The sequence below is a fragment of the Salmo salar genome, chromosome 10, assembly GCF_965601325.2.
Source record: "Salmo salar chromosome 10, fSalSal1, whole genome shotgun sequence".
Classification (NCBI taxonomy): Eukaryota; Metazoa; Chordata; class Actinopteri; order Salmoniformes; family Salmonidae; genus Salmo; species Salmo salar.
In genome coordinates, this window is record NC_138300.1 from 34,172,730 (window position 1) to 34,433,645 (window position 260,916).

Genomic DNA, 260,916 nt, shown 5'->3' on the forward strand with positions numbered 1-260,916 from the left:
GCCATTTTGCCACAACTTTGGAAGTATGCTTGGGGTCATTGTCCATTTGGAAGACCCATTTTTGACCAAGCTTTAACTTCCTGACTGATGTCTTGAGATGTTGCTTCAATATATCCACATAATTTTCCTTCCTCACGATGCCATCTATTTTGTGAAGTGCACCAGTCCCTCCTGCAGCAAAGTACCCCCACAACATGATGCTGCCACCCCTGTGCTTCACGGTTGGGATGGTGTTCTTCGGCTTGCAAGCCTCCCCCTTTTTCCTCCAAACATAACGGTTCTATTTTTGTTTCATCAGACCAGAAGACATTTCGTCAAAAAGTACGATCTTTGTCACCATGTGCAGTTGCAAACCGTAGTCTGGCTTTTGTAAGTGTAACGCCCTGGCCATAGAGAGGGGTTTTTGTTCTTTATTTTGGTTAGGCCAGGGTGTTACATTGGGTGGGCGTTCTATGTTCATTTTTCAATGTTTTTGTATTTCTTTTGGGCCGTGTGTGGCTTCCAATCAGGCACAGCTGTAGTTCGTTGTTGCTGATTGGGAGTCACACATAAGGAGCCTGTTTTTCCTTTGGGTTTTGTGGGGGATTGTATCTGTTTAGTGTTTTGCACCTGACAGGACTGTTTGGCTGTCGGTTTTCTTGTTTTGTGTGTATAGTGTTCTTACGTTTATTAAAATTCAAAGATGAACACTAACTCCGCTGCACCTTGGTCTACTTCCACAGACAGCCGTTACAGAATTCCCCACCAAAAACGGACCAAACAGCGGAGGAACTAGAAGCACCAGGAGAGGGGAAATATGGACTCATGGACTTTTGAGGAGATGGAAAGGTGCGTTCAGGATTCCTGGAGATGGGAGGAATTGCTCGACGGAGGTGGACCGTGGGCTCAGGCTGGGGAGTATCGCCGCCCGCAGTGGGAGATCGAGGCGGCGATAGCTGAGAGGCGCTGGTACGAAGCGAGGGAGCGCAACAGACACGAGAGGCAGCCCCAAACATTTTTTTGGGGGGGGCACACGGGGAGTGTGGCGGAACCAGGAAGGAATTCTGGGCCAACTTCCCGTGCTTACGGCAGGCAGCGTGGTACTGGTAAGGCACCGTGTTATGCTGTGAAGCTCACGGTGTCTCCAGTGCGAGTGCATAGCCCGGTGCGCTATAGGCCAGCCCCCCGCAAGTGCCATGCAAGTGCAGGCATCGAGCCAGGACGGATTGTGCCGGCTCAGTGCGTCTGGTCTCCAGTGCGCCTTTTCGGTCCAGGTTATCCTGCACCGGCTCTGCGCACTGTGTCTCCGGGGCGCTGGGAGGGTCCAGTTCGCCCAATGCCTGCGCTCCGCCCGTGCCGGGCCAAAGTGGGCATTCAGCCTGGAGTGTAGGTAAATAGCCTAAGTACCAGAACTCCAGTGCTCCCCCACAGCCCGGTTTATCCTGTGCCTCCTTCTCGGTCCAGGCCTCCAGTGGGTCTCCCCATCCTGGTCCGTCCTGTGCCTCCTCCTAGGACCAGGCCTCCAGTGGGTCTCGCCAGTCCGGAGCCGCCAGAGCCGCCTGCCAGTCCGGAGCCGCCAGAGTCGCCCGCCAGTCCGGAGCCGCCAGAGCCGCCCGCCAGTCCGGAGCCGCCAGAACCGCCCGCCAGTCCGGAGTCGCCAGAGCCGCCCGCCTGTCCTGAGCCGCCAGAGCCGCCCGCCTGTCCGGAGCCGCCAGAGCCGCCCGCCTGTCCGGAGCCGCCAGAGCCGCCCGCCTGTCCAGAACCACCAGAGCCACCCGCCAGCCTGGTGAGTCCTGTGCCTGCGCCCAGGGCCTCCTTCATGTCTCCCCAGCCTGGTGAGTCCTGTGCCTGCACCCAGGGCCAGGCCTCCTTCATGTCTCCCCAGCCTGGCGAATCCTGGGCCAGAGCCGCCCACCAGCCCGGAGCCGCCGGAGCTGCCAGAGCAGCCCGCCAGCCTGGTGAGTCCTGTGCCTGCGCCCAGGGCCAGGCGTCCTTCATGTCTCCCCAGCCTGGTGAATCCTGGGCCAGAACCGCCGGAGCCGCCCGCCAGCCCGGAGCCGCCGGAGCCGCCAGGGTCGCCCGCCAGCCGGGCGCAGCCAGGGACGCCCGCCAGCCGGGCGCAGCCAGGGACGCCCGCCAGCCGGGCGCAGCCAGGGTCGCCCGCCAGCCGCACGCAACCAGAATCGCCCGCCAGGCGGGCGCAGTCAGGGTCGCCCACCAGTCCTTCGGCGCGGCCAGGGGCGCCACCTAAGTGGGCGACGCCGAGGGTGGAGCGGAGGCCACGTCCCGCACCTGAGCCGCCGCCGTAAGAAGGCCCACCCGGACCCTCCCCTTCAGAGTCAGGTTTTGCGGCCGGAGTCCGCACCTTTGGGGGGGGGGGTACTGTAACGCCCTGGCCATAGAGAGGGGTTTTTGTTCTTTATTTTGGTTAGGCCAGGGTGTTACATTGGGTGGGCATTCTATGTTAATTTTTCGATGTTTTTGTATTTCTTTGTTTTGGGCCGTGTGTGGCTCCCAATCAGGCACAGCTGTAGTTCGTTGTTGCTGATTGGGAGTCACACATAAGGAGCCTGTTTTTCCTTTGGGTTTTGTGGGGGATTGTTTCTGTTTAGTGTTTTGCACCTGACAGGACTGTTTGGCTGTCGGTTTTCTTGTTTTGTGTGTATAGTGTTCTTACGTTTATTAAAATTCAAAGATGAACACTAACTCCGCTGCACCTTGGTCTACTTCCACAGACAGCCGTTACAGTATGGCGGTTTTGGAGCAGTGGCTTCTTCCTTGCTGAGCGGCATTTCAGGTTATGTCGATATAGGACTCGTTTTACTGTGGATATAGATACTTTTGTACCTGTTTCCTCCAGCATCTTCACAAGGTCTTCTGCTGTTGTTCTGGGATTGATTTGCACTTTTCGCACCAAAATACGTTCCTGAGCGGTATGACGGCTGCGTGGTCCCATGGTGTTTATACTTGCGTACTATTGTTTGTACAGATGAACGTGGTACCTTCAGGCATTTGGAAGTTGCTCCCAAGGATGAACCAGACTTGTGGAGGTCTACAATTTTCTTTCTGAGGTCTTGGCTGATTTCTTTTGATTTTCCCATGATGTCAAGCAAAGAGGCACTGAGTTTGAAGGTAGGCCTTGAAATACATCCAAAGGTACACTTCCAATTGACTCAAATTATGTAAATTTGCCTATCACAAGCTTCTAAAGTCATGACATAATTTTCTGGAATTTTACAAGCTGTTTAAAGGCACAGTCAACTTAGTGTATGTAAACTTCTGACCCACTGGAATTGTGAATTATATGTGAAATAAACTGTCTTTAAACAATTGTTGGAAAAATTACTTGTGTCATACACAAAGTAGATGTCCTAACCGACATGCCAAAACTAGTTTGTTAACAAGAAATTTGTGGAGTGGTTGAAAAATGAGTTTTCATGACTCCAACCTAAGTGTGTGTAAACTTCCGACTTCAACTGTACATAAGACAAATCATCAGAAATAAAGTTATTGTAAAGCAGTTGGTTATGTGGCACGGTGTCGTATGCCATTTCTGCACCATGCAACATTATACAAGATCACCTTTTCTACGTGACTTGTAATCTGATACAGTATCGCCTGTCTCTCTGCTTGAAATTCATCAGCTTAGAGTGTATCAATGAAATTCAGATGAGTGGAATATATTGTTACTATATGTACAACCTAGGTGTTTCAGCAGTGCATTGAACAGAACAATATAATTACAAATGGTAGCACATTGTGACTATTTTCACTTTGTCCTATTGAAGCCGCCTGGCTGATGGAGAATGATGATTTAATATTTACCGCCACATCCATATGTGATTTGTTTTTTAAAATGTTTGTCAAATTGATACATTTATGAGGTAAACATATACATTTACAGTATTCAGCAATCAGCTGTTATCAAACTATATTCGTTACAGTTTTTATTAAATCACATTGGTGCAATTTTCACAAGTATGTGGTACATTTTTACAACTCTTAGTACAAATTTCTGATAAACAGATAATCAAAAAGGCAGTTGTTTCAAAACTGTAAGCACATTTTCAATTGACTAAAAGTATAACACAAACAATCATACAGTCACTTTTTCACCAAACTTAATCAGTATTTCATCTAGAAATACATGTTTCTGTCATAAGCGTCGTAAGGGACAGACCAAGGCGCAGCGGGTATAGTGCTCATCTTCTTACTTTATTTAGAGAGAACACTAACAAAATAAACAAACAACAAAACAGTTTTGTAAGGCACACAGGCTATACAGAAAACAACCACCCACAAACCCAAAGGAAAAAAGGGCTGCCTAAGTATGGCTTCCAATCAGAGACAACGAAAGACACCTGCCTCTGATTGGAAACCATACTCGGCCACACATAGAAAACGAACATAGAAAATGAACACTAGAACAAATCCCCTCTAAATAAACCAACCCCAAAACACACAAAAACATTTACATTTACATTTAAGTCATTTAGCAGACGCTCTTATCCAGAGCGACTTACAAAATGGTGCATTCACCTTATGATATCCAGTGGAACAACCACTTTACAATAGTGCATCTAAATATTTTAAGGGGGGGGGGGGGGGGGGTTAGAAGGATTACTTTATCCTATCCTAGGTATTCCTTAAAGAGGTGGGGTTTCAGGTGTCTCCGGAAGGTGGTGATTGACTCCGCTGTCCTGGCGTCGTGAGGGAGCTTGTTCCACCATTGGGGTGCCAGAGCAGCGAACAGTTTTGACTGGGCTGAGCGGGAACTGTGCTTCCTCAGAGGTAGAAAAACAACACCCCCTGCCACGCCCTGACCATACTACAATGACAAATGACCCCTTTACTGGTCAGGATGTGACAGTTTCACGTTACTTTTGATATGATTATCTTCTCAATAAAAAAAAAATACATTTTACTAATATAAAATCCTTAATTGATGATCACTAAAAGGAGGAAGTACCAGTGACTCGCTCAATACGGAAATAGTCAGATGATGTTACAGGACTGTGTTACTAGCACAGACTGGAATTTGTTTCGGGATTCATCCAATAGCATTGAGGAGTATACCACCTCAATCTCAGGCTTCATCAATAAGTGCATCGACGACGTCATCCCCACAGTGACCGTACGTACATATCCCAACCAGAAGCCATGGATTCCAGGCAACATCCACACCGAGTTAAAAGCCTAGAGCTGCCGCTTTCAAGAAGTGACACTAATCCAGACGTTTATAAGAAATCCCGCTATGCCCTCAGACGAACCATCAAACAGGCAAAGCGTCAATACAGAATTAAGACTGAATCCTACTACACCGGCTCTGACACTCATCGGATGTGTCAGGGCTTGCAAACTATTACGGACTACAAAAGGAAAAGCAGCTGCGAGCTGCCCAGTGATGCAAGCCTACCAGATGGCCGAAATGCCTTTTGTGCTCGCTTCGAGGCAAGCAAAACTGAAGCATGCATGAGAGCACCAGCTATTCCAGACGACTGTGTGATCACACTCTCCGTAGCCGATGTGAGCAAGACCTTTAAACAGGTCAACATTCACAAAGCCGCGGGGCCAGACGGATTACCAGGACGTGTACTCCGAGCATGTGCAGACCAGATGGAAAGTGTCTTCACTGACATTTTCAACCTCTCCCTGACATAGTCTGTAATACCTACATGTTTCAAGCAGACCACCATAGTCCCTGTGCCTAAGAAAGTGAAGGTAACCTGCCTAAATGACTACCGCCCCGTAGCACGTCGGTAGCACGTCGGTAGCCATGAAGTGGCCAAGCATGACTCCAACACCATCATTACGTTTGCTGACGACACCTCAGTGGTACGCCTGATCACCGACAACGATGACACAGCCTATAGGGAGGAGGTCAGAGACCTGGCAGTGTGGTGCCAGGACAACAACCTCTCCCTCAACGTGAGCAAGACTAAGGAGATGATCGTGGACTACAGGGAAAGGGATGGCCAAACATGCCCCCATTCACATCGATCACCAACAAATTATCATGGTCCAAGTCAGGAGACTTGGCATGGGTGCCCCAGATCCTCAATAAGTTCTACAGCTGCACCATTGAGAGCATCCTGACTGGTTGCATCCCCGCCTGGTTTGGAAACTGCTCGGCATCCGACCGTAAGATGTTACAGAGGGTAGTGCGTACAGCCCAGTACATCACTGGGGCCAAGCTTCCTGCCATCCAGGACCTCTATACTTGGTGGTGTCAGAGGAAGGCCCAAAAAATTGTCAAAGACTCCAGTCACTCAAGTCATAGACTGTTCTCTCTGCTACCACACGGCAAAGCAGGTCTTGGTCCAAAAGGCTCCTTAACAGCTTCTACCCCCAAGCCATAAAACTGCTGAACAATTAATCAAATGGCCACAAGGACTATTTGCATTGACACCCCCCCCCCCTTCATTTTTACACTGCTGCTACTCGCTGTTTACTATCTATGCATAGTCACTTTACCCCTACCTACATGTACAAATTACCTCGACTAACCTTTACCCCTGCACATTGACTCGGTACCTGAACCCCCTGTATATAGCCTAATTATTGTTATTTTATTGTGTAACTTTTTTTTTACTTTAGTTTATTTAGTAAATATTTTCTTAACTCTATTTTCTTAAAACTGTATTGTTGGTTTCGGGCTTGTAAGTAAGCATTTCACTGTAATTTCTTCACCTGTTGTATTCGGCACATGTGACAAATACAATTTGATTTGATTTAACTTAAACAATAGTTAAACCTGTAGATTTTACATGCAAACTTGTTTGTCTACCACAGATTTTGAGAAGTTCAAAATGAAAATGGTATGACTGCAAAGTGATTTGGTGCAGTGAACGAGTGACTGTGTGAATTTGTTTGTTATACTCAATCAATTGAAAATGTGCTTCGAGTTTTGAAACATGAGTGATCTGTTTTGATTTTTGTGCTTAGAGTTGTGAAAATGTACCACATAGTTGTGAAAATTGCACCAAACGTATTGAAAAATACTGTAACTGATCCTGCATCACGGTACAGATGTGTGTAAATCTTCTGTTTTATCTGGGGAAATATTATGTCTACCTGGCAGGTATTGTATTTTACCAGCCCTTCTCTCACCCTTTGACAGAGCATTCTGGCTGGTGACAGAACATAGGCTTTCCGCTTGGCTGAGTTCTCACACTCAGAGAGTTGTCTTGGGGGATGCTTGTCGTTTCACACCCCCAACCACCTCAACCCCCCACCCAGCTCTGGCTTGCCAGGGCACCGCAGCCTGCTCATGGACTAATGTGTCACTGTCAGTCCACTGTCTTCCAGATACTTCTTTCAAATAAATACACCCACAGTGAGAAACCAGAAAGGAAAAAGAGACAGACACTGATATGAATAGTTTTTAGGTAACAGAAAACAAAGTATACATTTTTATTCTATATTTTAGACCAGACAAAACCATTAATTATGCTACAATGCTGTAAGGTAAATACAATTAGTAAGTCATCAGAATGAGTTTAGTTCTTCACCTGAATGTAACAGTTGGTAGCTGAAACAATTTGAACTGTTGGCAAAATATAACAATTACATGCCATTTAGCAGAAGCTTTTATCCAGTGCAATTTACAGTCATGCGTGCATACATTTTACATATGGGTGGCCAGGGAAATCAAACCCATAATCCTGGCATTGCAAATTCCAATGCTCTACCAACTGAGCCATACAGAACCATACAGGACTATGGGTGGGAGGCTGAAGGAGTTGGGGGTGTCAAACGATAAGCCACCCCCAAGACAACTCTCTGTGTGAGAACTCAGCCAAGTGCATAGCATGTGTTCTGTCACCAGCCAGAATGCTCTGTCAAAGGATGAGAAGGGCTGGTAAAATACAATTTATTTAACCTTTATTTAAATAGGCAAGTCCGTTAAGAACAAATTCTTATTTACGATGACGGCCTACACAATACCTGCCAGCTGGACATAATAGTGCACCAGATAAAACAGAAGACGTACACACATCTATATCATGATACAGGATCAATTACAGTTTTTTTCAATCACTTCAGTGCAATTTTCAGAAGTAATGTATGTGGCACAAAAAACAAAACAGATAATCAAAATGGCTCATGTTTCAAAACTCTACAACCAAATTCTCAAAGTCACTTGTTCACTGCACCAAATCACTCTTTCAATTTGTATAGATATTCAATCTGCTTTTTAAAATGAAATATTCACTTTACTTTTGAAATTATTTTCTTGTAATTTGTTAACAATACAATTAAAGATTCACTATGCAGATATCACTCCGCCATTTCATAGTTGCTAAAATTCGAATAGTTCGCCTAATTTCAGTTTGTGACAAAACAAGCAAATATAGTGTAGAGAATCATTGTACCGTCTAAACCACCATAAAATATATTTTACATAACCAAAAATATTGTAATTTCAGCTGTTTGAAGCTGCTTTACAAAACCGAAAGTAAAAGATGCAAAAATAAATGTAAGAACGGGAAGCATAGAAATAGCGCACATAGAACAGATCTAACACTTCTTAGACTATGTGAATTTGGTTGGGTCGCCCAAACTTAACTATCACTTAATTAAACTGCTCAAAACCGAAAACTACTGAACCAAAATTATGTAGTGCCTAGTCAACAGTTTTTTTCAATTGCTTTGGTGCTAGTTTCACAAGTATGTGGGGAATTTTCAAAATTCTTAGTACGAGCAAACGGGAACACTTGTTATGCAGCCAGTCTTAAAGTCATTGGTATGTTCCCACTGGGCACAGACGTCAGTTCAAAGTCTAGTTGATTTACATTTGGTTGAGTTGTCAACTAACGCGAATTCAATGTGAAATCAACAAAAAAATGTCAGCTTGTCATTGGATTTAGGTTCAAACTTGGGTGAAAAAAATACGAAATCCAATCAGTTTTCCATGTTGATTCAATGTCATAAAATGTATTTTTGGGAGTTTAAATGACGTGGAAACAACGTTGATTTAACCAGTTTTTGTCCAGTGCATTGAGACAATAAGCAGCCTTTCTGGTCTAGTCTGTTTAGAAAGGTGGATATGAATCGTAACAGAATGTGGTGCAGCACAATAGTGTTGGGTGAGATCTCAATCTTGTGTTATTATAGGAGATGTTTCAGAGAAAGACAACATTTGTGTGTGTAGTTTTTTTGAGCACACTAAGTAGGCTATGGTCACGAATATTTCAGCTAACACACACACACACACACACACACACACACACACACACACACACACACACACACACACACACACACACACACACACACACACACACACACACACACACACACACTCTGCTTTCGTGTTCACGGACAATTTTCCAGTTGCGTCAGGACCTCTTTGTGCAAGTCTCTTATGCAGTATCTGTCTTTCTGCAAAATCATGCCACCACAAAAATAACAATATAACAATGCTTTTAATTCAAGACACCTCGTAACACAAATAAGACTTTTGGATCAACAAAGACTATTTTATTTGGATTCTTTAATTTCATTGTGTACATTCAACACCACTGTACAATGGTCATTAAGGGGTTGTGGCAGAGGTCTGGACCACTCTATGAAGGTTGTGGCTGTTCAGTTCAATACCCCATACCTTACGTTTAATCAAATTCTAGGGATCTTCTTCCATTTCTTGGCTGCAAGTAAGATAAGGAAATGTTACAGATGAATGAAATCAAACAAACATTTTAACAGAGTTTATTCCTGTCCTCTGAATGTGTGTATTCATACCCGATATAAGAAGTATCCTCTGCTCTGAATTCCCTCAGGTCCCTGGAGATCATCCTAAACAGATTGCACAGTAGGACAGAATATATCAATGAACAGGTGCTCTACATTCAGGTATGGTCTCATTTGAGTATGGCAGTATTTATTCAGCCGACAACTGCTTCCCGATGAAAAGAAAGTCTTACAATTTCAGTTGGAACAGAAAGCAGTGTGCTAGATATCCTTGTTGAAGCTTATTTCCACTTATTTCATTCTTTCGTAGGCAAAACCATTAGAGTAGAGATCACTCCCATTGAGTTTCCACTGTAAACAGACACACACTAAGCTGAGCACTTTTCCTCTCACAGTTCTGCTGTAGTTACTATGTCAACACCAATCCCATGTAGGATGAAGGATTAATTATGTTGAGTTAAAGCACAGCAATGTGGAAGTTCACCTGTCAGATGCACTAATTTTAGACCGTAATTACCTGAATCATGGAAAAGAACAGCTAATGTAGACAGAGCGAGTACTGAGTGACAGTATGTGTGTAAAACAGGTAGCCTCGATACGCACAATGAATCACATGCATATACTGTACACAAACAGACATCACATACACAACAGTCTCATAATAGGGTAACGCACTGAAAAAATGACAAATCCTGTACACATTGACAAAGTGAAAAGAGCATATCCTCCAGATGCCCAATATTGACTCCTGAGTGTCGCAGCGGTCCAAGACACTGCATCTGTGCTACAGACCCTGGTTCGATCCCGGGCTGTATCACAGCCGGCCGTGATCGGGAGTCCCATAGGGCGGCGCACAATTGTCCCAGCGTCGTCCGGGTTAGGGGAGGATTTAGCCAGGGTCGGCCGTCATTGTAAAATAAGAATTTGTTCTTAACTGACTTGCCTAGTTAAATAAAAGAAAAATTGACTGCTAAGGGCACATCAAGAGTTTTAGCTCTCCCGTGTAAATAAAAGAGATTTAAAAGATCTTTCATCTGATCATTACTATCACACTATAACAAAGTATTGTCAATTGTGGTGGCTTTGTTGTAAACTCAGCAAAAAAAGAAACGTCCCCTTTTCAGGACCATGTCTTTCAAAGATAATTCGTAAAAATCCAAATAACTTCACAGATCTTCATTGGAAAGTGTTTAAACACTGTTTCCCATGCTTGTTCAATGAACCATAAACAATTAATGAACATGTACCTGTGGAACGGTGGTTAAGACACTAACAGCTTACAGACGGTAGGTTAATTAAGGTCACAGTTATGAAAACGTAGGACACTAAAGAGGTCTTTCTACTGACTCAGAAAAACACCAAAAGAAAGATGCCCAGGGTCCCTGCTCATCTGTGTGAACGTGCCTTAGGCATGCTGCAAGGAGGCATGAGGACTGCAGATGTGGCCAGGGCAATAAATTGCAACAGCTGATCGTCCTCGCAGTGGCAGACCACATGTAACTACACCTGCACAGGATCGGTACATCCGAACATCACACCTGCGGGACAGGTACAGTATGGCATCAACAACTGCCCGAGTTACACCAGGAACACACAATCCCTCCATCAGTGCTGAGACTGTCCTCAATAGGCTGAGAGAGGCTGGACTGAGGGCTTGTAGGCCTGTTGTAAGGCAGGTCCTCACCAGACATCACCGGCAACAACGTCGCCTATGGGCACAAACCCACCGTCGCTGGACCAGACAGGACTGGCAAAAAGTACTCTTCACTGATGAGTCGCGGTTTTGTCTCACCAGGGGTGATGGTCGGATTCATGTTTATCGTTGAAGGAATGCGCGTTACACCGAGGCCTGTACTCTGGAGCGCGATCGATTTGGAGGTGGAGGGTCCGTCATGGTCTGGGGCGGTGTGCCACAGCATCATCGGACTGAGCTTGTGCGTTACAGGGAAGACATCCTCCTCCCTCATGTGGTACCCTTCCTGCAGGCTCATCCTGACATGACCCTCCAGCATGACAATGCCACCAACCACACTGCTCATTCTGTGCGTGATTTGCTGCAAGACAGGAATGTCAGTGTTCTGCCATGGCCAGCGAAGAGCCCGGATCTCAATCCCATTGAGCACGTCTGGGACCTGTTGGATCGGAGGGTGAGGGCTAGGGCCATTCCCCCTAGAAATGTCCAGGAACTTGCAGTTGCCTTGGTGGAAGAGTGGGGTAACATCTCACAGCAAGACCTGGCAAATCTGGTGCAGTCCATGAGGAGGAGATGCACTGCAGTACTTAATGCAGCTGGTTGCCACACCAGATACTGACTGTTACTTTTGATTTTGACCCCACCTTTGTTCAGGGACACATGATTAAATCTGTTAGTCACATGTCTGTGGAACTTGTTAAGTTTATGTCTCAGTTGTTGAATCTTGATATGTTCATACAAATATTTACACATGTTAAGTTTGCTGAAAATAAGCGCAGTTGACAGTGAGAGGAGGTTTCTTTTTTTGCTGACTTTATGTCTAAATAATAATAATTTGGTGGGTGCCTATATTCTATTTCACACATGTACAAGTGTGCATTAATATGCATGTGTGAATTAGAATAGTTTTTTTTGCATATCCGAAATCTCCCTGAGAAACTCTTGGAGAATGGGGCCATGGTCTGCTATTATCAACGGCAACCCTGGAGCAATAAGGATTAAGTTCCTTGCTCAAGGGCACATTGACAGATTTTTAATGTTGTCGGCTCGGGGAGTCAAACTAGCGACCTTTCGGTTACTGGCCCAATGCTTTAAACGCTAGGCTACCTGCCACCAGCTAATAAAAGATTACCGCAGGGGTCTCCAACAGGTCAATCGTGAGCTACCAGTAGCTCGCAGACCACCTATGAGTAGCTAGCCAAACAATTATGAAAGTACATGCAATTGTCACGTGTTCCAGAGCAAACTGTCATAAATAAATCTCACATATATCAGACAGCCAAGCTCCCAGCTACTGTCTAACCAACACAACATTAACATTATCCCACACCTGGTTAGCCACTATTGGCTTAAAAAGCCAAAACTAACACAATATCTGCCAATTAATTTCCAGCAATATTGCCCCTTTCTATCTGTGCGGTGCGGGCCTTTGTCTATCACTCCGTGTGTAGCCAATAGTGATGGGTCGTTTGCAAACGATTGGCTCTTTTTGAACGCCTCTTTTTGGTGAACGTCGGCTCCCATATTTGCATACTTTTACTACTGCTTTTTGACCTCCAGGCGTCGATTATCTGCAGATAAATTATAAAAACATTATCTGAAGATGGTAATTCCTCAGTGCGGGAACAATATAGTGAGGAGAGAGCCTTATCCTAGTCCACGCAAATCTTTTCAGTGTGTAACTGTCTTCATTTATTTTGTAGGCAATCTAATAATTTGGTCAGGAAATGTTTTATTTGAACTCACATTTCACGATCTGACATTATGTTAGGCAACGTTTTAGGCTTTAAAATTAGAGATATACAATTTTTCCATGGTTTTAGGTCAGTTTCTAAGCATTACTTAACAAAGAGCCAGTTGGGAGCCAAAGGTCTCTTTTAGGTGAACTGAACCAAATGATCCGGCTCAAAGAAAAGACTCGGAATGCCCATCACTAGTAGCCAGTTGATGTGATAACCATCTTGTGGGACGACAGAGATAGTTTTCCCAAAACCTTCTCAATTAAATGTTAACTGCAAAGTAGTCTTACCTGGCAGAAATATATCATGAGTAGGTACAGTATATAATTTGTATCTATTGTTATTTTCAAACTTTACAATGAAATGAGCAGCAGCAGTACAGAACCATTAGTAGCTTGTGACATGTTTCATTTTTTTAAAGTAGCTCTCATGCTAGAAAGGTTGGAGACCCCTGGATTAGTGTGATATTTCCTCTCCAAAGAATCAAATCAAATTGTATTTGTCACATGCGCCGAATACAACAGGTGTAGAGCTTATAGTGAAATGTTTACTTACATGCCCTTAACCAACAATGCAGTTAAGAAAAATACAAAAAAAAGAAAATAAATAAAAGTAACAAATAATTAAAGAGCAGCAGTAAAATAACAATAGCGGGGCTATATACGGGGGGTACCGGTACAGAGTCAATGTGCAGGGGCACCGGTTAGTCGAGGTAATATGTACATATAGGTAGAGTTATTCAAGTTATAATGATGCAGATATGTAAAAAGGAACATGCAGATGGTACATACGCGGACCACAAACTCCTCTCCTCTCTCTCGTCTGGTATTGAGTTGAGGAACTAGCTGCAGGAGAGGATGCATCACAGGGGACTGACACATCCACAAAACATACGGACAGACATGAAGAAACATGAGAACCATGAACAACTGCCCTGAGACAGAGACAAAGGGCTGGGGGCTGCAGAGAGGACTCCATATACACACTAGACACCCCATCCATACAGCCCCCACACACACACACACACGCACACACGCACACACACACACACACACACACACACACACACAGTCCTCAGTACAACCCTGTGTTCATTTGCAGACTCTGCATTCATGTTTAGATCAACAAAGCACATAGTGACAGCACGCTCTCCACATGCAGGCCATGCACAATGTCTAGGAAATACGTCATATTTTCATTGTTATCTGGTTGACATATTTTACATTTTGTCAACTCAACGTGATTTTACTGTGCTAACATCCTCTGAGGATAAACTATAACAAACCTTTGCAAAGCCAATCTCTGCCCAGTGACTGTAAACAAAGCTATATCCTAAATGAATGAATGAAGCCTTCACTAGAAATAGAGGATGGCATTTTGGTTCCATTACAATAACTTGGAGACTTGAGAAGAAAATGGTTGGCACTTAAAAATACAGTCTGCCATGAATTATTCAGATGGGGCAGAAAATGTGTCCGTTCCTTGTCACTTCTGTTTATCTAATTTACACTGATGGTGTTCCCCACGTCAGTCAAACTGATGACACAGCGGAAGGGAGGGGGAATGAGGAATTCAAAGTAACTTGTGCAAACAAGACAAGATATATGGATGTGGACCTAAATGCAGCACCTAAAATTGTTTCCAAGAAAGTTGCATGCAGAGCAAGAGACAAGGAGAAGGGAAGCACTGTGACAGGTGGAGCAGTGTTTTTCCAACTTTCTTTATACCACAGAAAACTATGGTATTTCCTATACCAAGAACCAGAAATGTAGGGGACTATCTCCTTGGAGGACAGCTATTGAGAACTGACTATGTTAACAAGCTGATGGACTGAGCAGCAATAGGGTCTGTGTTTGTCTGCGTGTATGCATTTTGAGAAGGTAAGAGCTGGGGTAATGTAATATGCAGAAGAGTTTGCAATTCATGCCTCATAATATTTTTGTTAAACTGGAAATAAAAACTAAGCTAAAACGTAACACTTTTTCAGGATAAAAATTCATGTTCTAGAGTAAATAAGTAATACAATACTAAAAGCACAGTACAAGTAACAAAGAATAACAAAATGCAGTGTGCCTTGTCAAGCAGTGCAAAGTGACCTTTAACCCAACTTACCGCTCCCTCTGTTGGGCCAGCACCTTGTTGCTTAGCATAATGAAATAAAAACTATACACAAGCAAACACACACACACAAATAAAACATTTCAAACGTTTTTATGTTGATTGCATTGATAGGCGTTCACTAAAGGGAACATATTTCAATAGACAGATGAAAGACATGATGAAGCAGACATGATAAAACAGACAATGTCACACTTACCCTTTTACTAGGATTGTCTCGCACTTTCATGTCCTGCAATGTCAAGAAAACAAAACTAAATGTACTATTGAAAATGATTAAAGGAGTAGTTTACTATTTTACAACTTGATGTTAGATGGTTCCTCACCCTGAAAGTAGTCTATGAGCCAGGAGAAACTGTAATCCATGGTCCAGTTTTCTTTAAACAGCAATTACAAACTTCAGCTAACTTTAACCACTGCTATTTAAAAATCTATGGAAATGATGATGGCATGTGTGCATGTTTAAAAAAAATATGTCCAAATCACCTGAAATCAACTATATTTGGTTTGATGTTACTTAAAGGTGATTAGGCCATTTGAAAAGAAAACATGCTCATGAGCCGCCATCACTTCCATAGATTTTTCACTAGAGGTGGATAAAGGTAGCTGAAGTTTGTAATGGCTGTTTGAAGAAAACTAAACCATGGATTCGTGAACTACTCCTTTAAACACTGCATATACACTGAGTGTACAAAACTCTTTCCATGACAGATTGACCAGGTAAAAGCTATGATCCCTTACTGATGTCCCTTGTTAAATCCACTTCAATCAGTGTAGATGAAGGGGAGGAGACAGGTTAAAGAAGGATTTTTTAGCCTTTAGAGAATTGAGACATGGATTGTGTATGTGCCATTCAGAGGGTGGACATACAGCCAACTTGACATAACTGTGGGAAGCATTGTAGTCAACATGGGCCTGCATCCCTGTGGAACGCTTTCGACACCTTGTAGAGTCCATGCTCCAACAAATTGAGGCTGTTTTGAGGGAATCTCAATAGGAGGAAGGTGTTCTTAATGTGTTGTACACTCAGTGTATGTGCAACTGTGCTGTGCTCACAGAACAGAATAAACCACGATGTGTGTACATGTGATATGATTATTGTTTGAGCTACTATGCTGGAACATGAAGGGTGGAATACCTTAGACTTCTGTACAAGGATTAACACACAGAGTTCTCCCAAAACATCAGGTGTCTAGAGTAGCAACCAGAGAGCAAGGGGGAGGAGGTGAGAGAAAGAATCTGATACAGTTGTACACACTTTCATTTCAAGCCTGTAAGTGATTAGTTCAATTTGATCATAATTGGAATTGATCCTGAACTTGAAAATATACGAGAGTGAGAAAACATTTAACATGCATCTATTCCCTTCAGTGCTTTTTTTGTACCTTTATTTAACTTTCCTTTGATCATTTCATTATTCTAGTCTTACCCGAAATGGCAGGTCTGCAGAAAAGTAGGATGAGCACACATCTTCAAGCTATGGGAGACAAGACAGGTGAGTGCTGTTATGAGAGGGGGAGTGAAAAATACACTTCTCTTCGTTTCAAAGGAAAGCAACAACTCACAGTCTTAGTATGGGAAAATGTAGAGACAGAGAGACAGAGAGAGAGAGAGAGAGAGAGAGAGAGAGAGAGAGCGAGAGAGAGAGAGAGAGAGAGAGAGAGAGAGAGAGAGAAAGAGATGTGCTGTAGTTCTGTGGCCAACCTGGTTGAGAAGCTGGTCCTGGTATATATTTGCTCTCTGCTGTTGTATTGGAACACCTTCCATTGAAACACAGACAGACACAAGAATCATTACATCTCTATCATCGTATTGATACTGTAGCAGTAAGGTGGTAGGAGTGTGCAGATTGTGATTACACAGCCATAACAATCCACTTCAAGTGCATCACAGACATCAATCAATGCATTTTAACAACATAACAGGAGGATGGGGACTTGGAGAGTGCATTGAAGCTTTCCTACACTCTTAGAAAAAAAGGGTTCCAAAAGGATTCTTCGGTCATCCCTATACAACCCTTTTTGGTTCCAGATAGAATCCTTTTTGGTTTCAGGTAGAACCCTCTATAAAAAGGTTTCTTCAAAAGGTTCTCCTACTATGGGGACAGCCGAATAACCCTTTTAGGTTCTAGATAACAACTTTTTTTCTAAGAGCGTATGTTATGCTGTAATCAAATCTGTTCATTTTCAAAAACTCATAGTGACCAACAAATTGAGGTTGTGCTTCTACATTTGCATTGCTTGCTGTTTGGGGTTTTAGACTGGGTTTCTGTATAGCACTTTGTAACATCGGCAGATGTAAAAAGGGCTTTATAAATAAATACATTTGATTGATCAATCAAAGCAGCATTAAATCGCTCAATGTCACAGAAAATAACCCTTAACAAATATAATTTCTCACGTCACTGAAGAGGGATTGACACAATTGCCATTGTAAATCTATTTATGTTTCAATTATTTGTGATATTATTGCTGTTTGGAGCCAAATCCTAGTCACCGTTAGGAGTCATTAAGATTTTGCCTGTTTGTCAAGGCCACGGTTTGCCTGCATCAGATTAGGCTGACATGCCTCTGCCCCATGGGGGGTAATTGTAGTAGATTCAAGCTGTCAGTCGTAGAACAAAGAAAGGAGTTAGAGGGGGAGAAGAGAGCCATGCATGAGAGAGAATAGAGAGAGAGTGAAATGACCAATGCAGTAAGTACTGTTACAGGTTTAGGTTTTTCCATTTATGTTTTGAGGTTGGACATTAGCACGTAGGGCTCACCGATTGGTGTCACCTCATTAGTCAGTATGTGTTACACCTGTACTGGTTGCCATCTTGTTAGTGGGAAGGTGTTTCACCTGTGCTAGCCCAGGTACTATTTAAGAGTGGCTGGCCCAGTGCTCCAGTTGTCTTGATGGATGCGGAGGGTTAACACCTTTACTTACCGCTCCCTATTTTGTGTTCTATACAAACAATCCTTTATCTGGCTTTGTTTGCTTCCTGTCTTTATTAAGTTTAATGTGGGTTTTTCTTTTGTTTGCAAATTTAGCGGGTGCTCATGGTGGGTGTCTAAGGTTCCAGTTGTTGTTGCTAATCAACTTTCAGTGGACACCCCCATGAGTGTCTTTCAGAATCCCTCCTAAAACCCCACGGTTCATTTTGGTTGTTGGTCAGTGACTCTTTGTTAGTTCCCCTTCTGTTTGAGTGAAATGTTTTGCTTTAGAACTTATCAGTACACTAAAATCCAAATTTGACAGAATATTACCAAAACATTAGGAGTTCCTCTCCAACTGATGTATGTTATGTATATGGCTATGTGGAGGCATTCGAGTAAAAGTGTAATTATGTACTAGAACAACAGGCTGAAGTTGCATTAGGCCTACTGGTGGTTGCAGCTTCTATATGTTTAGGCTACACCAGTTCTCTATGCTGCACAGTTTAGAATAAATACAATTCCAGTCAGAGAAAATCCCATAACAGAACGAAAATACAGTCTTGGATAATAGGTTATAAACCAACAAGACACCACGGCCTCTTCATAACAAAATAAACTTACCAATTGAAAGTGCTGTAGTATGTCAAATATTTCTCAAACCTTCTCTCCGTTGCGCAAGTTCACAAGAATGCGTAATTATGCTCAATAATATGTTTGACGTGTAAGAATCTTGAGTTTAAACATTTATGGGTCTATTCATATTGTAAAGAATTTAAATATACTGTACCTTTGGTCTACAGTTTTATTTAAGGAGAAGTAAACTCTCATTGCACTTTAAATCTATAACGTTTATTTTGTAAGGTAAACAAGTTCCTTTCAATCTTTTCAACATATTGTTTTTTTTGCAAAAAATGTCTTAAGTAGTAAATGCAAATAGACTTGAACTGAATGATTTAAATGAGCTTGCTGATTACCAATTTATGTTGAATGTTTTTGAACAAATTCATTTTTCCTAAACTATTCATTTAGGCTACATCAGACCCGCAAACATTTTTCATGGCCTAAAGTTTTACGTTTTTACATCTTGACTTGGACCTATAGCAATGCATAAGACTGTCCATATTCTATACCCAAAGCGTGGTCAAAATATATATATATTTACTTACTTTTGCAGACTGGGATCGCTGAGATGAGGAGAACAAGAAGCGTGAGGCTCGTGCTGCTGAGCGTGTTCATTGCGCTGGTGCTGAGAACGCTCACGTAGCTCACGCTGCCGCTCTGAGAGACTCTGGTTTGGCACTGAGAGGTCTTCATCATTACCTTTCTCTGGTTGCTCTTGGTTTATGTTCTTGCCGATCTGTGATTTCTAATCTTTCACAGGAACAATTTTAAAGCACAAGGTCACCCCCTCTCTACATCAATGACACTACACTGCGTCATTAATTCCACGCGTGCATACACTAGGGCCTATCTAATTGATGAGTAAGGCTAGGAGGAAACGTGGTGCTATAACAGAAATAACATTCTGCCTGAACAAATAAACGAATAAGATATAAAACACCATATGTTTGACATAATATCTGAAAATATTATTAGTTTTACAATTATTTTATCGTATTGTCTAAATCCAGGTCTTTATAACACCAAACCGTCATATAATGAAATAGATATTGTAGCTTAATGAATTTATATCCTATTCGTCAATCAAATGGGTTCAGACATGACAAGAAAGTGACAAGAAGTAATGAAAACACGATATTAAAGAACAAAACTGTACTATTTAAGACCGTGGGAATTGAACAGTAGGCTATTCAGACCTACTGTTAAAATAAATATTCAGCTTATATGTTTTAAAAAACGACTTAAAGTTTGCAAATTTGCTAGTAGTTCATTGGAATTCATCAACTCTGTTGGAGAAGAGAAAAAGTGTCTTTCTGGTATGTGGAAGATCCTAGAGTGAGGCAGCACTCATCCGGAAAGGGTATTATGGAGGCAGGAAATTGTATAATCAGGCGAGTGCCTTTATGTCAAGAGGTCCTATGAAACACCATGACTGCCTGGTATGTGACTGCTGTTTTTCCACCCCACTCATAGAAGAAATGGAAGGGCCATTTTACAGTCTTTCAAACAATGTAGTCTGGAATAGAAGGTTTGAGGCCCCCAGCCTGTACAGCGGGTCAGCGAATCGAACTTTACCCCAAAATAGAACAATAAGAAGGCAGGCAGAAGAATATCAAACTTGATGTGGATAAACTAATACACATTAGCTCTCACGCACCACCACCCAAGGGTCACCAGGACAGAGCCATGTATTGTAGACTACTGTGAGAAGTTATGGTTGACAACTTTATACAACTTTATACAAACAAAAGCCTTATGAGAGAGCCTTATGACATAATCAGACAATGGATTGTATAGAAACAAAGCACACATTACTTCATACTCAGGTTGACATTGTCATCTGAGACTTTTTCATTTATGTCCAGAGCAAGTGTAAATGTTATGTGTAGCCTGTTTCAGAATAAAAATACTGTTGTACAGTAAACCCATTAGAAAGATTAAACATCTGTTAAACTTCACTATTTATCAAAGTTGTACATAACAAATGAACACCATCACAGACTGGTTCAGCAACCACACAGATGCTGAGCCAGTCAACCATTTATTCAACCCGTCAGTTCTCTGTTTCCATCTTCTCAAATATACTATTTAAGTAGCAGTCGTGTGACCTCAGTTCTCTCAAAGCCAGCCTCTTCTCAGTAAGTTCACACAATTAGACTACGGCAATGTGCATCTGTATTCTTCAATTGATATCAATAAAACTGTAATCAAGCTTGTCATTACTATCTGTACTAAATGGCCAAAGGTCCATCATGTCAACATCAGTTAACCCATATTCTACGCCTGCTGTGTTGAATATGGCTTCAAGTGAATAGTATACTACACTGTTAAAATGAAGTGCTTTGTAACACTAAATCTAGTAGCAACTGAGCTGCCATCACCTTAAAAGAGACAAAACCTTAACTTGGCTGGAGTATTGAAACATGGTTGTGAGGGTATTGGGACAGATTTAAGGTGTACTGAAACATTCATCCGGAGGTGTTCTGAAACATGATATGGTGTGTTGTAACATCACATAATCAAGAGTTGTGCAACTCTTGGAAACACTATTATGGTGTTAGAGTCCTGTGTAGAGCAGAATTAGATCCCTTCTCTTTTGGTGTCGTTTCCTCTCTAAAGCTCCTAAACACTATGATGGCGTTTCAAATCCTGTCTAGTGCAGAATTACATCCCTTCTTCAGGAGTTTTCAAATACTGTAAATGGGAGTCCCTCCTCTTGTTGTATAATATTCCCTGCTCTTATATGGTGTGTTTATAAACTCATCAATTTGATCACATTACTCCAGTGCTAGCCTCTCTACACTGGCTTCCTGTTAAGGCAAGGGCTGATTTTAAGGTTTTACTGCTAACCTACAAAGCATTACATGGGCCTGCTCCAACCTATTTTTCCGATTTGGTCCTGCCATACATACCTACACGTACGATACGGTCACAAGACGCAGGCCTCCTTATTGTCCCTAGAATTTCTAAGCAAACAGCTGGAGGCAGGGCTTTCTCCTATAGAGCTCCATTTTTATGGAATGGTCTGCCTATCCATGTGAGAGACGCAGACTTGGTCTCAACCTTTAAGTCTTTATTGAAGACTCATCTCTTCAGTAGGTCCTATGATTGAGTGTAGTCTGGCCCAGGAGTGTGAAGGTGAACGGAAATGCACTGGAACAACGAACCGCCCTTGCTGTCTCGGCCTGGCCGGTTCCCCTCTCTCCACTGGGATTCTCTGCCTCAAACCCTATTACAGGGGCTGAGTCACTGGCTTACTGGTGCTCTTCCATGCCATCCCAAGGAGGGGTGCGTCACTTGAGTGGGTTGAGTCACTGACGTGATCTTCCTGTCCGGGTTGCCCCCCCCCCCCCTCCTTGGGGGAGATCTTCGTGGGCCATACTCGGCCTTGTCTCAGGATGGTAAGTTGGTGGCTGGAGATATCCCTCTAGTGGTGTGGGGGCTGTGCCTTGGCAAAGTGGGTGGTGTTATATCCTGCATGTTTGGCCCTGTCCGTGGGTGTCGTATGTCACCAGAATAAGACCCTCAATATTTATTGGAAAGGAGCAACAAGCGCATCACCTTGCACTTTCACCACCCTGTGAAGTTCATTATAACTTATTTCATCTGTAGCCTAACGTTGTCTGGGAGAACCACACAATGTGTCATCGCGGGACTCCAAGTTTACTTTGATAGGATGGTTATTATATCAGTGGCACAGTGGTCTAAGGCACTGCATCGCACTACAGGCTGGGGTTCGATCCCAGGCTGTGTCACAACCAGCCGTGACCCAATTGGGTTAGGGGAGGCTTCCCTTGGCTCATCATGCTCTAGCGACTCCTTGTGGCGGGCCGGCACCTGCAAACTGACTTCGATTGTCAGTCAAATGTGTTTACTCTGGCACATTGGTGCTTCCGGGTTAAGTGAGCAGTGTGTTAAGAAGCAGCGCAGCTTGGCGGGTCATGTTTCTGAGGACACATGTCTTGACCTTCGCCTCACCTGAGCCCATTGAGGAGTTGCAGCGATGAGAATATATCATAACTAGCAATTGTATATGATGAAATTGAGGAGAAAAATGGGGCAAAAAAATCATATTTGGTTATAAAAGTGTTTCCACTGACATTTCTCACATAATTAATTTTACCGACACAAAAAGATCCCACCTTGTCTTGCGTATTTTGTTTTGTGTTGACATTTGGAAAGTTTACCAATAAATGTTCTGTTTCCATCAGGCCTGTCATGACATTTTTTATCTGATATGTACTTTACTGGAAACCTGGTTATTGAGTGAATCCCTTTTCTGTTTCCTTCTTCAACCTGGTCTCAGAGCATTCCGTATTCTGTATGCAAATCCAAGACACTCCATTCGGTATATGTTACGTTTCTTATGGTATGTATTAATTTGTGGATGTCCATCACCCATTTCATATGATATGTTACGAATTGCAATTTGTATTTTATGTTATACATTTTCTAAACGTACAATATGTTACAAATTTGCAATAAAACATTTGCAATAAAAAGAAAATTGGGGGGGGGGCACACGGGTAGTTTGGCTGGGCGAGGATTAAGCCCTAAGGCAAATCCCCGTGCTTTTTTTATAGGCAACATATGACTGGACAGGTCCCGTGCTTAGGGGTAATGCGTACTGTGGCGAGGCCAAGTATTTTCAGGCCGGTGTGCGCAGTGCCAGCGCCCCGCATTTGCCAGGGGGAAGTGGGCACTCAGCCAGTACGGGCGGTGCCAGTCCTGCACTCGAGACCGCCAGTGCGCCTCTACGGTCCAGTGTTTCCCGCTCCTCGCACTAGCCTTGAAGTGCGTGTCTCCAGTCTGATACCTCCAGTACCAGCACCACGCACTAGGCTTCCAGTGCGTCAGCCCAGTCCCAGTCCAGAGTGTCCGGCAACAGTACCTCGTCCAGAGTGCCCGGCAACAGTACCTCGTCCAGAGTGTCCGGCAACAGTGTCTAGTCCGGCACCGAGTGAGACGGCCTACAGTCCGGCACCGAGTGAGACGGCCTACAGTCCGGCACCGAGTGAGACGGCCTACAGTCCGGCACCGAGTGAGACGGCCTACAGTCCGGCACCGAGTGAGACGGCCTACAGTCCAGAGCTCCCAGAGCCCAGTCCAGGGCCTTCAGTGACTGGCCTCAGGCAGAGGTATGCAGTGGGGGTGGTTTGGTCCTGTAGGGGATTAAGGCCTGAGCCTAAGCCACCTCCACTGTAGGAGGTTTGGGGAGGGGGGGTGTAGCACAGGAGCCACCCTCCCTTCCCTCCCTTTAGATTTGGGATTTATTTTTTAGGGGTCATTTTTGGATATTTGGGAGGTGCATCCGGGGTCTGCACCTTTGGGGGGGGGGGGGGGGGGGGGGTACTGTCACGTCCTGACCAGTAATAGGGGTTATTTGTTATTATAGTTTGGTCAGTACGTGGCAGGGGGTGTTTGTTTCATGTGGTTTGGGCTATGTATTTAGGTAGAGGGGTATTTGTTTTATATGGTTCAGGGTGTGTGTGTATGTAGAGGGGTGTTGGATTTAATGTGTTCCGGGGTTTTTGGTTTATGTTCTTGTTTTGTATTCTAGGGTTTCTATGTTGTGTGTTTCTTTGTTGGCCTGGTGTGGCTCTCAATCAGGAACAGCTATACATCGTTGTTTCTGATTGAGAGTCATACTTAGGGAGCCTGTTTTCCACCTGTCCCTTTGTGGGAGATTGTTTTTGCACTGCTGTGTTATAGCCTGCAAAACTGTCTTTCTTGGTTTATTGTTTTTTCGTGTTCACCTATAAATAAAATAATGATGAGCACGCAACCCGCTTCGCCTTGGTCTCTACCCTACGACAACCGTGACAGCAAGAGAAACCTAATGCATATGCGTGTCATATGTAAAGCTAAACCACAACTCATCAATGCTATCCACATTAGCTCTATTTCATAAACATCTCAGGTGACTAATACAAAATGTGTTGGATGATTCTCTAACCTTTATGTGTGTGTTTCACTCCAGTTATACAGTAACTGATGCACATGTGGGAACAATATCTGATACACACAATATGTTCAGCGCCATGGGGAAATATACTGCAAATATCAAATTAATGAATAAATATGAGAAGATCCCTTACAAGAGGGTTATTGCTTGAGCTGTAATTGGTCACATTGATGATATAGTTGTTTAAAGGGAATACAGATTTGCATTTATAACTGAAGAGGATGGAGATATTGAGGAAGTTGAATAAGAGGCAGTTAAAAAAAATCAAGGACAAATATGATTAGGATTTATTTATTTTCAACCAATGACTCTTAAATATGTACCTTCCCCACTGGCATGTAGAAGCACTCAAAACTAAATATAATTCTGCAATCATTCAGCGCTCAAGCCCAGAAGTCATATCTATAGAACGTGGATCAAAATTATAGCAATGGCCCACCTGAGTGTATTACACTGTAATACTTGGATGTGCCATTAGATTATTAGAGCATCCATCCAAAAATGTCTCCTCTTTTTGGGTCCAGCTGTTCCATTATCTTTTACCATATTAACCTGAAACCGACCCTTAGCTCAAAGGCGTGGGAGAGGAGTGCAGTAATGAACCAGTACTATTTCCTGTCAGTGTTTACACTTGACTCATCCACACCCTTCTGCACTTCCTACGCTAATCTGTAACGGTCTCTCTCTAACTCAAATTCCCTCCTCCTTGCTTGATTACTGTAAGATGGGTTCATCTGTGGAGGTCATTGTGATTGTCATTTTCCTGATTAGTATTACTACCAAATAGTAGCTCATGAAATGCGAAACACGATGGCTGTATCTGAAGACAGTACTAGTTCCAGGGGAGGAGCCTTTGATCCTCTTGTCCAATGCGCTTTGAAAGGGGGTGAGAAATTGGAGGAATCAAGTATGGAGGAAGCAAGGATTTGATGACTAGATGCAGCTTTTGTGACTCATTAGTACTCAGGGAGATCTCACTTCTCAAGAGTCTTAACTACGTTCCCCAATAAACATACAGTACCACTCAGCGGCACAAATTGGGTACGATGAGCATAGCCTTCTTTACACTGTATGTGGTCGTGATATGTACAGTTTTTGTTTCCTTCCAAACTTGACTGCTAAAACCTCTTGTTTTTCAATGAAACAGATGCCTTTGGCTGAAATGTGGTGAAATGTCACAACCGTTTACGAGTTCTAGATCACACTGCAGTCTGAGTTTGGAGATGGGTAGGAGGTCTAGATTGGCATTTGTATGCCCAGCTCTAATTGGCTTGTTTGAGACGGGACCAGAGTTATTGTGGGAAGGTTACTTTTTCTGTGACGTATCACTGGAGTAATTACATTTAGCCATGCTCACCTCAACTTCTCTGATCATAGCATTGTTACCTCAGTACTGTTGAGCCTGTAGAGAAAGTGTCATGAAGTGAATAAATATATTTCCTATCCAGACATCAGCCAGAGCAGCCCAGTCAAAACTGTTCGCTGCTCTGGCACCCCAATGGTGGAACAAGCTCCCTCACGACGCCAGGACAGCGGAGTCAATCACCACCTTCCGGAGACACCTGAAACCCCACCTCTTCAAGGAATACCTGGGATAGGATAAAGTAATCCTTCTAACCCCCCCTTAAAAGATTTAGATGCACTATTGTAAAGTGGTTGTTCCACTGGATATTATAGGTGAATGCACCAATTTGTAAGTCGCTCTGGATAAGAGCGTCTGCTAAATGACTAAAATGTAAAAATGTAAATGTTATATAAGCCTAGCATACATTGTCCATAAAGATGATTTTCAATTCAAAGAAAAAACATCCTCTTATTCAGTCTATCATTTTATTTATTTACGATGATTTTGGATGGAGATTGTTCCATTCAGGGGCGAAAATCTGATATCAACTTTGGAGGGGACAATTACATGAAATTTTCTCAAGAGCAATTCCTGAGGGGGACACCAAAAGTAGTGCTGTAACACATAGCCTACATTGTAATATGGTAAATGTATATTGAGGAACCAAAGAAATAAGGTGTTTGCCGTACTCCTAACTACCGGTACCCAAAACTACACAACTAATCACAACAGCAATACCATTGCCTTTAACAAATCTTAGTTCAGTCACCAGTTTAAGTTGAGAGTGGGGGTATCCATGGCATTTTCCAATTATGTTCCTATTTTACAAGTCAAAAAAAATTGAGAACCTTTCATAATGTTGCCAAACAAAGACTCAACAAACTTACCTGAGACTCCCTGTCTCTGCCAGTCTGTCCCTGCATATCTGTCCCCAACTCTGCTGTCTGTGTGCCATCTGTTGCCTGCTCTGCCTAATGACATCATTGTGAAACATTTCCATTAGAATTTCATTTCTTTCTTATAAACATTTTATCAACTAGTCTTTGAGATATTAGGCTACTAGGGTTCTTACTATGCGTTTTGGTGTATTGAAAAATACTCTGATGTCCGTCTTTTATTTTTCTGCCATTTTTCTACCTGGCTGGCTGGCTGGCTGGCTACACACACAGTGTGTAGGTTATTTACAGTAGGAGATGGGCTTCTATCATCTTCAATCATTCTATTTGGGCTTCGATCTAAAAGGTAGCTAGCAAATGTGAAACGGATTAAAATGACACGAGTTGACAGCTGTATGAGTTCACCATTTACACAACATATGCTGCAACCTTTTGTAATTTTAATAGTTTGTTTCATATTGGCTGGCTTCCAACAATAGCTGAATTTGCAAAGCTAGCGAGCACCAATTCAGTTTCAGTGGTGTTTGCTATAATCTTTGCTACCCGGGTTAAATAAAGGTGAAATAAAATAAATAAATAAATAAAAGTTCCCTTGCGACAATTTAGCTTTTGCAACGAGACCATTAAATATATTTAAGACAATGGTAGAAGAGAGTGTAGTTCTGTTCAGTTTGGATTTCAGTTTATCGCTAACCTTATCACAGGGACTTTGAAGCACTAACTTACAGTAGATACGACCTCTCTGTTCCCTAGCAAGCTAAGGAACTGGCAGTGGATCAAACCATTGTGAGGCAAAGGGTGGGGGGGTCGCAATCTTTTGAAACTTAAAAACGCGCTATTAAGTGTCTATAATCAGCACAATTGCTTTCATTGCGTATTATTAATATTTTTTTAATTACATAGTTATGGTTCAGTGATATATTGGGGGGGACAAATCATATTTTTCCCAGGATGGGGGGGTCGTGTCCCCCCCGTCCCCCCCGGGATTTCCGCCCCTGGTTCCATTCTCAAATAATTTTCCCTGCCCTACTGTTTACAAACTGCCCAGAAAAATCACCCACAGACAGGTGTTGTCTTCCTATAAATAAATATGATTAACCTTATCAATATGGCAAGTCACTGACAATATTGCATTTCTTGGGGAAATTAATGATTAGAAAACAGCTGTACACAGCTCATATACCAGTGTCCTGTGAGTGTCTACAATTATCCTCTGTTTTTCCATCTTTAGTGAGCTGTGGAAAAGCCCCTCTGGAAGCAGTAAATACTGATGTGCAATGATAATATACATTTTACATTTTTAGTCATTTAGCAGACGCTCTTATCCAGAGCGACTTACAGTAGTGAATGCATACATTTCATTTCATGCATTTTTTGTACTGGCCCCCCGTGGGAATCGAACCCACAACCCTGGCGTTGCACACACCATGCTGGCGTTGCAAACACCATGCTCTACCAACTGAGCCACAGGGAAGGCGTGTAGAATATAGCGCTCATTGTGTCTCTGAGAGGAGAAGGCTGTTATCAAGATCCATTTGTCAGGTGAGGAATCTCAATAGAGCGAAGCGAAGTCCGGTTGACACTATCATAGAATATGACTGAATATTGTCACTCTAATAAGATATCCACACTAGTTCATGTCATATAAATGAAATCACACATTCTAGTTCTGTGGTTCATCCTTTACCCAATGATCTCAATTTGCTAGTCCATCCTACAAACAAGAGTGTGTACTATACCCTAAATATTATTTTAGCTCTAAGGTTTTCCATCTAGGTCATTCGTGACTCCATGATAGAGAAATCCATGCGCTTGAAATCATGGTCAGACTAATATCCTTTACCTTGGTCTCACTTTACATAATGAGTAATTATATTATTATAACAATAATGGTCAGCAGAGCAGCAAAAGTAGCATGCATGTTTTTCAACCCTCAGTCAGTTCAAAAACTGACCACACGAATGTAATTCTGAACATTGAACAGAGGGTTTTGGACCACAAACAAACCCTTTCAGAACATTTTGTTTGAGAAGCAACAGTTTCTATATAAACGAGGAGAGGAGTTAAAAGTTCTCTATTATATCTGCCAGAGCACACTACAGAATGTGAAGTGGAGATTAATATAATCAACAAAATCTTAAATCACCTGCTAAGGCCACAGGCACCAATGGTAATTACACTTGCTTTCATATTGTGTAATTATTTTTTAAATCATTTTCTATGCTCAACTAATTGCTTATCATCATCTTTTTGTATTCATTTAAAAAATGTCACACACATACACACCCTACCCCCTCCCTACCACCACCACCACCACCTCAAACTGTCTCTGCTTTGTACCATTTCTCAAAATATTTAAATAATGATTTATTATTATTTCTATTTTTATGGGCAACATCCGGTGAAATTGCAGAGCGCGAAATTCAAAAATACCAAATTCAAATATTTAACATTTTTTTAAATATATGTGTTATACATCAAAATAAAGCTTAACTTCTTGTTAATCCAGCCGCTGTGTCAGATTTCAAAAAGGCTTTACGGTGAAAGCAAACCATGCGATAATCTGAGGACAGCGCCCCACATACAAACACATGAAAATCATATTTCAACCAGGCAGGTGCGCCACAAAAGTCAGAAATAGCGATATAATTCATCCCTTACCTTTGAAGATCTTCTTCTGTCGGCACTCCAAAATGTCCCAGAAACATCACAAATGGTCCTTTTGTTCAATAATGTCCTTCTTTATATCCCAAAAATTTCAATTTATTTGGCGCGTTTAATTCAGAAATACACCGGTTTGAACTCGCCAACATGCCTACAAAGTATCTAATAAGTTACCTGTAAACTTGGTCCAAACATTTCAAACAACGTTCCTAATCCAACCTCAGGTACCCTAAAACGTAAATAATCTATCAAATTTAAGACAGAATAAACTGTTTCCAATACCGGATAAAAACAACGTGAAGCGCGCTCCAGTTCACACGCATCAAAACAGTAGAGTCCACCTGGAGTGACACTTACAATGAAATAGCACTACTTCTTCATTTCTCAAAAGAAAAACATCGAACAATTTCTAAAGACTTTTGACATCTAGTGGAAGCCATAGGAACTGCAGCCAGGTTCCTAATAATAACGGTATCCCATAGAAAACAAATGGAAAATCCTATGACCTCAATTTTTTCTCCCCTGGATGGTTTGTCCTCGGGGTTTCACCTGCCATATCAGTTCTGTTATACTCACATACATTATTTTAACAGTTTTAGAAACTTTTGAGTGTTTTCTATCCAAATCTACCAATTGTATGCATATCCCAGCTTCTGGGCCTGAGTAACAGGCAGTTTACTTTGGGCACGCTTTCATCCGGAGGTCAAAATACGGCTCCCTACCCAAGACAGTTTAATTTACAGACTAGCATACACAAATCATAACATCCTTGTTTAAGATGCCAAGTTACATGGTTAAATATAACACAATCTCACACACCACCTATCATCACAACCGTTGAGCTCTACTCATCCAGGACCTCTATATCAGGTGGGGTGAAAGGAAGGCCCGGAAAATCGTTAAAGACTCCAGCCACTCGCCTCCCGAGTGGCTCAGCGGTCTAAGGCACTGCGTCACAGTGCTTGAGGCGTCACTACTGACCCGGGTTTGATCCCAGGCTGTGTCACAGCCGGCTGTGACTGGGAGACCCGTGAGGTGGCGCACAATTGGCCCAGTGTCGTCCGGGTTAGGGGAAGATTTGGCCGGTCGGGATGTTCTTGTCCCATCACGCTCTAGCGACTCCTTGTGGCGGGCCAGGCGCCTGAAAGCTGACTACGGTTGCCAGTTGTACGGTATTTCCTCCAAAACAATGGTGTGGCTGGCTTCCGGGTTAAGTGAGCAGTGTGTCAAGAAGCAGTGCGGCTTGACAGGGTCGTGTTTCGGAGGACGCATGGCTCTCGACCTTCGCTTCTCCTGAGTCCATACAGGAGTTGCAGCCATAGACTGTTCTCTCTGTTTCCACACTGCAAGCGGTACCGGTGCATCAAGTATGGCACCAACAGGCTCCTGAACAGCTTCTATCCGCAAGCCATAAGACTGCTAAATAGCTAACAAAATGGCTACAAGGACTATCTGAGTTGATCCATGTATTTTATTTTATAAAAATGTTGCACTGTCTCTCTGCACACTCACAGGGCCCTACACACTCACGCACACTGGCACTCCATAACACACACACAAACACTCACTCCATCGTTTGCTCACACTCACATAATATGCACATACATTTATACTGACTCTACACACACGCACACCCACTCACATACGAATCATCATATACACTGCTGCGACTCTGTTTATAACCTAATGCCTAGTAACCTTACCCCTATCACTCCAGTATCCATGCACATTGTAAATATGGTACTAGAAATGACTGACTGTATATATACTGAACAAAAATATAAATACGACATACAACAATTTCAATGATTTTACTGAGTTACAGTTCATATAAAGAAATCAGTCAATTGAAATACATGTATTAGGCCCTAATCTTTGGATTTCACATGAATGGGCAGGGGCGCAGCCATGGGTGGGTCTAGGAGGGCATAGGCCCACCCATTTGGAAGCCAGGCCCGCCCACTGGGAAGCCAGGCGCAGCCAATTCAAATGAGTTTTTCCCCACAAAAGGGCTTTATTAATACAGACAGAAATACTCCTCAGTTTCATCAGCTGTCTGGGTGGCTGGTCTCAGACAATCCCGCAGGTGAAGAAGCCGGATGTGGAGGACCTGGGATGGTGTGGTTACATGTGGTTGTGAGGCCGGTTGGATGTACTGCCAAATTCTCTAAAATTCTCTAAAATGACATTGCCTTTTATTGTCCCCAGCACAAGGTGCACCTGTGTAATGTCATGCTGTTTAATCAGCTTCTTGATATGTCACACCTGTCAGGTGAATGGATTATCTTGGCAAAGTAGCAATGCTCACTAACAGGGATGTAAACAAATTTGTACACAAAATTTGAGAGAAATAAGCTTTTGTGTGTATGGAACATTTCTGGGATCATTTATTTCTGCTCATGAAACATGTTGCGTTTATATTTTGGTTTCAAAATAGCATGCTTAGTTACTTTCTCGTGTTCTTATTTCTTATTTTTATTTCTCTTGTGTTTTTGTTCTACCTTATGTTATTTTTAGTCTTACATTGTTATTGATTACTTCATTGTTGGGTTTAGAGCTTGCAAGAAAGACATAGTTGTGCATGTGACATTCAAACTTAACTTGAAACTGGAAAGAGACTACTGCTTAGTAAAATTGCCACAGCTTTTGAGCATACTGTAATTCAGTTGGGAAGACCACCAGTATCTTTATGTTTAAGTGCAATTTGCTAATGACGACGAGGACTATCCACATAAAATGAGGTTACGAAGTTGGATATGCAGTCAACAAACCAGGTTCCCGTTGAGATTATGTGAGTGCTTGGACATAGGGCTCAGTATTACAGGGGAGGCAGATGACACTACTCTGCCACACTGGTTTAGATGACATGTGGAGAGGAAGGTCACAACAACAACACAGCAGTAATACACACTTCAACTGTGCAGCGGATATCAACACAAGGTCAATAATATTGGAGGACCCTTGAAAGAAAATAGGGTGCAGGATACTCATACATTTCCTACACAAAAAGTACATGTTTTCAACAACTTTCACATACCAAATTAATATTTTGCTGGTCGCCTTGAACAATTGTATATGATCTTCTTTTAGGTTTGCAGTATAGTAGCCAAGAGTACTCATATTATTCATTATTATTAATTGTAATCATTAATATCATTATTCCTGGCAATAGAACAAGACATGGATGAAACACAGATATGACCATTTGAACATGCTAAAACAGGGCCACACAAAATGTTCACCTGATATCAACTCATCATAAAATGCTTATTTAGAGACCTTTTTGATTATTAATCAAAGATAGAAAGGCTGTCAATGTTTTCATCACCAGTGTGAATGTACACACAGATTCCATCATTCTCCCTCGACGCTGCAGTTCCGGTGTGAAAAGCCCTTTTGTTTGCAGGTCACATCTGCATGTTATTTGCTGTGCATGTTGTAAGGGGTTCCCACAGCACCGTAGTAGGCTACACTCCTGCCAGGTTCATTTACAAGAGACACCTCTTGCCTCCGGAGGTGTGGTGGTCGAGCTTACAAAATGGGAAAAGTGGAGTGACCGGGCAGGTTTTAACACTTGTCCTAAATTGCATTCACACCTTGCCAAAGGGCTTGCTGGTCATATGCAGTGATTGCAATCAAAGCCGCCTGAGGTTATTGTTTTGTGTCAACACTTCTATCGACAGAATGTCTACGTGGGCACTGACATCTTACTTTGACATTTTCAAAATATATAAATATGTAGACAGTGAGATCAAGCACCAAAATAGCAGGACCAGCGTGTGAATCACGACCACGGCAAGCAGAGCTTGTGGCATAAAATAAATGTGTGTTGGTAAAAGCTAATGGCTGTGTATGTGTGTGGGCTGTCAGAACCACAGGATACACATTAAACATGTTGGGCTAAAACAGGCTCCTTTTCCTCGAACGCACTGAACCAAACACACGCGTCAGCCTGTCACATTGAACTACTCAGGACTATTGTGAGAAGTTTTCTGGGAGAAGTCAATGTAAAGTGTCACCACCAAATTAAGAGTTTATTCCAAAACGCTATATATCCTTTAACTGAAATGTTGGTAAATTTGAATTTCATTGTTTAAAGAACTTCTGAAAGATATTGGTGTGCTTTGTCACCATCTAATCATGGAATGAGGTTCAGTGACAGACACGTATTTGTTTGAAATCTATCACTTAATGGTTTCATTTCAGAGAGACAAATAATCATGTTTTGTTATAAAACGCTATATATCCTCCTCACTCTCAGAGAAATAAGTAGTACTGCTAGGTTTTACACAGTCAAATGTAACAAATAACCATTTTTTGAATGAAGAACTGTACGAATGATGCATTTGTGACATCAATATAAAACAGTTGTATTTTTAAATGAATTACTACAGTTATACGAGATCTGTAAATAAAATATTTACATTTTACATTTTAGTCATCTAGCAGATTCTCTTGATTAAACAGCATGATCATTACACCTTGTGCTGGGGACAATAAAAGGCCACTCTAAAATGTGCAGTTTTGTCACACAACAAACACAATGTCACAGATGTCTCAAGTTTTGAGGGAGTATGCAATTAGCATGCTGACTGCAAGAATGTCCACCAGAGCTGTTGCCAGATAATTTAATGTTATTTCTCTACCATAAGCCAACTCCAACATTGTTTTTGAGAATTTGGCAGTACGTCCAACCGACCTCACAATCACAGACCACGTGTATGGCGTCGTGTGGGCGAGCGGTTTGCTGATGTCAACGTTGTGTACAGAGTGCCCCATGGTGGCGGTGGGGTTATGGTATGGGCAGGTATAAGCTGAGGACAACAAACATAATTGCATTGTATCAATGGCAATTTTAATGCACAGAGATAACGTGACAAGATCCTGAAACCCATTGTGAGGCCCATTTTTTTAAGGTATCTGTGACCAATAGATGCATATCTGTATTCCAAGCACAGGAGGTTGGTGACACATTAATTGGGGAGAACGGGCTAGTGGTAATGGCTAGAGTGGAATGGTATCAAATACATGTGTTTGATGCCATTTCAATTGCTCTGTTTCAGCCATTATTATGAGCCGTCCTACCCTCAGCAGCCTCCACTGATTCCCAGTCATGGGAAATTCATAGATTAGGGCCTAATACATTTATTTAACTTCACTGATTTCCTTATATGAACTGTAATCTTTGAAATTGCTGCATGTTGCATTTCTATTTTTGTTCAGTATAGCTTCAATGACTGTAATTTTCATCCATATTAAAGGGATCGTTCAAAATTTTGAAAAGGAAGCCTTTTATCTACTTCCCCAGAGTCGGATGAACCGGAACAGCTAGCTTGCTAATTGTTCCTGTAAACTTCCAGTCATTGCGCTAGTTAGCATTGGCTCGTGAAACTACCTCTAACTTTCTTCATACTGGACGCAGAGACATAAAAATAGTATCCACAATGGTATTATGTTGTAGCCAGCGATATTCATTCAATAATTTGAAAAAATCCCAATTTTTATTTTTTCAGATCATTATTTTTTTTAATCACGGACCCTTGCAGTACCTCTGAGAACCCCAAGGGAGCCACGGACCCCAGTTTGAAAACCCCTGATTTAAGACGCTCCTATTCAGCTGCTCATTTGACGCATTCACAATTCCTTTATGGAATTATTGTCATCTCTTTGACCTAATGAGATTAATTTGGACAATAAATTATTGTGTACCAGTATTTTATTTAATGTGTCAAATGATAATGCATATAGGCTACTGTATAAACACTGCTCTACTTCACTTCTCTAAAAACAAAATGTAATATCACACTAATCATTTATTTTCATATTAAAGCAATAACTGTGTTCAAAGTCTTGTTGAGGGATGTGAGAAGCTCAGTACGTCTTAGTGCACTCCTATAATCAGATATCCAACACCGCCAACTCCAACATCCAGTTATCTCAAAGAGCCATCATTCTAAAGACTCCAGGAGAGCCATGGGTACTCTTGGGCCCAAACCATGCCAGAGAGCTGAAAATGACTTGACGAGAAACACACAGGCACTAACAACTGCTGCTTAAAGTGTGGTTGTACCCTTTAAAACCCCTTACCCCAGTGTCTTGACCTCTTTCACACACTTCTGAATTACTCACCTCATTGAATCTGCTTCAGACCTCTGGGACTAGAATCTTGTTATCTCCTATTTCATATTAGTCTCCAATTATCTCCTATTTCATATTAGTCATGGTCGCAATTGTAAATGAGAACTTGTTCTCAACTTGCCTACCTGGTTAAATAAAGGTGAAATAAATCAAATAAAATAAATAAAAATATGAAACATATCCTTCTGGGTCAACATGTTAGAACTGAAAATAATTAGATACAGTCGGGGGCTATAAGGACACACATCTATGTTTTGGTTAGGACATGTTCAATTAACCTTTAAACCAATTACTGTGGAAGAGCAAAAAGACACACTAATATCAGCATTACAGCAAATTTCAAAATGACCCCCCCCCAAAAAAAAAATACTAATAAATGAACACATTAAACCACCTTGGTTATTGTGAATATTGATAATGGGAACCGATGATACAATTGTAACGATGTGCACTGAGAGTTGGGAAGCAAGTTCAGGGAGTGAGTGTTTTAATAAATAAACACAACATAATACAAACTAAGAAACACAGACAACGCACAGACAACGCACAGACAACGCACAGACAACGCACAGACAACGCACAGACAACGCACAGACAACGCACAGACAACGCACAGCCATGACACAGAAACAGAAACAATAACACCTGGGGAAGAAACCAAAGGGAGTGACATATATAGGGAAGGTAATCGGAAGTGATGGAGTCCAGGTGAGTGATGACACGCAGGTGAGCGTAACGACGTAACATGTGACAACAATGACAGAGACAAGACACAAATGTGTATTTGTAGAAAACAAAACATAATTGTGGAACCCAACCTCTTTGGACTGCCTCACTATATTACACTATCTCTATTATCTGACCAACCCACACAATTGATTGAATCATGAGATGTCTCTGAGGGACCTGTACAGTTTGTGGATGGGGTTTACAGATCCTCCCAAAAGTAAAGATAATGTAAAGCACCCACTTAATTTGGTATAATGATGCTCGTCTAGTGTGTCCAGGGCATTGAGACAAAATAATGTGTTTTTGAGAAATTTCAGTATTCTTATCCAGCTATTTGAAATTATAGATAATTAATAAGACAATTGTTATCATAAATAGTTATCTATATGTTACATAAAGCTGTGAGTAAGGAAACAGATGAATGTTGCCACCTGATGTTCTTTGATTGAAATTGGGTCCTGGTGTGAGTCTCACCAGAGGTGTAGGCAGAGAGGAGAGAGCGATGTGTTGTGTCATGTCCACAGGGACTAGCTAGGCTGTAAAAGTGAGAAGTGGTGTCCATTTGGTCCTGAAAAGGTCATTCTAACACTTTCAGCAGAAATCAAACAAGCCAGCACATTGTCCATGCCAGTCACCAAAATAGAGTCAGGAACAGTCACACACAACCATACTCAGTAAAGACACACACATTTTGTGCTTTCACTGAGTGACATCAGGGCTACATGTTTGAGTTTGTGCCAATTTAATGTGATTCTTCACTAATAACTTGGAAAAATAGACAATTCCCACTTATTTACATAAATGAATTACAGTAGGCCTCAATTTGCAATTGGATTAGATATTCTGGGGATTGAGTCTCACCTTGGTGTCTGTAAACTACATAGGCCTGTGTGTTCAACCTACAGAAAACGTACCGCCTATACACAACAAAAACATGTTGACATTTATTCAAAAACAAGCTATGTTTCTTCATGAATGATGGAAAAGTCTTCACAAAGGACCAGACTGAAAGAGGCAGGTTGTGATGTGACTCGTCATCGGTATTGCGTCACGTGACTGGTCCAGCCCATCCCGGAAACAAAAAACAGCAGGGCAGTGGCCGAAGACTGTTTACCATTTTCGTTTAATAGCGATTGGAAAAATAACACATTTAAATGAAAATAAACAGTGATTAAATGCAGTCTTGTACATGACTTTCTCTATTCGTATCCCATTTGAGGTAAGTGTATAAGACTTGGGGCGGTAGGTTTTTATTTTATTTAACTAGGCAAGCCAGTTAAGAGCAAATTCTTATTTTCTATGACGGCCTACCGGGGAACAGTGGGTTAACTGCCTTGTTCAGGGGCAGAACGACAGATTTTCACCTTGTCAGCTCGGGGATTCGAGCTTGCAACCTTTCGGTTACTAGTTCAACGCTCTAACCACTAGGGTACCTGCCGCCCCGAGGTAGCCTAGTGGTTAGAGCGTTAGGTCAGTAACCGACAGGTTTCTGAATCGAAACCTCGAGTTGACAAGGTGAAAATCTTTCGTTCTGCCCCTGAACAAGGCAGTTAACCCACTGTTCCCCGGTAGGCCGTCATTGTAAATAAGAATTTGTTCCTAACTGACTGGCCTAGTTAAATAATAAGATAAGACACCAAGCTAGCGTGGTGTTCATACGTTTCTAGACAGCTAACGTTATCTGCCTGAAGAAGGGCACTGTTTTCACCTTACAGAACGACATATGTAGCTAACTTAATTGCACTTGTGTACAAACGCTGTCTGGCCTCACATCGTGATGTGACTCATGTTTAGTAGCTGGACACGCCCAGAACCATTCTTAGCTCTCTTAATAGCTAAATGTTAGCCAACCTTTGTTGCTTTAGTTGACTGCACCATTGATCAGCAATACTGTGATGTCAATGGTGCAGACGTTCTTGATAATATATATTTTAGGAAGGTCGGAAAATGTTATGGTACAAATCTTGAATATGGTACTTAGCTAGTTGTACTTGTAAATTATAGTGTCATAGGCTGTGCCCCACTGGGAGGAGTACAATGGTGTTTTCCAGCAGCAAACATTAATTATGTTTAACGTTAGTTGGTTTCACATAAAGGTTATGTTTGCAGTAATGGTGCGACAATTGGGAACTCAGCGGTAAAAAACGAGGTCAAATCATGACGTCAGTGATCTTCAGGTCAGAAAGTCGGAACTCTAAAAAGAGGCCCGAGTTCCCGACTTGATATTCCATTTTTTACCGAGTTCCCAGTTGCCTTGAACACACTGAAGTCGGAAGTCTGAGATTTCCCAGTTCCCAGCTGTTGTGAAAGCAGCATAAGTCTGTCTGATTTATATTTTACAGTCACCACAATGACAGCCATCAAGCACGCCCTCCAGAGGGACATCTTTACGCCCAACGATGAGCGTCTCCTCAGCATTGTCAATGTCTGCAAGGCGGGGAAGAAGAAGAAGAACTGCTTCCTGTGTGCCACAGGTAGAGCATAAATGCCTTTAAAGTCTAACATAAATCAGCTAATTTCACCATATCAGTGTGAAATAATGTACACATTCAAAACATGAAAACCACTGTCAGAGATTTAACATCAGAATCAAATGTCTCTGAACAGTGATTTCACTGAAATTACTAGTTATAAATGGATCCACAGATCAGTATTATAACTGTTTGATGTTTCTACCCCAGTCACCACAGAGAGGCCCGTGCAGGTGAGGGTGGTGAAGGTGAAGAAGTCAGACAAAGGGGATTTCTACAAGCGACAGATGGCCTGGGAACTGAGGGATCTGGCTGAAGTGGATGCAAAAGATGCCAGCAAGGTCAGGGAAAGACCACTTTTTCTCATCTTCCTCTCACTGCCTGAATGTCATTTCTCATAACTTTGTCTTTCTCTCCTCCTCTTCCACTCCCTATGGCCATTCTTATTTGTCTTCCTTTCCTCTTATGCTTTGTCCCCCTGCTAATTTGTTTGATATTGACATTTGGCATCTCTGCTGTTCTTGTCATTCAGGAGAACCCAGAGTTTGACCTCCATTTTGAGAAGGTGTATCGATGGGTGGCCAGCAGCACAGCTGAGAAGAATTCCTTCATCTCCTGCATCTGGAAGCTGAATCAGCGTTACCTGCGGAAGAAGGTGGAGTTTGTAAATGTCAGTTCCCAGCTGCTGGAAGGTATGACAAAAGCTTGTGTTTTTTCTAGTGACCCTCGCTGTCCCCTGTGCCTTGCATCTATGAGACTCTTCTTTCTTGCCTGTTTCCAATCTCCTGAACTCAACCTGAAGTGTCTGTGTAAGATGTGAGTTGACCTTGGTGTGGCTTAACACGTCTTTATTCTTACTCTTCTCTCTTAAACTCTCACTGGCCAGAGCTTCCTAAAGCGGAAGGTTGGTAGCACTTAACTTCTGTTCCCATTTCCTCTCCATTGTGATTTCACTGATGAATAACCATTCTCATAGTGGACTCACACATCTTTGAAAGCTGTTGCAATTGTTTGTCGCCTTTGGCTATTAAGTGAGTGGCTGTTGAATGGGTGCTACTGTATGAATAATAATTGTCTGTTCTGCTTTTGTTTAGTTTGTTATATTATATAGTGTATATGTGTTTTTTGATGATATAATTGAACGAATAGCAGGTTGATGTTTGTTTGTTTTCATGTGTGTGTACTGTGCTGTATGCGCTCAGCACAATGTTAAACCATCCTCTCCATCCCTGGTTTAGAGTCAGCCCCCAGTGGTGAGAGTCAAAGTGTTGCCGGGGGTGACGAGGATGCTCTGGATGACTACCAGGAGCTGAATGCCCGTGAGGAGCAAGACATCGAGGGCATGATGGAGGTGTGCGAGTACGCCATCTCTAACGCTGAGGCCTTCGCTGAGAAACTCTCCAAAGAGCTACAGGTTCTGGATGGGGTGAGTAGACAGCCATGGAGCCTTGGGTCTTCTTGATACAAGGCTACAACATAGACTTGAGTTGGCTGACATATACTGACTACACTGACCATTGTACTATGGTTGAGCACATTAGTGTGGTTTGCCCATAGAGAATGATAGAGGCCTCTAGTGGCCAAAAGGCTGTCTTAGCATGGTCAGCGCCATTGAGGGCTTCCACTAAGCGTCCGCCATTTTAACCTCTATGGGCTAGGTGGGACGCTAGCGTGCCACCCGTGGTGCACTCCATCAACAGCAGGTGCATTTCAAGAGCGGCAAATTTGAATCCAAATAAATGTCAAAATTCAAATTTTTCAAACATACAACTATTTTACACCCTTTGAAAGATAAACATCTCCTTAATCTAACCACGTTTTACGATTTCAAAAAGGTTTTACGGCGAAAGCATAAATTTAGAGTATGTTAGGACAGTACATTTACAAGAGTTGTGTGTAATGTTTTGTCAAGTCAAAGACAGGGTCACCAAAACCATAAAACCAGCTAAAATGATGCACTAACCTTTTACAATCTCCATCAGATGACACTCCTAGGACATTATGTTAGACAATGCATGCATTTTTAGTTCTATCAAGTTCATATTTATATCCAAAAACAGCGTTTTACTATGGCATTGATGTTGAGGAAATCGTTTCCCTCCAATAACCGGCAGTCAAGTCAGCGTCACAAATTAAATAATTAAAATTAGAAAACATTGGTAAAATATTATATTGTCATTTAAAGAATTATAGATTTACATCTCTTGAACGCAATCAACTTGCCAGATTTAAAAATAACCTTACTGGGAAATCACACTTTGCAATAATCTGAGCACTGCGCCCAGAAAAATACGCGTTGCGATACAGACTAGACGTCATGTTGGGGAGATCTAAAATCGAAAATACTATGTAAATAATCCATTACCTTTGATTCTCTTCATCAGATGTCACTTCCAGGTATCACAGGTCCATAACGAATGTAGTTTTGTTCAAAAAAGCTCATCATTTATGTCCAAAAATCTCCGTCTTGTTAGCACATGATCTAAGCCAGCCGGACTTCTCGTCATGAACGAGGGGAAAAAATATATTTACGTTCGTTCAAACATGTCAAACGTTGTATAGCATAAATCATTAGGGCCTTTTTTAACCAGAACATGAATAATATTCAAGGTGGACGAATGCATACTCTTTTATAACGTATTGGAACGAGGGTACCCAACATGAACTCGCGCGCCAGGTGTCTAATGGACCATCATCGTTCCATGGCTCTTGTTCGGTCAGATCTCCCTCCAGAAGACTCAAAACACTTTGTAAAGGCTGGTGACATCTAGTGGAAGCAATAGGAAGTGCCAAAATATTCCTCAGCCCCTGTGTTTTTAAATGGGATAGGTTTAAACGTAATACAACACATCAGGTATCCACTTCCTGTCAGAAAATGTCTCAGGGTTTTGCCTGCCAAATGAGTTCTGTTATACTCACAGACACCATTCAAACAGTTTTAGAAACTTTAGAGTGTTTTCTATCCATATATAATAAGTATATGCATATTCTAGTTACTGGGTAGGATTAGTAACCAGATTAAATCGGGTACATTTTTTTTATCCAGACGTGCAAATGCTGCCCCCTAGCCCTAACAGGTTAAAGTAGTCAACTGGGTGAGGATTCCTATTGGTTGTAGCCACAATGGCGCCGCCCATGCTGTCACAGATGCTAAAATGGCACAGATGTAAAGATGAGTCCTATTTATCTCCCATAATCCCCTTAATCCCAGGCCAACATCCACTCCATCATGGCATCTGAGAAGCAGGTGAACATCCTGATGCAGCTGCTGGACGAGGCTCTGTCAGAGGTGGACACCATCGAGGGCAAGATGAGCAGCTATGAGGAGATGCTGCAGAGCGTCAAGGAGCAAATGGACCAGATCTCCCAGAGCAACCGCCTCATCCAGATCAGCAACACCAACAACGGCAAGCTCCTGGACGAGATCCAGTTCCTGGTGGTGAGGATGGGGTTGAGGAGGGGTTTCATGTTTCAGTTGGTTTGGTTTATTGAGATGACGTTGAATGATGAATGCCTGTCTCTCAGAACTACATGGACCTGTCGAAGGGACACATCAGGGCCCTGCAGGAAGGAGACCTCTCCTCCTCCAAAGGCATTGAGGCCTGTATCAATGCCTCTGAGGCTCTACTGCAGTGCATGAACGTGGCACTCAGACCAGGTCATGAGAAACTGATGGCTGTGAAGCAGCAGCAGCACCTGTTCACTGAGCTCAGAGATACCTTTGCCCGGCGCCTCACCAACCACCTCAACAACGTGTTCGTCCACCAGGTAATCTACACACCACGGTAACACTTTGCTAGTCCACAATGGTCTCAAGATTTTTATTCTGATTTTAAATTAAAAACACAGACACCTGAACAGCATTCATGACTAGATACCAGGCATAACAGTGCACTATATATGTGTTTCTTGTTACAGTATTTTAGTCTTTCCTCGTTTTGGCAGGCAGCTCTTTCTGTCCTCCTCATCCACTTCCTGGTTAAGTTCTAACTCCTCTGATCCTGTCTCTATCCTGTTTTCTTCCAGTACTGCTCTGGTCCTCCTGTTCTTCACTCTCTGCCTCACTCTAAACCACCCACTTTGATCTCTCTGCTCTCTGGCCCTGTACTTGTCAGTTCAACCACTTCAGTCACTTCAAAATGACCATCCCTCAGTTCTATAGGTCCTCCTGTATGTCGCTTCCAGTGAGTAGTACCCTCACAGCACCCCCCCTTGACCCTCCACTCTAAACTATGGCCTTTCTTATCTACACACCCGTGTTTTTTGTTGCAAAAACGCATTAATAACCGTATGGGTTGTGCTGCTCGTGACTAGATTGCTAACCTTCCTCTTTCATCTCAATGGGTCTAAAAGCCTCGGAAGTGCCTCAGACTTTCCTCCTTCATTGAAGGCCTTGGTTCTTCTTGAACTGACTGTCAGTGTGCTGTGCTGGAGTGCCAAGTCATTATACCTCTGCCTGTCTGCTCTGCCTGCATGCTTGGTTGCAGCACCAATAGCAAGTAAATAGACTGAGAATGGTAGAATATGAGGGAACCCACTGATATGGGAATTTTAGCAGCAAATGAAACACATGTTATTGGCAATGAAGTTATTTGATTTTGAATGCTAAGGTCTGGGATATGGACTTAAGAGTAAACTCAGCAAAAAAAGAAACATCCCTTTTACAGGACCCTGTTTTTCAAAGATAATTTGTAAAAATCCAAATAACTTCACAGATCTTCATTGTAAAGGGTTTAAACACTGTTTCCAATGCTTGTTCAATGAACCATAAATAATTAATGAACATGCACCTGTGGGACGGTCGTTAAGACACTAACAGCTTACAGCAATTAAGGTCACAGTTATGAAAACTTAGGACACTAAAGAGGCCTTTCTACTGACTCGGGAAAACACCAAAAGAAAGTTGCCCAGGGTCCCTGCTCATCTGCGTGAACATGCCTTAGGCATGCTGCAAGGAGGCATGAGGACTGCAGATGTGGCCAAGGCAATAAATTGCCATGTCTGTACTGTGAGACGCCTAAGACAGCACTACAGGGAGACAGGACGGACTGCTGATCGTCCTCGCAGTGGCAGACCACATGTAACAACACCTGCACAGGATTGGTACATCCGAACATCACACCTGCGGGACAGGTACAGTATGGCAACAACAACTGCCTGAGTTACACCAGGAATGCACAATCCCTCCATCAGTGCTCAGTCTGTCCACAATAGGCTGAGAGAGGCTGGACTGAGGGCTTGTAGGCCTGTTGTAAGGCATGTCTTCACCAGACATCACCGGCATCAAGGTCGCCTATGGGCACAAACCCACCGTCGCTGGACCAGACAGGACTGGCAAAAAGAGCTCTTCACAGACGAGAAGCGGTTTTGTCTCACCAGGGGTGATGGATGGATTCGTGTTTATCGTCGAAGGAATGCGCGTTACACCGAGGCCTGTACTCTGGAGCAGGATCGATTTGGAGGTGGGGGGTCCGTCATGGTCTGGGGCGGTGTGTCAGCATTATCGGGCTGAGCTTGTTGTCATTGCAGGCAATCTGAACGCTGTGCGTTACAGGGAAGACATCCTCCTCCCTCATGTGGTACCCTTCCTGCAGGCTCATCCTGACATGACCCTCCAGCATGACAATGCCACCAGCCATACTGCTCGTTCTGTGCGTGATTTCCTGCAAGACAGGAATGTCACTGTTCTGCCATGGCCAGCGACGAGCCCGGATCTCAATCCCATTGAGCACGTCTGGGACCTGTTGGATCGGAGGGTGAGGGCTAGGGCCATTCCCCCCCAGAAATGTCCAGGAACTTGCAGTTGCCTTGGTGGAAGAGTGGGGTAACATCTCACAGCAAGACCTGGCAAATCTGGTGCAGTCCATGAGGAGGAGATGCACTGCAGTACTTAATGCAGCTGGTTGCCACACCAGATACTGACTGTTACTTTTGATTTTGATCTCCCCCTTTGTTTAAGGACACATTATTCCATTTCTGTTAGTCACATGTCTGTGGAACTTGTTCAGTTTATGTCTCAGTTGTTGAATCTTGATATGTTCATACAAATATTTACACATGTTAAGTTTGCTGAATATAAACGCAGTTGACAGTGAGAGGATGTTTATTTTTTTGCTGACTTTATATTAAATGGTTAATCTTCTACTAACACCAGTTTTAATGGTGTATTAGGCCATACATGTCCCCAATCCCCATGATTGCAGGGGATGTCCCTAAATGGTTCAAGAGGGTCAAAGTCAGTCTCTCTCTGCCTGTGTGTGAAACTGAGAGTTTATGTTTCTCCATTTGTCAAGCGCTTGTTAATTCCCTGTGCTGCCTACATCCAGGGCCATGACCAAAGCTCCATGCTGTCCCAGCACATGGCAGAGCTGACCCTGCCTAAACACAACCCCCTACACAGGGACCTGCTACGTTACGCCAAGCTCATGGAGTGGCTCAAGAACACCCAGAGAGAGAAGTACGAAGGCCTGTCCAGGGTGAGTGGCTTTGTCGTGAAACATCATCATCATTACCACTATCTGGTATCATCAGTGCCACTATCAGGTGTCTTCAGTGCCACTATCAGGTATCATCAGTGCCTCTATCAGGTATCATCAGTGCCTCTATCAGGTGTCATCAGTGCCTCTATCAGGTGTCATCAGTGCCTCTCAGCTGTCATCAGTGCCTCTATCAGGTATCATCAGTGCCTCTATCAGGTGTCATCAGTGCCTCTATCAGGTGTCATCAGTGCCTCTATCAGGTGTCATCAGTGCCTCCATCAGGTATCATCAGTGCCTCCATCAGGTATCATCAGTGCCTCTATCAGGTATCATCAGTGCCTCTATCAGGTATCATCAGTGCCTCCATCAGGTATCATCAGTGCCTCTATCAGGTATCATCAGTGCCTCTATCAGGTATCATCAGTGCCTCTATCAGGTATCATCAGTGCCTCCATCAGGTATCATCAGTGCCTCCATCAGGTATCATCATTATTATGATCAGCGCCACTATTACATCTCTATTTATATCATCATCACCAGCAGCACAACGATAACGTCTTATTGCATTTCATGACAATTAAACAATATATTTGAATTTTCTCCCCATTTTCAGACTTATGTTGATTACATGACCAGATTATATGAACGAGAAATCAAAGATTTCTTTGAGGTGGCGAAGATCAAAATGGCGGGCACAGCCAAAGAGGGGAAGGGAAATAAGTTTGGTAAGACCTTGAGTGTTTTTGTTAAATGTGGGATGTGTGTGTGTGATTGTTTGTCTTTTCTTTTCTCTGTGTAGCCTTGTGGTTTGTTTGAGGTGTTTAGCCAATTAGTTGTTGTTTTTCCCTTGGGTTGTTGCGTATAGTTTGTATTTGTGGTGTGTGTGTGTGTGTGTGTGTGTGTGTACGTACGTACGTGTGTGTACCGTATGTGGTTTGATTTTCAGGTAAGTGTGTGTGTAATTTTGTTCAATATTTGACCAGCTTTTTCTGCATGGTTCATTTCAGCAAACATGTACTTACCTGGTAATACTGCCTCCTGTTTCGTAGCCTTTCACTTCCTAGGAAATGCCCCTGTGTCATGTCATTGTCCTGCTCAGTGTTGCTAGCTGGTGTTTTGCTCAATGTTATTTCCCTATTTGGCTGCTTACTGTATGAAGCCATGACATAAACCAAAGCCTGATATTATCCCTACTACTCATTCTGACTTCAGAGTATGACTTCACTATTTGAGTGTTTTAAGACCAACTGGAGATCCTAAACATTACAAGAAGAATAAAAACACTAATTTAAGTTTTCCTGTAAAGTAAACTGATATATATTAAAGTAAGGGCTCGAGTCAATCCCTAGCGCGGAAGATCTGCGTTGTAACATGGTTGAAATTTCAATGTTATTTCTGTTTGAGCTGACATATGCAGCGTTTACCGTGAATGCAGTCTCCACGAACGCAGAAACATTGCCTTCAAAAGTCAATCACACTATAACGCTAATGTTTTGCAATACGAATTGAATCGGCACTCAATCAATATACAGTGCCTTGCAAAAGTATTCATCCCCCTTGGCGTTTGTCCTATTTTGTTGCATTACAACCTGTAATTTAAATGGATATTTATTTGGAATTCATGTAATGTACATTAACAAAATAGTCCAAATTGGTGAAGTGAAATGAAAAAAATTACTTGTTTCAAAAAATTCAAAAAAATAAAAAACGGAAATATGATGCGTGCATATGTATTCACCCCCTTTGCTATGAAGCCCCTAAATAAGATCTGGTACAACCAATTACCTTCAGAAGTTACATAATTAGTTAAATAAAGTCCACCTGTGTTCAATCTGTGTCACATGATCTGTCACGTATACATATATATACACATATATATATATATATATATATATACACACACACACACAGTCGTGGCCAAAAGTTTTGAGAATGACACAAATATTAATTTCCACAAAGTTTGCTGCTTCAGTGTCTTTAGATATTTTTGTCAGATGTTACTATGGAATACTGAAGTATAATTATGAGCATTTCATAAGTGTCAAAGGCTTTGATAGACTCTTTGCATCAACTTCATGTAATTGTCAATTTGCAGTGTTTTTCAAGACCTCTGCAATCTGCCCTGGCATGCTGTCAATTGACTTCTGGGCCACATCCTGACTGATGGCAGCCCATTCTTGCATAATCAATGCTTGGAGTTTGTCAGAATTTGTGGGTTTTTTTTTGTCCACCCGCCTCTTGAGGATTGACCACAAGTTCTCAATGGGATTAAGGTCTGGGGAGTTTCCTGGCCATGGACCCAAAATATCGATGTTTTGTCCCCCGAGCCACTTAGTTATCACTTTTGCCTTATAGCAAAGTGCTCCATCATGCTGGAAAAGGCATTGTTCATCACCAAACTGTTCCTGGATGGTTGGGAGAAGTTGCTCTCGGAGGATGTGTTGGTACCATTCTTTATTCATGGCTGTGTTCTTAGGCAAAATTGTGAGTGAACCCACTCCCTTGGCTGAGAAGCAACCCCACACATGAATGGTCTCAGGATGCTTTACTGTTGGCATGACACAGGACTGATGGTAGCGCTCACCTTGTCTTCTCCGGACAAGCTTTTTTCCGGATGCCCCAAACAATCGGAAAGGGGATTCATCAGAGAAAATGACTTTACCCCAGTCCTCAGCAGTCCAATCCCTGTTCCTTTTGCAGAATATCAGTCTGTCCCTGATGTTTTTCCTGGAGAGAAGTGGCTTCTTTGCTGCCCTTCTTGACACCAGGCCATCCTCCGAAAGTCTTCGCCTCACTGTGCGTGCAGATGCACTCACACCTACCTGCTGCCATTCCTGAGCAAGCTCTGTACTGGTGGTGCCCCGATCCTGCAGCTGAATCAACTTTAGGGGACGGTCCTGGCGCTTGCTGGACTTTCTTGGGCGCCCTGAAGCCTTCTTCACAACAATTGAACCGCTCTCCTTGAAGTTCTTGATGATCCGATAAATGGTTTAGGTGCAATCTTACTGGCAGCAATATCCTTGCCTGTGAAGCCCTTTTTGTGCAAAGCAATGATGACGGCATGTGTTTCCTTGCAGGTAACCATGGTTGACAGAGGAAGAACAATGATTCCAAGCACCACCCTCCTTTTTGAAGCTTCAAGTCTGTTATTCGAACTCAATCAGCATGACAGAGTGATCTCCAGCCTTGTCCTCGTCAACAGTCACACCTGTGTTAACGAGAGAATCACTGACATGTCGTCAGCTGGTCCTTTTGTGGCAGGGCTGAAATGCAGTGGAAATGTTTTTTTTTTTTTATTCAGTTCATTTGCATGGCAAAGAGGGACTTTGCAATTTATCTGATCACTCTTCGTAACATTCTGGAGTATATGCAAATTGCCATTATACAAACTGAGGCAGCAGACTTTGTGAAAATTAATTTGTGTCATTCTCAAAACTTTTGGCCACGACTGTACACCTGTTCTGAAAGGCCCCAGATTCTGCAACACCACTAAGCAAGGGGCACCACCAAGCAAGCAGCACCATGAAGATAAAGGAGCTCTCCAAACAGGTCAGGGACAAAGTTGTGGAGAAGTACAGATCAGCGTTGGGTTATAAAAAATCTGAAACTTTGAACATCCCACAGAGCACCATTATATTCATTATTAAAAAATGGAAAGAATATGGCACCACAACAAACCTGCCAAGAGAGGGTTGCCCACCAAAACTCACAGACCAGGCAAGTAAGGCATTAATCAGAGGCAACAAAGAGACCAAAGATAACCCTGAAGGAGCTGCAAAGCTCCACAGCGGAGATTGGAGTATCTGTCCATAGGACCACTTTAAGCCGCACACTCAACAGAGCTAGGCTTTACGGAAGATTGTCCAGAAAAAAGCTATTGCTTAAAGAAAAAAATAAGCAAGCACGTCTGAGGTTCGCCAAAGGCATGTGGGCGACTCCCCCAAACATATGGAAGGAGGTACTTGGGTCAGATGAGACTAAAATTGAGCTATTTGGCCATCAAGGAAAACGCTATGTCTGGCATAAATGCTACACCTCTCATCACCCCGAGAACACCATTCCCACAGTGAAGCATGGTGGTGGCAGCATCATGCAGTGGGGATGGTTTTCATCGGCAAGGACTGGGAAACTGGTCAGAATTGAAGGAAGGATGGGTGGCGCTAAATACAGGGACATTCTTGAGGGAAACCTGTTTGTCTTCCAGAGATTTGAGACTGGGACGGAGGTTCACCTTCCAGCAGGACAATGACCCTAGCATACTGCTAAAGCTACACTGATTTAAGGGGAAACATTTAAATGTCTTGGAATGGCCTAGTCAAAGCACAGACCTCAATCCAATTGAAACTCTGTGGTATGACTTAAAGATTGCTGTACAACAGCGGAACCCATCCAACTTGAAGAAGCTGGAGCAGTTTTGCCTTGAAGAATGGGCAAAAGTCCCAGTGGCTAGATTTGCCAAGCTTATAGAGACATACAGTGGGGGGAAAAAGTATTTGATCCCCTGTGATTTTGTATGTTTGCCCACTGACAAAGAAAGGATCAGTCAAAAATTTTAATGGTAGGTTTCCTTGAACAGTGAGAGACAGAATAACAACAAAAATATCCAGAAAAACGCATGTCAAAAATGTTATAAATTGATTTGCATTTTAATGAGGGGAAATAAGTATTTGACCCCCTCTCATTCAGAAAGATTTCTGGCTCCCAGGTGTCTTTTTATACAGGTAACGAGCTGAGATTAGGAGCACACTCTTAAAGAGAGTGCTCCTAACCGCAGCTTGTTACCTGTAAAAAAGACACATGTCCACAGAAGCAATCAATCAGATTCCAAACTCTCCACCATGGCCAAGACCAAAGAGCTCTCCAAGGATGTCAGGGACAAGATTGTAGACCTACACAAGGCTGGAATGGGCTACAAGACCATCGCCAAGCAGCTTGGTGACAACATTTGGTGCGATTATTCGCAAATAGAAGAAACACAAAAGAACTGTCAATATCCCTCGGCCTGGGGCTCCATGCAAGATCTCACCTCGTGGGGTTGCAATGATCATGAGAACGGTGAGGAATCAGCCCAGAACTACACGGGAGGATCTTGTCAATGATCTCAAGGCAGCTGGGACCGTTGTCACCAAGAAAACAATTGGTAACACACTATGCCGTGAAGGACTGAAATCCTGCAGCGCCCGCAAGGTCCCCCTGCTCAACAATACATATACATGCTCGTCTGAAGTTTGCCAATGAAGATCTGAATGATTCAGAGGACAACTGGGTGAAAGTGTTGTGGTCAGATGAGACCAAAATGGAGCTCTTTGGCATCAACTCAACTCGCCGTGTTTGGAGGAGGAATGCTGCCTATGACCCCAAGAACACCATCCCCACCGTCAAACATGGAGGTGGAAACATTATGCTTTGGGTGTGTTTTTCTGCTAAGGGGACAGGACAACTTCACCGCTTCATTTGACGGGGCCATGTACTGTCAAGTATTGGGTGAGAACCTCCTTCCCTCAGCCAGGGCATTGAAAATGGGTCGTGGATGGGTATTCCAGCATGACAATGACCCAAAACACACGGCCAAGGCAACAAAGGAGTAGCTCAAGAAGAAGCACATTAAGGTCCTGGAGTGGCCTAGCCTGTCTCCAGACCTTAATCCCATAAAAAATCTGTGGAGGGAGCTGAAGGTTCGAGTTGCCAAACGTCAGCCTCAACCTTAATGACTTGGAGAAGATCTGCAAAGAGGAGTGGGACAAAATCCCTCCTGAGATGTGTGCAAACCTGGTGGCCAACTACAAGAAATGTCTGACCTCTGTGATTGCCAACAAGGGTTTTGCCACCAAGTACTAAGTCATGTTTTGCAGAGGGGTCAAATACTTATTTCCCTCATTAAAATGCAAATCATTTTATAACATTTTTGACATGCGTTTTTCTGGATTTTTTTGTTGTTATTCTGTCTCTCACTGTTCATATAAACCTACCATTAAAATTATAGACTGATCATTTCTTTGTAAGTGGGCAAACGTACAAAATCAGCAGGGGATCAAATACTTTTTTCCCCCACTGTACCCCAAGAGACTTGCAGCTATAATTGCTGAAAAAGGTGGCTCTACAAAGTATTGACTTTGTGGGGGTGAATATATATGCACGCTCAAGTTTTCTGTTTTTTTTGTCTTATTTCTTGTTTGTTTCTCGCATACAAATATTTTGCATCTTCAAAGTGGTAGAGATGTTGTGTAAATCAAATGATACAAACCCCCAACAAAATCCATTTTAATCCAGGTTGTAAGGCAACAAAATAGGAAATATGCCAAGGGGGTGAATACTTTCGCAAGCCATTGTGTTTATATTTCAATGCTCTGAAACACAACCTTTTCATTGAGGGAGCTTTGGTTTGGCAGGAGTACAAGGCTCTGCTTTCCGTTTTCAGAATTTCCGTTTTTTTCTTCTACAGAACAAAATAAACAAAACATTTGTTTTCCAAAAGGCTGTCTTCAGGGCAATTACAGACTTTGTAGCGCATGTCAGTCTGTTACCTTTGACCTCTTAACGTGCCCCCATGCTGCATGTCATGAGCCTAACATGTCTCTGTCTCTGATGCCTGCCTTTCTAACCGTTCGCCAGCCACGCTTCCGCGGAAAGAGAGTGCTCTCAAACAGGAAACGGAAAGTAAGTATCCCATGTGGGTCATGCAGTCCCACATCTGTAACCTGCCCACACCCCTACCCACCTGCTCCCCACTACTATGTCCCTGATACTGCAGCACAGCCAGGACCCCCTTCCCCCTGCTCAGAACCCTCCTCCCCTACAGACTTCTTCTGCATAGAGTACACCCAACCTTCCATTTATAGAGCACATAAATTAACATCTATCAGACAAAAACAATAAGCATGTATATTCTGTATTTGTGGCATAGGATACTACTCATTCACAATACAAAATAATACATTGAGGTCAACATATCCAGCAAGTTTCTCTGATAATGAATGTCCAACATCCATAATAAGATTAATTTGAACTCTTACAAATGGTCTTTATTACCAAGCACACATTTAAATGTTTCATATTTTCTTCTCTCTCAGCTGTTCATGTTATGTGTAATTACTGCTAAACAAACATGTTTTGAAGATGCATATTCACATGTGCTTTGTGGCACACTTTTTCAGATGCCACAAAGTTATTTATTTTCAACAGCACAGTTGCTCTGCTTTGAAAATAAGTCAATGTGAATGCAGCTTTGGTCTCAGGGGCTATAGATAGGGCAGTGTTCCAGAGACTAGTATTTAGCCTGTGGTTTGAACATGTTTTCAACTGTTACCTCTCTCGTGCCCCAGGCCTGCATGGCAGCTCCGGGAAGCTGACAGGCTCCACCTCCAGTCTGAATAAGCTGGCAGTGCAGGGCTCCAGCAGCAGGCGCTCCCAGTCCTCCTCTCTGCTGGACATGGGCAACATGTCTGCCTCAGACCTGGATGTGGCCGACAGGACCAAGTTTGACAAGGTGATAGTCACTGAGAGAACCATAGCCACCATACTACAGTCTTTATCGTGCAGATACTACCTGTGGGTTTTTGTTAATCTCTTTCTCATTTTAGATGCGTAATTTGTTTTGTGTTTTTTTTAATTTATATTGATCAATTGATTTAGGTGTCTCTCTCTTTGTAGATCTTTGAGCAGGTTCTTAGTGAGCTAGAGCCTCTCTGTCTAGCAGAACAAGACTTCATCAGCAAGTTCTTCAAGCTACAGCAGCACCCCACCCTGGCTCAGGTAAATTACATGCTAATCTGACTGGCTGAGTGTTTGCAAGTGAGATTATGAACAACTTTCGATTAACCACAGTTTTTTTCTATCAGGTAGAAGTGGAGGAATCAGATGGGGTGGTGCCCTCCAGACAGCCACCTCCAGGGGAATACAGACACTTCATATCATCGACTGAGTGAGTAGCTAGCTTCTCATTTCTTACTGACATTTACTATATGCTCTTAATGTCCATCAATAGTACTAGGGGCACTAAACATGCAACAAATATGACAAGTCCACATGTCATTCATGGTCCACCTCTCTGCTATCCTCTTCACTTTTCCCATATTCTCTTTCTTTCTGTCTTATCACCTGTCTGGGCCTCCTCAGGAAGGACATGGTGCGGTTGATGATGAACAAGGTCTTCCAGAGCATTGAGACAGAACTTAACAGCCTCATCGCTCTGGGAGACAAGATTGACAGTTTCCACTCCCTGTACATGTTGGTGAAGATGAGTCATCACGTGTGGACGGCAGAAAATGTGGACCCAGCCTCCTACCTCAGCACCACCCTCGGCAACGTGCTGGTCACCGTCAAAAGGAACTTTGACAAGTGCATTGTGAGTAGCGCTCACGTCAACATTTTTTAAAGGAATCTGTTGATCTGTGTATCTAGTACTGTTAGACTATTAGCTGTGTGTGAACCAGTTATTTTTCCGTCTCAGTCGGGTCAGATCAGACAGATGGAGGAGGTTAAGATCTCTAAAAAGAGCAAGGTGGGCATCCTGCCCTTTGTCGCTGGGTTTGAGGAGTTTGCTGAGCTGGCTGAAACCATCTTCCGTAATGCAGAGCGCAGAGGAGATCTGGACAAGGCATATGTCAAACTTATCAGAGCTGTCTTCATGAATGGTGGGTCTAATATTTGCTCATGATTTGGTGGACAAGTTAAATAGAGTCATGTGGTTGGCTTCTAATCTGTGTGATGGTTGGGAAGCAGTGCTCTGATTGGTGTTGGTCTTGCTGTGGGGTGTTTCCAGTGGAGAAAGTGGCCAATGAGAGTCAGAAGACGCCCCGTGACGTGGTGATGATGGAGAACTTCCACCACATCTTCTCCACACTGTCCCACCTTAAGATCTCCTGCCTGGAGACAGAGAGGCGAGAGGCCAAACACAAGTACACAGACCACCTGCAGTCCTATGTCATCAACTCCCTGGGACAGCCCCTAGAGAAACTCAATGTGAGAAAGGGTTTATACTTGGCAATGTTAAAGTGTTGTGAGGGAGTGCGCCAAGGGTGTAGAAACTGAATTGAATTTGTTTCATGTTTGTATTTAATCTATACATTTGTATGATAAATATAACTAATTAGAGCTATCAGATATTTCAGACATATTCGAAACGTATGTGAAACATATAGAATCAAACAATACACACAGCTAATCAGTTATGCCCCTCTATGCTTTGCAGCACTTCTTTGAGGGAGTGGAGGCACGTGTGGCCCAGGGCGTACGTGAGGATGAGGTGAGCTACCAGCTGGCGTTCAACAAACAGGAGCTGCGTAAAGTGATCAAGGAGTACCCCGGCAAGGAGGTAAAGAAGGGACTGGACAACCTGTACAAGAAGGTGGACAAGCATCTGTGTGAGGAGGAGAGCCTGTTACAGGTGACAGACAATCTAGCAGTTTATAATACAAACATTCTGTTCAGTTGAACAGCTGGTAATGTAAAGGTGTTGTCATGGTTGATCCAAGTTCTTTGTACAACAGTTGAATGAATTCCCCACTTTCTCCACTAGGTGGTGTGGCATTCCATGCAGGATGAGTTCATCCGTCAGTACAAGCATTTTGAAGGCTTGATTGGCCGTTGCTACCCTGGGTCTGGAATTACCATGGAGTTTACCATTGGAGACATGTTGGAGTACTTCTCAAGCATTGCTCAATCACATTAATTGCAAGTGTGTGTGTGTGTGTGTTTGTGTGTGTGTGTGTGTGTACACGTACGTACGTACGTACGTACGTACGCACTGAACAAAAATATAAATGCAACCATTTCAAAGACTTTACTGAGTTACAGTTCATATTAGGAAATCAGTCAATTTTAAATAAATATATTAGGCCCTAATCTATGGATTCCATATGACTGGGAATACAAATATGCATCTGTTGGTTAGATACCTTTAAAAAAAAAAAGTTGGGGCGTGGATCAGAAAACCAGTCAGTATCTGGTGTGACAACCATGTCTCATGCAGCGCAACACACCTCCTGTGTATAGTTGATCAGGCTGTTGATTGTGGCCTGTGGAATATTGTCCAACTCCTCTTCAATTGCTGTGCGAAGTTGCTGTAACACGCTGTCGTACACGTTGATCCAGAGCATCCCAAACGTGCTCAATGGGTGACATGTCTGGTGAGTATGCAGGCCATGGAAGAACTGGGTCATTTTCAGCTTCCAGGAATTCTGTACAGAGGGGTGACATGGGGCTGTGCATTATCATGCTGAAACATGAGGTGATGGCGGCAGATGAATGGCACGACCATGCGCCTCAGGGTCTTGACACGATATCTCTGTGCATTGATATTGCCATCGATAAAATGCAATTGTGTTTGTTGTACGTAGCTTATGCCTACCCATACCATAACCCCACCGCCACCATGGGGCACTCTGTTCACAACGTTGACATCAGCAAACCACTCGTCCACACCACTGCCATCTGCGCGCTACAGTTGAAACTGGGATTAATCTGGAGAGAACACTTCTCCAGCGTGCCAATGGCCATCAAAGGTGAGCATTTGCCCACTGAAGTTGGTTACGATGCCTAACTATAGTCAGGTTAAGACCCTGGTGAGAACAACGAGCATGCAGATGGTCCCACAGGTGAAGAAGCTGGATGTGGAGGTCCTGGGCTGGTGTGGTTACACGTGGTCTGCGTTTGGGAAGCCAGTTGGACATACTGCAAAATTCTATAAAATGATGTTGGAGGTGGCTATGGTAGAGAAATGAACATTCAATTTCTTGCAACAGCTCTAGTGGACAGTCCTGCAGTCAGCATGCCAATTGCACACGCCCTCAACTTGAGACATCTGTGGCATTGTGTTGTGTGACAAAATTGCACATTTTAAAGTGGCCTTATTGTCCTCAAGCACAAGGTGCACCTATGTAATGATCATGCTGTTTAAACAGCTTCTTGATATGCCAGACCTGTCAGCTGGATGGATTATCTTGACAAAGGAGAAATGCTCACTAATGGGGATGTAAACAAATTTGTGCACTTTTTTGTGCATATGGAACATTTCTGGGCTCTTTTATTTCAGCTCATGAAACATAGGAACAGCACTTTACATGTTGTATTTATGTTTGTTCAGTATAACATTAAACATGCTCTCTATTGCTTCATAGCGCCTCACACAAAATAAACATTATTTACTGGAATCAATCCGGTGTTGCTGTGTGTGTGGCCAATATAAAGTAGATTGAATGAAACTGATTGAACTGCACTTGAAATTGTCAGGAAGGGAATGAATGAATGAACAATTGTCAAAAGGTAGTGTTTGTGTGTGTGCGCGTCTGTCAGGTAGCCTAGTGGATAAGAGCATTGGGCCAGTAACCGAAAGGTCGCTCGTTCAAATCCCAGAGCCAACTAGGAGAAAAATCTGCCGACGTCCCTTGAGCAAGGCACTTTAATTGCTCCTGTAAGTCACTCTGGATAAGTGTTTGCTAAATGACTAAAGTGTCTGTGTGTGTGTGTGTTCATATTTGCACATACAATAATGTTACTGATTTCTCATGAAATTGTAATTGTGTGATTTTTCTTCCTTTTGTTAAAACACTAATCACCTATACACAATTAACTCTTCAAAATTAAGAGGTTAAAATGTTGGCTTGTATGTCACTGCTCAAAAAATCTTAAACCCTCTGTGATCACTGATGTCTTTAACTTTGTAGAGTCACAGAATATCAGTCATCTGTCCATTTTTTTTACTTTTATATTTGATGATACTACTACAGCCTATGAATAATATAGACAGTCACAGTTGTCCTCTTTTGTAAAAGGGGATAAGGACAGATTCGATTTGGCATTAGCCCTGAGCTCATTCACGTTCTACAATAAGAACTAGAACTGCAAGACAGTGCATTTTCTCACGAGTTTACAATTTGTTGGAGCTTTTCACTGGCGCAGGTTCGGGGGGCCGTGCTATCCGGGATCCTTACCTTGGTCCTTGGGACAAAGATTTGTATAACTATACCATCATTGTTCGATCTGTACTTGGGACGTCCCTAACCAATTGAAGTTCACATAATGGTAAAGGTTCGTGTTTGTTTTAAGATAGTATCCTTGGGACGTCCCTAGATAGTACTGACCAAGGTTCACTTGTCTCGTTTCAATGGATAAAGTAAAGGGAAGTGGGCTGTGTGTTCTTCGGCGCAATTTTCAAACTACTTTACCGCGGACAAAGTCAAACAAAAAGCTAGTTCAGGTCAGGACGAGTCGAATGAGATCTTTGCATTCATAAAAAAATCCATGCACTGACCACAAAAGAGACCACCAGCGCAAACCCCTTAAAGGCATTCCACATACGCGAAAGAGTCTGTCTTCAGCCTTGTTGGTTCGACAACTTTCTATAGCTACAGAAGTCATGTCAACAATCACAGGCTGACGAGCTAACGCTAGCTATCTAACAGTAGCTAACCTTACCGTGGATTTCTGAGCACAGTAAAACCTACTAATTAAAGTTTACTGGCAAGAATATATAGCTATTATGATGTTATATAGCTAGACTGTGTCAGTGAAATCCTGTTTTCCCTGTTGCCTAAACATTACCTGGCCTGAACAAGCTAACTTATCTAGCCATGCTACAGTAGCTAGCACCAGATTGACAGGTTGTAACTACTTGCTCTGGTCCAATAGAAGGCCATTTCATTGACTGTCAGTGCATTAACAGCCCATATTGGGCTAAACCAATAGTATTGGGTGTTTTATTGCAGGCTAGCTATCTAGTCAATAAACAGTCAGCTAACAAACTAGTTATAACCACAGATATATACAGTACCAGTCAAAAGTTTGGACACGCCTACTCATTCATTGTAGAATAATAGTGAAGACATCACAACTATGAAATAACACATATGGAATCATGTAGTAACAAAAAAGTGTTAAACAAATCAAAATAGATTTTATATTGAGATTCTTCAAAGTAGCCACCCTTTGCCTTGATGACAGCTTTGCACACTCTTGGCATTCTTTCAACCAGCTTCATGAGGTAGTCACCTGGAATGCATTTCAATTAACAGGTGTGCTTTGTTAAAAGTTCATTTGTGGAATTTCTTTCCTTTTTAATGCGTTTGAGCCAATCAGTTGTGTTGTGACAAGGTAGGGAGGGTATACAGAAGGTAGTCTTATTTGGTAAAAGACCAAGTCCATATTATGGCAAGAACAGCTCAAATAAACAAATGACAGTCCATCATTACTTTAAGACATGAAGGGCAGCCAATCCATACAATTTCAAGAACTTAGAAAGTTTCTTCAAGTGCAGTCGCAAAAACCATGAAGCGCTATGATGAAACTGGCTCTCCTGAGGACCGCCACAGGAAAGGAAGACCCAGAGTTACCTCTGCTGCAGAGGATAACTTCATTAGAGTTACCATCCTCAGAAATTGCAGCCCAAATAAATGTGTGAATCAGGCCTTCATGGTCGAATTGCTGCAAAGAAACCATTACAGTACTAAAGGACAAAAATAAAAAGAAGAGACTTGTGCTTGGGCCGTCATTAGACCGGTGGAAATCTGTCATTTGTTCTGGAGTCCAAATCTGAGATTTTTGGTTCCAAACTCTGTGTCTTTGTGAGACGCAGAGTAGGTGAACGGATGTTCTCCGCATGTGTGGTTCCCACCGGGAAGCATGGAGGAAGAGGCGTGATGGTGTGGGGATGCTTTGCTGGTGACACTGTGGGTGATTTATTTAGAATTCAAGGCACATTTAACCAGCATGGCTACCACAACATTCTGCAGTGATACGCCGTCCCATCTGGTTTTCGCTTAGTGGGACTATCATTTGTTTTTCAACAGGACAATGACCCAACATACCTCCAGGCTGTGTAAGAGCTATTTGACCAAGAAGGAGAGTGATGGAACGCTGCATCAGATGACCTGGCCTCCATAATCACCGACCTCAACCCAACTGAGATGGTTTGGGATGAGTTGGACTGCAGAGTGAAGGAAAAGCAGCCAACAAGTGCTCGGCATATGTTGGAACTCTTTCAAGACTGTTAGTGTAGCTGGTTGAGATAATGCCAAGAGTGTGCAAAGCTGTCATCAAGGCAAACGGTGGCTACTTTGCAGAATCTCAAATATAAAATATATTTTGATTTGTTGAACACTTTTTTGGTTACGACGTGATTCCATATGTGTTATTTCATAGTTTTGATGTTTTCACTATTATTCTACAATGTAGAAAAGAGTAAAAAAAAAAAAAAAACTTAAATGACTAGGTGTGTCCAAACTTTTGACTGGTACTGTATATTTACATTTTAGTAGTTTAGCAGACGCTCTTATCCAGAGCGACTTACAGTAGTGAATGCATACATTTCATACCATTTCATTTCATGCATTTTTTTTTGTACTGGCCCCCCATGGGAATAAAACCCACAACCCTGGCGTTGCACACACCATGCTGGCATTGCAAACACCATGCTCTACCAACTGAGCCACAGGGAAGACTGTAGAAATGTCCTTGTTTTTGAAAGAAAAGCACATTTTTTGTCCATTAAAATAACATCAAATTGATCAGAAATACAGTGTAGACATTGTTAATGTCGTAAATAACTATTGTAGCTGCAAACGGCTGATTTTTTTATGGAATATTTACATAGGCGTACAGAGGCCCATTATCAGAAACCATCACTCCGGTGTTGCAATGGCACGTTGTGTTAGCTAATCCAAGTTGATCACTTTAAAAGGCTAATTGATCATTAGAAAACCATTTTGAAATTATGTTAGCACAGCTGAAAACCATTGTTCTGATTAAAGAAGTAATAAAACTGGCCTTCTTTAGGTATCTGGAGCATGTCCTGTTTTTCTTACATGTATACATCGAGCCTGTATACTGTATAACCACATACCAACATGTCTTAGTGCTGTTTGTTGCAGTTGACTGGGATAACATTTCCATGAATGTTCCATTATGATTTGACAGGAGGGAAAAAGCACAGCATTCCTTTCAGACGTCAGCTAATGCAGATTGATGAGCTCATCCCTCCCTCCTCTGGCCCCACTCAAACTGTGGTGCAGCCTGATGACCCGTACATCACAGATCTTCTGATACATTTTACCCTAGGATCCAGGAGCTGCAGCAGGACATAACCAAACTGAAATTAGACCATGAAAGAGCTCAAGGCGGTATCAAACACCTGAACATACATGTTGAAGAGCGAGACAGAGAGATTGAGCATCTTATTCAAGCACTTGACGGAGGACGTCCTCATGAAGTCATCTTCCTAGAGGCTCAGACCATCAGCAATGAAAAACTGATTGCCTACCTTAACCTGCAGGTAAGAACCAAACCATGACCCATTCAAGCAATGGGCATTACCCCACCCATTGAAATGATCTCTATAACCTACCCCTTTTAAACTGAAACTGACCACACATGACTTACTGACGACACCAGCAACTATCAACCTAAAGTTAGGCTCACCAGAGTCCTTTGGGCACTGACACATTGACCTCTGAGTATTGTGTTCCCAGGTAGAGTACCTGCAGGAGACTAACCGGACTTGTTGTGTTCCCAGGTAGAGTACCTGCAGGAGACTAACCGGACTTGTTGTGTTCCCAGGTAGAGTACCTGCAGGAGACTAACAGGACTTGTTGTGTTCCCAGGTAGAATACCTGCAGGAGACTAACAGTACTCTGGAGCAGAATGTTCAGGGGTTGCAGCAGAGGAAGCAGGATGCCCCCACCAAGGTGGCGGACCTCCGTGCCAAGAACCAGGAGCTGTGTCAGGAGCTCACCCAATTACACCACCTGGCCAAGCAGCTGGAGAAGGACCTGGTGCTGGAGACTGATGACCTGGAACTACAGGAGGCCAAGGTGAGGAAAGGCAGGGAGAGGGAGGAGATGATAAATGAGAATAGGTGGAATACTGTATACAGACAGGCAGAAAGAGGGTTCAATATGAGGTCAATGTTTCTGATAAGACATCTGTGGCCTGTTTTTCTCCTCAGAAAATAATCCAAAGGCAACACAGAGCCTTGGAGGACTTGGAAGATGTAATCACAAAGTTAAGAAGGGTATGATTTATTGTGCGTATCATGGCTTACAGCCTACACTTTCCTGTTGTAAAAACGTAAAGTCTAAACAACTAGAGAATGTCTCCATCTGTCACCACATCCTTGTCTTACCAGTTAGTTGTTAAAGAGCAACTGAATCTGTGCAGCATTTGACTGACTATTTCATAGCTGTATCTGACTCCTCTGAATGGGTGTTTTAGGACCAGGCTGAGGGAGACCATGAGAAGAACCATCTGAGGACCAGCTGGGGAAGCTCAGGGAGCAGAATGAGAAGATGGAGAGACTGATTAATGTCCTGGAGGAAGAGAAGAGAAGAGAAGAGAAGAGAAGAGAAGAGAAGAGAAGAGAAGAGGAGACTGGGGACAAACTAGAGAAAATGACTGAAGCTGGTGAGTAGCAGTTTCTCTCCTGACCCACTAATTTTTGGACTCAATAGCCAGTTTCTCATTGATTATAGTTTGCGCAAGCACCACTGACTGCTGTCCTTAGATAATGAGCTGGTTCTGGACCTGGAGAGCATGAGGTCTAAACATGGTGTGTGTGGGAAGGACCACTCCCCATCTCGCCTGAATGTGTTTTTCAGGTGAGCGCTACCACAGGGCCAGGAGACCAGGGGGCATGGACCTCAGCCCCACCTGCAGCAGCCAAGGCAGGGGCAGGAGCCCCAGGGGGAGAGCAGGCTGGCATGGCACAGTGGGAAATGCAAAGAATACATAGTTATGTTCTCATTTACTGTGTATACATACATAAACGTACTGTATAAGTCTTATGTTCATTATATTCGTTAGCATGTATGGTAAAGGATTTATTTTTGTGTGCTGTTTAGGGGGGCCGTGTAGATTTAGAGCTCTCCTGGACAGTGAAGGAGAGGGATGAGATCCAGGCTGTAATGCTGGGCTTTGAAAGACACATAGAAGACATCCAGACCAGTGTGAAGGCCCTGACTGCTGAGAGACCAGCTCAGAGTGAACAATGCCAATAGCTGGGGGGGGGGCTCTCATTTTTGATGACTTATCTAAAGCCTTCGATAGAGTTATAGCCCGAGACCCATTGATCGCTCTGTTTGGTACAGTTGATGGGAATAACCAGGAGGGGAAGGCTCTCTCTTTGTACTCTATTAGCCAAAAGGCTCATATTGCAATTTTGGAAATTGGAGACTGTACCTACCTTTGAAATGTGGTTACGGGATTTAGGGAATGTAATACATATGGAAAAGATTCAATACAATACCTCCAATAGAAGTCCAATGTTTTACAAAAAATGGCAGACGATACTGGATAAATGGTCTTAGTCCTGCTTCATAACTGGGTTGATGATCTGCTGCTACTCTATGCTGTGCTCTACTCAATATTTACTTTTGGCTTAACTACACTGCTTGTAATGACTATATGCTGTCTTCTTATACATGTACCACCTAATAGGATTTTGTTTTATTTTGTGTATGTGTGAGCTTAGTTTTGTTTTGTCCTCTAAATTGGCCATCCCATTCAACAGTACAATGAATGTCAATGTCTGTATTGCTGTCTTTTTTTACATGTATTTTTTATTGGAAAATAATTAACATATTATAAAAAAAGAAAACAATGCCAATAGCTTTGAGATAATGATTTTATTATTACTAGGTATGTATGTGGGATGTTCCACCACTATAAATGCTGTGAATAACATGTGTAAACTAATGCCCATGTGCTCTCCATTAGAAATACCTGTAGCAGCATCCCCACCAAATCCTGCTGCTGAGGATTAACCACAGTCTACAGACCCTGCTGACTGGCCTTCAGTTCTGACTGACAGAATTCGGACACAACTAGTTTGCAGAGGACCAAGTGAGGTACCACCTAACTTTGTTTTCCCAAGGAATGAGAGTGATGGAAGAAGTTGCCACCACCAGTATTTCAGGAAGACCTTGGTGAGTGGTGAAATAATCCCTAGAAGTTGGTTGGTTTATTCTGAAAGAAACAGCAGCCTCTTCTGCTTCTGCTGCAAACTATTTTCTAAGAAGAAAATGAATTTAGCAATCTCAAAACTGACAGACTGGAAACATGCATGTTCTTTGCTGACTTCACACGACAGCAGTCCAGAACACCAAAACTACATGAAAACATGGAATGAACTGGCAATGAGGATCAAAAAAGGGGAAACAATTGATAAACATAAGATGGCACTTATGGAGGATAAGATGGAGAGAGGTGTTGACATGTCTGACTGCTATTGTGCAGTCTCTGGCAATTAGAAATCTGGCACTAAGGAGACACACAGAAACACTGTACTCTCCATCAAATGGACATTTCCTCAAAGAGGTTGAACTGATGGCACAATTTGATCCAGTCATGAAAGAGCACCTTAACCGTGTCAAAAAAGGGAACTTGAGTCACACCACCAGCTACCTTGGTCACCAAATACAGAATTAACTCATTGATTTGTTGAGCAGCAAGGTCATTTCAATAATGCTGAGTGACATCAAGCTGGCAAAATTCTTCTCTATCATTCTAGATTGCACCTCAGATGTCAGCCACACTGAACAGTTGTCAGTTGTGATTAGAATTGTGTGACTCAAGGAGGAGCCCCACATAAAGGAACATTTTATGGGGTTTTTGGATGCAGAGGAGTCCACGGGCCAACATTTGGCATCCCTGATTCTCAAAAGGTTAGAGGAGCTAAAAATTCATTTAGAGGACTGTAGAGGACAGTCTTATGATAATGGGGCCAACACAGGGGCGAAAATCTGATATCAACTTTGGAGGGGACAATTACATGAAATTTTCTCAAGAGCAATTCCTGAGGGGGACACCAAAAGTAGTGCTGTAACACATAGCCTACATTGTAATATGGTAAATGTATATTGAGGAACCAAAGAAATAAGGTGTTTGCCGTACTCCTAACTACCGGTACCCAAAACTACACAACTAATCACAACAGCAATACCATTGCCTTAAACTGGTGACTGAACCAAGATTTGTTAAAGTTGAGAGTGGGGGTATCCATGGCATTTTCCAATTATGTTCCTATTTTACAAGTCAAAAAAATGGAGAACCTTTCATAATGTTGCCAAACAAAGACTCAACAAACTTACCTGAGACTCTCTGTCTCTGCCAGTCTGTCCCTGCATATCTGTCCCCAACTCTGCTGTCTGTGTGCCATCTGTTGCCTGCTCTGCCTAATGACATCATTGTGAAACATTTCCATTAGAATTTAATTTCTTTCTTATGAACATTTTATCAACTAGTCTTTGAGATATTAGGCTACTAGGGTTCTTACTTTGCGTTTTGGTGTACTGAAAAATACTCTGAAGTCCGTCATTTATTTTTCTGCAATTTTTCTACACAGTGTGTAGGTTATTTACAGTAGGAGATGGGCTTCTATCATCTTATCTTTTATCATTCTATTTGGGCTACGAACTAAAAGGTAGCTAGCAAATGTGAAACGGATTAAAATGACAAGAGTTGACAGCTGTATGAGTTCACCATTTACACAATATATGCTGCAACCTTTTGTAATTTTAATAATTTGTTTCATATTGGCTGGCTTCCAACAATAGCTGAATTTGCAAAGCTAGCGAGCACCAATTCCGTTTCAGTGGTGTTTGCTGTAATCTTTGCTACCCAGGTTAAATAAAGGTGAAATAAAATAAATAAATAAAAGTTCCCTTGTGACAATTTAGCTTTTGCAACGAGACCATTAAATATATTTAAGACAATGGTAGAAGAGAGTGTAGTTCTGTTCAGTTTGCACTTCAGTTTATCGCTAACCTTATCACAGGGACTTTGAAGCACTAACTTACATAATCTGCATGCTGATCTTGGAATAAATTGACGATAGCAAAGATTCCATCTTTGACGAGGCCACATAAATGGAATAATTACTAGCTAGCTTAATAGTTAATATTTGCCCGCTAGCTCTGCATATTCAGCTAGTGTGTGTGCGCGATTGACTGGATTAACCTCACATCAGTTACGTTAATTGAGTGCCTTTCAGACAGTGGATACCACCCCTCTGTTATCTTGCCAACTAAGGAACTGGCAGTGGATCAAACCATTGTGAGGCAAAGGGTGGGGGGGTCGCAATCTTTTGAAACTTAAAAACGCGCTATTAAGTGTCTATAATCAGCACAATTGCTTTCATTGCATAATATTAATATTAATTAAATTACATAGTTATGTTTCAGTGATATATTGGGGGGGACAAATCATATTTTCCCAGGATGGGGGGGTCGTGTCCCCCCCGTCCCCCCCGGGATTTCCGCCCCTGGGCCAACATGAGAGGCAAAAACAAAGGTGTCCAAGCCAGACTCCTGGAAATGAATCCAAGAGCTCTTTGTGCTATGTGGTGCTCACACATGGAACCTGGTTGTGGCTGATGCTGCTAAAAGTTCTGTTGATGCCACAGATTACTTTGGCATCTTACACAAACTGTACACCTTGTTCTCAGCCTCCACACAGCGATGGGCCATCCTGAAAAAACATGTGGACATCACTTTGAAGATGTGGACTGAGACAAGGTGGGAGAGTAAAGTTAAGAGTGTCGAGCCACTGAGGTATCAGGCAGCAGCGGTGAGAGAGGCACTGATTGAGGTGAGGGATCAAACCCAAGACCCTGTGATAAAGATTGAGGCCTAGTCCTTGTCAGAGGAGGTGGGATCATACCACTTCAGCATCTGTACAGTGGTGTGGTATGACATTTTGAGCCAGATCCAACATGTGAGCAAGCTGATGCAGTCTCCCAGTATGTATGTGGATGTTGCAGTCAGTCTTCTCAGAAAGAAAGAGAGATGTCTCAGCGACTACAGGGCAACAGGCTTTATGACTGCACAAATGTCAGCCAAGGATATTTGCGAGGGTATGAATGTAGAGGCCATTCTACAACAAAAAAGGCTGAGATCCACAAAGCGGCACTTTTCATTCGAATCATTTGATGAGCCTTTGAGTGATGCCCTGAAGAAGCTGGAGGCGTCATTTTTCAATGTCGTTGTTGATGCTGCAACCTCAGCCCTTCAGGAAAGATTTTACACATTGGAAAATGTGGGAGAGAAGTTTGGAGTGCTGTCAACCTTCCAAACCTTCCAAATGTGAGGCCCTTAGTATGACACTGCACTATAAAGAACACTCAGACTTGGATGGCAGAGAGCTTGCACAGGAACTGAAGAACTTGCCTGACTTGCCATTGAAGACCATGACCCTGCTTGAGCTGCTGATATTTATACACGAAAGGGAGCTCTCAGAAATGTGTCCAAATTTGTGTACTGCTCTCAGAATTTGTCTTACTCTTCCAGTGACCGTAGCTGAAGCAGAGAGGAGCTTTTCAAAGCTGAAGCTCATCAAATCCTACCTGAGGTCCACCATGTCACAGGAATGCCTTAGTGGCCTTGCTGTCATCAGTATTAACCATGCAATTGCTGGGCAGATTTCTTATGATGATGTAATTGACTTTGCATCAAGGAAGACAAGAAAGGTCAGGGTTTAGTTGGCAGTTATGCAATTTAGTTTGTGTGTTTCTTGTTTGAAGTGCAATAATTAGGTTATCTTCTTTATAAAAGTGTGTTATTCTATGTGTGTATTTGTATGATATAGGATTTGTGCAATTTAGTTTTATTTGTGTGTTTTTTGTTAGAAATAGTGTAATAATTTGATTATTTTTTATTTGTATTTATATACTACAATTTGTTTCTATTTGTCTTTCTTACTTTTTTGATATTTACGAGTCTTATTTTGTATATATTTTTATATTTATATCGTTTTAAATGTTATGATTATTTATTTGTGTTGTTCCAAATGTCTGAATAAATGTTTTTTGGGGGGGGGGCTGAAGGGGGTTTCGCCCAGGAAGCCATACAAGCTAGAACCGCCACTGCAAAGGATCACCTCAGTGAGAGACACACTCAGAGAGAGACTAAAGGTTGCTCAAACCTGCGCTCTGACAGACAGAGGAAGAGGAGGATCCTGAACCTGGAAAACACCATCAAGACTGTGAGAATGATCAACTTTTCACCAAATCAAAGCAAAAGGATCCTGTTACAGTTGACTATATTACTTTTTGTAGATATAACACCTTACAAAGATGTTACCACCACTGTACTGTGCTATCAATCATGTCTGCCATTACTGCCACCTTAGCTGATCTTGCATGCATACTGTACCAAGAGTAGTGTGAGTTATGGTGTGTTTTGGTCCCCAGTCGGAGAGGGAGCGGTTGAACCTGCACCCTCAGGTGTCAGTGCTGAAGGAGGGCAGGGTGGCTATAGATGAAGCGCTGAAGGTTCGGTCCACTGCCCTGGTCCAGACTGTAGAGACAGCACAGCAGAGAGCTGATTCCAGTACACTACGGTACTGTCTGTCTGTCTTTGTCTGGTAATGGTGTGATGATGTCATTATGTGCTGTTCATATTTATTTGTTGTGTTGAAATTGTCAAATTTTCTGTCTGTTCAGGCTGTTGCAAGAGCAGATGAAACAGTCCCTGTTTGACATTCAACACAGGCTCTCTGTGAAGACAAACAAGGTCCATGTTGCCCACCAGCAGATGGAGAAAATAGGTGAGTTTTGGTGGATGAAAGGGTTTGTTTGACATTATCAAACTCTGCTCTTGGTTTATTCAGTGATAAAATGTAATTATTTTCTTCACCAGGAGAGCTAAGTCGGGAATGGCGCTACCCAGAGGGACGAGGTGACTGTGCTTCAGAATACTATCTCTGCTCTGGACAGGGAGAAGGATGACGTGGACCAGAAAAGTGAGAGCCTGGCCCTGCTGCAGGATGAGCTGTCCAGGAGGGTAGGGCACTAGTTACCACTGACAGACCTGTATATGTGAGGGTGAGTACAGTTATAAGATCAGGCAAACAGGGACTAAACACTGTTCTGTCTTTCATTCTGCAGGAAAATACTCTGTTACAGACATGGTGAGCTCTCTAAATTAAGTGTAACCTTTTTCAGTATGTGAGGGAGAATGATCTGTTTGTGCATTTGTGTTTGAGGCATGTCGCCCGAATGTGTGTGCGTGGAGAGTGAATCAGTTATATTGTGTTGTACCTGCAGCCAACTGAAGGGGACACTGAGCAGCCGTGAGAGGGAGATAGCCAGTCTACACAGACAACTCGACTTTGCCCAGGAGGAGCTGTCTGGAGTGGGGAGAGACAGGGAGATTACCCTGAGAGAGAACAGGAGACTACAGGATGACCTAGCCACTATGACCAGAGAGAACCAGGTACAGACCAAAGTTTGATATCCAAGAGCTTTTATGAAGACAAATACTGTAGGAAAGAGTCCAGGGGGAAGAGTTTGAGTTCTGTTTAATATGTTAAATCTTGTCTGTCCTTGCTCACCTCTAACCAACATCCTACTAAACTGAATTCACTTGCATTGTTACAATTAGTGATGAGGACCCCTATTCTGTCCCCACCCTACAGCATGAGTGCCCTGCAGGCGTACGAGGCCCAGGTGTCATCCCTGGCCAGGCCAGGGGCATCTCCCTGCTGGAGAAGGCACTGCAGGAGGCCCAGGGGAGAAAACCCTCTGACTGCATCCCAATCCACCACCCTTTTCACTTCCCGTCATGATTTAGCAACGGTGGAAACTTACACCACACACACACTGCATGTACCAGTAAGTTGTGATACAAGCCTTGCTAATTGCAGGAATTCTAGCTATAACAAAATGTGCCCCGTCGGTGCTGTAGTGTTGACTATGCCCTTCATCATGTCTATGTGTTGGTGCTGCTCTCTCACGTGACTGGAGAGCTGGAGGACGTGCGCTCTGAGGCAGAGCTACTGAAGAAGCAGCTGGCCAGTGAGACTGACTGTCCGTAACCTAGAGACACTTCTCTCCTCCAATCGGCAGAAGGAGTTCCACACCCATCTGAGCGCCAGCGAGAGGAAGTAAGAGCTGAAGGTTGTAAAGGACAGACTGGCCCTTACTGACAGCAAAACGTGAGAGATCGGGTCCTAAAGGCTCCACAGACCCACTGATTACATCAGACCCAGAACATCTCAATTTCACACAATCTTGAGTCTTACTGATTTAATAAAGGTGTGGTGTGTGTGTGTGTGTGTGGACATGCCAGGGAGGTTTCTCAGCTGCAGACAGAGATGGACGTGCTGAAGAGACAGCTGAGCAGTGAGCTGAATGACTCTAAATTTGCCGTGCTAATCAGGCACCTTGCCTCTAAACATTCAATAGATCTAAATGAATACATTTCAGTGTAATTGAAAAGGCTGTGGGCTGCTATCTCTCCCTTATGCCCTTGAGCCGCCTCGGGGGGGCCGCGCCGTCTCTGTCCTCGGGGAGAGGGCCGCGCCGTCTCTGTCCTCGGGGAGAGGGCCGCGCCGTCTCTGTCCTCCGGGAGAGGGCCGTGCAGGAGATTTGCAGACGAGATGTCTTTCTCTTCCCTCCGGAGCTCCTCCCCCCTGAGCAGATCTGAGTCCCCGCCCTCCCTCCCCAGAACATTCCATCCTCCAAACTCCAGAGCGCTCCACCGACAGGTCACCAGAGAAGTGTCACACTCACATTACTACGTACATACATGAACACACACACACTGCACTCGCAGCAATACTCTACCATCTATAAAACAATAATACTTTACAGATCCCACTGATTGTATTCAAGCCTGTAACTAATGTGACTTCTCTTTTCCTGTTTTCACAAAATTGTGAGCTTTAAGGAGTAGAGTGACACAGGACAGACAGGGAACTGAAGGAGCTGAAGTGAGTGAATGAGAAGCCTGTAAGAGTATCAGTTTTGATGCACCACACAAACTATTCACATAACTCGTGTCAAACAAAAATCCTTGTAATGGTCTGAAATGTCAGCTTCCTCCTCCTTCCCTATGGAAGATGCACTAAACTCAGATCAAAGGTGAAATCATGCTGTCTTCTCACCAAAGATAATTCTAATGCCAATAGTTAGAAAAACATAATACAGACAATCAAATTTATTATGAGAAATCTACTTATTGTGCTACTAATAGTATTATCTCATTAAAGTACACCTTGATGGAAGTACTGTACATTTTCAGCTTTTTCTTCAAATAAAAGTTTAGACAAAATGAATTAACTGCACTTATCCGTACCTATCAGAGACAAAACACAAAAGCCTTTAAATTACCCATAAGAAATACCTATAAGAATGTGGAGGAAAATTGATTAACAAAAGATTGAGAAAAAAAAAGGTGTCATTGAGGCTTTAATACTTTTGATAGTTGGGTCAATGTTTGGTTGAAGCCAAGATGGAGTGCACAATTATCAGAGAAATTGGACGGTAACAATTAAGTAATTTCTTAATGTTTAAGTGGAATGCATACAAATTGATTGTAACATTACCACTTATTTGCTTCTAAAATTCAATTCCTTTCCAGTTTTAGTGGTTTTATACATATTACTCCAACACATTCATATTTCCCTATGCTGTCACAAATCTAATGTAAGAAGTAACATATCAAAATACTGCTGGTTCCTTAGGAATAAAAAGACATGGCAAATGTGTAACAAGATACTGTATACAAATATTTTCCAGTTTTAAGATTCAATCTTGCAGTTAATGTCTGCAGTATTCAGTGGTTGTGTTGGGGAGGGGGTAAGTAAACAGGGAAAAGTCTAGAATGTACTTGGGTAGGAGTTCCCTGAGTAGCTTGTGGCAGACTGCACAGGTAATAGTGCAGCATCTCCATGGTGACAGGCTTGTACCACATCTGTCTCTCAGGGAAGTGGATGTGTGGAGGTGCACCAATACGCTGTAGCATATAGCCAGCATCACTCTCCAGATGCTCATAGGAGCCAATGAAGTTAGGAGGAAGGATACAGCACATGGCTGGCACAGGTTGTAGATGGGCATCCAGTGCTCGTTCATGCGCTCCCCATCCTCGTCCAGCAGATAGCGCACAAACTCTGAAAACGTCACGTCATCCCCAGCCACTGCTGTATCCTTGGAATGGCCCTTTCTGTAGCGCCTGATGATCTCAGCACCGTACTTCTCCTGGTAGGCCTTGATCTCCCCAAACTTGTTCCTGTAGGTGGAGAGCAGGCGCTCCATGGGCTCCCGCACAAACATGAACTTGAAGTAGTGTTTTAGCCTGTAGCGGATCTCCTCAGGCTTCAGGGAGGACAGGAAGAGCAGGTCACTCTTGTGGTCCATCTTGATGCTGACGTCCACGTTCTCCAGAGTCCCACTCAGGACCTTCAGGACCCTCTTCCAGTTGGAGCAGGCCACCTTGGGGACGTAGCAGTAGAGGAAGCAGTGCTCGTCGTTCACCAGGATGTGCTGCAGCAGGGTTTTCCTCTGCAGGGGGCTCAGGGACCACACACTGTGGGGCATGTTCTTCTGTCCACATATGGTGCGGTTATTGATCTCCTGGAGAATCTGATTTGGGAGATGAAAATGTTTTGACATATAACTATTATGTAAGATTTACACAAAATAATAATGCATGTATAATACAATGTCACTCACGTCAATATGATATGCATTCCATTAAAGAGTGGACAACTAACAAAATGTAAACAATGTAGCAAATGCATCATGATATTTTCATGATATAGCCCAGGGATGGGCAACTTTGATGGGGTGGGAACCACAACAAATCTGAACTCATGAGGGGCCACAGTGGCTCACGGGGCTGCGTACTCACACATACAGTCAACCGGTGTCCTGTCTGCTCCTGCTCCTCCCCTCCGGTGTATGACCGCGCCAGAGTACTAACCACCAGTCCTGGGATTCATCATTACGCACACCTGGCACTCATCATTACGCTCACCTGTGAATCATTATGATTCACACCTGGACTCCATTACCTTCATAATTTCCTCCCCTTTATATGTCACTCTCCCATGTTCACTCACTAGTTGGTATTGTTCTTGTGTATCGGCGTACTGCCTTATGTTAGTGTCATGTTCTTGGTTTTATTAAAATGTTGCACCTGCTTCCAACTCACCGCCCCATCATCACACCTGGCAATATCCCAATTCTTGCCATGGGGCGCAGAGAAAATGTTGCAGGTTTAAAGAAAATTTGCTGCAATTCTAAACATTCTTCCATGGAGTGGAGAGAAATGTTTGCAGTTTTGAATATTATATCTGAGACTGACTAACAAAATCAATGGGGTGAGGTCATTTGACCACGATTACTACAAGTTTAGAAAGCTGGTAAGACCGATCTAAAAATGTGTTTGCTGACTTATTTAACTAGGCAAGTCAGACATGGGCTAATTGAGTGACTGACATAACAGAAACTGCGGATGCACAACCAAATTTCGAAATTGCACCTGTATTCTACTATAGATACACGGCGAGGCGTGGCTTAACGTGACCATGCCCCCGCGTAGGGTACTCCTATTTCTCCATTGTAATTAGCCTAACTTTTGCTGGCATCCTAAAGAAACGGACATTTTTTAGTCGTTTCAATAAATGTTTTCAGCAGCCTCACGTGTCGTTAACATACGTGGCTGTCACAACAAATGATTTGCATGATACTTGTTCTGCCACTAATTTGTTACCTGACCTACTGACAGTAAAACTGTCGCATCATGCTTACGTCACTGTTTGTTTACCCCTAGCTTTCCCCCCCCCCCCCATTTAGCTAACTTCTCTCCTAGCCAGTCAATCTAGATCTAATTCGCTAGTCTTTGATAAGTCACCTAGCTACTTGCAGTCTTTGCAAATTGAACGGTCAAGGGCTATTTAGAAAAATGGATTATTGTTGGCTTGCCTATGTCCTTTCAACTTGCCGGAGACAGCTGGGGAGAAAATCCTACCACATAGTTAATTATCTACACCTACTTGGTGGAATCTCCAGGTTTGCATAAATCTCCACATGCAGAAGAATAGTATAGCGTTATTTAGGTGTTTATAGCTCACTAGTCCTTACTACAAGCTAACTAGCAAGCTTTATGCAATACACATTGCTAGTTAGATACAAACAAGTATTGGCGATTTACCGGTAATGAAGTGCATCGCGGAGTAATAGACGGACCTCATGATTTCAGGCTAACTTGGTACTTGAGCAGTTGATGAAACTTCATTTGGTGGTCTTTTTCGCCTACAATTTTTTCAAACAAAACTGTACGCCACAGCGTTTTGTTCTTTTAAAAGCAAGGTTAGCTAGTTAAAGTCAGTTGGAATCGTCTCTTTGGCAGTGGTGCGACGCAAACAGGGTGGCGTAAGTGGTGAAACAGAAAAGTTGTCTGCTCTTGAGTTTTGAGGTTGATTCTTTGCCCAACAAAGTGATAGTGTAACCGGTGCTGTTACTGCACCGCTGTAACTCTGCGTTGTGTGTGGTTGATTGAGACTATAGACGTGGACTTTGGAGATCAGGTAGTTTTAATCAAGCAGAATTCACTCTCTGCATCCAAAAGAAAAAACATTTGTAGAGCACATATGTTCTGCGAATCGTCGCCTCTTTCTCTCATAGTGCATCAACATGATTTTTGAATACAAAATTAGTACAGCCTCTCCTTATGCATCAACACATTTTACATAGATAAAACCACATACCTGCATCCAAAAGAAAATAAAACATTTGTAGAGCACATATGTTCTGCGAATCGTCGCCTCTTTCTACAACAGATGCACAATACAAGGGACTGGGATCATTCGAGGAGCTAGCCATCGTTCACACATACAATAACCTGCTAATACCTTAGTTAGCTATTAACCACATGTTGAATTCAGAATGTTGATATCATCCTAAAAAGTACAATTACAAGTGCATCTTAACAATAGCATCCACTTATGAGTAACCTCTAAATATACAACATTATTCATGAACAAAACACTGTGTATGACTTTGTGCTTAAAAAAATCAAACTTTTCTGAAGAAGACAGAAAAAGCGTGCCTACCTCATACTGCATTAACATGATTTGAGCACGCAGGGCAAAACGTAAGTACACACTCCCCTGCTCCCAGGATGCAGGCATGCATAACAACAAATCAACATGCCATATTAATATATGAACCTGGTGAAATTCACATAGTACTTTAACAACTGTTACATTAGGATATATAAGTTATCCTGTACAAGCTTTTGTGCCGAATACAATACGCTGTTACAGATGTCAAGTTTATGGGCATGTGGCAGCAGTGTGTAGGAGGGATGTTCCTAGGTGTGCAGAAGGGGATGAGACAAAGGAATGTGTAACATTGGGGAAAGTAGTGGTATGTGTTAATTAAAGGGGTGCCCATGGGGCTGGGGATCAGAAATGTCCCGTGCAAGAGAGGCAGGTTGAGGTTTCCAGGGTTAGAGAAGTGCAGAAGTTGTCATACTGAGGCAGTGAAGAAAGTAGAGAAAGATGGGTCAAGGGGGGAGGGATCCTGAGAGAAGTGTGTGAGTAGTAGATATGTACCAGTACAGAGGGATAGGCCAACAAGTGATATGTTTCAGAAGGATTTTTAGCATTTATAGCTATGGTTATCAACTGTACTGTAGGGATGGAATGCAATTCGCAGAAAATTGAAGTTGTGGTGACAGCTGCAGAGAGGTTTTTGGGTGTGCGAGTTACACAAGTGGTGGTGTCCCATCCTTTCAGGTTGTTGAACTGAGGTAGGCCTAAATATATTTAAATAGTGGTGTTATTATTCTTTTTTTTACATTTTGTGAGTGTAGTGTTAGATGGTAGATTTATTTTTTCAAGCAATGTATAAGGGAGTTGTACTCCAGTCTAGTAGGTAGCGGTAATGCAACATTTATTGCATGCCAACCGCCATTAAACCTCATCGAAGAAGAAGTCTCTTCGGCTGATAATCATGATGTACATTCCATGCGACAGTATCTGTTCCTGCTAACATTTTTACGTTTAAAATCCAAGTGTTTTTAGGTATGATGTAGTTTGTTGATTAAGACGACATGGAAGTATGTTAAAAAATAGCAACCAAGAATATCCAACATATTTATAGAATGATAAAAAAAAAATACAGCTGATTATAATAAATTTGTAAAGTAGACCATTTAAAATAGGAGTAACGGGAGTACCTCAAGTGGGCTACTGCTGGAAATCGTAATGGTTTTAAAAGTCTTCCGTTTACCTGAGATTCTGCATCCACAGATGGATCAGGATGTCGAGCTTGTCTGAGGTAGTATGACCTTGCTGCTTCCCCGATGTGGAGGTGTCTCCATACTATTCAGCGTTCCTTTCTCTATCGTGAACAGAAGGCCCCCAGACGCCACGATGACAGCGAACGTCAGCGCCGATGGCAAGACAGCGGATCTGTGAAAAGAGCCAGAGTTCACTGTTCGTCTGAAGTTTATCACGTACCCGCTCCTGGCCCCTCCAGAGCTTTTCAATGCGAAATCCTGCTTTCGCTGGAGGCGTCATTGGTCGCTGAATGATATCTGTCGGGTAGCTGACAGGGTAGCCTATGTTATTGTTTTGTTTCTATGAGTAGAAAAAAGTTTGAACTACCACGTACCATAACTTCTGACTGCAACCAAAAAGACGAAAGCGTCAATCAGAGGGGATTGTGGGAGTTGGAGTTGTGGACTAAATATCGTCCCAATGGGGGAGACTCGATGGTGTTTCTTTGATTCCTCGCTTCCTCTCTCACGTTAACATTTTCGTAATTTAGCATGCGCTCTGATCCAGAGTGACTTACTGGCTCAATTACGGGTAAGTTCCCTGCTCGAGGGCACATCGACTGTTTATTTTCTCTCAACTAATAGGATATTCGAATCAGCGACAGTGTTTCCCCTATATTCATCTGAATTCTCTGTTTCACGGAAACATGGCTCACTCGGGATACGTTATCAGAGTCGGTACAGCCACCTGGTTTAGTCACGCATTGCGCCGACAGAAACAAACATCTCTCTGGTAAGAAGAAGAAGGGGGAGTATGCCTTATGATTAACAAGTCGTAGTGTGATCATAACAACATACAGGAACTCAAGTCCTTTTGTTCACCTGACCTAGAATTCCTTACAATCAAATGCCGACCGCATTATCTACCAAGAGAATTCTCTTCGATTATAATCACAGCCATGTATATCCCCCCCAAGCAGACACCTCGACGGCCCTGAAAGAACTTCATTGGACTCTATGTAAACTGGAAAGCACATATCCTGAGGCTGCATTTATTGTAGCTGGGGATTTTAACAAGGCAAATCTGAAAACAAGGCTCCCTAAATTTTATCAGCATATCAAATGCGTGACCCGGGCTGGCAAAACCCTGGATCATTGTTACTCTAACTTCCGCAACGCATACAAAGCCCTCCCTCGCCCTCCTTTCGGCAAATCTGACCACGACTCTATTTTGTTGCTCCCAGCCTATAGACAGAAACTAAAATAGGAAACGCCCGTGCTCAGGTCTGTTCAACACTGGTCCGACCAATCTGATTCCACGCTTCAAGATTGCTTTGATCACGTGGACTGGGATATGTTCCGGATAGCCTCAGACAACAACATTGATGTATACGCTGATTCAGTGAGCGAGTTTGTTAGCAAGTGCATCGGTGATGTTGTACCCACAGCGACTATTAAAACCTTCCACAACCAGAAACCGTGGATTGATGGCAGCATTCACGCAAAACTGAAAGTGCGAAACACTGCTTTTAATCAGGGCAAGGTGACCGGAAACATGACCAAATACAAACAGTGTAGCTATTCCCTCCGCAAGGCAATCAAACAAGCTAAGCGTCATTATAGAGACAAAGTAGAGTCGCAATTCAACGGCTCAGACACGAGAGGTATGTGGCAGGGTCTACAGTCAATCACGGACTACAAAAAGAAAACCAGCCCCGTCGCAGACACCAATGTCTTGCTCTCAGACAAACTAAACAACTTCATTGCTCGCTTTGAGGACAATACAGTGCCACTGACATGGCCGCCACCAAAACCTGCGGGCCGCCTCCAGTGGTGAGGGTAGGAAACAACATCTCCTCCCCGCTGATCCTCAACACTGGGGCCCCACAAGGATGCGTTCTCAGCCCTCTCCTGTACTCCCGGTTCTCCCATGACTGCGTGGCCATGCACGCCTCCAACTCAATCATCAAGTTTGCAGACGACACTACAGTAGTAGGCTTGATTACCAACAACGACGAGACCGCCTACAGGGAGGAGGTGAGGGCTCTTGGAGTGTGGTGTCAGGAAAATAACCTCACACTCAACGTCAACAAAACAAAGGAGATGATCGTGGACTTCAGGAAACAGCAGAGGGAGCAGCCCCCTATCCACATCGACGGTACAGTAGTGGAGAAGGTGGAAAGTTTTAAGTTCCTCGGCGTACACATCACAGACAAACTGAAATTGTCCACCCACACAGACAGCGTGGTGAAGAAGGCGCAGCAGCGCCTCTTCAACCTCAGGAAGCTGAAGAAATTTGGCTTGTCAAAAAAAACACTCACAAACTTTTACAGATGCACAATCGAGAGCATCCTGTCGGGCTGTATCACCGCCTGGTACGGCAACTGCTCCGCCCACAACCGTAAGGCTCTCCAGAGGGTAGTGAGGTCTGCACAACGCATCACCGGGGGCAAACTACCTGCCCTCCAGGACACCTACATCACCCGATGTCACAGGAAGGCCAAAAAGATCATCAAGGACAACAACCACCCGAGCCACTGCCTGTTCACCCCGCTATCATCCAGAAGGCGAGGTCAGTACAGGTGCATCAAAGCTGGAACCAAGAGACTGAAAAACAGCTTCTTTCTCAAGGCCATCAGATTGTTAAACAGCCATCACTAACACTAAGTGGCTGCTGCCAACATACTGACTCAAATCTCTAGCCACTTTAATAATAAAAAAGGTGATGTAATACATGTATCACTAGTCACTTTAAGCAATGCCACTTTATAATGTTTACATACCCTACATTACTCATCTCATATGTATATACTGTACTCTATACCATCTACTGCATCTTGCCTATAACGTTCGGCCATCGCTCATCCATATATTTATATGTACATATTCTTATTCATTCCTTTACACTTGTGTGTATAAGGTAGCTGTTGTGAAATTGTTAGATTACTTGTTAGATATTACTGCACGGTCGGAACTAGAAGCACAGGCATTTCGCTACACTCACATTAACATCTGCTAACCATGTTTATGTGACAAATAACATTTCATTTGATTTGAATTGTTGCCACCTCTTAATCTTTTTCTCCATTTTTTTATATATATTTCGGCAGTGATGCTCTTTCAAATAGTTGTTGGCTTAATGGCTGGAAGTATATGGGAACAGCTAGCATGTCATTGCACGGACACTGGAAGCAATGCCCCCCCTTACCCTTGCCACCGCTGCTGAAAAAGATACTAGGGGAACCACTGAGTGACCTTTCGTGTACTGGCTCAACTCTCTCAACCACTAGAATGGTCCACACACACCAACACAGTCATGAAGAGGGCTTGACAATGCATCTTTCCCCTCAGGAGGCTGAAAAGATTTAGCATGGGCCCTCAGATCCTAAAAAGGTATACAGCTGCACCATTGAGAGAATCTTGGCTGGTTGCATCACCGCTTGGTATGGCAACTGCTTGGCATCTGACCGCAAAGCACTACAGAGGGTAGTGCGTATGGCCTAGTACATCACTGGAGCCAAGCTCCCTGCCATCCAGGACCTCTATACCAGGCGGTGTCAGAGGAGGGACCTAAAAATTGTCAAAGACACCAGCCACCCAAGTCATAGACTGTTCTCTCTGCTACCCCCAAGCCATAAGACTGCTAAATAGTTAGTCCGGGTAGCTATTGGTTAACTATTTAACTATCTGCATTGACCCCTTTCTTCACGAACTCTTTTGACTCATCACATACGCTGCTGTTACTGCTTATCTATCCTGTTGCCTAGTCACTTTATCCCTACCTATACAGTATGTACATATCTACCTCGATCAAATCAAATTGTATTTATATAGCCCTTCTTACATCAGCTGATATCTCAAAGTGCTGTACAGAAACCCAGCCTAAAACCCCAAACAGCAAGCAATGCAGGTGTAGAAGCACGGTGGCTAGGAAAAACTCCCTAGAAAGGCCAAAACCTTGGAAGAAACCTAGAGAGGAACCAGGCTATGAGGGGTGGCCAGTCCTCTTCTGGCTGTTCCAGGTGGAGATTATAACAGAACATGGCCAAGATGTTCAAATGTTCATAAATGACCAGCATGGTCAAATAATAATAATCACAGTAGTTGTCGAGGGTGCAACAAATCAGCACCTTGAGTAAATGTCAGTTGGCTTTTCATAGCCGATCGTTGAGAGTATCTCTACCGCTCCTGCTGTCTCTAGAGAGTTGAAAACAGCAGGTCTGGGACAGGTAGCACGTCCGGTGAACAGGTCAGGGTTCCATAGCCGCAGGCAGAACAGTTGAAACTGGAGCAGCAGCATGGCCAGGTGGACTGGGGACAGCAAGGAGTCATCATGCCAGGTAGTCCTGAGGCATGGTCCTAGGGCTCAGGTCCTCCGAGAGAGAGAGAGAGAGAGAAAGAAAGAAAGAAAGAAAGAAAGAAAGAAAGAAAGAGAGAATTAGAGAGAGCATACTTAAATTCACACAGGACACCGGATAAGACAAGAGAAATACTCCAGATATAACAGACTGACCCTAGCCCCCCGACACAAACTACTGCAGCATAAATACTGGAGGCTGAGACGGGGGGGGGTCAGGAGACACTGTGACCCCATCCGATGATACCCCCGGACAGGGCCAAACAGGCAGGATATAACCCCACCCACTTTGCCAAAGCACAGCCCCCACACCACTAGAGGGATATCTTCAACCACCAACTTACCATCCTGAGACAAGGCCGACTATAGCCCACAAAGATCTCCGCCACGGCACAACCCAAGGGGGGGGCGCCAACCCAGACAGGAAGACCACATCAGTGACTCAACCCACTCAAGTGATGCACCCCTCCTAGGGACGCCATGGAAGAACACCAGTAAGCCAGTGACTCAGCCCCTGTAATAGGGTTAGAGGCAGAGAATCCCAGTGGAGAGAGGGGAACCGGCCAGGCAGAGACAGCAAGGGCGGTTCGTTGCTCCAGAGCATTTCCGTTCACCTTCACACCCCTGGGCCAGACTACACTCAATCATAGGACCTACTGAAGAGATGAGTCTTCAATTACCTCGTACCCCTGCAAATCGACTCCGTACTGGTACTCCATGTACATAGCCAAGTTATTGTTACTCATTTTGTATTTATTCCTCATGTTATTTTTTTTTATTATTTATCTTTTTTTCCTCTCCATTGTTGGGAAGGGCCAAAAGTAAACATTTCACTGTTAGTCTACTCCTGTTTACAAAGCATGTGACGAAAACAATTTGATTTTATTTAGATTTGTTTATTAGTCACATGCACAGCGTACGCAGATGTAATCGCAGGGTACAAAAAAAGAAGTGAATGAGAAAATAATAATAATATACACATTTACAACTGTAGCAATGATAAATGTCCATTGGGGGGTGGGGGCAGGGTAAGTGTCTGTTGGGAAGGGGTGTAGAATGCCCATAGGGGGAGCAGCCCGGGGGAGAAGTGTGAAGTCAATGAGGCAATAATGCAAATTATAATAATATACACATTTACAACTGTAACAATGTCCATTGAGGGGGGGTGGGCAGGGTAAATGTTTGTTGGGGGGGTGGGAAGCCCCGGGGGCAGGAGGGAGACAGGGGGAGCAGATAGCTGCCTAGTGGCTATTCAGCAGCTTGATGGCCTGGGGATAGAAGCTATTGGCCAGTCTGAAAGTTTTTGCCATGATACTTCTGTACTGTCCAGGTCTGAGTGATGGAAGCAGGGAGACAGGCCGTGGCTACCTGCCACAGAGGGAGGGCCCTCTGACCTTCTCATCCAATGGGTTTTGAGAAGAAGGCGAGGAGAGAGGACATGAGGAATCAAGGAAAATTATTGATATTCTCCCTGAGTCTGGGAGCTGACAGGGGAAGTGAAGGACTTGTGTATATATAAATTATTGATCCTATACCGACTCCTACTGGAAGACCAGGCTACCTACAGTTGCAAGCAGCTGTTTTCAGTTTCTGACTGCATTAGTTTATGAATGCCTTTCCAGCAGCATTTTTGCACATTGATCTAATAAAAGGTTGCCTACATTTTTTCATGACTTTAAGCCTAGGACTATTAGGGTGGTGTTAAATCACTGAAATGGTCCCAAACTATGGAGGCCTATATGCTTTAGGAATTATTAAAGCACCCACTCCCATTGCAAGTAAAAATGGTAATTCATCTGGTTCCTTTTGCCAGGGTTGGCTCAAGATGCACAGTACAAAGAAGTCAGTCATGCCAGTCTTGATCAGAGAACAATAACGATGTGAATACGTTATGCCTCATAAGTTAATTGAGAAAGCGCACATTCTTCACGTATAATTTTTTTCCTAATATGTTGAGATCCATTGCACAGCGGCTGACGGAATTGAAATTTTGATTAGTGCAAAACTAATTATACAAGACAGAAATATGATAGCCACTTCACCGTGACAGACTGAGAAGATTGTCAATGACAAACAAGCGCCTCCACTCCGAATAAAATACTAGGCTTATCCATACATTAGGCCTATACAAGATCAATAGCCAATAGCCTATACAAGATCAATATTTGTGTGAATATATGCTATTTTCGACCAACAGATAAGCGGCATCGCAGCCGAGATCGGTTGTGAACGTTGGGTGATTTTTGTGCCAAGCACAGCCTCCGCCAGCCACACCCTCCCGCCTCATGTGCTTGCAGGACTCGGTTTCTGTACGGTTGTCTGTGCGCTTTTCCGTGCGTGCGTGTCGGTGCGAGCACCCGCAGCATCAGTAACACAAAGAGGGTCGAAGAGCTGTGGATGGGAGATACAAGGCGCCGTGGGCAACTTCAAGACCGATTTGCGGGCAAACAAGATCACTTATAAGGTGGTGGGAGCTTGTCCTTTACTCTTGCATATTTTCTTAGTCATAAATGGTGTTTTATTTTCAATAAGCTGCTGACCTTGTCACAGCCTTTCATTTTCATTGACCTGCTGACGATTGCTCCATCGTTCAGATATGTGTGTGCATTGGAAAAGGACAGTGTCGTTTCATTTGAGTATACATGCGTGAATATATTTGGCATAGCTCGAATTGTGGAGATAATTGGCTATTTGGCATTTTCATTATATTATTTTATATTATTGCAATTGGAACACGTTCACCCTACAGCTTTCGTTTATGTTGGCTACTGTCTCAATTTACAGAAGGCATATTTGTGATAAAATATGAAATAAACGATAGATGCTTTGTTCTCCATATGCTTAAGTCAGCCTTTTTATATCAATGTACAACCAGGATTGCAGCTCCTACGTTATATTATAAACCCTTATTATATTTTATCCCTGCATCTCTTTGTAGGCTACCTGTGCTGTGCCATATCCTATTGTGTCATGGACCAGAGAGATGGCATTATGCTTTTCACGCAATATTGTTTCGACCCGTATCCCCAGATATCAGATGGAATGTCTAAAAACAGAAATCATTGTCTCAAACGTTGGAACACGGAAGGCGCGTAAAAGCGGATTTGTTGAGTTTCAGCCAATGGTTTTGGCCTAGTTTTCTTCAATGCAGCACGTACCGTTATACATAGCAATTTTACTTTGATCTTAATATAGAGAACATGAATCATTGAATTTAGCCAGAAATTGACATTCAGAGCTGTTATCTGCAGTAAACACACTGTATCTCGGTTGGGTGATGCCGAGTTGTGTCCATATCAGTTATGGTTGGCTTCTTTTGAGTATCTCATTAGTTTACACATTGCAGAGTAAGCAATATGATGATCCAGTAAGGCCCCATACCTTTATGTGTGATGTAGCCTGTGGAAAGACATAATTTTAAATGGCCAGCCATGTTTATGTCTCCAAGCCAGGGAGGGGAGCATTGTTGACATTTGGCCTCTGAAAGAGTTTCATATCTCATAGTACATGTAGTGGGGGAAAAAAGTATTTGATCCCCTGCTGATTTTGTATGTTTGCCCACTGACAAAGAAAGGATCAGTCTATAATTTTAATGGTAGGTTTATTTGAACAGTGAGAGACAGAATAACAACAAAAATATCCAGAAAAACACATGTCAAAAATGTTATAAATTGATTTGCATTTTAATGAGGGAGATAAGTATTTGACCCCCTCTCAGTCAGAAAGATTTCTGGCTCCCAGGTGTCTTTTATACAGGTAACGAGCTGAGATTAGGAGCACACTCTTAAAGGGAGTGCTCCTAACCGCTGCTTGTTACCTGTAAAAAAAGACACCTGTCCACAGAAGCAATCAATCAGATTCCAAACTCTCCACATGGCCAAGACAAAGAGCTCTCCAAGGATGTCAGGGACAAGATTGTAGACCTACACAAGGCTGGATTGGGCTACAAGACCATCGCCAAGCAGCTTGGTGAGAAGGTGACAACATTTGGTGAGATTATTCGCAAATGGAAGAAACACAAAAGAACTGTCAATATCCCTCAGCCTGGGGCTCCATGCAAGATCTCACATTGTGGGGTTGCAATGATCATGAGAATGGTGAGGAATCAGCCCAGAACTACACGGGAGGATCTTGTCAATGATCTCAAGGCAGCTGGGACCATTGTCACCAAGAAAACTATTGGTAACACAATACGCCGTGAAGGACTGAAATCCTGCAGCGCCCGCAAGGTCCCCCTGCTCAAGAATACATATACATGCCCGTCTGAAGTTTGCCAATGAACATCTGAATGATTCAGAGGACAACTGGTGAAAGTGTTGTGGTCAGATGAGACCAAAATGGAGCTCTTTGGCATCAACTCAACTCGCCGTGTTTGGAGGAGGAGGAATGCTGCCTATGACCCCAAGAACACCATCTCCACCGTCAAACATGGAGGTGGAAACATTATGCTTTAGGGGTGTTTTTCTGCTAAGGGGACAGGACAACTTCACCGCTTCATTTGACGGGGCCATGTACTGTCAAATTTTTGGTGAGAACCTCCTTCCCTCAGCCAGGGCATTGAAAATGGGTCGTGGATGGGTATTCCAGCATGACAATAACCCAAAACACACGGCCAAGGCAACAAATTAGTAGCTCAAGAAGAAGCACATTAAGGTCCTGGAGTGGCCTAGCCATTCTCCATAGAAAATCTGTGGAGGGAGCTGAAGGTTCGAGTTGCCAAACGTCAGCCTCGAAACCTTAATGACTTGGAGAAGATCTGCAAAGAGGAGTGGGACAAAATCCCTCCTGAGATGTGTGCAAATGTAACAGTGTAGGTTCCGTCCCTCTCTTCGCCCCAACCTGGGCTCGAACCAGGGACCCTTGCACACATCAACAACTGACACCCCACAAAGCATCGTTACCCATCGCGCCACAAAAGCCACGACCCTTGCAACGCAAGGGGAAACCCTACTTCACCTCTGTGATTGCCAACAAGGGTTTTGTCGCCAAGTACTAAGTCATGTTTTGCAGAGAGGTCAAATACTTATTTCCCTCATTAAAATGGAAATCATTTTATAACATTTTTGACATGCGTTTTTCTAGATTTTTTTGTTGTTATTCTGTCTCTCACTGTTCATATAAACCTATCATTAAAATTATAGACTGATCATTTCTTTGTAAGTGGGCAAACGTACAAAATCAGCAGGGGATCAAATACTTTTTTCCCCCACTGTATACTACCGTTCTAAAGTTTGGGGTCACTTAGAAATGACCTTGTTTTTGAAAGAAAAGCACATTTCTTGTCCATTAAAATAACATAACATTTATCAGAAATGCAGTGTAGACATTGTTAATGTTAATGTTGTAAATTACTATTGTAGCTGGAAACGGCTGTTTTTTATGGAATGTCTACATACAGTTGAAGTCGGAATTTTACATACACTTAGGTTGGAGTCTTAAAACTAGTTTTTAAACCACTCCACAAAGTTCTTGTTAACAAACTATAGTTTTGGCAAGTCGGTTAGGACATCTATTTTGTGCATGACACAAGTAATTTTTCCAACAATTGTTTACAGACAGATTATTTCACTTATAACTCACTGTATCACAATTCCAGTGGGTCAGAAGTTTACATACACTAAGTTGACTGTGCCTTTAAACAGCTTGGAAAATTCCAGAAAATGATGTCATGGCTTTAGGAGCTTCTGATAGGCCAACTGACATAATTTGAGTCAATTGGAGGTGTACCTGTGGATGTATTTCAAGGCCTACCTCCAAACTCAGTGCCTCTTTGCTTGATATCATGGGAAAATCAAAAGAAATCAGCCAAGACCGCAGAAAAAAATTGTAGACCTCCACAAGTCTGGTTCATCCTTGGGAGCAATTTCCAAACGCCTGAAGGAACCACGTTCATCTGTACAAACAATAGTACGCAAGTATAAACACCATGGGACCACGCAGCCGTCATACCGCTCAGGAAGGAGACGCGTTCTGTCTCCTATAGATGAACGTACTTTGGTGCGAAAAGTGAAAATCAATCCCAGAACAACAGAAAAGGACCTTGTGAAGATGCTGGAGGAAACAGGTACAAAAGTATCTATATCCACAGTAAAACGAGTCCTATATCAACATAACCTGAAATGCCACTCAGCAAGGAAGAAGCCACGGCTCCAAAACCGCTATAAAAAAGCCAGACTATGGTTTGAAACTGCACATGGGGACAAAGATCGTACTTTTTGGAGAAATGTCCTCTGGTCTGATAAAACAAAAATATAACTTTTTGGCCATAATGACCATTGTTATGTTTGGAGGAAAAATATGGATGCTTGCAAGCCGAAGAACACCATCCCAACCGTGAAGCACGGGGGTGGCAGCATCATGTTGTGGGGGTGCTTTGGTGCAGGAGGGACTGGTGTACTTCACAAAATAGATGGCATCATGAGGCAGGAAAATTATGTGGATATATTGAAGCAACATCTCAAGACATTTGTCAGGAAGTTAAAGCTTGGTCGCAAATGGGTCTTCCAAATGGATAATGATCCCAAGCATACTTCGAAAGTTGTGCCAAAATGGCTTAAGGACAACAAAGTCAAGGTATTGGAGTGGCCATCACAAAGCCCTGACCTCAATCCTATAGAAAGTTTGTGGGCAGAACTGAAAAAGTGTTTGCGAGCAAGGAAGCCTACAAACCTGACCCAGTTACACCAGCTCTGTCAGGAGGAATGGGCCAAAATTCACCAAACTTATTGTGGGAACGTTGTGGAAGGCTACCCAAAACGTTTGACCCAAGTTAAAGAATTTAATGGCAATGCTACCAAATACTAATTGAGTGTATGTAAACTTCTGACCCACTGGGAATGTGATGAAAGAAATAAAAGCTGAAATAAATCATTCTCTCTACTATTATTCTGACATTTCACATTCTTAAAATAAAGTGGTGATCCTAACTGACCTAAGACAGGGACTTTTTACTACGATTAAATGCCAGGAATTGTGAAAAACTGAGTTTAAATGTATTTGGCTAAGGTGTATGTAAACTTCTGACTTCAACTTTAGGTGTACAGAGGTCCATTATCAGCAACCATCACTCCTATGTTCCAATGGCACGTTGTGTTAGCTAATCCAAGTTTTACATTTTAAAAGGCTAATTGATCATTAGAAAACCCTTTTGCAATCATGTTAGCACAGCTGAAAACCGTTGTGCTGATTGAAGAAGCAATAAACCTGGCCATCTTTATACTAGTTGAGTATGTGGAGCATCAGCACTTATGGGTTCGATTACAGGCTCAAAATGGCCAGAAACAAATACTTTTCTTCTGAAAGTTGTCAGTCTATTCTTGCTCTGAGAAATGAAGGCTATTACATGCAAGAACCTGCCAAGAAACTGAAGATCTCGTTCATCCATGTGTACTACTCCCTTCACAAAACAGCGCAAACTGGCTCTAATCAGAATAGAAAGAGGAGTGGGAGGCCTTGGTGCACAACTGAGCAAGAGGACAAGTACATTAGAGTGTCTAGTTTGAGAAACAGACACCTCACAAGTCCTCAACTGGCAGCTTCATTAAATAGTACCCGCAAAACACCGGTCTCAACGTCAACAGTGAAGAGGCGACTCCGGGATGCTGGCCTTCTATGCAGAGTTCCTCTGTCCAGTGGCTGTGTTCTTTTGCCCATCTTAATCTTTTCTTTTTATTTGCCAGTCTGAGATATGTATTTTTCTTTGCAACTCTGCCTAGAAGGCCAACATCCCGGAGTCGCCTCTTCACTGTTGACGTTGAGACTGGTGTTTTGCGGGTACATTTTAAATCAAATTTTACTGCTTGCGTCAGTTACTTGATGTGGAATAGAGTTCCATGTAGTCATGGCTCTATGTAGTACTGTGTGCCTCCCATAGTCTGTTCTGGACTTGGGGACTGTGAAGAGACCTCTTGTGGCATGTCTTGTGGGGTATGCATGGGTGTCTGAGCTGTGTGCCAGTAGTTTAGACAGACAGCTCGGTGCATTCAACATGTCAATACCTCTCATAAATACAAGTAGTGATGAAGTCAATCTCTCCTCCACTTTGAGCCAGGAGAGATTGACATGCATATTATTAATATTAGCTCTTTGTGTACATCCAAGGGCCAGCCGTGCTGCCCTGTTCTGAGCCAGTTGCAATTTTCCTAAGTCCTTTTTTGTGGCACCTGACCACACGACTGAACAGTAGTTAAGGTGCGACAAAACTAGGGCCTGTAGGACCTGCCTTGTTGATAGTGTTGTTAAGAAGGCAGAGCATTGCTTTATTATAGACAGACTTCTCCCCTTCTTAGCTACTACTGCATCAATATGTTTTGACCATGACAGTTTACAATCTAGGGTTACTCCAAGCAGTTTAGTCATCTCAACTTGCTCAGTTTCCACATTATTTATTACAAGATTTAGTTGAAGTTTAGGGTTTAGTGAGTGTTTTGTTCCAAATACAATGCTTTTAGTTTTAGAAATATTTAGGGATAACTTATTCCATGCCACCCACTCTGAAACTAACTGCAGCTCTTTGTTGTGTGTTGCAGTCATTTCAGTCGCTGTCGTAGCTGACGTGTATAATGTTGAGTCATCCCCATTAGAGGTCGACCGACTATGATTTTTCGACACCAATACCGATTATTGGAGGACCCAAAAACCCGATACCGATTAATCGGCCGATTATTATGATGATTTTTTTTTATATATATGTATATATACATATAAATGTATATATCCCCACTGTATATATATATATACAGTGGGGAGAACAAGTATTTGATACACTGCCGATTTTGCAGGTTTTCCTACTTACAAAGCATGAAGAGGTCTGTAATTTTTATCATAGGTACACTTCAACTGTGAGAGACAGAATCTAAAACAAAAATCAAGAAAATCACATTGTATGATTTTTAAATAATTAATTTGCATTTTATTGCATGACATAAGTATTTGATCACCTACCAACCAGTAAGAATTCCGGCTCTCACAGACCTGTTAGTTTTTCTTTAAGAAGCCCTCCTGTTCTCCACTCATTACCTGTATTAACTGCACCTGTTTGAACTCGTTACCTGCATAAAAGACACCTGTCCACACACTCAATCAAACAGACTCCAACCTCTCCACAATGGCCAAGACCAGAGAGCTGTGTAAGGACATCAGGGATAAAATTGTAGACCTGCACAAGGCTGGGATGGGCTACAGGACAATAGGCAAGCAGCTTGGTGAGAAGGCAACAACTGTTGGTGCAATTATTAGAAAATGAAAGAAGTTCAAGATGACGGTCAATCACCCTCGGTCTGGGGCTCCATGCAAGATCTCACCTCGTGGGGCATCAATGATCATGAGGAAGGTGAGGGATCAGCCCAGAACTACACGGCAGGACCTGGTCAATGACCTGAAGAGAGCTGGGACCACAGTCTCAAAGAAAACCATTAGTAACACACTACGCCGTCATGGATTAAAATCCTGCAGCGCACGCAAGGTCCCCCTGCTCAAGCCAGCGGATGTCCAGGCCCATCTGAAGTTTGCCAATGACCATCTGGATGATCCAGAGGAGGAATGGGAGAAGGTCATGTGGTCTGATGAGACAAAAATAGAGCTTTTTGGTCTAAATTCCACTCGCCGTGTTTGGAGGAAGAAGAAGGATGAGTACAACCCCAAGAACACCATCCCAACCGTGAAGCATGGAGGTGAAAACATCATTCTTTGGGGATGCTTTTCTGCAAAGGGGACAGGACGACTGCACCGTATTGAGAGGAGGATGGATGGGGCCATGTATCGCGAGATCTTGGCCAACAACCTCCTTCCCTCAGTAAGAGCGTTGAAGATGGGTTGTGGCTGGGTCTTCCAGCATGACAACGACCCGAAACACACAGCCAGGGCAACTAAGGAGTGGCTCCGTAAGAAGCATCAAGGTCCTGGAGTGGCCTAGCCAGTCTCCAGACCTGAACCCAATAGAAAATCTTTGGAGGGAGCTGAAAGTCCGTATTGCCCAGCGACAGCCCCGAAACCTGAAGAAGGTCTGTATGGAGAAGTGGGCCAAAATCCCTGCTGCAGTGTGTGCAAACCTGGTCATGAACTACAGGAAACGTATGATCTCTGTAATTGCAAACAAAGGTTTCTGTACCAAATATTAAGTTCTGCTTTTCTGATGTATCAAATAATTATGTCATGCTAATTAATAGAGTTTAACTTACCTGTGATGAATGCTGAAAACAAAAACTGTAATTTCTATATGCAGGAAATCCTATTTTAATAATGGGCATGGTAAGAATTGACTACCAAAGTGCGAGTCATAATTCCCATGACACCTTCTAGCAAAATCTGAAAAGCGGTTCCTTCATTTATTCCATAGGATATTTTTAGATTAACTTAAAATAAGGTCTGTGTTTGGTTTAGGCTTACACCACCATGCCAATTTTATAACTGTGTAGATATCCATAGGATATAACTCTGATCAATATAAGCGAAGATACATTTTTTTGTAGAGTGGATTTATGAAAATATGTTGACAAACGTTACCTAGTGAGATTTACACGGGTATCAAAACGTTGAGGCGGTTTAAGCACAAAACACAGACCTTATTTGAAGTAGATCAAGACATTCTCTATGGAAGACATGAACGGTAAAATAACGAAGGAACCCCTTTCAAGTTCAGCCGCAAGTTATTACAGGAATTATGACGCGTCGACTATTTCTCTCTAAACCATATACCTTTGACTATTACGAGCCTGCTGCTGCCTACCACCGCTCAGTCAGACTGCTCTATCAAATATCAAATCATAGACTTAACTATAATATAATAAACCTTAGGTCATTAATATGGTCAAATCCGGAAACTATCATCTCGAAAACATTATTATTTCAGTGACATACGGAACCGTTCCGTATTTTATCTAACGGGTGGCATCCATAAATCTAAATATTCCTGTTACATCGCACAACCTACAATGTTATTTCATAGTTCCGTAAAATTCTGGCAAATTAGTTCGCAACGAGCCAGATTCTGTATACCCTGATTCTGCGTGCAACGAACGCAAGAGAACTGACAGAATTTCACCTGGTTAATATTGCCTGCTAACCTGGATTTCTTTTAGCTAAATATGCAGGTTTAAAAATATATACTTCTGTGTATTGATTTTAAGAAAGGCATTGATGTTTGTGGTTAGGTACAGTCGTGCAACGATTGTGCTTTTTTTCGCAAATGCGCTTTTGTTAAATCATCCCCGTTTGACGAAGTCTGCTGTCTTTGTTAGGAAGAAATAGTCTTCACAGTTTGCAACAAGTCAGGCGGCCCAAACTGCTGCATATACCCTGACTCTGTTTGCTAGAGAAGTGACACATGTTCCCTAGTTAAAATAAATTCATGTTAGCAGGCAATATTAACTAAATATGCAGGTTTAAAAATACACTGCTCAAAAAAATAAAGGGAACACTTAAACAACACAATGTAACTCCAAGTCAATCACACTTCTGTGAAATCAAACTGTCCACTTAGGAAGCAACACTGATTGACAATAAATTTCACATGCTGTTGTGCAAATGGAAAAGACAACAGGTGGAAATTATAGACAATAAGCAAGACACCCCCAATAAAGGAGTGGTTCTGCAGGTGGTGACCACAGACCACTTCTCAGTTCCTATGCTTCCTGGCTGAAGTTTTGGTCACTTTTGAATGCTGGTGGTGCTTTCACTCTAGTGGTAGCATGAGACGTAGTCTACAACCCACACAAGTGGCTCAGGTAGTGCAGCTCATCCAGGATGGCACATCAATGCAAGCTGTGGCAAGAAGGTTTGCTGTGTCTGTCAGCGTAGTGTCCAGAGCATGGAGGCGCTACCAGGAGACAGGCCAGTACATCAGGAGACGTGGAGGAGGCCGTAGGAGGGCAACAACCCAGCAGCAGGACCGCTACCTCCGCCTTTGTGCAAGGAGGAGCAGGAGGAGCACTGCCAGAGCCCTGCAAAATGACCTCCAGCAGGCCACAAATGTGCATGTGTCTGCTCAAACGGTCAGAAACAGACTCCATGAGGGTGGTATGAGGGCCCGACGTCCACAGGTGGGGGTTGTGCTTACAGCCCAACACCATGCAGGACGTTTGGCATTTGCCAGAGAACACCAAGATTGGCAAATTCACCACTGGCGCCCTGTGCTCTTCACAGATGAAAGCAGGTTCACACTGAGCACGTGACAGACGTGACAGAGTCTGGAGACGCCGTGGAGAACGTTCTGCTGCCTGCAACATCCTCCAGCATGACCGGTTTGGCGGTGGGTCAGTCATGGTGTGGGGTGGCATTTCTTTGGGGGGCCGCACAGCCCTCCATGTGCTCGCCAGAGGTAGCCTGACTGCCATTAGGTACCGAGATGAGATCCTCAGACCCCTTGTGAGACCATATGCTGGTGCGGTTGGCCCTGGGTTCCTCCTAATGCAAGACAATGCTAGACCTCATGTGGCTGGAGTGTGTCAGCAGTTCCTGCAAGAGGAAGGCATTGATGCTATGGACTGGCCCGCCCGTTCCCCAGACCTGAATCCAATTGAGCACATCTGGGACATCATGTCTCGCTCCATCCACCAACGCCACGTTGCACCACAGACTGTCCAGGAGTTGGCGGATGCTTTAGTCCAGGTCTGGGAGGAGATCCCTCAGGAGACCATCCGCCACCTCATCAGGAGCATGCCCAGGCGTTGTAGGGAGGTCATACAGGCACGTGGAGGCCACACACACTACTGAGCCTCATTTTGACTTGTTTTAAGGACATTACATCAAAGTTGGATCAGCCTGTAGTGTGGTTTTCCACTTTAATTTTGAGTGTAACTCCAAATCCAGACCTCCATGTGTTGATAAATTGGATTTCCATTTATTATTTTTGTGTGATTTTGTTGTCAGCACATTCAACTATGTAAAGAAAAAAGTATTTAATAAGATGATTTCTTTCATTCAGATCTAGGATGTGTTATTTTAGTGTTCCATTTATTTTTTTAAGCAGTATATATATACTTGTGTATTGATTTTAAGAAAGACAGTCCTTTTTCGCGAATGCGCACCACATCGATTATATGCAAAGCAGGACAGGCTAGATAAACTAGTAATATCATCAACCATGTGTAGTTAACTAGTGTTTATGATTGATTGATTGTTTTTTATAAGATAAGTTTAATGCTAGCTAGCAACTTACCTTGGCAACATAAAGCAGGTGGTTAGAGCGTTGGGCTAGTAACGTAAGGTTGCATCCCCAAGCTGACAAGGTAAAAATCTGTCGTTCTGCCCCTGAACAAGGCAGTTAACCCACCGTTCCTAGGCCGTCATTGAAAATAAGAATGTGTTCTTTAACTGACTTGCCTAGTTAAATAAAGGTTTTAAAAAAAAAATATATATATATATATATATATATATATATATATATATATATAATTCGGCAAATCGGTGGCCAAAAATACCGATTACCGATTGTTATGAAAACTTGAAATCGGCCCCTAATCCCCATAGATAGACACTCTGGCTTTACTCAAAGTCAGTGGCATGTCGTTAGTAAAAATTGAAAAAAGCAAGGTGCCTAAACAGCTACCCATGGGAATTCCTGATTCTAACTGGATTATATTTGATAAGCTTCCATTAAAGAACACCCTCTGTGTTCTGTTGGACAAGTAACTCTTTATCCACATTGTAGCAGAGGGTGTAAAGCAATAACACATATGTTTTTCCAGCAGCAGACTATGATCAATAATGTGAAAAACTGCACTGAAGTCTAACAAGACAGCCCCCACAATAATTTTATCATCAATTTCTCTCAGCCAATCATCAGTCATTTGTGTAAGTGCTGTGCTTGTTGAGTGTTCTTTCCTATAAGCATGCTGAAAATCTGTTGTCAATTTGTTTACTGTAAAATAGCATTGTATCTGGTCAAACACAATTTTTTTCCAGAAGTTTACTAAGGGTTGGTAACAGGCTGATTGGTCGGCTATTTGAGCCAGTAAAGGGGGCTTTACTATTCTTGGGTAGCGGAATGACTTTAGCTTCCCTCCAGGCCTGAGGGCACACGCTCTCTAGTAGACTTAAATTGAAGATGTGGCAAATAGGAGTGGCAATATCATCTGCTATTATCCTCAGTCATTTTCCATCTAGATTGTCATTGTTGATATACAACAATAATTTTTCCACCTCTTCCACACTGACTTTACGGAATTCAAAAGTACAATTCTTGTCTTTCATAATTTGGTCCGATATACTTGGATGTGTAGTGTCAGCGTTTGTTGCTGGCATGTCATCCCTAAGTTTGCTTATCTTGCCAATGAAAAAGTCATTAAAGTAGTTTGCAATATCAGTGGGCTTTGTGATGAATGAGCCATCTGATTCAATAAATGAAGGAGCCGAGTTGGCCCCAAAGCTTTTTACTATCATTCTTTGTATAATTTATCTTTGTTTCATAGTGTAGTTTGTTTTTATTTTTATTTAGTTTAGTCACATGATTTCTTAATTTTCAGTACGTTTGCCAATCAGTTGAGCTGCCAGACTTATTTGCCATTCCTTTTTCCTCATCTCTCTCAACCATACAATTTTTCAATTCCTCATCAATCCATGGGGATTTAATAGTTTTTACAGTCATTTTCTTAAATGAGTGCGTGCTTATTAGTAACTGGAATAAATTGTTTCATAAATGCGTCAAGTGCAGTGTCTGGTTGCTCCTCATTACACACCAAAGACCAGCAAATATTCTTTACATCATCAACATATGAATCACTACAAAACTTCTTGTATGAACTCTTATACACTATATTAGGCCCAGTCTTTGGAACTTTGGTTTTCCTAGATTTGGCTATTATATTGTGATCACTACATCCTATGGATTTGGATATTGCTTTAAAGCAAATATCTAGGAAAACCAAAGTTCCAGTAACTACCTTGCGAAGGTGTAAGGTCCTCAACCTTTGACCAAAGTGCTTGTTGTTTCTCAGATTGTATTGTCAAGTCGTCTCTTGCTAGACAGAAACATACTTTGTCAAAGACATACAGTATTGCTATGTTATTTGTTTATATGTTTGGGTCTGTAACCCTTGTCATCTATGGTGAGGCAGGCTACATGTAGCAAATAGTGTTATTGATATACTGTAAAAAAAAAAATACAAATGGAAATGAGCTCGGTATATTTTAAATAGCATATTGAGGGTATGTCAGAAAACGATATCTCTGTGGCACACGGTGTAATTACATCACTTGATTCCTTCCCAGGTCTGTCCTAATTGTTATCTGGCCCTCTGTGCTGTATGTTTTGGGCTCCCGAGTGGTGCAGCGGTCTAAGGCACTGCATCTCAATGCAAGAGGCGTCACTACAGTCTCTGGTTCAAATCCAGGCTGTATCACATCTGGCCGTGATTGGGAGTCCCATAGGGCGGTGAACAATTGGCCCAGCGTCACTGGGGTAGGCTGTCATTGTAAATAAGAATTTGTTCATAACTGACTTGCCTAGTTAAATAAAAGTATAATATTACGTTTTGATCGATTTGGTTCAACCTAAAATAGCAGTCATAGAAAGCATCCTTTAGGGAATTCTCTGAATAAATGGAATCCTGTTTTCCCAGCATTGCCTACAAACTACTCTATAGCGTTTATTTTTTATGTATTCAGTTCTGGCTCCCTCTTCCATAAGTGGATCTGAGCCCTTCCTATGATAGATTGTTTTATAATTTTTTTCACTCAAGTTTGATCCATGAGCCTCTTGCAATGGCATCTGATCCAATCACACTATTCAAACACGACAAAATTCCTGTAGTACCACAGACTTAAATCCATCAGGACATTCCTGAATTGGACCAGCTTATCATAATGCATCATCTGACAGGCCAATCATACTGGAGGAATTCCAATAATTACACATTTGCGTTCAAATTAAAACCCACACTTATGATCCCTGAATGAATTAATGCCTTACGATATAAGAAAAAAAGGCTGCTACTGTATGACTGAGAATCATCGCTGCAGGCTGTTGATCTTGGCCTGTAAACCTCCCAGCTCATGTAATGTTGAATGATTTAGACTTATTCTCCTCTCATTACCCTTCTGTGTTTTGTGGGAGTTTCTATGAATTAAGCCAATCAGAGAGCAGTGAGTCTATGATGTGTTATGCTGCTGTAATGTCAGCCAGCCTCCAGGCTGGTAAAGCCCCATCATTACTACTGTACTGTATATCCCTATGAGGCAGTAGTGTGATACTACTGACAATTCCCTCTGAGGGGCTTTATAGGAGACTCATACAGGCCTATTAGGCTGTAACACGACACCGTTCCAACCCCATTATGATGCTGGAGGAGACCGTTACAACTGTGAAATGATTATGGATTACTTGTAGTCTGCTAGCTAAATAAGATTATTTGTTATCTGTTGAGGTTACTGTAAATTCTCTCAGATTACAATAAAACATATTACTCGATGGAACTCATATAGCTTTACCCTATAATGACATTTGGCGTTAAGTCCAATAAAGCCTCGACAGTCTATGATCATCCTGTGACATCTCTTTAGATCTAATGAGTTCTAACCCGCTCAGAATGTTATAATCCTATGAAATATCATGTTACTGTTAGAACCCTTTGACAACATCATGATTCCACCAGCATATTCTCAGTGAAGGAGTCCACAAAGGCTCTGAATTCCTCAAGACTGCAAGGCAGGTCTCTTGACATTAGAGAAGTTCTATGAGAGACTGCAATAACATTATGAGACCCACTGTAGCATACCAACTATAATGGGCACAGATACAGTTACACACGCATTTACAGTTAACTCACAATGATTGGCTGTGTGTGCGCATCAGCCAGTTGAAATTCTGAATGCCACTTTGTTCTCCCCCTGCACTGGCTGATCTGGCTAAGAAGCAAAGTATCACATTGTGCCTCCTCAGCAACAGACACAGCAGAACACCCGGCGTCTAGCCTATCACAGGCCAAAAGACCACCCCTCCCTCTCTTCAGAGACACTTTCTCCTGCCCACTCACACATTTACAGTGCCTTCAGAAAGTATTCATACCCCTTGACTTATTCCACATTTTGTTGTGTTACAACCTGAATTCAAAATTTTCTCTCTCACATGTCTACACACAATACCCCATAATGACAAAGTGAAAACATGTTTTTAGAAATGTTAGCCAACTTATTGAAAATGAAACATCTAATTTACATAAGTATTCAAACCCCTGAGTCAATACTTTGTAGATGCAGCTTTGGACGCGATTACAGCTTTGAGTCATCTAGGGTATGACTGTATCAGATTTGCACATCTGGATTTGGGGATATTCTCCCATTCTTCTTTGCAGATAGTCTCAAGCAGCTGTTAAGTTAGATGGGGAGCTGCAGTGAGCAGCAATCTTCAAGTCTTTCCACAGATTTTCAATGAGATTCAAGTCTGGGCTTTGACTGTGCCACTCAAGGACTTTCACATTCTTGTTCTAAAGTCATTCCAGCATTGCTTTGGCTGTATGCTCTGGGGTCATTTTACTGTGGAAACGTAAATCTTCACCCCAGTCTAAGGTTTTTTGCACTCCGAAGCAGGTTTTCATCAAGGATTTGCCTTTATTTGGCTCCATTGATTGTTCCCTTGACTCTGTCTCCCAGTCCCGGCTGCTGAAAAGCATAGCCATAGCATGATGCTGCCACCACCATGCTTCACGGTAGGGATGGTGTTACTGTGACACAGCAGGAGGGTGGAACAGCCACACATACACACCACTCACATAGAGATATCTTTGCACACAGATGCGACAGCAGCAAGGAAAGACTGCATTCTTATACACATAAACTGACATTATTGCTCTTTAAACATCAAGATCAAATCTAACATTGATGTATGCACAGTACACAATGATAAAAGCACTGTTAGTTTGCTCTTGACTCTAATCAACAAATAGCAGGATCGTATAATGCTCTCAACACAAAAACATTAAATCATATTTGAACAAAACTGCATTTTACATTTCTTCCTGGTAAATGGATAATGTAATACTGTATTCTCAAAGTTCATAGGATGAAAATAATTTACCAGGTAAATTGACAGAGAACACATTCTCATTTACAGCAATGACCTGGGGAATAGTTACAGGGGATGAATGAGCCAATTAGAAGCTGGGGATGATTAGGTGGCCATGATGGTATGACAGCCAGATGGGGAATATAGCCAGGACACCAGGGTTAACACTCCTACTCTTACGATAAGTGCCATGGGATCTTTAGTGACCACAGAGAATCAGAACTCCCGTTTAATGTCCCACTCGAAAGACAGCACCCGACACAGGGCAACATCCCCAATCACTGCCCTGGGGCATTGGGATATTTTTTAGACCAGAGCAAAGAGTGCCTACTACTGGTCCTCCAACACCACATTCCGCATCATCTGGTGTCCCATTCAGGGACCAACCGGCCTTAACTTCAGAAGCAAGCCAGCAGTAGAATGCAGGGTGGTATGCTGCAGTAGGTAACATGAAAAACGGTTTGCACATGAAGTGTCAGCCTCACATCACTGTGTCATTGTGAGATGTCAGTGAGAGAAAAAAAGCCTATTTGTTTGTTTTCGTTGTCATTGTATGGCACACGATGGATGCCTATTACCTCACTAGTGGTCAGTAGGGTAACTATAACCCTGCTGGTCATGTGACTGCTGCGTTGTGTGTCTCACGCTCTGTCCCACCATCCAACCATCTCTCTTCTGCTCCTCTTCACATCTAGACTTCAACTTCATGTTATTTTTTCATCCCTTCTATCTTTCTTTCTCTAGCCTATCCTTTTATTTTTTTCACTCCAACTGTTATATTAAAGCTGATGTTGTCGCTCTCAGTTTTATAGATCATACATACTTGCATATGGTAAGACTTGCAGTATGGTGACAGACAGCATCATTTGGCCATCATATTTCTGTGTATGTACACTACCGTTCAAAAGTTTGGGGTCACTTAGAAATGTCCTTGTTTTTGAAAGAAAAGCACGTTTTTTGTCCATTAAAATAACATCAAATTGATCAGAAATACAGTGTAGACATTGTTAATGTTGTAAATGACTATTGTAGCTGGAAACGGCTGGTTTTTAATGGAATATCTACACAGGCGTACAGACGCCCATTATCAGCAACCATCACTCCTGTGTTCCAATGGCACGTTGTGTTAGCTAATCCAAGTTTATCATTTTAAAAGGCTAATTGATCATTAGAAAACCCTTTTACAATTATGTTAGCACATCTGAAAACTGTAGTTCTGATTAAAGAAGCAATAAAACTCGTCTTCTTTAGACTAGTTGAGTATCTGGAGCATCAGCATTTGTGGGTTCGATTAGAAGCTCAAAATGGCGAGAAACAAATAACTTTTTTCTGAAACTCGTCTGGACAAGCCTCTTGATCTCTTTGGTGTCTCCTTGGTTACTGATTTGCCAAGAAGCTTTTGCCATGGGAACCGGAGGTTGCTAAACTTCACATATTTTTCATCAATGTATGGAGAGAAGAGAGGGCAACAAAGAGAGGGGTAAATGTTACACTAACAACCCTGTTGTAATGTTTTGTGAAGCATTGCAGACATTATTGGCACTTTAGTCAATAACAACTGATATTCTGTAACCAAGAAGAGGCCCTTACCTGAATCTATGGATTCTATGTCCCTCTTGTCCCCCTCTCCCACCATGCTACAGTACATGTAGTACTACTGACTAGAACTTCTTCCTCATCCATACCTTCAATTACTTTAGTTGCCTTGATCTCATACCTTATCTCCATCCTATATCCCTAACTCTCAATAGAGCGCCTTAAGCAACCCTAATAACTTTAATAACAACCCCAAAGCTGCTGTTTACCTTTCTGTTTGTATTTCCCTTTGTTTCTCCCAAAGCCCCAGAGAGAGGAGGCAACAGAAGCAGCGCCGCTGGTCTGGTCTGGGTAAAAGAGACAGACATTGTGCAGAAGGGCAGATCGATGTTCCCTAAGATTTTACTGCAGTGGTGCGCAGCCCTGTCGAGTTGTGCCGTTGAAATAGGTAAAGGGTTACACTGCTGCATCGCATCCATGCGCTTCGACAACAAGCTGTTTACGCTGACAAGCTATACGGCACTTTAGCTGACCCATTGCTCTATCATGGCACTGAGTTATGCCATTGAGCTATGGCAGTTAGCTGTTAGCTGTCCCACTATGCTTATGGTTATAACCAGTGCTATGAAGCCATGGTGCAGGGCTGTGTCACAGAGGAGGGATGTGGAGCTGTTGGGTGGCTACACAGTAGCAGCACTGCAATACAGCAGTGTGATGCTATGCCACTGACACTCTGTGTTGCAGCTGTACCCTTGTCAAAGGCATCTCTCTCTCTCTGCTTCTGCAGAGCACATAGCCGCTCCTCGTGCTTCTCTCATCCTATCTGCAGCTCTGCTCTCAAGTCAGTCTACTGCATGCGCACGCACACACACGCATACACAGACACACAGACACACATGCATGCACACACTCACATACACACACATAGACAAACACACGCAGACAAACGCACGCACAGACACAGACACACACAGTCTCATTGCCACGCAGACACCTGCTTAACATACACTCTCATGTGGTCAGTTCAGCTAAAGCTATTGTACTCACACACCGCATATACGTCCATCTCCACACACATACTGTACACAAACATACTGTACACACATACTGTACACACACATACAGTGAGGGGAAAAAAGTATTTGATCCCCTGCTGATTTTGTACGTCTGCCCACTGACAAAGAAATGATCAGTCTATAATTTTAATGGTAGGTTTATTTGAACAGTGAGAGACAGAATAACAACAAAAGAATCCTGACAAACGCATGTCAAAAATGTTATAAATTGATTTGCATTTTAATGAGGGAAATAAGTATTTGACCCCCTCTCAATCAGAAAGATTTCTGGCTCCCAGGTGTCTTTTATACAGGTAACGAGCTGAGATTAGGAGCACACTCTTAAAGGGAGTGCTCCTAACCGCTGCTTGTTACCTGTAAAAAAAGACACCTGTCCACAGAAGCAATCAATCAATCAGATTCCAAACTCTCCAACATGGCCAAGACAAAGAGCTCTCCAAGGATGTCAGGGACAAGATTGTAGACCTACACAAGGCTGGATTGGGCTACAAGACCATCGCCAAGCAGCTTGGTGAGAAGGTGACAACATTTGGTGAGATTATTCGCAAATGGAAGAAACACAAAAGAACTGTCAATATCCCTCGGCCTGGGGCTCCATGCAAGATCTCACCTTGTGGAGTTGCAATGATCATGAGAACGGTGAGGAATCAGCCCAGAACTACACGGAAGGATCTTGTCAATGATCTCAAGGCAGCTGGGACCAGAGTCACCAAGAAAACAATTGGTAACACACTACGCCGTGAAGGACTGAAATCCTGCAGCACCCGCAAGGTCCCACTGCTCAAGAAAGCACATATACATGCCCGTCTGAAGTTTGCCAATGAACATCTGAATGATTCAGAGGACAACTGGGTGAAAGTGTTGTGGTCAGATGAGACCAAAATGGAGCTCTTTGGCATCAACTCAACTCGCCGTGTTTGGAGGAGGAATGCTGCCTATGACCCCAAGAACACCATCCCCATCGTCAAACATGGAGGTGGAAACATGCTTTGGGGGTGTTTCTCTGCTAAGGGGACAGGACAACTTCACTGCATCAAAGGGACGATGGACGGGGCCATGTACCGTCAAATCTTGGATGAGAACCTCCTTCCCTCAGCCAGGGCATTGAAAATGGGCCGTGGATGGGTATTCCAGCGTGACAATGACCCAAAACACACGGCCAAGGCAACAAAGGAGTGGCTCAAGAAGAAGCACATTAAGGTCCTGGAGTGGCCTAGCCAGTCTCCAGACCTTAATCCCGTAGAAAATCTGTGGAGGGAGCTGAAGGTTCGAGTTGCCAAACGTCAGCCTCGAAACCTTAATGACTTGGAGAAGATCTGCAAAGAGGAGTGGGACAAAATCCCTCCTGAGATGTGTGCAAACTTGGTGGCCAACGACAAGAAACATCTGACCTCTGTGATTGCCAACAAGGGTTTTGCCACCAAGTACTAAGTCATGTTTTGCAGAGGGGTCAAATACTTATTTCCCTCATTAAAAGGCAAATGAATTTCTAACATTTTTGACATGCGTTTTCTGGATTTCTTTGTTGTTATTCTGTCTCTCACTGTTCAAATAAACCTACCATTAAAATTATAGACTGATCATTTCTTTATCAGTGGGCAAACGTACAAAATCAGCAGGGGATCAAATACTTTTTTCCCCTCACTGTACACACACATACTGAACACACATACACGCTTTCACACCATTCACATACATATACAGTACATTAACACACTTCCTTACAATCAATAACACAATCTCTCTCACACACATCAATACACACAGTATACTCCAACACATTCCCTCTCTTACATCTCCACATACATCTCCTTGTTCTGTGCTAACTAGTCAGTCAGGACAAAGAGCCATTCTGGGTGAGGCATTTCTGAGAGGCTCTGTCACCCTCAGGAAGTAGAAACATTGAGCAGAGGGAGTACAGCACGCTGCTGATCCCTCTGGGGATGGGATCATTTTCTCTGTCTATCGCTCTCTCTCCTTCTCTATGTCTCTTTACCTCTCTATATCCCTCTCTGTCTCTCCCTCTACCCCCTCTCTTTCTGTCTTCCCCTCTATCCCTCTCTCTCTCTTCCCCCTACCCCCTCTCTTTCTGTCTTCCCCTCTACCCCTCTCTCTCTCTTCCCCCCTACCCCCCTCTCTGCCTTTCCCTCTACCCCCTCTCTCTCTGTCTTTCCCTCTACCCCCTCTCTCTCTGTCTTTCCCTCTACCCCCCTCTCTCTGTCTTTCCCTCTACCCCCCTCTCTCTGTCTTTCCCTCTACCCCCCTCTCTCTCTCTGTCTTTCTCTCTACCCCCCCTCTCTCTCTCTGTCTTTCCCTCTACCCCCCCTCTCTCTGTCTTTCCCTCTACCCCCCCTCTCTCTCTCTGTCTTTCCCTCTACCCCCCCCTCTCTCTCTGTCTTTCCCTCTACCCCCCTCTCTCTGTCTTTCCCTCTACCCCCCCCCTCTCTCTCTCTGTCTTTCCCTCTACCCCCCCCCCCCCTCTCTCTCTCTGTCTTTCCCTCTACCCCCCCCCTCTCTCTGTGTCTTTCCCTCTACCCCCCTCTCTCTCTCTGTCTTTCCCTCTACCCCCCCCCCTCTCTCTGTCTTTCCCTCTACCCCCCCCCACCCTGTCTTTCCCTCTACCCCCCCACCCTCTGTCTTTCCCTCTACCCCCCCCCCCCCCCCCCCCCCCCCACCCTCTGTCTTTCCCTCTACCCCCCCACCCTCTATCTCTGTCTTCCCCCCTCTCTTTCTCAATACTGTCTCACACATGCCAGGCTTCCGGCCTGAGTGATTGGGATTTACACACCATGTGTTTCCACTGTACATGTGAAAGCCGGTGGCTCAACAAAGTGCAGAGACTGATGAGAGGTGTTGCAGCCAACAAAGTGCAGAGACTGATGAGAGGTGTTGCAGCCAGAGAGCTGTATGTGTGATTGAGGTGTTGAGACAATTGTTTGGTGAGATAAAAACAGCATCTTTCAATTGAATCTAATTTTTGCAACATTATGTTTCTTAAATTGTCTCTGTTAGAAGTGGTGAACCATGTGGTTTTGTTTAGAAGTTGCACTGCAGTCATGTGTGACGGGTGTTATTCACGTTGTGATTAGGTGGAGGATCTCTAATCGAATGCAGGTCTGGAGGAACAAAGCACTTCCCTGCTGGGCTAACACGTTATCCACAGCTTCAGTGAGAGAAGGAGATAGTTGAGAGAGGGAAGTAGAGGGAAGGAGAGAGAGTACTGTGTGTATCCTGTGATTTGCTCAGTTAGGATTATCTTGATTTGAAAGATGTGTAAGTCTCATTAACACTTTAATTTAATTGCAACCCTTTTTTGAGCTATGTAAGGTGTTTGTTTGGCTATCTAAGCAATAATTTAGTACACAAACTGTGTGTAGCACAGTGGCCTGAGAGGAGTTCCCTAATATATATATATATATATATATATATATATATAATATATTCTTTTTTGTTAACTGACTTGTCTAGTTAAAGGTAAGAACAAATTCTTATTTACAATGACAGCCAAACCCGGACAATGCTGGGCCAATTGTGCGCCACCCTATGGGACTCCCAATCACAACCGGATGTGATACAGCCTGAAATCGAACCAGGGCCTATAGTGATGCCTCGTGCACTGAGATGCAGTGCCTTAGACCGCTGCGCCATTCGGGAGCCCTATACCATTAACAAGCAATTCACCAAGGAACTTCGAGAGAGGGGAGAGAAGGTCATTGCCAGGTAGAGGATAAGAGGGCTAGGGAGAGAGAGGAGGGCAAGCGACAGGTGTGCTATTCAAACTGCACACTTTGCATGAACTCTCATGTTTCTCCCTTCACTCAGTGAGTGCTGCTCTGTCATCTCCTTTTTTCCTTCCTTACACGGGACAGGACCACACTCTCACACTAAAGACAACAACCCCCATGTTCCCGTTCTTTTTTCTTACCACAGACAATGTGTGTCTTTACCATTGCTAAGGACGCCAGGGAAACTAAGCGTGACACTCATTTATCCAAAAGCCAAGGTAAATATAAAAACAAAAAAGTGATTTTAGACAAGGCCTTAAAGAGATAGGACTCAGACTAGAATTAGTGATAACCTTGGGAGAATACAAGGGGGCCTTTGTTGGCTTATATTTATGGCTCTTTTTAATTGTTTCTTTAAGAAATGCATGGTGTGGTGATGCAGTGATGGGTTGTACAGTAACTGATATCAAAAGCTTACAGGGCTTATCTTAGACTTGTGTGATGGTTTAAGGCCTCTGTGTGACCCTGTGTGTGATTTCTGCACTCTGTACCTACTTTTATCACCTATTGATATCTACTTTCCTATGGTGAATTAATACATTCTGAAAGGATGTAATTGAAAAGAAAAAAACGAAAGGAAATAAAACAACGTATCAGGACAGCGAGCAGTAAACCACTGTAGATTATTGATTATCCAAGCTACAGTAAATAACTGAAATTGATCAGCGGAATAGTTTTAGTTGACAACTCTGATGGGCCTACATAAATCAAGGCTTAGGTTTAGGCTTGAAGCATTTCCTTTCTGCATTTACAGCCAGCCAGATGTGATGTTAGGCTATAGTTCAAAATATAGGTCTGTGTTGATAGTAGAGAGTAATAATAGCTTTACTATGAAGTCGATTATGTTTCATGCTGACCATTCAGACTTAACCCTAAAGTAGACGTGTGGAATGCTACTGGGTGTTCTACTCTGCTGAAAACATGTCCTTTCTGGTTTCATTTTTGTACCTTTATTTAACGAGGCAAGTCAGTTAAGAACAAATTCTTAATTACAATGACAGCCTGGGTTAACTGCCTTGTTCAGGGGCAGAACAACAGATTTTTACCTTGTCAGCTTGGGGATTTGATCTAGCAACCTTTCAGTTACAGGCCCAACACTCTAACCACTAGGCTACCTGCTGCCTCATGCATGAGTGTGTGAGCATGCCAGGGGCAGTGAGTGCAGTATGGACCAGCCAGCGAAACAGAGCAGAAGCAGTGCAGTATGGGCCAGCCAGCAAAACAGAGCAGAAGCAGTGCAGTATGGACCAGCCAGCAAAACAGAGCAGAAGCAGTGCAGTATGGACCAGCCATCGAAACAGAGCAGAAGCAGTGCAGTATGGGCCAGCCAGCAAAACAGAGCAGAAGCAGTGCAGTATGGACCAGCCAGCGAAACAGAGCAGAAGCAGTGCAGTACGGGCCGGCCAGCGAAACAGAGCAGAAGCAGTGCAGAACAGGCCCTAATGCTGGGAAAAATAGGACATCATCCACAGTAGAACACTCAGTACTTCCCCAGAGGGACAAACAGTCAAATCAAAAGTGTATTTGTCAGGTGCGACGAATACAACAGGTGTAGACCTTACAGTGAAATGCTTACTAACTGGCTCTAAGCAATAGTGCCTAAAAAAAGGTGTGTGTGTGTAGGTAAGTAAGGAAATAAAACACAGTAAAAAGACATTTGAAAATAAGAGTAGCAAGGCTATATACAGACACCGGTTAGTCAGGCTTATTGAGGTAGTATGTACATGTGGGTATGGTTAAAGTGACTATGCATATATGATGAACAGAGAGTAGCAGTAGCGTAAAAAGAGGGGTTGGCGGGTGGTGGGACACAATGCAGATAGCCCGGTAAGCCAATGTGCGGGAGCACTGGTTGGTCGGGCCAATTTATTTATTTATTTTTTCACCTTTTTTAACCAGGTAAGCTAGTTGAGAACAAGTTCTCATTTACAACTGTGACCTGGCCAAGATAAAGCAAAGCAGTGTGACAGAAACAACAGAGTTACATGGAATAAACAAGCGTACAGTCAATAACACAATAGAAAAAAGAAAGTCTATATACAGTGTGTGCAAATGGAATGAGGTATGGCAATAAATAGGCCATAGTAGCAAAGTATTTACAATTTAGCAGATTAACACTGGAGTGATAGATGAGCAGATGATGATGAGCAGATGATGGTGTGTGAGTAGTGATACTGGTGTGCAAAAGAGCAGCAAAGTAAATAAAACCAATATGGGGATGAGGTAGGTAGATTGGGTGGGCTATTTACTGATGGGCTATGTACAGCTGCAGCGATCGGTTAGCTGCTCAGATAGCTGATGTTTAAAGTTAGTGAGGGAAATGTAAGGCTCCAGCTTCAGCGATTTTTGCAATTTGTTCCAGTCACTGGCAGCAGAGAACTGGAAGGAAAGGCAGGCCAAAGGCGGTGTTGGCTTTGGGGATGACCAGTGAGATATACCTGCTGGAGCACGTGCTACGGGTGGGTGTTGTTATCGTGACCAGTGAGCTGAGATAAGACGGAGCTTTACCTAGCATAGACTTGTAGATGACCTGGAGCCAGTGGGTCTGGCGACGAATATGTAGCGAGGGCCAGCCGACTAGAGCATACAGGTCGCAGTGGTGGTTGGTATAAGGCGCTTTGGTAACAAAACAGATGGCACTGTGATAGACTGCATCTAATTTGCTGAGTAGAGTATTGGAAGCTATTTTGTAGATGACGTCGTCGAAGTCAACGATCGGTAGGATAGTCAGTTTTACTAGGGTAAGTTTGGCGACGTGAGTGAAGGAGGCTTTGTTGAGAAATAGAAAGCCGATTCTAGATTTGATTTTGGATTGGAGTCTGGAAGGAGAGTTTACAGTCTAGCCAGACACCTAGGTATTTGTAGTTGTCCACGTATTCTAGGTCAGAACCGTCCAGAGTAATAATGCTAGTCGGGCGGGCGGGTGTGGGTAGAGAACGTTTGAAAAGCATGCATTTGGTTTTGCTAGCGTTTAAGAGCAGTTGGAGGCCAAGGAAGGAGTGTTGTATGGCATTGAAGCTCGTTTGGAGGTTTGTTAACACTGTGTCCAAAGAAGGGCCAGATGTATACAGAATGGTGATGTCTGCGTAGAGGTGGATCAAAGAATCACCCGCAGCAAGAGCGACATCGTTGATATATACAGAGAAAAGAGTCGGCCAGAGAATTGAACCCTGTGGTACCCCCATAGAGACTGCCAGAGGTCCAGACAACAGGCCCTCTGATTCGACACACTGAACTCTATCTGCGAAGTAGTTGGTGAACCAGGCGCGGCAGTCATTTGAGAAACCAAGGCTATTGAGTCTGCCAATAAGAATACAGTGATTGACAGAGTCGAAAGCCTTGGCCAGGTCGATGAAGACCGCTGCACAGTACTGTCTTTTATCGATGGCAGTTATGATATCGTTTAGTATCTTGAGCGTGGCTGAGGTGCACCTGTGACCAGCTCGGAACCCGGATTGCACAGCGGAGAAGGTACGGTGGGATTCGAAATGGTCAGTGATCTGTTTATTAACTTGGCTTTCAAAGAATTTAGGAAGGCAGGGCAGGATGGATATAGGTCTGTAACAGTTTGGGTCTAGAGTGTCACCCCCTTTGAAGAGGGGGATGACCGCGGCAGCTTTCCAATCTTTAGGGATCTCGGACGAAATGAAAGAGAGGTTGAACAGACTGGTAATAGGGGTTGCAACAATGGCGGTGGATAATTTTAGAAAGAGAGGGTCCAGATTGTCTAGCCCAGCTGATTTGTACGGGTCCAGGTTTTGCAGCTCTTTCAGAACATCTGCGATCTGGATTTGGCTGAAGGAGAAGCTGGGGAGGCTCGGTAAAGTAGCTGCGAGGGGTGCAGAGCTGTTGGCCGGGGTTGGGGTAGCCAGGAGGAAAGCATGGCCAGCTGTAGAGAAATGCTTATTGAAATTTCTGATTATCATGGATTTATCGGTGGTGACCGTGTCGCCTAGCCTCAGTGCAGTGGGCAGCTGGGAAGAGGTGCTCTTGTTCTCCATGGACTTTACAGTGTCCCAAAACTTTTTGGAGTTAGAGCTACAGGATGAAAATTTCTGTTTGAAAAAGCTAGCCTTTGCTTTCCTGACTGTGTGTATTGGTTCCTGACTTCCCTGAACAGTTGCATATCGCTGGGATTAATCGATGCTATTGCAGTCCGCCACAGGATGTTTTTGTGCTGCTCAAGGGCAGTCAGGTCTCAAGTGAACCAAGGGCTATATCTGTTCTTAGTTCTACATTTTTTGAAAGGGGCATGCTTATTTAAGATGGTGAGGAAATTACTTTTAAAGAACGACCAGGCATCCTCGACTGACGGGATGAGGTCAATATCCTTCTAGGAAACCTGGGCCAGGTCGATTAGAAAGTCCTGCTCGCAGAAGTGTTTTAGGGAGCGTTTGACAGTGATGAGGGGTGGTCGTTTGACCGCGGACCCATAGCGGATGCAGGCAATGAGGCAGTGATTGCTGCGATCCTGATTGAAAACAGCAGAGGTGTATTTGGAGGGTAAGTTGGTCAGGATAATATCTATGAGGGTGCCCATGTTTACGGATTTAGGGTTGTACCTGGTGGTTTCCTTGATAATTTGTGTGAGATTGAGGGCATCTCTCTTAGATTGTAGGATTGCTGGGGTGTTAAGCATATCCCAGTTTAGGTCACCTAACAGAACGAACTCTGAAGATAGATGGGGGGCAATCAGTTCACATATGGTGTCCAGAGCACAGCTGGGAGTTGAGCGGGGTCTATAACAGGCGGCAACAGTGAGAGACTTATTTCTGGAGAGATTAATTTTTAAAATTAGAAGCTCGAACTGTTTGGGCATAGACCTGGAATGTATGACAGAACTTTGCAAGCCATCTCTGCAGTAGATTGCAACTCCTCCCCCTTTGGAAGTTCTATCTTGACAGAAAATGTTGTAGTTGGGTATGGAAATCTCCGAATTCTTGGTGGCCTTCCGAAGCCGGGATTCAGACACGGCAAGGACATCAGGGTTGGCGGAGTGTGCTAAAGCAGTGAGTAAAAAATAAAAAACTTAGGGAGGAGGCTTCTGATGTTAACATGTATGAAACCAAGGCTTTTTACAGAAGTCAACAAATGAGAGTGCCTGGGGACACGCAGGGCCTGGGTTAGCCTCCACATCACCCATGGAACAGAGGAGGAGTAGGATGAGGGTACGGCTAAAGGCTAGCAAAACTGGTCGTCTAGTGCGTTGGGTACAGAGAATAAAAGGAGCAGATTTCTTGGCGTGGTAGAATAGACTCAAGGCATAATGTGCAGACAGGGGTATGGTGGAGTGCGGGTACATTGGAGGTAATCCCAGGCACTGAGTGATAAGAGAGGTTGCATCTCTGGACATGCTGGTTATACTGGGTGAGGTCACCGCATGTGTGGGAGGTGGGACAAAGGAGGTATCTAAGGCATGTACAGTGGAACTAGGGGCTCCGCAGTAAACTAAAACAATGATAATTATCCTAAACAACAGTATACAAGGCATATTGACATTTGAGAGAGACAAAGCGAGGCATAAAGCAATCACAGGTGTTGATTGGGAGAGCTAGCTAAATCAACAACGGTTAAGACAACAACAGCTAATCAGCTAAGTCAACAACAACAGGTAAAATGGCGATGAATGGGCAGAGAGGGTCGGTTAACTACACACAGGGCCTGAGTTCGGGGCTAGGGCTGATAGATAAACAAAGGTAAGTACCTTGATAAATGAACAGTCCAGCAGGCATCAGCTATGTAGGCAAGTGATCATAGGGTCCAGTGTACAGCTATAGATGAAACAGGGAAGCAGTGAGGTAGCCATTACTACGCTAGCACGAGGAAGACATGGCGTTTCAAGTTAGCAGTCCGGGGTAAGTAGAAGCGTCTGCTCCGTCGTCTGGCAAAGGCCGGTTGAAGGCACAGCTGATGGAATTACGTCTGCGGACCAGTCGTGGTGGTACGGCGGGGAGCCGTGTCGAAGGGACCGGGCCAGGGAATTTTGTTTGCTAGCCGGGAGATGTGCGTGGCTCAGAGCTAGCTTCAGGGCTGGGTCACTCAGTTGAAGATAGTTAGCTGTGATGATCAATGGTCGGCAGGAATCTGCCGTTGTAGTGGAGAAAAACAGTCCGAGGCTGGCAGGTATTATCCAGGCAAAAAAAACGGCTGGTGCCTGAGCAGAGGGTAAAAGCCGCTAGCAGTGGCTAACAATGACTAAATGGCTAGTAACTTAGCTAATTAGCTGCCTACCTTATGATGAAAGTTTTGGCTATAGGGTCTAAAAAAAAATAGCGGATCTGTGTTACATTGAGTGAGGCGGGTTACCGGAAGGTATATTTAATTTAAAAATGGAAAAAGTAAAATAAATTGGAATATATACAAAAAAAAGACGAATACAAAAAGTAAACGAGAGGACAACAAACCATGTCTGCACTGCTACGCCGTCTTGGATTGAGGTAGTATGTACATGAATGTACAGTTAAAGTGACTATGCATATATTATAAACAGAGTAGCAGCAGCGTAAAAGAGGGGTTGGGAGGGGGACACACAATGCAAATAGTCCGGGGTAACCATTTGGTTACCTGTTCAGGAGTCTTATAGCTTGGTGGTAAAAACTGTTGAGAAGCCTTTTTGTCCTAGACTTGGCACTCTGGTACCGCTTGCCATGCGGTAGTAGAGAGAACAGTCTATGACTGGGGTGGCTGGGGTCTTTGACAATTTTTAGGGCCTTCCTCTGACACCGCCTGGTGTAGAGATCCTGAATGGCAGGCAGCATTGCCCCAGTGATGTACTGGGCCATACGCACTACCCTCTGAAGTGCCTTGTGGTCGGAGGCCGAGCAATTGCCGTACCAGGCAGTGATGCAACCTGTCAGGATGCTCTTGATGTTGCAGCTGTAGAACCTTTTGAGGATCTCAGGACCCATGCCAAATCTTTTTAGTTTCCTGAGGGGGAATAGGCTTTGTCGTGCCCTCTTCATGACTATCTTGGTGTGTTTGGACCATTCTAGTTTGTTGTTGATGTGGACACCAAGGAACTTGAAGCTCTCAACCTGCTCCACTACAGCCCCGTCGATGAGAATGGGGGCGTGCTCGGTGCTCCTTTTCCTGTAATCCACAATCATCTCCTTAGTCTTGGTTACGTTGAGGGATAGGTTGTTATTCTGGCACCACTCGGCCAGGTTTCTGACCTCCTCCCTATAGGCTGTCTCATCGTTGTCGGTGATCAGGCCTACCACTGTTGTGTCGTCTGCAAACTTAATGATGGTGTTGGAGTCGTGCCTGGCCATGCAGTTGTGGGTGAACAGGGAGTACAAGAGGGGACTGAGCACGCACCCCTGGGGAGCTCCAGTGTTGAGGATCAGTGTGGCAGATGTGTTACTACCTACCCTCACCACTTGGGGGTGGCCCGTCAGGAAGTCCAGGATCCAGTTGCAGAGGGAGGTGTTTAGTCCCAGGTTCTTTAGCTTAGTGATGAGCTTTGAGGGTACTATGCTGTTGAACGCTGAGCTATAGTCAATGAATAGCATTCTCACATACAGTAGGTGTTCCTTTTGTCCAGGTGGGAAAGGGCAGTGTGGAGTGCAATAGAGATTGCATCCTCTGTGGATCTGTTTGGGCAGTATGCAAATTGGAGTGGGTCTAGGATTTCTGGGATAATGTTGTTGATGTGAACCATTACCAGCCTTTCAAAGCACTTCATGGCTACGGACGTGAGTGCTACGGGTCTGTAGTCCTTTAGGCAGGTTGCCTTTGTGTTCTTGGGCACAGGGACTATGGTGGTCTGCTTGAAACATGTTGGTATTACAGACTCAATCAGGGACATGTTGAAAATGTCAGTGAAGACACCTGTCAGTTGGTCAGCACATGCCCGGAGCACACGTCCTGGTAATCCATCTGGCCCCACAGCCTTGTGTAGGTTGACCTGTTTAAATGTCTTACTTATGTCGGCCACAGAGAGCGTGATCACACAGTCGTCCAGAACAGCTGATGCTCTCATGCATGCCTCAGTGTTGCTTGCCTCGAAGCAAGCATAGAAGTGATTTAGCTTGTCTGGTAGGCTCGTGTCACTGGGCAGCTCGCGGCTGTGCTTCCTTTTGAAGTCTGTAATAGTTTGCGAGCCCTGCCACATCCGACGAGCGTCGGAGCAGTATGATTCAATCTTAGCCCTGTATTGACGCTTTGCCTGTTTGATGGTTTGTCTGACAGAGAGAAATAGGCTAGAGCAGCTCATCAGTTTGCTGAACAACACACTCTAAGACACAGAGGCTGAACCCAGTAGTCACGTCTTAGGGATAGCCCCCTTTTTAAAATGTTCACCTAAAATGACATAGCAAATCTGACTGCCTGTAGCTCAGGCCCTGAAGCAAGGATATGCATATTCTTGGTACCATTTGAAAGGAAACATTTTGAAGTTTGTGGAAATGTAAATTGAATGTAGGAGAATAACAATAGATCTGGTAGAAGAAAATACAAAGAAAAAGCCAACCGTTTTTTTTCTACCACCATCTTTGAAATGCAAGAGAAACGTCCCAGTTCTAGCCATCACTCTGGTTGTAATTCCGATGGTGTCCACAAGATGGCAGCAGTGTATGTGCAAGGTTTCAGATGATAACTTGAAGTATGAGCGTTCTCCATGACATTTAGTGTGAAGTCACCCAGGTACATTTGGGCAAATCGTGAAGGAGACCTTTGCATTCATATTACATTTTTCTGCAAGAATATTGTCAAATCTGTATACTTGGACTTTGATTTAGCTTTTCCAGTATTAGTAGCCATATTATAAGTTCAACATTTGCAAAACAACCAGTTTTCGTAACTTCACAACTCTGAATATTCATATAATTTTTGGCCAAAAGGAAAAGACATGCTGTCGCAAAAGGTTAGCACCTACATTTTGCAACAGACGAGGTTTCCGGATACTCCCGTAAAGCCCAGCTCATTGGCTATCTAGCTAGCTTTGTTTGACCCCGATTGGTGCTTATTTATGAAAGATACAGTCGATCAAATGAAGACCGGCCGCGTCATCGGCGTGACATCAAGGCGTCGCTCTGACCAAATATGGTGTCCTATAAGATATGCTACACCCCTAATGATATAGTGAAGTCTGGTTACGTGCTGGATCTCTGATGAATACATACAAATGTGATTTCACCGGTTGAAACAACGTTAAGGGTGAGATTTTCAGATTCCTTTCTTTGCAAATTGAACAAGTGGAAATACAAAATTGATTGTGCATGCAATATGGACTTTTTTAGGATATGAAAAAGGATTTTATCTAACAAAACGCCATGTTATCTCTGGGACCCTTTGGATGATACATTCTGAAATCTTGCTCTGATTTAGGAGCTCTCCTCAAACGGCATGGCATTTTTTCGCAGTAATAGCTACTGTAAATTGGACAGTGCAGTTATATTAACAAGAATTTAAGTTTTCAGCCAATATAAGACAGTTATATGTACCGACATTTGTTGTTTCTCTAAAATCTGCGATCTTGACACAAGGCGCTGCATGATTTACAACTGTCCCGTTGACATGACGCCAAATCCTAAGGAACAAATTCTTATTTACAATGACGTCCTAGGAACAGTGGGTTAACTGCCTTGTTCAGGGGCAGAATGACAGATTTTTACCTTGTCAGCTTGGGGATTCGATCTAGCAACCTTTTGGTTACAGGCCCAATGCTCTAACCACTAGGCTATCTGCCGCCCTATGCATGAGTGTGTGAACAGTATTGGCCGGCCAGCGAACAGAGCAGAAGCAGTGCAGAACAGGCCCTAATGCTGGGAAAAATAGGACATCATCCACAGTACAACACTCAGTACTTCCCCAGAGGGAGAAATAGTCTGACAGACAGAGAGAAATAGGCTGGAGCAGCTCATCAGTTTGCTCAATAACACACTAAGACACAGAGGCTGAACCCAGTAGTCTCTCAGGGTTGGCTCAGTCAGCAGTTTGGGTCAACAGACTGGCACACTGTTGATACCCTGTTGGTAAACTGCCGGTACAGTGTTCTGTTGAAGCCTTTGTTTCTCTAAATTGCGCCATTGTTAATAAATGATTAGGTAACACTGATTACATGATTGAATTATACCACAGATGATATGGTAGTTTGGATGAGTACAGATAATGATTTGGGTGAGGTCTTGCTAGAGGTGATTGATGGCTATTGAACATTTAATATGATTTACATGGTCAGGAGTTAGTCGACCTACAGTATAGTATTTTAATCACGAAGGATAGATGGATTCAGATGCAACTTTTTAACACTACTGACTCAAACTCACACAGCTCAGAGAGATGGTGTTTGTGACCAGAGAGTAGAAATTAGTTTACTGTATAATTTCCCACAATGCCCCTGTGCAGCAACACACAGTGAAATCACACACTAGTCACTACTTATAGCCCTGAAAGGGATACCCAGAGAGACCAGAAAGCATTTGTCTTCACAGTGGTGTAGAGTAGCCTGGTAACCTCTCCCACTTCAGTTCATCCATGGGATCTCCCACTAACATTCAGACACACAAACACTGACAGATACATTACACACATCTGATCATACAGATACTCATATGAACATATAAAGTAATCCTGGAAAACACTGACCTAGAGCACATACAGTGCATTCAGAAAGTATTCAGACCCCTTGACATTTTCCACATTTTGTTACGTAACAGCCTTATTCTAACATTTATGTAAAAAATTCTCAATCTACACACAATACCCCATAATGACAAAGCAAAAACAGTTTAGAAGTTTTTGCAAATGTATTAAAAATAAAAAACAGAAATACCTGATTTACATAACTATTCAGACCCTTTGTGAGGCTCGAAATTGAGCTCAAGTGCATTCTGTTTCCATTGATCATCCTTGATGTTTCTACAACTTAATTGGAGTCCACCTGTGGTAAATTCAATTGATTAGACATGATTTGGAAAGGCACACACCTGTCTATATAAGGTTCCACAGTTGACAGTGCATGTCAGAGCAAAAACCAAGCCATGAGGTTGAAGGAAGTGTCTGTAGAGCTCTGAGACAGGATTGTGTTGAGGCACAGATCTGGGGAAGGGTGACAAAACATTTCTACAGCATTGAGGTCCCCAAGAACACAGTAGCCTCCATCACTCTTAAATGGAAGAAGTTTGGAATCACCAAGACTCTTCCAAGAGCTGGCCGCCTTGCCAAACTGAACAATTGGGGGTGAAGGGCCTTGGTCAGGGAGGTGACCACGACCCGATGGTCACTCTGATAGAGCTCCAGAGTTCCTCTGTGGAGATGGGAGAACCATCTCTGCAGCACTCCACCAATCAGGCCTTTATGGTAGAGTGGCCAGACAGAAGCGACTCCTCAGTAAAAGGCACCTGACAGCCCGCTAGGAGTTTGCCAAAAGGAACCTAAAGACTCTCAGACCATGAGAAACAAGATGTTCTTGTCTGATGAAACCAAGATTGAACTCTTTGGCCTGAATGCCAAGATTCACATCTGGAGGAAACCTGGCACCATCCCTACGGAGAAACATGGTGATGGCAGCATCATGCTGTGGGAATGTTTTCAGCCGCAGGGACTGGGAGACTAGTCAGGATCAAAGGAAAGATGAACAGAGCAAAGTACAGAGAGATCCTTGATGAAAACCTGCTCCAGAGCACTCAGGACTTCAGACTGGGGTGAAGGTTCACCTTCCAACAGGACAACGACCCTAAGCACACAGCCAAGACAACGCAGGAGTGGCTTCGGGACAAGTCTCTAAATGTTCTTGAGTGGCTCAGCCAGAGCCCTGACTTGGACCCAATTGGACATCTCTGGAGAGACCTGAAAATAGCTGTGAAGTGACACTCCTTGTCCAACCTGACAGAGCTTGAGAGTATCCACAGAGAAGAATTGGAGAAACTCCCAAAATACAGGTGTGCCAAGCTTGTAGCGTCATATTTTGTATTTATATTTATTATGGATCCCCATTACTCTTCATGGGGTCCAGCAAAATTAAGGAAGTTTATACAATTTTAAAAACATTGCAATACATTCACAGATTCCACAGCACATTGTGTGCCCTCAGGCCCCAACTCCACCACATATCTACAGTATTAAATCTGTGTGTGTGTGTGTGTGTGTGTGTGTGTGTGTGTGTGTGTGTGTGTGTGTGTGTGTGTGTGTGTGTGTGTGTGTGTGTGTGTGTGTGTGTGTGTGTGTGTGTGTGTGTGTGTGTGTGTGTGTGTGTGTGAGAGAGAATGATTTGTCTGTGTATATGCATGTGTTGCTTCACAGTCCCCGCTGTTTGATAAGGTATTTTTTTTATGTTTGTTTTTTTATCTAACTTTACGGCTTGAATCAGTTACTTGATATGGAATAGAGTTCCATGTTGTCATGCCTCTATGTAGTACTGTGTGCCTCCTATAATCTGTTCTGGACTTGGGGACTGTGAAGAGACCTCTGGTGGCATGTCTTGTGGTGTATGCAGGGTTGTCCAAGCTGTGTGCCAGTAGTTTAGACAGACAGCTCGGTGCAGTCAACATGTCAATACCTCTCATAAATACAAGTAGTGATGAAGTCAATCTCTCCTCCACTTTGAGCCAGGAGAGATTGACATGCATATAATTAACATTAGCTCTCTGTGTACATCTAAGGGCCAGCCGTGCTGCCCTGTTCTGAGCCAATTGCAATTTTCCTAAGTCCTTTTTTGTGGCACCTGACCACACGACTGAACAGTCGTCAAGGTGTGACAAAACTAGGGCCTGTAGGACCTGCCTTGTTGATAGTGTTGTTAAGAATTATGGACAGACTTCTCCCCATCTTAGCTACTACTGTATCAATATGTTTTGACCATGACAGTTTACAAACTAGAGTTACTCCAAGCAGTTTAGTCATCTCAACTTGCTTAATTTCCATATTATTTATTACAAGATTTTGTTGAGGTTTAGTGAATGTTTTTAAGTTTTAGAAATATTTAGGGCTAACTTGTTCCTTGCCACCCACTCTGAAACTAACTGCAGATCTTTGTTGAGTGTTACAGTCATTTCAGTCGCTGTAGTAGCTGACGTGTATAGTGTTGAGTCATCCGCATGGATAGACACTCTGGCTTTACGAAGAAGTCAGTGGTATGTCGTTAGTAAAAATTGAAAAAAGCAAGGGGCCTAAACAGCTACCCTGGGGAATTCCTGATTCTACCTGGATTATGTTTGAAAGGCTTCTATTAAAGAACACCCTCTGTGTTCTGTTAGACAAGTAACTCTTTATCCATGTTGTTGCAGAGGGTGTAAAGCTATAACACATTTGTTTTTCCAGCAGCAGACTATGATCGATAATGTGAAAAGCTGCACTGAAGTCTAACAAGACAGCCCCCACAATCATTTGATCATCAATTTCTTTCAGCCAATCATCAGTCATTTGTGTAAGTGCTGTGCTTGTTGAGTGTCCTTTCCTATAAGCATGCTGAAAATCTGTTGTCAATTTGTTTATTGTAAAATAGCATTGTATCTGGTCAAACAATTTTTTCCCAGAAGTTTAGTAAGGGTTGGTAACAGGCTGATTGGTCGGCTATTTGAGCCAGTAAATGGGGCTTTACTAATCTTGGGAAGCGGAATGACTTTAGATTCCCTCCAGGCCTGAGGGCACACACTTTCTAGTAGGCATAAATTGAAGATGTGGCAAATAGGAGTGGCAATATCGTCTGCTATTATCCTCAGTAATGTTCCATCCAGATTGCCAGACCCTGGTGGCTTGTCATTGCTGATAGACAACAATTCTTTTTTCACCTCTTCCACACCGACTTTACGGAATTCAGAAGTACAATTCTTGTCTTTCATAATTGGTCCGATATACTTGGATTTGTAAGACTCAAGGCTGTAATCGCTGCCAAAGGTGCTACAACAAAGTACTGAGTAAGGTGTCTGAATACTTACTGAGTAAAGTGTCTGAATACTTATGTAAATGTCATTTTATTTTTTTGTTATAAATTTGCTAAAAAATATAAACCTGTTTTTGCTTTGTCATTATGGGGTATTGTGTGTAGATTGATGAGGGGGGGGGGGACAATTTAATCAATTTTAGAGTAAGGCTGTAACGTAACAAAATGTGGGAAAAGTCAAGGGGTCTGAATACTTTCCGAATGCACTGTACGTGTATTGAACATGTGTTGAAACACACCTCTCATACTGGCAGGCAAAGGTATGCAATTACCGGTATGCACTAGTCTAGTGTAAAATAACATTCGATCGAATTTTCTTAATTTACCTTGGCATGTGAAATAGTTTTCAACCAGGCCACTCAGTGAGGATAGAAAAACATTTTAGTGGGAGAAGTGGTAACTTCCTTCCCAGTTCTTGACTTGGATTGAAATAAGGGGCCGGTACTCAATTTGGGTACCGGTACTGCTTATATTTAGGTGCAGGAGCTCCACAATACTTTTGAGCTAATATTCTATAAGAGGAACAGGATGACAAGCAGTAAAACATTTGAGGTGTACTCAGCGCCAGTGAGCTCCTGCCCAAGTCAAGCACTGCTCCTTCCATTCTTGAGATACAGTAACAATATAATATCTATGGCTAGCATATCTACACTGATTTCCCCATCATGTCAACAGCAGTCAGGAGATCCCTGAGAGACAACTGTCAGACGTTTTATTTTAGACACGGAAATGTGTATTTTATATTCCTGGGAGTGTATAACTGACTGGCAAGGAAAGCTAATGAGGAAATAAAGATAGGAAGCAAAGGTCCTCTTATCTTCAGTTCAGCTCTGTGGCATGGAAACTGCTTGGTTGTCAAGACTCAATCACTACCATCTGAAATCATACCCTGTCAGTGTCTGCTAGTGAAGGGGGTTACATCGGCCAGGGTTGTGTAGCAGGTACCTATGATTTATGTTTTTGACAGTAATTTACTGATATAATATTTCACACCTGGTTATTGGTCAATAAATCACATAGCCAATACTAACAAAATTATATTTTGCTCTTGTAATGTAATCATTATGTTATAGTAGCAGTAAGCAACCGCCTTGTAGATAAACTAACAGCAAGCTTCCTTCATAAGAGCTGTAACTAAAATAGCAGTAAGATTTGTGCAATATAAGGTTAATATCTCTGAGAGTGTGGTTTTCAAATTAATTTGTAGAGAATAGTAACTATATGGACACTGATGTGTCCTTGTGCACATTGTCATTTCCAGAGATTAACTTCTTTACTCAGGGAACCGCATTTTGTACTCTGATAAACAGGAAATTCATCTTAATATAATTTCCTGTGTGGTAGAGCTTCACTCTAAATTATTACAGGGGATTCTGTAGATGTATTGGTTTGTTTTGTTTGTGGCCTACCTGGTGTGCTAGCATTCTACAACATGGCAGCTCTGAAATGCTCTGTGAACCAAGGTTATTATAGTAAATGAAAACAAATCATGAAAAGTAAACTAAAACTACACTGAAAATATTATCTTTGACTCCAAAACAAACTAAAATAATAACCATAATGAATTATGTTCAGTTTGAGTTTTTTTTTCTAAACTTTGGGCAAAAATCTAATGGGGTTTCAAGCTACTGAATCTGGAGGGTAAATGCTGCTAGTATATAGCCATGTTTTAAATAGTCCTAGCGTGTGCATCACTATCACTAGCTATCACAGAAAAATGTCTAGTTAGTGAACTTGATTCTTCTTACTTGTACTACTTAAGTAAAAAATGTTCCTTCCACCATATTGGCGCGCTATTCCTTTTAAATCCAAGTCACTGATAATGACTTAAAGATTTGAACCTAACCTTAGCCCTCGAGAACCCAACTTACGCAAGGCCACACAGCCATATGGTTCTCATTTGAACTGACCACAGCAGGGCCAATGTGTACAACAGTCCTGACACTCTGTCTAACCGTTAATCACTGCGTGCAATGCAGATTTAGAAAACTCAGAAATTCTTTCATATCACCAAAATTATTTTACAAATACAAAGATACACTTACTGTGCACCGTTTTAACACAGATTCCCACAGGGGTGTTTTGTGTTGCACTTCCTGATGGAAACTCAGAGGGAACAAAAAAAAACCTGTCGAGTCAAAACTGTGTTACACAAAAAAAAAAGTTACATCTGTGGTAAAACAGCTAACTGTAAGTGTATCTTTTGTATTTGTGAAGTTATTTTGGATTATAATTAAGTTGAGTGTTCAAGATTTCCAAAACCGTATAGTAATCAAGGATCAATTGTTTCTAGATAGAGCGTTTCACACTTGACAAAAATCACCTCAGCTAATCAAATGGGACGTGGAATTACTCCAATATATAGCATTGGAGTCATGAGAAGGGGTAACCTAACCTATGACTTGACCCATCACCTTATCAAAGATGGTGGATAAATAAGATAGTTTACTCAGGCCATTTAAATGTTTTTTCAAGGTTCCATCTGTGTAAGTGGGTGTTCCCTCTCTCGCGTGAGCATGCTTTCCCGCATGAGCTCACGGTATCATGATACAAGGCGAGACCCAGATGCAGGCACAGGAGGCAGATGGTTGGGGTCTTACCCTATTGGATTAATTAATATTGTAAGGCAAGAGAATGGTCGTGGACAGGCAAAAGGGTCAAAACCAGTTCAGAGTCCAGAGTCAGGCAGGGGTCAAAACCAGGAAGACTATCAAAAAGAGAACGGGAAAAACACGCTGGTTGACTTGACTAACATACAAGACCAACTGGCACAGAGAGACAGGAAACACAGGGATAAATACACTGGGGAGTATAAGCGACACCTGGAGGGGGTGGAGACAATCACAAAGACAGGAGAAACAGATCAGGGTGTGACAGTACCCCCCCCCCCCCCTGGGCGCATACCTGTCTGACGTCGGTGGAAATCGGCGATGAGGGCTGGGTCCAACATGTCTTTAGCAGGGACCCAGCACCTCTCCGGGCCATAACCCTCCCAGTCAACCAGGTACTGGAAACCCCTGCCCCATGGTCAAACCTTCAGGTGGTGTCTCATCGTATACGCTGGCTGGCCACCGATAACCCGGGGGGAGGGATGGGCCTGGAGACAGAAGACAAAGGACAGTGAGACACAAGCTTAATCCTAGACAAGACGGACAGCAGTGGAACTCAGGACTCTGGAGATAGAAAAAGGACCAATGAACCGGGGAGACCGCTTGCAGGACTCTACCCGAAGGGGCAGATCCCGAGTGGAAAGCCATACCCTCTGCCCAATGCGGTAGCGGGGAGCTGGGGTCCGGCGACGGTCCTCTTGTCGACGATACCTGGAGTTGGTCTTGAATAGCCACCCTGGCTCTTCTCCAGGTACGTCAACAGCGGTGGACAAACATCTGGGCCGAGGGTACGCTGACCTCCTGCTCTTGTTCAGGGAGGGGTGGAGGCTGACACCCCATGGAGCACTCGAAAGGGGAGAGTCCCGTGGCAGAACTGGGAAGAGTGTTCCGGGCATACTCCACTCAGACCAGTTGACGGCTCCAGGTAGTGGGGTTGGTTGAGACCAGGCACCTTAAGGTGGTCTCCAGGTCTTGGCTGGCTCGCTCCGACTGACCGTTAGTTTGGGGATGGAATCCGGATGACAGGCTGGCCGACGACCCAATAAGGGTGCAGAATGCCTTCCAGAACTGAGACGAGAACCCCAATCGGAGACCATGTCTACCGGGAGTCCATGGATCCGGAAGACATGCTGCACCATAATCTCGGCAGAAACATTGTTGAAGGAAGGCTAGTGTATGACGGGACCCTGGATAACAGGTCAGCCTGGAGGAATGAGCCCATTCCAGGACCCGGGACTGGACTGGGTTAGGGACAAACAGCTGGTTAGCCGGGCCCCCTTCAGGTCCAGATTGGGAGCGTTGCGCCTCGCGAACCAGGTTCTTAATACCCCAATCCACAGTGGCAGCAAGGCATGAGGTAGGGAGAATGGTTTTGGAAGTCGAGGGTGTGGCATAGGAACTGTATTGGCGGGAGAGAGCATCAGCCTTCACATTTTTAGACCCAGGACGGTAGGAAATGGTAAAGTTGAATCTGGTTAACAGGAGGGCCCACCAGACCTGCCTTGAGTTGAGGCGCTTGGCTGAACGGAGATATTCCAAGTTTTTATGGTTGGTCCAGACCAGGAATGGCTGTTCTGCTCCTACCAGCCAGTGCCTCCACTCCTCCAACGCCATCTTCACCACCAGGAGTTCTCGGTTGCCAACATCGTAGTTCCTCTCAGCAGGATTGAGACGATGGGACAAGAAGGCACATGGATGAAGTTTCTGGTCCTGGGCAGATTGCTGGGACAGGATGGCCCCCACTCCAACATCCGAAGCATCCACTTCCACCACAAATTGATGCGAGGGGTCCGGATGGATGAGGATGGGTGCTGTTGTGAACTGATCCTTCAGGTCCACAAAGGCTTTGTCGACAGCTGGAGACCATTTGAACGGTACCTTGGGGGAGGTGAGTGCCGAGAGGGGGGCCGCCAGGGTGCTGTAATCCCGAATGAAATGGCGGTAGAAGTTTGCAAAACCAAGAAACCGTTGCAGCTACACCCTGGATGTTGGTTGAGGCCAATCCACCACTGCTTTCACCTTTCCAGGATCCATCTGAACATTGCCCTCAGCAATGACATATCCCAGAAAGGGGATAGAAGAGTGGTGGAACTCACACTTCTCGGCTTTCACGAACAATTGGTTCTCCCGGAGGTGCTGAAGGACCTGTCTGACATGGAGTACATGTTATTGGGCAGATCGGGGAAAAAAACAGGATGTCATCCAGGTAGACGAACACAAACCAGTGTAGCATGTCCAGAAGCACATCATTGACCAAAGCCTGGAAGACAGCGGGGGCGTTGGTGAGTCCAAATGGCATGATCTGGTTCTCATAGTGTCCACTGGCTGTGTTGAAGGCCATCTTCCACTCATCCCCCTCGCGTATCCGAACCAGGTGGTAGGCATTCCGAAGGTCCAACTTGGAAAACATGGTAGCCCCCTGGAGAGGTTCAAACGCTGAGGAGAGGTAGGGGGTAACAATTTTTTACAGTGATATCATTAAGCCCCCGGTAGTCAATGCACGGGCGCAGGGTCTTGTCCTTCTCCACAAAGAAAAACCCTGCGCCAGCAGGAGATGTAGAAGGACGGACGGCCCCAGTGGCCAGAGACTATGTACTCCTCCATAGCAATGGTCTCTGGTCCGGACAGAGTACAACCGACCCCGAGATGGTATAGTGCCTGGGAGAAGATCAATGGCACAATCATAAGGACGGTGCGGGGGAAGGGAAGTAGCACTTGCCTTGCTAACCACTTCCAGGAGGTCATGGTATTCCATGGGGATAACAGAGACATCCACCGTCTTGCTAACCTCCTGAGGAAGACGACTAGGGGAAGGCTGTGCTGCTTGAAGGCAGTGACAATGGCAAAATGGGCTCCAACCCAGGATGGAGCTTGTGGTCCAGTCAATCACAGGATTGTGCTTTTGGAGCCAGGATAATCCTAAAACAACCGGAACATGGGGAGATGCAATGAGGAGGAACTGTATTGTCTCACTGTGGTTACCAGAAACCCGTAATTGAACGGGCACAGTACTATGGGTGACTTACCCTATAGAGTGTCCGTCCAGTGCCCTAGCATCCATGGGCACAGAGAGAGGCTGAGTGGGAATACCAAGCTCCGAAGCTATCGTGGGATCCATAAGACATTCATCAGCCCCAGAGTCAATGAGCACTCAGAGAGACTTAGATTGGTCTCCCCATAGCACAAGAGCAAAAAGGGGTGTGCAGGTGATGGGAATTAGGGAACTCCCAGTCTGACTCACCATGTACTGGTACCCACTAGAGACAAGGGTTTCCTAATAGGGCAGGTAGCTATAAAATGTCCTGCCCCTCCACAGTACAGACAGTTATTATTCATCCTCCCTGAGCCCTCCCAAACTGATAGCCTAGTTCTTCCCAACTGCATAGGCTCAGGAGTATCCAACTCACCCGTCGTAGATTCACGAGAGAGCTCGGGTGACTTCGACTCCTCTCGGAAAAGCTGCCATCGGAAACTTCCAGATTCCATAGGTGAACACGCCATATCAGGTGCACGAGTGTGCCTGAGACCAGACATCCTCTCACTCTTGAGTTCCCTTAGGCGTCCATCAATTTTAATGGTTAAGGCAATAAGAGAGTCGAGGTCCACCGGCAGTTCCCGAGCAGCTAACTCATCCTTTACCTCCTCAGATAATCCGTGCAGAAAAGTATCGAAAAGATACATCGGATTCTAGGCACTCTAGAGGGCCAACGTGCGAAAATCCACTGCGTAGTCTGCCACACTACGGGAGTTTTGACGTAAGTCAAGCAGTTTGCTGGCCGCCTTTCTCCCGGATACCGGAGACTCAAAAGCTTCTCACCTCTGCCATGAATTCCATGACAGATTGTTGTTCCCAAACTGCCGTAGCCCAGGAGAGCGCCCTTCCCGACATTAGCGTAATTATATACTCTATCTTCGATCGGTCTGAAGAAAACGAAGATGGCTGTAGCTCAAAAATAAGCGAGCACTGAGAACGAAAACCCCGGCAGGTACCAGGATTTCCCGAATATCGCTCTGGAGGTGGTAAACGGGGTTGACGGGGAGTCGGGATAGGCTGAACAAACTCACCACAGATAGGGAAAAAATTACTGGGTGATTGGGGTTTTTCAGAGGTGGTTTTGCTCATTTGCTCCATAATAGCCTTTAACCCATGGTCGTGGCGTTCTGTCAAGGAACTGAGCCCTTCCAAAAGGTCCTGTAGTAACTCCTGATCAGGGGCGGAAATCCCGGGGGGGACGGGGGGGACACGATCCCACCATCCTGGGAAAAATATGATTTGTCCCCCCCGCGCCCGTCTGGTGTTCAACCTTCCCAAGTTCTCTCACGTCACCCCGCTCCTCCGCTCTCTCCACTGGCTTCCTGTTGAAGCTCGCATCTGCTACAAGACCATGGTGCTTGCCTACGGAGCTGTGAGGGGAACGGCACCTCCGTACCTTCAGGCTCTGATCAGGCCCTACACCCAAACAAGGGCACTGCGTTCATCCACCTCTGGCCTGCTCGCCTCCCTACCTCTGAGGAAGCACAGTTCCCGCTCAGCCCAGTCAAAACTGTTCGCTGCTCTGGCACCCCAATGGTGGAACAAGCTCCCTCACGACGCCAGAACAGCGGAGTCAATCACCACCTTCCGGAGACACCTGAAACCCCACCTCTTTAAGGAATACCTAAAGTAATCCTTCTAACCCCCCCCCCCTTAAAAGATTTAGATGCACTATTGTAAAGTGGTTGTTCCACTGGATATCATAAGGTGAATCCACCAATTTGTAAGTCGCTCTGGATAAGAGCGTCTGCTAAATGACTTAAATGTAAATGTAAATATATCACTGAAACATAACTATGTAATTTAAATAATATTAATAATACGCAATGAAAGCAATTGTGCTGATTATAGACACTTAATAGCGCGTTTTTAAGTTTCAAAAGATTGCGACCCCCCCACCCTTTGCCTCACAATGGTTTGATCCACTGCCAGTTCCTTAGTTGGCAAGGTAACAGAGGGGTCGTGTCTACTGTCTGAAAGGCACTCAATGAACGTAACTGACTTAAGGTTAATCCAGTCAATCGCGCACACACACTAGCTGAATATGCAGAGCTAGCGCGCAAATATTAACTATTAAGCTAGCTAGTACCTATTCCATTTATGTGGCGTCGTCAAAGATGGAATCTTTGCTATCGTCAATTTATTCCAAGATCAGCATGCAGATGATGTAAGTTAGTGCTTCAAAGTCCCTGTGATAAGGTTAGCGATAAACTGAAGTCCAAACTGAACAGAACTACACTCTCTTCTACCATTGTCTTAAATATATTTAATGGTCTCGTTGCAAAAGCTAAATTGTCGCAAGGGAACTTTTATTTATTTATTTTATTTCACCTTTATTTAACCCGGGTAGCAAAGATTATAGCAAACACCACTGAAACTGAATTGGTGCTCGCTAGCTTTGCAAATTCAGCTATTGTTGGAAGCCAGCCAATATGAAACAAACTATTACAATTACAAAAGGTTGCAGCATATGTTGTGTAAATGGTGAACTCATACAGCTGTCAACTCTTGTCATTTTAATCCGTTTCACATTTGCTAGCTACCTTTTAGATCGAAGCCCAAATAGAATGATAGAAGCCCATCTCCTACTGTAAATAACCTACACACTGTATGTGTGTGTAGCCAGCCAGCCAGCCAGGTAGAAAAATGGCAGAAAAATAAAAGACGGACATCAGAGTATTTTTCAATACACCAAAACGCATAGTAAGAACCCTAGTAGCCTAATATCTCAAAGACTAGTTGATAAAATGTTTATAAGAAAGAAATGAAATTCTAATGGAAATGTTTCACAATGATGTCATTAGGCAGAGCAGGCAACAGATGGCACACAGACAGCAGAGTTGGGGACAGATATGCAGGGACAGACTGGCAGAGACAGGGAGTCTCAGGTAAGTTTGTTGAGTCTTTGTTTGGCAACATTATGAAAGGTTCTCAATTTTTTTGACTTGTAAAATAGGAACATAATTGGAAAATGCCATGGATACCCCCACTCTCAACTTAAACTGGTGACTGAACTAAGATTTGTTAAAGGCAATGGTATTGCTGTTGTGATTAGTTGTGTAGTTTTGGGTACCGGTAGTTAGGAGTACGGCAAACACCTTATTTCTTTGGTTCCTCAATATACATTTACCATATTACAATGTAGGCTATGTGTTACAGCACTACTTTTGGTGTCCCCCTCAGGAATTGCTCTTGAGAAAATTTCATGTAATTGTCCCCTCCAAAGTTGATATCAGATTTTCGCCCCTGCTCCTGATGTCTCCCAATGGTGGCTCCCAGCATGGAGACTGTTTGGCAGAGCTGGTCCAAGTCTGCTGGGTCTGTCATGGCCAGTTCATACTATCATGACACAAGGCGAGACCCAGATGCAGATGGTTGGAGTCTTAGAATATTTATTAATCCAATAGGGTAAGGCAAGAGAATGGTCATGGACAGGAAAAAGGGTCAAAACCAGTTCAAAGTCCAGAGTCAGGCAGGGGTCAAAACCAGGAAGACAATTAAAAAGAGAATAGCAAAAGGAGTACAGGGAAAAACATGCTGGTTGACTTGACTAACATACAAGACGAACTGGCACAGAGAGACAGGAAACACAGGGATAAATACACTGGGAGAATAAGTGACACCTGGAGGGGGTGGAGACAATCACAAGGACAGGTGAAACAGATCAGGGCATGACACACAGTTCCTCCATAATATCTGGCATGCTCACAGGAGAGAGGGAACAGCTGGCTCTGGTCCTTTTTTTGTCCTCTCCCTGGTCGCCATACCTGCCCGACCAGAAGAAAATGTGCCAGTGAGATGACTCGCTTTCTCTTCTGTCTTTGACCTTATGTGCAGTTGCATGAAGTGACAAACAAAAAACAATATAACCCAAATGCCTCCTAGGCTCCCACGCATGCTTTCTGTCCCTAAGACTAAACCTAAAACTGAAACTAAATAATATAAAAACGAACTTAAACTAAATAAAAACTAGCAAATCAGGTCTGAAAACTCACTGAAACTGAACTGATTTGAAAAAATAAATAAAAATGAATGGAAATAAAAACACAAAAATATAATAACCTTACCGTTGACATTAGGAGCTCCCTACACTTTAATAAGAGATCTGTTGGTCAGCTAAGTTGCTGCTCAGATGAAACACCATCTGACAAGGTCACAGAGACAGGACGAGGAGGCAGTGATGATAAGCAGGCAGTCATGATGAGCTTCACCGCCATTGTTTCTGCATTTGTAGTAAACTTCTGGTTTTGTGATTACATAGCTGGGATTTTCAAGGTTGATTTGTAATGAGTAATTGTGGTGGTGAATACTCTGCTCCATACCACCCAGCAGTTGGTATAGTGAAGTTGGTATAATAACTCTCCTTGGGGACAATTTATGAATCAATTTGGCACATGCCACGATAGAAGAGTATTTATGTGATGAAGGAGCATGTGCAAACGTCAGTGATAAATCACATCTATGTGGAATTAGACTGCCTGGAACCTCAAAAGTCCATAGCACACCAAGCTGTGTAGATAACATGAACAGTATTGAACTATCTAAAGTTGCTTTGGATAAGAGTATCTGCGTAGCCTTGAGTATCTGTTCAAGTGAAAGAAATGTATGTTTGCATATGAGAAAAAGAGACAGTCGTTCAATGAGTGAGTGATTTCCTGAATGACTCCCAATGGTCCAGCCAGGTCAGAATGATTCAGCCTTTTTATGATTCGAATGTTGGTTTTCCTCCATGTCCTTCTGACTATTCCTACTTTATTTAGCACATTCTGTTATTCAAGGTAAGTATTATCAACCGATCCAAGGTTTTCTCTTCACCTCATCTGCTGTGGAGTTATTTTGTATACATTCACACACACTCACACTACGGGCCACTCATTTAGATGTAATTATACAGTCCACAGATGTAATAATAAAGAGCGATAAGGTGATAGTGTGTGGCTTTGGTTATCATTTCTCTTTCTGCCTGCAGAGAGGCGACGACAGGGCAAATTCCAGCCGTTCAGACACCTGTTTGTGAAGAGGAAGAAGAAGGCAGCAGAGCGGGAGTTCGATACAGCAGAGCTGAAGGCTAGCTTCTCCACACGGGAAGTGTCTAACGGAGTCCCCTCAGATGATGAGGAGACCAATCAACATCTGAGGTAAACAGGACATCTATGCATTTGGTTTGATATTATGAGAAATACTCCAGTAGTCCAGGTTGCATTTATACACTGTTCATAATGTTGTCATGCAATGCAGTTGAGTTGGCTCAACATTGCTGTTTTCCCTCTATTGCTTGTACAGGTCCTCACCTCAAAATGAAACAAGCTCTGAACACAGGTCTTATCAATAACTTAGACTGCATGGACTTGAGCACATTGTCTTTAATCCCTTCCAGTAAGCCACACCCAGACCACAGATAAAGCCTATAATACTATTTCCACTAAGACCCAACGTGGATCCCACATATATTATCATGTGGCTTCTCGTTTGGCATGCAATGTTATCTATTTTCGAGTCAGCAGATTCGACTAAATCTCAGTCTGGTGAGAAAGGGGTGCAGTTCAGTTTAAATGTGGTCTATAAACTGCTTGACTGACTTTTAGATTTTAATTGGTGGAGTTTAGAGTGTGTGAAATGATTTTTTTGTTTGTGCAAATTAATTTGCTCAGGGATACTACATCTTGTCAGGAATGAATGAGTGACTGACTGTAATAGTATGCTATAACTATAGCTCCCGTTATGTCTTTGCAGGGAGCTGAACCCCATTGGGTCTCAAGCCCTCTCCCACGACAGTGTGTTTATTCCAGGGGAAGCAGTACAGGAGCTCAGCCCAGAACAAACCATGTCCCAGGAAAACGTCTCCGATAAAGTCAGGAACTTGCAGGTGGGCCTTAAACACACGGGCACACACACATTCAGATGTATGTTCACAGTCTTGGTTGATGACTCTAATTACCATGTACTCGTAAGTCAACTGTTGCTCCCAGATAACAGACACTTTAACGTTACTGCTGTCTTCAATGTCTAACACCAAACCCAAAGTGTGTGTGTGTGTGTGTGTGTGTGTGTGTGTGTGTGTGTGTGTGTGTGTGTGTGTGTGTGTGTGTGTGTGTGTGTGGAATATGCAGCGGCAGATAGCACAGAATATCAAGTTTGGCCAGAAGCCCCCCTCTCTGAGGAAGAGCGAGGGAGACGAGGGCAGCTCGGATGAAGAGGAGGTGCCCAGTAGCCCTCTGAGGGTCTTAGCCCAGGTGGAGGCTGAGCCAGTGGACACAGAGCCAAAGGTAATAGCGAATCATTAATTGCATAATCTTTGGTTCACTGTTAGCTTATAATGATACAGTATTAACTCAAAGAATTTGTGTTGGAAATATAGGAAGAGAATGAAAATATTATGTTTCCATGACAACCAGGGGGCCAGTCAGGACCAAGAGGCCGGTGAGAGCCATGGAGCTCCCCAGGCTGAAGTCCCCAGCACTCCAGTGAAATCTCCCAGGTCCAAACAAGTTCTTCCAGCCATCGGCACCATTGAGTCCATCGACCTGGATGGAGTCTCACAGTCTGTCCCTCGGCTGGACAACACCGCTGCCAAGCATAAGCTGTCTGTCAAACCCAAAAACCAGAGGATCTCCCGCAAGCACCACCGGTATACACAGGTGAGAGGGGGCCATGGTCCTTACAGTTGGTGGTCTTTCTTTGGTTTGAATGTGCATACATAGAATTGTCATGTAGACTGGATATAGTGAGATAAAGCTCAACAATAGAAATCAAAATACATAATTTTTTCCAGGATCTGCAAGAGGTGGATATCCCTGGCATACAGCAGGAGGAGAAAGATGCAGCAGAAAGCCAACACAGGAACGCTGAGGAGGAGACACCCCCAGAGAAAACCAGGAAGCAGAAACTGCAGGAGGAGAGATGGGAGTCCAGGAGAAAGAGAGAACTGGCGGAACAGAGGCACAGAGAGGAAGAGGAAGATAGGAAGAAGAAAGCAGAGGAGTGGCGGCTGTGTGAGTTAGAGGAGGAGCGATGTTGCAAACAAGAGGAGGGACGTATACTTAAAAAGGAGGAGGAAAGGAGGCAGAGAGAGGAGATGGAGAGGAGGATGAAAGAAGAAGAGGAGAGGAGGCAGAGAGAGGAGATGGAGAGGAGGATGAAAGAAGAAGAGGAAAGGATAGAGAAAGAAGAAGAAAGAAGGATGAGGGAGGAATTGGAGCTTATGCAACGAGAGGAGAAGGAGAGGACACTGGAGGAAGAGGAAAAGAAGAAAGAGGAAGAGGAAAGAAGTAGGAAAGAAGAAGAGGAGAGGAAGCAGTGTGAACCGGAGGCAGAGCGTCTTCGTGTAGATGAGGAAAAGAGTGTAACAGAGGCAGAAGAGGAAGAGGAGAGAATGAAAAAACAGGTGAAGAAAAAGAGAAAACTGCATGCAGAGGAGGAGAGGAAGAAAAAGGAGGAGGAGAAGAGGCTGTGTGCAGAAGCGGCTGCGAGTAGCTCTGACCCTGAGAGGAAGAGGAGGGCAGAGGAGGTGCGCTGGAGAGAGATGGAGAAGAGACAGAGGCCGTTCACCTTCAAAGGGTCCTCTGGGGAGAAGCAGATCCTGCTCCAGAAGGTCAACCTAACGCCTGTTATACCAGCCTCCAGTCAGCAGGGGAGCGCTGTGACTGAACACAGAGACAGAGCCAAGGCCTCATCGCTTGGAGGAGCAGACTCCCCCACCCTCCTGTCCTCTCAGTATGTCCGCCACACAGCCATCCTGGTGACAGGTGCCCAGCTATGTGGGACTGCTGTCAACCTGGACCATATCAAAGAAATCACTTGTAAGTCTCTCCTGGGTCTGGCAGATGAAAAGAAAGCTGCCATGGGAACCCCACCACCAACCGAGAGCAAGACCCCACCAGTACGCAAGTCTGGAAAAACCAAATCCCTCAGTGAGTCCACAGACCAGTCCAGTGCAGCCGTTCTTGCAGAGTGGGCCAGTATCCGCTGCAAGATATTTAAGGGGGCGGAGGAGGGGAAGTTTGAGGAATACCCAGACCCCCATAACCAAAGCCGACACAGCAGTGAGGACCAGAGTCCGTTCCCCCATACCAACCTCAGGAAGACCATGTCCGCCAGCGCCAAGTTCTCCATCACTCCGGCCAGGAATAAGTTTGCCGACTCCAGCAGGGACTCTGAGGTGTTGAATCTGGAAGAGAAGGAAGGAGGAAGCCCAGCCTCTGCTCTCTCCAACATCTCCTCCAGCACCTCTGTTCCCCCTGCAGCCTCACCAGCCCCAGGCAGCAAAGCCCAGAGCAGGGGTGGTAAGACCGTCTGGATCGCAGCCGGAAAAGGGGAGTGCATGTTTGCCAAAGACCTCCCATCGTTCATAGTCCCCAGGTCTTCCCAGTGGTCCCCCAGACCTGAGGGGTCAGTGACAGACGCTGTGAGCCTGGGAGGAGAATCAGAGGACTCTGACGGCCGGGAGGAAGGGGGGGAGCAGGGCCCGCCCTCTCCGTTTGGGATCAAGCTGAGGAGGACCAACTACTCCCTCCGCTTTCGCAGTGATCAGTCGACAGACAAGAGGAAGAAGAGGTACAGCGCCGGTGACAGCTTCAACGGTGTCCCCTCACCTCTGACCCCCATTGACCCTGACTCTGACACCTCAGTTTTCTCTGATAGATCCAGCCCTGCGTCTCCACTCAGAGAGAGCATTCCTGGGGTAAAGCCTGGACATATGGTTGTATCTCTTCCAAAGCCCCGTGCCAAAGCAGGCAAGTCTCCCACCCCTTCCATGCACAGCGAGGAGGAGAAGCCGTCCAAACCCTCACTCTACCAAAGACCGAGCACATCCCCTAAACCTGCCACCCCTCCCCCCTCTCCACTCCCCAAGGTGGGCAGAGGGGGTTCAAGCGATGCAGTGGTCCAGAGGACGAGGGTGGGGGCTGATTCAGCTGGTCATGAGGAGCGAGATGAGAGGAGGGAAGAAACCTCAGCTGTGGCCCAGCTCCACAGGAACGGCCAGGGACAGGGCCAGGGGGGTCAGGGGGAGGAGGAGCCCAAGGAGAAGAGGTCCTTCTTCCCCTCCATCAGTATTCCCTGGAGGGAGAAGGCTGACAGGAAAACAGAGCTCATCAGGAAAGGTTAGTGTCACCTTGGGAAGTGCATGTGCTGCTAGTGCTCCAATCTCCATGACAGAGATTTTATGGATTTTTTTTGTTTTAAGCGAGTAGGGATGTCACACCTGCATTTTAATTACTTGAGTGATTTTGTGTGTATGATGTCAAGTCTGATGGTTGTCTCATCTCACCACTTACAGAGGGGAAGCCATCGCTGCAGAGCAGGCACTCGTTAGACAGCGTAGGGGTCCAGGACAAGGAGGCGGGGCCTCCGTGGATCACGCTGGCGCTGCAGAAACAGAAGGGCTTCAAGGAGCAGCAGCAGAGCCGAGACGAGCGCCGCAGCAATAGAGATGCCAAACTGCCTGAGAAACAGGCCAAGGACAAAGACAGCGTATGTTACTGCACTTTAACACACATTACTGTCCTTACCTTCATACCATTATGATTATGCTTATGAAGAGAGAGAAATGCATTCAGGGCAGTAGGAGAGACTGGGACAGTCCGCTAAAAGGTACATGTGTTTCACAGTGTGTGTTGGTTAGTCCTTCAGAGGGTAAGGGGAGTGGAAACACCAGCCCTCCCAAATCACAGACACCGGAGGAGGCCAAGAGACCAGACACCCTCCTGGGCTGCTTTGAGCGCCGGGACCACTTGAAGAAAGCCAACACTCTGCCCAGCACAGTCACAGGTAAGAGCTTTCATATTCACAACTGTTTGTTATCACACTTTCCCAAGATCACATCAAACATTTAGGATATCTCACATATGAAACATGATTCTATTACATCTGTATCATCATAATCAAACAAATCTATTATCAAACTTGTGTGGATTATACACTTTTATGGTGTCCTCAGCATGCATTATAACCGTTTCTCTCTGGGTCTTGTGTTACAGTTGAGATTGCAGACTCCACACCATCGCCCCCTGCAGTGAAGGAGGTGACCAAGCGCTTCCCGTCCACTGACTCTCCCCAGGTGTCCACTGAACCGGCCTGGTTAGCTCTGGCCAAGCGCAAGGCCAAGGCCTGGAGTGACTGCCCTCAGATCATCAAATAACCTCCTCTTTAACCTCTACACTGCATCAGTACTGTACACACACTGCCCATGAACTATGACCCCTGTCCCAAACCATCCTAACCTCTCCTCTCTGCCCCTGCACTCTAACCTCAACCCAAGCCTCCTCCCATTTCACCATAACCATGTACTTGTATGATTAAAAGTGTGTTTCACATTCATAATATAAACACAGTCACACATTTACAAACACCAACACTCAGTACAAGCATGCACTTATACGAACACCTGAAAACACAAACTTTAAGATTACCTGACTGTATGTTATCAACTGTATATCTTCCAACAAGTCAAAAGATCCTACAGTAGCCAATCATGGCCACTGCTTGCCATTGCAATAGCCAATCCCAACCCTTACTTCCCAACAGTAGCCAATCAAAGCACCACGGCTGTAAATAGATCATGCACTTAACATAATACAAGAAAAAAAAGCTTATGTATTGCAAAGATAAATCCCACAGGTCTGAAAAAGGATATAGATTCTTCATTCAGGGGTACTTTGGGAACAGTGTTTTAAGGGCTACCAGTAACCAATAAACCAACATGACAGATGATCACCCAGTTGTATCACCCTTAGAACAACAATATTTCTGTTACCTTATCTCGTGGGTATTATTTCAAGCACTGATTTTAACAGTGATGAAACAATATATTTGTAATCTCTGAGCCTTGTCTGCGATGTACAAAAGCTTATTTTTTTTACTTGTATTCAAAAGCAGTACTTAGTATAACTATTCTCACTGTGCCCGTGATGACTGTGACAGCTGTCTAAGATACTATATTGTAAAAAAAATAAAAAATCCCTTAACAAAGTTGTTTGAAAATCACCGCAGTTTGTAAAATAACACTAAAATCTGTCATAATCAAATGTCGACTGCACTGAAACACAGCACTAAAGACCAAGGTTCAGGTGGTTGTGAATTGCACAGTATTCTCACCATTCTAATGTTCATGGATTTTGCTTTGCTATGGAAAGAGACTACCTGCCTGCTGTAACATCCATGTGCTCAAGTCACCGCTAATGTGATGATCCATAAGGCCTTTACATGGTCCTCCATCATTTGGAAAGTCACATTCTCTGAATCCCATCATTGGACAAGTTAAACTGTATCACATCCTCTTAATTTACCTCAATGTGATTTGAACCAATCAGCCCTGCTGTGAGAACCTCTGCTGGGCTGTTTGTTGGTGACCGACAGCATATGGATATTTCTTCCATTATCTTCCTCTCACTACTCAATGTAATGATCTGTATGTATGGATGTAAGTATGGATGTATGTTAGAGGCGGTTTCACCAGGACATTGGTCAGAAAGAAGCCCGTAAGGCTCAATCAGTCACTTTGTCATTTTATTTTATTTTTTACCTTTGGTCGTGTGCAATAGTGTAGTGTACATAGTGTTGTATGTAAAAAAAAATTGGGGTAATAATTGCACTTTTTTGTCCCACTTAAAAAAGGTATTCATGAGAACATCTTTAAAGTGATGCAAATGTTATGAATTATAAATTAAATGTCTGAACTCAAAGCCTCAAGTCATATTCCTTCTCCAAATTAGTATCAATACTTTGCATTTGTTTCCTATATTATTCTTTAATATTATAACATAGTACAAAAATACATGATGTCATACATGTCATCTCAGGAAACTATTTGAGCTCATCTGTCGGCTCCACACAGTACACAATGTCATTGCGTCATCCGACCACCAGGGGCGCTGCCACACCACAGGAGAGGAGCTCCCTGGGCAGAGAGAGGCTCTCAGAGTTCCATTCTCTCCATCCAGAACACACAGGGTCCCATCTGTGGAGGCCAGGCCCACCAATGTACCTTCCATACCTCAGGGTGACCCCTCAAACAAACAGGGGCTGGAGTACACCCTCTGGTAGCGCCACACCAATGAGCCGTCAGCACAGTTCAGACAGTACACACACCTGTCATGTGACCCACACACAATGCTCTACTTGTCTAGTGTGATGCAGGGGGATGAGAAGACTGCCCTTGGTCACATACTGCCACAGCTGCAGAAAACACAGTATTAAAGACGAAACACATAAGTGAGCAATATCAATAGTTACTTGGTGAAAATGAAGATGTTAAAGTGAAAGACTAAAAATTGACATTATCTTAGTGCCAGTTCTTCCTCTCACCATTTTCCCTGTGTGGCTGAGGCAGCAGATGTTTCCATCCACAGAGCCGATGATTAGGTTTCCAATGAAGCAGCTTGGGATGGAGAAAAATGTAGTCTTCCTGGAATACATCTACAGGACAATACCAGTGTCCTGAAACAGAAAAAGAGTTTGACTCTTTTCTCATTCACATACAAGCATCTGTGATTTTTGCAGGCAAGAAGGCATGGACACTCACAGGATGGAGACAGAGGAAGCTTCCACCAAGGGTGGCGACACACTTCTGTCAGAGAGGGATGGAGACAGGGTGAGGAGAACACATCTCCACTCCCACAGTGATGCGTCCACACACTGCCGAACCTAGAATACACACAAAAACACAATTATACAGTACTGAGCATGTGATGCAAGATTTACACTTGAAAGAAAGGTATGCACACGCACACACCTGTGGGTCAAGGGCATAGACGTGGCCATCCTGCGACCCCACCATCACCAAGCCTGCGAGGGGGTCCACAGTAGGACAGCATCTCCAGTCTCAAACACCCACTGTCTCCCCAGACTCCACACACAACCATCATAGCACCCTGAGATTAAACACAGTTAACGTTCATCCACCTCTGGCCTGCTCGCCTCCCTACCTCTGAGGAAGCACAGTTCCCGCTCAGCCCAGTCAAAACTGTTCGCTGCTCTGGCACCCCAATGGTGGAACAAGCTCCCTCACGACGCCAGGACAGCGGAGTCAATCACCACCTTCCGGAGACACCTGAAACCCCACCTCTTCAAGGAATACCTGGGATAGGATAAAGTAATCCTTCTAACCCCCCCCTTAAAAGATTTAGATGCACTATTGTAAAGTGGTTGTTCCACTGGATATTATAGGTGAATGCACCAATTTGTAAGTCGCTCTGGATAAGAGCGTCTGCTAAATGACTAAAATGTAAAATGTAAATGTTAACACACACAACCATCATAGCGCCCTGAGATTAAACACAGTTAACACACACAACCATCATAGCACCCTGAGATTAAACACAGTTAACACACACAACCATCATAGCGCCCTGAGATTAAACACAGTTAACACACAGCATAGACCCTCAATATACACTGTAGAATAGACATAGAACAGAAGACTAAATTAAACATAACCAAAAAACAGATGCTTTATGTGGATGCTGACCAACCACGATGAGTCTTCCACATCGGGACACAGCAGCAGAGGACTCGATCCTGTCCTGAGACCCTCTACAACACAACACCCCCCAGTGACCAGGTCCAGGGCCTGCATCCTGTGGGAATGGGAACCAATGCACACTGTGGCCCTGGGGCCTCCTCTCTGGACCAGCAGGACTGGAGGCATCCACACACCTCTCTTGTCTGACTGCCAGGTCACCCTCATCTCCAGACCCACAGCCTCTCTAAGGGGAGGGATAACACTGCTAGCACTAGGCTCATTGGTTTCCACTGCCTAGGAATGGCTGTGTTCTGTCCTCTTATTGGACCCAAATGTCTGGGAGTGGCTGGATTCTGTGCTCTTTTTTCCTGTGTGAGTGTACTTCTTGTTCTTATGATTGGTCCCTCTGAGTCTGAGTTTTCATTGGTCCTCAAAGGGTCTGAATGACCCATCTCTACAACCTCCCCTGGTCTCCTTACCACAGTACATCTTAAAGCCCTCTTCACAGAATAAATGACAACTCCCAGTGGCGTCTCTGGAGGGTCTGTATGAGGTCTCTTGGGCTGTGCTGAGGAGACAGGGTCTGTATGCGGTCTCTTGGGCTGTGCTGAGGAGACAGGGTCTGTATGCGGTCTCTTGGGCTGTGCTGAGGAGACAGGGTCTGTATGCGGTCTCTTGGGCTGTGCTGAGGAGACAGGGTCTGTATGTGGTCTCTTGGGCTGTGCTGAGGAGACAGGGTCAGTATGCGGTCTCTTGGGCTGTGCTGAGGAGACAGGGTCTGTATGCGGTCTCTTGGGCTGTGCTGAGGAGACAGGGTCTGCTGGATGTTTCTTGGCCACAGGATGGGACGTCCAGCTGTGCTCTAACTGGAGAGACAGTGTTTCTGTGGCAACATGGTAAAGGACGTCTGAGAAGGATCCGTTCAGTATAACCTCCAGAAGCCCAGATGAAGTCACTCCTACGGTGGTGGTGATGTCATCACAGAGATGCAGGGCTTGCAGTGAGTCACCTCCACTAAACAGGACGTTGAGTCCTCCTGGATGGTTTCATCCTCTGCCTGACCTAAAGTCTCCTGACATACACAAATATACAGTGGGGCAAAAAAGTATTTAGTCAGCCACCAATTGTGCAAGTTCTCCCACTTAAAAAGATGAGAGAGGCCTGTAATTTTCATCATAGGTACACGTCAGCTATGACAGACAAAATGAGAAAATAAATCCTGAAAATGACATTGTAGGATTTTTAATGAATTTATTTGCAAATTATGGTGGAAAATAAGTATTTGGTCACCTACAAACAAGCAAGATTTCTGGCTCTCACAGACCTGTAACTTCTTCTTTAAGAGGCTCCTCTGTCCTCCACTCGTTACCTGTATTAATGGCACCTGTTTGAACTTATCAGTATAAAAGACACCTGTCCACAACCTCAAACAGTCACACTCCAAACGCCACTATGGCCAAGACCAAAGAGCTGTCAAAGGATACAATTATTAGGAAATGGAAGACATACAAGACCACTGATAATCTCCCTCGATCTGGGGCTCCACGCAAGATCTCACCCCGTGGGGTCAAAATGATCACAAGAACGGTGAGCAAAAATCCCAGAACCACGCGGGGGGACCTAGTGAATGACCTGTAGAGATGCTGGGACCAAAGTAACAAAGCCTACCATCAGTAACACACTACGCCGCCAGGGACTCAAATCCTGCAGTGCCAGACGTGTCCCCCTGCTTAAGCCAGTACATGTCCAGGCCCGTCTGAAGTTTGCTAGAGAGCATTTGGATGATCCAGAAGAGGATTGGGAGAATGTCATATGGTCAGATGAAACCAAATTAGAACTTTTTGGTAAAAACTCAACTCGTCGTGTTTGGAGAACAAAGAATGCTGAGTTGCATCCAAAGAACACCATACCTACTGTGAAGCATGGGGGTGGAAACATCATGATTTGGGGCTGTTTTTCTGCAAAGGGACCAGGACGACTCATCCGTGTAAAGGAAAGAATGAATGGGGCCATGTATCGTGAGATTTTGAGTGAAAACCTCCTTCCATCAGCAAGGGCATTGAAGATGAAACGTGGCTGGGTCTTTCAGCATGACAATGATCCCAAACACACCGCCCGGGCAACGAAGGAGTGGCTTCGTAAGAAACATTTCAAGGTCCTGGAGTGGCCTAGCCAGTCTCCAGATCTCAACCCCATAGAAAATCTTTGGAGGGAGTTGAAAGTCCGTGTTGCCCAGCGACAGCCCCAAAACATCACTGCTCTAGAGGAGATCTGCATGGAGGAATGGGCCAAAATACCAGCAACAGTGTGTGAAAACCTTGTGAAGACTTACAGAAAACGTTTGACCTGTGTCATTGCCAACAAAGGGTATATAACAAAGTATTGAGATAAACTTTTGTTATTGGCCAAATACTTATTTTCCACCATAATTTGCAAATAAATTCATTAAAAATCCTACATGATTTTCTGGATTTTTTTCCCTCATTTTGTCTGTCATAGTTGAAGTGTACCTATGATGAAAATTACAGGCCTCTCATCTTTTTAAGTGGGAGAACTTGCACAATTGGTGGCTGACTAAATACTTTTTTGCCCCACTGTACATGTACAAATATGTAAACTCTTGATGTAAAAGGGATACTGACTTGTATGTGACAATAATACAACCTAATGACTTGTACCCTCCACAGAGACTGGAGTCTTTCTCTCAGTGCATTTCTCTTAGGGCTCCCGAGTGGCGCAGTGGTCTAAGGCACTGCATCTCAGTGCTTGAGGCGTCACTACAGACACCCTGGTTTGAATCCAGGCTATAACACATCCGGACGTGATTGGGAGTCCCATAGGGCAGCACACAATTGGCCGGTGTAGGCCGTCATTGTAAATAAGATAAGTAAATAAGTTTGTTCTTAACCTGTTAGGGCTAGGGGGCAGTATTGACACGGCTGGATTACTTTGGACCAAACCAACATTTGTTATTGAAGTAGCAGTCCTGGGTGTGCATTCTGACGAAGACAACAAAAGGTAATCAAACTTTTATAATAGTAAATATGATTATGGTGAGTGCTAAACTTGCCGGGTGTCTAAATAGCGAGCCCGTGATGCCTGGGCTATGTACTTAGAATATTGCAAAATGTGCTTTCACCAAAAAGCTATTTTAAAATCGGACATATCGAGCGCATAGAGGAGGTCTGTATCTATAATTCTTAAAATAATTGTTATGCTTTTTGTGAACGTTTATCGTGAGTAATTTAGTAAAATGTTAGCGAATTCCCCGGAAGTTTGCGGGGGGTATGCTAGTTCTGAACGTCACATGCTAATGTAAAAAGCTGGTTTTTGATATAAATATGAACTTGATTGAACAAAACATGCATGTATTGTATAACATAATGTCCTAGGGTTGTCATCTGATGAAGATCATCAAAGGTGAGTGCTGCATTTAGCTGTCTTCTGGGTTTTGGTGACATTATATGCTGGCTTGAAAAATGGGTGTCTGATTATTTCTGGCTTGGTACTCTGCTGACATAATCTAATGTTTTGCTTTCGTTGTAAAGCCTTTTTGAAATCGGACAGTGTGGTTAGATTAACGAGAGTCTTGTCTTTAAATGGCTGTAAAATAGTCATATGTTTGAGAAATTGAAGTAATAGGATTTTTAAGGTTTTGAAAATCGCAACACAGGCTGGCAGTGGCTGTTACGTAGCGTCCCACCTAGCCCATAGAGGTTAACTGACTTGCCTAGGTAAATAAAGGTTACCTTTATTTTTTATTAAAACGTGCACTATGGGACTCTGAACTTGCTCTTCGCCTCTGGTAGATCTTCATAAATTCACCCATAGACACTTTCCCTGAAGAAACACAACACTTAATTTACACCAGAAAAATACCCATCCACTGGAAAAATAAATAAATATTTTTAAAAAATGCAACTTTTTTTCAAGGAACTCAGACAGGCCTTCAACTTACTCTTGAATGTTGTAATAGTGGAATGCACAAGATGAAACGTCGAAATTGGGTAGTGCAGCACCAATTTTCCTCGTCATGTCAGTTATTGCATACCCTGCCAGAAATGCCAAGATCAACTAGTCCATGTCAGCTATTTTTTTTGTGCCTATTTATAAGTAATGTTTGAGTCACTTAAATATCACCTGAATACACATTATAAACTCAGCAAAAAAATAAACGTCCTCTCACTGTCAACTGCGTTTATTTCAGCAAACCTAACATGTGTAAATATTTGTATGAGCATATCAAGATTCAACAACTGAGACATAAACTGAACAACTTTCACAGACATGTGACTAACAGAAATGGAATAATGTGTCCCTAAACAAAGGGGGGTTCAAAATCAAAAGTAACAGTCAGTATCTGGTGTGGCTACCAGCTGCTTTAAGTACTGCAGTGCATCTCCTCCTCATGGAGTGCACCAGATTTGCCAGTTCTTGCTGTGAGATGTTACCCCACTCTTCCACCAAGGCACCTGCAAGTTCCCGGACATTTCTAGCCCTCACCCTCCGATCCGACAAGTCCCAGACGTGCTCAATGGGATTGAGATCCGGGCTCTTCGTTGGCCATGGCAGAACACTGACATTCCTGTCGTGCAGGAACTCACACACAGTATGGCTGGTGGCATTGTCATGCTGGAGGGTCATGTCAGGATGAGCCTGCAGGAAGGGTAGCACATGAGGGAAGAGGATGTCTTCCCTGTAACGCACAGCGTTGAGATTGCCTGCAATGACAACAAGCTCAGCCCGATAATGCTGACACACCACCCCAGACCATGACGGACCCTCCACCTCCAAATCGATCCCGCTCCAGAGTACAGGCCTCGGTGTAACGCGCATTCCTTCGACGGTAAACGCAAATCCGACCATCACCCCTGGTGAGACAAAACCGCGACTCATCAGTGAAGAGTACTTTTTGCCAGTCCTGTCTGGTCCAGCGACGGTGGGTTTGTGCCCATAGGCGACCTTGTTACCAGTGATGTGTGGTGAGGACCTGCCTTACAACAGGCCTAAAAGCCCTCAGTCCCACCTCCCTCGGCCTATAGTGGACAGTTTGAACACTGATGGAGGGATTGTGCGTTTCTGGTGTAACTCAGGCAGTCGTTGTTGCCATCCTGTACCTGTCCCGCAGGTGTGATGTTCGGATGTACCGATCCTGTGCAGGTGTTGTTACACGTGGTCTGCCAATGCGAGGACGATCAGCTGTCCGTCCTCTCTTCCTGTAGCGCTGTCTTAGGCGTCTCACAGTACGGACATTGCATCTTTCTTTTGGTGTTTATCAGAGTCAGTAGAAAAGCCTCTTTAGTGTCCTTACTTTTCATAACTGTGACCTTAATTACCTACCGTCTGTAAGCTGTTGGTGTCTTAACGACTGTTCCACAGGTGCATGTTCATTAATTGCTTATGGTTCATTGAACAAGCGTGGGAAACAGTGTTTAAATACTTTACAATGAAGATCTGTGAAGTTATTGGGATTTTTACGAATTATCTTTGAAAGACAGGGTCCTGAAAAAGGGACGTTTATTTTTTTGCTGAGTTTACATAGCAAATTGTATAGAATTGCAAAATCAAAATGCTATAAAACTGCTACATGTTCTCTGCACCCCATGACAAAATGTGTAGAATTAAAAATGTATCTCCACCAACAAGACGGGAGTGAACAGTGCTTGTGCCCATAGAAATAGACGTGGGGTGGGAGATGTTCCCCAGCGCTGGAAGGGAGCCCGGTGTCAAAAAGTTTGGGAACCCCTGGTCTAGAAGACACACCCTATCCATCCCACCTATAAACACCTGTTCTTCCTCCTGAGTAACAACACAGCCATCCTCATCTCTTACTTCAACTGTGGTCTCCATCAGAGGAGGACCAGCTGCACAGAGGATTCAGTCCTGTGAGGCGAGCACAAAAACTACATTATGCAAGAACAATTGGATAAATTGAGTAAAAGGTACCTCCGTACTCATATCACTGAAACAGAAGAGCTAGTGCTATGACTACATGATCAGGGTTCAGGGCTGACTCACATCAGTAGACTGCAGGAGGCTCTCTGGGAAGTGCTAGTAGCAGGCCCAGCGGAACACCTCAGTGATGCCATAGATGTTGTGAGTACATTTCCTATGCTGCCTCCAGCTACAGAGCAGGGCTGGGGAGGGACAGGCCTCGCCCCACAGGGCTAACACACACAGAGAAAAGCCAGCAGAGAGGACCTCTTCCTGCAGGACAAGCCTGCCAAAACATCCAAGCAGCGTGGGAGTCACCAGAGGGAGACAAGACACAAAATTACCACATGCAACAACAAAAAGCAACAAAAGGCTTGATAAGTTACTCTCATCCCACTGTCATATTTACCTTGTCTTGTGTTTCTTAAATAGCACATGAGTCACTCTGTTGGGCATTTTCTTAATCACCGTGGGCCAGTGGTGGAAAAAGTACTACATTTTCATACCTGAGTTAAAGTAAAGATATCTTAATAGAAAATGACTAAAGTAAAAGTGAAAGTCATCCAGTAAAATACTACTTGAGTAAAAGTCTAAAAGTACTTGGTTTAAAATATATTTAAGTATCAAAAGTAAAAGTACAAATATTTAAACATTTCTCATATTAAACAAACAAGACGGCACAATTAAAACCTTATTTAATTTTTTTTTTTTTTTTTACAGATAACCAGGGTCACACTCCAACACTCAGACATCATTTACAAATAACGCATTTGTGTTTAGTAAATCTGCCAGATCAGAGGCAGTAGGGGTGACCATGGATGTTCTCTTGATAAGTATATACATTTGACCATTTTCTGTCCTGCTAAGTATTCAAAATTTAACAAGTACTTTTGGGAGTCAGGTTAAATGTATGGAGTAAAGAGTATGTAATTTTCTTTAGGAATGTAGTGAAGTAAAAGTAAAAGTTGTCAAAAATATAAATAGTAAAGTACAGATACCCCCAAAAACAACTTAAGTAGTACTTTAAAGTATTTTTACTTAGGTACTTTACACCACTGCCTTGGGGACAATGAGGAGGCACGCCCCTGACTACAACGCCAGAAATATTTCCACCATTGAAGGGTCAAAGGTCAGGGGAGAGGCCCGGAACACTCCATCATCTGGTGTCATCTGAAACAGAGATCTGAAGAGATAAGGACAGAATGCTGTTTAAGAAACAACATTCACTGAAATTCAATACATACAACCAGCGACATGGACATTGAGATACAGAAATAAATGCATAACACATGTATAGTGCCCTCGCTGTCTTGGGAAGCCCTGTTGTTCCAGATGTGTGTAATATATACACCAGCGACCCCTGGCAGGCACTCTCTATCACTGCAGCAGGAGTAAAGAGGTCAGCATTTGGCTGCCCTTTGTGGGCCATTACCCCATCCTGGACATGGGCTGCAATTGGACTGTGCTGTACTAGTATGAGGTTTAGGTTGTGAGCAGACCATACTGCACACACCTCTATAGACATGAGGTTGGAAAATGCAGTCTTGAATTGTTTACAGGGAAAAAGAGAGAGATAAAAGTAAAATAGTCAGAGGGTGAAACCTGTCATTAAGTAATTATAATTTTAAACCACAATTATAATATAAACCACTATCATAATGCTCTGTGAAGTCTACCCTTTACCTGCAACAGGTCACTCTGTAGAACACAGTACTATGTGCAACAGTACATATGCAGCAGGTACCTGGAGGATGCTGACAGACAGAGGACCACCTTGAGAGCTGTTTATAGTAGTCCAAGCATATAACTTACAGTAGACTTGGGTAATACTAATCTTTGGTATGAAACTGCTGATAAAATTGATCAACCCCCAGTTGAGAAACATTAACTATCAGTAATAACAAACTTACCCCAGAATCCACACTGGCAGGTTGACATCTGTCTGAAAATATAATGCGACTATTCTTGTATTTTGCACACGCTGCGTCTGTAGAAGTGTTAACTCATTTCCATGAGCAACAAGTTCGCTGTAATAAGGTTAAAGCAACACAGGACATTTTTCTGTTGTCCCCTTGTCAAATGTGACAGTTATTTTGCCGCTATGCAGAGACAGCTGCGAACACCATGTCTTGTAGCGTTTTCGTTGCCATCTCCGGGTGAACACGGAAAATCTAAAGTATAGTCATTCACTATCAAATTCATGTTACAAGTAGCTAACTAACTAACTTATATTTTAATTGTTGCAAAAGTACTGTAACGACCCTGGATTTATAAGCGCGTATACTGACTCTGCCGCTTGAGCATGCTTTTGGGGCACAGTCGATAGCAAGCTGGACTTCTGGCTAGAAGGTCGAGGATTCGAGACCTGCTCCCTGCCTGTTTCATTACACTGGTGTCAGAAGTGGGATCGGACCTTGCATCCACGACAGTGCGCGTGCTTGGCCAGTGAGCGCGTTCCTATAAGACGTAGAGTCGCAAGCTAGCGCGAGGTCGCACTCTTTGAAAGGAGGGTGTAGTGTAACGACCCTGGGTTTATAAGCGCGTATATCAACTACTCCGCTTGAGCATGCTCTTGGGGCAAAGTCGATAGCGCGCTGGACTTCGGGCTAGAAGGTCGAGGGTTGAGACCTGCTCCCTGCCTGCTTCGTTACAGTACGTTTTGTCGCATGAAGATGACAGCGTGTAGAAAATATTGCGTCATATCGTGAAATATCCAATCATAATTTAGTATTTTATTGTGGCAAATTTGAACTTTTTTCACGTCGCGGTCGACGTCCGTTAATCTCGAAAACCCGACCCTTGTTGCCTACGTCGGGTTTTCGAGACTAACGTAAAACGTCCGTCGGCTTTGGACCCGAAGAGAACAAAACGAATGAGGGGAATAAAGTGCTTGAATTGTAATGTTTAATTGATAAAACGTTGTCCGACGACATGGATGACGTTGTCAAAAATAAGCTTAAGAGCAATGCCAGGATTTACAGTAACACTTTGGAACGAATAGTTCAAAAGGTATGTGGAAAATGTGCTGATAGTTACCTAAATAATTAACGTTAGCCAGATGCCTGCTAACTAGTGTTCTTCTGACGATGTTGTTAGATAATCAAACATATTAGCAAAGACACCCTATTGATGTTCTCTAACCCAGCTAGCGTTAGCCAACAAGTAGTAGTAGCACAGAGCAGAGGCACATTTTTGAAATCGTATTATTGTAACTAGCTAGTAGTCTCTCGCCAACTAGCCTTCTTTTACTGTCCCCCTTGTGGCCACGGGACGAAATGCACAAGCAATGCACCCCCTCATCAAATCAAATGTTATTTGTCACATACACGTGTTTAGTAGATGTTATTGCGGGTGTAGCGAAATGCTTGTAAGCAATGTCACTCTGTACTACTAGGCCTGTAACAGATGAAGCCTCAGAATGTGCCAGTATTTACACTTTTCCTTGACAACAGTATTCAAAGCTGCATGACAATGGGACTGAGGTGAACCTGGAGGACATAACACCCCAAGGTAAACAACAGTCCGTTTATGGTTACACTAGTTAGCTAAGAATACTTAAACTCCAGTGTCCATGTTATGTCCGTGGACACGAGTTAATTATCCTTATCTATGGTTACACACATGATCTGCTTCTCAGTACTTGAATAATTGTTTAGCCTTGTCAACAACGATATACAGTAGCTAGTTTTATATTAATGGTTACAAATTCTGCACTCCATCGAGTTGGCTCAATGTTCTGATGTTTATTGTAATTTCATGTGTCTTGTCATTGGCTGGAGAAGAGGTGAGAGTATGCATGGTCAAGTCAGAGTTGGAGCTATCAAAGCTGGGATTGTCAAAGGTTTGTAAGATAAGACGTTATGTACTGTAGCTAATTATTTTAGACCCACTTGGTACTTTTTCTGAGGAATCTCTTACGTTTTTGGATCACACTCACACCTCTTACTCCATCTCTTTAGAATGACGTTGACCTAGCAGAGCTGTCACTAGGAGGTAGGAACTGCAACACCTTGTTTCTCTGTGAGATTTGCACTGAAGCGTTACAGATTCTGCAATATAAATGTATATTTTGTTTCTGCTAAAGTGGGAACATTGCCTTTACATTTCAGTCACGCTCTAAAGCTGAACTTCCGCGATGTGGATTGAATATAGCCCTTTAATTATTACATTGATTTGAAGGTATATTTATGTCATATATTTTGTTATTTCAGATGTTTCTGAAATACACAGGCCACAGAACACCAATGGAGACTTCCAGGTACATATGGCGACAACTGATTGTGGACAGAACAGATCTGTCTTTTTGGAGACTTGTCTAACCAGATGTTAACAGCCCACATTACTATAGCCATGGTTGGGGAGTAACGGATTATATGTATTACATTTATTTATTTTTTATGGTAACTGTAATTCATTACGTTACCAGCACAACTATTGTAATCAGATTACAGATACTTTTGAAAAACTAGATGAATCGAGGATTACTTTTAAATTCAGAAAGGATGTTCGCGGGAAAAAATATTCTTTGACACTTCTCTGTTTTATCAATGACATTCAAATCAGCATTAAAAAAAAGGTGCAAGTTTTAAGTTTGTTCCACCTGAGCAAGTCTGACCACAAGTCAGAGACCACTATGATGACACACCAAATGTGTTTGATCAATCGCAGGAAAAGAGCAGGAATAGGCTTTTGTGGGCTACAGTCCAAGCTATGTCTTCCAATGGTGCGACTGCTTTTGGCAGCCAAAGATTATCCAACTTGAATACACACTTGGAGGTAAGGATGACAGCAGTGGTGTTGTCTACAGTGATACAGATATCACTTATTATTGATATCTACATAGCGCATTGATGTAAATCGCACTGCTTCTCTCTGATTTAGCTATTTGTGCCGTACGGATTGTGGTTGTTGAGGATGGCTGTTCACATATCTAAATGTGTATTTGAACCCAATAATGGTTGAATTCAAGAAGTTTAAGCTGCCTATCAATCATTGTTTTTGAAACCAGTGGAGAGCCAATGAAAAATGCGCTCTTGCAACAGCTGCACAGTGCGGCTCCAAGCCTATGGAATAAAAATTGGGCTTTTATCGCTCAATCTAATTCATTCTGATAAATGTAAATCCATAGGCATAATTGACACACGCTCAAACTCGCACACTTTTTATAGACTTAAAGGGGCGATCTGTAGTTGCCACATCCATTTTTGGACTTAATATAAACATATAATTTAATGTAGTAGAAAGCGATGGGTTAGATTGAAGAAGCCTCCATAACCAACCCATAAAGTAAAATTGAGCATCCATATATGGCCAGCTATGTGAACTTTAACATTGATTTATCCTGCAATAGATGTCGTTCAATTAGAAACATATTTTTGTCTTCTTCTAAATCCTCTTAAGGGGAAAGTAACTGAATGTAATCAGCTTATGTTACTGAGTTTGTAATCCAAAATTACATTACTGATTACAATTTTGGACAGGTAACTGTAATGGATTACATTTAGAAAGTAACCTGCCCAACCCTGACTATAGCTTATGTACTTCTCATGTTTTTCAACAGATGGACATCTCATACCACCAGGATGATCCCAACGATGATTGTGTAGATGAGGGTGCTGTCACTGTCAACAATAATGATTCTGTTATGCAGCAGGCTGCAGAGAACAGCCACTGTAAGTCAATTATTTGAACATTAACCCTAGTGACTTATGTACACTACCATTCAAAAGTTTGGGGTCGCTTAGAAATGTCCTTGTTTTTGAAAGAAAAGCAACATTTTTGTCCATTTAAAATAACATCAAAGTGATCAGAAATACAGTGTAGACATTGTTAATGTTGTAAATGACTATTGTAGCTGGAAACAGCTCATTTTGTAATGGATATCTACATAGGTGTACAAAGGCCCATTATCAGCAACCATCACTCCTGTGTCCCAATGGCATGTTGTGTTAGCTAATCCAAGTTTATCATTTTAAAAGGCTAATTGGTCATAAGAAAACCCTTTTGCAATTATGTTAGCACATCTGAAAACTGTTGTTCTGATTTAAAGAAGCAATAAAACTGGCCTTCTTTTAGACTAGTTGAGTATCTGAAGCATCAGCATTTGTGGGTTCGATTACAGGCTCAAAATGGCCAGAAACAAAGCACTTTCTTCTGAACCTCGTCAGTCTATTCTTGTTCTGAGAAATGAAGGCTATTCCATGTGAGAAATTGCCAAGAAACTGAAGATCTCGTACAAAGCTGTGTACTACTCCCTTCACAGGACAGTGCAAACTGGCTCTAACCAGAATAGAAAGAGTGGGAGGCCCCTGTGCACAATTGAGCAGTATGGTGTTCTGTTCCAAAAATGTGCTTTTCTTTCAAAAACAAGGACATTTCTAAGTGACCCCAAACTTTTGAACGGTAGTGTATGTATTGAGCATGTCAAAGTAAACATATAAAATACAATTACAACAGCATTTTTCATGTTCATTTACATATTTCTGATTAATAAATTGTGTTTATATTGCCTCCATCAGTGGTGGATAATTCCAAACTGAATGGGACTAGGAGTAGCCTGTGGGGTGCGCCAGAGGAGCTGGAGCGCTCTCTGAGCAGTCAAAGTCGCACTCTACTGGATCTGTATCCCAGCATGGTCAGCCAGGTAGGAGAGGCCTGGCAGCGCCAACATATGTCCAACGTGGCTGTAGGGGTTTTGAGGAGGTACCACAGGCTCAGGTGGTTCTCTAACAGAAACCTCAATAACCGCACCTTCAACATCAGACCTGCTCACAGAAAGGCTAGCCTCAACAATGGCCAATCCTTCCTCCAAAAATCTCAGAACACCATACTGAATGTGAGTAACCCCAAGAGTCCAAAGTTTAACCTCAAAATGACAACAACCCACACCCATCCTCCACAGACCAAGGTCAACCTCCAGGAGTGGCCAGCAGAGAGGCTGTCCCACAGGAAGGGTACAGATTCAGGGAACGGACAATTGCCCCACCCTGTTCTAGTGATGGACTTCTCCTCTCGCCCCCCCTCTGCAGGCTCCAGTCCTGCCTCCTCCCCTCTCTCTGCTCCCTCCTCTGCAGACTCCTCTCCTCCCTCCTCTGCAGCCTCCCTTCCCTCTTCTCTATCCTCTGTAGACTCCTCCCTACAGGAGAGCTCTGAGCCAGAGGAGCCCCCCTTAAACCAAACCTTCATGGTGTCCATGCCCTCTTCCCCATCCCCCAGGGTTAGACATACTACCCTGGTCTTCAGTCCTGCCAGATCTGAAGACACCTTCACAGCAGGAGGGTTGAGCAGTCCATCTCTAAGGAAGTGTGCCCTCCCCACACTTCCCCATCAGAGGTTTTTCACAGCGGTGTGCCCTGTGGTCTGTATGGAGATGTCTTCAGACTACCGCTCCCCAGTAGCACCGAGTCCCAACAGAGCCAGACTGCTGATCTGGGACGGCCAGCGTGCAGCATCTAACGCCCACCACAGAAGCCCCAAGTCTGGCTTTGCTGGATATCATCAAAGAAACACTGTGGAGCCCAGATCTTCCCCTGCGTCTTCACCCTCCTCTCTTAATAGGCCTCTGATGTCACCCAGGAAGCCCCACCAGCTGAAACTCCAATCGTCTAGATCATCATCTGATCATGAGTCTGGGGCAGGCCAGCCAAGGCTCCGGCGACACTATTCCCTGGATTCCTTCTCCCCATCTGTCAGTCTCTTACGAAACTCTGCTAAGCAGATTGATAAGGACTTCCAGAAGCTCTACCACAAGCTTGTCTGTCAGGGCAAATCCTCCTCCTGCCGTATGTGTGAGAGGAGAGCAGAGACCACCAGAGGAACCTCATCCTCTGCTCTGGCCGCCCTGGCCCTGTCTCCTCACCACTCTGTCATGAGGAAGCGTCGCAGGGAGCTGGTCCAAGAACAGTCCCCAGAGTCCAAATGTTTCAGGGATAGCTCCTTTGTGTACTCCCCAGGATCCCTCCACCAGAGGGTAGAAATGTTCAGGTGCCAGAACCGCTCAGACAGCCATTTGTCCTCCACCCATTGGGACATCTCCTGTGACTCCCACAACTGGAGCCCCCACAAGGCCAGTCTGGCTCATACCCACCACAGCCCCCATCACCAACATCACTCATCAGATGCAGCCGTCAGGAAAGCTGAAGGCTCCTGGTCCGGCCTGCACGTTGATCAGCACTCTCCTGCTTGGGTAAGGGCATGCCACAGAAACAATGTACATGCAGTCCAAGAAAAATGATAATGTATGTCTTATTTTCTAACATTGCTTTCGTCTCTGTCTGCTGTCTAGAGAGAGAAATACAGCCGATTTGTTGGAATTCATCAAGGTTTGTTTCTGCTTTGTCTAGTCTTAGGGAAAAAATCTACTTGTCTAATCTTTGATTGACCACTTTGGATTCAGTTCTGATGATAATTTATTCCTTCCCTCTCAGGAAAGTCAATTGTCAAGGCAGAGTGCCAATGTGGAGGTTCGCCAAGGTAACCATGACCTTATTCAGAAAGTAGTATGTTCTGCATTGTTGTTTAAATCTTTAATAGATGCATTTCATTGTTTGTCATGTTAACCAGCCTCCCTTCTTTCCCCCAGTTTCTCTAGGAGACAGCTTCTGTATAAATGATGTCAACCCACAGAAAGGCTGTCCTGTCCTGCACCTCTACCTGAGTTTTATATGTCAGAGTTGAAAACATCTCTGCTGTTTATCTGCATTTGAAAAGATACTTAGGATGTCTCAATAACCATTAACTAATTTGTTATAATGAAATGTTTATGCAATGTCTTTATATACAGTACCAGTCAAAAGTTTGGACACACATACTCATTCAATGGTTTTTCTGTATTTTTACATTGTTGAATAATAGTGAAGATCTTTTCAAAACTAAGAAATAACACATATGGAATCATGTAGTAACCAAAAGTTAAATAAGTCAAAATATATTTTATATTTTTCAAAGTAGCCACCCTTTGCCTTGATGACAGCTTTGTACACTCTTGGCATTCTCTCAACCAGCTTCACCTGGAATGCTTTTCCAACAGTCTTGAAGGAGTTCCCACGTACTGAGAGCTTCTTGACTGCTTTTCCTTCACTCTGCGGTTCAACTCATCCCAAATCATCTTAATTGGGTTGAGGTTGGGTGATTGTGGAGGCCAGGTCATCTGATGTAGCACTCCATCACTCTCCTTTTTGGTCAAATAGCCCTTACACAGCCTGGAGGTGTGTTAGGTCATTGTCCTGTTGAAAAACAAATGATAGTCCCACTAAGCGCAAACCAGATGGGATGGCGTATCACTGCAGAATGCTGTGGTAGCCAAGCTGGTTAAGTGTGCCTTGAATTCTAAATAAATCACTGAAGGTCACCAGCAAAGCACCATCACACCACCTCCTCCATGCTTCACGGTGGGGACCACACATGCAGAGATCATCCGTTCACCTACTCTGCGTCTCGCAAAGACAGTGGTTGGAACCAAAAATCTCTAATTTGGACTCATCAGACCAAAGGACAGGTTTCCACCAGTCTAATGTCCATTGCTCGTGTTTCTTGGCCCATTAGTAGTGGTTACTTTGCAGCAATTTGACCATGAAGGCCTGATTCACGCGGTCTACTCTGAACAGTTGAGATGTCTGAACTCTGAAGCATTTATTTGGGCTGCAATTTCTGAGGCTGATAACTAATGAACTTATCCTCTGCAGCAGAGGTAACTCTGGTTCTTCCTTTCCTGTGGCGGTCCTCAGGAGAGCCAGTTTCATCATAGCGCTGGATCGTTTTTGCGACTGCACTTGAAGAAACTTTCAAAGTTCTTAATTTTCCGTATTGATTGACCATGTCTTAAAGTAATGATGGAATGTCTTTCTCTGCTTATTTGAGCTGTTTTTGCCATAATATGGACTTGGTCTTTTACCAAATAGGGCTATTTTCTGTATACAACACAACTGACTGGCTCAAATGCATTTAGAAATTCCACAAATTAACTTAAGGCACACCTGTTAATTGAAATGCATTCCAGGTGACTACCTCATGAAGCTGGTTGAGAGAATGCCAAGCGTGTGCAAAGCTGTCATCAAGGCAAAGTGTGGCTACTTCTTTAATATAAAATATTTTTATTTAACACTTTTGGTTACTACATGATTCCATATGTTATTTCATAGTTTGAACGTCTTCACTATTAATCTCCAATGTAGAAAATAGTAAAAATAAAAACCCTGGAATGAGTAGTGTCCAAACGTTTGGTATTGTATATAGATTGAATTTCCTATAGATGTTATTACTGCCATGGGGGTGTTTCATATCTGAATGCATAATAAATACTGAATGACTTAAATTGTAATTTAAAAAAATACAAGGTTTTCAAAAGTATTTTATATTAATTGCTTTCGTTTTCTTACATATTCATGAATTGTTTATCACGATGGGGAAAATGAAAGCACGATTAACAAATTAAATGTTCAAAGTCTTTCAATCTACATGGAACAAAAATATAAATGCAACATGTAAAGTGTTGTTCCCATGTTTTATGAAGGTTAAAAATAAAAGATCCCAGAAATTGAATGTTAATTTCTCTAGCGTAAGCTGCCTCCAACGGTTTAAAATGTGGCAGTACGTCCAACTGCAGACCACGTGTAACCATGCCAGCCCAGGACCTCCACATCCGGCTTCTTCACGTGTAGGGTGGTCTGAGATGAGCCACCAGGACAGCTAATGTAACTGGGTTTGCACAACTGAAAAACTTCCTCAGAAACCATTTCAGGGAAGCTTATCTGCATGCACGTCCTCACCACGGTCTTAACGTGACTGCAGTTCGGCATCCTAACTGGCTTCCGTGGGAAAATCCTCACTTTCAATGGCCACTGGTATGTTGGAGAAGTGTGCTCTTCACGGATGAATTCTAGTTTCAATTGTACCGGGCAGATGGCACAGTGTGTATGGTGTGTGGGCGAACGGTTTGCGGATGTCAACGTTGTGAACAAAGTGCCCCATAGTTGGGGTTATGGTATGGGAAGGCATAAGCTACGGAAAACGAACATGATTGCTTTTTATTGATGACAATTTGAATGAGATCCTGAGGCCCATTGTGCCATTCATCCGCCGCCATCAACTCATGTTTCAGCATGATAATGCACAGCCCCATGTCGCAAGGATCTACATAATTCCTGGAAGCTGAAAATGGCCTATATATTATTCCATGGCCTGCATACTCACCAGACAAGTCACCCATTGAGCATGTTTGGGATGCTCTGGATCGATGTGTACGACGGCGTGCTCCTGTCAATATCCATCAACTTTGCACAGTCATTGATGAGTGGGACAACATTCCCCAGGCCTCAATCAACAGCCTGATCAACTCTGCAAAGGATAGTTATCTGTGACCAACAGATGCATATCTGTATTCCCAGTCATGTGAAATCCATAGATTAGGACCTAATGATTTTATTCCAATTGAGGATTTGCTTATGAACTCTTAACTCAGTAAAATATTTGAAATTGTTGCATTTATATTTGTTCAGTGTAGTATGCACTACAGGAGGGACAGTGATTAGTCTGAAAGTTAGGGAAACAGGATTCAACCACTTTGTATACAGGATATAAGCAAAATACATTTGCAGGTCTATTTAGTTCAGGTTTTAGGTTAAATGAAATGGAAGCAAGTTGTTTTCACATAACGTTTTTGGTTTGAAGTTGTGCGTCTTACAGCTGATAAGGCCACTTGTAACTAATCTCTCCAATGAGAGAAAGGGGTCAGAATGCTAGTTTTTAATAACAATGGAATATTATGTGGAATGAAAAGGCTGGGTTTAAATGTAAAACATTGACATGCATAAGGTTATTGTGCTGCCAGCGTGGAAGCATCAAGGCCCAAAGGTTTCAGACCAAAGCAGGCCAGGCACCACTCAAACAGTAACAGCTTTCAGGAAATTTTTTGTAGCTACAGCAATTCTGTGTTTACTTGTCAAGGTGAGGCCATGCCCCAGGCACCCATACTGTGACCAAGTAGGCTCCAAGAGGCACTTCCTTGGTTAGAGTAGGGTTAAGGTTTACACTTTAGACATTAGGTTAAGTACAATAACAGCAGTAGTGTGGTCAAGATAGTGGTTGTGGTTTGAGGTTGGTCAGCGGTCACCACTCCAGTTCCACAGGGTATTTGCCTGTGAGGCAGGCGGTGCAGTGGCCCACTCTCCTGCTGGCCTTGGTGTTGGTGCTGATCCGCTCATCCTTCTGGAGGGAGGGGATTCCCCCCTGCACCGCTGACACCAGGCCCTCCACTGACAGATACTGCACGCTGCTGGCACCTACATTACAGAACAACATCACCGTTTTAAAATCTGGACCACACACACATCGAATAATAAGTATTCCAAATCTCACCAATGTAGCCAGCAATGTCCTTAAACTCTGGCCTGTTAGCAATGAGCTCCTCTTTTGTGGGGATGTTGATGCCCATGTAGCAGGGGAACCTGATGGGTGGGGAGGCAACGCGGATGTGGACCTAGGGAAGGGAGGTCAGCAACCAAAATGAGTGGTCATTACAGACAGACAATGTGAGACCCGATGTAGTCGTTTCATTGTCGAGAAGGAACCTGCAAGTAAGCATTTCATAGGACGATGTATACCATGCATATCACATACATACGACTAACAAAACTTTACTGAAACTTGAGTAATCAACCATTATAAACAGGAGAGAGAAACTAACATGCAGTATAATTGATATTAAGAGGAGTACTGATAATGATCAACTCTGGGCCACTCACCTCTGTGGCTCCTGCTTCCTTCAACAGCTTGATTATGGGGGCGATGGTGTTGCCCCTGACGATGGAATCATCAACAAGCACCACCCGCTTGCCTGCAAAGTTGTCTGTCAGCGCACCAAATTTCTTGGCCACCCCCAACTGCCTGAGGCGTGTGTTTGGTTGAATAAATGTCCTCCCAACGTAGCGGTTCTTACACAGAACCTCTACGTACGGCAATCCCGACTGCAGAGACGGAACAGAAGAGTACAAACTGAAGCCCAGAATATTGTATATGCACGAGTCAGAATATGCACCCTATTGCTATCAACATTCAATAGGTGCCACGACTCACCTGTTCCGCATATCCCAGTGCAGCAGGAGTAGCAGACTCAGGCACAGTGCTGACCACGTCTGCCTCTGTAGGGGCCTCAATGGCTAGCTGCCGTCCACAGCGCTGCCTGACTGTGTACACCATCTGACCTGCAACACCAGGTGGAAACATTGAGGAAACTATAGCTACTCTGGCATCAGCTAAAAAGCAAGTAATGTGCTGTAACCTCCCAGCCAAAGTATTTACTACTCTCACTGACTCAGTACAACTTAAAACGTTTTTGTGTTATTAGCCAGGACAACTACTATCTATGCCTACCTTCAAATATGGAGTCTGGTCTGGCAAAGTAAACATATTCAAAGATGCAAAAGGCAGGGAGGTCTCCCTCGGGGCGAGGGACAATGCTTAGGGACTTCACACCGTGTTTAGAGATCTGGACTATCTCTCCAGGCATCACCTCTCTGTAGTACCTAAGGAACAGACAGAGAGAGAAAGAAGCTTGTGAGCCACAGGACCACATGTTGCCATGGCAATAAGAGGTTGGTCACTGGTGATGAGAGCTCACTTGGCACCGATTGACTGGAAGCTGCAGGACTCTGATGACACCACCCAGCCCTCTGTGTCTCCCTCGCCAGCACCTGACAGAGGACACAATATGGCCTTGTCAATCATCCATCCTTTCTCAATTTTATATACAGTACCAGTCAAAAGTTTGGACACCTACTCATTCAAGGGTTTTTCTTAATTTTTTTTTACCATTTTCTACATTGTAGAATATTAGTGAAGACATCAAAACTATGAAATAACACATATGGAATCATGTAGTAACCAAAACAAAGTGTTAAACAAATAAAAACATTTCACATGAGATTCTTCCAAGTAGCCACCCTTTGCCTTGATGACAGCTTTGCACACTCTTGGCATTATCTCAACCAGCTTCATGAATGCATTTCAATTAACATTGGTTTTTCCAGCAGGAAAATGCTCCAAGCCACACAGCCAGGTCAATCAAGGTGTGGATGGAGGACCACCAGATCAAGACCCTGTCATGGCCTGCCCAATCTCCAGACCTGAACCCCATTGAAAACCTCTGGAATGTGATCAAGAGGAAGATGGATGGTCACAAGCCATCAAAGCCGAGCTACTTGAATTTTTACTCCAGGAGTGGCATAAAGTCACCCAACATCAATATAAAAGACTGGTGGAGAGCATGCCAAGACACATGAAAGCTGTGATTGAAAATCAGGGTTATTCCACCAAATATTGATTTCTGAACTCTTCCTAAGTTAAAACATTAGTATTGTGTTGTTTAAAAATGAATATGAACTTATTTTCTTTGCATTATTCGAGTTCTGACAACACTGCATATTGTTTGTTCATTTGACCAGTTGTCATTTTCTGCAAATTAATGCTCTAAATTACAATATTTTTATTTAGAAGAAATGCTGTCAGTAGTTTATAGAATAAAACAAAAATGTTCATTTTACCCAAACACATACCTACAAATAGTAAAACCAGAGAAACTGATCATTTTGCAGTGGTCTATTAATTTTTTCCAGAGCTGTTGCGGTCAAATATATTGGCACACTTGCACGACTCACTATTTCTTCTAAAATAAGATGACTTATTTTTTATACTTTGTGTTCACACAAGTATTTGTTTGATTTACAAATTGCACAGAACCAAAAAATACAATTTAGAATTTTCACTTTAGTCAAAAAAATGCCTGAATCATAATTTGGTTGGAGGCAAGTGATTCTAATTTATCTTACCTGTGGTAAGTTGCAAGTCCCTACTGGGTAAAAATAGCCATTCAACCAGTTTAGAAAAGAGAAAACAGATCATTCTGCACCATTGCACTCCATTATAAAGTGCAAGTATGCCAATATATTTGACTAACTTTACATAGATTAGTAACTCTGCTCGTAGATTAGTTAAATCGAAAATACACATGACAAAGATACACAAATACCATGCAGCGCTAAGGAAGGACCAAAAACACCTGCAGTGTGGAGTTTAGAAATGGGGACGAGGCGTCCGATGCTGAGGGGTCTGTTTCCATACGGGTCACGGATAGCATAGATCACATCTGTGTACATCACCAGCAGTGAGTAGGATGTAGGGGTCTCATGCATCAGGTTCTTTATCCTGCAATGGAGAGAATAAACAATCAATCAAGATGATGATCTTTACAGGGGGTTAAAGAAATGGGGTATTATTGGAATGGATTAGAAGGCCATAGTATGTACCTGGCCACCCAGTCAGGGGCATCCAGCTCCTCCATGGGCGGAGTCAGAGCCAGCAGCTGGGTGATGAGCTCACTGTCTGAGCTGGTGGAGAGGCCCACGCCGTGACGCATCACCTGCCATACACACACAGTTATGTATGCTTATACACAAATACACAATAATCAACTACAATATAAACAAATGCACACACAGTCATTGCATATGACAGCATGGCCCACCTTTTTACGCAGTGCGGCTGCATTGACCAGCTCCCCGTTGTGTGCCACAGCTATCTTGCCGTGCAGTGTGTCCACCACAAAGGGCTGGCAGTTCTGCAGCTCAGAGATGCCCGTGGTGGAGTAGCGTGTGTGGCCGATGCCCAGGTTACCATAGCGCAGCTTCAGAAGGTCCTCAGGCGGAAAGGCATTGTTCACTAACCCCATCCCCTGTGAAGGGAAGCGACATACCAAATCAGAACAATAACACATGCAGACATCTTGGACACACATACTGAACATTGACTCCTAAAATCTTGAGCATTCATAAAAATAAATACAAATTGTAGCCTAAATGTGATCAGTAAAGCTTTAGCGTGATGATATAACTGTTGTCTTATTTCTGTACAGTAGGTTCCCTCCCCGTCTGAGACTTTAGTTGACGTGTTAATGTGTTTTGGGGGAAAGGTGGTGGTATTGTGCTTAGTTTGAGGACACTGAAAGGATGTTGAGTAATCATCATTATTTGGAATGAGTGTGATTATAGCCATGTTTCTCTTTCATGTTTTCGTACTGAATGGTTCTATATGTCACACATTTTTACCTTGAGGGTGTTGTACGTTGGTGGGTTGACTCCATTACTTGTGACGATTCCAGCACTTTCCTGACCCCTAAATAAACAAAGACAAATAAATTGCTTGAATAACATTTAGGTTCTAGTCTTCAGACAATTTGCTTGATGCAACATGTTTGAGGCTAGCTTTTCTGTATGTATATCGTCTTAGGGCAGACTTAACCGGTTTGGTAAAGGAGAAGGGTTTTAGAACAGAGGAAAAATGATGGGCTATGTGTATCTGCAGTGGAGTTGCCTTATATGGAGTGGCCTTGCACTGCAGCATCAGCCGATTTACCAAGCTGCTTCTCGGATTACAGTCCATCCATCCCTCCCCCACACCACACAGCTTAAGCCAGTAGTGAGGCTGCTTTGATTTGGTGGGCGTTCCTCTCGGCTTAACCGCCTGGTTGCCTTGGGAACCAGGCACCAGAGGAAGGGGGGCTGGGAGAGAAAGAAGCATTTCCAGGTCAGCTCAAACATGGAGAAAGGAGCAGGGAGACAAAGAGGAGGTGAAGAGGAGGAGATTCTAGAGGTGGAGGAGACAGGTGCAGCAGGGCAGTGGAGGGAAGCGGAGGTGCTGGCTCTTCTGTCAGTGTGGGGGGAGCTGGGAGCAGCTCAGCATTCAGGTGTATGCAGTAGAGCCACATTTGAATGCATCTCAGAGCAGCTGAAAGGGCTGAGCGTGCTGCGTGGCTGGAGGGAGTGCCAGGCCCAGTGCAGGAGGCTGGGACTGCAGGGCAGGAAGGCTGAACAGCCAGGCACATCCACCAACTACAGCCAGGGGGAAGCAGCCATGATGGACACCCAAATGAACCAAAGTGACTGGGAGGAAAAGGAGGATCTGACCAGTGAGAAAGTGGCTCACTCTTCCTCAGTCATAATACAGGAAGGTAACTGGAAAAGTGTACTGGCTGAGAAAAAATATTATAATGCTGACACACTGGACTTTTATAGACTAATTTACAAAGAATAACATCGGAAGATGTTTAGTATACACAGCAGTAGTCTAATTAGCATCATCTTTGAGGTATCCCTCATTTAGATTAGAGGCTGCTTCATGACCAAAATGTTGACTCAGACATAACTGGAGTCACATACCATTAGCCTAGAAAAAGGGTTACACTGAATCTAAATAAACCAGAGTATCAATAACAGACAATATCAAAAATAGATCCCCTGATTGACATTCTTTAAAAATGTATGTGTGTGTTTGTTTAGGAGGCCTGTGTCAGATTCTTCGCGAGGCTCTCCCTTATGGCCAATACGTGGGCCCTGAGGGGGGCCGCCATTGGACAGATGAGGAGGTGCGAGCTCTGCTTTGTGTCTGGTCTGACCGCCACGTCCGCCAACGCCTCAAAGGAACGCTACGCAACAAGGCCATCTTCCAGGAGATGGCCCGCTGCATGCAGAGGGGCTTTGGAGTGGTGCGCAACTGGAAACAATGCCGCACTAAATACAAGAACCTCAAGTATGAGTACAAGACAGCCAAGAGCGCCCAGGCCGCTGCAGGCAGCAGTGGAAGTGGCCCAGGAAGGTACATGAAGTTCTTTGATGAGGTAGAGGCCATAGTGCTGGACAGGGGATTTGATGGGGACCAGGATATGCAGAGAGGACCTGAAGGGAACCAGGGAGCTGGGAGGCTGGGCCTTCTGGAAGGCAAGACACAGTCTAAAGAACCTGAAGGAGACCTGGTCATTGAGATAGACGATGGTGAGATTTTAACAACAACAAAAATAATACTACAAGTTTACAGATGGTGATGAGATACTGAATGAATACATTGCTTAGACCTATTTTTAACATTTCTAGAACAATGCATCTTTCAGATGACAACAGTGACGATTATGAGCTAGACACAGACCAAAACCAAAGGGAATCAGGTATGTGTAATCAAATAACCTATGGCAGAAAAGCCTTCTGAAATGCTGTGCAGTACATGGGCTTGGCATAATTGCTTATGCTCACTCTATTCTACATTCTGTCTCCCATCCTAGGAGTCCATCTATCACCATTGGATCAATCTAGCTCCGAGCAGTTCCACGTGGTAACGGTGTCTGACACAGGCCGGAACTGGAGTGACCAGGAGGTGCGTGCTCTGATCCAGGTGTGGTCTGAGGAGGGTGTGTGCAGGCAGCTGGAGAGCTCCACCAGGAAGAGGGATATCTTTGTGCAGATCTCCTGCCGGCTCCTGCAGCAGGGGGTGGAGCGCGACTGGAAGCAGTGTCACACCAAATACAAGAACCTCAAGTACCTGTATCGCTCCCTACAGAGGGGCAGGGCTGACAGCACAGACCCACGCCGTCTCATGAGGTTCTATGACGAGGTGGATGCCATTTTGACCAGGTCGGAGAGTGGACCTGCCATGGGATATGAGGAACAAGCAGAGGCTGGCGCCATTTTGGCTGGGGCCATGATGGGGTATGAGGATGACACAGATGCCATAACTTGTCCAGTTAACTCTTACACAGCTCAAAGCTATGAGGTTATCCCAAAGAATGAGGACAAACAAACACACACAGGTAAGAAAGTGACTCCTTTGTAGATCAACCTAAGGTCACTCCAAATCATTTAGTGGTGACTATATAAAAGTCACCACTAAATGCATTTGTCCACAGGCTAGAATGCAAACAAACAGCTATGATTAGTGAATGTTCTGTCTATAACTGACCACAGTGGGCAGCTGTCCTGGGTATCCAGGTCATGTTGTATTCCTTTATTTTGACCTTGAGATCATGGTAGTCCAGTATTAAACACTCCCTGTTCAGAAATGACTCTCCATATCACAGCAATTTTAAAAGAAATGGGGTAAGTGCATCCAATGTGTCGCTCATGATGTAAGCTAAACCGTGGAAATGAATTCCTTGTGACTCGGAAGATGCTTCTGTTAATCAAACAGAACGTGACCCACCCCAGCCCCCTTTCATCTAAGACAATGGCTTCCCTGATTGACTGATAATTGGCTTCCTTCATAGCTGTAGTTTAGTGGTGACTATATAAAAAAATAGCAGACACTCCAACGCACGCCATTACATCTTCAGACATATCCCACAAGTCTTTTGTTGCCTATAACAAGCTAATTTATAAAATAAAATAATAAACCCAATCGGCCCTACTGCTGGTAGTTGGAGCCAGTAGAACCTGGTTGAGGAAAATAAGTGATGATATTGTGCATTAACAGTGATGTCGCATGCCTCTGTGTTCCTTCCAGACAATTCTGATACCGATAAAAGACAGGATCTGACTGCAAAAAGAGGACTGAAAAGGAAAGCGTTGGATCAAGGTTTCAAATTGTACCACAATTATGTCTCATGTCATTTTAAAATCCACTCGTGACCAAAGGCTCAGTAACAGACTAATGATGGCCGGTGTGACTGTGTGAGTCAGTCCTGTGACTTACCAATAAGACTCCTAATCTAATCATGGGAGAGCGGGCTGGTGAGAGTAGCCAGAAAATGTCTGAGAATGGGCAAAACCACTAGCCTTCTTTACAAAACTGCAATTTGAATTCTGTGTATCCATGTGCTCAAAACGCAGAACAGTGTTTTCAGTAAACTGAAGATTGTGCAGATTGCATTCTTTAGTATACATTTTTAAATGTTCTCAGAACACATCAGCACAATCAACTTGAGAGGACCAAGGTCAAGAATCAAACTTCTACACAAAAGTGATTGATGAATCAATGATGAAGGCATTTAACCCCTCAACCCAAACTCTGATGTATTAGCCCTCTTGAATCCTTGTTTTCTTTAGATACCTGTAGAATTGTGAAGGGACATGATACTGGGGGCAGCTGTGCTGAGAGTATTCATTTCCAGTGCAAACTGGAGGAGGACCAATACATTCCCATTATAGAGATCAACTCAGTCTACTCAATGGCAGCCTCTGTCCGACAAAAACAGGTAGGCCTAATCACGTCCGAATGTTACAAATGATGTTATCATTGTAACCAGTTGACTGTTGTATACAATAGAAGTCTGAAAGTTGTGGCACACAATACCTTTACGAAAGATATTGAGTGGAGTCTGCATTGGAGAAATGTAGCAGTCTGGAATCCAAGGAAGTCCAGAGATCGCCATACTTTAACGGGAAACAATGTAACACAATGTACAAAGTTGCAAAGCAATGTGTAACGTTGACGTCACACCTCCATGTTGTTTTGAGACATTGCCCACTACAATGCATTTTTTTAAGTGATGAAAGTTGTAACCATTATAGCAGTGTAGCTAGTCAATTATGGGCAAGATTGTGGGAATTTGTGATTAGCGGATTGCTATACAAACGTTAACGACGCTATATAAATTTGCTAGCTAGAAAATATCAACTCACCTATGTTGTAGCGCGACAAGTCCCAAAGTTAACACTTGGGCAACTTCTAGTTGTGTTGGCCATTCTCCTGCTGCAACACAGCCGAAAACTCCGCACTCTTCTCCGATGCCAGATTCTTCGAACTCGCTCATTCTTAAGTCCCTGGGCCTCCGGTGCTTGTCTACTTCACACAGCGTGTATCTCCACGCTCAAACACTGGCCACGTGTTGACAACAGAGCTCCGGCTACACGAACGGGCTCAATCTACAGGGATACAAAATGGGGAACTTCGTTGACATCCCCTGACAACAGACGGAGTACTCGGTGTCAAATTGCGAAAGTAATACAAACTCAAATATCGATTAGGACTTTGACTGAGAACCGATATGCAATCATTCACCCTATGTTTTTTGGTGGTAAAGTTATTAGATTTATTTGAAAGTATTCAATAGATACTAAGTAAAAATTCAAAGACACCTATTTTACAACTATGCCCGTGTTTGGGATGATAGGATATGTTGGGGTGAGCAGCGGAAGAAAAAAAGTTTTCCCCACGTGGTGAGGACTACATTACTATAATTGGTTATTCCTGAATCGATACTAAGTTGTAATTGGCTTTTTGGCTTTAGAAAAGCAGTCGTGATTCCTGCTGCACATTTATCTTTCTGCGCGGACTCCACGAGTTGCAGGTAAAGTGGCGAGAAATCTAGATGAAAGTAAGATATTTTTGGTGTACATTTCCCACACTGTTGATTTCATTTAACTTTACTTGCTTTATTTTTCAGGTTTTCAGATTATCAACCAACATGGCGCCTGCATCAGGTATGGTTTCATGTAAAATAAAACTTGTACAACATATTTTTCTTCAGTTGCAAACAGCATCAAGTCAGATTGATAGTCGAAGTGACAATATAATTGGATGTCCACTGTAAACCCGCGTTTCCCGTAAAAAAAAGTGTTTCAGCGTCGATTTCGTACTGATGTTTTTCTGCTTTCAGTTGTTAAAGTGCTGAAACTTGGACAGAAACTAAATGAGGGAAAGACCAAGCAGATCTTCGAGCTCGTGGATGAGCCAGGCCATGTTCTGGTCCAGTCCAAGGACCAAATCACAGCCGGGAATGCGGTGAGGAAGGACCAGATGGAGGGCAAGGCCGCGATAGCAAACAGAACCACGAGCTGTGTTTTCAAGCTACTGCAGGAAGCGGGTGAGTCTTCAGGCCACAGTATTTTCAATTATCATTCATGATTGTAGCTCGTTAATGCTAATGATTAGTTTGTTCCCTCCATATATTCATAATATTCTGTAATCAATTTTAAAGCTTTATGGTAATGTGAGAAATATATATTGTCTGGGTCAGTAAAGTGTGCCAACGTTCATGAATGCATTTGTCCACAGGCTAGAATGCAAACAAACAGCTATGATTAGTGAATGTTCTGTCTATAACTGACCACAGTGGGCAGCTGTCCTGGGTATCCAGGTCATGTTGTATTCCTGTATTTTGACCTTGAGATCATGGTAGTCCATTATTAAACACCCCCTGTTCAGAAATGACTCTCCATATCACAGCAATTTTAAAAGAAATGGGGGGGGGGGGGGTAATTGCATCCGATGTGTCCCTCATGATGTAAGCTAAACTGTGGAAAGGAATTCCTTGATTCGGAACATCTTTTAATCAAACAGAACGTGACCCAGCCCCCTTTCCTCCCCTTCATCTAGCTACTACGGAGAGAGAGAAAAAAAATGTATGCATTCACTACTGTAAGTCGCTCTGGATAAGAGCGTCTGCTAAAATGTAAAACAATGGCTTCACTGACTGATAATTGGCTTCCTTCACAGCTGTAGTTGTGGTGCTGTTTAATCACCAATGGCTGAGTAAGTCCTCGTGGTGTTCTTTTTATACCTCAGGCATCAAGACAGCCTTTGTAAGGCAGCAGTCAGAGACTGCGTTCGTGGCGGCCCACTGTGAGATGATCCCCATCGAGTGGGTCTGTCGGCGGGTGGCTACTGGATCCTTCCTGAAGAGGAACCCAGGGGTCAAGGAGGGCTACAGGTTCTCCCCTCTGAAATTGGAGATGTTCTTCAAGGTGTTTGTATCTGTCCAATCATGTCCAGCAGAGAAATTCAGTCTCTCTGATAATCCAATCTTCCTACTTAATTTGCACACATTAATTTTCCACTCAAGTGAAAACATTTCAAGTTAGGTGCTTCATCCATCATCAACTCATCCACCTTCATACAAATATTGCCGTGTTCTACAGTTTACATCATTATCTGAAATCTTGGTCACTATTTGTTTGTCTTAGGATGATGCCAACAATGACCCTCAGTGGTCGGAGGAGCAGCTGCTGGAGACTAAGTTCTCTCTGGCTGGGCTCAACGTCGGCCGCTGTGAGGTGGACATCATGAACCGCAGCACTGTTGCCATCTTTGAGGTTCTGGAGAGGGCCTGGGCCACCCAGAACTGCACACTGGTGGACATGAAGGTATGTGGCTCAGCACCACCCTCAGATGGTCATGGGAGGTAATGAAGTGGACCATTGTTTTGCTCTTAGTTCCCGTTAACATGCATTTCTCTGACTGTTTGACAGATTGAGTTTGGTGTGAATGTGCGCACCAAAGAGATTGTGCTTGCTGACGTGATTGACAATGATTCCTGGAGGCTGTGGCCTGCGGGAGATCGGAGTCAGCAGAAAGACAAGCAGGTGAGATCGTCTGCTGCGTAGCTCTGTCCAATGCTGCTATCCTGCCTTCCCTTCATGGAAAAATGCTAATTTTGCCATAATTTAACCACCTCAGATTTTGAGTTACACCATGTTAGCTGTAGTAAAAACTTGTGTCCTCTGCAGGTGTACCGGGACCTGAAGGAGGTGACTCCTGAGGCCATGCAGATGGTGAAGAAAAACTTTGAGTGGGTCTCTGAAAGAGTGAAGGTAGGCTAGCTTTGTGCCCTTTAGCCTAAAATAACAGGAGCCAACTAGCTGTATTTCTTGTCAGGACGACAGCCACTAGTTTGTTTTGAATCAACATACCATAATGATAGAGGATCAGGGCCCAGAGTTACAAAACACTACTTATGCAAAAACTTAAAGGTTCTTAAGAAGAAAAAATAACTTCGTAAGTGCAATCCCTCAATACTTTAAGAATGAATGATGTTCATACAAAGTTCTTAAGTGTCTTTAAGATGTGTATGCCATTGCTAGCTAAAATAGTTGCATAGCAAATCATGTTAGCTTATTTCTTACTGAGATTACTGTTCTAAAACATGTTCTTGGGTTTAAAATAATCAATACTGAAACTTTCAGATTAAGTTTGTGAAATAAACAAACAATTGCTTTCATGAGTTTCTCACTGCCCTGAGTTTAAGACGAGGGTTTAGCTATCTTGGAATTAGCAACATTTCCAATAACTTTATTTTCAACAATCTAATTTCTTAAGCAAAAAGTTAAGTCGAAATGTAAATCATAAGAACCTTTTTGAAGAATGGTGACTTAAATCTATAGTTAAGAAATTTCTGAAGGTTTTGTGAATCTGGGCCCAGGTAGTTTAACATGAACTTGTCTGTTAATTGAGCTCCATTCCAGTGTTATAACCTAGACATTATGGGATTCTCATGTAAATCCCAGCATTTAAAATGGCTCAACCTTTTGTGGCCAGTCTTTGATCAACCCGAGTAATCTCAGGTTTGCATACTCCCTCACAACCTCTGTCAATTTAACCCAGTTTGTTTTAATCTGTCACATGACACACACAGAGACATGGTACAAGTACAGCCCATGGTGAAATAGTTTAGGTCTGGCATTCAGTAGATGCTGACGGGGTGTCTGTGTCCCTAGCTTCTGCTGGAGCCCAAGGCCTGTGGCAGAGTGGTGGTTCTGATGGGCTCCACCTCTGACCTAGCCCACTGTGAGAAGATCAGGAAGGCCTGTGGCTCCTACGGAATCCACTGTGTCCTCCGAGTCACCTCTGCACACAAAGGACCAGACGAGACTCTTCACATCAAAGCTGAATACGAAGGTGGGCTGAGCTCATCCTTATAGCCCTAACCTTACTGGCAACCCCTAACATGCTGACCATACCGCTCATGTCACATTTGCGAGCGTTGCAAGATAAATGAACACATGCATGATATTCAATCATTGCACCCACACTGCTCGCGCACGCCAACAAGCATCTGCATATTTGTGACGCTCCATGTCCTGCCTCTCCCATCTTCTCATTGGTTTTTAGGAGCATATTCCCACGTGGGTGATTGAAAGATGAACTGAGGTCGGTTGTGTTAATGCACCTTATTAAAGTTAGTTGCCAATCGCCATATGAAGAAAGAGAAGCCTGAAGTAAGGAGGGGAGATGACGAGAAATGAATTCGGTTGACCATTTTATCTGTGGATTAATTGTCAGAGTAGAGAACCTTGTGCATTTCAGGTCAAATAACAATTTCCCAGGACAAATTAGCTAGCAAAAGCTAGCTAGCTAAATTGCCATAAATATTTAATGCTTTTTGACCTGTCCCCAAATGGATATAATTAGTTGTGAGTTGGTTTTGATATTTCAACCTGCGTGTCCTGATCGCTTTTGGTGTGGGTGGACAAAAAACAAGAACATAGCTACCCCTCTCTAAATAGATTGTACAAGCCGTTGCCTGCTTATGTTTATTGAAAGTGGAAGATTATATGGTACATACATATTGAATAATGGCTCGGTATGTGGAGTAACTGCTGTATACTGGCTAAAATAATGCCTATCTAATATAAAACATTATACATTTTACTCTTCTGTATGGATGGGCTAATGTACAGTATTTTCTCAGGAGACGGAGTACCGACTGTGTTTGTGGCTGTGGCGGGCAGAAGCAATGGCCTTGGTCCAGTAATGTCAGGAAACACCGCCTACCCAGTCATCAATTGCCCTCCTATCACCCCTGACTGGGGGGCACAGGACATCTGGTCATCCCTTCGCATGCCCAGCGGTGAGTACATCCTCCATGTGGTCTGTCTTGCTGTGTGTGTGTGTACAGTAATGTATGGTTATTCTCCTGGAAATGAATCTGTGTGTTTACCCTGACTGCTCCTCTCTCCCACAGGTCTTGGCTGCTCCACAGTCCTCTCCCCTGATGCTGCAGCCCAGTTTGCAGCTCAGATCTTTGGGCTCAGTGACCACCTGGTGTGGTCCAAACTAAGGGCCTCCATGCTCAACACCTGGGTGTCTCTGAAGCAGGCTGACAAGAAGCTGCAGGCCTGTAGCCTGTAAGGAACGCCCTGTACTGTACCATTCCAGACCCTGCCAGAGCTCTCCAAGATGGGCATTGTGAAGGGTCACTGTGTGTCATGTCTAATGAAATGTTTACCATGTAAAATCATCCCTACAACACATTTCTCTAATCATTCCCTTAATAAAGTGATTCATATGTATAAACATCTGTTTTAGATTGCTATGTTTTCTATTTCGTATACACTACATGACCAAAAGTATGTGGACACCTGCTCGTCGAACATCTCATTCCAAAATCAGGTGCAATAATATAGTTGGTTCCCCCCTTTTCTGCTATAACAGCCTCCGCTTCTGGGAATGCTTTCCACTAGATGTTGGAACATTGCTGCGGGGACTTGCTTCCACTCAGCCACGAGCATTAGTGAGGTTTTTTATTTCACCTTTATTTAACCAGGTAGGCAAGTTGAGAACTAGTTCTCATTTACAACTGTGATCTGGCCAAGATAAAGCAAAGCCGTTTGACACATACAACACAGTTACACATAGGATACATAAACAGTCAATAACGCAATAGATAAACAAGTCTATATACAATGTGTGCAAATGAGGGGAGGTAAGGCAATAAATAGGCTATGGTGGCGAAGTAAATGCAATTAAACACTGGAATGGTAGATGTGCAGTACATGAATGTGCAAAGTAGAAATACTGGGGTGCAAAGGAGCAAGATAAATACAGTAGGGGATGAAGGCTATTTACAGATGGGCTATGTGCAGTGATCTGACAGCTGGTGCTTAAAGCTAGTGAGGGAAGTAAGTGTCTCCCGTTGTAGTTCGTTCCAGTCATTGGCAGCAGTGAACTGGAAGGAGAGGCGGCCAAAGGAGGAATTGGCTTTGGGGGTGACCAGTGAGATATACCTGCTGGAGCGTGTGCTACGGGTGGGTGCTGCTATGGTGACCAGCAAGCTGCGATAAGGCGGGGCTTTACCTAGCAGGGTCTTGTAGATGACCTGGAGCCAGTGGGTTTGGCAACGAGTTTGAAGCGAGGGCCAGCGAACGACAGCATACAGGTCGCAGTAGTGGGTAGAATATAGGGCTTTGGTGACAAAACGGACGGCACTGTGATCGACTGCATCCAATTTGTTGAGTAGAGTGTTGGAGGCTATGTTGTAAATGACATCGCCGAAGTCGAGGATCGGTAGGATGGTCAGTTTTACAAGGGTATGTTTGGCAGCATGAGTGAAGGAGGCTTTGTTGCAAAATAGGAAGCCAATTCTAGATTTAATTTTGGATTGGAAATGTTTGATGTGAGTCTGGAAGGAGAGTTTACAGTAACCAGACACCAAGGTATTTGTAGTTGTCCACATATTCTAAGTCAGAACTCTGGACGGGTGGGCAGGTGCGGGCACCGATCGATTGAAGAGCATGCATTTAGTTTTACTTGTATTTAAGAGCAGTTGGAGGCCACGGAAGGAGAGTTGTATGGCATTGAAGCTCGTCTGGAGGGTAGTTAACACAGTGTCCAAAGAAGGGCCAGAAGTATACAGAATGGTGTCGTCTGCATAGAGGTGGATCAGAGACTCACCAGCAGCAAGAGCGACATCATTGATGTATACAGAGAAGAGAGTCGGCCCAAGAATTGAACTCTGTGGCACCCCCATAGAGACTGCCAGAGGCCCGGACAACAGGCCCTCCGATTTGTCACACTGAACTCTATCGAAGAAGTAGTTGGTGAACCAGGCGAGGCAATCATTTGAGAAACCAAGGCTGTTGAGTCTGCTGATAAGAATGTGGTGATTGACAGAGTCGAAAGCCTTAGCCAGGTCGATGAATACGGCTGCACAGTATTGTTTCTTATCGATGGCGGTTATGATATCGTTTAGGACATTGAGCGTGACTGAGGTGCACCCATGACCAGCTCTGAAACCAGATTGCATAGCAGAGAAGGTACGGTGGGATTCGAAATGGTCGGTAATCTGTTTGTTAACTTGGCTTTCAAAGACCTTAGAAAGGCAGGGTAGGATAGATATAGGTCTGTAGCAGTTTGGGTCAAGAGTGTCCCCCCCTTTGAAGAGGGGGATGACCGCAGCTGCTTTCCAATCTTTGGGAATCTCAGACGACACGAAAGAGAGGTTGAACAGGCTAGTAATAGGAATTGCAACAATTTCGGCAGATCATTTTAGAAAGAAAGGGTCCAGATTGTCTAGCCCGGCTGATATGTAGGGGTCCAGATTTTGCAGCTCTTTCAGAACATCAGCTAACTGGATTTGGGAGAAGGAGAAATGGGGGAGGCTTGCATCGAGTTGCTGTGGGGGGTGCAGGGTTGTTGACCGGGGTAGGGGTAGCCAGGTGGAAAGCATGGCCAGTCGTACTAAAATGCTTATTGAAATTCTCAATTATAGTGGATTTATCGGTGGTGACAGAGTTTCCTATCCTCAGTGCAGTGGGCAGCTGGGAGGAGGTGCTCTTATTCTCCATGGACTTTACAGTGTCCCAGAACCTTTTTGAGTTTGTGTTGCAGGAAGCAAATTTCTGCTTGAAAAAGCTAGCCTTGGCTTTTCTAACTGCCTATGTATATTGGTTCCTAAGTTCCCTGAAAAGTTGCATATCACGGGGGCTGTTCGATGCTTATGCAGAATGCCACAGGATGTTTTTGTGCTGGTCAAGGGCAGTCAGGTCTGGAGAGAACCAAGGGCTATATCTGTTCCTGGTTCTACATTTCTTGAATGGAGCATGCTTATTTAAGATGTTGAGGAAGACATTTTTAAAGAATAACCAGGCATCCTCTACTGACGGGATGAGGTCAATATCCGTCCAGGATACCTGGGCCAGGTCGATTAGAAAGGCCTGCTCGCTGAAGTGTTTCAGGGAGCGTTTGACAGTGATGAGGGGAGTTCATTTGACCGCAGACCCATTACGGATGCAGGCAATGAGTCAGTGATCGCTGAGATCTTGGTTGAAAACAGCAGAGGTGTATTTAGAGGGAACCCGGAAGCTCTGTTCAACATGTTCCTGCATGGATTATCAGAGGTGGTTAAAGACTAGATCGCAGCATGGGAGCTTCCCATGGATCTCGACTCTCTCATAGCCTTGACCATATGAATCGATGGGCGGCTACGGGAACATAGGAGGGAGAGGAGGTCTGCTCCCAGTCACACTCGCTCGTCCACTATGCCGACCTCACCTCCGAGGAATCCCAGAAGTCCCCGGGAGAATCCGATGTCACCCAAGTACCCTCGGGAATAACAAGGGTGCTTTCGACTCGCTTCCTCCGGAGCCCATTTAACCTTTTAGGGACAGACGTTCCGCTAGTGGAACGCCTCACCAATATCCAATGGTAGAGCGTGGCGCGAAATACAAATACCTCAAAAATGCTATAACTTCAATTTCTCAAACATTTGACTATTTTACACCATTTTAAAGACAAGACTCTCGTTAATCTAACCACATTGTCCGATTTCAAAAAGGCTTTACAGCGAAAGCAAAACATTAGATTATGTCAGGAGAGTACCCTGCCAAAAATAATCTCACAGCCATTTTCAAAGCAACCATATATGTCACAAAAACCAAAACCACAGCTAAATGCAGCACTAACCTTTGATGATCTTCATCAGATGACACTCCTGGGACATTATGTTATACAATACATGCATGTTTTGTTAAATCAAGTTCATATTTATATCAAAAAACAGCTTTTTACATTAGCATGTGATGTTCAGAACTAGCATACCCACTGCAAACTTCCGGTGAATTTACTAAATTACTCATGATAAACGTTCACAAAAAACAGAACAATTATTTTAAGAATTATAGATACAGAACTCCTTTATGCAATCGCGGTGTCAGATTTTAAAATAGCTTTTCGGCGAAAGCACATTTTGCAATATTCTGAGTAGATTGCTTGGCCATCACAGGCTAGCTAATTTGACACCCGCCAAGTTTGGTGCTCACTAAAAATTGGATTACCTTTGCTGTTCTTCATCAGAATGCACTCCCAGGACTTCTACTTCAACAACAAATGTTGTTTTGGTTCCAAATAATCCATAGTTATATTCAAATAGCTCCATTTTGTTTGTGCGTTCAGGTCACTATCCGAAGGGTGACGCGCGAACACATTTCGTGACAAAAAATGTCAAAATATTCCATTACCGTACTTCGAAGCATGTCCAACGCTGTTTAAAATAAATTTTTATGCTATTTTTCTCGTAAAAATAGCGATAATATTCCAACCGGGCGACGTTGTATTCATTCAAAGGCTGAAAGAAAAAAATTGAGAATTCTCGTGAACGCGCCTCTCAGTCTCACTGTTCCCAGGCTGACCACTAACAAATTCTCCTGCTGTTCTTCGCCCAGAGACAGCAGACACCCCATTACACTTTCTGGCGCCTTCTGAGAGCCAATGGAAGCCTTAGAAAATGTCACGTTACAGCACAGATGCTGTATTTTCGATAGAGATGCTACAGAAGGACAACAAATTGTCAGACAGGGCACTTCCTGTATGGAAACTTCTCAGGTTTTGGCCTGCCATATGAGTTCTGTTATACTCACAGACACCATTCAAACAGTTTTAGAAACTTTAGAGTGTTTCTATCCAAATCTACTAATTATATGCATATTCTAGTTTCTGGGCAGGAGTAGTAACCAGATTAAATCAGGTACGTTTTTTTTCCGGCCGTGAAAATACTGCCCCCTATCCCAAACAGGTTAACTGTGCAGGGCCAGATTGTCTCCTGCTGAACGCTTACGCAGACTGAGCACCAAGAGCTGTCTGTGTTGTGGACAACAGGACATATCTACCTATCTATTAAAAGACCAGGCTCATCAAGTAGGTACACTGGTGAGCCGTACGAGAAGATTCCCATCTTCCATTACTCATACCCCTCTCCAGGCTATCCTGTTTTGGGGTGACCAGTCCAAATCTCTCCGGTTGCCCATTGACTCTGGGGTCCACGAGAGCTTTATAGACGCTACCCTGGTGTCGGAGCTGGGAATCCCCACACAACTCCTCTCCTTTCCCATGGACATCAGAGCGCTGGATGGGCGCTCTATTGGCAGAGTCACTCACAATACGTTTCCCATTAACCTGAGAGTGTCAGGTAATCACAGTGAGTCTATGCAGTTCCTGCTCATTGAATCCCCTCATGCACCCGTAGTTTTGGGGTTTTCATGGCTCCAGAGGCACAATCCTCTGATCGACTGGGCTACTGGTCTGAAGTCGGTGCAGCCTGCCCCAAGGCATCTTCCTCGGATTCTCCGCCATTCCCGCAGAGTACCAGGACCTCCGGGAAGTTTTCAACAAGGCCCGCGCTACATCTCACCCTCCGCATCGACCCTACAACTGCGCTATCGACCTTCTCCCGGAAACTACACCGCCTCGGGGGCGGCCTTATTCCCTGTCGGGTCCGGAGACCAAGACCATGGAAAGGTACATTGAGGACTCTCTTGCTGCAGGGAGTATTTGTCCATCTGCCTCCCCCGCCGGCGCAGGGTTCTTCTTTGTGGAGAAGAAGGACAAAACTCTGCGCCCGTGTATCGACTAACTCGGCCTGAATGACATCACGGTTAAAAAAGTTACCCTCTACCACTCATCTCCTCGGCTTTCGAGCCTCTCCAGGTTCTCAAAGTTGGACCTTTGGAATGCCTACCATCTGGTTCAGATACGGGAAGGAGACGAATGGAAGACAGCTTTAACATGGCTAACGGGCACTACGAGTACCTTGTTATGACATTCAGACTGATCAATGCTTCCGCAGTTGTCTAGGCCCTGGTCAACGATATGCTCCATGACATGTTGAACCAGTTCATGTTTGTCTACCTTGACGACATCCTTGTTTTTTCCCAGTCAGTTCAAGAACTCGTCCTCCACGTCCGACAGGTCCTTCAGCATCTCCTGGAGAACCAGCTTTTTGTTAAAGCTGAAAAATATGAATTCCATCGCTCCACCATTTCCTTCCTAGGGTAGGCCATTGCTGCTGGAAATATTCAGATGGACTCGGTGGTGGATTGGTCTCTACCCACATCGAGAGTGCAGCTGCAACGTTTCTTGGGGTTTGCTCATTTCTACCGCCGCTTCATCCGGGGTTACAGCACCTTAGCTTCCCCCTCTCAGCACTCACCTCTCCCTATGTTCTGTTCACATGGTCACAGCTGACTGGGCGTTCTTGGACCTCAAGCATCGGTTCACTACAGCTCCCATCTTAATCTATCCGGACCTGTCCCGTCAGTTCGTGATGGAGGTCGACACCTCGGACGTCGGAGTGGGGGCCGTCCTGTCCCAGCGTTCTGCCCAGGACCAAAAGCTGCATCCCTGCGCTTTCCTTTCCCATCGTCTTAACCGCGCTGAGAGGAACTACAACGTAGGAAATCGAGAACTACTCGCATCAAAATGGTGTTGTAGGAGTGGAGGCACTGGTTAGAGGGGGCGGAACATCCATCCGTAGTGTGGACTGATCACAAGAACCTGGAATATCTCTGCACCGCCAAGTGCCTCAACTCTAGGCAAGCTCGATGGGCCCTGCTATTATGGATAATTTTGCAGTACATGTATTGTGAAATCTTAAAGTAGTAAACAGAATCATTATGGGTTTAAGGGAAGCTAATACATAATCTTATAATTATCCTCAGACATGCACCTGCATTATGTGTGTATGTGTGTATTATTTTTTTGTATCATTACTATGGTCACGCCACCAATAAAATCTACGCCCTAGAGTATGTGCCAATAAGAGGAGGGGAAACCAAGTAAAGATGGGCTTAGACAAACTATAAGTAAGACTAGGAAACAATAGTGGCAGAAAGCCAAAAGGTGTTGGTCATTTACATAAAGGGGAGTGACTATGTATGATTTGTCAAACTGAAACTTTAAAAAAAAGAGATCTCCGAGTCTGGGACCGGCAGTTGCCCGCGGAACAGCTCGGCTTGTTACTTTGTAATAAAGCCTATTCTGAACTCACAAGCTCCAGTGTCTAAGAGATATTTTTAAGAACTATTTCCACGACACTATTCACTCAGTTCAACTGTACCATCTCCTACCGTCCGGGGTCCAAGAATGTGAAGCCGGATGCGCTCTCACGCCTCTATAGCCCCGCTGCTACACCGTTGGACCCAGAGACCACCCTCCCTACCTCTTGTCTAGCGGCTGCACTCATCTGGGGTATAGAGATCCATGTCCGAGAGGCGCAGCGTTCCCCGGGTGGGGGGGGGGGCTAACTAGATGTTTGCCCTGGACTCTGCCCCGTTCCCCGGTCCTGGAATGGGCTCGTTCCTCCAGACTTGCCTGCCATCCTGGCTCCCATCGAACCCTGGCCTCGTATGACAACGTTTTTGGTGGCCCACCATAGTTCCTGACGTCTCCGTGTTCGTCGCCGTCAGCACTGTGTGTGCTCAGAATAAGACTCTGCAGCAAGCTCCGGCTGCCACCTGTTCCTCAATGCCCCTGGTCTTATATATCCCTGGACTTCGTTACTGGTCTCCCTCCATCAGATAGTGACACCACCCCTCTTCTCAAGACCACCACCAGGTATCGGCGACAGGTGGACTGCCACCGGGCCCCTGCTCTTCGCTATCGTCTTGGGCAGAGGCTATGGCTGTCCATTCGGGATCTGCCCCTCCGGGTGGAGTCCCATAAACTTTCCCCCCGTTTTATCTGCCTTTTCCAAATCTCTAAGATTCTTAGCCCCTCTGCTGTTCGTCTTCTGTTGCCCCGCACCCTCCGTATACATCCCAACTTTCATGTGTCTAGGATTAAACCTTTGTCTTACAGCCCTTTGTCTCCTGATTTCTGTTTGTCTGTTGCCATTTCGTCTTGTTTCATTTTGGTTCTGATCTTTCTGCCTACCCTGACCCTGAGCTTGCCTGCCGTTCTGTACCTGCCTGATTCTGACCTGGTTTATGAACTTCTGCCTGCCCTGACCCTGAGCTGTCTTCTGTCCTGTACCTGTCGGACTCTGACCTGGTTATAAACCTCTGCCTGTCATCGACATGTCCTTTGCCTGCCCCTCCGTATACATCCCAACTTTCATGTGTCAAGGATTAAACCTTTGTCTTACAGCCCTTTGTCTCCTGATTTCTGTTTGTCTGTTGCCATTTCGTCTTGTTTAATTTTGGTTCTGATCTTTCTGCCTACCCTGACCCTGAGCTTGCCTGCCGTTCTCTACCTGCCTGATTCTGACCTGGTTTATGAACTTCTGCCTGCCCTGACCCTGAGCTGTCTTCTGTCCTGTACCTGTCGGACTCTGACCTGGTTACAAACCTCTGCCTGTCCTCGACCTGTCTTTTGCCTGCCCCCGTGTTATAATAAATTACCTGAGAACTGAACTTTCCGCCTCCTGTGTTTGCATCTGGGTCATATCCGTGAGTCGATATATTTTTGTCATTATGGGGTATTGTATGTAGATTGATGAGGGGGAAAAAACTATTTAATACATTTTAGAATAAGGCTGCAACGTAACACAATGTGTAAAAAGTCAAGGGGTCTAAATACTTTCCGAATGCACTGTATTTCCTGTTGGACATACATTATTATGAGTAACATATTGTCATGACGTTGCCCTCTTTGGGTACAGCGAGCACAGTTGACCCCCCTCCCTCTACACCAGGCCTTTTCTATGCACCATCCCCCGACCTCTATACTTCTGACACCAGGCTCTGTAAGAGTGGTCATAAATTCCTATGAGGAGATTCTCTCCTCATGGCCACAGTATAGAGACAGAGTGGGTTTCATAGAGAACAAAGGAGTTCTTCCACCTCACAGAACTGGAGAACCGAACAACATTTATGTTCTGGAGAAGGTATAAAAGATCGGTGAAGAATCCAGCTATGAACTGGTCCGTTTGGTACAATTTTGTGAAACTCATGAGAGACAATACGGCCACATTGCCATAATCATGTTTATACAATAGCCTCAGCTATGAGACTTACATCTAATGGTTGTATAAAATTAATGACTAAGGATGGAACTGTTTGTGAAATTGTGTAATGTGATTTTGGACTGTTTAATGAAGGAAACTCCAATTCCCCTTGGAGTTTAACTAAATCAGAGGACCGCCCATGAGCACAGTTATGGTCTGGAGTCATGGGACAGGCCTTTTTCTGTTCTTCCGAATAAAGCCCCCACCTAGGTTTTCTATCACCAGACCGAGCTTACCTCAATTACGAGATGGCTAAAGGTTGGAGACCAGCTTACCTCGATAACGAGAGGGCCAAGGTTTGACCATGCATTCCTCTTGCTGAACTTTTAACCATACCATGTGGTTAAACTCTTAGACTATCGATACCGACAGAATAAGAACAAGTCTTTGATATTAATTACTAGTCTGCAGCTAGGAATTCGGTATCATTGAACGCGAAGACCGACAACCGCCGAAACATCTATCCTATAACGACATTAATGAATGTCACTCTGACCTACCCATTCTAACCACGACAGAGAGAGAGAGGGCGGAGAGACTCTCCAACAGAAACAAACTTTTCAACAGAGATCCCGATGACACACTGAGCGTAAATATATATATTGATTGCAATTATTCCCGAATGAGTGAGCGTTCATGTGCAAAGGGATAGCATTTCAATTGTTATAATTATCAACTCTGTAGTGCCTTCTCAGCTGACCCACACTCTCCTTTTGTCTAACAAGCCGCCATGCCGGTTTAGCCCACTAGGGCACATTCCCCTATGATTTCTTTGTAACGATATCTACTGTTTGTTATGCATTTCTGTGAATTACTTAGTTAGTAAATAAATGATTTAAGACAATTGATGTATGGATGACTCATAGTGAAGGCGGGGTTCGTGCAGATAACCAACAATTTACGACATTTGGAATGAGACTGACGTGAGGTAAAGAATACGTCATTAATCAGAAGACTAAGTGATCAGATATTAAAATATCTGAAAGTTATATTAGGAAAATTATAACTTTGTAATCTGAATATTTTCCTTGGTGCCCCGACTTCCTAGTTAATTACAGTTACATGATTAATCATTTTAATCGCGTAATAATAATTAGAGAGTTATTTGATAAATATGTCTTCAGTTTTAATGATGCCAAAGACACGACAATATTTACACACATTTACACACATTTATCATAAATGTTTTTATTAGCTAGAATTTCAAGTGATGACAATATCACAGACACTATCAAGAATGCAAGATCATCTTGATAGTGTTTATTAAGCATATATTTCCCCAAATTACACAGGCCACTGAAAAATACATTTTACAAATGTTTAAAAATGTAGGTTTTGGAGCAAATCTCTGGCTTGGACTGCAGAATATGTATTATTTTTCAGACATCTGTACTGCCTTATCTTCTGTTATTTGTTTACATTGAGTAGAAATGTCAAATGCTGTTTTAGGCTTGTGATCTTCTCCCTGATCATCCACCCAGATCTCTCCAGACTTGGCATACTTGATGGCTTTGTTAGCGGTGATGATGAAGGATCTAGGCTGTTCAATTAAATTAACCGCCTTGTAGTTTTTGAAGAGATATCCATTGTCTGTTTTTCCAGTGACAAACATGACCCCGAAGGCAGGGCAGTCGATGTAGTCTCTCGCTGGGATGAATTGGATGGAAACGTCTTTACTGCAAGTGAAGTTCAACGTTGACGCTGTTGTAGCTCTGGCATGGATGTCCATGAGCCCTACACGGACTTATCCACAAATCTTAATAAGGGTGTCTTGGAGTTCCAACTTTGACTTTTTGCAAAAAATCTTAATGTTGTCGTCTGTTGCATTGGCAATGTGGGTACCTGTATTTTCCATTGCTGCAGCTGTGAGAAACAGAATAATTATTTGATAAACAGTACACTAACAAAAATGTGATTGTTGTGATCTGTGAACTGACACTTTTAAACCACTGTAATCAAGTATTCAAGTGTAAAAAGCAGATATACATAGAGAGGGAGAATGGGACAGAGAAGATGAATAAAGATAACACATCTGGGTGAATTGGACAATTAGAAGAAGACTACTCACCTGGTTGGATTCAAAATCAGATGATGAACTGAAGAGGGGTTTCAGAGTGTGGCTCAGGAGCAATACCTCTATCTAGACACATCACTGGGTTTATATACAGCGGGGGGAAAAAGTATTTGAACCCCTGCTGATTTTGTACGTTTGCCCACTTACAAAGAAAAGATCAGTCTATAATTTTAATAGTAGGTTTATTTGAACAGTGAGAGACAGAATAACAACAAAAAAATCCAGAAAAACACATGTCAAAAATGTTATAAAATGATTTGCATTGTAATGAGGGAAATAAGTATTTGACCTCTCTGCAAAACATGACTTAGTATCACAGAGGTCAGACGTTTCTTGTAGTTGGCCACCAGGTTTGCACACAGTTTTGCACACAAAACTCAGGTAGAGGTGCAGGACAGGACAGCCTTTCTGTGGGTTGACATCATTTATACAGAAGCTGTCTCCTAGAGAAACTAGGGGAAAGAAGGGAGGCTGGTTAACATGACAAACAATGAAATGCATCTATTAAAGATTTAAACAACAATGCATAACATACTACTTTCTGAATAAGGTCATGGTTACCTTGGCGAACAGCCACATTGGCACTCTGCCTTGACAATTGACTTTCCTAAGAGGGGAGGAATAAATTATCATCAGAACTGAATCCAAAGTGGTCAATCAAAGTAGATTTTTTCCCTAAGACTAGACAAAGCAGAAACAAACCTTGATAAATTCCAACAAATCGGCTGTATTTCTCTCTCTAGACAGCAGACAGAGACGAAAGCAATGTTAGAAAATAAGACATACAGTGGGGGGGAAAAGTATTTGATCCCCTGCTGATTTTCTACGTTTGCCCACTTACAAAGAAATGATCAGTCTATAATTTTAATAGTAGGTTTATTTGAACAGTGAGAGACAGAATAACAACAAAAAAGTCCAGAAAAACGCATGTCAAAAATGTTATAAAATGATTTGCATTGTAATGAGGGAAATAAGTATTTGACCTCTCTGCAAAACATGACTTAGTACTTGGTGGCAAAACCCTTGTTGGCAATCACAGAGGTCAGACGTTTCTTGTAGTTGGCCACCAGCTTTGCACATATCTCAGGAGGGATTTTGTCCCACTCCTCTTTGCAGACCTTCTCCAAGTCATTAAGGTTTCGAGGCTGACGTTTGGTAACTCGAACCTTCAGCTCCCTCCACAGATTTTCTATGGGATTAAGGTCTGGAGACTGGCTAGGCCACTCCGGGACCTTAATGTGCTTCTTCTTGAGCCACTCCTTTGTTGCCTTGGCCGTGTGTTTTGGGTCATTGTCATGCTGGAATACCCATCCACGACCCATTTTCAATGCCCTGGCTGAGGGAAGGAGGTTCTCACCCAAGATTTGACGGTACATGGCCCCGTCCATCGTCCCTTTGATGCAGTGAAGTTGTCCTGTCCCCTTAACCTGTTGGGGGTAGGGGGCAGTATTTACACGGCCGGATAAAAAACGTACCTGATTTAATCTGGTTATTACTACTGCCCAGAAACTAGAATATGCATCATTATTGGCTTTGGATAGAAAACACCCTAAAGTTTCTAAAACTGTTTGAATGGTGTCTGTGAGTATAACAGAACTCATATGGCAGGCAAAAACCTGAGAAGATTCCAAACAGGAAGTGCCCTCTCTGACCATTCCTTGAGCTTCTTGACTCTGTTTATTGAAGACTGAGGATCTTTGCTGTAACGTGACACTTCCTACGGCTCCCATAGGCTCTCAGAAGGCGGGAAAAAGCTGAATGATGTAATTCCAGCCCCAGGCTGAAACACATTAGCGCTTTTGGCAAGTGCTCTATCAGAGGACAATGGGCTGAGGCGCGTGCACGAGTCGACCCCATGTTTTTATTTTCTTTCGTCTTTGAACCTAAACACAGATTCCCGGTCGGAATATTATCGCTTTTTTACGAGAAAAATCGCATAAAAATTGATTTTAAACAGCGGTTGACATGCTTCGAAGTATGGTAATGGAATATTTAGAATTTTTTTGTCACGAAATGCGTCGTGCGCATGACCCTTATTTACACTTCGGATAGTGTCTTGAACGCACGAACAAAACGCCGCTATTTGGATATAACTATGGATTATTTTGAAGCAAACCAACATTTGTTATTGAAGTAGCAGTCCTGGGAGTGCATTCTGACGAAGAACACCAAAGGTAATCAAACTTTTCTAATAGTAAATCGGAGTTTGGTCAGGGCTAAACTTGGTGGGTGTCTAAATAGCTAGCTGTGATGGCTGGGCTATCTACTCAGAATATTGCAAAATGTGCTTTCACCGAAAAGCTATTTTAAAATCGGACACCTCGATTGCACAAAGGAGTTCTGTATCTATAATTCTTAAAATAATTGTTATGTTTTTTGTGAACGTTTATCGTGAGTAATTTAGTAAATTCACCGGAGGTTTGCGGGGGGAATGCTAGTTCTGAACGTCACATGCTAATGTAAAAAGCTGGTTTTTGAAATAAATATGAACTTGATTGAACAAAACATGCATGTATTGTATAACATAATGTCCTAGGTGTGTCATCTGATGAAGATCATCAAAGGTTAGTGCTGCATTTAGCTGTGGTTTTGTTTTTTGTGACATTATATGCTAGCTTGAAAAATGGGTGTCTGATTATTTCTGGCTGTGTACTCTGCTGACATAATCTAATGTTTTGCTTTCGCTGTAAAGCCTTTTTGAAATCGGACAGTGTGGTTGATAAAGGAGAGTCTTGTCTTTAAAATGCTGTAAAATAGTCATATGTTTGAAAAATGGACGTTTTTGTATTTTTGAGGAATTTGTAATTCGCGCCACTCCTATCATTGGATATTGGAGCAGGTGTTCCGCTAGCGGAACGTCTAGATGTAAGAGGTTAAGTAGAGAGGAGATTCAGCAACACTTGGAGGACAATGGAATTAAATACAAAAATTGCCAAAAGTAGAACCAAAAGTATTGCCAAATGTAGAACCAACCATTGACCCTTCCCTCATATACATTAAGAAAATACTTCCTACCCATAATTGACTATAATGTATTGTAGTCACAGCCGATAAAGATAAGAAAAAAATACTATAAAATAGATAATACAAGTACTGATCTATACACAAAGACAATATACACTTGGGTCCTTTCCAGGCAAGTTTATCACTGTTCCAGTGGTTTTAATTGTTACCATAGTAGTGGTAAGTGGTATATGTCTCTTAAAATTTTCGGAGTTCTTTGTTTTTCCCCATGGTGATGGATGACAAATGGATTTGACATGTGTTACCTCATTTTTATACCCCAGTGAAACAGAAAGCCATGAAAGGCCACAATACAGTTCCTTAAACTGAGATTCATTTTAAAAAGTAGAATGTTAATGCAGAGTACATTTTTGTTAATTGTATTTATAAGAATCGTTAGGGTTGACAAATAATTTTGACACCTATCTGTTTTTTTTGCTTGTTAAATAAAGCTTTTCTCTGAGCAATTGTTACACTATAAAATAATAGAATTTCCACACAAAAAAATTGCATACAAAACGACTGCTCAGTTTTTTTGCTCATCTTTATCATGGGTGCCAATAATTTCAGATGTGACTGTATGTATGCATGCTGCTACCTCCACATTATGTGTTCAATCTTGATGTAGTTTATCATGTGCTCTTTTATTGCTAATGCTAAGTGTCTCACCCACCATTGTGTCAAACACCAGAGTATAGGCTAGACCTCACAAAACCAGAAGAAGTTTACAGCACTGGTATCTGACCATTCATCAGAAACTTCCACCATACCACCCTTCCTTATAAAATTTTGCATCTCGTTCACGGAATTGGCTACTTTCAAAATCTCATATCCATGCACAGACATTGGAAAACCAGTTTTGTTTTTACGGGCTATGGTCCTGGGGTTTGAGAAGTGAAAAATTATTCTTTAGTTGTTCATTTTCTTGAATTCTAAAGGTACAACCTAGATTTGAGCCAATGTCTTCAGAACTGAAGAGGTGGTTTGGAAGTGTGGCTTAGGAGCAATACCTACCTAGACACATCACTTGGTTTATATAGAACAATGGCGCCAGAGTAGATGGCTACCGTTTTATGGACTCCTAACCAATTGTGCTATTGTGTGTGTTTTTTTTGCGTTATTTGTAACTTATTTTGTACATAATGTTTCTGACACTGTCTCTTATGACCAAAAAGAGCTTCTGGATATCAGGACAGCGATTACTCACCTCGTACTGGACAAAGATTTTTTCTTTAACGAGTCGGACGCGAGGGATTTGCTTCAGACACCCGACAAGGCCCAAATCCCCGTCATTCGCATGAGAAAGAGACAGAGATATCGGTGACGTAGGTCGGGGTGCCTTGTAAGGATCCGACGGCGAATGGGTAATCTGCCTCTACCATCAGTCCTATTAGCCAACGTACAATCATTGGATAATGAAATAGACGACCTACGATCACGAATATCCTACCAACGGGACATTAAAAACTGTAATATCTTATGTTTCACCGAGTTGTGGCTGAACGACGACATGGATGACATACAACTGGCGGGGTTTACGCTGCATCGGCAAGATAGAACAGCTGCTTCCAGTAAGAGAAGGGGTGGCGGTCTGTGTATATTTGTAAACAACAGCTGGTGCACAAAATCTAATATAAAGGAAGTATCTCATGATAAGCTGTAGACCACACTATTTACCTAGATACTTTTCATCTATATTTTTTGTAGCTGTCTATTTACCCCCACAAATCGATGCTGTCACTAAGACTGCACTCAATGAGCTGTATAAGGCCATAAGCAAACAAGAAAACGTTAATCCAGAGGCGGCACTCCAAGTGCCCGGGGACTTAAATGCAGGGAAACTTAAATCCGTTTTACCTAATTTCTACCAGCATGTTAAATATGCACCCAGAAGAAAAAAAAACTCCAGACCACCTTTACTCCACACACAGAGAAGCGTACAAAGCTCTCCCTCGCCCTCCATTTGGCAAATCTGACCATAATTCTATTCTCCTGATTCCTGCTTACAAGCAAAAACTAAAGCAGGAAGCACCAGTGACTCGTCAATAAATAAGTGGACAGATGATGCAGATGCTAAGCTACAGGACTGTTTTGCTAGCACGGACTGGAATATGTTCCGGGATTCTTCCGATGGCATTGAGGAGTACACCACATCAGTCACTGGTTTCATCAATAAGTGCATCGATGACGTTGTCCCCACAGTGACCGTACGTACAATATCCCAACCAGAAGCCATGGATTACAGGCAACATCTTCACTGAGCTAAAGGGTAGAGCTGCCGCTTTCAAGGAGCAGGACGCTAACCTGGACCCTTATAAGAAATCCCGCAATGCCCTCAGACGAACCACCAAACCAGCAAAGCATCAATACAGGACTAAGATTGAATTGTACTATACCGGCTCCAACGCTCGTAGGATGTGGCAAGGCTTGCAAACTATTACAGACTAGAAAGAGAAGCACAGCCGTGAGCTACCCAGTTACACGAGCTAACCAGACGAGCTAAATTACTTCTATGCCTGCTTCGAGGCAAGCAACACTGAAGCATGCATGAGAGCATCAGCTGTGCTGGACGACTGTGATCACGCTCTCCGTAGCCAATGTGACTAAGACCTTTAAACAGGTCAACATTCACAAGGCCGCAGGCTAGACGGATTACCAGGACGTGTACTCCGAGCATGCGCTGACCAACTAACTGGCAAGTGACTTTACTGACATTTTTTACCTGTTTCTGACTGAGTATGGAATACCAACATGTTTCAAGCAGACCACCATAGTCCCTGTGCCCAAGAACACTAAGGTAATCTGCCTAAATGACTACCGACCCGTAGCGCTCATGTCTGTAGCCATGAAGTGCTTTGAAAGGCTGGTCATGGCTCACATCAACACCATTATCCCAGAAACCCTAGACCCACTCCAATTTGCATTCCGCCCCAACAGATCCACGGATGATGCAATCTCTATTGCACTCCACACTGCCTTTTCCCACTTGGACAAAAGGAACACCTACATGAGAATGCTATTCATTGACAACAGCTCAGCCGACGGTGCAGGCGGCTGCCGACTGACTGATCTACGAATCACCTTGCATCAACTACTCATTAATATTTGTCAATCCGTCAGTGAGTCACAATTTACCCGTGATATATTACGGTTTTGATGCTCTCAAACACGACCATTAAGTGTGACACCCCACTCCCTCACTTTTTTCTGATCGGGGAGGGGACACTCTGTACTACTTATTGTCCATTTTTTTTCAATGGTAAATGGCAGGTTAAGGTTTGGAAAAGGGTTCAGGTTAGCTGAAATGCTAAAAAGTAATTTGTTAATTTGACAAAAGCTGGATGCCCATCGTTATCCACCATCTTTGCTTCTGTTTGCCCTGAAAATCAGATGTGGGGACTCCGCTCAGGCATTTATTTTACACCTGCTACTTTAGTAGTCTTGAGTAGAAAAGGTATTCTAAGACAAAACAGTATGCTGGTTCAGTGCGCTATCTGACCACAGGGGGGAGCCTGTTCCCTGTTTCAGGTATCCAGTATCTAGTATCCACCCCCATTGCTCCCAGCCAGGGGTTTGGAGTCAAGGGAATGAGTCACAAAGAAAATATGATTTCATGCCACCATTTAAAGGTGGTGATTTTTCCAACTCTGTTTCTTCCTGATTACAGAAGTGTTCTCCCATTCTCTTTGATGAAGTCCATGACAATGATATGAAGACCCATGATGATATACTCTGTTCTCTGCTTGCTCTTAAATAGTGTGGGTGTGAGTGGGATTGAATGGAGAGTGGAACTAAGGGTAGTAGAGTGATGCTGTGTGATACTGATATCTGACAAAGTGCCATCTGGCACTCCTCCCCAAAATAAACACATTCTGAAATCAAATTAATTCCCCTCAAAGTGTACCCTAATTTTGTAAGGGAAATGTTGAACACAAAATTCATATGGCACAAAGATTCTTTGTCTCCTTGACAACAGTAACCTGGCAATGATCACTCTACATACAATAAATCCTGGCTCCATTCTCTATCACCTCAATCCTTCTATCTTATGCCTTTTCTAAGTTTAGTCTCTCTCTGTCTCTCTCTCTGGCCCTTTCTCTACCCCCTCTCTGTATCCCCATGGATACAAGATTGTCTGGATACTAAAAAAAGCAAGTGAATCGTCAAAATCTGAATCACTGTGAAAACCATGTTATACCAGGGCTGCTACTGTGATTGCTCTCTTGCACTTGTATCACAACACACAGAGACACATAACCAGATGAAAGAGTCACTTTCCTTTCTCATCACTTCTCAGAGTATTTTATTTGGCCCTCAATGAAATCACATGGGAATGGAGATGGAGAATCAGTCAAACTACTGCAGTATGGTGCTTAGGATTGTATTTACAGGGGTTCAACAGCTAATTCTCTATTCTCTATGGTTCTCTACTACAACATTTCTACATTAATCAACCCAGATACGTCCATCACTTCTTTAATGCCATTCTCTCTTCCTGGTCTTCTCTGCTTCATCCATGTGTCATCCCCATTACTGTATCCTCCTCTCATCACCCACTTTTACACTCACTTTTCTCTTCACCATAATTTACCTCTTTGAATCCTTCTCTCTATTTTGCAATTGCTTACATGCTATTTCCCTCTTGCTTGCTTTCTAGCCACCCCTCTCTCTTTCTATACATCCCTCATTCTATCCTTCCCTCACCCCTGATCACAGGGCCCCCAGGTCATGGCAGGAGCGGGACTTCTGTCTGAAGAACTTGCCCCCGTCTCGTTCCCTCTCACGGGGGTAGCGTGGGACCAGGCTAGCGAGGAAACGCTTGGCCCGGTGGGTGATGCCCTCCAGGCCGCCAGCCATGTCGTGCCCATAGGCCCCTGGGGGCACTGGACTGAGGCCTCTGGCTAACCTCACAGCAGACTCCAGGAGCTCCACTGTGCGGTGGTCCAGAGAGGTTGACATTTCCACATACAGACAGTCAAACAGAGTAGCACTGGTGAAGGCCTCTGAGAGAGAGAGAGAGAGAGAGAGAGAGAGAGAGAGAGAGAGAGAGAGAGAGAGAGAGAGAGCGAGAGAGAGAGCGAGCGAGAGAGAATAAGCACAGTTGTCAGTGGTAAACGCATTACCCATTTAGGATGAGGGCATTTCGGATGAGATTGGGTACACGGTGATGTGCTGTTGTCACAGGTTCATCCATATTAGTTACATGTTGAAGCACCTCTTATTCTCTTATTGTGCTGTGACTCAGCCCACCTCCCCTCTGGTTGACCTCAGAAACACTACAATATAAACATCCCTGCCTCTGGATTTTTTGTGTCATTACAGACTACTATCCCTAGGACAAACACAAACACACACACATAATTGAATGCATTTATTCAAAAGATGGAAAAAGCACATATTAAAGATAGAGTGCAACACAGAAATCACGGGGAATGAGAAGCCAGATAATGAAAGATGATGAGAAGCAATTGCCCAAATTAGTCTTAATTAAAATCTTATTTGTTAATTAGAGAGATAAAATTATCCCTGACAGCAGAGGAAGAGAGAACCAGTATGGTTAATGTTTTTTCTTCTGTGCACGCTCGTTCAGCTATATTATAAAGCGAGAAGGAAGGGAGTTTTCACCCAGTTTCTGTCACGACTTCCACCGAAGGTGGCTCCTCTCCCTGTTCGGGCAGTGCTCGGCGGTCGTTGTCGCCAGCCTACTAGCTGCCACCGATCCCATTTTCCTTTTCATTTAGTTCTGTCTGGTTTTACACACCTGTGTCTTGTTTTTCTGATTTCGGTGGGTTTATATTTACCCGCTGCAGGTTAGGCTGTGTGCGAGATTATATTTGCTGTTGGCTACATGTAAGGGGTGCATGCCTGCAACACGGGCGTTGTTTGTCTTTTGTACGGTATGTGTTTGCCGTGGACATATTTGCTTGTGGCTGGCGGAGTTGAGGTTTCTCCCCTGTGTGTGTCGTTGTGCTTTCGGGACAGCCAAAATAAACTGTGGATTTTCCTGGAACCCTTCTGCTCTCCTGCTCCTGATTCCACACACCCCCCACCATCGAGAGGCTTTGTTACAGTTTCTGCTAAAGTAATTATGCAGAAGGCCTTGCTCTGCTCTCTGCCTCATAATAAGTCAAAGGCCACACGGTTCTGAGGTTACACAAAACTCATAACATGATCCCAAAAACAGCCAGGCCTGAGGAGCTGCAGTCTGGAGCAACACACATCACACAGACAGGTGGGGGTGGGAGAGAGACAGTTTGAAAGACAGAGAGTTTTGTGTTCATGTGTGTTATAGGTTGTGGTGACCATACAGCCAAGCTCAGGTGCATCTTCTTAACACACCACACAGCCATATCCTCAGTTGATATGTACATCTAGATGAATAGATTAATGCGTATTTTTATTTATTTTTATTTTATATCACCTTTATTTAACCAGGTAGGCCAGTTGAGAACAAGTTCTCATTTACAACTGCGACCTGGCCAAGATAAAGCAAAGCAGTGTGACAAAAACAACAACACAGAGTTACACATGAGATAAACAAACGTACAGTCAATAACACAATAGAAAAATATATATACAGTGTGTGCAAAATGAAGTAAGGAGGTAAGGCAATAAATAGGCCAATAGTGACGAAGTAATTACAATTTAGCAATTTACACTGGAGTGATATATGTGCAGCGATCGGTAAGCTGCTCTGACAGCTGACGCTTAATGTTAGTGAGGGAGATATAAGTCTCCAACTTTAGTGATTTTTGCAATTCGGTCCAGTCATTGACAGCAGAGAACTGGAAGGAAAGGCATCCAAAGGAGGTGTTGGCTTTGGGGATGACCAGTGAAATATACCTGCTGGAGCGTGTGCTACGGGTGGGTGTTGCTATGGTGACCAGTGAGCTGAGATAAGGCGGAGCTTTACCTAGCAAAGATTTATAGATGACCTGGTTCCAGTGGGTATGTTCTTAGTATCTCATGCACAGTTCTCAGCATGCACAGTCCCTTCCTCCCATACTCCCACACTGCACTGCAGCTGAAATGCTGTGCCACTTTCTGTCTATATTCCTATATTTCTCCCTTCACCGCAGTACCCTGTAGAGATACAGCATAAAACTCAACCTGTCGACACACTGGGTGGAGATGGCAGGCAGAGAGAAGGCAATGAGAGAAGAGAGCATCTATAGGAATAGATCATCTGTAGGGAAAGGTATACACTATGTAATACTGCAGGTTAAGGTTGCAGCGACAAAGGGCGACCACTCTACCATTGTGCTGTAACAAAGAGAGGGCCAATCTGCCTCACCTTGACTGCTGACCTCGCGCGAACGGACCAGGTCACTCTTGTTGCCCACAAGGATGATGGGAGTTTGTGGCTGTGTCTCCCTGAGGAGGAGGCGAAGTTGGGCAGTGCGGTGGAAACTACGCCTGTCCGTGACAGAGAACACCAGGACACACACCTCACACTGCAGAGCAGACAGGTCCTGAGAGAGAGGGAGGGAGAGAGAGAGATCACCACAACCATACCGCTTTACCTTCCATTTAGTCGTAGGAATTTTAAAGAGAATAAACTTCTATGTATCATATGCCTAATTTATACCTGGCTCTAACATGGGTCCTGTGTCCTGATCTTGTCCACATTCTGATTGTGCCCATATTTTCAGAAATGTGTAAACTCATGGTATTAAAACGTGTCTCTTATCCGTCCACTGTGTCTGCATTGTGAGCAAATTTCCTGGTCCTCCCCTTTAAGAAAATTATTTCACTGCTATATTTTCCAAACAATCTTTAATTATTTATTTTAAGACACATATTGATGGCATATGTGAAGGGTGCCACCTGTCAATGATTTTAGAGGGTGGGATAATGATGATTTAAATGGTTTCACTGTCCAGATCGGTCTACACTTGTACATCCAGACACAATACGTGTCTGACTACCTCGAGAGGTGGTCAGGAAGATCTGATCACAATCAGATCACAGTGCCTGTTTAATTGTCTACACCTGTCAAAAAATGTGGGCACAATCAGAATGTGGACAAGATCATGCCAAAGGACGCATGTTCAAACCAGGTAGAAACTCGGACTGGGAATTGCCAGGGACCTCATGATACAATATTATCACGATACTTAGGTGCCGATACAATATGTATTGCTATTCTCACGATTCTATATGTATTGCGATTCGATACTGTGATTTTATTCCCGATTCGATGTTCCAAACATATTGCTCACCATATGTCCGCTGCAGAGGGACAAGAGAGAGCCATGAGAAAATGAGTTTTGATCAGTCATGGAAATTAAAGTGCTGAAAATAAATTGGCTCCCGATTTAAAAAGAAGATGAGAACAACTTATGACGGAAAAATTCGGGATTTTTAGTGCAGGTACAGCCAACTAGCGCAAAAATAATATTGAGATATTGTCAAAACAATATGTCGTCCAAAAAAATATCCCGATATGTAAATGGCTCGACTCCCTCCACCCATTACAATGGGTCTACATAAGTCACCAAGTGAAGAGGTAGATGGAGGCAGCTCTTCCCTCCCTAGAAATCTTTCTTTATGTGGTTTGTGTCCACATTTTCCCACTGCTGTGCTGAGAGCCTTGTAAATGACAGTCAGTAAAAACATGTAATTATAACTCTGGCATGATGAGTGCTCTATGACAGAGAGAGTCATATCAAAGAGTGTGTGTACTTGTGTTTTTTCAACATTTCAAACAAATGATTGTTCCGGTGGTATGCAGTGAAAGCCTGCTGCCTGCAGCAGTCAAGAGTGAAAGTGAAGCCCTGTGCTCTTTCATTCTATGATTCCCTGCTGCCTAGAGATAAATTACCATACCACACCAACTGGGAACCACGTCAATTACTGATGACACACACAGAGAATACAATGACACACACACACACACACACACACACACACACACACACACACACACACACACACACACACACACACACACACACACACACACACACACACACACACACACACACACACACACACACACACACACACACACACACACACACACACACACACACACACACACACACACTGGATGCCCTTTGAGTGAATCCTTCATAAGTCACTGAAAACGCTTCAGGGACACTGTGTGAGCAAAGCTACATTTGATATCTAAAATCGGAATTTAAGATTTCACTCTTGAGACTGCATCAAAAGGTTAACTCAAACTCTTCTGAACAGATGAGACAGAGCAACATCACCAAGATCAGGATCTCCTAAAAGACAACCAAAGAACATCAGTGATCCACTTACAGATGAAGGATCTTACCGTTTTTTTTCAATCACTGCACATTGTATATTTCCAAAGCTCTTAAGTACAAAACTCTAAACGGATAGAACTTGTAATTCCCCTATCTATTGGGACCTTAGATTGTGCATTCATTGGGGTTTCACACATCTTTCACCCATGAGCCATTCATGGAAAATCTAAGTTTTCCGTGAAATACCATGAGAACATTTTGCTTAGTCACCAATACTGTACATCAGATAATGATAGGCTCCATTTAGTCATTTTAACTACCAATTAATCCAATAGCAAGAAAGAATATTAGCGGGTAAATATAATTTTCAATACAGTATTTGACTAAAACTTGACATGCACAATTATTTTATCATTTGTATCCAATGGCAGGTTGTGACAATGTTGAGAAATATGTCAGTCTTACAGTTTCATTATCCTTATACAGTACATACAGTACCAGTCAAAATTTTGAACACACCTACTCATTCACTATTATTATTCTACAATGTAGAAATTATTCTACAATGTAGAAAATAGTACAAATAAAGAAAAACCCTGGAATGAGTAGGTGTGTCCAAAATGTTGACTGGTACTGTACCTAGGACAAATCATCAGAAATAGGATATTGTAAATCAGTTCACTACTGTAAAAATTTAGCACAGTGTTGTATGCCTTTTCTGCCCCATGCATCATTTTAGAAGATCACCTTTTCTACGTGACTTGTAAACTGATACAATATCACCTGTCTCTCTGTTTGAAATTCATTAGCTTACAGTGCATCAATGAAATTCATATCAATGAAAGTCAGATAATGATTTGAATGTTGTTATATACAAGTTCCAACCCAGGTATTTCAGCAGTGCATTGTATTCTGCACTATAATTCCAAATGGTAGCACATAGAGTGACTCTTTCCACTTTGTCCTATTGAAGCAGACTGGCTGATGGAGAATGATGATGTAGTATTTACAGCTACATCCATACATAAATTGATGTAAAATGTATAAATATATAAGCTAAAATATAGAAATTGACGGTGTTCAGCAGTTAACAAACTATATATAGTGAGGGGGGAAAAAGTATTTGATCCCCTGCTGATTTTGTACGTTTGCCCACTGACAAAGAAATGATCAGTCTATAATTTTAATGGTAGGTTTATTTGAACAGTGAGAGACAGAATAACAACAAAAAAATCCAGAAAAACGCATGTCAAAAATATTATAAATTCATTTGCATTTTAATGAGGGAAATAAGTATTTGACCCCTCTGCAAAACATGACTTAGTCCTTGGTGGTAAAACCCTTGTTGGCAATCACAGAGTTCAGACGTTTCTTGTAGTTGGCCACCAGGTTGGCACACATCTCAGGAGGGATTTTGTCCCACTCCTCTTTGCAGATCTTCTCCAAGTCATTAAGGTTTCGAGGCTGACGTTTGGCAACTCGAACCTTCAGCTCCCTCCACAGATTTTCTTTGGGATTAAGGTCTGGAGACTGGCTAGGCCACTCCAGGACCTTAATGTGCTTCTTCTTGAGCCACTCCTTTGTTGCCTTGGCCGTGTGTTTTGGGTCATTGTCATGCTGGAATACCCATCCACGACCCATTTTCAATGCCCTGGCTGAGGGAAGGAGGTTCTCACCCAAGATTTGACGGTACATGGCCCTGTCCATCATCCCTTTGATGCAGTGAAGTTGTCCTGTCCCCTTAGCAGAAAAACACCCCCAAAGCATAATGTTTCCACCTCCATGTTTGACGGTGGGGATGGTGTACTTGGGGGCATTCCTCCTCCTCCAAACACGGCGAGTTGAGTTGATGCCAAAGAGCTCCATTTTGGTCTCATCTGACCACAACACTTTCACCCAGTTGTCCTCTGAATCATTCAGATCTTCATTGGCAAACTTCAGACGGGCATGTATATGTGCTTTCTTGAGCAAGGGGACCTTGCGGACACTGCAGAATTTCAGTCTTTCACGGCGTTGTGTGTTACCAATGTTTTCTTGGTGACTATGGTCCCAGCTGCCTTGAGATCATTGACAAGATCCTCCCGTGTAGTTCTGGGCTGATTCCTCACCGTTGTCATGATCATTGCAACTCCATGAGGTGAGATCTTGCATGGAGCCCCAGGCCGATGGAGATTGACAGTTCTTTTGTGTTTCTTCCATTTGCGAATAATCGCACCAAATGTTGTCACCTTCTCACCAAGCTGCTTGGCGATGGCCTTGTAGCCCATTCCAGCCTTGTGTAGGCTGGGAGCCAGAAATCTTTCTGATTGAGAGGGGGTCAAATACTTATTTCCCTCATTAAAATGCAAATCAATTTCTAACATTTTTTGACATGCGTTTTTCTGGATTTTTTGGTTGTTATTCTGTCTCTTACTGTTCAAATAAACCTACCATTAAAATTATAGACTGATCATTACTTTGTCAGTGGGCAAATGTACAAAATCAGCAGGGGATCAAATACTTTTTTCCCTCGTTGTATGTTAACTAGGCACTACATAGTTCAGTAGTTATCAGTTTTGAGCAGTTTAATTAAGTGATAGATAATTGTATTGTTAAAAAATGCAGGAAAATCATATAAAAAGTAAACTGAATATTGAAAAGCAGATACTTAGATTGAAAATGCATCCGAATTGGAAGAGGGATTTGGTGCAGTGAACAAGTGACTGTGAATTTATTTATTGTACTCAGTCAATTGAAATGTGCTTAGAGTTTTGAAACATGAGCCATTTTGATGATCTGTTTTGACGTTCATGCTTAGAGTTATGAAAATGTACCACATACTTGTGAAAATTGCCCCAAAGTGATAAAAACCCCTTCAAAAAATAAAAACCCCTTCAACCCCTTCAAAAATGTCCATTAATTATAATCCACACAATAATTCACATTTTGCTGATTAAGGTAAACGAAAAGGAAATATACAACTTCACAAACTCTTGTGATTCCAGACTGGAGACCTCCTACAGAGAGATACTTTTGCAATACCCAACCTCCAGCTGAGTCAGAACAAGCAGAAGGATAAAAATGTCCCCAGTACATCTTGTCGTACTTGTCATACTTGAGTAAAAGTAAAGTTACCTTAACAGGAAATTACTCAAGTAAAAGTGAAAGTCACTCAGTAAAATACTACTTGAGTAAAAGTCTAAAAGTATTTAGTTTTAAATATACATAAGTATCAAAAGTAAATGTCATTGGAAAAATGTACTTAGGTATCAAAAGTAAAAGTAAAGTATAAATCATTTCAAATTCCTTATATTAAGCAAACCAGATGGCACAATTGTTCGTGTTTTTTTTAATTTATGGATAGCCATAGGCATATCCAACACTCAGACATCATCCAGAAACAAAGCATTTGTGTTAATTGAGTCAGCCAGATCAGAGGCAGTAGAGATTACCAGGGATGTGCTCTTGATAAGTGCCTGAATTGGACCATTTCTGTCCTGCTAAACATTCAAAATGTAACGAGTACTTTTGGGTGTCTGGGAAAATGTAAGGAGTAAAAAGTACATCATTTTCTTTGGAATGTAGTGAAGTAAAAGTAAAAGTTTTCAAAAATATAAAAAGTAAAGTAAAGTACAGATACCCCCCAAAAAACGACTTAAGTAGTACTTTAAAGTATTTTTACTTAAATACTTTACACCTCACACATCCATGAAAGCATGTGTTTGAAGCATGCTCAGGAGAAACAGAGGTAATCCTGTGGAAAATAACCTGATAATAGGCTTCCTACCCAGCCAATCACAGACTCCCACAAGGGAATGTCATATTTCCACTGCTTGATCAAAGACAGGGAGATTGGGCAACACTTCATGACTAAACATGAGAAAAACTACACAAAAACCCCCACATTAAAAGTTAACCCATGAGATAAGACAGGGGAGGAGGGTGAAGGAGTGGAGAGAGAAGGCTGGGGTAGAGTGGGGCCACAGAGATGTAGTTTGGCTCACCTGCCTCCAGTTGTCATAGATAAGGATGGTGCAGTCCTCGTCGTCCACGGTAACAGTACGTACATAGCCCTCTCCTGAGGGAGAGACATAGCAGGCAAGTCTCAGGTGGGAGATGAGGGGAAGAAGGGTTTTAACTTATGTTTATTTACAAGACATACACATTGCTGTGATGTTATGCATTGCACACGCTCTACCTGTTAGTATCATAGGCCTATTTTTGTTGAAACACTGTCCAACATCCAAACACCAATCAATGTACCTTCAGAATCCACAGAAGCAGTTCTATCCAAATCCCCAGCCAAGGCGATAGCAAGGCTTGACTTGCCCACCCCATTTTGCCCGAGCAGGGCAATTCGAAAGGGCCCTTCAGAGGGGGGTCTCCCCTCTGCCGCTGAGGCGATGGTCTCATCCTTCGCCAGGCTGAAACTGATTGGAGGAGGAGAAGGTCCAGCCAACCCTGATGTCCAATCACAATCATCATGGACTGCTTCCTCTCGTCTGAGCTGGTGTTTGATTGGCACAGGGGTACTTCCTCTGCGCAAAGGTGGGGCACTGGACAGAGTCATACTGTCACACTAAAAGAGAGACAAATAAATAAATATACACATTACGTTCACATACAACATGGACCAACAAGATTCTGACTTTTAGCCCACATTTCCATCAACATTCCACACTCTGTAGCAGTTTTCCGAACACACAGAAATTGTCAATTGTCTAGAAAGCACGGAAGGTGATGTGGCAGACTTGACACCAATTGAACTGTAATAGGGAGTGGGTTAGTCACTCTGTACCTGACATGTTATCACTTTCTGTGTGATCCTGAAGTAGAACGCTCTAGTCACATTACTGTATCCCACTTTGTATCTATGACCCTCATTAACACCTGCACTGTCTCTGCCTGTCTCCCCCTCTCTATCTTGCCATCTCCCTTTGTATTTTAATCTCTCTATTTCTGACTGTCTCTCGCTTCTCACACACACACACACACACACACACACACACACACATTAAGAGATGCAGAGAACCACTCAAGAACTAAATGGTCTCATGCCCATGACAAATGTGATGTTAGTGAAATCTAAAGCTCAAAAATAAATAAATAATCAAAACCCTTCTATTATGTCACCAGCACCTCCCACGTCCTGTCACTATACAGATGACAGATGTCTTGTGAGGCAACCGTTAGGCAAATTATGACATATTTGCATCGATATAAACAGTTAAAAAGCTACGTGCTGCCCGGCACATTGTGTTTAAACATACCCGCCTACCTTAGCCAGTGTTTCCTCGATATTGATAATGTCTATGAGCGCATCTGTCTGCATCTGCAATGTGAAATACACCGGTCAGAAATCGACTTTTCCCTACTCCCGAGCGTTTTCCCGCCCTCCCACTCTTCTCACTCCCGCGCGCTCTACCTCAAAGCCACAGGATGATCTCACCTGGCACAAGACTCGCAGCACCAACAAAGTAAAAACGCTTCTCTCTCTCTCTTTTCCACTTTCTCTCTCTCTATATATCATGCGCGCTCAGAAACAAACATCACACGCACAAACTCAGAGGCTACATAGACAACACACTTCTCTCTCCCCCACAGTGTGCTTTCGTACAGTAAGTTAGGTCCTGCAGTGTCTCTTCTGCATTATGACTCACTTACATGACGTGTAAATAAATGATCGTTGCCAGCTTTTTATTTTCTTAGACAAAATTGATTTAGGCTATTGAATGTAAAGCTGCGTCGACTGGATTTTCCCTGTAAAGAAAATGTCATGTGCAGTCCATCTCTATAACATTTTTGAATGCAGGAGCTACATGGGTCAAATAAAGCATAAGTCATCATCTGCTGATAAGATGCTCATTTCACTCCACTCTAATTTATATTTTGGATGCTGCAGATACTTGGAATAATAGGTGTACATTTCGGCACTAGGGCGCAGCAGAGTACAGTTTTTTCTTCAAGCACCTCTACCATGTATTGCCCTTTGGAGTGTGTGTTTGTGTGTGTGCGCGTATATACATGTTTGTGTCTTTGGGCATTCAAAGTACTGTACATGTGTTCATACTCGTGTACGTTTCTGCGGTCACTTTATCCCCTGGGCAGTAACCTCTAACATACCCTCTCTTTCTCTCTCGCTCTCTGTCTGCCTCTCTCCTATCATATTAGGCCTTCTTAGGCTATCTAAATCTTAGCACTGGGTTTCCTGTTGTTGGTGTTTCTTGTCTCTCTCTAAATATTATTTTACACTGGGGGGAAAAAAGGGTGCAATTTTTCACCTCTGATATTTGCACGCTGGGATTGTTTGAATGTGAATTAGTTTAAGCATCACTGTAAAGTATGTGTATTTCAACATATGTTGTGTTGTAAGTGAATGTAAGTGTGAGTGGCTGTGTGTAACAGCGTGAGTAGGGTGAGTGTTCATGTTACTCTGTGTATGTCCTCTGCACACAATGCTACAATGGACTCCGGCAGTGAGCAGTCAGGGCGCTATTATAGCCCTAATCCTGTCCCTATTATACAGGCCAGAGAGAGCGAGAGACACAGAGAGGGAGGCAGGGCCGAGGGTGAGGTCATCCCAAACAGCGCTCTGCCAGGGTCACTGCCTCTCAATAGAGGGACACAGAATGACTGAGAGATGGAGGGAGAGAGAAATGGAAGAGGGGATGAGGTAAAGAGAACAGGTCTACAGGAGATTGGAAAAGTGGGAGGGACAGAGAAGGGATAGAGAGAGATTACTAGGTGTTTAAAGTACATGTGAAACAGAGACAAATTCAGAAAAATATTGAAAAATTAACAAAACTGCCAAGGATGATAAAAATATTGTCTTTATTTCATAGGAAACCACACTACAGTAGGAGCATCAACCATGATGGCAATAATGATTGTAGTCATACTATTGAAAATAATCAAAAAGATAATTAAAATATTGATTTATCCTGCTTGAAAATAAAAGTACACACTAAGATTGTAGATTAAATTGTAAACCAGTAAAATAAAAATAAAAATAATTGGTACATAAATAAACAATTAATAAATACTGTGAATAAATAAGTGAATAAATAAAACAGATAAATCAATTAATTAGCCTACACCTAGCCAAAACAATTAGCTCTAATGTAGCTACCCTGGTAACATTTCATGAGCTGGTTAAGAGAGGTGTCTTTGAATGTCCGCATTTTCTTGCATTTCACCCCACTTTTTAAGAATCCACAGTGTCCAGCTCTGTGGTGCTTGTTGCATTGTGGTTGTCGCTCTCTTACAAAAGTGTTTTCAGCACAACCTAGATTGTATTATAAAAGCTTGAAGACAAAACACAGTAACACAGTCCATTTAGCACTCTGTTGCCTTTTTGGGGGGGATGTTCTTTGTACAGACCTATTTGACTACAACAACTGCAGCAACCACAGTTTCTTGTTTCACATGTTAGAGTCAACTGATTGATTGTAGAAATCCTACAGTACAGGTTGACAGAAGAAGTCTCTTGGAGGTCCGTTCACGAATCACAAATAGCACACTGCAATTATTCTTCATAGTCATTATGACAAAAATGTATGTTATTTTCAACAAGCAAAGATTTGTTTTAATTTTTCTTTTTTTATGTATCTACTTTATACATGACTGTTTATGTCAATTTTTCATTTAGCACAACCACAGGAATTCTATCAGAAAAAGGATCCTTATACATTATTTTTCTATGATTATTCGTCTTAAAAATGTGATAGTGGGTAACAAGCCTTGGTGAGCAAAAACACCTTGGTAGGCAACTGTGAAATATTCGCTGGCGAGTACAACTGCATGCCATGGACACTTGAAGATCATACACCACCACACATCCAATACCACAGCACTACTCAGACCTTTGGGTTTCCAATGAGCCCAGTCAACCTACACCATCACAGTGTGCATGTCAGGGGCTGGATTCAACCCAACCATTGTTTGGATATCAGTTCATCTTTTCATTTGTTCTGCTTGAAATAAATGTGCATAGATAGGTTGATAGTGTTAAGGGTGATGAATGATACGATGGAGTTTGTTCAGTTTGAGGATGACCTGTGACCTTCCATGCCCTGATTTCACCAGTGCAGGATGCATCCTGAAGATGTTTCATTGAGTCTTTGTGCTACTATGAACATCACTGTGATATCAAAACTGAAATCTTCACCATTAGTCCTGTTTATGAAGCAATCTAGGGCTCGATTCTAACCCTAAGTTAACAGTCAAGTGCCAGCTCACCGGGTTGATTTCACAGTCATATATGGCCTAGTCCTAACCCCACTACCCGCCTGACAACCTCCACACACGCACACACACCCCCAACCCTCCCTCCCATCCTCCCAAAGTCTGATTTCCCAGTGCTGGCCTTATTTAGGCTGACCTGCTCTTTCACCCCACTCTCATCCCTCACTTTGTATGTCCTCTCCTCTGGGAATGTCCTCAGAGGAAGTAGTCAGGGGGTGGTGAGTGGGGGTTGTTGGCGTGGGTAGGTAGAGCCTCGTTTGTACTGACAAGCTTTTCGTAGCGAGCCTTGTAGGCGTCCCTCTCCCTCAGCACCCGAGATAGCTCACACTGCAGCTGTTCCAACTGAGGAGAGAGACAGACAGAAGAGAGTTATTAGAGCTTTTATTTTGTAGTTGCTGGCAGTGGTGTGTTTTTGTTGTGTGTGTATGTGTGTGTGTGTGTGTGTGTCCTACCTGTTGTGTGAGGACGTGTTTCTCGGACTCCAGTGCGTGGCGGTGCTGCAAGCGTTTGTAGCGACAGGACTGAGCATAGCCTCGATTCTTTAGCGTACGACGTTTCTGCTTGAGACGCACCACCTCATCCTTACTGACGCCACGCAGGTGTCTGTTCAGCTCCCGCACCGATAGGCTCACCAGCTGTTCGTCTGAGAAACGTTCATCCACCCCACCACACTGCACACAGACACAGGGAGAGATGGTTACTTCCAAACGTTGACATGAAATACGGTTATACAGAATAAATAGGACTCAAAACATTTTGACTGACTTTCAATATATTTAGTAGGAAATATGATGGAGCTAGTGTATAGTGGACTAGTTATAAGTAGGCCTACAATACTGACACGAGACTTCAATCTGCTATTCTTTTTCAAAATGATACTGTGATCATGTGTGTGTGTGTGTGTGTGTGTGTGTGTGTGTGTCTGAGTTGTGCATGTGTGGTTCTGTGCGTGATGTGAGAGTGTGCCTAGCTGTGTGTGTTGGGGCACATTTTGGTATCACATGTCCATAATCTGTCAGATAATCTGACTGATTATGAGTGACAGTAATCAGGGTTATACACAGCAATAATAGCAGATATTATCATAAGCTCACACTGTGCTCCACATACTGTACAAAGATTCTCTCAGACACCTGGTTGGAGAATGCAGCTATAGAACAGTACTGAACATTCCATACACAATAGCATTACCAGCCCCACACATAGCTCCTTCAACTCTAGAACAGCTAGAGGAAAATCAAAATCAAATCAATTCAAAACCCTGGGGTTATTGATGTGGCCTAGTAAGTATTAGCTTTAACACAGTTCATATATCAATGTTGATGTAGTACAATTGCTTGTATCTATTAAAAGGAGAATTATTGCTCCCTTTATTACATTTACTCCAATATTCTGTACTTGCCTGCAGGACAAACAATGCGGTTTTAAACAAGGAATGTCTACAGATAAACTCATTGTCATCTCAGAGTAGAGGCATGTTTTCTATACTTATAGCAGGTACAACGGCAAGCACACTTAATCATGTTCTAATGTTCTAATCCCAATCCTTTACAGCATGATCCCTCCATCACATCTCCCTCCCCTCTCCCATATGCTCCTGCTCCATCCAGTACTGGCGCTGTTGTTGCTAACCTGTTGCTAGCCTTCTCGTTTCTCTTATCTCGGTTATTCTACTATATTTTGTTTCATACTGTCATGCCCCCTGACCCCATTAATTACTTGGAGGTGATGATGATGATGATGATGGCCATGCATGGGGTGGTGTGGGTGGTGATGATGATGATGATGTGGATGATGGTGATGAAGTCGGTCAGAGGGGCTCTGGGGTTGTGGGTAGGATGCTGAAGAGGGGTTGGTGTTGGGGAGCAATTGAGGGCCAGAGGAGAGGTAGAGGAGTGGACGATGACACATATCTGTCCCATTGGCGCAGGAAATGTCACCTCCACTGTCACTACCCGAATCCCCCAGGTTACTGCTGGAACTCTGGGAAAGCACTGGGAACTGAGAGCGAGAATACACAGTGGAGGATTGGAAAGAGGGAGAGAGAAAAAGAGAAATACAAACATTGATTATAGTCTATCTATGTCATTACGAACCCACTATCAAAAGTGAATAACAACATATAATTTACAGACATCCACAGACAATATAGACAGTGTTACATACCTGTGAGTTTACAGCTGCTGCAGCTGAGTTCAGTAGAGCCTCCACAGCGTCCTCACAGCCCAGGAAGCTGCCGACCGACCCTCGTTCTCTGTCTCCCCGCTCTGGCCCGCCTCCCAGCAGGGACGCAGGTCCCCCCGCCTCCCCTCCAAACTGCTGCTGCAGCGCTGCGAGCCAGATCAGGTCCTCCAAAGAGGCAGGGTTAGGACCCTGAGCACCCCCATGGGAGGGGCTACCCTCCACGTTCCCCTGAGATCCAGAACTGATGCCAGAGGTGTAGCTGTTTGAGATGGACAGAGGGAAGGAGATGGAGGAGGAGGAGGAAGGGGAGAGGGAGGAAGAGGCTGAGGGAGGTGGGTGGGCATCGCTCAGTGTTGGAGAGGGGGGCAGGGAGTTGTATGGGCTGGAGCTGAGGCTGGTGTAGGGACCAGGGGAACTGGAGGGGTCGTGGGGTAGGCTAGACTTGGGGAATGTGCAGGGGGGAGGGAGAGGAGGAGTGTCAGGCTTCACCTCAAACTTAAGGAGGTCAAAGTCATTGAGGTACTCCATCGCCAGTGGACTGGGGGGAAGGGAGGGCATGGGGAGAGAGGGAGATGACATGGTCACGGCTTTGGGAGCAGACTGAGTTTGTCCGTGTGTCAGGGTTGTGTGTTAATCCACCTCTCTGTCTTAGTGCAGCAGCAGTCCATACACAACAACAGGCTTGATGCCTCCCAACACTCAGACAGCCCTGGTGTCCAATAATGGACTGACTGGCGACTGTCCTCTGTGGAAAAAACAGTCTTCCTGTGTCCGTGTGCGTTTCTTCTTGGTCCTGTCAGAGAGAGAGAAAATGGCATAGGTGAATGTTCTCAAAGCTGGTGTAAAGTCATGAAAACAACATCTCTATGTGTTAGGTAGACAGGAACTGAGGTCAAGATAACATCTCTAATGAGGACAGAGAAGAGGACAGGATGTGAGAAACAACACAAGAACAACAATCTGGCCATAGACGGAAGAACCTCTTTACCAGACCTCTCTCTCTCTATGACTTACAATTTGTCTGAGTATGTACAAGTAATGAACTAGAACCAAAACAATTACTGCAACCTTCTAGAAAGTAGAGAAATCAGGACTCTCACCCTGTGCACCAAATCAAGTGAATTTACACTTGTGGGGTAGTGTTATTCTCCAGTGTGAGTATGTGTCCAACTGTCTGTTAGTATGTTGAAGTATTAAGTGACTAATCCTCGTTAGATCCCCATTGCCCCCCATAGCCACACACACACACACACACATAAACATGATTTGGATATTCCTACATCGACCTCAACCTACTAATAGCAATTATATTTGTATAGACATTTGTCAGCTTGCATTCTTGTCTTACTATATTACTCAGACTCCTGTTATATACCGGTAGTAAACATGCTGTTATGCAGCAAAGACTGATGTCTGATGTGGCATAATCAAACAAGAGAGATATATTATACACCTAATACTTTCGTCAACTTTTTTGACACCATCTGTGACATCATATGACTGGAATGGTGTGATGTTGAAATAATTGACTATGGGGTGACTTTGGTCATCATCAAGTCCAACTAAACTTTTTTGCTGTCTGAAATTTCAAAGCTATCTGAATTTCAGGGACAAATCAGTAAACAATGCAATAGGATAGAACTTCTACCCATCTCATAGCTTTCATTCTCATAACATTCATTCATTTGATAACATAACAGGTCAAAGTACATTTCAGTAATTCAAAAAGCATTCACTTTTCATAATCCCCATAACAGAAGAGATTTCCAAGCCCAAATTTCAAAAACTGTTTCAAAGCTAAGGTTGTGACTGAATGAAGACCTGTAACTTTTCTCTGCTGTTTTATTCCTTACGGGCCATTTAATGATGAAACACATGTACAGAGAAGATAATCTAACTGAATATTTTATAAATAGACTTCAAATACATTCTCCAACATTCTCTGAACATGTCAAAAAATATTAAACTCACAGAAAAGGCTCAATCTTTATAGTATTCTTTTTTTATGTTAGAACATTTTGAAACTTAAACTTTGGGCTAATTACCACACAACAATTACATAAACAAACTGAAAATCTATCTGATCATGTACAAGAGCACATTTCGAAATATAGTACTATAGTTTTTCTTGAATATAAAATATTTGAATTCGGAACAACAACCGCAAAATTGGTAGTACAACATCCCAAACTATTTCTACAACAAATACTTAATCAGTATCAGCACTGACTATACTGATGATAATCATCATATTTACTGTAAAATGAATAATAATGACAACCCACGTCAGACAGATGGTTCTACTGGTTCCACACATTAATTGTAGCCCCTGATGTCCACTATGGACCATGACAGAGAGGGAAAACTGTGGGGCGCCACAGAGGCCTCAACCTGGCTTCAGCCCAGAGTAGGGAGAGAGAACCAACAGAAAGACAGAGAGACATTGGGAAAGAGAGAGAAAAAAGTAGAATGACACTAGGAGAGATAAAGGCCGAAAAGAGAGAGGAATGAGAGGGAAGGAGAAGAGGTGTAGTTGAAAAAAAAATGTTCTTACCGTAGGTCATAGATAGGATGATTGATTTGGATGTCCTCTCACCATTTCCCCCCACAAAAGTGACTATACTGACTGACGGATTTACCGACACACGTTCACAGAGAGAGACAAAAAAGAGAGGGTGTGTGCACATGTGAGTGCATATGACACTCTGTCACTGAGTTTCACTGCCCCCTCTCTCCTCTCTGTTGCAAATCCCTGTCTCCCTCTTCATCACACTCCCCTCTTCTCTCTCACCCCAATATCCCTCTCTAGAGCCATGGCTCTCTGCAATCATGGTTCAAATCTCTCTCTCTCTCTCTCTCTCTCTCTCTCTCTCTGTCTCTCTCGCTCTCTCCTTCTCTCCCCTCTCTCTCGCTCATTCTGTCCCCCCGACTCCACTAGCCCCCACATTTTTTGTCATTGCCAAAAATACCATTAACTCTGCTTAAAATGTAATATTTTTTGTAGCACTTAAACCCATCCCCCAAACAAACTCTCCACACACACATGCAAACCCATCAGTAGTCACATGTCAGATCATATTATAAACCATGTTAAGCGTGTGGTGGTAACACCACAAGGAGCGTGCACATCCGGGCATGTCATGATGTCACCTTATCAATGCTTCATGACATATACTTGCTTCCCATTTGCTGCTACAGTGAACTGCAACTGCTACACATGTTTATGAAGATAGCCATGTTGACAGCTTATCAACAGTGATCTTGTAATAGAAAGACTAAGAGAGACTTTAGTGTGTTTACAAAGGTTGTATTGAAACTTGATTGATGGGTTTGTTGGCTCTCTACCTCCACACAGTGGACACTGATTCAGAGCTGTTGGGTTTAATGCAGAAGACCAATTTCGGTTGAATGTATCCAGTTGGGCAACTGACTACAGTGCCTTCAGAAAATATTCACACCCCTGGAGTTTTTTCACATTTTGTTGTGTTAAAGCTTGAATTTGAAATTAGATTTTGTGTCACTAGCCTGGACTCAATACCCCATAATGTCAAAGTGGAATTATGCTTTTAGACTTTTTTTTACAAATAAATCAAAAATGAAAAGCTGAAATGTCTTGAGTCAATAATTATTCAACTCCTTTGTTATGGCAAGCCTTAATAAGGTAAGGAGTAAACATAATAAGTCACATAATAAGACTCACTCTGTGTGAAATAATAGTGTTTAACATGATTTTTGAATGACTATCTCATCTCTGTATCACACACATACAATTATCTGTAAGGTTCCTCAGTCGATCAGTGAATTTCAAACACAGATTCAACCAAAAAGACCAGGGAGGTTACTAATGCCTCGCAAAGAAGGGCACCTATTGGTTGATGGGTAAAAAAAAACAGACATTGAATATCCTTTTGAGCATGGTGAAATTATTAATTATACTTTGGATGGTGTATCAATACACCCAGTCACTACAAAGATACAGGTGTTCTTCCTAACTCAGTTGCCTGAGAGGGAGGAAACCGCTCAGGGATTTCATCATGAGGCCAATGTTGACTTTAAAACAGTTACAGAGTTTAGTGGCTGTGATAGGAGAAAACTGAGGATGGATCAACAACATTGTAATTACTCCTAAATGACAGAGTGAAAAGAAGGAAGCCTGTACAGAATAAAAAATATTCCAAAACATGCATAAGGCACTAAAGTAAAACTGCAAAAAATGTGGCAAAGAAATTAACTTTATGTCCTGAATACAAAGCGTGTTTGTGGCAAATCCAACAACACATCACTGAGTACCACTCTTCATATTTTCAAGCATGGTGGTGGCTGCATCATGTTATGGGAATGCTTGTCATCGGCATGGACTAGGGAGTTTTTTTTTAGGATTAAAAGAAACGAATGGAGCTAAGCATAGGAAAAATCCTAGAGGAAAACCTGGTTCAGTTTACTTTCCTACAGACACTGGGGGACATACTCACCTTTCAGCAGGACAATAACCTTAATAAACAGAAGGCAAAATATACACTGGAGTTGCTTACTAAGACGACATTGAATGTTCCTGAGTAGCCTATTTACAGTTTTGACGTAAATCGACTTGAAAATCTCTGTCTAGCAATGATCAACAACCAACTTGACAGAGCTTGAAGAATTTTTTTAATTAATAATGTGCAAATATTGTACAATCCAGGCATGCAATGCTCTTAGACACTTATACAGAAATACTCACAGCTGTAATCACTTTCAAATGGGATTCTAACATGTATTGACTCAGGGGTGTGAATATTTATGTAAAATAGATATTTCTGTATTTAATTTTCACTACATTTGGAAAAACAAATTTACAACCTGTTTTCACTTTGTCATTATGGTGTATTGTGGGTAGATGGGTGAGATAAAAAATATATTTAATCAATTTTGAATTCAGGTTGTAACAACAAAATGTGGAATAAGTCAAGGGGTATGAATACCTTCTGAAGGCACTGTAGGTATCCCGCTTTCCCCTTTCCATCTTACCGTTACTGAAACACTATGATGACCTATAAAAAAGAAATGCGTAACAATGATGTAATGACAGAAATTAAGAAGATAAATGCATGATAATGTTTCGAAGCGCTACAGTGTCATTTAAGTGAGTCATTCTCATTCAAAATGTAACTTTCTTATTTTGTATCTGATATCTGGGGAAGGGACTAGAAAGCTATATTGTGAAGCAAATGAATCAAGCAAAATAAAGCCAGTTCACTTCAAATAATTATTTGACTTTCCACATTAAATAATAAACTCAAAATTGTCACAGGCACTGGCAAGAGATATTAAAATATCTGGCCATGGTCCATGTCTCTGTTCTTCGCCTGTCCCCCAAAATCCCAGACCCCATGTCCCCTCATACCCTGTTGTCTCTTGGAGTTAGTTTTTAGAAACAGTATAATCTATGTTTTTTCACCCCTTTGAAATTCATCAAGCTGAGAAAAGCATAACAAGCACTTTTTAATGATCCTCAAAAGCTAAACTCGTTAATCCGGAGTCTCTTTGTGTCTTAATAACGTCTCGTTAAGGAATCAGTGAGTCAATATTGTCTGCCCAAATCTGATCTGGAGGGTAAACAAAACCAATAACATCCCGAGACAGGTACTCACACACAGACAACCACACATACAAAAAAAAAGACAGACAGACATTTATTTTAATCTAGGCCATGTTATTTAACTCTGTCCAACACAAAACATTTAATTATGTTGTCTATTTATCAATCAGATATTCGGCCTTGGGGTGTAAGAACAACACAGTCAAGCAGACAGAGGTACAGCCACCAGAGACCATCCTACTGTTTCTAGAACTGCAAAAACAATTACCCCCCTTTCCTCTACCTCTATCTCTCCATCACTATCTCCTGTCATGTTTCCGGGCGAAAGCTTAACGTTTAAACCAACTGGGCCTACCGTGAGTCTGAGGGACAAAGAGAGAGAGGGAGATATAGAGGAACTTACCTCATACTTCATGCCAAATACATTACCACCCCTAGCGCACACAACAGCTCCAACATCCCTCCTCACCTCCCCCCTCATCACTCAGGAGCCACATCTCAAACACTATTTTCATATAATCATCAACATAACTCAGACACCTCACATACTGTATGATACCACAAATCACAACCCCCAAAGCTCACTCTGTTTCAACCTACATGTATCTTTCTCTCCTTTGTAATATCCCTTGTTCTGAGCACTTGCTCCTGAACAGTAATACTTGCATCACCTCTCTGAAATAATACTAGCAGCATTTTTTTAGTGTGGCATTAAAAAATGGATCAGTCTGTCTTCCTAGCTGTTATCCACACGTGTTACTGTAATAATCACTCTATTTGGCATATGCATTTTTGATTAGTGTAATATGTGTAATAACAGTTTCACAGCTCCTTGTGTCATGGGGTTGAGGAGAGGGCTTTGGCCTCGGGCAATGATTAGCCACGGAGCCAGTGACGCCCAACCCCTCAGCACAGCGCTGACCCCACAGTCACCCCGGTTTGTCTACCCTAATACCTTAAAACAGCTCCTGTCCTGAGTCAAAGTGTCAAAAGAATAGTAGAGAAAGAGGAGAACGGAGAAGAGGGACCTGAGCAATGTCCCTCTAAGCCACGCGGGTGTGCGGCCGCGATCCTCCTACAAGACTGCCGCACAAAAGAAATGTCAGGCCACACAGAGACGCAAGAGATTGAACTTCACTGAGCTCGCCCTATTACTTTGCACTATACAGATCAACGCTTTTTCTGTGATCGAATGAACATTATATCAGGCTCTTTTCAATGCAACGAACCAAAACAAATCTAACTTTGCAAGATTGAGTCTGTGATTTTGTTGTAGGCAGAGCCAGAGAGTAATGGAGTAGAATTCTATTGGTTAGGGTAGCCCATGAGCCCCGAGTGAATGCGCTTTTCAGATCAGATCAGCCTGTGCACATTTGTTGATATTCTTTGCTAGTTAGCCAGTTATTAGCCCTGTTATAGATAAGTATAGGTCAACAATGGGGAGTTACTGCTTCCTACAAGAGCACAAAATGTGTAGACCACATTTATTTGAAAAGCCAGTCAGGTTGTATTTTGAGACAGGCTTGAATATGCAAACAAGCCAATAGGCAGAGGGGTAGCCAACCTTGTCTAATTCTCAATATGGTAATAATAATTACTTTTATTTAGTAAAGTGGTTTTTGCATCATAAAACAAAGTACAATGCAATTTACAGTCACCTATTAGGCCAATGATGTTACAGACCAAGTCAAAAAACGTTTTAAAGGTCTCATGCAATGTGGGCCTCCATTAAACACCACATATAGGCTACTGTGGGCTATAGCATAGAAATCAAAAGCTATACTATATATACAAAAGTATGTGGACACCCCTTCAAATTCGTGGATTTGCCTATTTCAGCCACAAATGTTGCTGACAAAAATGTAGCACACCACAATGCAATCTCCATAGACAAACATTGGCAGTAGAATGGCCTTACTGAAGAGCTCAGTGACTTTCAAAGTTGGCACCGTCATAGGATGCCACCTTTCCAACAAGTCAGTTTGTGAAATTTCTGCCCTGCTAGAGCTGCCCCGGTCAACTGTAAGTGCTGTTATTGTGAAGTGTAAACGAGACCACCGAGTGCTGAAGCACATAGCACGTTAGAAATCATCTGTTCCCTGTTGCAACACTCACTACCGAGTTCCACACTGCCTCTGGAAGAAACATCAGCACAAGAACTGTCAGCACAATAACTATTCGTTGGGAGCTTCATGAAATGGGTTTCCATGGCCGAGCAGCTGCACACAAGCGTAAGATCACCATGCGCAATGAACCCTGACCTCAACCTCACCGAACACCTTTGGGATGAATTGGAACGCCAACTGCAAACCAGGCCTAATCGCCCAACATCAGTGCCCAACTTCACTAATGCTTTTGTGGCTGAATGGAAGCAAGTCCCCATAGCAATGTTCCAACATCTAGTGGAAAGCCTTCCCAGAAGAGTGGAGGCTGTTATAGCTGTAAAGGAGGGACCAACTCCATATTAATGCCCATGAATTTGGAATGAGATGTTCGCAGGTGTCCACATACTTTTGGTCATGTAGTGTATTTCAATGTGAAAATGTTATGGGATTTGCTCCATTGGTTTTGTTGGTAGGCCTCCATTATGCTCAAATAGCCACAATAGCCTATTGGCTTCTGCCTAAAACTGTAAGGGTATTCTCACAACTTTCAAATTTCCACTCACAAGACATAACATTTGCTCAGTGCCCCAAAATATTAGAGGGAACATTGGACCTGAGGAATTAAAAGTGCAACATGGCCTGTTTTCTAACAGAGCAGGGCACTGACTGAGACAGATGGTGTGAGGCTGTGGTCTGGAGGTTCCCTCTAACTCCCTCTGATCCCACAGATACATGTCCTTATCCTGGCTAACTCTGTTACAAGCAGCAGGCTTACACGTCTCACCTCATAAGGGACCCCCCTCCCTCGCAGGATCTGTCTCCTTCACTCTCTATCTCACCTCCCATGCACCCAGTAAAGCCTGCCGTGCCCCTATTCTTCTGCTTTAGACATGAAAATGACTGATTTTGTCCACCCCTCTCCTACTATATATCCTGTGCCTATAACAATATTAAATAAAACATTGTACTGTAAAAAACACACAAGAAACACAAGTAACCATCAGGTAAAGAGTCAGATAATGTTCTACTACAAATAATTCATGGTTTCAGCCTTTAGTTGTTGCAATTTGTTCTCCTCTTGTTGTTTATTTCCCCAAATCAGTCTCCGTTATTCACTGTTGCAACAGTTGTTTATCGTCGAACACCCTCCCTCCCTCCCTCCCTCCCTCCCTCCCTCCCTCCCTCCCTCCCTCCCTCCCTCCCTCCCTCCCTCCCTCCCTCCCTCCCTCCCTCCCTCCCTCCCTCCCTCCCTCCCCTGTGTGTCTGTGTCTGTCAATCTCCTTATTATTGTAAAAGGGATCTAATCCACCACTTCAACTGTTAAACCCTACTGTATCTAGCCCATTTAAGTCTCCCTCCTTCACTCCCCCACCCCTCCCTCCGCTTTCCTCACAGAAATGGTGCATGTTTTGATATCATCTCTCAAAAACAGTAATTGTTTGGAATTTATAAAACTACTGCATTACAATATTACTGGTAGATTCCACATTTGATTAATCGATTTCACCCCACTTCATGGCCATGAGAGTTACCAATGGAAAAAAAACCCACTAGTTCTAGTACTATGACTGAGCTGTCTGGCATCGGTTTGTATAGTATGTATGTTGTTTGTCTTTGTGTGTGTCTGTGTATGTGTGTCCACTTGTTGAGTATTGTTGTGAGTGGGATTATCAGGCTAGTCAAGGGATTAGAGAGCTGATTCTGCTTCTGTAACTGGTGTCAGATTAACAGATACCCGCACTTTAATAAACCATCTGTAATGTAGACAAAAGCTGTCAATAGTCCGTCCATTCCCCATGCATCCCCCCCCCCCCCGAAGTGTCTATACCCCACACAGATCAATGGTACTAAGTTATTTACCACATTCCAATGTTAATCACGATCACAGTACATGTTTTAATATGTGTTTCTATTAGATGTGTTGGCTCTTAACTTCACTCATCTTGATTCTAAAACTTCCCTACAATTATTTCCTAAATATCCGTACCTGTTCCATGTCGGGTATTCCTCACACTGTGCTACTATGTGCTGCAACTCACCTTTTCCACTTTTTGCCATGGCAATGATTCTTCATTTTAATTTGGATACTTGCAGATAACAGCTGTACCACTAAATCACCATTAGTTTCACCTGAATAGATGAATGACTAAAAAAACAGACACACAAAGAAAGACAGGGGGAGACAGACAGACAGACAGACAGACAGACAGACAGACAGACAGACAGACAGACAGACAGACAGACAGACAGACAGACAGACAGACAGACAGACAGACAGACAGACAGACAGACAGACAGACAGACAGACAGACAGACAGACAGACAGACAGACAGACAGACAGACAGACAGACAAACAGACAGACAGACAGACAGACAGGAGAGAGAGATAAAAACATGGAGTAGACAGAGATGAGGAGGAAGAAAAGGATGAAGGGATTAAGGTGGTCGATAAATTGGATCCTGTCCCAGACTGCGAGATGACACTAAATCTGTTAATTCTCTCCCCTCACTATTCCTCCTCCCTCCATCCTCTATCTCTCCACCCTTCCCTTCATCGTTCATCTATCCCTCCGATCACTCTTCCCCTGGTTTATATTTATGCTACTCTGTAGAGCCTTTCAACACTCAATATCTAATTTAATACGCACATTATGGTCTTGTAATGCAATGCTAGGGAGATAGTTTTGTTAATTCTGTATAGCTATATTTCAATCTTTAAAATACCTTTAAGACAATCCCATAATACTGTACAACACTCAACGAACAGTTTTGACAAATCGATTGAGAAAAGGTTTTAAAAGATAGAAAAGGTCATCTTAAATGCTTGGCACTACATTTGGGGTTGAAGGTAATACTGTATATACACAGAGGGACAGGAACTCAATAGTAATTGCAGAGAATTGTAAAAGCATTATTTAAAGCCTGATAATGATTGTGATTACCGGTAGTCTTTTCAGCTGAGAGGGCGTCAGCTCTGTGTGGAGTGAGTCAACACATGTGCGACCTGTCAGACTCCGACACAGCGGGGGCACGGGTGGCACTCAGACACACACTATTTACATTTGACATTTTTAGTCATTTGGCAGACGCTCTTATCCAGAGCGACTTACAGTAGAGTGCATACATTTTTATTAAATTTTTACATACTGGCCCCCCCGTGGGAATCGAACCTACAACCCTGGCGTTTCAAGCGCCATGCTCTACCAACTGAGCTACAGTGGGACCTATAACATCTACTGTAAATTATTGATCACAACTAATCATACACATCAGTCACTGGCTGCCATTTCTCTTTACTATGGGTGTATAGAGCCCTATTATGAAAAAAAACACATAGGTACAAAGTGTAATTTGCTATAAGCCGGGTGATGGTACACAAGTGGGCATGAGGAGGTGACACATTTTTTTAAGTTTCAGGTGGAGCGTCTAACAATTGTGCTCATTGCAATTTTAATAGCTTTTTACTGGCAGTTTAAACAGAATTAATACATGATAGAATTGGGGAGGGTTTTTCAAACCCAAGTCTTTTCTGCCAAACTGTCTGCCATTGTTTGGATGTAATACCCAGCTACACTACCACCAAACACAAGGAATCCCTGAGGCCCTCTTGGAGTAACAACGCAGTGGACGTTACAGGAAGCCATGGGCATATCTAAAAGAGGCTGCTGTTTGGGCTCTGATGTAGCCCTGAAGGCAGTCATGCCTGTCATTAGGGTGACAGTTCCCATGACAACGGGCTGAACAGCTCACTCCTGACCTTTAGCAGACATGGTTATAATTACATTAAACTACATATCGTCATATCATCCCCGACCTTTCATAAACCGTTAGCCAGGGAACCAATTTAAACCTTTTCATCTACATGTTTCTTCTTATTATTATTGACTACCACTTAGCGGTGACAGACACTGCACTGTCAGAAAGTATGAATGAGGAACTTGAACCTGAACTAGGTTGCCTTTTTGTTCAAACCCAAAGCTCTCTAATAACAAGCCAAGTGCCAACACTGCAAAAAGTGAAATCTAAGCATACCTAAATATCTTATATTGAGTGATAATTCACTGGCAGTTTAAACAGAATTAATACATGATAGAATTGGGGAGGGTTTTGACACTAAATTAGTTTTTTCAACTTTTTTTTTTACCAAGATAAATTGTCTAACGTCTTTGGCAGATCCTTTAGCTTATTTTAACATTAAAAAAAGATTCATACAAGTGAATGAGGGCACAGATAAAAAATAAATAAAGTGTCTCAACAGTAGTGAATTCATCTTCAGAGTCAGATAATTGAATTCCATCTTTCTATGGGCTGTCAAACAAACTCCAAAGTAGAGCACAAAAACAGAAGTTACTTATGAAACCAACCCAGAAAGACTGTCATACTGAGAGTGCCTGGAATTTCAGAAAACAACACCCACCACCACAGTCGGCCTGCTCATTAGGCAGGATTATGAGCAGGCGTTTTCTGAGCTAAACTGACCAAGACGCACCTCCAACAACAACACATAAAACCTCACATAATTCTGCCCCAAAACAATGACAATTTCTCCCAACCAGTGGAATATGGGGTTTTTAGGTAAGCGCTGATGCCGCCCTTTGATAAGCAGTGCCCACTTTATCAAAGGCAGGGGAGCAAAAAAAATATTTTACTTGTCCATTCCCAGCGCGCCTCTGCAGCGCTCCACCAATGTTCTGTCCCCCTCCACCCCACCAAAAAAATCGAACATAAATCATGTAGCAGATTTGGATATGGTAGAAAGAGTATGTGTCCTTTTCTGTACAGTGGCGATTCTAGACCATTTAAACTGGGGGGGCCAAGCTGGGGCCAGTTGTACTGTTAGATGGGCCAGTTACATTAGACGTTATTGTTGTCATATCGTTTTCTTCACATTAGCAGGCAAAAGACCATGTTTATAATCATTAGTGTTCCACGTTGCCACTGTCTAATAACGGATGTAAAAAAAGAACGATAGCAAAAATTAGTTATGTAAAAATTATTATTTCATACTCCAAATTTAGGGGGGCCACAAGGGGGTCCAAAATTGTTGTCACAGGGGCACTGCCCCCCCCTCAGAACCGCCCCTGTTTCTGTAGTCTACAGGCTGGAGATAACATGTATGACAATGTAATGAGAAGGACACTATTTACATCATTCGGGTTTCAAATAGTCTAACCTAAATTGTGCTCAAACAAATAAAAGAAATCGCTGTGATGTTAACAAACAGCATATCCTAAAATCAGGACAGGTCAAAGTAAAATGGATAATACAGAAAAGACAATCATAACTGTTGTCCAGGAGTTTCACCCCATTGTCATGATCAGTGGTTTGAAGTTTGTATCCTTAATTTTTTGACAAGCTGATCAATGCGAAAAACCAAATACTTTTGCATTTCCCGCTGTGTAAACACATTGCAAATAGGCTCGCGATAACTCCTGAAAAAGTTGGGTAACTGATATTCAGAGCGTAAATAGCCAAATTGATTAGTCACTGGAATCAGGACTAATAAAGTCAATGTAATGGCCTGTTTTACAAATGGTGAGCCTACAACATGGAATGGCATTCATACATTTCCATTGCGGGTCTACATGGTAGGCTACACCCCAGCAAGCACGAGCCGACGTCTTTTGGACATTGTTTTTCGGTGTTTTACAAATGGAACGCTTACCACATAGATGAGCATTCATAAAATGTAATTTCAGGCAACACTGAAGGCTACACATCAGTAGGCACTGACCGAAGCCGACGTCTTTTTTTTGGTGCAGTTCCAGACTGGCCTTGATTTCCACATCCACAGACATTGGTTTTTGGTCCGGTCCAGCCCAAATCTGAACCAATCATAGACGTCTATGTTTGAACCTCACCAAATCTGAATTAATCATAAATGTCTATGTTTGGTTCAGATTTGGTGAGGTCCAGACCGGCCTTGATTTCAACGTCCACGGATATAGATTTTTGGTCCAGTCCAGACCAAATCTGAACCAATCACAGACGTCTATGTACGGTTCAGATTTTGTCCGGTCTGGACCGGCCTTTATTTGGCCCAAACATAGACATCTACGGACTCCTGAGTGGTGCAGCGGTCTAAGGCACTGCGTCTCAGTGCTTGAGGAGCCATTACAGACACCCTGGTTCGAATCCAGGCTGTATCACAACCAGTTATGATTGGGAGTCCCATATGGCAGTGCTCAATTGGCCCAGCATCTCGGTTTGGCCGGTGTAGGACATCATTGTAAATAAGAATTTGTTCTTAACTGACTTGCCTAGTTAAATAAAGGTTACACTTTGAAAAATCTATAAATTACATATTTTCAACTTTCATTCAGAACCAAAAATTTGCCTGATTTCAACATCTGGGAAATGACATATTTTGAATATCCAGAAAATGAGTGTTTTCAACTTTAATTCAGAGTCGAAAATGAACTTCATTTAAACTTCTGGAAAATACGTATTTTCCAACGTCCTGAAAAGACGCCTTTTCAACGTCCTGGAAAATATGTACACTGCTCAAAAAAATAAAGAGAACACTTAAACAACACAATGTAACTCCAAGTCAATCAATCTTCTGTGAAATCAAACTGTCCACTTAGGAAGCAACACTGATTGACAATACATTTCACATGCTGTTGTGCAAATGGAATAGACAACAGGTGGAAATTATAGGCAATTAGCAAGACACCCCCAATAAGGAGTGGTTCTGCAGGTGGGGACCACAGACCACTTCTCAGTTCCGATGCTTCCTGGCTGATGTTTTGGTCACTTTTGAATGCTGGCGGTGCTTTCACTCTAGTGGTAGCATGAGACGGAGTCTACAACCCACACAAGTGGCTCAGGTAGTGCAGCTCATCCAGGATGGCACATCAATGCGAGCTGTGGCAAGAAGGTTTGCTGTGTCTGTCAGCGTAGTGTCCAGAGCATGGAGGCGCTACCAGGAGACAGGCCAGTACATCAGGAGACGTGGAGGAGGCCGTAGGAGGGCAACAACCCAGAAGCAGGACCGCTACCTCCACCTTTGTGCAAGGAGGAGCAGGAGAAGCACTGCCAGAGCACAGCAAAATGACCTCCAGCAGGCCACAAATGTGCATGTGTCTGCTCAAACGGTCAGAAACAGACTCCATGAGGGTGGTATGAGGGCCCGACGTCCACAGGTGGGGGTTGTGCTTACAGCCCAACACCGTGCAGGACGTTTGGCATTTGCCAGAGAACACCAGGATTGGCAAATTCACCACTGGCGCCCTGTGCTCTTCACAGATGAAAGCAGGTTCACACTGAGCACGTGACAGACGTGACAGAGTCTGGAGAGGCCGTGGAGAATGTTCGGCTGCCTGCAACATCCTCCAGCATGACCGGTTTGGTCAGTCATGGTGTGGGGTGGCATTTCCTTGGGGGGCCGCACAGCCCTCCATGTGCTCGCCAGAGGTAGCCTGACTGCCATTAGGTACCGAGATGAGATCCTCAGACCCCTTGTGAGACCATATGCTGGTGCGGTTGGCCCTGGGTTCCTCCTAATGCAAGACAATGCTAGACCTCATGTGGCTGGAGTGTGTCAGCAGTTCCTGCAAGAGGAAGGCATTGATGCTATGGACTGGCCCGCCCGTTCCCCAGACCTGAATCCAATTGAGCACATCTGGGACATCATGTCTCGCTCCATCCACCAACGCCACGTTGCACCACAGACTGTCCAGCAGTTGGCGGATGCTTTAGTCCAGGTCTGGGAGGAGATCCCTCAGGAGACCATCCGCCACCTCATCAGGAGCATGCCCAGGCGTTGTAGGGAGGTCATACAGGCACGTGAAGGCCACACACACTACTGAGCCTCATTTTGACTTGTTTTAAGGACATTACATCAAAGTTGAATCAGCCTGTAGTGTGGTTTTCCACTTTAATTTTCAGTGTAACTCCAAATCCAGACCTCCTGGGTTGATAAATTGGATTTCCATTGATTATTTTTGTGTTATTTTGTTGTCAGCACATTCAACTATGTAAAGAAAAAAGTATTTAATAAGATTATTTCTTTCATTCAGATCTAGGATGTGTTGTTTAAGTGTTCCCTTTATTTTTTTGAGCAGTATATTTTAAACATATGTAAAATATATTTTCACCTTTCATTCAAAACCTAAATTGAACTTAACTTCAACATCTGGAAAATACGTATTTTCAACATTATTTTGCTAACTGGGACTATTCTAGTTTTGCAGGGGGTGCATTTTTTGGTTTCGCCTATGGCGGCAGAACGACAAGGACCTGCCCTGCCCACCACAATATATGATTTGATGGTATACTCCTAGAACTATGGGAGAGCCTGAACCATTTAGAACATTCTAGCCCTACCTAGTCTCTTTTTGTCTATGGTTGTGTGTGTACAGTAGAGGTACAGATAAAATATACTGTATATTATTCCCCTGCATATGTCAGTGTTTCTGAATACATTTATCTCTGTATTGGTGTCTCTGTATCTAATTTCCACAACATTCTTTGTGTTGTCTGTGTTTCTCATAAACTTGGTGTAGTATACAGTACAGTATCCATTACCCTAATGTGTCTGTGGGTCTGTCCCTTTGTCTATCCTGTTTTTTCACCCAGATCCCTCCTCAAGCTATACAGTACAGGGACTAAAATGGGTTAAAGATGTTTAGATGCTGCACAGTGTGCACATTGCTCTGCTTTCATCCCTTTTATTTCCATGCTCTCTCCCTTTCCCAGTATTCTGTATGATATGTGATTATGTTGCTTGGTAACGGTAAAATAATAACTCTGGGTAGGATTGATACAGGCTTCTCCTGTTATGGATGATGTGTCTTCCCAACAACTGGAAGAGGGAAGCACAAACACAACAGATACTCTCGAATACATACTTCGTCATCCTGACTCAACGTGATCAAGTTATTGTTGGTACCAAACCTGTCCTGATAACCTGCCTTACCCTGGCTGTATTTCATTTGGAACTACAACATTTTTTGGTATAAGTTGTTAGTAATATAAATGAAGGTAAATGTAGCCTAATACAATACTTCCCTTCGTATTGAGAGATGGTTGAACAGTGAGCCCAGACAGTCAAATTAAATCAATATGTCCAAGACAGGATATTAAAGTAAGTGTTGATGTCTCTAATCACGATGATTAACTGCCAAGTGCGTGAAAGCCAATGATAAAAGAGATCAATATAAGATACAGTGTCTTTTCTCAGTCGGCTCCCCGCCCACCCACCCATTCATTCCAACCTCAATATAAGAAGTTAGGCAGGGTAGGTGATTTATGAGAAGCATCTTTTCAAGTTTTAGTTACAGTTTATAGAAGCAGCTTATCAATTTCCATATGCATAGCTCGTTAGTATGTCTCCTGGCATCACAGCGTACTTAGCACACCAGCCAGCCAATATTTGACTCATTCCACCATCTTTAGAAATAAGGCAATGACATGGTTGCTAATGGCAACCAGCAAGACTTCTCAGCAGCTCATGTGTTTGGTATTCAATAGGCTGCGTTTACACAGGCAGTTCAACTCTGATATTTTTTCCACTTATTGGTCTTTTGACCAATCACATCAGATCGTTTCACATCCCATCTTTTTCAGAGCTGTTCTGATTGGTCAAAAGACCAACTAGTGAAAAAAAAGATCAGAATTGGGCTGCCTGTGTGAACGCAGCCTATGAGTCTTTCTGTCACTGAGTGGTCCTCCTCTCATTCGTTGTGGTTGGTCGCCATCTGCTGTTAGAGAGAATTACAGGAGACCTACTGTAGATGCCACTCTGCTGGTTGAGATAATATAACCCAGTGTGGTATTACTGTGGTTAAGGCATAATGAATTCAGCTTAGAAGGTAGAAATCCTTTACCTGTTCATTATCCTATTACGAACCAAACCATAAAAAATAGAACATTTTCAATGTGTCTTCCAGTATAGCATTTTTATTCATTCATACAGTATACTCATACGTAATTTTTCAATTGAATTGTTCTATAAAATATATTACCTTTCAGTCCATGACAGCAGAACTAGATAGAAATAATCAAGTTTCATTTAATAATAAGCAACCAATCATTTTTAGGTTTCAAACATGGCAATCAATGTTCACAGCAGTCAAAATGCATAACATTCTAATAAAGTCAAATTCCTTTCTTTAGTCCAGCTTAGCCACATAGCTTAGTTTATATGAATAATACAAAATAAAGTGTAACTCTGAATAATGATAATAACAACGTTCCAATGTTTGGCCCCTTGGCATTATAGCATGACAGTGTTTTGGCAATTCTTTAAGTGCAGACAACAATGAATTTGATGTTCAAAAGTAGAAAGTACCATTTTGAATAGCTGGAAAACAGTTCAGCAGGTTTCCATTGAGATGACAGGAAAACAGACAGCGAAGGCAAGGTACAGACAGAGACAGAGTAGTAATAGGCAGTGTGTGTTCCAATAATAATGCAGTAGGTAAGTGATGGTTGGCGATGTCCTTATCATTTTGCACTCTCAGCCATTTATCTTCCCCTCCCCCTCGATCTGTGTCCCCTCTCTAGAGTCTAGATTTTCCCTCCTATCTCCCTCCTCTTCACATTGGACAAAATGCTGCCCAGTTGTCATGACAACCCCATGGCTGGTCAGTCTGAAGCAGCTGAATTCCATCGCCATCACAACAGCTCGCTGTTACCAGACGCTAAGTTGACACTGTCTGGAAGAGAATCCAACGAGAAGCATTCCTGATTAATCTCATAAAACACGATTTGTTCAGATAATTAACAACAACGGAGTCATGTTTGAATTCTATTCCGACCGAAGGTGATTGAAAGCGTTGCTTAGTTTTAGTCTGAAACAAAAACGCATGCACACACACACGCACACACAAACTTAGCTGTATCCCAAGAAATGTAGCTGTTTTTATGCATAATGTACGAGAGGAAACACATGCTCACATTTACTCACAAACACATAAAGAGAGAAAGACATACCAGGATAGTCCAAGGATTTGTTTCTGTTCTGGGGTAGTCTAGGTTTTTTCACAGGGGGTTTGCGATTTGGGGGCTTCTCAAGATTATTAGGGCTATCCCTGTCAGTGCCTGGGGTAAATGAAAACAGGAAATACAAGGTAACAGTCATACAGGGTGTGATCATGAGACACATTAATCCACACACACACACACACACACACACACACACACACACACACACACACACACACACACACACACACACACACACACACACACATACACACACACACACACACACACACACACACACACACACACACACGGACAATAGACAGACAGACACGCTGACAGATACACCTGTCTATCAGCCGGTCTACCTGTGTCACAAGACATAGCCTTTCTGTTCCTCTGGGGTTTCACGTGGGCTTGAGGCCTCACTGCTTCCTCACCTGCACACCATAGATCATCGTCAGTCATACACTGTCATACTCTTTGACTATAATGACAAAATTATATTGGCTTAATTTGTTAATACCTTGGCTGACAGCCCTGTAGGCCAATCCCAGCAATGGCTTTCTGAATGCAGATGATGCAGGAGGCCGGATCGGCCTTTCATTGGCATACTCGTTTAGAGAAGACACATAGGATGATGTTTTTGGCTGAAAATAAATGGGGCACAAAACCAATAAAATTATGAATTAATATCTAAACATAACCACACACATATCCACCAGTATACTAATGTATTCACATAAACAAGACAGCCAGAAGAATATGAAAAGACAGACACCTTTTCAGGAATGGGAGGAGGCTGTCCCTCTGCATCTCTGTCTCTCTCTTTCCTTTCCATTCTTCCACCATCCCTCTCTCCGCCTGCTTCCTCCTCTGCACCAGAAGATAAAGATGGAGTAATAATATCACACTCTGCAATATTATAAATAATGAAACAGATACATTAAATCAACACGGTGTGGAAGAGAAGGGTGCAGTACCAGAGCTCTCCTGTAGATGTCTCTGTCTCAGTTTGGACAGGTTGGGTTTGCTGCTCTGGGGAGGAGGGTCTGGTTTAGATGCACTCGTAGAAACCCGTCCAGGGGGAACCCCTCCACCATCCCTCCATCCTTCCACCTGTCCTACAGCAGTGTCTGAGCGCAGGTGTCTGTCCATCTGTGTGTCAGAGTACTTCTGTCTGTCCATGTTTTTCTGAGAGTCAGTCTCACTTTTAGGTGATGGAGTCCTGTCTGATGGGTAAGGGGGCAGAGGACTCTGAGCCAGATGTTGTCTCTGGGCTTGTCTGTCAGTCTGTCTGCCTGACTGCCTGCTGTCTATCCACTGTCTGTCTATCTGTATGTCTTTCGGTCGACCCTCTGCCCACGTTCTGTCTGTCTGTTGTCTGCTCACCGTCCACTGTCTATGTCGATCAAACTGTCTGTCCATCTGTCTCGGTGTGTGTCTGTCAACTGTCCACTGTCTTTCCATGTGTCTATCTGCATGCCTTCTCTCCGTCCAATATCTGTCCATCTGTCTTTCTGCCGTTCTTCCCTCTGTCCATGTTTTGTCTGACAGTCTGTCCTCTGGCCAGTGCCGTTCAGCCTGTCTGTCAGCCGGTCTTATTAATGTCCTCTCTCTGTCTGTGTGATTCCCCTCTGTCCACTGTCTGTCCACCCATCTGTCCTCTGTCCACTGTCTGTCCACCTGTCTGTCTGTATCTGCAGGTTGCTCGTGCTCTGTCTCTAGCTCCGATTGCTGTAAAAAACACAGAGGAAAGATGGGAAGAGATATAATCATGAATTCGTCAACCAGTACGAGTTCAAGTTGTAATGTCACATGCACAAGTACAGTGAAATGCCTTTCTTGCAAACTCAAAACCCAACAATGCAATAATCAATAACACTGTAACAATGAAAAAAACACGAGAAATAAGAAATACACAATAAAATAAGTAAGTAAGTAAGTAAGCAATCAAGCATACATGTGCAGGGATACTGGAGTGATGGAAGTAGATATGTATTGGGGGGGGGGGGTAAGGGGACCAGGCAACAGGATATAAGATAAACAGAGTAGCAGCAGCTTATATGTGAGTGTGTAGAGTCAGAATAAATGTATGTGCATATTATGTGTGAGAGAGCAAACGATGGAGTGAGTGTGTGTGTGTGTTGGATTGACAGTGTGTATGGGTGTGTAGGGCAGTGCAAAAATGTAAATAAAAAGTCAATAAAGATACAAGGTTAACTCAGATAGTCCGTGTAGCTATTTTGTTATCTATTTATCAGTCGTATTGCTTGGGGATAGAAGCTGTTCAAGAGCCTGTTGGTGTCAGATCTGATGCACCGGTACCTCTTGCCGTGCAGGAGCAGAGAAAATAGGGGGAGTGTTTTGTACCACAAGTGATACAGCATATACTGTACCTGGCTGGGTGAGTAGAAGGGGTGTCTGCTACCTGGCATGCCAGGCTGTGGTGGTATGCTCTGCACTGGCTGCAGGCTCAGGCCCACTGGCTCCTCCAACCTCTGGTCCTCCACATCACCCCCCTCACCAGGAGAGCCTGTCCTGGCAGCAGAGAGAGGGGGCTGCAGCAGCGTGTAGACATTCTCAGTGGCTGTCCTGAGAGAGAGAGAGAGAGAGAAGAGGACAGTCAGAGAAACAATGAGAGTCAATCAATAATTTGCTCTGTGGCCCCTGGATTGTATTTGATTTAGTGTGGACAACAAATGAGCCTCTTTTTTTTCTAACCCAGCAGGCTATGTTATAATAATGTTATAATAGTGGCAGTAGTGGAAAAAGTACCACATTTTCATACTTGAGTAAAAGCAAAGATACCTTAATAGAAAATGAAAGTAAAGTAAAAGTCACCCAGTAAAATCCTACTTGAGTAAACGCGAAAATGTATTTGGTTTTAAATATACTTAAGTATCAAAAGTGAATGTAATTGCTAAAATACACTTAAGTATCAAAAGCATAGATCATTTCAAATTCCTTATATTAAGCAAACCAGACATCACAATTGTCTTATTTTTTTTTACATTTATGGATAGCCAGGTGCACACTCCAACACTCAGACATAATTTACAAACAAAGAATGTGTTTAGTGAGTCCGCCAGATCAGATACAGTAGGGATGTCCAGGGATTCTCTTTAAAAGACATGAATTTAACCATTTTCCTGTGCTGCTATGCATTCAAAATGTAACAATAACTTTTGGGTGTCAGGGAAAATGTATGGAGTAGAAAGTACATTATTTTCTTTAGAAATGTAGTGGAGTAAAAGTAAAAGTTTTCAAAAATATAAATAGTAAAGTAAAGTACAGTACCCCAAAAAACTACTTAAGTAGTACTTTAAAGTATTTTTACCTAAGTACTTTACATCCACTGAATATTGGGATAGAACACACACACACAAGGGCAGCAGATGACACCAGTGTGTGTACACAGATGAAGATGACAGCTGTTGCCCTTCTATCACTCAGATTATGAGATGCAACAGAATGGTGATGCAGTATATATATATCACACACACACACACACACACACACACACACACACACACACACACACACACACACACACACACACACACACACACACACACACACACACACACACACACACATATATATACAAACACATACATATATACACACACATACACACACTGCATCACCATTCTGTTACATCTCAATCTGAGTGATAGAAGGGCAACAGCTGTCATCTTCATCTGTGTACACACACTGGTGTCACACACTGGTGTCATCTGCTGCCCTTGCGGAAAAAACCCCCACATGAATTTCACATGTGATCTTATGTGAAGTTACTGTGATAACACAAAACTTGGTATTTTATTAGGATCCCCATTAGCTGTTGTGAAAGCCGCAGCTCCTCTTCCTGGGGTCCACACAGAACATGAAACATGACATTATACAGTACATTAATAGACAAGAACAGCTCAAGGACAGGACTACATCAAATTAAAAACGGCACACAGCCTACATATCAATACATACACACACAATATCTAGGTCAAATAGGGGAGAGGAGTTGTGCCGTGAGATATTGCTTTATCTGTTTTTTGAAACCAGGTCTGCTGTTCATTTGACCAATATGAGATTTTTATTTAACCTTTATTTAACTAGGCAAGTCAGTTAAGAACAAATTCTTATTTTCAATAACGGCCTAGGAACAGTGGGTTAACTGCCTTGTTCAGGGGCAGATGAGGAGTTCCACGCAATAATGCCTCGATATAATACTGTATGATTTCTTACATTTGTTCTGGACCTGGGGACTATGAAAAGATACCTGGTGGCATGTCTGGTGGGGTAAGTGTATGTGTCAGAGCTGTGTGAAAGTTGACTATGCAAACAATTTGGAATTTTCAACACATTGTTTCTTATAAAAAGAAGTGATGCAGTCCGTCTCTCCTCAACTCTTAGCCAAGAGAGGCTGGCATGCATAGTATTTATATTAGCCTCCTGATTACAATGAAGAGCAAGACATGCCACTCTGTTCTGGGCCAGCTGCAGCTTAACTAGGTCTTTCTTAGCCGCACTTGACCACATGGCTGGACAGTAATCAAGATAAGACAAAAACTAGAGCCTGCAGGACTTGCTTTGTGGAGTGCGGTGTCAAAAAAGCAGAACATACAGTGAGAAGAAAAAGTATGTGAACCCTTTAGAATTACCTGGATTTATGCATAAATTGGTCATAACATTTTCTGATCTTCATCTAAGTCACAACAATAGACAACACAGTCTGCGTAAACTAATAACACACAAACAATTATAATGTTCCATGTCTTTATTGAACACACCGTGTAAACATTCACAGTGCAGGGTGGGAAAAGTATGTGAACCCTTGGATTTAATAACAGGTTGACCCTCCTTTGGCAGCAATAACCTCAACCAAACGTTTTCTGTAGTTGCAGATCAGACCTGGACAACATTCAGGAGGAATTTTGGACCATTCCTCTTTACGAAACTGTTTCAGTTCCACAATATTATTGGGATGTTGTCACAAAAAGAGCCGTGTTGAATAGACCAAACTGCAGCGGGAATATGGATGCTCATGTTTTAATTCAAAAAAGGAGTAACGCATCCACTGGAAAACAATATACACGACAGGAACAGTTTTGCAGGCACACAACACGCAGTGCAAAAACAACTACCCACGAAAACCAAACAAACACACACCTACTTATGGGACTCCCAATCAGAGGCAACTAGAAACACCTGCCTCCAATTGACAGTCCAGCACCCAAAACTACACATAGAAAAACAAACCTAGAACCTATACCAAACTAATACACCCCACTACACCACACACAAAACCCCATAATACAAAACAAATATACCTCTGCCACGTCCTGACCAAATATAATAGAAATAATAGCTAAATATTGGTCAGGACGTGACATTACCCCCCCCTAAAGGTGCAGACCCCGGAATGCACCTTAAAAGAAAACACAAAAAATCCCCATTACCCCAACAAAACCAAAAAGCAATACCCCCTAAACAATAAGGGAGGGAAGGGAGGGTGGCTGCCGTCAACGACGGCACTGTGCTACACCCTCCCTCCCCAACCCACCTATCCTGGAGGTGGCTCCGGTGCAGGACGTGGACCCTGCTCCACCCTCGGCGTCGCCCACTTCGGTGGAGCCGATAGCTGCGCCAGGCAGACGGACCCCTCGGGCCGGGCCGGGGGACAGGAGGGCCCCTCGGGCCGGGCCGGAGAGCAGGAGGGCCCCTCGGGCCGGGCCGGAGAGCAGGAGGGCCCCTCGGGCCGGGCCGGAGAGCAGGAGGGCCCCTCGGGCCGGGCCGGAGAGCAGGAGGGCCCCTCGGGCCGGGCCGGAGGGCAGGAGGGCCACTCGGGCTGATTCTGACAGGCCGGGCACCCTGGCAGATCAGGGCAGGCGGGCCACTCGGGCTGGGCCGGAAGGCATGCGGGCCACTCGGGCTGGGCCGGAAGGCATGCGGGCCACTCGGGCTGGGCCGGAAGGCATGCGGGCCACTCGGGCTGGGCCGGAAGGCATGCGGGCCACTCGGGCTGGGCCGGAAGGCATGCGGGCCACTCGGGCTGGGCCGGAAGGCATGCGGACCACTCGGGCTGGACCGGAGGGCAGGAGGACCACTCGGGCTGGACCGGAGGGCAGGAGGACCACTCGGGCTGGACCGGAGGGCAGGAGGACCACTCGGGCTGATCCTGACAGGCCGGGCACCCTGGCAGATCAGGGCAGGCGGGCACCTCTGGCAGAACCGGGCAGTCTGGCCACCCTGGCAGTTCAGGGCAGTCTGGCCACCCTGGCAGTTCAGGGCAGTCTGGCCACCCTGGCAGTTCAGGGCAGTCTGGCCACCCTGGCAGTTCAGGGCAGTCTGGCCACCCTGGCAGTTCAGGGCAGTCTGGCCACCCTGGCAGTTCAGGGCAGTCTGGCCACCCCGGCAGTTCAGGGCAGTCTGGCCACCCCGGCAGTTCAGGGCAGTCTGGCCACCCCGGCAGTTCAGGGCAGTCTGGCCACTCCGGCAGTTCAGGGCAGTCTGGCCACTCCGGCAGTTCAGGGCAGTCTGGCCACTCCGGCAGTTCAGGGCAGTCTGGCCGCTCTGACGACTGTTGACTGGCGGGCAGCTCTGACGACTGTTGACTGGCGGGCAGCTCTGACGACTGTTGACTGGCGGGCAGCTCTGACGACTGTTGACTGGCGGGCAGCTCTGACGACTGTTGACTGGCGGGCAGCTCTGACGACTGTTGACTGGCGGGCAGCTCTGACGACTGTTGACTGGCGGGCAGCTCTGGTGATGGTTGACTGGCGGGCAGCACTGACGACTGTTGACTGGCAGGCAGCTCTGGTGACTGTTGACTGGCGAGGCTGGGTTGACACACTAGACTCCTGATGCGTGGGGCTGGTATAGGACGTGCCAGCCTGGAAACACGCACCTCCATGCTAGTGCGTCTGGCGGGAAACACCGGACCGAAAGGGCGCACTGGTGGTCTTGAGCGCAGGGTTGGCATCACCCCTTCCGGCTCGATGCCTACTTCGCCCTGGCACATGCGGGGCGCTGGTACCTTGCCTACCGGCCTGAAAATCCCAGGCCTCACCACAGCCCCAACCCCAAAGCACGGGACCTGTCCAGTCTGCCGTACAAGGGTACGGGGAGCTGGCCTGGGGCTGTAATCTCGCCCCGCCAAATAGCCCTTGTGCCCCCCCCAAAAAAAATTCTTGGGGCTGCCTCCAACATTCCTCCCTCACTTGCCTCTGTCCTCTTCTCCGCTGCTTGGTCCTTTGGTGGTGGGTAGTTCTGTCACAAAAAGAGCCGTGTTGAATAGACCAAACTGCAGCGGGAATATGGATGCTCATGTTTTAATTCAAAAAAGGAGTAACGCATCCACTGGAAAACAATATACACGACAGGAACAGTTTTGCAGGCACACAACACGCAGTGCAAAAACAACTACCCACGAAAACCAAACAAACACACACCTACTTATGGGACTCCCAATCAGAGGCAACTAGAAACACCTGCCTCCAATTGAGAGTCCAGCACCCAAAACTACACATAGAAAAACAAACCTAGAACCTATACCAAACTAATACACCCCACTACACCACACACAAAACCCCATAATACAAAACAAATATACCTCTGCCACGTCCTGACCAAATATAATAGAAATAATACCTAAATATTGGTCAGGACGTGACAGATGTCTGGTGTGAACTGCTCTCGAGGTCATGTCACAGCATCTCAATTGGGTTGAGGTCAGGACTGACTGGGCAACTCCAGAAGGTGTATTTTCTTCTGTTCAAGCCATTCTGTTGTTGATTTACTTCTGTCTTTTGTGTTGTTGTCCTGTTTCATCACCTACCTTCTGTTGAGCTTCAATTGGTGGACAGATAGCCTTACCTTCTCCTGATAAACTTGGGAATTTATTTTTCCGTCGATGATAGCAAGCTGTCCAGGCCCTGAGGCAGCCCCAAACCATAATGCTCCTTCCACCATACTTTACAGTTGGGATGAGGTTTTGATGTTGGTGTGCTGTGCCTTTTTTTCTCCACACATAGTGTTGTGTTCTCCTTCCAAACAACACAACTTTAGTTTCATCTGCTCACAGAATATTTTGCCTGTAGCGCTGTGGGGAACAACATTCAGGTGCTCTTTTGTGATCTTCAGACATGCATCAATGTTTTTTTTTTCGACAGCAGTGGCTTATTCCATGGTGTCCTCCCAAGAACACCATTCTTGTTTAGTGTTTTACGTAATGTAGACTCGTCAACATAGATATTAGCATCTTCCAGAGATTTCTGTAAGTCTTTAGCTGACACTCTAGGATTCTTCTTAACCTCATTGAGCATTCTCCTCTGTGCTCTTGCAGTCATTTTGGCAGGACGGCCACTCCTAGGGAGAGTAGCAACAGTGCTGAAATTTCTCCATTTATAGACAATTTGTCTTACCGTGGACTGACTTTTAGAGATACTTTTGTAACCCTTTCCAGCTTTATGCAAAGCAACAATTCTTAATCTTATGTCTTCTGAGATCTCTTTTGTTCAAGGTATGGTTCACATCAGGCAATGCTTCTTGTGAAAAGCAAACTCAAATTTTGTGAGTGTTTTTTATAGGGCAAGGCAGCTCTAACCAAAATCTCCAATCTCGTCTCATTGATTCAACTCCAGGTTAGTTGACTCCTGACTCCAATTAGCTTTTGGAGAAGTCATTAGCCTAGGGGTTCACATACTTTTTCCAACCTACACTGTGAATGTTTAAATGATATATTCAATATAGACAAGAAAAATACAATAATTTTTGTGTTATTAGTTTAAGCAAACTGTCTATTGTTGTGACTTAGATTAAGATCAGATCAAATGTTATGTTAAATGTATGCAGAAATCCAGGTAATTCCAAACGGTTCACATACTTTTTCTTGCCACTGTATATTACGGACAGACCTCTCCCCATCTTCACAACCATTGCATCTATATGTTTTGACCATGACAGTTTACAATCTAAGGTAAAACCAAATCTCCTCAACTCTCTTCAACAGCCACACCATTCATTGCCAGATTCAGCTGATGTCTAGAGCTTAGGGAGTGATTTGTACCAAATACAATGCTCTTAGTTTTATAGATGTTCAGGATCGGTTTATTACTGGCCACCCATTCCAAAACTGACTGTTAAGTGTTTGTTACCTCATTAGCTGTGGTTGCTGACACTTTTATGGTTGAGTCATCAGCATACATGGCCACAAAGGCTTTGTTAAATGTCACTGGCATGTCATTGGTAAACATAGAAAAAATGGGTGGTGTTTCAAAAGTACGTGTTTTGACTTTAAATTTCCTGTGAAATCATGTGATTTTCTACATGTTAAATCATGCGTTTTTTTCTGTAAGGGTGTGCTCTCCAGCAGCATGCCCATTCCTAATGTCAACACAGAGCTGCATCCCAGCACTGATTTAGACTAGTAGCACACAGGGCCCACAGAGCATGCACTTAATGCCCATCATTCTAACAGATGGACAGAGAGAGAAAGGGAGACTGAATGAGAGAGATACATTCATAAAGTGGTGGGTGATATGTAATAAAGTGACTGAAGATTATGCAACACTGAAATATACAGTTGAAGTTGGAAGTTTACATACACCTTAACCAAATACATTTAAACTCAGTTTTTCACAATTCCTGACATTTAATCATAGTAATAATTCTCTGTCTTATGTCAGTTAGGATCACCACTTTATTTTAAGAATGTGAAATGTCAGAATAATAGTAGAAAGAATGATTTATTTCAGCTTTTATTTCTTTCATCACATTCACAGTGGGTCAGAAGTTTACATACACTCAATTAGTATTCGGTAGCATTGCCTTTAAATTGTTTAACTAGGGTCAAACGTATCTGGTAGTCTACCACAAGATTCTCACAAGGACTTTGTTGTCCTTAAGACATTTTGCCACAACTTTGGAAGTATGCTTGGGGTCATTGTCCATTTGGAAGACCCATTTGCGACAAAGCTTTAACTTCCTAACTGAGGTCTTAAGATATTGCTTCAATATATCCACATAATTTTCCTGCCTCATGATGCCATCTATTTTGTAAGGTGCACCAGTCCCTCCTGCACCAAAGCATCCCCACAACATGATGCTGCCACATCCGTGATTCATGGTTGGGATGGTGTTCTTCGGCTTGCAAGCCTCCCCCCTTTTCCTCCAAACATAACGATGTTCATTAGGGCCAAACAGTTCTATTTTTGTTTCATCAGGCCAGAGGACATTTCTCCAAAAGGTACGATCTTTGTCCCCATGTGCAGTTGCAAACCGTAGTTTGGCTTTTTTTATGGCGGTTTTAGAGCAGTGGCTTCTTCCTTGCTGCTTTCAGGTTATGTCGATATAGGACTCTTTTTACTGTGGATATAGATACTTTTGTACCCGTTTCCTCCAGCATCTTCACAAGGTCTTTTGCTGTTGTTCTGGGATTGATTTGCACTTTTTGCACCAAAGTACATTCATCTCTAGGAGACAGAACACGTCTCCTTCCTGAGCGGTATGATGGCTGTGTGGTCTCATGGTGTTTATACTTGATTACTATTGTTTGTACAGATGAACGTGGTACCTTCAGGCGTTTGGAAATTGCTCCCAAGGATGAACCAGACTTCTGGAGCTCTAGGTGGAGCTCTGAGGTCTTGGCTGATTTCTTTTGATTTTCCCATGATGTCAAGCAAAGAGGCACTGAGTTTGAAGGTAGGCCTTGAAATACATCCACAGGTACACCTCCAATTGACTCAAATGATGCCATTTAGCCTATCAGAAGCTTCTAAAGCCATGACATAATTGTCTGGAATTGTGATACAGTGAACTATACGTCAAATAATCTCTGTAAACAATTGTTGGAAAAATTACTTGTGTCATACACAAAGTATATGTCCTAACCGACTTACCAAAACTATAGTTTGTTAACAAGAAATTTGTGGAGTGGTTGAAAAACGAGTTTTAATGACTCCAACCTAAGTGTATGTAAACTTCCAACTTCAACGGTATGTGTAACAAAAATATATTAATTACACATCACGTCTTGTTACTGTTGCCGAGCCAATTAAGGTGCTGATTGTTGAACAACCAATCCATTCACAGCTCTTTGTATGTTGGCAAGGTTAGGGACACTCACACACAAAAAGTATTTTTTAACATAGTGTTTTCAACTTACATATTTGATATAGATAGTGCCTTCAGAAAGTATTCACACCCCTTGACTTTTTCCACATTTTATTGTGTTACAGCCTGAATTTAAAATATTTTTTTTGTCATTGACCTACACACAATACCTTATAATATCCAAGTGAAATTATGTTTTTCAAAATTTTCCAAGCTGTTTAAAGGCACAGTCAACTTTGTGTATGTAAACTTCTGACCCACTGGAAGTGAAATAATCTTTCTATAAACAATTGTTGGTAAAATTCCTTGTGTCATGCACAAAGTAGATGTCCTTACCAACTTGCCAAAACTATAGTTTGTTAACAAGAAACTTGTGGAGTGGTTGAAAAATGAGTTTTAATGACTCCAACCTAAGTGTATGTAAACTTCCGACTTCAACTGTATATCATACTGTGTAGATTGCAGCTGCATATATCATACTACATGGGAGAGTGTATGTATAATAATGAGGATTCACAAACCCGGTGGGTGCCATGGCGACAGTGCGACACTCTTCCCCACATCCGTCTCCGCCAGAATCTGGTCCCTGATTGGAGAGCGTTGAGTTGCGGTTCCTACGGAAACCAAAGATGGCCAGCATATTGCGTCTCTTCTTTCGTCTGAGAGAGTGGGCTTTATGGAGAGAGGATAACTGACTGATGTAGGGAAAGAGAGATGGAGAGGGTGAAGAGAGATGAGGGGAGCGAAACAGGAAAAAGAGAAAGGGTAAAGACAAAAAGCAGATACAGAATGTCTATATTTTATAAGATACATATTTCTGTTAAGTTAGTCCCAAGTCAGCACCTGTACTTTTTATTATTCTCTCTATCATCAGACCCCATACACTCTTAGAAAAAAGGTGCCATCTACAGTGAGGGAAAAAAGTATTTGGTCCCCTGCTGATTTTGTACGTTTGCCCACTGACAAAGAAATGATCAGTCTATAATTTTAATGGTAGGTTTATTTGAACAGTGAGAGACAGAATAACAACAAAAAAATCCAGAAAAACGCATGTCAAAAATGTTATAAATTAATTTGCATTTTAATGAGGGAAATAAGTATTTGACCCCTCTGCAAAACATGACTTAGTACTTGGTGGCAAAACCCTTCTTGGCAATCACAGAGGTCAGACGTTTCTTGTAGTTAGCCACCAGGTTTGCACACATCTCAGGAGGGATTTTGTCCCACTCCTCTTTGCAGATCTTCTCCAAGTCATTAAGGTTTCGAGGCTGACGTTTGGCAACTCGACCCTTCAGCTCCCTCCACAGATTTTCTATGGGATTAAGGTCTGGAGACTGGCTAGGCCACTCCAGGACCTTAATGTGCTTCTTCTTGAGCCACTCCTTTGTTGCCTTGGCCGTGTGTTTTGGGTCATTGTCATGCTGGAATACCCATCCACGACCCATTTTCAATGCCCTGGCTGAGGGAAGGAGGTTCTCACCCAAGATTTGACGGTACATGGCCCCGTCCATCGTCCCTTTGATGCGGTGAAGTTGTCCTGTCCCCTTAGCAGAAAAACACCCCCAAAGCATAATGTTTCCACCTCCATGTTTGACGGTGGGGATGGTGTTCTTGGGGTCATAGGCAGCATTCCTCCTCCTCCAAACACGGCGAGTTGAGTTGATGCCAAAGAGCTCCATTTTGGTCTCATCTGACCACAACAATTTCACCCAGTTGTTCTCTGAATCATTCAGATGTTCATTGGCAAACTTCAGACGGGCATGAATATGTGCTTTCTTGAGCAGGGGGACCTTGCGGGCGCTGCAGGATTTCAGTCCTTCGCGGCGTAGTGTGTTACCAATTGTTTTCTTGGTGACTATGGTCCCAGCTGCCTTGAGATCATTGACAAGATCCTCCCGTGTAGTTCTGGGCTGATTCCTCACCGTTCTCATGATCATTGCAACTCCACGAGGTGAGATCTTGCATGGAGCCCCAGGCCGAGGGAGATTGACAGTTCTTTTGTGTTTCTTCCATTTGCGAATAATCGCACCAACTGTTGTCACCTTCTCACCAAGCTGCTTGCCGATGGTCTTGTAGCCCATTCCAGCCTTGTGTAGGTCTACAATCCTGTCCCTGATATCCTTGGAGAGCTCTTTGGTCTTGGCCATGGTGGAGAGTTTGGAATCTGATTGATTGCTTCTGTGGACAGGTGTCTTTTATACAGGTAACAAGCTGAGATTAAGAGCACTCCCTTTAAGAGTGTGCTCCTAATCTCAGCTCGTTACCTGTATAAAAGACACCTGGGAGCCAGAAATCTTTCTGATTGAGAGGGGTCAAATACTTATTTCCCTCATTAAAATGCAAATGAATTTATAACATTTTTGACATGCGTTTTTCTGGATTTTTTTGTTGTTATTCTGTCTCTCACTGTTCAAATAAACCTACCATTAAAATTATAGACTGATCATTTCTTTGTCAGTGGGCAAACGTACAAAATCAGCAGGGGATCAAATACTTTTCCCCCTCACTGTAGAATCTAAAAGGATTCTTCAGCTGTCCCCATAGGATAAACTTTTGGTTCCAGGTAGAAACCTTTTGGATTCCACGTAGAGCCCTTTCAACATATGGTTCAACATGAAACCCAAAAGGGTTCTGCCTGGAACCAAAAAGGCTGATCCTATGGTGACAGCCGAAAAAGAGTGCATGTTTCTCTGGGCTGCTGCCTCACTGAAACTTAATAACACTTCCCAGCAGCAAGGGATGCTGCTAGGATACCACTCCTGGCACACAATGCTTTATCCAGAGTGCATTAATTTAGAAATATGTTTAACAGTAAATGTAATAATACTAAAAGCATAAGCTTAACAAGATGATAATGTAAATGTAAAAATGATCTGCTGTGTGGGTGTACTTTAGCATGGACCAGCATTACTCTGCCAGCCTGTGACAGGCGGAGAGGGTACTCTCTAAAACTATTACTAAAGGCAGAGCTCACCTACTGTAAAGTTCTTCTCCTTAAAGTAGTCAATCGACTGATGGAAAGTAGAGCCTATGCTAAATGACTTAGGTTGTAGTTTCTTTGGGGGATTCATGTAATTTAGATCATGCATATGGTGTGCTATTCACTCCAATTGCCTTTGGTCATATATATATATATATATGAGAGCGAAAGCGAGGGAGAGAGAGGTGTAGGAGAAAGAGAGAGAGTGAGAGGGGAGATCTACCTATCAGGGAGCACTTTCTTGGTGTATAAATCTGGGAGTCCATGATCAATAGGGGTGACAGCTCCATTTTCAGTGCAATGCTGGGGACAGAGAAAAACACCCATATTTCAGATTGACCATACAGATGGATGTAGGATCTTAATTTCACCAGTTTCTCACAGCAGACATTTTTTCTTGCAGCAACATGAAATGTGAATTATTAGGTGGATTATAATTAATGGACATTTTTGTAGGGGTTGATACATTTTATGTAAGGGAAAATCAGGTCTGAAATGTAAAAGTGGACATTAAACTTCAGAAGCCTATTTAAACATCGAAGTACTTTTTTTTTGGGGGGGGGGGGGGGTACGGTTTCATTTTTAAAATGTTCTGTTGGTAATAATACAAATGGATTATACTACATAGCTTTGGAGAGATGACTTAACCCAATTGGAGTAATTCACTTAGTATAGACAACCCTGGACACAATCCAAATCATCCTGAAAATAGAGCAGCATGCTGCCACTGTCGGGAGCTGGGAGACCCAGTATTTGAGAATATGCGGTGGGAATTAAGCATGAGTCATAAATTAAATTAAAAGTTTTGGAATTATCATTATGTTAATTACATGAATAATTGCTCTAATGCAGGTATTCCCAAACTGGGGTACATTTTGTTTAACTTTTTTTCCCCCTCATTTTCAAACAGTCCGTTTATATTATCCAACGAGGCTAAACATTTGGGAGAGTTTTTTTTCTCTCACCTGAGTAGCCTCATTTCACTGCCAAAATTAAAATTAAACCATCTAGTGTTCTGCGAAATAACAACACAATGTGATATACAGGTAGCCTAGTAAAATAATTAACATCCAATCACATTAACCGTTACTCTCTCGTGGGAATTCCACTAACGGTTCGTATGTAGCCAAACATAGCTGCTACTCATGTTGGTATCTGTACTGATGGTGCCAAAGCCATGACAGGGAGACATAGTGGAGTGGTAACGCGCATGCAAGCAGTTGCTCCCGATGCCACTTGGATACACTGCAGCATCCACCGAGAGGCTCTTGCTGCCAAGGGAACGCAAGGCCCCTGAACTCTCGTGTATTTTCTGCACTATGCAATGATATGGGCAGTGACCATGTAACGCTTTTACAAAGTACAGAAATGTGCTGGTTATCAAGGGGCAAAGATTACATTTTTTTTAAATTGAGACAAGAGCTTAAAGTTCTTTACTGACCATAATTTGCACTTGTCTGACCGCTTGCATGATGACGAGTTTCTCACATGACTGGCCTATCTGGGTGATGTTTTTTCTCACATGAATGATCTGAATCTAGGATTACAGGGACTCTCTGCAACTATACTCACTGTGTGGGACAAAATTGAGGCTATGATTAAGAAGTTGGAGCTCTTATCTGTCTGCATTAAAAAGGACAACACACAGGTCTTTCCATCATTGTATGATTTTTTTGTGTGCAAATGAACTCAAGCTTACGGACAATGTCAAATGTGATATAGCGAAGCACCTAAGTGAGTTGGGTGCACAATTACGCAGGTACTTTCCCGAAACGGATGACACAAACAATTGGACTCGTTATCCCTTTCATGCCCCGCCTCCAGTCCACTAATATCTGAACTAGAGAGCCTCATCGAAATTGCAACAAACGGTTCTGTGAAAAATTAATTTAATCAGAAGCCACTGCCAGATTTGTGGATTGGGCTGCGCTCAGAGTATCCTGCCTTGGCAAATCGAGCTGTTAAGACACTGATGCCCTTTGCAACCATGTACCTATGTGAGAGTGGATTCTCGGCCCTCAGTCGCATGAAAACTAAATACAGGCACAGACTGTGTGTGGAAAATGATTTAAGACAGACTCTCTCCAATACAACCCAACATTGCAGAGTTATGTGCATCCTTTCAAGCACACACATCTCATTAACCTGTGGTGAGTTATTCACCATTTTCAATGAACAAATAAGGTTTTATATGTACGATGGTTAAATAAAGAACCAAAATAATAATAATTTTTTATATTATTATTTGTGCCCTGGTACTATGAGAGCTCTTTGTCACTTCCCACGAGCCGGGTTGTGACAAAAACTAACACTCATTCTTATGTTTATTAAATGTATAGTGTGTGTGTGGCAGGTTTACAATGATGGCAAAAAACATAATTTGAGAGTGCTCTGACCCTGGTGCTAGAGGGGGTACGCAGCTGGAGGTTGGATGTTTGAAGGGGTACGGGACTATAAACAGTTTGGGAACCACTGCTCTAATGGAATAGAATATGAGCACACACACACACACACACACACACACACACACACACACACACACACACACACACACACACACACACACACACACACACACACCACACACACACACACACACACACAAAGTTAGAAACCTGTATCAATATTCATATCTGGTTTATTTAATAAGCATATGAATATGGCCACAAGTTATAAATTATGCATGTATCATAAGGGAATATTATCTTTTTAGTTGTCATTATCTATGCTAATAACATCGGTATTCTGTGTTATTAATATGCGTTTTTAAAGTTCACATATCTTTAACTATGTGTTGCCAAATCACTATCTCCTTAAATGTTTAATTTATTAGCTAATATATATCTACGTCTTTACGCTTCTGCACTCAAATGAAAAATCTTAGTGAATCTATAAGTTATTATAGATCCTGTATTTCCATATTCACAGGCAAGTATTACAAACATTCTGAGCAGTTCAGTAGCAACATTATATACTCCATATGGGGTGAGATGCTGAGGTCAGCTTCCTCTTACTGTGTCAGAGGGGGCATGTCCTGCTCGGTGCCTCTGTGGGGGCCTTGGCCTAACCCGCGTCACATGATGGAGAGGTGCACCTTGGGTAGGGAGCGCAGACAGCCCCTCCCAGGATGTAGAGCGAGAGAGGGCCGAGAAAGAAGAGAAAAAAGAGGACGCAGAGGGGGGTGGGGAGGAGCTGGAGTCATCACACTGGCCTGAAAGAGAGAGAGAAAAAATATGAAAAGATGATGAGATAAATGGAGAAGGAAGTGGAGAGGGGCTAGAAGTTCCCAAAGGAGTCATGTGGCGCTGTCAACAGTGCTTCAAAGACATACTGTTTAAAAACTACAACAATTAGCAACTGCACTCAAATATAGTGTATTCGGAAAAGTATTGAGACCAGTTCACTATTTCCACATTTTGTTATGTTACAGCCTTACTCTAAAATGGATTAAAAAAAAATCCTCAATCTACACCTAATACCCCATAATGACAAAGTGAAAACACGTTTTTAGAATGTTTGCAATGAATGTATTAAAAACAAAAAACTGAAAAACCTTATTTTACGTAAGAATTCAGACCCTTTGCTATGATACTCAGAATTGAGGTCAGGTGCATCCTGTTTCCATTGATCATCCTTGAGATGTTTCTACAACTTGGAGTCCACCTGTGGTAAATTCAATTGATTGGACATGATTTGGAAAGGCACACACGTGTATATAAGGTCCCACAGTTGACAGTGCATATCAGAGCAAAAACCAAACCATGAAGTTGAAGGAATTGTCTGTATAGCTCCGAGACAGGATTGTGTTGAGGCACAGATCTGGGAAAGGTAACAGAACATTTCTGCAGCATTGAAGGTCTCCAAGAACACAGTGGCCTCCATCATTCTTAAATGGAAGAAGTTTGGAACCACCAAGACTCTTCCTAGAGCTGGCCACCTGGCCAAACTGAGCAATCTGGGGGAGAAGGGCCTTGGTCAGGGAGTTGACTAAGAACCCGGTAGTCACTCTGACAGAGCTCCAGAGTTCCTCTGTGGAGATGAGGGAACCTTCCTGAAGGACAACCATCTCTGCAGCACTCCACCAATCAGGCCTTTATGGTAGTGACCAGACAGAGGCCACTCCTGAGTTAACGGCACATGACAGCCGCTTGGAGTTTTCCAAAAGGCACCTAAAAGAGTCTCAGACCTTGAGAAACATGATCCTTTGGTCTGATGAAAGCAAGATGGAACTCTTTGGCCTGAATGCCAAGCGTCATGTCTGGAGGAAACCTGGCACCATCCCTACAGTGAAGCATGGTAGTGGCAGCATCATGCTGTGGGGATGTTTTACCCCATCGGCAGGGACTGGGAGATTAGTCAGGATCGAGGGAAAGATGAACGGAGCAAAGTACGAGATCCTTGATGAAAACCTGCTCCAGAGCGCTCAGGACCTCAGACTGGGGCGAAGGTTCACCTTCCAACAGGACAAGCACACAGCCAAGACAACGCAGAAGCGGCTTCGGGGCAAGTCTCTGAATGTCCTTGAGTGGCCCAGCCAGAGCCCGGACTTGAACCCGATCGAACATCTCTGGAGAGACCTGAAAATAGCTGTGCAGAGACGTTCCCCATCCAACCTGACAGAGATAGAGAGGATCTTTTTATACATTTCAATACATTGGCCAAAATTAAAAAAAAAAACTGTTTTCACTTTGTCATTACGGGATATTGTATGTAGATTGACGGAAACCACTTTTTAAATCAATAACGTAACGTAAAACAATGTGGAATAAGTCAAGGCATCTGAATACTTTCTGAATGCACTGTATGTTGATGCAGGAATGGGCTTAGGCTGGCATGCACACCAGCCATAAATGGCTCTCTCAGAGAGAGAGAGAGGAAAGGAGAGAGGGGGAGAGGAAAGGAGAGAGGGAGAGGAAAACAGACAGTCACTAATGACCTCTAAAAGAGAGCAGGTAGGAAGTGAGAGAGAAAGAGAGCGATAGTGGTACGGAGGCATACTCACTCAGCCTGGTAGAGACAGGTCGAATACGTCTAGTTCTAGAGCTATGCTTCTTAATGGCAATTGTGTCCTAGAGAAGGCAGAGAAAGATGTAAAAGCAAAATCAAACAAACACATCCCAAACAGACAATCACAAAACACATACGCTCACACATACCACACACACCCTAAGCAGACAATCCCAACACACAATGCTCACTATACTGGTGCCCATCTCATCATCTGTGAGGTCCAGAGAGTCTCTGTGTCTGTGTGACCTCAGACCTGTTCCTCCGTCACATGTCACCTCCCAGCGCTTCACCTGGGACACCTGACACGTCTGGGACAGGGATCAGACAATACACTTCAATAAATGTATTATGAAGTTTGTTATGAATAATACTGCAACAGTCATAAATGTGTTCTGACTGATTTCATAAAGGTGTTATGAATGTTTCTATGAATGATACTGCAAAAGTGTAATAGTGTTATGAATGCCTGTATACCCCTTTCAAGTAAAGCTTTACCAATAATTGTAAGCAAAAGATGACAAGCTGATAAGGGAATTATATGTTTAAAGGTAATGATTAAAGAATCCCACCCTGAAACGTAACTAATTAGTAGTTTATGTAGCATGTATAATGAATAATTAAAGTACTAAACGTAAGTCCCATAAGGTTTAGTAGAGACCCGGGAGGAAGAGAAATGTGTGTGTATGTGTGTGCCTAAGAAAATATCGAGAACAATTAGACTGTGTTTGACCCGACCTAGCTAGAAACTCTGAGAACCTTATGATAGGACAGGGAGTACCTCTCAAGGTTCCTCTAATCTCGGGGGAATGGAACGAACAGCGCTGGGTAGTGATAAACAGTGGTGAGAACTCTGGAGAGGGATACAACTCACCTACTGTTCGTGTGTATGTATGTGTGTAGGATATCTACTGTTTGTGTGGAGGTATGTGCGTAAGTAGGGAGTGAGCATAAAATGAATGTCTTTGTATAATGGACTTCAGAACGTTCTCTGAATAAACTGTACGAACCTTTTGCAGAAGCTGAGTCTTTGCCTAATTATTATTAACCCAGTGTCTTACAAACCTTGGGGATTAGTCAAAGCTTATTGATTGTTAATTATTATCATTGGGATTGAAAATTCTCCTGACACAAGCCCATATAGATAGACAGAAACACAGACAGATGGCAGCGTGTCTATACCAGAGTCTTGTGAGTGGCGTAGAGCTCTTGCAAGATCTGATCCACGATGGTGTTGGTGAGATAGGAGACCACTGAGAGCTTCACCTCCCTGAGAGAGGGGGAGAAAGACAAAAAGTGTGGGGTGGAAAGGGAGAGGGAGGGCAGGGCAGAGAGGAGGGAGAAGAGAGTATGGTAGAATAAGTTCACAGATACCCACACTGATTCAATTGAACAAAGAAGGCTGCATTGCTTATCTCCCTCCCTCCCTCCCCCTTACTCCAGCGCTCTGTGAATGTCCTGTGCTGCTCTCTCCATCAAGGCTGTGCGGATGGCGGAGCGAGGGATGGAGATGCGCTCCGAGACAGACGAGAGCCGAGGACTTAATCTCTCTGCTGCAGAGGAGGACAGCGGGCACAACTCACGACAGAGAGACACCATGGAATCAACAATCACCTGTCAATCAAACAACCAATTAAACAAACAAATAAACAACTATGTCTATGTTTGATTGAGAAATGGTGAAGGAGTAAGTAAACAGATGATGTTGAATGAGTGACGTACAGTATTGAGCAGTATACCTGTAGTTCCTTGTCAGCTGCTTTGGTCAGTTCCCCTGCCAGTTGGTCCAGTCTCTGTCTGACTGGCCCGTCTACTGACAGCACATGAGCTAGCTCACAGAGAGAGGGGTACAGCTGAGAGAGAGAAAATAAATACATAAAAAGAGCGAGAGATAAACCAGTGAAGAACAAACACCATTGTAAATACAACCAATATTTATATGTATTTATTTTCCCTTTTGTACTGTAACTATTTGCACATCATTACAACATTGTATATAGACAATACGTCTTTTGAAATGTCTTTATCTCATGGAACTTTTGTGTAATGTTTACTGTTAATTTCTTATACTTTATTTTACTTTTGTTATTATCTATTTCACTTGCTTTGGCAATGGAAACATATGTTTCCCATACCAATAAAGCCCCTTAAATTGAAATTTAATTGAGAGAGACGGTTGGGGGGTCATATGAATTAGAGATCGAGCGATTAATCGGAATGGCCGATTAATTAGGGCCGATTTCAAGTTTTCATAACAATTGGTCATCGGTATTTTTGGACACCGATTGTGGCCGTTTTTTTTTTACACCTTTATTTAACTAGGCAAGTCAGTTAAGAACACATTCTTATTTTCAATGACGGCCTAGGAACGGGGTTAACTGCCTTGTTCAGGGGCAGAACGAACGATTTTTACCTTGTCGGCTCAGGGATTCGTTTTTGCAACCTTCCGGTTACTAGTCCAACGCTCTAACCACCTGCCTTACATTGCACTCCACGAGGAGCCTGTGTGGCAGGCTGAATACCTGTTACGCGAGGGCAGCAAGAAGCCAAGGTAAGTTGCTAGCTAGCATTAAACTTATCTTATAAAAAAATCAATCTTAACATAATCACTTGTTAACGACACATGGTTGATGATATTACTAGTTTATCTAGCGTGTCCTGCATTGCATATAATCGATGCGGTGCCTGTTAATTTCTCATCGAATGACAGACTACTTCGCCAAACGGGTGATGATTTAACAAGCGCATTCGCGATAAAAGCACTGTCGTTGCATCAATGTGTACTTACCATAAACATCAATGCCTTTCTTTAAAATAAATACACAAGTATATATTTTTAAACCTGCATATTTAGTTAATATTGCCTGCTAACATGAATTTCTTATAACTAGAGAAATTGTGTCACTTCTCTTGCATTCCGTGCAAGCAGTCAGGGTATATGCAGCAGTTTGGGCCGCCTGGCTCGTTGCGAACTGTGTGAAGTCCATTTATTCCTAACAAAGACCGTAATTAATTTGCCAGAATTGTACATAATTATGACATAACATTGAAGGTTGTACAATGTAACAGCAATATTTAGACTTAGGGATGCCACCCGTTAGATAAAATACGGAACGATTCCGTATTTCACTGAAAGAATAAACGTTTTGTTTACGAAATGATCGTTTCCGGATTTGACCATATTAATGACCAAAGGCTTGTATTTCTGTGTGTTATTATGTTATAATTAAGTCTATGATTTGATAGTTGATAGAGCAGTCTGACTGAGCGATGGTAGGCAGCAGCATGCTCGTAAGCATTCATTCAAACAGCACTTTCGTGCGTTTGCCAGCAGCTCTTCGCTGTGCTTCAAGCATTGAGCTGTTTATGACTTCAAGCCTATCAACTCCCGAGATTAGGCTGGTGTAACCGATGTGAAATGGCTAGCTAGTTAGCGGGGTGAGCGCTAATAGCGTTTCAAACGTCACTCGCTCTGAGACTTGGAGTAGTTGTTCCCTTGCTTTGCAAGGGCCGCGGCTTTTGTGGAGCGATGGGTAACGATGCTTCGAGGGTGGCTGTTGTCGATGTGTTCCTGGTTCGAGCCCAGGTAGGGCCGAGGAGAGGGACGGAAGCTATACTGTTACACTGGCAATACTAAAGTGCCTGTAAGAACACCCAATAGTCAAAGGTATATGAAATACAAATGGTATAGAGAAAAATAGTCCTATAATTCCTATAATAACTACAACCAAAAACTTCTTACCTGGGAATATTGAAGGCTCATGTTAAAAGGAACCACCAACTTTCATATGTTCTCATGTTCTGAGCAAGGAACTTAAACGTTAGCTTTTTTACATGGCACATATTTCACTTTTACTTTCTTCTCCAACACTTGGTTTTTGCATTATTTAAACCAGATTGAACATGTTTCATTATTTATTTGAGGCTAAATTGATTTTATTGATGTATTATATTAAGTTAAAATAAGTGTTCATTCAGTATTGTTGTAATTGTCATTATTACAAATAAATACAATTAAAATAACAATTGGCCAATTAATCGGTATCGGCTTTTTTTGGTCCTCCAATAATCGGTACCGGTGTTGAAAAGTCATAATCGGTCGACCTCTAATATGAATACACAAAGACATACAATTAACACTTTAAACTCACCTACACTCCAGATGTTAGAGAAATGATTCAGGCATGTACACACACTCACCGCACGGGAGTTTCTGGCCTCCTTCAGCACCTGTTTAGCAGCTTGAATCTCCTCCATCTCCCCTACTCCACGCAGCACACACACCTGCTGCTGCACACACACACTCAGACGCTCCATCACCTGGGAAACAGAGAACAGACAAGCAGGAGGAACGTCAGTAAAAGACAGAGGTTTACAATACACACATATTGCTCTCGTGATGGCTCAACTCACTCTCTCGCAATCACACACACATGAATAATATACATATGCTGCATCTACCTGTTCAGCAGTGCTGGTGACCAGGCCCTGGTGCAGCCGTAGAGCCTGTCTCTGAGAGAAGCACTGAGTCTGGTTGTTCCGCAGCAGAGCACGCTGGATCTGATGACCACAGATAAAAAACATTCACTCACACTGGCAATATGGTCATATGTGGTAATGAAGCGGTGTAATTTTAAATGGAAAAAGCAGGAAAGGGTTGGTGATGGTAGATCCCCAGCAGAGAAAAAAAGCAGGGGAGGAAAGGACAAGGCAGATGAGATGAGAGGATGGTTAACAGAGGAATGGAGGGAGGAATTGAGATGGGTGCAGATGAACTTGGGAAGCGTCAGGAGCCCACCTTGGTCAGTGCCTGCTCTGTCCTCTCGGAGGTACTACGGTACGCCTGGCTGATGTCACTGAGGGGGAGGGGCATGTACTGCAAGGTGAAGTTACTGAGACAAAAACCACCGGCAGAGTTAAAAGAAAGAGAAGGGGTTTGAATTAGGAAGGAGACCGAAAGGAAGGAAACAGAAAGAGAGCTGCAGAAAAACAGTTAGAGACCCAAGCCTTAATATCCCCAGTGGACAGAACTCCCAGAATTCCCCCACATGATGCTGGAAGATGACACTGTGATAGGATGAGCAATGCTTTGATTATTGCAGCCTGATTAAGGAGAAGTCGAAGCTCTCTGGCTGACCCTCACAAGCACGTGTTTAGTCCTGTGTGTAAAGTAAGCTCTCTGGCTGACCCTCACAAGCACGTGTTTAGTCCTGTGTGTAAAGTAAGCTCTCTGGCTGACCCTCACAAGTACGTGTTTAGTCCTGTGTGTAAAGTAAGCTAGGTTTGGTTCCTGTGTACCTGAGTTTATATATTAGCCAGCTAATTCTGAAAATACTCAGAACAACAGTGAATGTAAATTAGACAGAACTTCAGGTACCGCAATGTCTCTTGGATCCTATTTAAATCAAATGTCTTGCTTAGAAGTCTGTGTGTGTGTGTGTGTGTGTGTGTGTGTGTGTGTGTGTGTGTGTGTGTGTGTGTGTGTGTGTGTGTGTGTGTGTGTGTGAGAGAGAGAGAGACAGAGAGAGGCACAAACAATCTCACTGTTCAAGGGCTCGAGCCACATCCAGGAATCCTGTAGCTGAGGTGTTGTTACGATCCCACGTCACACTCCTGTCAGGACAGGGGAGAACCAGTGTCAAACACAACCATAACCATCCAACCAAGTCACTCCTGTCAGGACAGGGGAGAACCAGTGTCAAACACAACCATCCAACCAAGTCACTCCTGTCAGGACAGGGGAGAACCAGTGTCAAACACAACCATCCAACCAAGTCACTCCTGTCAGGACAGGGGAGAACCAGTGTCAAACACAACCATCCAACCAAGTCACTCCTGTCAGGACAGGGGAGAACCAGTGTCAAACACAACCATCCAACCAAGTCACTCCTGTCAGGACAGGGGAGAACCAGTGTCAAACACAACCATCCAACCAAGTCACTCCTGTCAGGACAGGGGAGAACCAGTGTCAAACACAACCATCCAACCAAGTCACTCCTGTCAGGACAGGGGAGAACCAGTGTCAAACACAACCATCCAACCAAGTCACTCCTGTCAGGACAGGGGAGAACCAGTGTCAAACACAACCATAACCATCCAACCAAGTCACTCCTGTCAGGACAGGGGAGAACCAGTGTCAAACACAACCATAACCATCCAACCAAGTCACTCCTGTCAGGACAGGGGAGAACCAGTATCAAACACAACCATACCTTATATCTCTTTCCCTCCCTGTCTCTTGCCTGAGTGTGGTGTTGATCTGTAGGGCTTTGCTCAGCATCTTGGCTCCAATGTCCTCCAGGCTGTTCCCACTCAGGTCCACCTTTCGCAGACAGGTGTTGCTGCCCAGAGCGTTTACCAGCACTGTGCCCCGAGAACGCAGTCGCGAGTCAGCCAGTGAGAGGGACTGGAGGGCCTGGGGAGGGATAGGGGAGAGGGGAGAGAGAGGGTGAGGATGGAGGGAGATGGGATAGGGTGGAGAGCAGGAGAGAGGTAAAGCAGAAGAAAAAGGGTAGGACAGAACAGAGGACAGAAAAATAAAGGAGAAGGAGATGACAGTGGAGAGAGATGGTTAAATACAGCTGGGAACAGGTGGCAGCAGTGCTGAGGAGGAACTGAGGAATTTAGCATTTGTAATGTGTCAGTTTTGTACACAAAGGGAATAATTCAGAGGGCACAATATGTTACAGCCCACAGTAACAGGGCCATGGAGTGATATACAAATTAATACAAATAAAAAAACTGAAATTCCTTATTTACATAAGTTTTCAGACCCTTTGCTATGAGACTCGAAGTTGAGCTCAGGTGCATCCTGTTTCCATTGATCATCCTTGAGATGTTTCTACAACTTCATTGGAGTCCACCTGTGGTAAATTCAATTGATTTAGACATGATTTGGAAAGGCACACACCTGTCTATATAAGGTCCCACAGTTGACAGTGCATGTCAGAGTAAAAACCAAGCCATGAGGTTGAAGGAATTGTCCATAGAGCTCCGAGACAGGATTACGTCACAGACACTGATCTGGGGAAGGATATCAAAAAATGTCTGCAGCATTGAAGGTCTCCAAGAACACAGTGGCCTCCATCATTCTTAAATGGAAGAAGTTTGGAACCCCCAAGACTCTTCCTAGAGCTGGCCGCCCGGCCAAACTGAGCAATCGGGGGAGAAGGGCCTTGGTCAGGGAGGTGACTAAGAACCCGGTGGTCACTCTGACAGAGCTCCAGAGTTCCTCTGTGGAGATGGGAGAACCTTCCAGAAGGACAACTATCTTTGCAGCACTCTACCAATCAGGCCTTTATGGTAGAGTGCCCAGATGGAAGCCACTCCTCAGTAAAAGGCACATGACAACCAGCTTGGAGTTTGCCAAAAGGCACCTAAAGGACTCTCAGATCATGAGCAACAAGATTCTCTGGTCTGATTAAACCAAGATTGAAATCTTTGGCCTGAATGCCAAGCGTCACGTCTGGAGGTAACCTGGCACCATCCCTGTTTTTCAGCGGCAGGGACTGGGAGACTAGTCAGGATCGAGGCAAAGATGAACGGAGCAAAGTACAGAGATCCTTGATAAAAATCTGCTCCGGAGCGCTCAGGACCTCAGACTGGGGCGAATTTTCACCTTCCAACAGGTCAACGACCCTAAGCACACAGTCAAGACAAAGCAGGAGTGGCTTCGGGACAAGTCTCTGAATGTCCTTGAGTGGCCCAGCCAGAGCCCGGACTTGAACCCAATCCAACATCTCCGAAGAGACCTGAAAATAGCTGTGACGCTCCCCATCCAACCTGACAGAGCTTGAGAGGACCTACAGAGAAAAATGGGAGAACTCAGGTGTGCTAAGCTTGTAGCGTCATACCCAAGTAGCCTCAAGGCTGTAATCGCTGCCACGGTGCTTCAACAGAGTACTGAGTAAAGGGTCTGAATACTTAAGCAAATGTGATATTTCTCCCCCCCCAAAAAAAATAAATAAAAAAATTAGAAAAATAATTCTAAAAAACAGTTTTGCTTTGTCATTATGGGGTAATGTGTGTAGATTGATGAGGATTTTTTCTTTTTTTAAATACATTTTAGACTAAGGATGTATCCTAAACAAAGGTGGAAAAAGTCAAAGGGTCTGAATACTTTCTGAAGGCAAGGTACTCGAAGGGAAACACTGTACTGTAGAAAATAAAGAGTATGTATGTATGAGAGAATACCATATACAATACAGTCTGTGTGCGTGGAGAATATCAGTATTTCACAATGAGTTTCTGTACAATCAGTGAATATTCAATTGTGTGTAATGTGTGAATGATGTGTGAATTGTGACGCATTCTCACTCACACACTCCTCTTCCTGTATGAGTTGGACCAGCTTGTGTAGGATTTCCTCCAACACCCTGTACATAGATCCATGGGGAGAGAGGCAGTTCAGGCTACACTCAGCAGGAGCTCTGGCACTAGTCATTTCCTGCTGCTATCGTAATCATCCTAGTCTGCCTGAGGAAAATCAAGCTCTGACGCAAACTGACCTCACTCACACACACACACACACACACACACACACACACACACACACACACACACACACACACACACACACCACACACACACACCACACACACACACACACACACACACACACACACACCACACACACACACACACACACACACACACACACACTGCCTCTGTAGTACTGTACCTGCCCTTGATGTTGAAGTTCTTGCCCAGATACAGGTGCTTTAGGGAGGTGTGTCTGGAGAGAGCTGGTAGAACTGAGAGAAGGTGTGCATCCAGCCCTGTAAACACAACTACATCAAACACACACCATCCCCTCATACAAAACAAGGTCAAACAGACAACCCCCTCACACAAAACTGGCTTAAGTGGTGCAGAGTATCACACTGTGCCATAGTGGTGCAGTCTGTCATTCTGCTCACCGTTGTCTGAGATGTCCAGAGTGGCGATGGAGGAGAGCCTAGGGAACAGCTCCTGGATCACAGAAGCTCCTGCAGATTTCAGCTGAGAGAGACAGACAGACAGACAGACAGACAGACAGACAGACCAGACAGACAGACAGACAGACAGACAGACAGACAGACAGACAGACAGACAGACAGACAGACAGACAGACAGACAGACAGACAGACAGACAGACAGACAGACAGACAGACAGACAGACAGACAGACAGACAGACAGTGTGAGAGGAGGAGGACATCCAAAGCACAATAACGGGAGACCTTGACATAGTTTTCATCTATAGCTACTGCTCAGTAAGTCCTTATTGGAAACATAAGCAATGAATGCCAGAGAGATAGACATGGTCAATTATATAAAGGCCAGCAGGAATTGAATGTTGTGTACAGAGTGACAGACTTGTACCTCACAGCCACTAATGTCCAGGTGTAGGTCATTCACGTGAGGGTTTGTGGTCAGGCCAATGAAGAGAGACCTAAAGAAAGAGAGAGGGAAAAATAAACATAAGGGGAAAAGGTGTTTACAACAAAAATCTTTTAGCTTCTTTCTCTTTCTGGAAATTCACACCCTTTAACGTAGTGTCATTTGTCATGGTGAACAGTGTGTGTTGTGCAGGTAGCCTGGCCCCAGTCACTCCAGTGAGATGAAGGTGTGACAGAGAGAGACCAGGGGAGAATAGGGGAACTGACCTCAGGGCCTCAGGGGGCAGCTTCATAGAGGCCAGGCTGACATGGGTGAGACTGAAGGCCGAGCTGAAAAACTGACAGAACAACGGCAGGGTCTCCTTCACTTTCCTGGGAGAGGAGCGAGGTCAGAGTGAGATGAATGAGAGAGGAGAGGAAGAAGTAGAGATGGAGTGGGTGGGAAAAGCGATAGAAGGTGAGTGGTTAGTTGTTGATAGTCAGGGTAAATAAGAACCTGGTATGAGTGGAGAGCGAATTCAGATGGAATGAGACTGAGACAATGGAGCTGGTCAAAGATGAGGGAGCAAGTGGGGTCAGATGATAAATAGCTCTGCTTCATATTCATGAGTCTTATCTATGCAGACAGCTCTAGGAGTTTAAAACCACAGACACAACTACAGAAAGGAACACAATGTTCCAGTGATTCCCACAAAGCTTATTTCTGATTTCACATTGAAGGGAACGACAGAGATAAGACAGATAAGAGTGAAAAGAAAAAGAGAGCGAAAGATCAAGCCTGAGGATTTTAAGAAAAAAAAGATCCCTCTCTAAAAATGTGCCTTCCATCTTCACACCGAGCCTCAAAGCGTTTTTCTGCCACATTACACCAAAGAAATAGTTCATCTCAAGGATGCGACTAACCTGTGGGAGAAGGTATTTTTGGAGAGATTCAAGTAGGAGAGATCGGCACAACAACCCCTCAGCAGAGCCCCAAATAGCTACGTGAGAGAAGCGAGAGTTGTGATGTGCAGTTTTAGTGGGAGAGAGAAAAAGACCGCGGTTGGGGATTATAGAGGAAGAAAAAGACAGAAGTTGCAGATAAACTCTTTAAAATGCTTAATTCTATAAGTGTGCAATCAAATTCTCAGAGACATGAGATTCTTACCGAGTCAACAGAACAGTCAGTGCCAGACAGGTCCAAATGCACCAGACAATTAGGCTGGGACAGGAACAGGCACAGATTCTAAAGAAAGAGAGAGACAAGATGGTTAACTGAGAAACTGACTCATAAGGCATCAGCAGTGCATTTACTATACTGTTGGTTTGTTTACAGAGTATGAGTAAGTGTATATGTGTGTGTTTTCTGACCGAGGCATCCTCCCCAGACAGGAACCCAGGGTTCTTGCTCAGGTCCAGGTGCAGCAAAGAGTTAGAATACTCATCACTGGAGCACAGAGCCTGAGACAGAGACACCACACCTGAGACACACAGAGAGAGGGAGGGGGAAGCCATGAGAGATGCATTCAGCTAGCTAATGCAAATGTACACAACAACAAAAAGATCCAATTTCAGAATATTTTTAGTTACGTGATTCTCATCCGTACCTGTGTGAAGTATAATTCTTAATTAAATATTCAGTATTCCAATTCGAAATATTTAAAAAGTGGGGGAGTAACACAGAGCATTCTGCCTGAAGGATGGTTACCGTGGGGACATATCATGACTCTTGAAGCTTTGTAGAGTAGACAAAACATTACGTTAACACACAGAGATGTTGGTGGGGGAATGACAGGATGTACAGAGGTTTATACCAGCTCAGCTAGAAAAGTAGCATGCATGCATGGCTTAGCGGCATGTTCAGTCAGCTATTGCTGCTTCGTCAAACCCAAACACAGTTGGAGGTGTTCATTAACTGATTCTCCAGCTGACTGTCCCTGCTTGCTGAATTACCGCCTTGTATTAACGGCAGGGGACACTGAGGTGTAGAGGAGGATGCTTATGCAACATGGAGTAGGACAGGGGGGTGGGGCCTTCTCTCCGGGTGTGGAAAGTAGAGAAATGGAGAGATTGAGCGAATGAAGGATGGAGAGGTGAAGAGGAATAAACCTTTGGAGTTGAGGGAGGTTGAGGAGAGGTTGAGGAGACGCAGTCCTTTGCTGAGGCGACACACTTGCTGGATGAGGTTAGCCACACCTACATCAGAGGAGAGATGTCACTAAAACAAACATAATGTGGAAGTCAAACTAGTGTGGAAGTCAAACAGGAAGTTAGGCATCTGCTTGGTACCTTGGTTGTCCAGTGTGTTGTGGGCCAGATTCAGAGAGTGGATGACAGAAGCAGGATTCTCTGAGAGCGCAACTGACAGTTTCTGAGGAAAGTCCCTGCAACATACACAATACACAGTACACACATTTGGACATAGACACAATGACACACATAAACACTTTTTAGTTTAAGGTTCTAACACACTTGTTATTATTTTTTTAAGTATGGGTGAGAAGTGTGAAGCAAGGGAAAACTCACGATTTGAGACCAGCATTCTCCAGAGTGATCTCTTCCAGACTGGAGGACTTACTGAGGGTGTGCAGAACCTGCTCAGTGACCTCTGACCCCTGAAATTAGAAATGACCTCATTTCATTGCGCACATAATAATTTCCATTTAAAGCACAAGGAGAGACAGACAGAAGGATACTTACTATGCGTATGTCCTTACAGTATAGTTTGGTGAACCATGTATTGTACGCCATTGAGGCCAAAATAACTGCCAAGTCCCTGTCATAAACACACAACAATTACTGCACTGAAACAGGTACATTTCACAATACCCTTAATATACATTTACCAACTGGATTTATTAAGGCTGCAGCAGCATCAACTTGATAGAGTCATGCCCTCTTTCTTTCTGTCTTTCTTTCCCTCACCCCTTCTCTCACCTGCTTTCCAGGTGGCTGAAGTCCACTAGATTAAACTCCCTGTTGTCTTGGGAGTGATAGATAGTGTCCACATCCTAGGAACAAGATTACCCATGAGTCCACTTGCTATAATATATGACCCCCTCAATTGAAAGTACAGTGTTGTATAAAACTCTCCAGTGCACTAACACACAACCCGCCCCTCCCATAGCGCTTACCCACTGCACTTCCTCCTTGCAGCTGATTCCATTATAGTCACACAGGGCAGCGTAGGTCTCCGAAAACCCTCCTGAGACAGACAGAGAGGAAGAAAAATTGTGGATGGTGAGAGAAGTGTTTAAAGAGCACTTGATTATTTCAGTGAGGGAAAGAGGGAAAAGAAAGGAGGGAAAAAGAGAGACAACAAGCAGTGCAATTACTCTACAATGTCTGTGTAAAGATATAGTTGTGAACCTAGCCATCTTAAGATGAATCTACTACCTGTGCGTTGCTCTGGATAAGAGTGTCTGCTAAATGACTAAAATGTCAACTGTAAATGTGCTATACACTGTATGTAGTGCAGTGGGTTTCTCTATCCATTTGTCTCTTAATCAAATTACTCAACAATTTCCTATGACTGTCTATCTATCATCTTTCTGAATCTGTCTCATATGCACAGGTACGTGAAGAGACCTTTCAAGGGGCATGTGCTCAAAATGCCCGCATCCCTTCATAATTCATATCTCGAAATATATAACATTTTTTGACCATAGACCTATTTATTTCTGCAACAACACACTCAGTCATCATCACACAAAAGCAAGCTAAATACAGTTCCTCATGACTGACATCTGGAAAAGAGGGTGGGCTTTCAGCTGATCATCTAGCTAGCTCGATTTATTTGACTGATTGTGATTTATCTTCAATGCGCGAATCAAATAATAAGTTCATAATCTCCTAACTCATGATATACGGCTAGCTAGCTAGTGGCTTGTGTGGATATTTTTGTATATGATGGATAGCTAGAGTCTAGACTACCTGCGTTGCTGCTGCCCTGACACACGTGCATATCCTGACTGAAGAAGGGATGAGTTCAGACAGAGGGCGTTGGTACAGTCGCTCCTGTCTATGTCTTTCTGCCTCTCTGCTGAGCGTATCAGCCAACCAGACTGAATAGTGATGATGATGTAGGCTGAATCAACTGTTAATCAAATGTTATGCTACAGTGGCAGTACTGTTGATATTTAAACAAGGTAGTTAGCCCCCCACACACACACACACACACCACACACACACACACACACACACACACACGACCGCATCTCTCAAGCCATGCATGTTTGGATACCAAGCGCGCACAATCTCCGTACAGGGCAGACTGGGAAACAGGCACAACCAGGCGCACGCGACGACTGCCGAACAACGACAAAATATTTATTCAAAAATTATAATTTTGGGGGAAATTATACCACCACCCAAAAGGGCCCTTTGGAGACTAGAAAGGCAAAGGGACATGTACTCTGCACAGGTAGAGCCCTATCTGTGCACGTGCCTGCTTATGCTGTCTGTCTGTCTGTCTGTCTGTCTGTCTGTCTGTCTGTCTGTCTTTGTATGCCTGCCTTCCTGCCTGTGAGTCTCTTACCACAGGCCCTCTGAGTTTCCATAGACGTCTCTGAGCTGGGGGAGTACTTCCTGCTTCCCTCAGAAAGTTCACTGTCTGACTGACAGATGGAAGGACTGAAAGAGAGAGAGAGAGGACAAAAGGAGGTTTAAGTTAGAAGAGACAAATTAGCTAACATTACTTATTTGTCTGGGTTTCAACACTGTCTGGTAAAGGAGTCTGTGCTGTCTAAGAATGGACACTTACGCAAACACAGAGTTGTTAAACATTCTGGACAGGGCAAAGTTAACATGGCTGACCACATGACTGAGGTGGTCACTTGACTGTAGCCACAAGGAATAAGTGGACTTGTCCGTGTCTATGACGACCTGCACAGAAACAGCATAGTTTCAATGACTGTAGAGTGATACAGGCACTATAGTGATTTTGATGGCATAATGTTGAAGTTTGAAATGGATAACTGACAGTTAACTGCAGGAAATATATGATTACAGTAGCTCTACTTACAGGAACGCAGATCCTCATATCTCCATTATGCAAAATAATGAGATGAACTGATTTAAAATAATTACTCAGATGTTGAGATGATTGACACTCCATAATAAATCTGTTTAGACAACTAATCAGTTGTAATGAAGAGGCCACAGGGACAATGCACTAACATGGCCATTCAAAACCTCAGTTCACCTGGCATTATGTTACTCACCTGATGCTCTGGGTGACTGTTCATGGCTCGGATCTCCAAGAAGTTAAATGTCACCTCTATCTGCAATGAACGCCACATTTTGCACCTATTTGTTAACATGCTGATAATTATGTGCATGGTAAGTGGTAAATACTGTACATACAGATCATGTGGGCTACCTTTGTTGGAACCTTGGCAACCAGGAGATAGAGTCTCCATGTTGTGAGAACCTGAGACAGCCAGAGAAACAGGAACAAATTAAATCCAACCTGAGCAAAGGTTCACTGCACACTCAACTCACTAAGGGCATCAGATTCTCAGATGGGTTGCCATGGTAATGCAGAGTGAAATGTGGAGTCCTCTCTGTATTCATCTATTGATCTGGGTAGGAATATTTTTTCCACAACATCATGCTATGGATGGGCTGAGCTGTACACTGGGGAGGATTGCATTCGCAGGCTGTGCATTAAAATGCTCTATAGAAATGATTACAACAATAATAGTTACATAGGGAAGTCATTAAAATAAATCACACATACGCACACAGATGTACTGTAAACGTACGCTCACACATTAAGTCCCCTTGAGCTACAAACACAATCTCTATGCCCTAGTCTCATGCTCCTTCTGTCCATATGTCTGGGGAGAATGAAGAATCTTCAGTAAATATTGTTCAAGCACAGTGTAACATTTTCATCAGATAAACAAACATTTATCAGACGCTCTCTCCCTTCCTCTCTGATGCCCCTTTAAAACAGCTCTCAGAGAAGTAGCTGAGGAGGGATGGAGGAACATTTTCTCCTCTGCATTTCTCTTTGTGGCCATCACTCATTTGTTCTCTCTCCAGTAACACTAGTACACAGTATGCCCTCTTAATGAAAAGCAGTAATTAAATGATGGCTCCCCCTCTCTGTTGCATTTTGAGAGAGAGGTGCTTGACTACCCATCAGAGTCAAACACTTGCCGGCGGCCACAACACACACACACACACACACACACACAACATCAAACCCCCCACAACATCAAACCCCCACACGACATCAAACCCCCCCAAGACATCAAACCCCCCCACGACATCAAACCCCCCCACGACATCAAACCCCCACACGACATCAAACCCCCACACGACATCAAACCCCCCCACGACATCAAACCCCCACACGACATCAAACCCCCCCACGACATCAAACCCCCCCACGACATCAAACCCCCCCACGACATCAAACCCCCACACCAAATCAAACCCCCCCACAACATCAAACCCCCACACGACATCAAACCCCCCCACGACATCAAACCCCCCCACGACATCAAACCCCCCCACGACATCAAACCCCCCACGACATCAAACCCCCCCACGACATCAAACCCCCACACGACATCAAACCCCCACACGACATCAAACCCCCCCACGACATCAAACCCCCCCACGACATCAAACCCCCACACCAAATCAAACCCCCACACGACATCAAACCCCCCCACGACATCAAACCCCCACACGACATCAAACCCCCCCACGACATCAAACCCCCCCACGACATCAAACCCCCACACGACATCAAACCCCCACACGACATCAAACCCCCACACGACATCAAACCCCCCACGACATCAAACCCCCCCACGACATCAAACCCCCACACCAAATCAAACCCCCACACGACATCAAACCCCCCCACGACATCAAACCCCCACACGACATCAAACCCCCCCACGACATCAAACCCCCCCACAACGAGGGGTGTGTCTGATGTTAGAGAGAGAGATAAAAAAAGAGAGCAAGTCTCCTGCATTTCCAACAAGTCACTTCAAAGACAGTGTGTCTGAAGGAGTTGATTAAAACGTGCAGATAGTATCACATTAATGTGATGAGTTGGGGGGAGGTATCCTGGGTAGGGGGTGGAGACAGTGTGTCTGAAGGAGTTGATTAAAACGTGCAGATAGTATCACATTAATGTGATGAGTTGGGGGGAGGTATCCTGGGTAGGGGGTGGAGACAGTGTGTGTGTACTGTACCATATAAGTTTATACAAGTAAATCACGCTGGAGAGAAGGGAGGTGAGACAGTCCCCCCAGGACAGAAGGGTGGGGAGACAGTCCCCCCAGGACAGAAGGGTGGGGAGACAGTCCCCCCAGGACAGAAGGGTGGGGAGACAGTCCCCCCAGGACAGAAGGGTGGTGAGACAGTCCCCCCCAGGACAGAAGGGTGGGGAGACAGTCCCCCCCAGGACAGAAGGGTGGGGAGACAGTTCCCCCCCAGGACAGAAGGGTGGGGAGACAGTCCCCCCCCAGGACAGAAGGGTGGGGAGACAGTCCCCCCCAGGACAGAAGGGTGGGGAGACAGTCCCCCCCAGGACAGAAGGGTGGGGAGACAGTCCCCCCCAGGACAGAAGGGTGGGGAGACAGTCCCCCCCAGGACAGAAGGGTGGGGAGACAGTTCCCCGAGGAAAGTCCTTATCAAAGACTTCCAGATCAAAGGGACATACCACACTCATCGTGGCATTTAATTATGCATGTGTCTGTTTTTGGAGCAGAGATGCCTGTCTTTTCTTATTGGACTGATAAGGGGGAGAGGCGACTGTTATACACAAACTAGTACTGGAAGTATCCTGGTTAAATAATTCACAATCAAGGAAACCAAAGCCTCATTTACAGTACATTGACCATGACATGAAATAAAAACAATGGCCCTAGCCCCATCCTGAACCTGCTTTAAAACATTAACCCTAGCCCAAGCCTTATAGCAAGAAAGCATTTCACACTTCCCGTTCCCTTGACACCTTAAATCCTAACCCTCTCCTCAGCCTCATCCTATGCCCCACAGAGACTACAATTACATTCAGTTCAGAGTTTAAAAAAAAGGCACAGTTTAGCAGAGAGAGATTGGACAGTGGGGACTGGAGAGATAACATAGTCCCGACAGATAGACAGACATACCAAACACTGAATATCAAAGGGTGCACAGGCAAAACTCTTCCAACTCGCACCATAATGAATCATTAAGCAGTCATCAAGGGAACGACTCTCTGCCAAGGCCTAGCCTGCCCTGCTGGGGGTTCAGCCCATTGCCTCATCAGGGAGTTGAGGGGAAGGCTTGTGGTCATTTTTGGGGAGCACAAAAACATTTCAATGCAGTTTAATGTGGAGTTGTTACACTCTTAGAAAAAAGGGTTCCAAAGGGGTTCTGCGGCTGTCCCCATAGGAGAAACCATTTTGGGTTCCAGGTAGAACCCTATTGGGTCCAAGTATAACCCTTTGGTTCTACATGGAACCCTAGTTCTACATGGAACCCAAAAGGGTTCTACCTGAAACCAAAAGCTTTTTTTCAAAGGATTCTTCTATGGGGACAGCCGCAGAACCCTTTTAGGTTCTAGATAGCACCTTTCTTTCTAAAAGTGTTGAGCAGCTTTTGTTATTTGGTCGGTCTGTTTCTTATACTTCTCCCTATTTGCTGTACTCACACAGGTTGTGATCTATACTGAAAGAGCTCACTGGCCCAGATTTAGTCCTGTGAGCTGGCAAGGCTGCAGCTCCACAAATGGAGATTTCACATCTTTGCCCCACATACTCTCTGATGAAAGCACCCAGTATCAAAGGCAGTGGTCCGCCCGCACCCAGCATTGCCTCCACCGCCAGGGTCTCAGAGAGACAGAGCCTCCCCAAGCTGCTGCTATTACAGACCTCTCTGTTCTACATTGTCCCAATACAGAGCACAGGCACAGCCGGTGTGGGGAAGCAGAAACCTATCAACTTAATATATTCATGGCATGTGGCCAGTCTGGCCATAGCTTGCACTCAGTATGTAACTGACCATAGCAATTAATTGCACTTCAATACTGCCTATGTTGCATCATGTCTCTCATAGACCACCCATCAGGTTTCCATCCAATGTGTTATGTGGTATCCATCCACTGTAGTGAGGGGTGGAATAGTACTGTGTGTGGATGGTCTGGAGAGCCCTTCTATATCAAAAGCTCAACAATCATCTGTGGGAATACCACCCACTCAGTCAGCACATCAATATAGCAACTGCTGTTTTTACCACGGTAAGTTATTCAGACACTACTCACCAGTATCCTATCCTCTGATTTGCCATTTTTGGTGTCAAGCTTAATGCCACGTATAAACTTGGTTGGGGACTTGTCAATAATCTTCCTGATACTCTCTGTAAATAGAAAAACATCCCAGGTCAGATAAACACTAATGCACACAGCAAACATTTCACACACACAATCACACAAATCAACCAAGTATACAGCACATCAGTGAGAGTGACAAGCTTGGCCTTCGAGTGGACAGCCCTTTCGCCAACCGACTTAAGGCGGACCCCTTTTCATTTAAAACTGACATACTGGCATTTTAGAAACAGGGAGATAATCAGAGGCTGCACAGAAACACAGTCACTGTCTATTTTGTAGAATATGACCCTGCTTCTGGTATCTTAAACTATGCTATTGATGAAGAGAACCCTTGAGTCTCCAAAACGATTGTATGTTTCATTAAAAAGTGAAAGACAGCAATATTTTCAATGGCAGGCACACAAAAATTGCCCAGTAAAACGAGGATATGTGAGAGAGGACAGAATGAAGCCATAAAATAGAGAGCATTTTAATAGAATATGGAAACCAGAGATGAAATACAGTACTTGGTGAGAGTGGATGGAGACAAAACACCTCCTGTTTTTTCTCTCCAGTTTTTCTATTTCTTGTTGTATTTTTTCCATTATCACCTGTTAATTGCCTTGTAGTATGCAAACTAAAAGATCTTTATTCCACTGGAATAATTATCAGTGTGGTTAATAGAGCCATTAGGAGTAATGAACTCAGAATCTCCCTGCTAATGTGAGCATGTGTGTGTGGTGTAGGTGAGTGAAAGTGTGATTAAGTCCTGATGGTGTAAGTTGTGAGACCTGGTGTCAGTTCAATGGCAGCCTTGTCATCTGTATAGAATAGTGTTTCCCAACCCTGGTCCTTGAGTACCCCCAACAGTACACCTTTACGCTCTAGCCCTTGATAAACACACCTCATTCAACTCATTGTTGGCTTGATGATTAGTTGAATCAGGTGTGCTTGTCCAGGGTTACAATACAAACGTGTACTGTTGGGGGTACTGGAGGAACAGGGTTGGGAAACACTGGTATAAAATAATACTCTGAAAGAGCAGTGTAGGTTAGTGGCCATGTCTGTCTCATTCAATACAGGAAAGGAAAGCAAAGAATACATACAAATTGTTGCCAAGAAAATGCATACTGCTCCCCCTCCATCTTTCACACACAAACTGCAGACAAAAAAGAGCAAGCTTACTGCCAACACGCTGAGACGGTAACAATTCCTATTCTTAAAAGCTGGCATGAATTTATGAACGCAGATAGCATTATGAGTGAGTAAATCCATGCGTGATGCACACACGATGATTTTCACAACGCCTCTTTTCCTATGGGTTAGAGATGTTACATGATCAGCCGGCTGGGCTGAGGAAGCAGGATGTCTTTGCTTTACACAACTTTTTAACTTTGTGATCAAATGAATGCAATGCACGTGTAGCTTAAAATACAAAAAAATGGCACCACGCTTTGTGGCAGATATGAAAACAGTATTTTTCATAAACCTCCAAAGCCTCTGTCCAGTCACAGACCACCACATACACGGCAATGGTCAAAGACAGAATCGGTGCATCATACATATGATAATAATGGTCGACATAATGGTGATTCCTACCTGTAATATCCCTGCTCACACTGACAAAACAAGGGGCAGTTATCTCTTTAGAAGCCATGTCTCTTCATGTATCACCGCCCCTTTCTCTTTTTCAATAGTGGCTGGAACGGATTGCTTGTCTCGCAAGCATTTCACCAAGCATCCGACTGCTCCACCAAGCATCCGACATCAGCTACCAACCCGCACTGTGAGAAGTAGTATAACGTGAGAGAGCGCTCGGCGGTGGAAGAAGGGAAGGTGGAGCGAGATCATTGAAATAATAGGAGACAGTGGGCTAGCATATTTGGTGGACTAATACTATAAGCAACCGTGAAACTAATACTATTAGTCAATTGAATTGATCAATATATGATATTGATCGAAATAGTGGCGACCCCCACACGTTTCAACACAATTCAAAGGCTATGGATGGAAAACTGGAGTGTGCAAAACATCTCACTAGGCTACTTTTCTGTTTTCAGGCAGACTCGGTGCGAGTCAATTGGACTGGCCTACAGTCTATGGGCAGCTATTGGTAGGTACACAGTATGATATTAATCCTGTTGGCAATTACAAGGTCGACAGGTAGCCTAGCGGTTAGAG

At 43.5% G+C, this 260,916-nt stretch overlaps 9 protein-coding genes, 1 long non-coding RNA gene, 1 other non-coding gene and 2 pseudogenes across 33 annotated transcripts; 5 read left to right on the plus strand and 8 right to left on the minus strand.

Moving 5' to 3' along the window:
- Nucleotides 1-9,388: 9,388 nt before the first annotated feature.
- On the minus strand, nucleotides 9,389-19,521 carry LOC106560273 (neuromedin-U). Of its 3 annotated transcripts, XM_014122999.3 has the most exons (9): nucleotides 19,307-19,521; nucleotides 16,927-16,982; nucleotides 16,652-16,699; nucleotides 16,361-16,414; nucleotides 15,422-15,454; nucleotides 15,217-15,267; nucleotides 13,896-13,976; nucleotides 9,724-9,777; nucleotides 9,389-9,629 (listed from the first exon to the last, which is right to left on the minus strand). In XM_014122999.3, the coding sequence occupies exons 1-9, from the start codon at nucleotides 19,455-19,457 to the stop codon at nucleotides 9,594-9,596; spliced, it is 564 nt and encodes a 187-aa protein (XP_013978474.1). In that variant the 5' UTR covers nucleotides 19,458-19,521; the 3' UTR covers nucleotides 9,389-9,593. The 3 variants fall into 3 exon arrangements, with proteins under 3 accessions (XP_013978474.1, XP_013978475.1, XP_013978477.1); XM_014123000.3 differs by lacking the exon at nucleotides 15,217-15,267; XM_014123002.3 differs by lacking the exons at nucleotides 13,896-13,976; nucleotides 15,217-15,267.
- An 18,034-nt stretch (nucleotides 19,522-37,555) lies between these two features.
- On the plus strand, nucleotides 37,556-56,602 carry LOC106560275 (exocyst complex component 1). Of its 7 annotated transcripts, XM_014123003.3 has the most exons (19): nucleotides 37,556-37,717; nucleotides 38,841-38,972; nucleotides 39,180-39,310; nucleotides 39,502-39,661; nucleotides 39,856-39,873; nucleotides 40,208-40,395; nucleotides 42,181-42,408; nucleotides 42,495-42,737; nucleotides 45,296-45,445; nucleotides 46,062-46,173; nucleotides 52,061-52,105; nucleotides 52,771-52,934; nucleotides 53,099-53,200; nucleotides 53,287-53,369; nucleotides 53,564-53,792; nucleotides 53,898-54,081; nucleotides 54,210-54,409; nucleotides 54,639-54,833; nucleotides 54,966-56,602. In XM_014123003.3, exons 2-19 carry the CDS (start codon nucleotides 38,849-38,851, stop codon nucleotides 55,116-55,118), a joined length of 2,709 nt encoding a protein of 902 aa, XP_013978478.1. In that variant the 5' UTR covers nucleotides 37,556-37,717; nucleotides 38,841-38,848; the 3' UTR covers nucleotides 55,119-56,602. The 7 variants fall into 7 exon arrangements, with proteins under 7 accessions (XP_013978478.1, XP_013978481.1, XP_013978483.1 ...); XM_014123006.3 differs by lacking the exon at nucleotides 52,061-52,105; XM_014123008.3 differs by lacking the exon at nucleotides 45,296-45,445.
- A 3,510-nt stretch (nucleotides 56,603-60,112) lies between these two features.
- Nucleotides 60,113-69,247, plus strand: LOC106560221 (centrosomal protein of 135 kDa-like; annotated as a pseudogene).
- Nucleotides 69,248-70,609: 1,362 nt separating this feature from the next.
- Nucleotides 70,610-75,049, minus strand: LOC106560276 (carbohydrate sulfotransferase 14-like; annotated as a pseudogene). The gene is made up of 2 exons (XR_014379023.1): nucleotides 72,064-75,049; nucleotides 70,610-71,795 (listed from the first exon to the last, which is right to left on the minus strand). The product of XR_014379023.1 is annotated as a carbohydrate sulfotransferase 14-like (transcript).
- A 7,068-nt stretch (nucleotides 75,050-82,117) lies between these two features.
- On the plus strand, nucleotides 82,118-135,399 carry LOC106560277 (capping protein inhibiting regulator of actin dynamics). Of its 6 annotated transcripts, none has more exons than XM_045687685.2 (10): nucleotides 118,906-119,016; nucleotides 126,523-126,606; nucleotides 128,688-128,856; nucleotides 129,452-129,584; nucleotides 129,829-129,984; nucleotides 130,114-130,356; nucleotides 130,491-132,819; nucleotides 132,996-133,189; nucleotides 133,327-133,486; nucleotides 133,696-135,399. In XM_045687685.2, the coding sequence occupies exons 4-10, from the start codon at nucleotides 129,543-129,545 to the stop codon at nucleotides 133,854-133,856; spliced, it is 3,285 nt and encodes a 1,094-aa protein (XP_045543641.2). In that variant the 5' UTR covers nucleotides 118,906-119,016; nucleotides 126,523-126,606; nucleotides 128,688-128,856; nucleotides 129,452-129,542; the 3' UTR covers nucleotides 133,857-135,399. The 6 variants fall into 6 exon arrangements, with proteins under 6 accessions (XP_013978485.2, XP_045543640.2, XP_045543641.2 ...); XM_045687687.2 differs by having other exon boundaries at nucleotides 129,508-129,584; XM_014123010.3 differs by lacking the exons at nucleotides 118,906-119,016; nucleotides 126,523-126,606 and adding an exon at nucleotides 82,118-82,262.
- A 120-nt stretch (nucleotides 135,400-135,519) lies between these two features.
- On the minus strand, nucleotides 135,520-138,310 carry LOC106597544 (uncharacterized). Its single transcript, XR_006756937.2, has 3 exons — nucleotides 136,239-138,310; nucleotides 136,022-136,153; nucleotides 135,520-135,892 (listed from the first exon to the last, which is right to left on the minus strand). It is a non-coding gene; the product is annotated as an uncharacterized LOC106597544 (long non-coding RNA).
- A 7,560-nt stretch (nucleotides 138,311-145,870) lies between these two features.
- Nucleotides 145,871-153,458, plus strand: LOC106560278 (uncharacterized). Of its 6 annotated transcripts, none has more exons than XM_082956950.1 (11): nucleotides 145,871-146,120; nucleotides 146,506-146,621; nucleotides 146,894-146,952; nucleotides 147,071-147,104; nucleotides 147,323-147,369; nucleotides 147,780-147,887; nucleotides 148,672-148,783; nucleotides 149,630-151,296; nucleotides 151,396-151,432; nucleotides 151,538-151,583; nucleotides 151,693-153,458. In XM_082956950.1, the coding sequence occupies exons 3-11, from the start codon at nucleotides 146,908-146,910 to the stop codon at nucleotides 151,721-151,723; spliced, it is 2,127 nt and encodes a 708-aa protein (XP_082813076.1). In that variant the 5' UTR covers nucleotides 145,871-146,120; nucleotides 146,506-146,621; nucleotides 146,894-146,907; the 3' UTR covers nucleotides 151,724-153,458. The 6 variants fall into 6 exon arrangements, with proteins under 6 accessions (XP_082813076.1, XP_082813075.1, XP_082813077.1 ...); XM_082956949.1 differs by having other exon boundaries at nucleotides 146,564-146,621; XM_082956951.1 differs by lacking the exon at nucleotides 146,894-146,952.
- Nucleotides 153,440-163,822, minus strand: LOC106560282 (amidophosphoribosyltransferase). The gene is made up of 11 exons (XM_014123021.3): nucleotides 163,547-163,822; nucleotides 159,209-159,275; nucleotides 158,629-158,835; nucleotides 158,411-158,523; nucleotides 158,164-158,309; nucleotides 156,727-156,799; nucleotides 156,480-156,631; nucleotides 156,183-156,310; nucleotides 155,852-156,073; nucleotides 155,466-155,586; nucleotides 153,440-155,389 (listed from the first exon to the last, which is right to left on the minus strand). Exons 1-11 carry the CDS (start codon nucleotides 163,675-163,677, stop codon nucleotides 155,217-155,219), a joined length of 1,533 nt encoding a protein of 510 aa, XP_013978496.1. The 5' UTR covers nucleotides 163,678-163,822; the 3' UTR covers nucleotides 153,440-155,216.
- On the plus strand, nucleotides 159,684-168,938 carry LOC106560280 (multifunctional protein ADE2). Of its 4 annotated transcripts, XM_014123017.2 has the most exons (16): nucleotides 159,684-160,110; nucleotides 160,439-160,930; nucleotides 161,047-161,100; nucleotides 161,215-161,739; nucleotides 162,429-162,500; nucleotides 162,971-163,119; nucleotides 164,155-164,214; nucleotides 164,311-164,347; nucleotides 164,524-164,730; nucleotides 165,432-165,610; nucleotides 165,830-166,009; nucleotides 166,115-166,228; nucleotides 166,373-166,456; nucleotides 167,360-167,540; nucleotides 168,334-168,492; nucleotides 168,607-168,938. In XM_014123017.2, exons 1-16 carry the CDS (start codon nucleotides 159,699-159,701, stop codon nucleotides 168,771-168,773), a joined length of 3,072 nt encoding a protein of 1,023 aa, XP_013978492.1. In that variant the 5' UTR covers nucleotides 159,684-159,698; the 3' UTR covers nucleotides 168,774-168,938. The 4 variants fall into 4 exon arrangements, 3 of the variants coding, with proteins under 3 accessions (XP_013978492.1, XP_045543646.1, XP_013978494.2); XR_001318567.2 differs by lacking the exon at nucleotides 167,360-167,540; XM_045687690.2 differs by lacking the exons at nucleotides 159,684-160,110; nucleotides 160,439-160,930; nucleotides 161,047-161,100; ... (1 more) ...; nucleotides 162,429-162,500; nucleotides 162,971-163,119 and adding an exon at nucleotides 163,773-163,865 and having other exon boundaries at nucleotides 164,155-164,241.
- Nucleotides 168,939-187,139: 18,201 nt separating this feature from the next.
- Nucleotides 187,140-197,339, minus strand: LOC106560355 (GTP-binding protein REM 2). Its single transcript, XM_014123193.3, has 5 exons — nucleotides 197,192-197,339; nucleotides 196,177-196,492; nucleotides 195,918-195,991; nucleotides 190,011-190,188; nucleotides 187,140-187,719 (listed from the first exon to the last, which is right to left on the minus strand). The coding sequence occupies exons 1-5, from the start codon at nucleotides 197,243-197,245 to the stop codon at nucleotides 187,427-187,429; spliced, it is 915 nt and encodes a 304-aa protein (XP_013978668.1). The 5' UTR covers nucleotides 197,246-197,339; the 3' UTR covers nucleotides 187,140-187,426.
- A 1,395-nt stretch (nucleotides 197,340-198,734) lies between these two features.
- LOC106560283 (uncharacterized) lies at nucleotides 198,735-205,184 on the minus strand. Its single transcript, XM_014123022.3, has 5 exons — nucleotides 204,896-205,184; nucleotides 202,324-203,134; nucleotides 201,877-202,158; nucleotides 200,610-200,828; nucleotides 198,735-200,499 (listed from the first exon to the last, which is right to left on the minus strand). The coding sequence occupies exons 2-5, from the start codon at nucleotides 202,918-202,920 to the stop codon at nucleotides 200,353-200,355; spliced, it is 1,245 nt and encodes a 414-aa protein (XP_013978497.1). The 5' UTR covers nucleotides 202,921-203,134; nucleotides 204,896-205,184; the 3' UTR covers nucleotides 198,735-200,352.
- A 7,988-nt stretch (nucleotides 205,185-213,172) lies between these two features.
- On the minus strand, nucleotides 213,173-213,250 carry trnas-uga (transfer RNA serine (anticodon UGA)). Its single transcript has one exon. It is a non-coding gene; the product is annotated as a tRNA-Ser (tRNA).
- A 6,668-nt stretch (nucleotides 213,251-219,918) lies between these two features.
- On the minus strand, nucleotides 219,919-260,552 carry LOC106560284 (capping protein, Arp2/3 and myosin-I linker protein 3). Its single transcript, XM_014123024.3, has 40 exons — nucleotides 260,335-260,552; nucleotides 258,688-258,782; nucleotides 254,794-254,844; nucleotides 254,636-254,695; nucleotides 254,176-254,297; nucleotides 253,951-254,045; nucleotides 252,548-252,618; nucleotides 252,351-252,424; nucleotides 252,114-252,189; nucleotides 251,940-252,028; nucleotides 251,703-251,797; nucleotides 251,523-251,609; nucleotides 250,785-250,894; nucleotides 250,582-250,659; nucleotides 250,338-250,414; nucleotides 249,702-249,806; nucleotides 249,418-249,487; nucleotides 248,975-249,056; nucleotides 248,737-248,833; nucleotides 248,377-248,431; nucleotides 246,299-246,471; nucleotides 245,601-245,669; nucleotides 244,855-244,948; nucleotides 244,518-244,616; nucleotides 244,257-244,376; nucleotides 241,796-241,909; nucleotides 241,495-241,670; nucleotides 241,239-241,326; nucleotides 240,248-240,367; nucleotides 240,052-240,118; nucleotides 238,064-238,260; nucleotides 235,273-235,352; nucleotides 232,591-232,764; nucleotides 223,354-223,549; nucleotides 221,938-222,691; nucleotides 221,736-221,830; nucleotides 221,481-221,604; nucleotides 221,323-221,394; nucleotides 220,964-221,071; nucleotides 219,919-220,686 (listed from the first exon to the last, which is right to left on the minus strand). Exons 1-40 carry the CDS (start codon nucleotides 260,390-260,392, stop codon nucleotides 220,646-220,648), a joined length of 4,608 nt encoding a protein of 1,535 aa, XP_013978499.1. The 5' UTR covers nucleotides 260,393-260,552; the 3' UTR covers nucleotides 219,919-220,645.
- Between the last annotated feature and the right edge of the window lie 364 nt (nucleotides 260,553-260,916).

Coding starts and splice junctions, on each gene's coding strand:
- LOC106560280 (XM_014123017.2), top strand. CDS start 159,699: ATGGAGAAAGGAGCAGGGAGACAAAGAGGAGGTGAAGAGGAGGAGATT. Junction 162,501..162,970: donor AAGGAAAGCGTTGGATCAAG/GTTTCAAATTGT, acceptor TGTTTTCTTTAG/ATACCTGTAGAATTGTGAAG. Junction 166,229..166,372: donor GTCAGCAGAAAGACAAGCAG/GTGAGATCGTCT, acceptor TGTCCTCTGCAG/GTGTACCGGGACCTGAAGGA.
- LOC106560284 (XM_014123024.3), bottom strand. CDS start 260,392: ATGGCTTCTAAAGAGATAACTGCCCCTTGTTTTGTCAGTGTGAGCAGG. Junction 254,298..254,635: donor ACAGTCACCCAGAGCATCAG/GTGAGTAACATA, acceptor GTTTCTGTGCAG/GTCGTCATAGACACGGACAA. Junction 250,895..251,522: donor AACCTCCCTCAACTCCAAAG/GTTTATTCCTCT, acceptor TGTGTGTCTCAG/GTGTGGTGTCTCTGTCTCAG.
- LOC106560278 (XM_082956949.1), top strand. CDS start 146,043: ATGGATGACGTTGTCAAAAATAAGCTTAAGAGCAATGCCAGGATTTAC. Junction 146,953..147,070: donor CAAAGCTGGGATTGTCAAAG/GTTTGTAAGATA, acceptor CCATCTCTTTAG/AATGACGTTGACCTAGCAGA. Junction 147,888..148,671: donor ACTTGAATACACACTTGGAG/GTAAGGATGACA, acceptor GTTTTTCAACAG/ATGGACATCTCATACCACCA.
- LOC106560283 (XM_014123022.3), bottom strand. CDS start 202,920: ATGTCATCTCCCTCTCTCCCCATGCCCTCCCTTCCCCCCAGTCCACTG. Junction 200,829..201,876: donor ATCATCATCATCACCTCCAA/GTAATTAATGGG, acceptor GTCTGTGTGCAG/TGTGGTGGGGTGGATGAACG. Junction 200,500..200,609: donor AACACGTCCTCACACAACAG/GTAGGACACACA, acceptor CTCTCTCCTCAG/TTGGAACAGCTGCAGTGTGA.
- LOC106560277 (XM_082956948.1), top strand. CDS start 126,510: ATGATGTCATTAGGCAGAGCAGGCAACAGATGGCACACAGACAGCAGA. Junction 132,820..132,995: donor AACAGAGCTCATCAGGAAAG/GTTAGTGTCACC, acceptor CACCACTTACAG/AGGGGAAGCCATCGCTGCAG. Junction 133,487..133,695: donor TCTGCCCAGCACAGTCACAG/GTAAGAGCTTTC, acceptor CTTGTGTTACAG/TTGAGATTGCAGACTCCACA.
- LOC106560275 (XM_014123003.3), top strand. CDS start 38,849: ATGACAGCCATCAAGCACGCCCTCCAGAGGGACATCTTTACGCCCAAC. Junction 45,446..46,061: donor AGTACGAAGGCCTGTCCAGG/GTGAGTGGCTTT, acceptor CCCCATTTTCAG/ACTTATGTTGATTACATGAC. Junction 53,201..53,286: donor AGCACCCCACCCTGGCTCAG/GTAAATTACATG, acceptor TTTTTCTATCAG/GTAGAAGTGGAGGAATCAGA.
- LOC106560273 (XM_014122999.3), bottom strand. CDS start 19,457: ATGATGAAGACCTCTCAGTGCCAAACCAGAGTCTCTCAGAGCGGCAGC. Junction 15,455..16,360: donor TCCTTGTACAGAAGTCTAAG/GTATTCCACCCT, acceptor TTGACATTGCAG/GACATGAAAGTGCGAGACAA. Junction 13,977..15,216: donor CTGGCCCAACAGAGGGAGCG/GTAAGTTGGGTT, acceptor TGGATGTGTCAG/TCCCCTGTGATGCATCCTCT.
- LOC106560355 (XM_014123193.3), bottom strand. CDS start 197,245: ATGCAGACAGATGCGCTCATAGACATTATCAATATCGAGGAAACACTG. Junction 196,493..197,191: donor TCGAGGAAACACTGGCTAAG/GTAGGCGGGTAT, acceptor TCTCTCTTTTAG/TGTGACAGTATGACTCTGTC. Junction 195,992..196,176: donor TGCTTCTGTGGATTCTGAAG/GTACATTGATTG, acceptor TCTCTCCCTCAG/GAGAGGGCTATGTACGTACT.
- LOC106560282 (XM_014123021.3), bottom strand. CDS start 163,677: ATGAGCGAGTTCGAAGAATCTGGCATCGGAGAAGAGTGCGGAGTTTTC. Junction 158,836..159,208: donor CAACGTACAACACCCTCAAG/GTAAAAATGTGT, acceptor TTCCCTTCACAG/GGGATGGGGTTAGTGAACAA. Junction 155,587..155,851: donor AGGAAGCAGGAGCCACAGAG/GTGAGTGGCCCA, acceptor TCCCTTCCCTAG/GTCCACATCCGCGTTGCCTC.